At 52.8% G+C, this 234,375-nt stretch overlaps 6 protein-coding genes and 1 non-coding gene across 28 annotated transcripts; 3 read left to right on the top strand and 4 right to left on the bottom strand.

Annotated features, from left to right (window-relative positions):
- Nucleotides 1-14,854: 14,854 nt before the first annotated feature.
- FGFRL1 (fibroblast growth factor receptor like 1) lies at nt 14,855-25,053 on the bottom strand. Of its 3 annotated transcripts, none has more exons than XM_077136195.1 (7): nt 25,017-25,053; nt 24,319-24,416; nt 18,337-18,609; nt 17,122-17,202; nt 16,764-17,048; nt 16,340-16,693; nt 14,855-16,177 (listed from the first exon to the last, which is right to left on the bottom strand). In XM_077136195.1, the coding sequence occupies exons 2-7, from the start codon at nt 24,398-24,400 to the stop codon at nt 15,774-15,776; spliced, it is 1,479 nt and encodes a 492-aa protein (XP_076992310.1). In that variant the 5' UTR covers nt 24,401-24,416; nt 25,017-25,053; the 3' UTR covers nt 14,855-15,773. The 3 variants fall into 3 exon arrangements, with proteins under 3 accessions (XP_076992310.1, XP_076992312.1, XP_076992311.1); XM_077136197.1 differs by having other exon boundaries at nt 16,340-16,663; XM_077136196.1 differs by lacking the exon at nt 25,017-25,053 and adding an exon at nt 24,644-24,762.
- Nucleotides 25,054-34,909: 9,856 nt separating this feature from the next.
- IDUA (alpha-L-iduronidase) lies at nt 34,910-68,488 on the bottom strand. 3 transcript variants are annotated; one of them, XM_077136179.1, is made up of 14 exons: nt 47,401-47,558; nt 46,592-46,732; nt 40,238-40,323; nt 40,028-40,135; nt 39,747-39,842; nt 39,427-39,629; nt 38,705-38,884; nt 38,297-38,513; nt 37,678-37,890; nt 37,455-37,576; nt 37,226-37,348; nt 37,072-37,148; nt 36,669-36,769; nt 34,910-36,537 (listed from the first exon to the last, which is right to left on the bottom strand). In XM_077136179.1, the coding sequence occupies exons 1-14, from the start codon at nt 47,556-47,558 to the stop codon at nt 36,410-36,412; spliced, it is 1,953 nt and encodes a 650-aa protein (XP_076992294.1). In that variant the 3' UTR covers nt 34,910-36,409. The 3 variants fall into 3 exon arrangements, with proteins under 3 accessions (XP_076992294.1, XP_076992296.1, XP_076992295.1); XM_077136181.1 differs by lacking the exons at nt 46,592-46,732; nt 47,401-47,558 and adding an exon at nt 68,378-68,488; XM_077136180.1 differs by lacking the exons at nt 46,592-46,732; nt 47,401-47,558 and adding an exon at nt 41,628-41,712.
- On the top strand, nt 42,007-46,338 carry SLC26A1 (solute carrier family 26 member 1). The gene is made up of 3 exons (XM_077136178.1): nt 42,007-42,634; nt 43,884-44,476; nt 44,810-46,338. The coding sequence occupies exons 1-3, from the start codon at nt 42,514-42,516 to the stop codon at nt 46,277-46,279; spliced, it is 2,184 nt and encodes a 727-aa protein (XP_076992293.1). The 5' UTR covers nt 42,007-42,513; the 3' UTR covers nt 46,280-46,338.
- On the top strand, nt 68,175-79,750 carry DGKQ (diacylglycerol kinase theta). Of its 3 annotated transcripts, XM_077136176.1 has the most exons (23): nt 68,175-68,433; nt 70,723-70,802; nt 71,653-71,752; nt 72,028-72,113; nt 72,193-72,318; nt 72,634-72,787; nt 72,890-72,964; nt 73,045-73,145; nt 73,228-73,430; nt 73,513-73,603; nt 73,676-73,730; nt 73,857-73,918; nt 74,011-74,161; nt 74,456-74,494; nt 74,868-74,983; nt 76,141-76,292; nt 76,440-76,588; nt 76,697-76,875; nt 77,017-77,117; nt 77,198-77,344; nt 77,427-77,538; nt 77,850-78,002; nt 78,187-79,750. In XM_077136176.1, the coding sequence occupies exons 1-23, from the start codon at nt 68,175-68,177 to the stop codon at nt 78,289-78,291; spliced, it is 2,796 nt and encodes a 931-aa protein (XP_076992291.1). In that variant the 3' UTR covers nt 78,292-79,750. The 3 variants fall into 3 exon arrangements, with proteins under 3 accessions (XP_076992291.1, XP_076992292.1, XP_076992290.1); XM_077136177.1 differs by lacking the exon at nt 77,850-78,002; XM_077136175.1 differs by having other exon boundaries at nt 76,697-77,117.
- On the bottom strand, nt 78,056-144,424 carry TMEM175 (transmembrane protein 175). 13 transcript variants are annotated; one of them, XM_077136185.1, is made up of 12 exons: nt 144,324-144,416; nt 143,550-143,722; nt 106,718-106,881; nt 106,426-106,464; nt 102,896-102,993; nt 96,231-96,282; nt 95,945-95,980; nt 95,206-95,289; nt 94,679-94,843; nt 81,684-81,762; nt 81,446-81,581; nt 78,057-80,539 (listed from the first exon to the last, which is right to left on the bottom strand). In XM_077136185.1, exons 3-12 carry the CDS (start codon nt 106,844-106,846, stop codon nt 79,861-79,863), a joined length of 1,497 nt encoding a protein of 498 aa, XP_076992300.1. In that variant the 5' UTR covers nt 106,847-106,881; nt 143,550-143,722; nt 144,324-144,416; the 3' UTR covers nt 78,057-79,860. The 13 variants fall into 13 exon arrangements, with proteins under 13 accessions (XP_076992305.1, XP_076992306.1, XP_076992304.1 ...); XM_077136190.1 differs by lacking the exons at nt 106,426-106,464; nt 106,718-106,881 and adding an exon at nt 136,732-136,869 and having other exon boundaries at nt 78,056-80,539; XM_077136183.1 differs by lacking the exon at nt 143,550-143,722 and having other exon boundaries at nt 144,321-144,422.
- A 158-nt stretch (nt 144,425-144,582) lies between these two features.
- Nucleotides 144,583-227,093, top strand: GAK (cyclin G associated kinase). Of its 4 annotated transcripts, none has more exons than XM_077136171.1 (28): nt 144,583-144,841; nt 157,228-157,289; nt 158,013-158,072; nt 158,885-158,999; nt 163,771-163,913; nt 165,121-165,246; nt 169,218-169,307; nt 171,283-171,418; nt 171,680-171,792; nt 171,887-171,998; nt 175,614-175,737; nt 179,192-179,241; nt 179,390-179,538; nt 181,284-181,406; nt 181,638-181,771; nt 199,787-199,981; nt 200,726-200,843; nt 200,957-201,036; nt 214,083-214,276; nt 215,053-215,205; nt 215,809-216,174; nt 216,677-216,793; nt 217,330-217,452; nt 222,606-222,704; nt 224,333-224,551; nt 225,303-225,451; nt 225,860-226,036; nt 226,197-227,093. In XM_077136171.1, the coding sequence occupies exons 1-28, from the start codon at nt 144,697-144,699 to the stop codon at nt 226,296-226,298; spliced, it is 3,774 nt and encodes a 1,257-aa protein (XP_076992286.1). In that variant the 5' UTR covers nt 144,583-144,696; the 3' UTR covers nt 226,299-227,093. The 4 variants fall into 4 exon arrangements, with proteins under 4 accessions (XP_076992286.1, XP_076992287.1, XP_076992289.1 ...); XM_077136174.1 differs by lacking the exon at nt 144,583-144,841 and adding an exon at nt 156,791-156,848; XM_077136172.1 differs by lacking the exons at nt 158,013-158,072; nt 158,885-158,999 and having other exon boundaries at nt 144,798-144,841.
- On the bottom strand, nt 213,243-213,349 carry LOC143663763 (U6 spliceosomal RNA). Its single transcript, XR_013166148.1, has one exon. It is a non-coding gene; the product is annotated as a U6 spliceosomal RNA (small nuclear RNA).
- Nucleotides 227,094-234,375: the final 7,282 nt, after the last annotated feature.

The following is a 234,375-nucleotide window of genomic DNA, read 5'->3' as shown; positions in this document are numbered from 1 at the left end:
TTCTAAAGTCAAATCTCCCAAACGAGCAGTGTGTGAGGAGACTAGCACCGTCCATGCACCCCGGCCCCGCTTCCCCCAGGAGCTGCTCAGGCCTGGCCTGTCTGCCACTTGCAAGCGCAGGACGCCCATGCCGTGCCCACCCGTCGTGTGGCTCTCAGCAGCTGTGTGCTGGACAGGCTGGGCCCACGGGGCGGTCTGTGCTTCCCAGAGGTCCCGGGGCCCATCCAGGCCAGGGCGCGGGGGGACGGGGCCCACAGCTATGGGCGTCCCACAGACCCCTGCCCGTCCCAGGACGCTGCCCCCTCATTTGGGGACAGACACATTGCCTGTGGCTCTGTCTTCCATCCCAGCTGCTCCATCTGTTTCTGTGGGGGATTGGGAAGACCCCAAAGCAAAGCCACCCCACACTGTCTTGCCGGAATCCTGAGTCCATGTTTACACTGGAGAGATACCTGGCACTGTGTCAGAGACAGCTGCCCACTTTCCTGCCCTCAGGTGCCACAGCCTCTCTGGGTGCCCCACGGCCCCTCTCTCCCTCTCTGGCTGGCCCACAAACCCTCTCCACGAAAGGAGGAGGTGTCGGCCATAGGGACCTCGACCTTGGCCAGCCTGGTTGGGCCTCAGAGCCCCAGCCACGAAGCAGCTTCCCCTCTTAAGGCTCCTCATGGGCTCCTGCAATGGTCAGGTCCCAGCTTGGCCTCGTGGGAATTAACTTAGGGCGTCCAGAGCGACTAAGGGGCTGGAGACAGAGCCCTGCCCACCTACCACCTAACAAATACCCAGGGGCTTGCGAGGGGCATGACTGGGGTCCCCCCCACCACCCTGCTGCGGGACTGCCTGTCCTGGAGATCCTCAGGTGGAGGCCACTGTCCAGGTTCCTGTGCTGCGGGCCTCTCCATGCCCCCCTCGCCTGAGGCCCACAGCACCCCTGCCTCTGCACCCTTCCTGTTGGCTGGGTTGGGCGCGTTTTGTCCTCTGCCCAGTCTCTGCTGAGGTTGCTGCGGGAACCAGGTGGAATGGCTTCACCAGCGGCCCGCGGAGGCTGCGCGGGTGTGAGGATGCGTCCCGTGCACAGACACGGTGCTGCCCTCCCCGTGACCAGGCTGGGTCTCCGCGGCCTGGCCTCCATGCCCCTTTGCTGTTTTCTGGATATTAGAAGCTCATGGCCTCCATGGGCCTGTGTGGACCTCTGTGGTCTCGTGTGGGCCTCCGTGGGCTGCAGGCTGAGTTTCTGTGGCTGCTGGCGCCTGACCTGGGTGCTCCATCTGGTTGGGAGGGACCTCACTCTTATTCCTAAACACCCACGGGTGAAGTGCTGAAGAGGTCGCGCCTTTCAAAGGTGTGGGGCCGTCTCCTACCTTCCGAGGGTGGCGGGAGGACGGACCTGCCCCGGTAGCCGTTGGAGCCAGGCAGCCCCACCCAGCCGTGCAGAGTTATGTCATTAGGGGTCGCGCACACTGGCCCCGCCGCAACTCCTGCGCTCACGGCCACTGCGTGGCCTCCTCCCCGGGTGCCTGCAGCCAGGGGCCGGCCGGTCACAAAGATGCCCGTTTGCTCCGGGTGCCCTGCGCTGGCCAGCCCGGGCCCGCTGAGGGTACACCCCCTCCCCGCACGCATCCAGAGAGGCGGCTGCTTCTGAGGGCACCTAAATCCCCGAACCCAAGAAATTTATAGGGAGAGAGGTTTTCACCCAGTGTTCTCTCAGACCAAGAGGAAATTCCTAAAATTCCTAGGCCGTAAATCCAAGACGGTGCCGACTCCGCTCGGCTCCGTAGAGGTGCGGAGAGCCTGGGCAGCTTCTCCCCGGCCGGACCCCCGTGGGAGACCCCACGGACCAGGCCTCCAGAGCCCGCGTGCCCCCGTGGTCACCTGGGCACCTTTCAATCCACGCGGCCTCGGGCCGGCCAGCCTGGATGCCCACCCCGCTGCCAACCGCCCCTCCCTCCCGGCGCTGCTTAACTTTTAATCTGGAAAGAATCTCAGATTCGCTGAAAAGTTACAGGACTGGCACAGGCACACGCTCCACCCTCACTGGCCTGTTGTTGACAGTTTGTCAGTGCTGCACACTCCCTCATACATGCTCACACAGCCTCACACACATGCTCACCCTTGCACATGCTCACACACACTTATGCACACACACCCTGATGTATGTGCACACACATCCTCACATGCTTACACACATTTGCAGGCGTACACACACACCTTCACATTTGCATATGCTCACACACCCAGATGCACATTCATATACCCTCACACGTGTTCACATGCATACCCTGATGTACATGCACACGCACACACCCTCACATGCTTGCAGACACCCTCATACGTGTTCACTCATACCATGACACGTGGGCACATCTTACACAACCCTCACACACTCCCTGACACTTGCACATACTTGCATGCACACCCTCACACTTGCTTACACCTTCACACTTGGCACACCCTCACACACACCTCTGCTCATGTGCATGTGCTCACATGGACACACTCACATTCACCCTGATGCACGTGTGCACATGCATGCATTCTCTCACAGTTGCATGCACTCACACACTTGCACACGCCCTCACATGTACACCCTGATGCATGTGTGCACACATTTGCACAACACTGGGAGACACCCCAAGGCTGCCTCAGGATGCATGGCCAAGGCATTGAGAGGCTTCCTCTCCCCTGCCATGGACTGATTGATACTTCTGGAAATATGGTAAAAAGGGGTCACTAGAAAAATGAAAATTCTAAAAGGCACAAAATGCGAGCCCAAGTATGTTTCTTACTAGATTTAACGGGCATAAAATAACCTTGGCAAAAATCAGAGTTCCTACAAGTGTGCCCGCACCGGGACCCACCCCCCCTCCTCCTTGGTGGCCGCCCCATGCCAGGCACAGGGTCACCGAGCCAAGGGGCCTGGGCTGCTGGGGGTCGAGGTGGCCCGACACCCCCATGGCAGCCTCGGGCCTCCAGCAGGCTCAGCTGTGAGGGGCCCACATCCCAGCCACAGAGCGCTGACCACACTCAGGACCAGCTCCCGGCAACCTCGGCCAGGGCGTCAGGGGTCCCCGCAGCAGGGGCAGTGGCTCTGGTCCCACTGAAAGTGCATGTGGGGTGTGTGTCAGGTGAGCAGGGGAGGGGAGGGGAGGAAAATGAAGGGGTAAGAGCGGGGAGAGGGGAGGAAGGTGAAGGGGGGAGGAGCAGGGGAGGGGAGGGGCCTTTGCCTACGTGCAGCGGGAGGGGTTGGGAAGGGCGGCAGCAGGTCCCGGAGGGGGACCCGCCTGAAGCGGGGTTGGGGCGGGGGGCCGGGCCTGTGCTTTCCGGGCCCCCTGGGGTCCGGCGCCGGCTGGGGAGTCCTGGCCTTCCTCAGGGCACCTTCGTCTCCCTGTATTTCATGCCCAGCCTTAGAGCTTCTGGGTCTCAGGTTTTAGTCCTTAAACTGAAATTTGGCAAAAAACTGATGTGCCTGAGGATCTTCTCGGGCCAGGACCCTTCTTGGAGAGGCGGGCAGGAGTGCGGAGCTGTGGGGGGTGCTGGGGGACCGGCAGGACAGAGGTCATGGGGCAATGGGGGTGTCGCGGTTGAGGGCTGTCTCAGGGGCGCGGTTGAGGGCTGTCTCAGGGGCAGAGGGTGTCGTGGTTGGGGACTGTCGTGGGCGGGGCTGTCGTGACGGGCCATTCGCAGGGCGGGGCGCGGGCTCACGCCCGCTGCAGGACGGGGGATCAAGTTCTCTCTTTGTGGAAAGCACAAAAGCGCAGGGATGGTTTTCGGGTGGCGGCGCTTCCCGGCGCAGCTCAGTCCCGTTCCCATGACCCGGGTCTTCGGCTCCCAGAGCTGAATGGACAGACAGCCGAAACGCGTTAAGCGCTCAGAGGACTGACCTTCCAGAACCTTCTCAGGCTTCTACCCTCAGCGGAGCCTCAGCCAAGAGCCAGAACGTTGTGAGCTGAGGTCCAGCGCGTCCCCACCGCCTGTCCCACGGCGCCTGTCACCTGTTCCCCACTTCCACGGAAAGCAGGCCTCACACCCTGGCTGGGCACAGGCAGAGGAAGCACGTGGCATGGAGGTCGCTCACGGAGGGTCAGGCTGCAGGCGTCCACCCAGGGCCCTCTGCCCACTCACCCCCACCCGGGCCCGCTCCAGCAGGCCCTCCCCCACCGGCCTCTGCCCCTGAGCTATGCGGGAGGCCGAGGGCACACATGTGCGTGTGCATACACTTGGGTACACTCATGCAGATGGGCACATTCACACAGGCACTTACTATGTACACTTGATGCATACACCCTCATGCTCAGACACACAATTACGTGTGCATGTTACACTGCACGCACACAGACTTGCATGTCATTTGTGTGCACTCATGCATGTGCCTGTGTACACTCACACCTGTGTATACACTTAAGCATACACATACGTGTAACTCCCCAGTGCACTTGCACACATCTACATGCGTGTGCACACTCAAAGACGTGTGCACAAGCATACACGCACTCTTTTAGTACCAAGACCGGTCCCAGGGGCGGAGAGCTGAGCAGGGCAGAGGCCGGCTGTCAGGGCCCTGGAGGGCTCAGCGCGGCGGCAGTGGGCTGGGAAGGGGCTGCGACCACCAGACCCGAGCCCTGAGTGCCTGTGGCCAATGCCTGAGCCACCGCGCTGGCCTTTGGGTGTGCAGCAGGGACGGGGACCTCCGGGTGACAGGCGCGGGGAGGGGCTTGCAGTGGCCTTGGGCATGGCGTGGCACAGCCTGTGGCCAACCGGCGGTCAGGGTGGGGCTCCGCAGCCCCGTGACCTGAGGTCTTTCGCTGTCGGGGCCTGGGCTCCAGCTCCACCCCTGGCCGCAGCTACCCCCCCCCCTTGCACCCCCCAGCCTCGGGTCGTCGTTTACCAAAGCGGGCGCCCTAAGCGGGGCCCGACCCTCAGGGTGACCAGCGAGGAGAACTGCCCGCTGGCCCTCAGGCCCCCTGGCCACTTCCAGGACCTTCTGTCTGCCATTCTCCCCCTGCTGTGCATCCCCGCGGGGGCTGAGGCAAGGGCCTGGTGGGCGGCGGTCCGAAGTCCCTCGTTGTCCGTGGTGGCGCGGGGAGATGTTTTCCTTTCCGAGGTTTGTCATGACTTTCATGTTCAGAAAGCTCTTCTGTTTTCGGAAACTTAGGAGGCGCGCTGGGCTCCACGGCGCCTCTACCTTGGGGTTTTCCGCTGGACTCGCTCCTCAGCCGCGGTGGCGGTGGGCGGATGGGGGGGGCAGCCGCGCAGCTGGGGGTGCAGACCCGCGCGCTCGGGCCCCTCCGGGGAGGGCCAGGCCCCGCCCCCGCTCGCTGTCCCCGCCCGCCTCGCGCCGGGGACCGTGGCCCCCTCCCCGCCCTCCAGCCCCGACGGCGCCCGGCAGCGTCCACGGCGGCGCCCGCGGCGCGGCTTGGAAACTGGATCCACTCGCAGCGCATCGGCGCTCAGGGCCGGCCTCGTAGAACCTGCGGCTTTTCCATGGAAACTGTAACGTGAGAGCCACCGCCTCGCGCGCAGACCACAGCCGCCCGGCCCGGTCGCTCCCGCGCCGCAGCCGCCCCTTCTGCCGCGGACCGGGCCCCCGGAGCGCCGGGCCGGGGAGGGGCTCTGGGGTCGGTCCAGGCTCGGAGAGCGGGCGGCCGCCCCCGACGATCCCTGCGAAGCTTCTTCAGCTCGGCCAGGGGCTTGCGTGGCCCCTGAACCCGAGCTGCCCGGCCACTGCGGGCAGTCAGCGTGCCCGGGACCCCCGCCGCTGGGAGCCCCCCACAGGGACCCCGACCCCTCCCGGTGGTGGCCAGGGCGCCGTCGTGGCCGTGGCTCGGCGGCCTGGAGACCCACTGGGTGCCGGGAGCCGGGTCCAGCCGTGCCAGGCAGAGGCCTGGTGGGCCCTGGGCACGCTGTGCCCGCTGCCGGCGCTCCTGACCCCCAGGCCCGGCCACCTGCAGACACTCGTCGCTGAGCAGCTGCTCGGCTGACCGCCCCAGCGCTGACCCAGCTCAGGGAGCCCCGGTGTGTCGGCGGGGACGCGGCGCAGCCCGGAGAAGGTTCCTAGGGAGGGGCCACCGTGGACGCGCCAACCTGGGACGGGGTTAGAGCCGCCCTGAGCCGCGGGTGTTCCCCCCCACCCCGTCAGCGCTGCCTCTGGTGAGGGGGGGGGGGCTCCCTCCAGCCTCTGACATGTCCCAGAGCTCAGACCTGTGTTCAAACACACCACGTCCCGGCCTGAACGAGGCTCACCTGACGGTAACTCACCCTCACTGATGCATACCTGACACTCACCTGACACTCACCTGACGCGCACCTCACACTCCTGTCCCTCACCTGACACCTACCTGACATGCGCCCGATGCTCACTAAACACACACCTGACACACCTGAAGCGCGTCTGACACACACCTCACACTCACCTTCTCTAGCGGCTGCAGCGCCTGGAGCACAAGACACGCTTGGGCTGCGCCTGGGCCTGTCACACAGGGACGTCGAACAGGAAGCACAAAAAGCCAGAATCCCGGCCCCGAGACACTGCCTGCAGGACTGTTGCCTGCAGCCCGGGAGCGGGCACGGCCGGACTGCTGCGGCTCAGCTTCTCTCCACGCGCACGTCCTGGAGCGACCGTGGGCCATGCTGTGTCCATAGGAGTACATGGGCACGGACAGGCCGAGTGCATGCCGTCGCTGCGAGGCTGGGCTGCGATACTGCCTTTTACGGGCAGGCATAGCAGGGCCTACGGTGGTGCCTCACAGGGTTCCAGGCCTCTGCCCTGCGTGGCCAGCACCCTTGGCTCTTCTGGACTGGCCACAGCCCTGCCCTAGGCGGGGCCACCAGACAGGAGAGACAGTTGCCAGCCTGTACCCCAGGCCAGCTCTGCTCAGCCCTGGCAGCTTCTGCACAAGCCCCAGACGCGGGCCCAGACACAGGGGGAGGGGTGCCTGGGGCAGACACAGGGGGAGGGTGCCCGGAGTCCAGACACAGGAGAGGGGTGCCCAGAGTGCCGTCCGCAGCTTGGCACTGTTGGGGTGGCAGGGGCAGGGTGTCCCCAAACCTGTCTGGATCTGGAAAATGGGCGGGGCCCAGCGTGGGATGGGCCCCTCCGGCTGCGACTGGGTGGCCGTGCTGCTGCCCCTGTCAGAGGCCTGCGGTGGGGATAGCGGGCGGTCCTGGTACCTGTCCCGCTGGTACACGCACCTGCCCAGGCTCCCAGGAGGGCTCAGGCGGGCCCTGCCCCTGGCCAAGACGGGACAGGTGTCCAGGCCGAGGGCCCCTCCTCCCGGCTTGCAGGACGCCTGCCCTGTGGGCCACCCCACCAGGGCTCAGGGCAGGTGGCCCCCAGGCATGGCCCTGGGCCCAGGGGGCAGCGGCCACTCCAGCTGCTACGTGTCCAGGGGAATGCGGCCTGCTGCTCACCACCCCCTCCCTCCAGACACCGGCACTCAGGGTCTCCATCTGGCCTGTGCGGTGCTGGCGAGTCCCTGCGACAGCCTGGACTTTGGAGACGGGAACAAAGCCCCTGCCCTGCCCACCCCGTCCCAGCTCCGGGCCCAGGGCCTCCCTGTCCCAGCAGACATTGGTCCCCAGGCTGCCCAGAGGCCCAGCACCTGGCCAGGTCCCGAGGGTGCCACAGGCCCCGTGGGGTCTGCACCCAGCACTCCTGGCTAACAACACAGAAGCCAACTTTGCCCCCTGGGTGGGGCGGTGGGCGCTAGGGGTTGTGAACCCGGTCCACTCCTGACTCAGCCGCTGAGTGAGGCTGGCCCAGCTGGGTAGGTGGCCTCCTGCTGCTGCACCCAGGCCCCAGCCCCAAATTGCCTGGGAGGGAGAGTGGAGGAGGATCTGAGAGGGAAGGGGGAGGAGAGGGGGAGGAAGGAAGGAGGGGGAGGGGGAGGAGGGAAGGAGGGGGAGGGGAGGAGGGAAGCAGGTGAGGGGGAGGGGGAGGAGGGAAGGAGGGGGAGGGGAGGAGGGATGGAGGGGGAGGGGAGGAGGACAGACAGGGAGGAGGGGGAGGGAGCCTTGTCATGCCCACCTGCACACACACGCATGCACACACGGTGACGGATGCATACACAGAAATGTAGACACACACCTAGGCATGCATGCGTGTGCACACGCATGTGCCGACTCCCATGGTGGGCGGCGGAGGAGGGGGCACTCGGGACCTGACGTCCCAAACCACACGCTTTGGCCATTCAGGCCAGGGAGGGGCTGCCTGGGGGTCTCCCCCTCCTGGGGCCGTGGAGGTGGCCTGCAGACCCCCTGCAGCACCTCAGGGCCTTGGGGAGCAGGAGGGCTTCTGCGCTGCAGCCCCCGCCCAGGCGGAAGCCCTGGGCACTTCTCATGGGGGAGGGGAGAGGGGAGGAGGGAGGAGGGGTTCTGGAGTGCCCACAGCAGATTGGGGCACCCTGGGGGGCTTGTCCTCCTGCTGCAGCGTCCTTCCACCTGCAGGAGCAGCTGTGAGAAGTGGGGAGGGGCAGCGGGGGTGGGGCCAGGGGTCTGAGTGTTGGGAGGGGCTGTGAGCTGAGGTCGGGGTGGGGGGTAGGGGTCTTGAGGGCACTGGGCTGGGGGACAGTGCCCCGGGGAACCTCTTTGCCCGGTGCAGTTGGTGCCCCCACCCCGAGGCTGCTCAGCAGGAAGGGCAGGGCCCCGGGCTCACCCCCTCTGCAGCGGAGGGGTCTTGGCAGATACGTGCCCGCGGGCCTCGGCCTTGCAGGGTCCCGGGCCTTCGGACGCCCGGGGGAGGGGACTGTACCCCAGCACCTGGGCATCTGGTGGGGCTCCCACAGGTGCGGTGGGGGGTGCCCTGGGGTAGGACCAGACCGCCCGCCCCCTCCCCGGACGGGCCTGCGGGCTTCTGGCTTCGCCGGGGCGCTGGCGGCCAAGGGCGGCGCTGCCGTTTCCTCTTGGCCGCAGGCTGGGGCCTCCGCGGGAACAAAGCCTGGACTGTGCCTCCAGGGCGCCCTGCTCCCGCCGCCCGAGGCGCCCCCACCGCCCCGCCCCGGCTGCGGCGCTTCCCGCCAAGCCAGGCTCCTGCCGCCAAGCGGCGTGGGAGTGGGGGCGCGGGCGCGGGCGCGGGGATGCAGAGCGTGGGGCGTGGGCGCGGGCGCGGGGATGCAGAGCGTGGGGCGTGGGCGCGGGCGCGGGGATGCAGAGCGTGGGGCGGGCGCGCAGGACGCGGGGATGCAGAGCGCCGGGGCGCCGGGTACGGGGCTGGGGGGTGCAGAGCCCGGGGCACAGGGTGCCGGGCTGGGGGGGGTGCACAGCGTGGGGGCTCAGGACTCAGGATGCGGCGGGGTGTGGGGCTGGGGGGAACCGGGCAGCAGGGAGCCCGCGTGTGGCTGCTGCCGCATGGCATCTGGCCTCACCAGCTGTGGGGAGACCCCTTTTCCGTCTTCCCTGGACAGCTTTCCCTGGGCCTCTGGGGGTGCCCGTGGCTCATGGTGGCACAGGAACCAGACCTGCCTGAGCACACAGCATTGGGCAGGGGCATCTGGAGGGGCATTTGGGTGGGGGGGTATTTGGGGAATATTTGATGAGGGGCATCTGGTGGGGGGCATTTGACCCTGGCGGGTGGGCTCTTCAACTGCAGACACCCCAGAGGTCCTGCTCCTGCCACTGACACCTGGGACCCATTGCTGGGGGAAACTGAGGCAGAACATGGAGCGAACCAGACAGCCCCGTGGTGGTGCACAGGGCAGTGGCCGCAGCCGCGTCTCGGGCCAGTCCCCTCCCCCCCCACCCCGCTGCTGACCTCTGACTGCTGCCCTCAGGGCATCCCCCCAAGACCCCCGGGCTGCGCATGGGGCCTCCACCCCAGCTCCTAAATGCTGAGGGGTGCGCCCAGACACTGCGTGTCCCATGTGCACACGCCTCGGGCACACGCCCACTGCATCCCAGGCCCACCGCGTTCACAGACACACCCGCCCACCCCAGCTCCACGCACGCTTTGGACACAAGTGGAAGTGCAGTTCTGTGTGCGTGTCTGGCCCAGGAGAGAGCAGAAGGGAGTGAGGCAGGGCGGGCGCTCCCAGGCAGCGTTTCACGGAGGTGGGGGGGGTGGGGGGACGGACATGCCCCACACCGGCCCCTGAGGGAGCTGCCTGGAGGCCGCCACCTCGGACCCGCCCACCCGCCGCGCCCCGCCCGCCAGGGCCGCTGCCCTGCTGCTGTTGGTTTAACCCCTGCTGGCCCCCCGCCGCCGCCGTCAAAGGGGCTTTGTGTGCCGCTGAGCCGGCCGGGCGGGGGTTGTCTTGGAGGGGCTCCAGGAACGGTGGAGAATAGCTTTTGGAGGAAAGTGGAAAAAACTAGAGGCAAGAGCTGTGAAGGGAGAAGGAATGGGCCTCTACGGAGCCTGCCCCAGCCCCTACCCTGGCTCTCCAGGCACCCCTTCTGCGCCCCTGGAGAGAACCCCTGGGGTCCAGGCCTGTGTCACCTCCTTTCCACGCAGTCACTGATGCCACAGTCTTGAGCCACCACCACATCGCAGATGGAAAGTCTGAGGGTCAGAGTGGCTGGAGACCTGCCCACACCCGAGGCCTCAGCCTGAGTCCACGGTTCAGGGTGGGCTGGGGTCCAGGGCCCAGGCAGGCCATGCGGCAAGCCCTGGGTCAGCAGCGGTCCTGTCCCCTGCAGGCTCTGGGGTCCTGGGACAACTTCCAGGCCTTCCCAGAACACACCAGAGGCTCAGTGCCGGGGCGGTGGGCGTGAGGCGGCTCCTACTGCCCCTCGTGCTGGGCATCTCGATGAAGTCTGGGGGCTCTGCTCCCCCAGTAAGGAGCTCCCGGTCCTTAGGCTCTGGTCTCTGTGGAGGGTGGGGGCGCCAGGCTGCCCTGGGCCGGGGACTGACCTGAGACCCGCGGGTGTGGGAGCCGGGGCAGGAAGAGGGAGCTCTGTCCTGCCCTCCCCTAGGCCCTAGTGGTCTGCGCTCCGGAAATGCAGTGGCTGTGAGGGTGGCAGGAGGTGGCCAGACCCCTGAGCGGGGTCAGCTGCCCTGTGCCCCCTGCGGCCCCCGCCTCCGCCAGGTTGCAGCTTCTAGCACAGGCCTGCTGGACGAGACCCGCCCCGCCTCCCACGCGCTCTGCCGTCCCTGTCCCCCACCTCCTACCTCCTGCCTGCCCCTGCGACATCCCCCGGCCCGGGGAGCCCCCCAGAAGCAGGCAGAGGCTTCCGGAGCTCCAAGGCCGGGGTGCTGGCAATCAGCAGGGCAGGGCCACTGGCCGTCCCGCAGCCCGGGGTCCCTTCTCTGAGAGGTGCTTCTGGGACGGCGGGGGGCAGGGACATCCCTTCCTGGGCCCCACAGACTTGCCCAGTCCTCTCCGTGCCTGCAGGGGCCACCCCCGGCCCATGCTCCGGCCCCCCCGCCAGCTGTTGGCAGCTGTCACTACCTGCGGGCCCAGGGCCAGACCGGGCGGCTGCCACGAGGGGCGGGCGGGGCGGCTGCTCGGGCCTTGGGGGGGGCCCCGCCTCATGGCCACATGAGGGCACGGGGCAGGGGCTCAGGTCAGCCCGACTGGCTCCCTGCTGTGCACGGGCCGTGAGGGTGGACGCCCCCCGCTGCCTCCCTGCACCTCCCTAAGCACTCCCTGTTCCCCTGGGAACGCCTGGCCTGCGCCAGACCCCCCGGGGTAGGGGTGGGTGTCCCCTCAGCGCCGGCGTCTCATGGCCCCCTGGGCCCTCAAGGTGTGCGGGGGCGGCCGCGGCCTCTGCGGGGGTGGGGGGTAGCCTCGGGTCTGGTGCGGGAACTTCACCGGCAGGACCCAGGGCCACCCTCCCGGCCACTCCTCGTCAGCCAGGCCTGGGAAGGCAGGCGGCCGTGGCCGGGACCACCGAGGGAGCCCCCAGGGGTCAGGGGTCAGAGTCAATGCAGCGTGCCCAGGCCTGGGGGGCTCCTGGAACGGACACAGGGAGGATGGCAGTGGCTGTGCCCCCAGGCTGAGGGCCGGTTGAGAAGTCGCCCCTCGCCACAGCCTTGGGCAAGGAACAGGCAAATGTTTCTCTCCTGGCGTACAGTCTAGGATGCCCTGAAAGTGAACCCGGCACCCCACACGGAGCCTTGGGCCAGGTCCATGTGGGCAGCCACAAGCACCGGCCCCACTCACCCCGCAGCATCCCCCACCATTCCCCCCCCTCAAGCAGCCCCCCGCGGCCACCCGGACCCTGCCTGCTGGGCTCCCCAGTCCCGTGGTTGGCCCCATGGGCTTGGCCAGGCCACCCCAAGGCTGGCATTTCGGGCCTCACGAGTGCCCGTCCTTTCTCTCTGTGTCTAGGCCCTGCGAGCCCCATGTGCCAGCTCCAGGCCTCGGCACGACACTGCCGGCCGCAGGCCACTGGCAGGGTCTGCATGGTCCGCCCCCCATCCCGTGCTCTTGCCCTGCTCCTGAATTTGGGGGGCTGTCCCTGGCCTTGTCCCGGGACCCCGTCCTATGTCCTGCCTCCCCTGGGCCCCTCACCCTGTGCTTCCGTCCCAGACCCCCGGCCCCTGCTCCATCCTTCCTGGCCCTGGACAGGCTGAGCATCGGCCAGGCCCCCAACCCACTCACCACAGAGGGGTCAGCACACACCCTGCGGCCCTCTCGGCCGCCGCACCCCTGGCAACAGCCTCAGGCCCCCCCTCGGGGACAGCTGCGGGCTGGCTCCACGGTGCCCCTTTGAAGCCCGGGGCCGGGCGGGGGCCGGTCACACCCGAGGGTGGCGGAGCCGGCGGCCCTTTCAAGTTCTCTGGGCTTCATGGGGCCTGGCTTATCAGAGGACACAGATCGGCAGGGGCAGGTTGTGGCCACTCTGCACCCACAGCCACCCACTAGCACCCCCGATCCAGCACCCCACCCTCCTGGCACCCACCCTCCTGGCACCCCACTCTCTTACCCAGCTCCCTGCCCACCTGGCACCCCACCTGCCCACCCCCCACCCACTCGCCCATCTTCCCCCACCTGGCACTCTGCCTGCCAGGGTGCTGGGGACACTGTTTCTGCCTCCAGTCGGGGTGCCGGCAACGACATTGACCTTGGCTGGGCCTGGCACTCGACTTCGTGGAGCGGGGAGAGGAGCCCGGGGATAGGGGCGCCTTCAGGGCCGGCGGACGGCATGTCCCCAGCACCGCACACCCTCTGGAGGGCCAGCTGTCCCGCTGGGCCCCCTTGGCCCTGCCCCGTGGCTGCTGCTGTTGGGGTGCACGTGGGTCCCTGCACCCCAACAGCCTCATTGCTGCACACCTGAGGAGATGCAGCACGGCCGGCCCCCACCCTCAATCCCACCCCACTGGGCCAGCTGCAGAGGTGTGGGGGGCAGGTACGCCCCCACTGAGGGCAACGTGGCTGCAGGCACACGGCGTCCTGGGCCGGCTGCCCCCTCCACGCTCCAGCACCAGCTCTCGGCCCCTCCCCCTCTGCCACACATCACCCTCGTGTCCTCTGCATAGGACCCCTGTGCAGCCCCCACAGCTACCCCTTCTGCATATGGGGGGCCCATGATCATCTCAGACATGGAAACTCGGGGTACAGACGGCATACTGTGCAGGCCATGGGGGGCTGGGAGGCGAGGGGCTGGGGGCTCCACAGGGTCAGGCTGGAGATGGGCCAGGGATGTGGGGTAGCAGGAAGGGGAGAGGACGAAACTGGTTAAGGGGCTCTGGCTGGATAGGGGGGCTGTGGGAGGGCACACCCCCACAGGCTGGCTGCCAGGAGGTGGGGGCAGGAACAGGGTGGGGGGGCTACGATAAGGGAGGTGAGACCCTGAAACGCAGAGGTTTAGGGGTGCAGGGCGAGGGGGGCTTGGACAGTGCTCCGTGAGTGGGGCAGGTCTGGCTTGTCCTCTGCAGGATTCCCCGGCTCTGCCCCCAACACAGGATAGTCACCCCAATTCTCACAGAATGACCGAGAATGGGGTAGCACCAGGGCCTGGTCAGGTCCAAGTGGCTTCCGGTTCTGAGGTGTCGTCCACCCAGCCAAGAGGGGAGCACAGGGACCCCTGGGGAAGGGGGTTCCCCAGGCCCGTCTCGGTAGAAGGGGCCAGTCTTCTTGGGGTCCTTGGGACAGCTGTCCCCCGCGATGCACGCCCTCTGCGTGCTCTCTGGAGGGCAGTCAGCTCTCAACCCCCAACGAGAGCCCCCGAGGCCTTCCCCACAGCCCCCCATCCCATCAATGGGTGCCTGTAGCCCCACTGCTCCCCATTGCCCTTGCATGCTGGCCACCAGAGCCCTGGGTCAGGGTGCAGGGGACACACACGAGGGCTGTGGGAGGGGAGCCCAACGGGCAGTCAGGCATTGCTGACCCCGCGCGTCCCTGGGCGGGCAGCGGGAGGGGGGCGGGGCCCAGCCCTGGGGTGGAGAGGGCCCGGCCCTGGGGTGGAGAGGGCATGGCCCTGGGGTGGAGAGGGCACGGCCCTGGCCAGGTGGGGTGGGCAAGGGAAGGCCCAGCAGCCCCGAGCAACGACGCGCCAGTCACCCGTGGGGGGCCTCGCCGTCACAGTTGCCCTGGCCACTGGGGGCCAAGTGCCCACTCAACAGTGCCTAGGCCCCCTGACCCACGGCCCTGCCCACCGCTCTCCCCACTCAGGCCACCCAGCCTGCGCCTGGCCCCGAACCGCCGCCCCGAGGTCGCTGCCCACTGCATCTGCCAGCACGGGACGCCACACCAGGCCAGCACGTGATGGCGGCCAGGGAGGGTGGTGCAGGGCAGCGCGCAGGCTTGCAGGCAGGGGTGCGCGTGGTGGGCACCCCAGCTTTGGCTGCTTGCTGCCAACTCCGTGGCTCGGAAACCTGAGTCCCCGGCTGGCCGCCGGCTCTCATCCCTGGGGCCTCCCATTCCCGGCTCGGGAGAACAAACATGCAGACGCGTGTGCACGCACAGACACGGCGGGACATGGCTCAGACGAAAAGGATGCACGCTTCTTGTTTAACAAAATAAATTAAATATACGAGGCTTCAGCTTAAACTCTATATAAAATTACAGAGGTTGGGTCCACCGCGGGCGGCAGGATGGTGGGCGGTCCTGGCGGGTGGGGGGTACCCCACCACAGCCTCGGGGACAGGAGACCCCTGCCCCTCCACCCAGCCCTGCCTGGGCCTTCCTCCTTTATTATTATTATTTAGTTTCTTAAATATAAATATCCAAGGGGCTCCTTCTGGCCGCGGGTGTGGTGGGGGCACCGCTCAGACTGGCTCCAACTCTCAAGGACAGAACCTGCGCTGGCCCCGGCCTGGGGAGGGTGGATACTGGGCAGCTGGGACAGGTGGTGGCAAAACAGCCACCCGCCTGCCGGGGCCGGGGCTGGGGGTGGGGTGTAAAGCCAGGGGGCTTCGCCCACCTCTCCTGTGAGGCTGGGTGGGGCACAGAGAGCACGGCTGCCATGGAAACCTCCTTGTGGGGGGGGTTCCTTCATCGCCTACCCACCACTGCATCTGCACTGCAAAGTCACAAAACACAAACCTTCCAAAGGCACTCGGCCTGGTGTGTGTGTGTGTGTGTGTGTGTGTGTGTGTGAGGCCACGCACAAGCACATGCGTGTTTCCAGGTGCATGTGCCTGGGTGTGAGTCTGCATGTGGGGTGTGTGTGCACGTAGATGTGTGTATCCAGACAGGCCTGTCTACGCGTATGCCCATCTGTGTGCATGTATGTGTATCCTGGCAGGTGACCAGGTGTGGACATGTCCTCACGGGCATCCTGCTACTGGCTGCGCCCCCCCCAGGGGTCCTGTCCCTGCGTTGTCCTCTGCCTTCCTCCGGGGGACGCAAGCCCACCCCAGCACACGCGGAGGGGTCACAGCCCCGCGCAGCAGCCGGCCCCTAGCACTGGCAGTGGGTGTGTTGGTGCTGGTGCGTCCTGCCCTCCGTGTGCGAGTGTGTGTGTGTGTGCGTGTGCACGTCCGCATACAGCTTGGGGTAGAGCTTGGGGCCCAGCAGATGTGTGGGGCCTGCTGGGGATCCATGCTCATCGCACAGCCCAAGGCCGGCAGCAGCAGCCAGGGCCACGGCAGATGCGTCCTTGTCCCCGCCGCGGTCGCGGGTGGGCACGCGGTGCAGGGGCGGGGCTGGCGCGGGTGCGCACGGTTTCTTCTTGGTCTGGCACAGCCACAGCAGCACGGTACCCAGGAGGAAGACGGCGCCCGCCGGGATGCCGATGACCACCGGCCACGGGAGGCTACTGCTCGGGGACGAGGGCGCCACGTGGGGCCCCGGTGGCTTCGGGTCTGCAGGGAGGTGGGAGAGGGTGGGGCGGAGGTGAGGCGGGGCCAGGGGTGCGGTGGGCGGGGACGGGGCGGAGCCAGGGATGTGGTGGGAGGGGCCGGGACCCTGTGGGTGGAGGTGGGGGTGGGGGTGGGGGTGGGGGTGGGGCGGGGCGGGCCGCCCACCCGGCAGCACGGTGAGGAAGGCGCTGCGGAAGCTGTAGCCCATGGTGTTGGCGCCCAGGCAGATGTACATGCCGGCGTCGTCGCGGCGCGCCCGGGCGATGAGCAGCTTGTTGAGGTAGGAACCATCGGGCCGCGACCACACGTCGCCCGTGGGCAGCACCACGAACTTCTGGCCGCCCACGTCGATGGTGGCGTTGTGGCGGCCCTCGGCACCGTGCTCCACACGCTTCAGCCACTGGATGACCGGCCTCACGTCGCTGCGCACCTTGCACTGCAGGGACGCGGTGCCCCCGAAGTCCACGGTGGTGTTCACGGGGTGCGCGCCTGCGAGCACGGGCTTGGAGCGGGTGCGCTCTGCGGGGGGCGCCGCATCAGCGCGCGTAGGCACGCCCCGCCCCCCGCCCGGCCCGCGCCCCGCACTCACGGATCACGTCCACCTTGTAGGTGGCGTTGATGGCGCCCGCGCGGTTGGACACGCGGCACGTGTACTTGCCGCTGTCCTCAGGCCGCAGGTTCTTGAGGCTCAGCGTCCACTTCCTCTTTCTGCCCTCGCTGGCCTCGGGCCGCGCCAGCGCCTGGTCGTCCTTCATCCACGTGATGTCGGGCCGCGGGTGGCCGCTGGCCACGCACTTGAGCCGCACGGAGCTGCCCACCGGCCGCGCGATCACCCGGCGCCGCATCTTGGAAGGCTGTGTGAAGCGGGGCCGCGCTGCAGGGAGCACGGGGTCAGCGGGGGCGCCCAGGCACATGGCCCCCACCCGCCGCGACTCTGCAGTGCTCACCCCACTGCTTGCCGGCCGGGTCCTCCTGGCCCCCTGTGGAGCCGCCTGGCCCGGACACTTCCCTCCCGGCGCCGGCGTCATCTGCAGAGAGCCAAGGCCCAGCTGGAGGAGGGCGGCATGGTGACCGCTCAGGCCGGAGCCCCGCAGGGCCCCGCCTCTCCAGGCTGAGAAAACCCAGGAAGCCGAGTCACAGGCCCAAGCAATGCCCAGAATCCCAGAGACAGCTGGGGCCAGAGAGCCGTCCAGCCTTTCCCGGTGCAGGTGACCCTGACAGGAACAGGGATGGGTGGCTGCCGCCCTCCCCCCCAGGGCTCCAGGGGGTCTGCAGGGCCTGGACAAGAGGGCCGGCCGCGGCAGCTGTGGTAACCCTAACCCACTTCAAGGGGCCGCGGCCTGGGTGGTTCAGCCCGCCTGGAAGGCCCATGGGATGGCCGCTGTGTCGCCACCCCAAAGCCCAAGGGACCCTGGGACACAGCCCTGCCATCTGCTCAGAGACCATGTCCAGGCCGTCTGGGGTCCCCGACCTTGCTTCGAGTCAGGGAAGAGCAAGACTGGGGTCCCGCAGGCCGGGCGTCTCCGGCTTCTCTGTGAGATGGGCGAGCCTGGCTCCCAGAAGGCTCCCATGGGACGGTGGGAAACCCGGAGAGGGGGCCGGGGGCAGCCACAGCCAGCATGTGGGAGGCGGGGCAGTGGGGACACCTGTCCAGTCCCCAGCGCCCAGGAGCAGAAGAGAACAGTGAGGCCATTCGCTTCCCGCGGCCCCTCTGAGCCCTGTAACCTGAGCCTCAAAGTCCAGTCTGCCGCCCAGGAGCCGCTGCCAGGAGGGCCGCCCCGCCCGGCCCCATCCTGCCCCCCCACCTCCACCTCTTCTGGGGACCACCACCCTGGGGCCCCTGTGTCAGCAGGAACCTGTGGCAGGTGGGGGGTGCAGGGTGCCCCAGGAGAGAGGGAGCCCAAGGTTGGGGCTGCTGCTCTGGGGGCCCCTGCCAGGGTGGGGACAAGCCAGGCCCAAGTGCTGGGCTCGGTGGTGGCAGGGTGGGGTGGGGGACAGGGGGCAGCCGCTGCCTGGTTCCGAGGGCCACGCCCAGGCTGGCAGGGGGACACGGGGCGCCACCCGGCCTGCGGGTGTCGGCCCTGCTCAGGCGAGGGTCCCCAAAGTGCAGGGGGGCTCCTGGTGCTGCCCCCGCCCTGCCCGCCCGGGCAGGGCCCACTGACCCATCACGATGAGTGTGTAGTTGACGCTGAGGCTGCCGAAGCCGTTGGTGGCCTTGCACACGTAGGTGCCCGCGTCCTCCCGCTCCACCTCCTTGACCTTCAGCCCCTGGGGCAGCACGCGGAAGCGGCTCCAGCCGCTGTGGATGGTGCGGCCGTCCTTGCTCCACATGGCCAGAGGCGGCGGGTCCCCCTCCACAGGGCACTGCAGCCGCACCGTGCGGCCCAGCCAGGCCACCTGCCGCGGCAGCACCCTGCCTGCCATCCTCGGGGGGCCTGTGGGCCAGAGGGCAGTGTCAGGGCGCAGGGTGGGGCCCGGAGGTGGCGCCTGTGGCCGGCCCAGGCCTCAGGCCGCCCCAGACACTCCACCCAGGGAGTGCGGCCCTGATGCCGGTCTGCAGAGCCACCCGAGCCCGCCACGTCGTAACTACTGCTGGGGGGTGCGAGCGCGAGGCCCTGGGGGGAGAGGACGCCTGGGGTGCCGGCCCTGAGGCCACACGGCCGGGGCTAAGCCGAGGCCACAGCTGCCCTCCCCGGCCCCGGAGCTGCGCCGCCCTGCCCCGTGCCCCTGGGGGCGGGAGGCACTGCGATTCGGAACACGGCGCCAGCATGTTCCAGCCAGGCGTGGGGCTGGGGCCGTCGCGCCTGCAGCCCCCGGGTTCCACACGAGTCCCTGAACCAGGTCCGGCGCTGGCAGCCTGGCACTGCGGGGGCCCTGACGACCCGGGCGTGACAGTGCCCACTGGGCGTTTGTTCCCAGGGCCACCGCAGCTGTCCCGCGCCCGGCTCCCTGCGCAGCGCTCTGCGGGGCTCTCCAGAAGCAAAGGCGTGGCTGCTGCACACACAACCTGCCGCCCTGGGCGGGCTGCTGGGGCCTCACGGAGCCCAGGGTCCAGAGTCTCCCCATCCCTCGGGCTCCTGGGGGCACAGCTGCAGCGTGGCTGGGCCCAGCCCACTCCCAGGCAGACCCCGTCCACCACCTGTCACTGCCCGACATGCCGCCGCTCAGGGGATCAGAACAAAAAGGGTCTTCGGAGGCCCCACCCAGGCCTAGGACAGAGGGGCCGGGGCCCCCGGGCATGGACAGGCACAGAGACACCCAGATGCACAGCCACACGCCACAGCCTGCCAGCCCTGGGCACGGCGGCCTCTCGGCGGGAAGGGACAGTGCCCGGCAGCCCTCCCTGTTAGGGAGCACAACGGAGACTCGGGCGGGGGGTTCAAACCCTCGGGGGCAGAGAAGGCCCCTCCCAAACTCGCTCCCCAAAGCACACAGCCCTGCTGCCCGCGGGCCACCCCCACAGCAGGCAGGCCCAAGCTCCCCAGAGGGGTCCCCGAACACCGCTCCTCATACCAGCACAGGGGCCTCTGATCCACTCGGACCGAGGGAAACTGAGGCAGGGGCTGAGGCCAGCAGGGCCTGGAGCATGTGGGAGCTAGGCAGTTGGTGGAGGCGGGATGGGGGGCCCCTGAGAGCACTGCAGGTTGGGTTCCCTCCACCCAGCCCAGCCTCGTGGGCATTCCCACAGCTGCTCCCCAGTCCCCAACCCTTTGCATGCCCAAACCACAGCCCAGGAAATCACAGGTACAGATGGACGCCTCATGGAGGGGACAGACACATCCACACCGCACAGGGGTAAACTGAGGCTGGAGCCAGCTTTCACTCTCCTGACGGGCAGGTGGTGGGGGCAAGCAGGGTGGGTGGTGCTCCCTGCCATGTGGAAGCCCGGCCAGGCCAGGGGGCTGCGGAGGGCAGGGCACCCTGAGTGGGTACAGGGACATGCTCCACCACCTAAGGAGGGACAGGACCCCACCCCGAGGCCAGGCCTGTGCACACGGGATGTGTCCACAAGTCCCAGGACACACTCACCATCCTCAGATCCTCTCCACCGACACCCTTTCACCAGGCACACTTCCTGACACACTCACCATCCTGACACGGTCACCGACACACACACTGGCCCCTCCCTCCGACCCCGTACGCCCAGCTGGTGGAGGCTGACCGGTGGCCGAGGCCTCACCCTGCTCTGAGCACAGGGCCCCTCCCTGCCTGGAGCGGCCGCGGCTCGGGCCCAGGACCCAGGACCCCCCCATTATCCAGGTACCCCCCGCCGGCTGGGGTGGGACCTGTTTGGTGTCGGGGCCCAGATGCTTCCTGTGACGAGGGACAAAGGAGCGGCCAGAGGGCGGGCATACCCTACCAGCTGCAGTTGACCCCGTGCCCTCCGAGGCCCCCCGGCACCTGCTGACAGCCCTCCCCCACCCGCCCTCCACCTGGGCTGCCTCCGAAACCCCACAAGCCCACCTCTGTCGGCCAGGCCTGCCCTGCCCACCCACGGAGCCCACACTCACCCCAACAGTGCCAGCGCAGCATACAGCAGGCGCTCAGTGCGCTCATCCCTGGCTCCAGGCACAGGGAGGGAGCCCAAGTGAGCGTGCATATACGGATACACACACGTGCACACAGTGCACACTTCACACACATGCACATTCACACCAGCACACACCCAACTGGGTGCATCATACACACATTCACACGCATGTGTGCACAGGTACATCCACAGATATGTACATCTAACACATCTGTGCAAACACACATGGATACACACACATGCACACGCTCACGCACACATGCACCGTGGGGGCAAGGCCAGGTCTGGGCTGCGGGCTGGAAAAGACCCTGCCCTGCTTTTCTGGAGCTGCCGTGCCTGCTCAGGGAACACACAGAGGAGCCCACAACCCAGGGACACTGGGGAGTTGCTCAGAGGGAGGCACGTGGGGTCCACAGGAGCTGCCCCTGTGGCGGCCGCAGCATCAGGTCAGGGCTGCTGCTGAGACCGTGGGAAGTCACCCTCAGGATAAGGCCTGCGGGGGGCCGGCTGAGCCCTTGTGCACCCGGGGGAGCCTCGGTAGGACGCTGGCCCCGGGACGCCCCCCCCCCCCGGGCAGTGACACCCACAAGCGGCCCAGGCTCCAGCCAGGCCCCACTTGCCTGCGCACTTGGGGAGCTGAGGCTCGGACCCGCGCAGCCCATGCGCCTGCCTGAGGGAACACTGTGGCTGGCCCTGGGCAGGGGCATGACCGGGTTGGGCCCGGCCTGGGGTGCAGGCGGCAGGTAGAAGCCACCGTGACCTGTGGGGCCCATGTGGCCCCTGGGCTGCTCAAAGGACAGGCCAGAGATCAGGGAGGAGGAGGCTGGTCCCTCTGTTGTCCCTGGGGCAAAGGCCGGGCAGGCGGGGGCTTCTCGGGGACCAGGCCCTCTGCCCCGACATAGTGCCTGGGATGGACATGACCACGTCCTCCCAGAGTGGGGCACAGGCCAGAGCCTCACACCCACATGAGCCAGTGTGCATGCTCACACCCACACATGCAAACACCTGGGTCAGGACTGCAGGACAACTGGCTGCCCAGCAACCAGGCCGTTCTGGGCCCCTGGGGATGAACCCCCCCAGCAGGGTACCAGGGCCCTGTGGCCCAGCCCACCCGGGAGGGGAAGGCCCTGGCCACCCATGGGGTCCCCAGGAGAGGAGCTGCCCCTGCAGGCCCGCTGTCGCCTGCAGCGTGTGGTCCCCACCCCGGCCACCTCAACACCCGCAGTCTGTGTGTGCAGCCAGTGCCAGCTCCCACAGAGGGCAGAGGCGCAGCCCAGGCCGGCCCTGCCCTCACTGCCCGTCCACGCCTCCGTGCCCGGCCCTGGCACGTCCCAGGTGGCAGCTGCGCCCCACACTGTGACCACCTGGTGGCCCCACCCTCCCACCCGTGACTCCCATGGGCGGGTCTTTCCCTCTTCCCCTCAGCCTTGCCCTTGGCTGTCCAGGATGCCCTCTGCTCTCCAAGTCCCTGCAGTGGCCTGCCCTGCCCCCGGGCCACCCAGACAGTAGGGTCAGTACAAAGCGGGCACCCCGGGGTCCAGAACCCCGAGCTGCCCACAGGTTGCTACCCAGATGACGCCAGGCCTAGGGACACCCAGTGGGTGCAAGACGAGGTGGCCAGGCCAGCAGCGAGGGCCCGGCCTCTCCGGGCCCCGGGAAGCCCAAGGCCAGAGGCCTGAGCGGGGGTGCCTGACGCGTCCCCTCATTTGAGGATATGGCTGAACGGTGGCTTGGAACAGGCACTGAGCCTGCCCTGCGTGGTGGGTGAAGTGGCGGTGGCCGCCTGGGCAGACCCCTCCTCCCCCGGAGGGGACAGTGATTGATTTTCCCTCCTAGGATGGGCCGGCCCCATCGCACACGACCCCAACATCCCCGCGGGGGCGGGGCAGGGCCGAGGCCAAGGCCTGAGGCCAGTGGGCTGCCTGCCGCCCGCCCCCCCCCCCCAGAGCGTGCGAGGCTGGCCCAGCGCCCCCGCCCCCCCGCCCCTGCCCTCAGCCCGGGGCTCGCCAGGGAAGTCTCCGAACGTGGCACTGCTCAGAAAAGCCTGAAATGGCTTCACTTGAAACTCTTTAAGAAAGGCATTTCATTCTGAGCCTCTCACGTCTCCGCAGTGAGAAATAAAATGAAAATGGAGAAAGCCAAACCCTTTTTTTTTAAAGTAGAAGAAAAAACAGTTTAAAACCAATCCACCAGATTGTGTAACTTTGGGGAAAAGGGAACAGTTTTTATGTGCTCTGAGTCTAGGGATGTGCTGCTTCCAGCAGTTGTGACACCGCGAGAAAACGGCTTCCAAAGCACAGCACACACTCCCGCACGCGTGGAGCACCGAGCGGGGATGGGCTGTCCCCTCCCTGGCAAGAAGGGACACTTGGACCGACCAGGCAGGACCTGGAGAAAAGTCAGCTCAGTTCAGGAAAAACACTCCTTCCGCCCTCCACACCTCCACCCCAAACCACAGAGGCCCTGGGAAAGCAGCCCCCCCACCCCGGGCACAGGGCTGGAGGCGGAACACACAGCCCAGCCAAGGCCACGGCCAAGGGGCGTGGGGTGCCGAGGCTGAGGGGTGGTTGCTCCGAGGCCTGTCTCGCCGAAGGCAGGCCCTGTCCACCCCGCGGCCCCCACCCTGGCCGGCGACATGGGCAGAGGGTGGCCTGCGAAGCCCCCTCTGCTCAGAGGCCAGAGGCCAGGCAGGTGCAGGGATGGGAGGTCCAGGGCGGATGAAAGAGCAATCAGTTGGCCGCCGCCACGGGGGCCCCGCCTGGCACGGCCACGTGCCCACAGTGGGCAGGACGCTGCCCAGGCACCAAGACAGCCCCCGCCCTCAGGCCAGCCGGCCAGTCCCCGGCGGGGGGGTGGGGTACCATGGCATTAGGCCCACCTGGGCCGTCGCCCGCCACCCAGCACCCGAACGTGGCCATATAAGGCCTTGTCCGGCTCAGTGCGCCCGCCGCGGCAAGGGAGGGTGCTGTGGCCTCAGTGGCGAGGTGGCCAGAACAGGGGTGATCCTGAGTGGTCAGCATGGCCTGAGGGCCGCCCAGCTGCCGGAGGGGTGCCCCCAGCCCTCCTGCTCCAGGGGAGGCCGAGGTGGGCAAGAGGCCATGGCACCCATTGCCCAGCACACATGCGGTGCCCCTTGCAGAGGTCCCTCAGAAGCATCCCCAGGCCACCCACCTGGGTAACCGATGTGCGGCTGTGCAGGGACTGTGAGAGGACACGGTGACACTGTCCGCGGTCAGCCCCGGGAGCCACGTGGGGACACAGCCTGGGCCCCACCTCCGCCCTACGCCTGCCTGGGGGGGCTGGGGGTCAGGCCGAGCTGCCCCCACTCCACCCCACTGTGGGCTTTCTGATGCGGCTGGGCAGCCCAGGCCCTGCACATGCCCAGGGCGACCAGCCGCCCTCCCTGCAGGGCCCAGGACGCCTGGCATGAAGGTGGGTGGGCAGGAGCTGAGGGTGTCCTCAGGGCAGGCAGGGACAGCCCTGGGTCCGGTGAAGGGGTGGGTGTCCCCTGGGTGCGCAAGGGGCCGGCTGGGGCAGCGCAGGCACTGTGGCAGGGTTCAGGGCCAGGCGGGAAGGGGCGGTGCTGGGGGCCGGGCCAGGCGCCAGGGCTCACCTCGGGCGGCTGCAGCGGAGGGGAGGGTGCCCAGGAGCAGCAGCGGCAGCAGCAGCAGCAGCGACGCGGGGCTCGGGGTCATCTCGGCCTCTGCGGACCTGGGGAGGGGTGGCGACAGGGTCATTGGGGGCGGGAAGTAGGAGACACCCCCGACCCTGGGCCACGAGAATCGGGCCGCCTCTTCCTGCCCACTCCCCCCGCCCGGCTCTGGGCCGGGGATCGGCCCCCCCACGCACCCTCTCCCCCGTGCCCCCGCCCGCGCTCCGGGCGGAGGAAGCCGCGGCGGGGAGAAGCTGCGGGTATCAAAGGCAGACAAAGGGTTTACACTAATTAGCGGCTCCCCGCCCCCTCTCCAAACACCGCCTGGATTCCTGGCGCTGGTAGCCGGGGCCCTGCCCGCGGGACACACAACACCGGGCGGCCCCGCAGATAATCGCCTGCGCCATTAGCGGACAAATTTGCGCTGGGGGGTGGGGGAGACCCACGTGGGGGACACGGGGCGGGGGCGGGGCGCGGGCGGGGCCGCGGGGCCGGACCGGAGCCACCCCGGCGCGTCCACCCAGCCCGGCGGCCCCGCACCCAAGCGCCCGGGGGGCCCTCCCCGCTCGCAGCGCCGCACCCCGGACCCGGACCCTCCAGTGGGTCCTTCCCGGGCGCCCGGCGGACCGGAGGTCGCGAGCGCGCGCGGCGGGGCTCACCTCGGTAGCGGGGGATCGGCGGGCGGGCGGGCCTCAGGGCCGGGCCCGCGGGGCGCGCTCCGCCGCCATCGCCACCCGCGCTCAGCGCCGCCCCGGACGCCGCATCCCGCGCCCCGCGGGCCCGACCTCGGGCGGCGGGGGGCGCTACCTGGGCGCCGGCGGGGTGCGGCTGGGATCGGGGTGCGGGGACCGGGTCGGGGTCCGGGGCGAGCGCGGAGGGACTCCGAGGGGCGCGAAAGGGCGCAGGGGCGCGGGGGGCCCGGGGCGCCGCGCCGCGAGGCGTCCTTCCCTGCGGGGCTTTGTCAACTCTCCGGAGCGAGCGCCGAGCCCGCCGCGCGCCCCGCCCCCGGCCCCGCGCCCGGCCAACCCGCGCCGTGCGGCCCGCCTCCGGCCCCGCCCCGCCACCAAACTTTTCTCCAATCCGCGCGCGCGCCCGCCCCCGCCCCGCCGGGCTCCGCTGCCTTAACCCTCGCGGCGCGGGCGGCTCCGGCGGGGGTGAGACGGCTCCCGCGGCGCGAGCCGGCCCCGCCCCGGCCCCGCCTGCCCCCGCCCCCGGCCCACGCGGCCACTTGGGGACCCCGAACCCGGGCCGGGTTCGGTGCCCGCCCCGCATCTGCCCACCCGCGCCGGACGACCGGCCCCCAGCGCCTGCCGTGGCCGGCCCGCGGCTGCGGGACCTCCGGTTGCCCGGTCCCCTACACTGGCCGCCTCCCGGGAGCCCAGAACGGCCGCGGGGCACTTCCCCGGCTCGAGAGTCCTCGCGCCCCCGAAGCCATCGGAAGGTGCGGGGCGATTCAAGATCCCGCGCTAAGCCTAAGGCTCCGGGGCGGGGGCAGGGGCGGGGGAGGGGCGGCAAGTAGACCCGGGCGCTGCACCCCAGTCGATGGCCTTGACCCAGGGCGCCCACCGGGCAGCCCCCCCGCGCTGTCGGCCGCGGCCACAGTAACAGGACGTTAGTTAGAACAGCAGAGGCCGGCACGCCGAGCGCCGCCACCCCGAGAGGCAGATGAGCCCCGCAGCCCTGCCCCCGCCGACAGGCCAGCCTGCTCTTTCCCCTGAGCGTCCCGCACTCCCACGCCCGCCCCCGCCTCCACCCACAAGCTTGTTCTGACCCCTACCCCCCACCCCACCCCCGCCCGGGTTCTCTTGCAACGTCAGTTTCTCCTGCAGACGCAAGAATTCTCATTTTGAAACAGTCCCGAACCTGCTGTTGCCCGGTGCCCGCAACACAAAGCCCACAGCCGGCGAGGCTCCCTCCCTTCACCCCAAGGCAGCCCTCCCCACGCAGCCCGCTCAGCGAGCTCGGGGACCTGTTCCCATGCCCTTCTCTCAGGGCTGTGCCCAGGAACTTCCTCCTCCAGGAAGCCTTTCCGGGGAGACGGAAGGCGGAGAGGGCTGGGGGACAGCGTCCCGGGCAGAAGAGGCCCACGCTGCCCCCAGCCCCACCTGGTCCGGCCAGCAAGAAGAGGTTCCCAGCCCAGCCGCCTCCGCCCCTATCCTGGGTCTGGGCCAACGTGGATGCCTTATGGTGGGGCAAGGGGAGCCAGACCCGGGGAGCCCCTGCTCCTGCCGGCTACCGTGCTTCCCCTGGGCTGAAGGTCCGGAGGTCTCAGCGGACCTCTGCAGGCCAAGCATCCCGGGCACAGCGGGAGAGCCTCTGGAAGGTGGGAAGGCGCAAGCCAAGGCCTCTCTTGGAGCCGCCAGGACAGCGGCCTCACGGCCCACCTGGGCACAGCCTGGGCTGGCAGGCAGGTGCTCCACGGCCAAGGGGCAGGTGGGCAGAGAGGGCACAGGCTAAAGCAGAGTCCACAAACAGGTTTGTGAGGAGCCTCCGCCCGAGCGTGAAGAGGTGGGACAGGTGCGCGAGACTGCGAGCGGCAGGTGTGGGGAAAGGTGGCTCTCAAATGTGGGGAGGTCAGAGACAGCGGCTGGGAGGAAGGCAGGTGCCCCGTGGGGAGGGCTAAGGCGGGCGGTGGGGAAGGGGTCCGGCCAAGGGAGGGCGGCAGGCGCAGGCAGGTGGGCGAGGGTGGGTGGCCGAAAATGGCAGGTGAGGGGTAGGGACAGGGGGCGGGCCCGGGGAGGGCGTGGGGCTGCCGGGCTGCGGGAGCAGCTGGTGGGCGGGGTCCCTCTCCTGCCGCCGCAGCGAACGGCCGCACCCCGGCTCGGGGCCCCCGCGGCTCTCCCGTGGGCACCAGACCGCAGCCCTAACGGGGCTCAGCCGACCCGCAGCCGGGCGTTGGGGCGGGGGCGTCGCCGAGCCCACGCGCTCCGGCCCGGTCCCCCTGCGCGGGCACGCGCTGCCCCCTGGCGGTCGTGTGGGGTGCAGCGGCTCCGCGAGGGCGCCCCGCCCCGCCCCGGGCCCCGCCCCCAGCAGCGCCTGCCACGTCGCAGCTCCGGACCAGGCCCCGCCCTCGGGCTCCCACTGCCCCTCGTGGCAACTCGCTCGGAATTTGGAGCCCGAATACCTGGAGCAGCACCTGCTCCTTCTGAACGGAGACGCAGGGCAGAGTTGCCCGTGGGGCTGTCCCTGGGCGTCACGAGTGTGCGTCCCTCACCTGCCGGGCCCAGGTGAGCACCGCAGTCACTCGTGCCCTCTTCTGTGGCCCTGCGGCATCGGCAGGCGCAGCGCCCTGGGCACCCAGAGAGGTGTCCCAGGTGCGTGTGTCGGGCCTGACAAGGAAAGGCTTGGAATAGAGTTGAAGGGCAGGTGGACACAGTCCGTCTTCCACTCGAGATGACGTGCTCACAGCTAAACGAACAGAAAACGACACTAGACAGCAGGCAACAAGACAGCGGCCCTTGAGAGACGGGATGAGCCGGGTTCTGGCTGGAGATCGTTTCCAGGCCATGGTGCCCAGAGCAGAGCCCAGGCAGGGCCGGCTGCCTGCCCCAGGTCAGTCGTCAGGAGACAGAAGTGGAGTCCAGGCGGCTAGGATTGCAGGACAGCCCCCGGGGGACAGTGCGGTGGAGAGAGAACCAGAGACCACAGGAGGTCCCCGAGGCCTGAGCTGGGCACAGGTGGACACGAGAGCATGAACGAAGTCCCCAAGGTGGGGAAAGAATGCCAGAAAAATGAGCGGCCTCACAGGGCAGGGAGAACCTCACAACCCATGGGCAGCGGTCCGGGAAAGCAGTATCTTACCTCCGTGGAGGGGAAAACTCAACCCTAGATGAAGTGCAGTTTGCATTGGGCCCTACAAAGCCTGAAAACCAGACCTGAAAGGATCAGTTTCCAAGTAACTCAATTGCATCCCAGAAATAAGAATATCTAAAGGAAAACAAAACCATTCTGCACCCAACTATGTAAAACTCATGGCATCCAATTAAAAATTATCAGGCAGGAAATTACAGCTCATACTGAGGATAAAAATCAATTTACACTGACCCAGAAGTGATAAAGTTGGTAGATTTAGAAGTCAAGTCCTATGTACTTACTGTCACTATATCCCCCGTGCACTGTACAATAGAGGATAGGTTGAATAGGTTAGAGACACAGAAGGATTTTTAAAAAGCCTCCACTTGAACTTTTAAAGATGAAAATTACAATGTCTGAGATAATACACTGGATGGGACCAGTGGCAGATTTGACGCTGCAAAAGAAAAGATTAGTGAAACTGAAGACAGGGAATACAAACCATACAAATGAAACAGAGAAAAATGACTAAAAAAAATGAACAAAGCAGCAGCGAACTGGGAAACAACTTAAGTGGTGAAATCCAAGCATAACTGGAGTCCCTAAAGGAAAGAAGATGGAGGTGAGAGAAAAAGAAATATTTGGAAAAATGGTAAATTTTTTCCAAATTTGATGAAAAGCATAATCATATAATTATAAAACCTAAACAACATCAAACCCAAGAAACATCAAGAAAAATATACCGCAGGAAGACATTATCAAAGCATTTTAAACTCGTTCTAAAGAGAATATTTTAAAGGCAGCCAGAAAAAAAAAAGACATTTAGTTTAGAGCCAAAAAGATAAGGATGACAGCAGATGTTTCCTTGGAAACGATGCAAGTGGAAAAACATTTTGAAAATACTGAAAAAAGAAAATGCGTCAACAGAGAATTCTTTACCCAGCAAAAATCTCTCTCAAAAGTGAAGGTGAAATAGGGGTGCAAGGGTAGTTCAGTGGTAGAATTCTCGCCTGCCATGTGGAAGACGCGGGTTTGATTCCCAGCCCATGCACTTCCCAAAAAAACAAACAAACAAGGAAGACAAACAAAATTTTCAACAAATGGTGCTGCAATAACGGGATACTCACATGGAAAAATAATGAAATGTGACCCTGTCATACAGCATGCCAAAACAAAAAAAGAAGAAGAAGGTGAAATAAAGACTTTTCAGACCCAGAAGCTGGGAGAACGCCCTGTCAGCAGAGCCCACCACCTGTGTGGAAGGGCACCCCTCCAGCTAGCGCCCATGGGACATGGGGAATGTGGAAAGGAGCCTTGTGTGCACGTGTAACGGTGTCCCTCTGTTTTTTTCCCTATTTTAACTTTTTTTATTGTGAAATATAACATACATACAAAAAAGCAATACATTTCAAAGTATATTGTAACAGGTAGTTATAGAACAGATTTCAGAGTTTGGTATGGGTTACAGTTCCACAATTTTAGATTTTTCTTTCTAGCTGCTCCAAGACCCTGGAAACTGAAAGAAATATCAGTATAATGATTCAGCAGTCACACTCATTTGTTAAATCCCACCTTCTCTGATGTACCTCCACGTTCTCCGTTGATTGTTCTCCCATATATATGGGTATGTGGGCTGTGCCCATTCTGACTTTTTCCTGTTGGAAGGAGCTATTCATAATAAGGGGTAGGGAGATGGAACTAGCTGATGTTCTGGAGAGGCTGGGCCCTCTGGGTTTCAGGACTTACCTGGCCTAGGGACCACCTGGAGGTTGTGGGTTTCTGGAAAATGACCCCAGTGCCTGGAGCGCTTGCGGAGTCTCAGATGGAGCCCTGGGTGTTCTTTAGGGGCCAGAGGGTTGGTTGTGGTGGGAGTTGGTCAGGGCCTGGAAATTAACAATGCTTAGCTGACGCTGGCCTGAGAGCAGCCTCCAGAATAGGCTGTCGACTCTGTTGAACTCGCTCAGCCACTGACACCTTCGTTTCATTTCTTTAGCCCGTTTTGGTCAGGAGGGCATTGTTGATCCTACGGTGCCAGGGCCAGGCTGGCCCCGAACCCATTACTTGTAACTCTCTTCACGAAGGGTTGACTGGATCACAGGGTTGTAAGACAAGGCAGCATGGATGACAACGGTGACACCAAGGCTGGGGGGCCACGGAGGGGTCTCTGTAAGGGCCCGTCACTGGAGGTGGGGTGGCATCACTGGCTGGGAGCCCTAAAGCCTCTGCCGCGGAGCTGCTGCTCCCCGAGGCGGCCGGGTGTCTCCAGGCCCACCCCGGCCCCTGGCCCTGAGGATTTTCTGCTGTTCCTTACGGGGTGACCGTCTGGGGTTCAGGGCTGGGTTGGACTCGGAGGGCCGTGGCCTCTCTCTGCCCCCTCCGTGGGGTGCCCAGAGAAGGCGAAGCCGAGTTGGGGGGTCTGTGGTGGCTGCTCCCCGGCACCATCCGGCCCTGGGGGTGGGGTGCCCTGGAAGGGCACCCCGCCACGTCCCCTCTGGACCCCTGGGGTGGCTACGTTCAGGCTCCCTCCCTTCAGGGTCAGAGGTCAGAAGTCAGAGGTGTGAGGCCAGCGGGGAGACTGTCCAGCTACCTGCTGCCCCCCACCCCCAGGCCTGGGGGAAGCCCCCCCACCCCGCAGCTCTCTGCCCCCAGGGTGCTCCTCGAGCTTTTGGCAGCAACCACCCCCCCTTTGCAACGCCCCTCCCCTAGCAGGTGCCTCGTGCGTCCTCAGGAGGAGACCCTCCAGACGTAGCTCACAGGCACCCTGGGCGAGGTCCTTGCTGCCGGGAACTGGGTACTGCTCAGGCTTCCCTTGCTGGGGCTGCAGAGGGCAGGCGACGGCGGGGGTGGGGGGCGGGGGTGGGGCCCGGGGAGGGACACCTGGCTGCCACACACAACAGGGCCTCTAAGAGGGGCGTCACCTGCCCCTCCTGATGGCCCTTGAAGAGGCAAAGCTGAAACTGTGAGCCTGGCTACAGCCAAGGGCATGTGGGGGGCTGGTGCGACTCTGCCCGGGAGGAGACTCACTGGTCACCTGAAAACCCAGGGAGCCCGCAGCCAGCGTGGGGCCAGTGAGGGGCAGCGTTGCTCTGTTCATGACAGCACCGGCCGCAGAGGCCCCTCGCCGGTGCCCAGGGACAGGTGCACAAGTGTCACGCGGGAGTCCCCCACCACACTAGGCAGAGGTGCCGCCCCTTTCAGGGAAAACTGCAGGGATTGGTGTCAACGTGCGAGACCAGAAGCACGGGGAAGGGTCCCTTCCGTGTCCCCCACAGCCCCGGCCCCTGACCTGCTGCAAGGTGCTCTGCCTGTCCAGAGACCAGCAGCCACCTGTCAGGGGCCTGGCACCTGCAAGGCACCGCGCTGGGTGGAGGCGCCCTGCGTGCAGCACGTCCAGAATCTCCGTCCACCAGGGCCTCAGGCCGCAGCCTGAGATGGAAATGGGGTCCTTGAAGAGGTGAGTGAGGTGTCGGGATTCTGGTCTGATGGGGCCAAGCCCGAGACCCAGGGCAGCTTCCCCGGAACAGCAGGGAGGGCCCCAGTGAAGGGCGGCCACCCCTGGCACACCCTGTCCACTGGCAGCCCCAGAGGCAGGAGAGGCTGGGGAAGGTCGGGGGAGGTCGGGGGAGGGTGGGGGAGGGTGGGGGAGGCCGGGCGTGTTCCCCCCAGCCTCCAGGAGCCACCACCTGCATGTCCAGACATGCAGCCTCCGCCGTGGGAATGAGTCCCGCGTGGACACGAGGCAGCACCCAGGTGGGGAGTGCATGGCCGGGGAGGCAGGAGGGCCGGGGGAACCCTGGAGCCTTCCAGGGCTTTAGGAACTAACAGTCAGGGTCTGCGGGGTTCCTACTTGAAAGGAGGGACGTCGCCACCTTCACGTGCCCACTTCCTGGCAGCGCTGCGCCCGGGGACCTCCGGATTCGGGGTGTCACATCCCACATCTGAGTGTGTGACCCGGTCCCGGCAACCCTGGCACAAGGTGAGGGGGGGACTTGAGCCCCCTGCCCCTCGGGTCTGGGGACCCACGAGGCCCAAAGCTACTGCAGGGCTTGGCTAGCACCTCAGGCCAACGTGCTGCCCGCTCAGCCTGTGCCACGGCCTCGTGGACGGCAGGCACAGACTCGGGCATGGACATGTCCTCCACGTGCCAGCTTCTGCAGCACACCCAGCACGAGTGGCCCCAGGAGAAGCAGGGGAGATGCCCAGCAGGCAGACCTCAGGGGTGACACAGCGGCACCCGAGGGACTGCCCAGGAGTCACTCTGGAAGGCCGAGGAGGGAGCTGGCGAAGGGAGGGCCGGGTGGGGGAGCAGGTGGGCCTGGCACAGGCAGCATGGGGATACTGTGTCCCCCAGAAACACTGGCACACCAGCGGGTATCCCCATGCCATGACTCTCAGGCACCAGCCTCTCGCAGTCATAGGGTGGCTGTGATAGCAGATGGGGCCTCTGAGTGGACTGTCCACATGGCCTCCCAGCCGGCCGAGCCCGGGCCTCTCCGAGCCCCCCTCCCAGCAAGGGGCTGCCAGCCTCCTAGGGGCTTCCCCCTGGGGAAAAGGTGGACTGCACAGAACAGACCTGCCGCTCTCCCCAGGGGCCTGGGCACACCAGCGTTCATGGTCTTGCAGGGCTCCACGGCACCCCCGTGGAAGGGGCTCCCCACCACCTGAGCTGTGGTTTGGGGCTCACGGGCTCTGAACACAGGCCCCGGGGCCAGCCGGCAGGTGGCAGCAGCCCGTCCCCAGAGCACAGCGACAGACTCCCATGTCATGGTGGCTGTTTGCCAAAACCCAGATGCACAGTGTGCTGGTTTCAGAGTACTGTGCGCCCTAGAAAAGCCATGTTTTAATCCGGAGCCAGTCTTATGGGGGCACCCACTTCTTTGAATCCTAATTCAATATTGTAGGGTTGGGATATTTTGATCCGATTATCTCCAAAGAAACGACACACCCAACTGTGGGTGTGACCTTTTGACTGGACCCACCCATTCAAGGTGGGGTTTGATTAGTTGACTGGAAAGAACGAGAAACGACAGAAGCCTCAGAGCCGACAGAGAGAGCAGGTGTAGATGCTTGGAGAACAGCTGCTGCAGAGAACAGAGACACGGATGTTTGGAAATGCTTGGAGCCCAGCAGATGTCACCATGAGATGTTAAACCAGCCAGAACCTGGAGAGATCCGAGGGAAACCAAGCGGTGAAAGCCAGCCCTGGGGAAGCAAAGTGAGGAGCCCCCACAGGAACAGAGGCTGAAAGCAGCGGAGCCCAGGGGCAAAGGACCAGGGGCAGATGCCAGCCATGTGCCTTCCCAGATGACAGAGGGGTTCTGGGTGGCATCAACCTTTCTTGAGTGAAGGTAGCATCTTTTGGTACTTAATTGGGACATTTTCACCCCCTTAGAACTGTAAACCTATTAAATTCTCCTTTTTAAAAGCAGTTTCCATTCTGGTGTGTCGCATTCCAGCAGCTTAACAAATGAACACAGATTTTGGTACCTGAGAAGTGGGGTGCTGCTGCGGTTTGAAAATACTAAAATGTTGGAATGTTTTTCTGAATGGATAAGGGGAAGACTCTGGAAAAGTTGTGAGATTTGATAGAGAAGATCTGAATTGCTTTGATGAGACAGTTGGTGGAAATGTGGACTCTAAAGATGCCTCTGAGGCCTTAGGCAGAAATGATGAGTGTGTTGTTGAAAACTGGAAGGAAGGCAGTCTTTGTAGATGGAAGGCAGAATTTTACAGGGATTAACTTGGATATTTAGCAGCAGAAATTCCTAAACTCAATGTGGAAAATGCAGTTTGGCTGGTCCTTGCAGCTTATAGTAAAATGTGAGAGGAAAGACATATGTTGAAAACTGAACTCTTGGGTACAAAGAAAACAGAAATTGGTGTTCTGGAAAATACTGGGCTGACAGAAGGTGAGACCCCAGTGAGCAGGGCTCCACGTGAGGATTTAAGCAAACACAGAATCATTCAGCCATTTCAGAAAAGGCGAGGATTGGAGATGGAGTTATCCAGAAAGGATTTGTGGAAAGTCCTTTTGTCTGATGGGCATGATGCCAGTGTACTGCATAGAAAACCAACAGGAGTGTTGTGGGGTCTGTATAAATGGAACCACTGCTGGTCTGGACCGAAAGGGACAAAGTGAAGGAAAAATGTCTTCAGAGGCAGGATCGTGGACGTTCAGGTCTGGAGCCAGGAATCCTGGGGCCAGGAGAGCTGACCCACCCATACGGGTGCAGACGATGAGTTTGCCCCAGAGGCAGAGGGTGGGCCCTCCACCCCTTAGTTCGGGAAGAGTTATGCTCCAGGCCTTGGAGGGGGTGGAGCACATGCCTTGGGGATTGGGGGGAGCCTGGCTGCCACCCCACTGTTCTGGAGGGGTTGAGCGTGTGCCCCAGAGACGGCAGAGAGCCCAGGCACGGCCCTCATGTTGGGAGAGGGTGAAACCAAGAAAAAGGTGGTCTCCCCAGTGTCCCCAAGGGGGCATTTGGAGAGAGAACAAAGAAAGAGTGGACTGCCACTTTCTAAAGCCCCAAGGATAAATGACTCTCAGACTTTGAAATCTAATGGACTTTGCCCTGTGGGTTTTCGGAACTGGGACCCCTGAGTTCCTTCCAATTCCTCCCTCTGGACATGGGAACGTGTATCCTATGACTGTCCCTCCTTTGTATGTTGGCAGCAGATAACTTGTTCTGAGTTTGGACAAGTCACAGCCAGAGAATTTTTGCCTTAGAACAGACCATGCCTGTAACAGATTTTGATTAGATTTTGTACTGGTTGTAAGTTTGTATTTTATTTGTATCGGTACTGAAATGGTTAAGGCCTTTGTGATATTGTGGTAGAGGGAATGTATCTTGTATAAGGAAAAAACATGTCTTTTGGGGGGTCCAGTGTAGGTTTCCAACTGACAGAGCTGTTCCTGATCTTAGCCTTCCTTGAATTAGGTATCTTTCCCTGGGTGCCTTAGTTTGGACACTTTCACTCCCTTAGAACTGTGAACTTGTAACTTATTAAATTCCCCTTTTTGAAAGCGTTCCAGCTCTGGTGGACCGCATGCGGGCAGGTCACAATCTATCACACAGTCCTCAGGGAAGGGGCTCAGCAAGGAACACCCTCCCTCCCACCAAACGGGGGTGGAGGCAGCCCCTGACCCATGGGGGCTCCTTGGGCTGTGACCCGGCAGGCAGGGAAGGGGCTCTCAGTCGCTGGGGTGCCGCTGCCCACGGCGGGCAGGGAGGCCTGGCGATGGCGTCCAGCAGTGAAGGCCAGGGGCAGCCACCATGGAGGCCTAAGGAAGCAGGGTCCCCTGGGCAGTGGTCTGGGCACCCCACCATCAGGGAAGCGGTGGCTTCGGGCAGATGGTGAGATGTGCGTCTCTCCCCCATGACATGGCAGCCCGTAGGCCTTGGCGGCCGTGCCGGGGACAAGACTTCCAGGGACAGGGTGCAGAGGCCGTGCCTCCTGCCGGCCCTTCCTGGGCCCTCCTCCCCTTCTCCAGCCCCTGGACATGGCCCCCAGTGCAGGACCCACACCGTGTCTCTGGCTGAGTGTGGCTGAGACGAGCCCCGGGTGGCACTGGGCGGGGGGGAAGCAGCCGGCGTCCCTCACTCCCCTACTCCAGGGGCTGCCTCTGCCCGGCCCCAAAGCCCGTCCGCTGCCATTGGTGGGGGCTCTCCTCTGCCAGGCACTGCAGATCGTCTCCCTCTGGACACACCCCTTAGTCCAGTCCCTCAGCTCCTCCCCTCCTAAGTGGGCCCAGACAGCCCAGGCTGGCCGGGGGAGGGGACCCTAGGCCGCACCCCCCTTGGCCGTGGCACAGAGCAGGGGGGACCCCACTGGGCCCCAGGAAGGGGCTTCCAGGCACTCCCTCCCTCCTGCAGCCCCAGCTCCCCGTGTGGCAGGAGGGGACACGTTGCCCAGAGGGGACCAGGGATCCCAGGCAGGCACATAGGACCCCCACCCCCCACCCCAGGGGCTGCACCCTCAGATTGGTGCAGGGACTGGGGGTCTATGGGGGAAGGGAGCTGAAGGGTGGGGGCCACTGGCCCTGCCCCAGCCCTACCCATGGGCTCCCTGGCTCTGCCCTGGGGCACTGCCTTGTGCCCTGCAGCCCCCAGGTGCAGCTGGTCCACAAGTCCAAGGCCAGGTCCGAATATACACAGTAGGTGCTTTAAGGTGGAGGATGAGGCAGAGAAATGGGAGGTGCTGTCACGGACCGGCAGACGGTGGCCCAGGGGGTCTCAGGTCCCTGCCGCGGGCTTCAGGGTCAGTGCCACGTGGTGCGGGGCTCAGGGGCGGGGCCCTCCAGGTACTCCACGGGCTTTGAGAAGGGGCCCGGCCGGCCCCAGTAGTCAATGGCGCGGACCCGGTAGGTGCCGGAGACGTTGGCTGTGTCTGGAAACACAAAGGCACCACGTGTTCTGTAGGGCACACCTGCCCGGGCCCAGGCCCAAGACCCCGAGACCCCGAGACCACAGCGCACCCGCTACGCAGTGACCCAGGCGTGGGGAGGCGCGAGGGCTCACCTGGGCTGAACACAAAGAGGTTAAAGGTCGATGCTTTCCTGCTAACGGGGGCGTACCCGGCACCCCCCTGGGAGACCTGGATCTCATACGTCCACAAGCACCTGCAGTCAGAACCAGGGTGGGTCCCTGAAGGCCTGGGTGGGCCGGGCAGGGGTGCCCAGGCCCCTGTTCCCTCCAGTGCCACCCCCACCCCCCCAAGCCTTGTGGCCCACTTTCTGCAAAGGGCAGGCCAGAGGTGGGGGGGCTGCGGCCCAGCTGCCTTGTAGGTGCCCCCACCCTACGTGGCCGGCGTCATGTCACAGGCGACCTGCGCATCCATGGCCGGGGAGCCCATGGGAGTGCCCCGTGGACACTGGGATGAGAAACTGGGGCGCGCGCGCGTGGGGCCGCCGCACTCACGCACTTGGAGCCCACGTGCTCATCCGACCAGACCAGAACCAGCTGCCCGTGGGTCAGGGGCAGGGCGCGGAGCCGGGTCACCTGCGGAGGGGCGCGGGGGGGAGTGAGGGGGCTGCGGGGCGAGCCGTGGGCGGGCGGAGGGGGCGGGGGGCACTTGCCTGGCCCGGCGGGGCGGGGCGCGCGCACACGTGAAGCAGCAGGAGCGCCGGCAGCGGGAGGTCACGGCGCAGCGTCAGGCGGCCGCCCGCGGGGAAGGGGCGCGGGGCCGCGGCCACCGGGTCCTGGGGACACCGGCCGTCCTCATGGGCCCTCGTGGCGGGGAGGTCGTCCCCCCACCCCCAGGCCTCAGGGGCCGACCCTGGCCAGGGCCCCCTCCCCGCCGCGAACCTCGGCTGCGCGCATGCTCCGGAACTGCTGGGGCGAGGGGAAGACCGGGCGGCCCAGGCGCTGCCACTCGCCATGAGGACTGCAGCGCCCATTGTCCAGGAGCAGCGTCACGTAGAGCAGCCCTGCGGGGCCGCACGCGGGGGTTGTGCCTTGCCGGGCCCCGACCCCCAACCTGCCCCAGCTCCCCGTGGGCCGGAGCCCGGGACCCCTCCCTGCGGCTCACCGGGGACAGGGGGCACCCCGGAGAGGTGGAGCGTCACAGGGACGCTGCGGTTGGCGTGCGCGCGGGTGTCGTCGCTCACGTAGACCAGCACCGAGGCGCGCCAGGCGTCGGCGGGGCCGGCGGGGCGGTGGGTGCTGGCCAAGACGCCCACCGTGTGGTTGCCGTCCACCACCGATCCCGCCCGCCTCACCTCCGCCCAGAGCTGCTCGCCGTCTGTGGGGGCCGGGTGTCAGCACGCGAGGCGGCCGCCCTCCACCCTCCCCAGGCCTGCCTTCCCGCCCCTGCACCCTCTCCTGCACACAGAGGGGTCCCGCCAGCCCGGAGGTCTGCACCATGCCACAGCCTCTGCCGCCTGCAGAGCGGAGAAGGCGGCTGCTTGCAGGGGACAGTCCCCGAGAAGGCGGCTCTGCTGGCCCCCGGGCCGGCCAAGCAGGGCTGTCCAGGCCCTCCCTGCCACGGGGCCCCTGCCCAACCCACGCCTCTGCCCTTACCCCCACTTTCGCGGCCAGCCTAGTGCACCAGGATACCAGCCAGGGTTCTAGGGCACTGCCGGCCACCAGGGCCTGCGGCCTCTGGACAGCGAGTTGGCGACAGGGGCACAGGGGCGTGGCGGGCTCACCCAGCAGGGCCAGCAGCCCCATGGCGGTGAGGACTGGCTTGCGCAGCAGCTGCACGTGCGGCGGGCGGGTGTTGTTGACCTGGAAGCGGGCGGTGAGCGTGCGCTGCGCGAAGGGGTGCGGATGGTAGCTCAGGAAGGCGTTGTCGTTGCTCAGGAGCGCGTAGCGGATCGGAGAGCTGCTGTTGGCGATCAACAGGTTCTGGTGCTGCGCGATGACCTGCAGCCAGCGGGGCAGCTGGGATCGGGGTGAGGCACCCCACCGCACCCCACCCCTGGCCCCGCACCCCGCCGGACCCCCCCTCACCCCACCGCACCCCACCCCCGGACCCCCACCCCGCCGGACCCCCCCTCACCCCACCGCCCCGCACCCACCAGACCCCGTCCCCATCCCACCTCCAGCCCGCCTACCTTCACCACCATGGCTGCGTAGGTCACGTCCGCCCTCCACGGCTGCGGCAGGGCCCAGCCCACCAGTGGGTCGGCCTCGTCGTTGTGGACAGGGGTGGCGGTGAACTGGGGGAAGAGCCGCTGGATCTGCCGCACGGCCGCCTCCTCCTGCTCCAGGATGTAGCTGGAGCTCCCGGAGCCCTGCGGGCAGCCGCCCCACGGGGGAGTTCAGAGGGCCGGGTGGCCGGGCAGGGAGTGGGGTCCGGGGAAAGGCCCGACCCAGAGACGGCCGGGGGGGGGGATGGTGGCGAGAAGGCAAAGGTTGAGCGACCAAGACGCGGGCGCAGCGTCAGGGAGGCCGGGACCTGAGCAAGGACACCGACTGCGAGGTGGTGCTGGCGATGCGCGTGGGCGCGGCCCGGGAGGGAAGCAGTTCGAACATAAAGCTGAGGTCTGCACCGGTTCTGCTCCAGCAGAAACCTCCACCAGTGCGGGCTGGGGGCGGGGGGCGGGGGGCGGGGGCGGGGGGCTGGGGGCGGGGGCGGGGGCGGGGGGCGGGGGCGGGGGCTGGGGGCGGGGGCGGGGGGCTGGGGGCGGGGGCTGGGGGCGGGGGCGGGGGGCGGGGGCTGGGGGCCCACTTCACCCAAGTCCAGGCGCCACCGGACTCCCACAAGCCAGGTGGGGAGAAGGGCCCTGCTCTCAGAATGTTCGCGGACGGAATCTGGGAGGGGGAGGCACTGCACCTTCTTGTGGAGGGCGATGTAGTCCAGCCGCACGCCCGCCTCCCCCGTGAAGAAGTTGGTGCCGTTGTGGCAGTGCCCCAGGAGGCTCCAGCTCAGGGGAGACCGGGGCGGGGGGTGGAAGGAGTCCCCAGGCCCCCCGAGCCGCAGGACCGGGCTGGCCGCGCGCAGACCCTCGGAGCAGGCGTCGTAGTAGTTCAGGAAGCCTGGGGAGGGCGCGGCCACTGTGGGTCACCCAATGCCTGGGGGTCTGCAGGGCGGCCGGGCTCTGAGCTCCGCCCTGCCCCCTCGCCCCGCCCCCTCCGGCTGGAGGCACCACCCACCTTGCGTGGTCATGGAGACGTTGTCGAAGTCGTGGTGGTCCGGCTCGTTCCAGGTCTCGAAGTTCCACCTGGAGACCTGTGCGGTGCCGTAGCGCCCTGGAGAAGACACGCAGGGGCTGTGTTGTCGCCCAGTCCCCCCCCACCACCAGGGGAGTCCCGGGCCCCTCGGGCTGGAGTGTGCGCATGGGGGTCATCTGGGCAATGCCGCCTCCCCCCACGGGAGGCCAGGTGATGCGGGAGGAGAGGAAGCCATGGGGGAGGGGGGACTGAGCACCACCCACCCATGTATCTCCTGGCCAGGAGCCAGACCAGGTCCTTCCACTCGAACACCTGCCGCTTATCCTCAAAGTCGGTGAAGTGGCCTGAGGGGCTGCCCATCAGCTCAAAACCTGCAACAGGTCAGGAGACTGTCGCTACCGCCCCCACTCCCTGCACCAGCACCGGCCAGGCCACCAGGGCGCCCCACGGCCCAGGGCAGAGCGGAGTCTCACCGGGGAGGAGCTGGTTCTCCCAGAGAAGGTCCAGGTACGCATCCAGGCTGCTGAAGTTGTAGCTCAGGCCCTGTCCCACCGCCTCCCTGCAGAACCACATTCAGGGTTGGGACAGCTGGCCCGCCTCTCGGTGGGAATGTGCCCCTCCCCCGGAAAGCACCTGCTGTGCTGCCTATCAGTCATTCACAGCCTAGCGTGAACCACTGTGTCTGCACGGGAAGCCTGGACCCCAGGCCTTCAGGAGCTGGGAGGTTTGGGGTGGGCTGGATGGAGCAGCCGGTGCTCAGAGGGCGGTGTGACAGCACGTGGGGGGGAGTGTCCTGAAGACCACCAGTGGGCCTATGGGCCGGGAGCCAATCCCTGGTCCCACCACAAAGGCAGGGGGAAGAGCAGTAGAAAGCAACACAGCCTGCCACTCACAACAGGCGCCTCTGAGAGCATGTGGTGGCCATGGGGTGGGGGGCGGCGGCCTCTCCGAGGAGGTGACATCTAAGATATGTCATCAGAGTGGCTGGGGAACCGAGGGAGGGACGGCATGCAGGAACCGAGCAGCAGAGGCCAGTGGCAGCCCCGGGCAGAAGGGAGGGGTCACCTTGCGTGGACAAGACATGGACTCTGGGGGGGCTGGGCAGAGTGGTGCCATGACATCCTGAGAGGACCCCTCTGCTGCTGAGGGACAGGGTGGTGGCCATGAGGCCGTGAGAAGTGGCCGATCAGGTGGACTTCTGTGGCAGAGGCCACAGAGGCCTCAGCTGGTCTCTGAGTGTGCCCAGGTGTGAGAGGTGGGGTGCCCCTGAGGACGCACGCAAGTCAATGTGCAGAAGGCACGAGGGCAGCACAGGGACACGGGGCATTTGGGGAAGGAGGAAGGCAGGAGGCAGGCAGCTGGTCCTGAACAACTCCCCTCTGCCCTGTCCCCATCCCACGCCTCAGGGTTCCCACTGGACAGAGGGCAGTGTCCTGTGCCCCCTTGACACAAGCCAAGGCCAGCCAGTTCCAGCATCCCAGCCCTGGACTGCTCTCGCTGCTCCCTTGGTGGTTCTAGGGCCCCCCTCCCCCAGGGGCTGCTCTTCCCACCCCCATCCCCCAAGAATGCACAGCCCCCCATGCCCTTCCCTCCTCCATCCAAAGGTCACAACCAGTAGCAAAGGAATCAAAAGTTAACAAGCCCTTGGGTAAAGATTAAAGGCGCCTTGGGCGGCTTCCAAAGTCCCAGTGGGGCCCTGGGCGAGCGACCAGAGAGGAGCTGCCCAGCCTCGCAGCCAGGGGCGCTCCAAGGGCGAGCAGAGCCACGGTGGGGGCAGGGGGCTCCCCAGGCCGAGGATTTCTGCACCTCGGCCTCCTCGACCCACCAGCTCTCTTCCGGGGCGGGACTTAAACTCGACAAAACCTGAGCTGGGTCCGGGGAGACCGTGCAGTGAGGTCCGCGGCGGGGCTTGTCCCTGCGGGGCACATGGGCCAGCTCGGCGCAAGGGTCCCGTTTCCCCGCAGCCCCGCCCCGGCCTAAGCGCGTGCGCCAGGAGCGAGCCGCGGCGGGGAGTGTGCGGGGCAGGAACATGAGGGGTGCGCAGGGCGGAGGCGCGCGCGATGGCGGGGCAGGGGCCGCGCGTGCCCGTGGGTGGGGGCGGAGCCGGTGGCAGCAAACCCGTGGCTCTGGGACACCGTAGCTCCGAGGTGGGGGCATGGGCCCTGGCACCCGGCTGGCGACACCCCGCCCCCACGTCCCACCCCCTGCCCCGTGGGCTGCTGTCCCCCAGCCTGGCACTGGGGCCACTGTGGGGAGAGCTCAGGGGCTGTGCCCATTTTCCCATTTAACCCTCAAGCACCAACAACTGCAGGTTTTACTCCATTTCTTCTCGCTTAAGATGAAGAGCCCTGAGGAGCTTTTAAAGTGGCAGCTCCAGCTGGCACCCCGCCCCAGGTGCAGACCCCAGCACCCAGTCCCCATGGCGGGGAGTGCCCCTGGCTGCCGCCTCAGCAGGGAAGGTGCCAGCCGAACCCTCTGCCCAGCTCTAAGCTGACTCAGCGCCACGCCCCTCACCCCGTGACCACTCAAGGACCAGACCCCAGCTCCTGGCAGGACATCTGGGCACTGGATGAGGAAGCCGGGTGCCTGGCCCCCCGGTCCGCCTCAGCCCAGCCTCTTGCCCCAGTCCTCACCATCCATGCCCCGAGCCGCTGGGCAGGGCCGCAGCTGGAGGCTTACGGGCCCCAGACCCACACCTGTCCGAGACTCGCAGGTCAGCTGCTCGGACCTGTGACTCAGCTGCAGGTAAATGACCGCACTGCCCGCCAGCACGGCCGCACATAGCACCGCTGCCCGCTGCCCAGCTTGGAGCCAAGAGCCCCTGCAGAGCCCTCTCATCCTGCTGCAGAGCCTCGGGCAGGTTCCCGCAGGTAAGCCCTGTGCTGGGGCCCCATCCAGGGCTTGCCCAGCTCACAGGCCGAGGGAGTCTGAAGCGCCCCCAACTTTGACCAGGATGTGGGAATGGAGACAGTCCTGAACCGAGGGGTCTTGGGGTGACCAACCTCCTTCCCCACTCACCTGATCCCGGGAGCACAGGGGTGAGCTTCCAGGGCCCCTGTGAGCGTGGGGCCTCTGGACAAAGGGAAAGAGCCTCTCAGAAGTTCTCTGAGGGCCAGGCCTCCCCACTCTTGACCCTACAGGGCTGGGCCCCGCCGGCAGGCACCTAACTGCACACTCCATACCTGGGCGCTCCACACCTGGGTGCTGGAGCTGGAGGCAGCCAGCACTACTTCTGCCCAGCAGCCCAGGCTTAGGACCCCGCTTGGCCTCCGTTATCACTGTCTCCATGATACCAAGCTCTCAGGGCGTCAAAACCCGATCAGGAGCCAGTGCTGGCAGAGGGTAGCACTCAGGGACAACTGGCACAGCCCAGTGGGTAGGCACATTCGGCAGCGAGCCTGTGCCATCTGGGGCAGGGTGCCCGAGCGCTGCCAAGAGGCAGTGGCCATGAGCTTCAGCACACACCTGGGGAAGGGCACCTGGCAGGGGCCAGCTGCAGTGCACCCAGCCCACAGCCGCTCCTTCCAGGGCTCCAGGGGCCTGCCATGGCCTGGCACCCAGCACTCTGGAGAGAGCTGGCATCGCTGGAGTTGAGGCAGGTCCTCAGGGGTGGGGGGCGCTGGGTGGGCAGGTTGACAGGCTGGGGTTGGCGTGGCATGGAAAGTACCAGCCTGGCACCTCCAGCTCCACGGGAAGGCGCTCACAGAGGCTTGGTGCAGGACGGCAGCCGTCAGGCAAGTGACAGGGGCTGCAGGGCTGAGTGGACAGGGCCAAGTTCATGCCCCTCAGGCCCCTGGCCTTGCACTAACACGTGGCCTGTGGCCGCTGTAACCACATCCTGTGGCAAAGGCAGAGAACTTAAAAGGAACGACCGGATGGGGGCCAGGAGCTGGACAGGCAAGCTGGCTGGAGCCGGGCTTGTTAGCCATGCTGGGCAGCAAGTGTGAGGCCCACGCTGTGAGGATGGCCTCTGGGGAGCAGGGCGAACGCCGACCTCTGGCTTGGGGTGGCTGTCCCCAGCCAGCCTTGCGGTGTGAACTCATCCCGGCCTGGGCCCCAAGGGGACGGGCATACACGGCCTGTGCCCACCCAGGCTCTGTGTCCGCCTCTCCCTTGCAGGTTGGCCTGAGACGCCGGGCATGGACACGTCCGAGCACACGCCGCAGGGTGGGGGTCTGGTGCTGGTGCGGCGGCCGGTCCCGGCCCCCCGGGGCCTGCGTGAGGAGCTCAAGGGCAGGCTGCAGGGGGGCTGCGTATGCAGCTGGGCACGGGCATGGGCACTGGTGCAGGCCCTGGTGCCTGTGACGCACTGGCTGCCCCGGTACCGCCCGCGGGAGGCCCTGGCGGGCGACATCATGTCTGGGCTGGTCATCGGCATCGTCCTGGTGCCGCAGGCCATCGCCTACTCGCTGCTGGCTGGGCTGCAGCCCGTGTACAGCCTCTACACGTCCTTCTTCGCCAACCTCCTCTACTTCCTCCTGGGCACCTCCCGCCACGTGTCCGTGGGCATCTTCAGCCTCCTGTGCCTCATGGTGGGGCAGGTGGTGGACCGCGAGCTCCAGCTGGCAGGCTTCGACCCCGCCCAGGACGGCCCAGGGCCCGGGGCCAACAGCAGCAGCCTCAACGCTTCGGCCGCCGGGCAGGACTGCGGGCGGGACTGCTATGCCATCCGCGTGGCCACGGCGCTCACCCTGATGGCTGGCATCTACCAGGTGAGGGGCGGGTGCATCTGCCACGTGGGGTCCTGGGCTCAGGATGGGGGAACCCACGCAAGGGGAGCCCCAGGGTCAAGGGGCCGACATCGAGGGTGCCAAGGGGGAAGCAGGGGCCCAGGAGGGGGCACACAGGCAGGGTGCAGCCTCCCAGTGGCACCACAGGGCCCCCAGCCCTCCCGCGGTAGCCCCACGCTGGGGCCCTTGCACGTCCTGGTCTGCCTGCCCCGAGGCTCCATCCTGGCACTGCACGGCCCCAGTGTGGGCACGATCCTGGGCCGACAGGGCCCTCAGTGCGGACGCTGCCCGCTGCTCTGACCACGCAGTCCACAGGTGCTGCTGGGTGTGCTCCGGCTGGGCTTCGTGTCTGCCTACCTCTCGCAGCCCCTGCTCGACGGCTTTGCAGCGGGGGCCTCGCTGACCATCCTCACCTCCCAGCTCCGGCACCTGCTGGGCGTGCGGCTGCCGCCCCACCGGGGCCCCGGCATGGTGGTGGGCACATGGCTCAGCCTGCTGCACAGCGCAGGGCAGGCCAACCTGTGCGACGTGCTCACCAGTGCCGTGTGCCTGGTGCTGCTGCTGGCCACCAAGGAGCTGTCAGACCGCTGCCGGCACCGCCTGCGGGTGCCGCTGCCCGCTGAGCTGGCCGTCATCGTGGTGGCCACAGTTGTGTCCCACTTTGGCCGGCTGCATGAGCGCTTCGGCTCCAGTGTGGCTGGCGACATCCCCACCGGCTTCCTGGCTCCGCGGGCTCCTGAGCCTGCACTGATGCAGCGCGTGGCACTGGACGCCGTGGCCCTCGCCCTCGTGGGCTCCACCTTCTCGATGTCGCTGGCCGAGATGTTTGCCCGCAGCCACGGCTACTCAGTGCGTGCCAACCAGGAGCTGCTGGCCATTGGCTGCTGCAATGTGGCATCTGCCTTCTTCCACTGCTTCGCCACCAGTGCCGCGCTGGCCAAGAGCCTGGTGAAGGTGGCCACCGGCTGCCACACGCAGCTGTCCAGTGTGGTCAGCGCTGCCGTGGTGCTGCTGGTGCTACTGGCGCTGGCTCCGCTCTTCCGGGACCTGCAGCGGTGCGTGCTGGCCTGCATCATCGTGGTCAGTCTGCGCGGGGCCCTGCGTAAGGTGGCTGAGGTCCCGCGCCTGTGGCGGCTGAGCCGGGCCGACGCACTGGTCTGGGTGGCGACGGCGGCCACGAGCGCGCTGCTGAGTGCCGAGGTGGGGCTGCTGGTCGGGGCGCTCCTCTCGCTGCTCGCCCTGGCCGCCCGCACGCAGCGCCCGCACGCCGCCCTGCTCGCCCGCGTGGGGGACTCGGCCTGCTTCGAGGATGCTGCCGAGTTCGAGGGCCTCGTCCCCGAGCCGGGGGTGCGTGTCTTCCGCTTCGGGGGGCCACTGCACTACGCCAACAGGGACTTCTTCCTGCGTTCGCTCTACAGCCTCACAGGACTGGACGCAGGGCGCGCCGCCGCCCGCACACGGGGGCCGGGGGCCGGCCAGGGAGCCCCGCCCACCGCGCCCGCGCTGCTGCCCGCCGCAGCCGGCTTCCACGCAGTGGTCGTCGACTGCACGCCGCTGCTCTTTCTGGACGCGGCTGGCCTGGCCACGCTGCGGGAGCTGCGCCGGGACTATGAGGCGCTGGGCGTGGCGCTGCTCCTGGCCGCCTGCAACCCCTCGGTGCGGGGCGCGCTGGGCAGGGGCGGCTTCCTCGGGCAGGCCCCAGGAGGCCCGGCCGACGACGGGCAGCTCTTCCACAGCGTGCATGCGGCCGTGGTGGCGGCCCGAGCCCTTCGAGGCACACCGTAGGGGTGTGGGCAGATCCTGGCCTGGCTCAGTGCTCAGCCTTCCCATCTCCAAGGCCCTCACCCTGGACGGCGCGGGGGGGGGGCGGGAGGGGGGTCTCCTGTTCCGTGTTGCTCTAGACCCCGCAAATCAGGAAACCTCCAGCCCCTGCCCTCAGCACAGGCAGAGCCGGCCTCAGGGCCACACCTCGACCTCCCTGGCACACAGCATGGGGCTCACCGGGGTGGCAGTGCCCCGGGAGGAGATGCCCTGCCCCGGAGGCCTCATCTTCCTCTCTGCCAAGCAGCTCTCGCCAGCTGCCTCCGGGGCACCCACCTGGCCGTGACGAGGTCCAGCAGCCAGTGGGTCCGGACATGCTCGATGCCCCCGTGGGGGACGGCGCCCACGTAGGCGAGGTTGAGCTGCTGGTCCCAGCTGAGGACATACCGGTCAGCCTGGTCGTGCGGCAGTGGGGGGCTGGGGAAGGCACAAGGTGGGGCGGCTGCTGGGACCCCGAGCCCGGGGAGCCATGCAAGCTTGCCAGCCCCTGCCTGGGCCTCCCTGCCCCGCTGGGCTCCAGGAGGCCACGGAGGGTTTCTGTCTCCTCCCAAGTGTGAGTCTCGGGAACACGTTTGCTCCCAGATGGAATAAAATGACCCCTGGCGCCAGGACCGTGTGCAGGCCCGTCATTGTGGGGCTGGGGCTCCTGGAAGACAGACGGACACGCCCGGTCCCACCCGCCCCACCCCCAACGGGCTCCCAGCTCCAAGCCTGCCTGGTGCCAGGGAGGGGACAGGCCCATTCCAGGGGGGCTCCCCTTGGTGAGCCCCCCCATGAAGGCAGCCATCCCCAGAACCCCCCAGGCCCTCCCACCCTAGACACCGCCTGGGGGACCCCTCCCTGACTGAGCGTGGGCACGGGAGGAAGGACCGGGTCTGAGTTGTTCTCGGGATTGGGCTGCCGCCCTCGCTCTTGCGCTGAACACGGGGTTCCGAGCGCCTGGTGCGTGCCGGGGCGCAGAATCCCCGCGGATGCCGGGTGGGACGAGGGGGCCCCAGGAAGTCCGCGGGCTCGGTGTGGAGGGCCCAGTTTCTGCAGAGCGCGGGGCGGCCACTCGTGCCTCCACGCCCCGCGCGGGCGCTCACCAGAAGCCTGTGCTCCTCCAGAAGGGCCGCAGGGGCCGCAGCGCGCGGGCCGCGTCCACGCGCACCAGATGCGGGGTTTCCGCGGGGGCCGCCAGGCGCGCGCCCAGGAGTGCGCCCAGGAGCGCGAACAGCGCGGCGCGGGGGCGCGGGGGCCTCATGGCCGGGCGCGCGCGCGCGGTCCCGGTGCCTCAGGCCCGCCTGGTCCCCGGCGCTGCGGGGAGAGCACATCTGCGGCCGGCCGGGACGGTTCCGCCTCCGGGTCGCGCGCACACGTGACCTCGCGGGGGCTGGGCCTTCCGAGCCCACGTCTTCCCGGCAAGGGCCTCCCCTCGGCTCCCTCCCCTGCCACCTAGGGCAGCGCTTGGACAGCCCCCTGCCCTCAGTAGCGCGGGAGGTCAGCCATCCTTGGGCGTCACTGGCTGCCGGGAGAGGCCCCGGAAGGTCCGCGCGCGGCTCCGCCCCCGGCCGAACGGGAAGCGCGTCCTGCGATTTGGAGGTGGGGACCGACCGCGCGTGGGGGTGGGAGGACAGTGCGGAGTCAGCCGTGACCCGTTTCCTGAAATGGGGACTTTGTAAAAGGAGAGGTCTGGTCGTGGCCAGCCCCCTTTGAGATGCCCAGTGCGGTGGTAACGGACGCCAGGGGTGGCCCCGCGTGCCAGGCCTGCGAAGACCAGCGCCACACCCCGGCGGCCGAAGCACAGGGGCTGACTGTCACGGTGTGGGAAGGCCTCCCAGGCCTTGCTTCTCCCTGAAGGCCGCAGCATCCTGGCGCTGACCGCGCAGGCGGGGTGCTGGGCTTGCGTGGTGACGGACGTCCTTCTCTGGTTCTTTTGACTTCTGGTGTCAATTTGAATTGACGGTGTGCGGTGGGGAAGTGGTCTCTGCTTTCCAAGGGCTCTAACTGAGGGGTCAAGGCCCCGCCCTCATCCCGCAGGCCACGCCTTAGCTGACCACAGCACCTTCCAAGGGATTTTACAGAAGGATTCTCAACCAGGGGACCGCAGTTAGGGTGTGAACAAGCCTTTTGTGATGGACACGAGAGTCAGTCCCACCAGGGGAAAACAGACTCAGAGAAGTAAATGTTTTGAATATAATATAAATTGTGTTTCTGTCATATTATACTGAATAGGTTATAGCATCACATAGTTCAAAAACCACGTTTCACAACAGGAAAAAGCTTCTGTCTCACCAGTAGGCTCTGTATCAGTTTGCTGAAGCTGCCGGATTGCAACACATCAGAAATGGAACGAGTTTTAAAAAGGGAATTTATTGCATCACAAGTTTATAGTTTTAAGGCCATGAAAATGTCCAGATTAAGGTACCAGCAAGAGGTTACCTTCACTCAAGAAAGACTGATGCCATCCAGAACACCTGAGTCAGCTGGGGAGTCACGTGGCTGGCATCTGCAGGTCCCTTGCTCCTGGGCTCCTCACTTGGTTTCTGCAGGGCTGGCTTTCATCTCTTGGCTTCCCAGTTTCTCCAGGTGCTGGCTGGCTTAGCCTCTCATGGGAAGGCACATGGCAGTGCCAGCTGGGCCCCAAACATCTGTGTCTAGGCATCTGCTCTCTTTGCTGGCACTCCAAGCATCTCCAAGTCTCTTTCAACTCTGAAGCAGCTGTTCTCCAAGAGACTGCATCTGAGGTTTCCCATTTAAAGGACGCTAGTAAACTAATCAAGACCCACCTTGAATAGGCAGAGTCACATCTTCATCTAGACAACAGTCACACCCACAACTGGATGTGTCACATCTCCACGGAAACAATCCAATCAAAGTTTCCCATCCTAAACAAGGGGTCTGGCCCCGCAAGAGTGGGTCAGGATTAAAATGGCTTTTCTGAGGGTACATAATAATTTCAAACCTGCCCGGATCCCTTCCCCAAAGTCAGCCAACGTTGCCAACTCCGTAGGTGCGTGATCTTAAATTGCAGGTCATCAGGAGAGAGCCTGTGTCGGGGCAAATAGGGCTGGAGACTAGAAGGGGTACTGTGACGACTCCCTTTGCTCCCCACAATGGCAGGTGTGGAGTGAAGTGTATTTACTATAATACAAAGCCCAGTGGAGACTTAAACAGCCAGAGACAACAAAGACCATGACAAAACCTTCAAAACGATGAGAGAAAACGTCAGATCACCCGCAAAGGAGGACCCCTGGGTTGATAATAGACTTGTCAACAACGATATTGGAATCCAGGAGGAGTGGAACGTCTACGAAGTAATGAAAGAAAATAGCTGTCAACCAAGCATCGTGGACCTAGGAAAACTACTTTTCAAAAATGAGAGTGAATGGGGACCCTGTGTTTTATGCATGATTGTTCTGAAAAACTACATCTCTAGTAAAGAAAGAAAAGAGAATGGGGGTGAAATAAAGACATTTGCTGATTAATGAAAACTGAGTCTCCGCAGAGATGCTTACCAAAGGTATCTCTAAAGGGTGTTCTTCTGGAAGAAGGAAAATATTTGAGAACAGTCCCAGAAGAGTAGTCATGTGTGTGTGTGTGTGCACACGTGTGAGCACCCACGTGCTGGCATGCACTCATCTTCAACATATATTCATGTATGTCTTCATGCATGTGAAGACACGCACTGTACAACATAGTAATAATGGCCAGTATCAGCAGAATTGAAATCCTGGAAAGTAACAGCATGCAATTTTGGGAGGAGGGGTGATTAGATTAGTGTTCTGAGATCTTTTTATTTGAGGGAGAGAGGTTGCAATACTGGTCAACTTTACTTTTTTTCCTGATGTTAAAAATATAAGGCAAAATTTCAAGATAGAAAGAGTGCATACATTCCAAACCAGTAGGGGAAAAAAAAAAAAAGGCTTCAATTAAAAAACTAAAGCCAGGAAGAGGGAGGGCGGGTTGCCTGGGGAAAAAAAAAATGACAGCCCAGAAATGTCCCTGGAGACTTCCGGGTCAAGATGGTGGCTTAACAACATGTGCGTTTTAGTTCGTCCTCCAGAACAACTACTAAATAACCAGAAACAGTACAGAACAGCTCCTGGGGCCACGTCAGTGACCAGACACACAGCGTACCCCATTCTGGACCAGCTGGACCCGCTGCGAGCACCTCCAGAACCATGAGTTCCCAAAGCTGCGGCGGTCAGCACCCCTCCCCCACAGGCCACTTCCCAGAGGGGAAAGGAAAGGACTTTACCAGCAGCAGGGACTGGGCACAATCAAACGCCAATTGTGGAACTAATTAACAAATTCTGACCACTAAAAATAGGCCCCCAGCTTAGGTGAACCTGATCAAAGCGGAGGTTGCTCATTTTTGCCCCTGCGCCAAGGGGGCAGGACTGACAGAAAAAGGGGGGAAAAAAAAGAAGGAAAAAGAGGTTTTTCTGGCTGTGTATCTACAAAGGCTTGACTGCCTCTGGATACAGCAACAGGACTTTTCAGGCTGTAACAGCCCCAGGCATAGGCAGAAGTGAGCTCTTTTGGGGGCTTATGTGGAGCCTGTGCCTTCCCCAGGGGAGGGGTGAAGCCCCACCCAGGTGGAATCCCTCCATCAAGGAATTCAGACACCAGGGCTTGGTAATTTGAAGCCATTAAAACCAGCCTACAACCTCTCCTCTGTCTCCACCACACCCCCAGCAGGGAGAGTCTGCCAAAGTTACAGGCACCGCATCATCTTATGCTGGTGGGACCTGCAGTCAGACAAGTGCCACATACTGGGCAGGATAAGAAAAACAGAGTCCAGAGACTTCACAGGAAAGTCTTTCAACCTGCTGGGTCTCACCCTCAGGGAAAACCGACGCAGGCAACTTTCCTCCTTGATAAGAGGCCAGTTTGGTCTGGGAAAATCTGGCTGGGGTCTATAATATCTAAGTAGACCCTCCTAAGTGTGGGCGGGCAGGGAAAGGCATCACACAAGCAGGGCAAGAAACAAGAACTGAAAAATTCTCCTCTGTTAAACAAAACTTAAGCAAAAGGTCCAGATAAAGCTGAACGGAATGTCAAAGAACAGATAGACAACAAATTCATCCAGCAAGAAAACACTAGATAAAAGAAGTGAAAGCAATCTCCAGAATAAACTAATTAAGGTAATTAAATGCCTAGACGCCAGCAAAAAATAACAAATCACACTAGGAAAATTGAAGATATGGCCCAGTGTGCTGGTTTGAAGGGAAGTATGCCCCCTAAGAAAAGCCATGTTTTAATATGGATCCCATTTCTTAAAGGTAGAATAGTCTCTATTCAATGCTGTGTATTTGGGACTGTGATGGGATCATCTCCCTGGTTGATGAGATTTAGTTAAGAACGGTTGTTAAACTGGATTAGGGGATGACATGTCTCCACCCATCTGAATGGGTCTTGATTAGTTTCTGAAGTCCTATAAAAGAGGAAACATTTTGGAGAATGAGAAACTCAGAGAGAGCAGAGAATGCTGCAGCACCACGAAGCAGAGAGTCCACCTGCCAGCGACCTTTGGAGATGAAGAAGGGAAATGCTTCTCGGGGAGCTTCATGAAACCAGAAGCCAGGAGAGTAAGCTAGCAGATGATGCCGTGTCTGCCATGTGCCCTTCCAGCTGAGAGAGAAGCCCTGACTGCGTTCGCCATGTGCCTTTCCAGATGAGAGAGAAACCCTGAACTTCATCGGCCTTCTTGAACCAAGGTATCTTTCCCCGGATGCCTTTGATTGGACATTTCTATAGACTTATTTTAATTGGGACATTTTCTTGGCCTTAGATCTGTAAACTAGCAACTCATTAAATTCCCCTTGTTAAAAGCCATTCCTTTTCTGGTATATTGCATTCTAGCAGCTAGCAAACCAGAACACCCAGTCAAAGGAACAAACCAACAATTCAAACTAATTAAGGTAATTAAATGCCTAGACACCAGCAAAAAATAACAAATCACACTAGGAAAATTGAAGATATGGCCCAGTCAAAGGAACAAACCAACAATTCAAATGACATACAGGAGCCAAAACAATTAATTCAGAATGTACGAACAGACATGGAAAACCTCATCAAAAACCAAATCAATGAATTGAGGGAGATTATAAAGAAGGCAAGGAAAGAAAAAAAAGAAGAAACTGAAAGTCTGAAAAAACAAATCACAGAACTTATGGGAATGAAAGACACAGTAGAAAAGATGAAAAAAACAATGGAAACCTACAATGGTAGATTTCGAGAGACAGAACATAGGATTTCTGAACTGGAGGATGGAACATCTGAAATCTGACAAGAAACAGAAACTATAGGAAAAAAAAATGGAAAAATATGAGCAGGGGTTCAAGAAATTGAAAGACAATTTGAAGTGCATGAATATACATGTTGAGGGTGTCCCAGAAGGAGAAGAGAAGGGAAAAGGAGGAGAAAAACTAATGGAGGAAATTATCACTGAAAATTTCCCAACTCTTATGAAAGACTTAAAATTAAAGATCCAAGAAGTGCAGCATACCCCAAAGAGAATAGAATCAAATAGACATACTCCAAGACATTTAATAATCAGAATGTCAGAGGTCAAAGAGAAAGAGAGGATCTTGAAAGCAGCAAGAGAAAAGCAATCCATCACATACAAGGGAAGCCCAATAAGACTATGCGCAGATCTCTCAGCAGAAACCATGGAGGCGAGAAGACAGTGGGATAATATATTTAAATTATTAAAAGAGAAAAACTGCCAACCAAGAATTCTATATCCAGCAAAATTGTCCTTCAGAAATGAGGGAGAAATTAAAACATTTTCAGACCAAAAATCACTGAGAGAATTTGTGACCAAGAGACCAGCTCTGCAAGAAATACTAAAGGGAACACTAGAGACAGATATGAAGACAGAAGAGAGAGGTGTGGAGAAGAGTGTAGAAAGGAAGACTATGAGTAAAGGTAAAAAGAAGGAAAATTAGATATGACATATAAAATCCAGAAGGCAAAATAGTAGAAGAAAGTACTACCCATGCAGTAATAACACTGAATGTTAATGGATTAAACTCTCCAATCAAAAGACATAGTCTGGCAGAATGGATTAAAAAACAGGACCCATCTATATGCTGTCTCTACTCAAAGGACACGAGGCCAAGGACACAAATGGACATTTACACACCAATGTTTATAGCAGCATTATTTACAATTACCAAGAGATGGAAACAGCCAAAATATCCATCAACAGACAGTTGGCTAAACAACTGTGACATTTACATAAGACAGAATATTATGCAGCTGTAAGACAGAATAAAGTTATGAAGTATGTAACAATATGAATGGACCTTAAGGACATTATGCTGAGTGTGATTAGCCAGAAACAAAAGGACAAATACTGTATGGTCTCACCAATATGAACTGACATTAGTGAATAAACTTGGAATATTTCCTTGGTAACAGAGACCATCAGGAGATAGAAATAGGGTAAGATATTGGGTAATTGGAGCTGAAGGGATACAGATTGTGCAACAGGACTGAATATAAAAACTCAGAAATGGACGGCACAATATTACCTAACTGTAATACAATTATGTTAAAGCACTGAATGAAGTGCATATGAGAATGATAGAGGGAGGAGGGCTGGGGCATAAATGAAATCACAAAGAAAGATAGATGATAAAGATTGAGAGGGTGTAATCTAGGAATGCCTAGAGTGTGTAAAGGTAGTGACTAAATGTACAAATTTAAAAAATGTTTTTGCATGAGGAAGAACAAAAGAATGTCATTACTGCAGTGTGCTGAAAATAGATGGTACTTAATATTTTAAAATTTCAACTAATGTGTGAGACTAAAGCAAAAAATGTTTATTTGGTACAAATCTATACTTTGACTAGTGCATCTCCTAATATAACCTATGTAGATAGTTGATTGAACACCTTAAGTACATGGAACTTTGTATAGGACATGAGATTTTGTTGGTTTGTCCAGGTCATGCCCTGATGAATCCCAGAGTGATTTGATCAGTGAGTGGAAAAGTATTTGCAAAGTCCCCTTCGGGGAATGGTGAGAACGGGGGAAAACTCAACTTCCCCAAGTTGAATTCTTGATATTCTCACAAGCAGTGTGGACAACCAAAGCTATAGGCTGAGCCCCCAGTCTTGGGGTTTGTTCATATGAACTTAACCCCACAGGGGATAGGTCAAGCCTACTTAAGCCTAAGAGTCACCCCCAAGAGAACCTCTTTTGTTGCTCAGATGTGGCCTCTCTCTCCAGCCAACACAGCAAGCAGACTCACCACCCTTCCCCTGTCTACGTGGGACATGACTACCAGGGGTGTGGATCTTCCTGGCAGCGTGGGACAGAAATCCCAGAATGAGCTGAGATTCAGTATCAAGGGATTGAGAAAAACTCTAGAATGAGCTGAGACCCAGCATCAAGGGGTTGAGAAAACCTTCTTGACCAAAAGGGGGAAGAGTGAAATGAGACAAAGTGTCAATGGCTGAGAGACTCCAAACAGAGTTGAGACGTTATCCTGGAGGTTATTCTTATGCATTAAGTAGATATCACCTTGTTATCCAAGATGTAATGGGGAGGCTGGAGGGAACTGCCTGAAAATGTAGAGCTGTGTTCCAGTAGCCATGTTTCTTGATGATGATTGAATAATGATATAGCTTTCACAATGTGACTGTGTGATTGTGAAAACCTTGTGTCTGATGCTCCTTTTATCTACCTTGTGAACAGATGAGAGGAACATATGGAATAAAAATTAGTAATAGGGGGAACAAATTTAAAATAGATTTAGTTTGAAATGCTAGTGATCAATGAAAGGGATCAGTAAGGGGTATGGCCTGTAAATTTTTTTTTTCTGTTTGTTATATTTTTTCTGCTGTCTTTTTATTTCTTTTTCTGAATTGATGCTAATGTTCTGGGAAATGATCATGATGATGAATATGCAACTATGTGATGATATTGTGAATTGCTGAGTGTATGTGTTGGGAATGTTTGTTTCTTGTAATTTTTTTTTAATTAATAAAAAATTAAAAAAAAAGAAATGTCCCTGTCTGGTAATGACAGGCTAAGTTACTCATTCCTCATTCCAAACATCCCCGAGAAAGCAACTGAAAACAGTGGCTAAAACATTTTAAATGCAATTCCTAAAGGCATCAGATAATTGAAATGACACAAAGCACTCATCAGCCCAGAAATGAAGGGAAGGGTAAATTGTCTCAGAAACCAGCCCTACTCCTGAGGACAACCAACAAAGCTGGACAGTGTACTTACAAAAAATCTGCTTGGAGTGTTGGGCAGCTACAAAAACAGCAAGAACTTGCAGGACCACAGATTTGGAGAAAAGGAGGCCCAGCATGGTGAGCCCAGCATGTGCAGTGGGGCCTGTCCCCTGGAGGGGTTTCCCTCAGTGGAAGGAGTGGCCAGGGAACTGGGTGGAGTTTTGGCCGACTCACGCCCCATGAGAGCACATGGGAGGAAAACCAGAGCACAGAGTCTGGCCTTGGCAAGTGCTTCAGGCTCTTGGTGGGGACCCCAAAGAGCTTCCCCTGATGAGCAAAGGTGAGGTTCAGCCACAAATCACCTCAAGACCTGAGTGAATTAAGGTGATTTAGAATAGCCTGTCCTGCCAGCTTCCTGAAGAAGAGCAAATCTTCCTTGGAGGAACATAGAAGATCTTCCTGGAAGGGGTCTTTGATAAGGTAAACATTTACTGTAAAGGGTCTGGTTGGGACAGTTCACAATTTGGAATATGTGGAGTGTGGGTGGGAGAAGCCTCCCAGAGGAGGATGTCCCACTGTTCTAGTTTGCTGGCTGCCAGAATGCAATATACCAGAAACCGAACGGCTTTTAAAAAGGGAAGTTTAATAAGCTGCTGGTTTACAGTTCTGAGACCAAGAAAGTGTCCCAATTAAAGCAAGTCTATAGAAATGTCCAATCTAAGGCATCCAGGGAAAGATACCTTGGTTCAAGAAGGCCGATGAAGTTCAGGGTTTCTCTCTAAGTGCAAAGGCACATGGCGAACATGGTCAGGGTTCCTCTCTCAGCTGGAAGGGCACATGGCGAATGCAGTGTCATCTGCTAGCTTCCTCTCCTGGTTTCCTATTTCATGAAGCTCCCTGGGAGGCATTTTCCTTCATCTCCAAAGGTCGCTGGCTGGTGGACTCTGCTTCTCATGGCTATGTCATTCTGCTCTGCTCTCATAATCTCTCTTTCTCCAAAATGTTTCCTCTTTTATAGGACTCCAGTAAACCAATCAAGACCCACCCAAATGGGTGGAGACATGTCTCCACCTAATCCCACTGAACAACCACTCTTGATTGAGTCACATCTCCAGCGAGATGATCTAATGACAGATTCAAACATATAGTACTGAATAGGGATTAGAAGAAATGGCTGCCTTTACAAAATGGGATTAGGATTAAAACATGGCTTTTCTAGGGTCCATATATCCTTTCAAACCAGCACACACACCATGACGTCCCACCATGATGTCCCATGTTGTGTCCTTCTGGATCTCTGCCCAGGTATTGGGGGGTGAAGGGTCCTTATGCCTGCATCTGAAACAGTTCTGAAAATTAAAACAAAAACTGATGACATGATTTCAGAGAGAGAGGGTAGGTTAACAGCAGACACAGAGGATTTTGTGGGGAGATGATGGTGTAGGGCAGTCCAGGACTCGGTGCTTCCACCAGAATGTAAGTGAACAGGTGGAACTGTCTGAAATGACTGTTTGGAAACCCCAGAGGCCAGGAGAACAGCATAGCATCCAGGGAAGAGTAGCACATTTTGATAAAAATCTGTAAATTGCTCTCTCCTCCCAGTGGCTACAGGGTCTGGCTGTAGGGTCCAGACCCTGGCTAGTTTGCTGGTGGCAAAAAAGGGACATAAAATCTTCTTCCCCAAGAAAAAGGGGAAGCCAGTCGTGGCTTTCAATCAGTGACTTTGGCGCTCTGGGGGTCTGGCTCCGAGGGCGGCTGTTGTTCCGACCTGCACTGGATGAAAGCTGTGGCAGAGGAGACGTGAGGACTCTGTACCCCCGCAGCACTGCAGGAGACAGCCAGCTGCAGGCCACATCTGCTGGGTGACAAGAAAACTCAGCTATGGTGCACCATGGGAGAAGCTCCTGTCGCCCCTCCTGACCCTACCCAGTGCACTTTGGAGCTGTACTGCAGCCCCCGTGTGGGCCCCTGGCCCTGTTTTAGCTGAGAAACACTGACTCGGGAAGTCCCTTTCTGCTGTGTCCCTTCTCCCCAAGCCTGTCCTCCAGGCAAATGCAGGGAGGCCTGGCTCCTGGAAACAAAAGGGACAAGCAAACTTCACAGACAGGGAACTCCAAAACAACTAACAACTGAAAGCTCAGGACAAGACAGGCCCAGAGAGGCCGGGAGAACCCTGCACGGCACATCCTCCCTGGGCAGGCCTTCCTGAGAGGAGGGTGGAAGCGCCAGGAAATCTCTTTCTTATCACCAGCTAGTTAAAATCAAGAAACAGATATCTCAGGAAATAAATCCCAGAGTTAACATTTTAAAATATTAAAATGTACAGTGTGCAACTAAGAGTTCAAGACAAACAGGAACTGATGGCACATCTAAACGAACATGATAAAAATCCAGAAAATACCAATGGAGACAATGAACAAAGCCTGTAAAAAATTTATCATAAGCCCCGATAAGTCCCAGAGTGATTTAGACAGTGAATAAGAAAGTATTTGTAAAGTCCCCTTGGGGGAATGGCAAGAAAGGGGGAAAATTCAACTTCCCCAAGTGGAGAATTCTTGATATTCTCACAGCAGTGTGGACAACCAAAGCAATAGGCTGAGCCCTCAATCTGGGGGGTTGTTCATATGAAACTTAACCCTGCGAAGGATGGGCTAAGTCTACTTAAAATTAGGCTGAAGAGTCATCCCCAAGAGAACCTCTTCTGTGGCTCAGATGTGGCCTCTCTCTCCAGCCAACACAACAAGCAAACTCACCACCCTCCCCCTGTCTACGTGGGATGTGACCACCAGGGGTGTGGACCTTCCTGGAAACCTGGGATAGAAACCCTAGAATAAGCTGGGACTCAGTATCAAGGGATTGAGAAAACCTCAACAAAAAGGGGGAAGAGAGAAATGAGACAAAATAAAGTGTCAATGGCTGAGAGATTCCAAACAGAGTCGAGAGGTTATCCTGGAGGTTATTCTTACGCATTAAAAAGACACACCTTGTTAGTCAAGATGTAATGAAGAGGCTGGAGGGAACTGCCTGAAAATGTAGAGCTGTGTTCCAGTAGCCATGTTTCTTGAAGATAATTGTATAATGATATAGCTTTCACAATGTGACTGTGTGATTGTGAAGGCCTTGTGTCTGATGATCCTTTTATCTACCTTGTCAACAGACAGATAAAACATATGGATTAAAAATAAATAAATACTAGGGGGAACAAATGTTAAATTTAGAAGATTGAAATGCTAGTGACCAATGAAAGGGAGGGGTGGGGGTGTGGAATTTATGATTTTTTTTTCTGTTTTCTTTTAATTTCTTTTTCTGAATTGATGCAAATGTTCTAAGAAGTAATCGTGATGATGATATATAACCATGTGATGGGAAAAAAAGAATACATTGTACATTGATTGGTTTTATTAATAAAAATTTTTAAAAATTGAGGGTGAGATTAAATTCTTCAAAGACAAACAAAGATTGAGAGAGCTAGTCAACAATATACCTGCCCTATAAGAAATACTAAAAGGAAGTCTTATCAGCTAAAAAAAACCCAAACAAACAGGAGAGGGAGATCTGGAGGAGGGCACAGAATTGAACAATATGAGTAATGGTAATTTAGAGGAAAAGAGAGAGAGAAGGAAAATAATATACAGATCTCACAAATTAGACCTAAAAGCCAAGATGGTAGAGTCAAGAACCACTTTTACAGTAATTACATTGACCGTTAATCAAATAAATTCACCAATTAAAACATACAGACTGGCAGAATGGTTTAAAAAACATAATCCACCTATAAGCTGTTTCCAAGATTTGCATCTTAGATTCAAGGGCATAGTTAGATTGAAAGTGAAAGGATGGAAAAAGATCTATGCAAGCTGCAACCAAAAGAAGGCAGGAGGAGCTATGCTACTGTCACACAAAATAGACTTCAAATGTAAAGGCATCATAAAAGACAAAGAAGGACATTATGTATTAATAAAAGGGACAATTCACCAGTAAGAAACAATAATCATAAATGTGTATTCACCCAAGCAAGGAGCTCCAAAGTACTTGAGGCGCATGTTGGAAAAACTAAAGAGCAATAGACATATCAACGGCAATAGTGGGATGTTGTATCGAGCTCGAACGAAAAGAAAGAGACGGCAGACCGAATGCTGTGTGAAGCAGAGGGCTGAAGCTCATTAAGGCAAGCAGCAGCAGCAGCTTGCTCTGCATAACTTTTATTGCATGAAAGAACAAAGAGAAAGTGATTGCTAAGTGAAACATAAGCTAAACATGCGCTCTTAGCTACTGTTTTCTCCAAGAACAAAACAGTGTGTTCCTTGCTATTATTTTTAATATCTGAATGTTTAACTGATTTGGCATCACAAGAAAAAGTTCCAAATCAAGAGTTCCAGGAACTGTTTGCTGTTCCTTGTCCTAACACAAGCCGTTTGCAGGCACGTGTTAGGGAACTCCATTCAGGACCTTAACTGAATTCATTCTTGAACATGGCCACTACGGTGGGAGACGCCAATACGCTGCTCTCTGCTCTAGGTAGAACAACCACACAGAGGGTCAACAAAGAACCAGAGAACCTAAACAATACGACAGATGAATTCGAGCTAATTGACATGTGTAGGTCATCACACCCCAGAACACAATTATTCTCTAGCACACATGGACGTGCTCCAGGATACATCATATGCTGGGACACAAATCAGGTCTTTATAAATTTAATGGGATTGAAACTATCCAAGGCGATCCACACTATCCAAGAGAAAGTGTGATCACTTTCTTTGATCACAATGGAATAAAGTTGAAAATTAATAACCACCAAAAAACCAGAGCTTTCACAAATATATGAAGATTAAACAATGCACTTTTAAGTAATTAGTAGGTCAAGGAAGAAATTGCTAGAGAAACCAGTAAATATCTGGAGACAAATGATAATGAGAACATAACATATCACAACTTCTGGGATGTGACAAAGGCAGTGCTGAGAGGGAAATTTATTGCCCTAATGCCTATATTTAAAAACAAAAATGAGCAAAACTTGAGCATTTAACCGCTTACCTGGAGAATTTAGAGAATGAACAGCAAACTAACCCAAAGTAAATAAGAGAAATAATAAAAACTAAAGCAGAAATTAACAAACTGGAGAACAATAAAACAATAGAAGGAATCAACAAAACTAAAAGTTGGTTCTTTGAGAAAATCAAGAAAATTGTTGGATCCCTAGCTAGACTAATGAAAAAAAAGAGAGAGGGCACAAATAAACAAAATCACAAATGAGGGGGGGTGTCATTACCACAGATCATGAGGAAATTTTAAAAATCATAAGAGAATATTATGAACATCTGTATGCCAACAAACTAGACTACTTTAATGAAATGGACAAACACCTAGAAACACACAAATACCTAGAGTTATCTACACTGACTCCAGAAGAAATAGACGATCTCAGCAAACCAATTACAGTAAAGAGATTCAAGCAGTCATCAAAAACCTTCCCACAAAGAAAAACGCAGGACCAGAAGGCTTCCCTAGAGAATTTTAGCAAACATTCCAAAATGAACTGATGCCAATGCTGCTCAAACTCTTCCGAAAGTTTGAAGAAAAAGTAACATTAACTCATTTTATGAAACTAACATCACTCTAATACCAAAATCAGATAAAGATGCTACAAGAAAGGAAAATTACAGACCAATCTCCCTAATGAACATAGATGTGAAATTTCTTAGCAAAACAAATCCAATGCCACATTAAAAGAATTATACATCATGACCAAGTGGGATTCATACCAGAAATTCAAGCGTTGTTCAACATAAGAAAATCAATCAACATAATACAGCACATTAAGAAATTGAAAGGGAAAACTCACATGATCGTATTGATTGATGCTGGAAAAGCATTCAACAAAATCTAGCATCCTTTCCTGATAAAAGGAAGGAACCAATTCAAAAGTTAGGAGTTGAAGGACGCCTTCTCAATTTTATAAAGGGCATGTTTGAAAAACCCATAGCCCACATCATACTTAATTGTGAGAAATTAATAGTGTTCCCCCTAAGATTGGAAATGAGACAAGGATGACCATTGTCACCATTATTATTTAACATTATATTAGAAGTATGAGCTGGAGTGATTAGACAGGAGAAAGAAATAAAAGGCACCCAGATAGGAAAGAAAGAAGTAAAACTTTCATTATTTGCAGATGACATGAAAACCCTGAGAAATCTATAGCAAAGCTACCTGAGCTAATAAACAAATTCAGCAAAGTGGTGGGATACAGGATTAATGTTCAAAAATCAGTAATGTTTCTATACACAATGACCTATCTGAGGTGACAACTGAAGGAAAAAAAATCCACTCAAAATAGAGAACTCATGCATAGAGGATAGGATTTAACAAATGAATATGAATGCTGAATCATTAAATTGATATCTCTTTTAGTCTCCAGTATTTTAGAGCAGGTAGAAGTAAAAACCTAAAATTGTGAAATTGTAACCCATGTCAAAGTCTGAAATATGTTCTATAACTAATTGTGGTACTGTGCTTTGAAATGTATTGCTATTATGTATGTATGTTATTTTTCACCAAAAAAGACGGAAGAAAAATGTCATTTGTGATGATAAAAAAATATTTAAGCCCTCTAGCCTCCTATATTCTGGAGCAGCTAGAAGGAAAAATATGAGAGGATCATATGGTAGCCCATGACACACTCTGGAATCTGTCCTATAACTAGTTGTTGAAGAGTGCTCTGAAAACCATCGCTTTTTTATTTATTTTCTTTTTATATATGCTATACTGTACAATAAAAAAATTAAAAATAAAAAAATGGATTAAAGACATAAATGTAAGAGTCAGTACCCTAAAACTTCTAGAAGAAAATGTAGGGAAACATCTTCAAGATCTAGTAATAGGAAGTAGCTTCTTAAACTTCACACCTAAAGCACAGGCAGCCAAAGAAAAAACAGACAAATGGGAACTCCTCAAGATCAAGAGCTTCTGTGCCTCAAAGGACTTTATTTAAAAGGTGAAGAGGCAGACAACTTTGGCTGGTTTGAAGCTATTATGCACCCCAGAAAAGCCACGTCCTTTAATCCTCATTCAGTTTTGCTGGGTGGGGCCTTTTTGATTGTTTCCATGAAGATGAGTCTCCAGCTATTCAAGGCAGGGCTGCTTACTGGAGCTCTTTAAGAGGGAACCATTTCGGAAAAAGCTTTAGGGCCACCAGAACCGACAGAGCCACCAGAATGGACGGAGCCCCAGGGGAGCAGGTGAAGAAGCCTGATGAGAAAGCTAGCCAACGTCGCCATGTGCCTCTCCAGCTGAGAGGGAATCCCTGAACATCATCCGCCCAAAATATCTTTCCATAATTGCCTTAATTTGGACGTTTTCAAGGCCTTACCTTAATTCAGACATTTTCACAGCCTTAGACCTGTAAACTTGCAACTTAAATTCCTCTTTTCAAAAAGCCATTTCATTTCTGATATATTGCATTCAGGCAGCTTACAAACTAAAACACAACTCAATGGATGAAAATATTTGGAAACCACATATCAGATAAAGGCTTGATATCCTGTGTGCATAAAGAAATTATATAGCTCTATCTGAATTTTTAGATTTTTTCCTTGTTGCCTTAATTTTATGAAACTTACTGTGCAAACACAGGTTTTACAATGTTTATTTGGATACTTTATTTAAATATGCCTATGGTTAAGATAACCATATCTTAAGCTGAGATATCCATTTTTGGTAGTTCTAAGCGTATTATTTGTTTTCTTAAATAAAAATATTTAAAAAAATAAAATTAAAATAATAAGAATAAAAGAAATTATACAGCTCAACAACAAAAGAACAAACAACCCAATTATAAAATGGACAGAGGAAATGAACAGGCACTTTTCTGAAGAGCAAATACAGATGGTGAAAAAGCACACGAAGCAATATGTTCATGGCAGCAATAATCACAATTGCCAAAAGAGGGAAACAATCCAAGTGCCCATCCACAGACGAGTGGATAAACAAAACGTGTTCTATACACACGATGGGATATTATGCAACAGTTGGATGAAATGATGTCCTGAAACATGTGACAATGTGGATGAACCTTGAGGACATAATGCTGAGTGAAATAAGTCGGACACAAAAGGACAGATGCTGCAAGATTCTGTTATTATGACTCTGGTAGAGCCTCCAGTGTTTTGGAGCAGCTGGAAGGAAAAATCTGGGACCCATTCTGTGGCTGCTTGTTGAAGTGTGCTTTGAAAATTATTGCTTTTTCTTTCTTTGCTTTAGATATAGATGTTATATTTTACAACAACAACAGCAAACTATAGGCAGCTAGAGTAATATTAGATAAAATAAATTCCTAAAAGAAAAAAATTTGAAAATGTTGTAACATAGCTCACTACAATAGCAAAGTCAATATTTGCAATAACTTTCTACTTGATATTTTCAGAACATTCACAGTTTTAACAGTTGATCAAATGGCATCTGACTTAGTGTTTACTATTTAGAATTTAAGAAACTCTGCTACCTGAACTTGCAGATTTTTTCCTTGTTGCCTGAAGTTTAAATTGGTTTCTGAAACTTACTGTGCAAACACACCAGTGATTATTTGGATACATTATTTGAATATGCCTATGGATAAGCTAACTAAGATATCCATTTTTGGTAATTCTAAGTGTATTATTTGTTGTCTTAAATTAAAATATCATTATATATATATATATATACACACATTTATATGGCAAAAAATAAATGTTCCAATTATGTGCTATCTGCAGGAGCCTCATCTTAAATTCAAAGATACAAATAGGTTGAAAGTGAAAGGATGGGGAAAAATATTCCATGTAAGCAGTAACCAAAAGAGAGATGGGGTAGCTATATTAGTATCAGATGAAGTAGACTTTAACCTAAAAAACAGTTGTGAGGAAGAATGATCATCATTATATACTGGTAAAGGGGACAATTCAACGCAAAGATGCAACAATTATAAATACATATGCACCTAGCAGCAAAGTCCCAAAGTACATGATGGAAACATTGACAGATCTGAAGGGAGAAACTGACGGTGGAGCATTAACAGGAGACGTTCATGCGCGGCCCTGGACACGGCTGGAACGTGTCGTCAGGAGATCAGTAAAGGCAGTGCAGGGTGTGGGTGGTACTCTACACCCACCAGAGCTGACGGACAATACACGGACACTTCACCCAACAAAAACAAGAGTATGCATTCTTCTTGAGTCACGTGGATCATTCTCCAAGATAGACCATGTATTAGGTCACAGAACATGTCTCAATAAATTCAAAAATATTGAAATCATACAATGTATCTTCTCTGACCACCATGGGATAAAACTAGAAATCAAAAACAGAGGAAGAAATGGAAAATTCACAAATATGTGGAAATTATACAACACACTCTTAAACAACCAGTGGGCTAAAGAGGAAATCAGGAGGGAAATCGGAAATATCTTGATGTGAATGAAAAGGGAAATGCCACGTACCAAAGCTTATGGGATGCAGCGAAGGCAGTGCTGAGAGGGAAATGTATGGCTCTAAATGGTGACATTAAGAAAGAAAAAAGATGTTAAATGAGAGACCTAAACTCAAAACTTTAAGAACTGGAAGGAGAAGAGCCAACTAAACCCGAAGTGGGCAGAAGAAAGGAGATAACAAAGCTATGCAGACAACAGAGAGCATGAGCAACCCCAAAAGTTTGTTCTTTGGAAAGATCTATAAAATCGACATTCTGCTAGAGGATGAAAGAGAGAAAGAGACAGGATACAAATAAAACAAGAAATGAGGGCCTGCGAGCCATGTGGAGGCTCCGAAGTCTGCCCCCATGCCCGCAGCGGTGCCCAGGAGGTGGGCAGCCAAGTGTCCGTCGCCCGCGAAGGGAGGGCAGAGGTGGTGCCCACACAGAACCCAGCGCGGGAAGGCTTGCAGGCGCGAGGCCACGTCCTGTTGAGTGCCATGAGCCCGACACAAAAGGGCACATCCAGTCGCTCTCTGACTGGAGTGGGATACGACCAGCAGAGTCACAGCGTCAGAAGCTGGACTTAAGGCTGCCGGGGCCGGGGGGCGGCAGGGTGCGGGGGGCTTGGGGCTCCCAGCACCGCCTTCCTATTCGAAGGGGTGCTGGCGAGGGTGGCACTTGTGAACGCAGGACACAGCACCGAAAAATAAACCCGGGTGTGATTAGAAGGAAAATGTGAGATTGTGTGTATGGCAACAGAATAAATTTTTTAAAAATTCATGGAACTACAGTATGCAGTGGACTGTGAGTTAGCACACGGACTGCGGTTAATAGTACAGTTTTTAACGTCTGCTTCATCAGCCGTAACAATTGTTCGCCCCAGTGCAAGGTGTTAATCATAGGGGTAGACGGATGTTTTATGTTTAATCGCTCTGTAAACTCACAACTTCTCTCATAAAGAATACAAAGGCAGATGCAGCAAAACAGTAAAAACGGGCGGCTGTTTCTGCAGCTTTTCTAGTTGAAATTTTCAAAATTGAAAAAATGATAAACACTTCAAGAAACCTTAGTGAAAATGTGTTGAATTGTACATTTGAAATGGGTCCACGTTATTGTGTGCAAATGCCACCTAATAAAGCTGACAAAAGCTGTGGCACCGGCGCGGGGCAGAGGGCAGTGGCGGGCTGGGCACAGCCGGAGAACACTCCGGGAAGCCCTAGGGGAGAGGCCGGCGGAAAGCGAGGGGCACACGGGCCGGGCACGGCTCGCGCGGAGCCGGATTCCCGCAGAGAGCTGGGAGAAGAGGCACAAACGGCGTTCGAAGAGAAACTAGGTGACATTTTTCTAAAACTGATGAAAATCATCAAGGCACGGAAATAAGACATGGCACAAAGGCCAGGAGAAAGGGCAGAAAGAAAGCCAAGGGTCGGCCGAGCTCTTCCGATGCCCGTGGAGGCGCCTCGCGGCTGGGGGTGGACAGCACCGAGACCCGGGCCCCCCGGGGAGCGGCGAGGGGGCCCTTGGGGGGCTCTCCGTTGTGGGGGCCCGGGTCCTTCCACTGAAGGGTCCCGGGGAAGGTCATGGAGGGAGGGAGGGGGCGGCCGGAGGCGGGAGGGGAGCGGCGGGGCAGAGGAGCCCAGGCCCGGACTGACTGCTCGTGCAGCGCCGGGGAACCCCTGGGGGGGAGCGGCAAGGCCCGACCCAGGGGCAGGGCTGGGGACGCAAGTCCAGCGACCGCGTGTTTGGAGCAGGCGGCCGAGTCCTGCTGGGGAGGACCGGGCCCCGCGACGCCCAGGGCCAGCACGGACAGCGGCCTCGGGGGTAGCGCGGCGCAGCCACAGGTGGCCAGGGATGTGGCCACGAGACGGACCATGCCTGGTGGGGCCGAAAGCAGGCGGCGAGGCCGGGGACGCGCGGGGCACGCGGGGGCCGTGTCCTGCGGGGCAGCGGCTGTGACCCTGGCCAGGGACCGAGGGGCGGGAGCGACGCTTGTGAAACGGCAATCAGGGTTGATTGAGCTCCTGTGCGCCAAGCTGCTGGGAGCTCTGGATTCCCTCTCTTGTCTCTGGAGAATAATATGGAAAAACTGCTTTTATAGGAAGAGGCCAACAAGAATATAGATAAGTACCCTATCCCAGAGGGCAGTGGGGAGCTACAGGAGAAATTGTGCTATTTCCGGCATTTGGGGATGTTTGTGCAATCCGCCAGGTCTTAAAATGTTTAATTGGCTGTGATTTCTTCTCTCGTTCTGAATAAATTCTCACATTTGTACCTACTTTTTTAACGGTCATTTGCATTTTTTTCTTAAAGAGGGCCCCCAAAGCCGGGCGGGGACCAGAGCCTGGCATACCTGGTCACCTCGCAGCGCACAGGTGAGCCCCCCCAAACCAGGACTCAAAGGGAAACGACCCCTCCAGAAGAGAGCTCCACTCGAGTTTGCTGGCCGAGGACACGAACGCCCCCCGCCCCCCGGGCCCGGCCCAGTCGACCCACCTGGGGGCACCAGCAGGGCGCCGCGCCCCATCAGCTGCAACTCCGCCTGTAGACGAGGCCGAGCGGGCGGGGCAGGACATGGCGGGGTTCGCCCAGAGCTGGGGGTCGGGTGGAAGGGGCGCTTTTCTTGGGGGCCCCCACGGGGCCTGCGTGAGGGTCAGGACCCCAGGGCTGGAGAGGGGCCCCCACAGAACCAGAACCAGACGCGTGGATACCCAGAGCGCTCCCTTCGCGCTCACCCTCCTCCTCCTCCTGCCCCTCCCGGACCCCCACACTCCCAGGACCCTCTTACCCCAGATTTGGGGGGTCCCCAGAACGGGATCTGTCCCCCTCCCCGGAACGCCAAACCCAGCAACTCTGACCCCCAGGCTGGGACCCACAGGGCGGGACCCGGCCCCTTCCACCACCTGCCGGGAGGGGCGTCCGCGCCACCGCGGGCCTGGGGTCGGGCTTCGGGAGGTCCCGGCTCCCAGCCCTCGGGCTGCGGCGCAGGAGGGTGGGCCCCAGGCCGGGGTTCTGCTCCGAGAGTCCGGCGGGACGGTCCTCCTGCACGCCCCGCCTCCCGGTCCCGCAGCCCCGCCCCCGCCCGGCCCGCCCCCCCAGGCCCCGCCCCCGCGGGGTGCGCGCCTGCGCAGTGGCGGCGGGCGCAGGAGGAAGCCCCGCGCAGCGCGGGGAGGCGGCGGCAGCTTCGCGGCGTCCCGCGCGGACCCTCCTCCGCCCGCCGGGCCCGGGCTGGGGGATGGCGGCGGCCGAGTCCGGGGCCCGCGCCTGGCTCGGCGGCGGCTCCCCGCGCCCGGGCAGCCCGGCCTCCAGCCCCGCGCTGGGCAGCGGGGGCCGCACTCGGCCGGGGCGGGCCGAGACGGCCGAGCGGGTGGGCGCCAGGCCCCCGGCCGCCCCCGCGCCGGGCCACAGCTTCCGGAAGGCGACGCTCACCAAGCCCACCTTCTGCCACCTCTGCTCCGACTTCATCTGGGGGCTGGCGGGCTTCCTGTGCGACGGTGAGCCGGACCCCAGACGCCCCAGCGCGCTCGGGCTCGGGGCGCACGCCGGCCCCCTGGCCCGCGGCCCGGGCACCACCCTTCCGGCCGCGTCGCCTTCGGCCTCTGCCCCTCCCAGCGGCGCCTCCCGTGCGCGCAGCCCCCTGCCCCGAAGCCTCCCTGTAGGCGGAGGTCGCGCAGCGTCCGCTGGCCCCGGGCAGTTGCTCCTTGAGCCGCCAGCCTGGCCGCAGAGGCGCGAGGGCCAAGCCGACCCGGGGCCTCCTTCGGGTCGGGGACCCGCCGCGCAGGCTGGGCAGGAACTGGCCGTCCGGGTCGGGGCCAGCGCGGGTCTCCGTGCAGCGTTGTGGCCAAGCCGAGGCGGAAGGGGGTGGGGTGGGTGGGATGGGTGACGGCGTCCAAAGCCGCCCCGCAGGCAGCTGCGGTGACTGGGGAGTGCGGCCTGGGGCCCCATGTCCAGCCTCCACTTCCAGCGGCTGGGACAGCAGGGACAGCCGACCCTGCCAGGTGGCATGGCGGCCCTGGCTTGATTCTGACAGGGACTGCTGCCCAGAGGGTCCCTGCCCAGCTCTGCCTCCATAGGCCGGTGGACTGTCCTCTGGTGCACCATGTCCCGACAGGGCTACCACTCAGCTGCCAAGCCGCAGACTGGGGCGGGAGGCCCTCCCGTGGGCTCCTGCCAGTAGCGGGGCTGTGCTTGCTGCCAGGTGCTGCCCTTCCCTGGGGAGGGCTCAGGCAGCAGAGCCCCAGGGACAGGGAAGTGGGGTGCACACTACCCAAGGATGCCTCTGCCCAAGGATGTAGAGGTGGGACGGATCAGGGAGCCCCTGCCTGCTTCGGCTCTGGGGACGAAGGGCCACTCGGCCTGAAAGAGGAGGCTTTGCAGGTAGAGGGCCCAGGCCCGCTCAGGTGCCAGCGTCAGGGCGGGAGGAAACCTGTGGGCGTCCTGCTTGCCTAGTGTGCTGTGCCCTTGCCCCAGTGGCATGAGCTGGCCTGGCCTGCAGGGCATGGGGGTGGCCACCCTTGGTTCGCTGTTAGGCCAGTGCACTTGTACCACCCGCCCCCTGGCATGCCAGGAGAACCACCTGGGGTGGAGGGCATGCCTTTGCAGGCTGCGTTCTGCCCCAGTCTGAGGCTGGACCCTGGGTTCCCCTGCAGCGGTGAGGTGGTGAAGGCTGAGCGCTAGGTCTCAGGCTCGACCTGGGGTGCCCCTCACAGGCATGACCTACTGTAGGGGGGACCTCTAGCTCAGAACTCCTCAGAACATTCCTGAGGCAAAGCAGCTCTTTGAAAGAGGCTTGGTGCTTGAGAGGTGTCCTGGGAGTGTGGACTGGGCTGCCATCTGATTCTCCTCACATCCGTGGGGCGCAGGCTGGTGGCTTACAGCAAGCAGAGGAGGGTGTGGGAAGGTGTGGCTCCCCCAGGAGAACCGGGACGTGGGGTGGGGAGAGTGAGTGCTGCCTGCCCGCCTGCCTGCAGCAGCTGCCTCCACGGCAGAGTGAGTTGGGGTGCAGTGGAGAGAAAGCTGAGGGGGGCCTTCGTGCTCTCCCTGCTTCTCATCGGACCTCAGCCCGTTTCTGGAAGTTTTCTCTGTGGTAAAACCACAGGGCTGCTCCTTCCAGCCAGGGGGATGCTCTGGCTGGACCCTTACTGGGGGTGGGGGTGGGGGCTGCCGTGGGTGGGAGGGGCACGGGGTGGGGCCCCTGCCCAGCCCTGCCCCCTTCTCTTCTCACTAGTGCCCTGAGCTCCCCACCCGCCCTGTGTGCGCATAGCCCCCCCCCAGAAGCCTTCCTGCCTCATGCTCCCTGGCCTCTGGCCCCCACTCTCCTGTCCACTGCCCCTGCCCTGGTAGGAGGTTCTCAGCTGCCAGCATGGGGCCTGTTACATGCACCTGCCCTGGCTCCCCTGGGACGGGATGAGGGGCTTGCTGGGTGTCCACTCCGGCCTTGCGAGTGCCCTGGCATGTAGCATCCTCCTGCTCACGCCCTGGCATGCAGCGTCCGCTTGCTCATGCCCTTGCAGCTCATGGCCATCTGCCCCTCGCGGGCTCCCTGCCTGTCTCAGGGGACGTGCTGTCCTGTCCACCGCGTGGTGGGGGGCGTGGAGGGGAGGGCGCCCCTGAGGAAGCTGGCCCTGGGGGCTGCACAGACACCAGTCTGCCTGGCCGCTGCCATCCTACTGGGCCATGCCAGGGCGGTAGGGGCCAGCCGGAGGGGGTGCCTGGAGGTGCGGGGTGCTTCCCTCACTTGCGGGGGTTGGGGGGTAGTGCTGACTCGCACCTTTCGCCCCCAGTCTGCAACTTTATGTCGCACGAGAAGTGTGTGAAGCTGGTGAGGACGCCCTGCGCCTGCGTGGCCCCCAGCCTGGTCCTGGTGAGTGTGAGGTGAGGGCCTCAGGGACGCGCTGTCCGGGCACTTGCTGAGGTCTTTGGCAATTTCTTGTTAAAAAGCGAGGCTAGGCCACACCTCAGCGGCGGGCACAGCCCGGGGTGTCCAGGATTGTGCAGAGTAAGAAAAGTTGACCCCAAAGTCTGCACACTGTGGGCCTCCTTGCATAGAAGATTCTTGAAAAGGCAAAACCCGAGAGTGGAGAACGGTGGGGCAGTTGTAGGGTAGAGGCGGAGAGGTGCGTGGGGGCTGTGAAGAGCCAGCAGCAGGGGCCATGGGTAATGGAATGTTCTGGATCCTGACGCAGTCAGGGTCAGGGTCTGGGCTGTGGCCTCTGGCTTTACGGAGCTGGGCAGCGGGCTCAGCTGACCTCGCTGCTTATTTCTTCCCACTGCACATGGGCAGTGGAGAGCTTAGCTGGAATGAGAAAGCAGAGAGAACAGCACCCAGGGATGGGACGTGAGGAGGGCTGGGGAGGCCCCGCCCCACCCCGAGGGATCTGCATAGGGCCGTGAGTTGCCAGGTCTATGCAGAAGGCAGGGCCAGAGCCCGTGCAGCCCCTCCTCTGCTCAGTATCTTGGGGTCCCTCCCCTGCTTAGTGACTTGGGGTCCTTTTCTTTGCTGAGTGTCTTGGGGTTCTCACTCCTGCCCAGTGTTTTGGAGTCCTTTTCCTGCTCAGGGCCTTGGGTTCCCTGTCCCTTGGTGTTGACCAGCCCTGCAGCTTAGACAGCCCGGAGGTGCTGGCCTGGGGGCTAGGGACCAGCAGGACTGTCAGAGCGTTGCGGGGTGGCAGGGAGGGTGGGAGAGGCCCGACTGAGGCTGCCTCTGTCCCCAGGTCCCCGTGGCGCACTGCTTCGGGCCTCCCGGGCTGTACAAGCGCAGGTTCTGCAACGTGTGCCGCAAAGGCCTGGAGGGGCCCGCCCTCCGCTGTGAAGGTACCGGCTCCAACCTGGCCCTGCGGGGGTCCCTGAGACTTGCTGGGGTGAGGGTGCAGGCGCAGAGGGGTACCCTGTGTCCTGGCAGGGTCAGGAGTCCTAGGGGGTGGGTACTGAGACCAGGCTGGGCAGCCGGAGACTGGGCAGCATTTGTGGATCTAGGAGGCTGGGGGCAGGAGGCCTCGGGTGCCACGTGGTGCCCAGGGAGGGTGCCCAGGGGGGTGTAGGGTGGACTGGTGTCGAGGAGGCGGGGCCCTAACCCTGCCCACCCCCAGTGTGCGAGCTGCATGTTCACCCCGGCTGCGTGCCCTTCGCCTGCAGCGACTGCCGCCAGTGTCACCAGGACGGGCCGCAGGACCCTGTGAGTCCCCAGGGGTGGGTGGGAGTCCGCGGGGCGGGGGCGCGGGCCAGGCCGGGCCAGCCAGCTGACGCCTCCCCAGGATACCTACCACCACCACTGGCGAGAGGGCGGCCTGTCGTCCGGCGCCCGCTGCGAGGTCTGCGGGAAGACGTGCGGCTCCTCCGACGTGCTGGTCGGCCTGCGCTGCGAGTGGTGTGGCGTCCAGGTGGGTGTGGCTGTCAGCGGGGTGCGGTGGCCAGGGTGTGCAGGGCAGGGGCAGGGTGCCGGGTGGAGGCAGGGGGAGGGTGCCAAGTGGGGGGCAGAGGCGTTGCGTGCCCTTGGGCGGGTGCAGAAACAGGGTCTGCTGGCCTCTCCTGCCCGCTGAGCGGCGGGCGCGGCGCCCCTCAGGGCTGGCTGGGAGGACGGGGTCTGGGATCTGGGGGCTGGGGCTGGGGCGCTCAGCGGTCTGCGGTGAGCTGGGCCTGCTGCTCTGACTCCGAGGGTCCCGCTCGCGGCCGCTGATGCGCGTGCCACCCCCCAGGTCCACTCGGTCTGCCGTGCGGCACTCGCTCCCGGGTGCACGTCGGGGCGGCTGCGCGGGATGGTGCTGCCGCCCGCCTGCGTGCTCCTCTCGTCTGGCAGCTTCAGCAAGAAGCACTGCTTCCGTATCCCTGAGCCCGCCAGGCCGGAGCCGGGTAAGCCGCAGGAGGGGGCCGGGAGGGGCCCGGCGGGGCAGGGGCTCTGCCCGCATGAGGGGCGGACGCCCTGACAGGCCCCGCATGTCACCTCCGTGCTAGGCGAGGGGGAGCATGGAGCGCACCGAGGCGAGGTGGCTGGCCCAGGCAGAGACGCGCCGTCGGCTCCGGAGTCCAGTGAGTGCTGCGCCCCCCGCCAGGGCCAAGGCTCGGGCCCCCCCCCGCTCACGCCCCCTCGCTCACACCCCCTCCCACAGATAAGCTGACCCTGAGCGTGTTTGACGGCGACGACGCCGTGCGGCGGAACCACCCGCGCCTCGTCACCGTCCCGCGCCAGTCCGGGAGTGAGGAGGTGCTGGTAGGAGCCCCGAGGATGCCGGGGGCGGGGGGCGCCGGGGGGATGGGGCACCAGGCCCGCCCACAGCTTGCGTCCCCCGCAGGAGGCGGCCCTGCGCGCCTTCTACATCAGCGAGGACCCCCGCGGCTTCGAGCTGCAGCCGTTGCCCCCTCCCCCGCCCAGCGCCCAGGGCTGGGCCGCCGAAGAGCGCGGCAGGGGCCCTGGGTCCCGGGAGCCCGAGGCCTGGCTACTCCGCGCTCTGCCCCGCGCGCACGAGGTCCTGAGCATCTACCCTGGCTGGCTGAAGTGAGACTGGGCCTGCCTCGGAGGGGTGCGGGCATCGGGAATGGGGGGAGGGGGGACGCTGAGTTCTGGCTTGTCCCCGCAGGGTGGGCGTGGCCTGCGTGTCCATCCGGCTGACCCCGCAGAGCACGGTGGGCTCGGTGATGCTGGAGGTGCTCCCGCTGCTTGGACGCCAGGTGGGTAGAGCTGGGCCGGAGGTCTGTGGGTGGGGGCCACTGTGCCCCAGGCCTGATTCCCCCCTTCTCCAGGCCGAGGGTCCAGAGAACTTCCAACTGGTAGAGGTGCTGATGGGCAGCAGGCAAGGTGAGTGGGCGGCCACCTGAGAGCTGGGGGTCAGGGTTGAGGGGTACCCCTCCTGGGAGGTGCCCAGCTCTGGTGGCCTGCCACGTCCCTGGGAGCCCTGGGGTCAGCTATGCCTTCCACTTGCAGTCCAGCGGACAGTATTGGAGGACGAGAGGCTTCTCCTGGCCCGGCTCCATGACATCCGGCAGGTCAGCGCACCTGGAGCCCAGTGTCTAGTGGGGAGGGGGGCCCTGCAGGCCTGGGTGGGGGCGTCCTGTGCCAGCCTGCCTGTGCCCCGCAGACATCCGTGCGTCAGGTGAGCCAGACGCGGTTCTACGTAGAGGAGCGCCGGCCCGACACGCCCCACGTCTCCCTGTTCCTGAGTGGCCTACCTCCTGGCCTGCAACCCCACGAGTACAGCAACCTGCTGCGGGGGGCCATGGCTACCAAAGGTGCTCCTGTGGGGTCACAGGGCACCTGACTGGGGGAGGGGAAGAGGGTGGGCACTTGGTTGGGGATGGGGTGGGTGCCTGGCTGGGGGAGGGGCTGGCCCACCCATGGAGCCTCCCCCAGCCTTTGCCCTCCTGGTTCTGTCCTCCCTGCCTCTCCTGCACCCGGCCCTCTGGTGCTCCCTGAAGCGGGTAGGGGGCTGAGGGGCTCTGTGCAGCCCTGGTGGGCTACGGCATGGGTGGTCAGCAACTTAGCCGTGGTGGCCTTAGTGCGACTGACGGGCTGTGTCTTTGCAGCCGACGTAGTGTCCGTGAGTCATATCTACGCCTCACAAGGTGAGCTGCTCCCCCTGGCCGCGTGCCCTGGGCTCTGGGCCCCGTGCCCACCCACCTCCAGTCCTCCAGCAGTGCCTTGTGTGGGGTGTTTACCGTTGCGGGAACGTCACATGTCCAGAGGGCCAGAGCACGGTGGGGGACCTGGCACCAGTCCCAGTCCTCAGTGTGGCCGCCACAGTTGTTGCAGTTTCATGGGGGTCTCTGGTGGCTCTTGGCAGGGGGGAGACAGTGGGACACCGTGGGGATGATGGGGTGGGGCACCCGGGTGGGCTCTGTGCCCTGCGGGCCAGGCTCCTTGGTGGGCTTCTGGGAGCTGATGGGGAGCCGTGGCCTGGGGATGCTCGGGGCCGGGGGCTCAGGCCTCTCCCGGCAGGGGCTGTCGTGCTGGACGTGAGCTGCTTCATGGAGGCCCAGCGGCTCTACATGCTAGCCAGGGACACGGTTGTGCAGGGGCGGCTGCTCACGGCCCTGGTGCTGCCTGTCGTGCTGGTGAGTGTCGCAGCCTCCGTGGGTGCAGCGCCCTCACTGGGGTCACCAGGGCGCAACTGTCCATTTTGCTATCTGGCCGGTGGTCCCCGCTCCCCAAATACTTGAGGGCACGTGCGATGTGCTGCTTGGCCTGCTGTCCCCAGGGTCACTGTGAGGGCCTCGGCACCCCTTGGCCGGCACCGTGGGCACCGTGCTGGCGGGGCACTCCCTGATCTCGGACCCCGAGGTCCGGCCGGCCCTGGGAAGGGGTGCCCTGTGGTGAGGCCCAGGAGAGCCGGACCCTGCGCCCACTGCCGTCACAGCCTCTGTCCTTGGTGCCCCGGCCCCCGGTGTCTGGCTGCTTTCCCCCTTACTTCCAACTGTTGACCCCAGCCTGGGTGAAGCCAGAGGATGACTCCAGTGTCCTCAGAAGGGCTGGGCAGGCTCGGGCCCTTGTCAGCATGGGCTCATCTCCGTGGTCCCCGCCCCCTGCTCCCTGCCGCCCCCAGTTTTTCCCAAACTCCTCAACCCCTGGGCCCCTCGACCCTTGCTGGTCCCCAGCTACCCTCCGCCACCCCACCCCTGTGCCCACACGTGAGTTTTCTTTCCCATCAGCTGCCTGCCTCGGCTCTGCGGTAAGCGGAGAGCCGCTTACTCTCGCACACTCCTCGCTGCGCTTCATCGCCCACGCGTGTCTGTTTTCCTACTCCTCCCACCTCAGACCATCATGGAACCCCCAATCTCCCGTCTTAGAGACCCTATTCCCGCATCATGGAGACCCCAGGCCCCATTGTAAAGACCCCATCCCCCCAATTATAGAGAACCCCTCCATCATGGAGACCCCCCATCGTGGAGACCCCAGGCTCTGACCTACCCCTGGGCACTGAGACCCTGCCTGGATCCTGCAAGTGGGGGGCTATGTCGTGGGTCTGTCTCCAGGCGGGCGGAGGCAACCCTGGTGGGGAGCAAGGGGTGCCCCTGGCACCGTGGTCCCGGTTTTGCACAGGACTACCTGCTACACGGCCCAGGTGGCTCCCTCTGTACCTTCCAGCTGGGGGTCTCCAGGGTGGGTTAGGCACAGCTGGCGGGGCGGGTACATGGCCCTCCCTGCAGGTGCCTCCTCAAGGGCTCAGTGGTGAAGGGGGCGGCCTGGCCCTAACCCAGCACCCCTCCTGCAGCCCACAAAGCTGCCCCCCGACTGCTGCCCCCTCCTCGTGTTTGTGAACCCCAAGAGCGGAGGCCTCAAGGGTCGTGACCTGCTGTGCAGTTTCCGAAAGCTGCTTAACCCTCACCAGGTCTTCGAGCTGACCAACGGCGGTCCCCTCCCAGGGTGAGTCCAGTGAGGCAGGGGTAGCAGCAGGCACTTGGTGCCGGGTCCTTGGCCTCCACAGGCAGGAGAGGGGCAGGGGCTGTCCTGGGTGGCGTGAAGCCCTGGTGGGGCGTCCTGGGCAGACCAGACTTCCTGTCCCCACTCCAGGTTCCACGTGTTCTCGCAGGTGCCCCGCTTCCGTGTGCTGGTGTGTGGCGGCGACGGCACCGTTAGCTGGGTGCTGGCCGTGCTGGAGGAGATGCGGCACCGCCTGGCCTGCCCTGCGCCTTCTGTGGCCATCCTGCCGCTGGGCACAGGTGGGCTCAGCCAGCGGGGTGGGCTCAGGGCGCCCCTCCTGCTGGCTTCTGCCAGGCGCGGCTGGGTGGGGGCTGTGGGAACCCACCGTGCATCCTGCCCTGGTCCAGGGAACGACCTGGGCCGTGTCCTTCGCTGGGGCGCGGGCTACAATGGGGAAGACCCCTTCTCCGTGCTGATGTCCGTGGACGAGGCCGACTCGGTGCTCATGGACCGCTGGACCATCCTGCTGGACGCTCACGCCGTGGGTGGCGCAGAGAACGGCCTGGCAGACGTGGATCCCCCCAAGGTAGGGTGGGCCCCAGGCACCCCCAGTGCGCCTCTCGGCCACAGCTTCAGGCTGCGCGGCACTGGGACACCCCTCCCCCCCGCTGATGGGGCGCTGGGGCGCGGCCCCCCCGGTTCGCGTGGCCATGACCGCCTGGCGCAGGTCGTGCAGATGAGCAACTACTGCGGCATCGGCATCGACGCGGAGCTCAGCCTGGACTTCCACCAGGCGCGGGAGGAGGAGCCCGGCAGGTTCACCAGCAGGTGTGGGCCGAGGGAGGACGGCGGGGGTGCGTGGGCAGGCGTGCGGGGTGTGGCAGGGTGACGCGGGGCTCGCCCCGCAGGCTGCGCAACAAGGGCGTGTACGTGCGGGTCGGGCTGCAGAAGATGAGCCTGTCGCGCGGCCTGCACCGGGAGCTGCGGCTGCAGGTGGAGCAGCAGGAGGTGGAGCTGCCCAGCCTCGAGGGGCTCATCTTCATCAACATCCCCAGGTGCGGGCCGCCTCCCCCCCCCCCCCCCCCCGCCCCCACCCCCCTCGCCAGCTCTAAGCACCCCCCTCTCCCTCCCATTCAGCTGGGGCTCGGGGGCTGACCTGTGGGGCTCTGACAACGATGCAAGGTTCGAGAAGCCGCGCATGGATGATGGGCTGCTGGAGGTGGTGGGCGTGACCGGAGTTGTGCACATGGTGAGCCCGGCACCCCCCACATTCCTTCATACCCACCCGTGCCCCCAGTGTTCACCCCGTGCCACCTCATGTCTGCCCCATGCCCCCCCATGCCTCCCAGTGGTCACCCCCAGTGCCTTCCAGTGGCTACGCCTTGACTCCACACTGCCACCCACCCCATATCTACCCCATGGCTCCAGTGTCTACCCCATGCCCCCAAGGGTCCCCTGGTGCCCATCCCCTGTGCCCCATCCCACCTCTGCCTCCATGACTGCCCTTCGTGACTCTGCTGCTCTGGGCTCTGCTGGACCCACCCTCTCGCCCCCACCCAGGGTCAGGTCCAGGGAGGCCTGCGCTCCGGCATCCGCATTGCCCAGGGCTCTTACTTCCGTGTCACACTCCTCAAGGCCACACCTGTACAGGTGGACGGAGAGCCATGGGTCCAGGCCCCAGGGCACATGATCATCTCGGCTGCGGGGCCAAAAGTACAGTGGGCATGGGGGGCGGGCTGGGGGCTGGGCAGGGTGGGGGTGGGGTGCTGTGGCTGGGCCTGCCTGCACCGTTCTCCAGCACCGCCGCCCCAGCCCTTCATGAGGCTTGGCCTGGGCCCTTCCTGCCCAGCTGCTGGGGCAGGGGCCTGAGCCTGCTGACCGCCTGCTGTCCCAACAGGTCCACATGCTGAGGAAGTCCAAGCAGAAGCCCAGGAAGGCTGGGGGCGGCCCCAGGGAGGCCCCTGTGGATGTGACCTCTGCCCTGGAGGGCAGTGCCAAGTAGTGGCTGCAGCAGGCTGAGGACGGCCTGGGCCCTGCCTGTGGCTGTGTCCTGTGCTCCCTTCAGGTTGGCACTGTGCTTGAGTGACTGCTCGTGCCTGAAGAGGGCCCGGCCCTCGTCCCACGCCGGGGCTCATGTGGACTTGCTGGGTGGGTGGCAGGCACCCCCTCGCTCTTCCTTTGGGGCCTCTGAAGTGATGCCAGGAGGGCCACCACAGCCGGCCTGGGGCCCAGGGGACACTGGGGGCAGTGTGGGTCGGGCCCCTCCTCCCGGGCAGCCCTCGTCGTCCTGGCTGGCGGGCATGTGTCCATGAGGCCATCAGCCGGGCCGCTGGCTCCTCCTTGGCCGTCTCAGTGGTCCTGGTGCCGGCCCCTCCTGCCATGAGGCCTGGGCAGGTGGCCCAGGAGGGAGAACCTGAGGTGTCCTCAGGGGCCAACTGTGGGCAGCTGCAGGAAGGGGGACAGCCCAGGGAGTGGGGCACAGAGGGGTGGAGCAGCCACTTGTCACCCTTTGGTAGGGCCTGGGGGTCCAGAGCTGGTGAGAGGGACCAGGAGAGAAGCTGCTACTGGATTCTTGAGAATCCGCTGCAGGGACCTGAGCAAACCAGAGGGTTTGAGAGGAGTCACTTCAGGGTGGGGCAGGGATAGGCTTCACTGCCGAGACTCACATTAGCACTTTACTTCCTGTCGCCCTGCAGTCGCTGGCCCACCCCAGCTTCCCAGGGTCAGTGCCAGGTGGACGCTTAAGGCAGAGGGTGGGAGGCTGCTGGTGGCCCCTGTGCTCGGGCCTCTTGTGTCTGTGTCATGCAGAGGGACCCTCCTCTGACAGCTCAGGCCCCAAGGATGGCGAGTCGCCCCCACTTCAGGCTCACCCCCTCTCTGCTTGTCCAGGGCCTGAGCCCCACCCCATGCTGCTGCCAAAACTGCACAAACGCGTCACAACCGCCACACCTCGTTGCACAGGGCCCCTGTGGCAACCCCGCGGCTGCCAGCACGGCTTCGTGCCCGGCGGGTGGCGTCCATTTGCACTGTGGCCGGCGTTTTTGCCTAGGCTGTTCTTGCACTGACCCATGTCCTGTGTTCTGTGTGTAATTTATAACTCCCAAGTGTGACAAATAACACGACTGGGCATTGCTGTCGACTGCTGTTTCTCCCTAGCCTTTGCGCGCTGGCCAGGGGACCCACCGGGCAGTCCCTTCTGGGGTGTACGCTGTCAAGGGCCCAGGCCCAGGGGTCCCAGCAGAGAGGCTGAGCTGCCCACCCCTTGCGCCCAGGGCTACCCCACCCCACTGGACCCCGGCTGAGGCTGCCTGGGCTTCAAGGCCGCTGTCCCCCCAACTCTCCGTCTGGCTTGTTTTAGTTCAGTCAGAGGCGAAGACACTTCGGTAGCAACATATCTTTGGGTGCCTTAGGGAAGCAAGTGGACACAAAAGTGCAATAAAGTGGAAGTGAGGTTTCTGTGACACCCTGGTCCTGCAGAAGGTGGGCGCAGTCTGATGATGAGCCGCCTGCCCTGCTGCCCAGCAGATGAGCCTCGGGGTGGGGGTGGCGGGGGTGGCAGGGGCGGCAGCCACTAACAGGAATCAGGGAGGAGCTGGGCCCTTGCGTCCTCCACACTGCAGCCCCCAGCCTGGCCCTGTCCCTGTCCCCCGGGTTCTGGCCCCTGCAGCCCCCGCAGGGCGGCCAGGGCGAGGCGCAGGAGCAGGCGCAGGAGCAGGAAGGCGCAGGGTGCGCCGATCTGCATGAGGTGGAAGATGGCGGTGCTGAACCTGCTCAGGAAGCAGGTGGAGGCGAAGACGGCGAGGCTGGCGCAGGGGTAGAGGCCGAGCTTTGCGAACATGAGCGCGTGCTCGCGGCCCCCGAACCGCACCGATGGCTGCAGTGTCTCGCCAGCGCGTAGCAGGGCGGCCGTCCAGGTGGCGAACTGAAAGGTGCCAGCAAGGAAGATGATGGCGCAGCTGACGCGGATGCTCTCGAGCTCCTCGCGGGGCTGCCGGGCGAGGGCCGAGGTCTGCCTGTAGGCCAGCGGGAGGCCGCCCACGAAGGCCAGCGCCAGCGCGTTGAGCGCGCCCATGGGCTGCGTGGCCTCGCGCACGTGGAGGAAGAGGGAGTGGTGCGCGAACCACAGCAGGCCCACAGTGGCGAAGGCCCCGAAGTAGGCCAGGAAGCGCGGCCCCGAGGCGCCAAGCGCCGCGAGGAGGCTACCGTGGAATGCGCCCTCCACGTCCGCGGGCTCCGGGACGTTGTCCTCGCTGTGGGCAGCAAGAGACGCGCTGGCCCCGGCACTCGGCGACCCCGCCGAGGCTGGCGCCGGGTCTGCCCTGTGTGCACGAGTAGCTGGGCACGGGGTCTACCTACTGCACCCTCGCCCGAGCCTCTGAGCCCCGAGTCTAACTGCGCCTGGGCCGGGCTCCAACCTCTCCACCGTTCTCTACAGCACGGGCGGGGGGCGGGGGCGGGACGGTCCTGACACGGGGGAGGAATCCTTCCCGGGTTCTCAGCCGGCCCAGCCTGCGCGCCTCCGGCCACAGCAGAAAGGCGGATCCCATTTGGGTTTTAGCCTTTAGGAAAAACTGCAGCAGGAAGGGAAAGGGACCCGCGGGGTAAGCGGGTGTACCCCGAGGGTCCTCAGGCCACGGGCCACATGGAAGGAGGCAGGAAAACGACCCTGCCTCCCCCCCCCCCCCCCCCCCCAGACTCCAAGGGGCAGGGGCCTGTATCTGTGTGGCTGCAGGCGGAAGCCCCGGCGGATCGACCGGAATGTTCTTTAAATTTAGGCCTTGAAGACTCAGGCCCAGTGACATCCGCAAACCTTATGAGGAGGAAGCGGGGGCAGGAAACGGGGCCCTTGGACGGCAGGGCAGGAGGTCGTTAAACAGGGGGCAAGGATTTCAGATAGAACCAGATAAAACCTTTGGAAATCAAATCCGATAACTAAGAGTAGACGTTTAGAGACAGGTGGCAGATGAGGCTCGGAGAACAAGTGACGGGGTGGGAGGCGGAAGGGGGAGGGGCGGGATGGCCCCGCCCGGCCCCGCCCGGCCCCGCCGCATGGAGGAAGGGCCGGCCGCAAGCGCCCCTGTGTGTGTCCCTTTCGGCAGGCGGGCTTTGGTACAGACCCAAGACCCCACCCGCGCCAGCCGACCTACACCCCTCACCAGATGTCCAGGATAAGCAGGGTAGCCACGATGGCGTAGACGCCGTCGCTGAAGGCCTCCACCCGCTCCTTGCTGAGGGGCTCGTAGAGGTCAAAGTGGAAGAGGTCCCGCCTCTGTGAGGGCAGCTCCCTGGGGCCTGTGGATGGGCACAGATCGGAGCAGGGGTGCCGTGGAGGGCCTTGGCCCTCGCCAGGCCTGGGCCATCCCACGCCACCCCTGAGCAGGGATGGCCACCTACCCCTGAGCCGCTCCCAGCACCAGCCTGTGGCCTTGCTGATGTAGGGCAGGATGATGACGGCCACCAGCAGCAGGTAGGACTGCATGGAGACAAACCTGAGGTCAGGCGCTGGTACAGCCGACTCCAGCACCCCCCTCCTTATCCGCTGAGCCACCCTGAAATGACCCGGCAAGGGAGCAGCACAGCAGCCAAAGAGAAGTTCAGCGGGTGAGGGCAACAGGCACAGAAGGTATGCCTCCACGAGCCCTGCCACGTGAGAAGACAGCCCACAGGATGGAAGGAAGTACTTTCCATCATGTCTCTAAGGGTTTAATATCCAGAATACATAAAGAACTACAACTGACGACAAAAACAACCCAAGTGAAAAGAAGGCAAGGGTGCAAACATTTCTCCAAAAAAGATAAACAAGTAGCCAGTAAGCACATGAGAAGATGCTCAGTATCACTGGCCATTAGGGGACTGCAAATCAAAACCACAGTGAGGTAATGCCTCACACTCTAGGATTGCTAAAATAAAAGACAGACAATAATAAGTGTTGATGCAGGACCCTCATGCGTGCAGGCAGGACTGTAGGATGGTGCAGCCATCGTGAAAGAGAGCTGGGCAGGTCCTCAGGGAACTAAACATAGAACCATCCTGTGGCCTGGCAATCCCACTCTTCCCTGTACCCCTGAGAATGAAAACAGGCACTCCTAGCCAACACCCACCCACGAGTGCTCACTTGGCCTTGGTCACAAGAGCTGAAAAGTGGACACCGCCCCAGTGTCCACCACCCTGTAACTTTATAACTAATGTGCCACACAGTGGAAGTGTGGGGTGTGGAAAGGAATGGAGCACTGATCCATGCCAAGACGTCGCATTCAGTGAAATAAGCAGGATGCCAAAAGCCACACACTGTGGGAGTCATCTAGGTGAAGTGTCCAGAACGGGCAAATGGCTGAGCTGGAGAGAGGTCAGGGCTGGGGGGAAGAGGCGGAGGGGACCTGCCTACTGAGTGTGGGGCTTCTCTTGGGGTGATGGGATGTAGTTGTACAGCATTGCAAAGACGCTAAACGCCACTGGACCCTGCTCTGAAAACGGTTACAATGGTATGATTCATGTTATATGTATTTACAATAAAAAAGAGGGAAGGGCCAGCGAGTTGCTTCTTGGGCCCTGTCGTGGCCACAGCAGAAAGCTGCTCCGTGTCTTTGCAGCTTATGGGGTCACGAGGCCCTGCGCCACCCCCGAGCAGCGCTTCACCCGTTCTCTTCTTTGCCCACGGAAGCCTGGCTGAGCGGCAAGCTCAGCAGCCACCCGGGGAGGGCAGCGGGCAGAGGCTGCGGCTTTTCATGGAACACGTTACAGAAGACGTTTAGTCAGAAAGTCCAAAGCCCATGTCATAGTGGGGCTCCTCAGAGTCTTCTCTCTTTGCTCCTCCTCCCTTCTCAGCTGGGACAGTGCCCCCTGCCCCCTGCCCCCCAGGTACACTTGCCCACTGCCGCCCAGGTATAACTGGCCCCCCCGGGGCTCACCTGCCCCCCGGGCTCACCTCCCACCCGGGTCTGCCTGCTCCCACACTGTAGATGAGGCTCCCAGGTGATGTTGGCCAGGGCCTTTGCAAACTAGCCAGTCTAGAAGGTTCCACACTTGCCCTGGCTATTTCAGGCAGGCCTGGGTCTCATTCTCTGCACTGATGCCCTCCGGTGCCCTCAGCATCGTGGAGGATGAGGGTGAGGTGAGAGGCAGGCGAGCTCAGGCACAGTGGCTGGGTGTGGGTCAGTGCTGGGCAGGCGGCTGCGGGTGTCAGCCTGGCTGCCGGGGGAGAGGGGTGCCCCACCCCGCACAGCGTCAGTTTCCTTGGAAGTTCCGAGCTCCTTAGCAGGGGCTGGAGGGTCTTTTGTGTGTTAGTAATCTACAGTTCTTTCATCATATATGTCACTCCACAGACATACACTGAGGGTCGTCCCCGGGCAGGCTGGTGTGGAAAGAACATTCTAGTAGGAGACTCGTGGCAAATAACCTGCTAAGTACAGTGTAGGATGGAAGGTGGTGAGCGGACCAGGGTGAGGGTACTCTGAGCCCTTAGGGGGGTGGTAAATGGGCTTCCTTCAGACAGAGCTGGGCAAAGTGTGAAGATGCAGGGTGAGCCGATGGGTACAGGCTGAGAGGGGAGGGCCAAAGCCCGGGGGTCCTGGGCAGTGGAGCTGGCGTGGCTGGAGTGCATAGGTGGCATGGGCAAGGGGCCCTGGTTCTGAGTCGCAGTTCCCTCGCCGCTGGTGATGTTGTGCATCTTTCATGCGCTCGTTGGCCACTGACTTACCTTCTTTGGAGAAATGTCTTCTTAAGTCCTTTGCCCATTTCTCAGATGTGTTGTTTGTCCTTTTGTTGTTGAATTGTAGGAGTTCTTTATATATTCTGAATACTAGACCCTTATCAGACATGATTTAAACATATTTTCTCCCCTTCCATAAGTTGTCTTTTCACTCTCTTGATAATGTCCTTTAATGCGCCAAAGTTTTCAATGTTAATGAAGAATGATTGATCTATTTTTTCTTTTGTTGCTCATGCTTTTGTTGTAAAATCTAAGAATCTATTGTCTAGTACAAGATCCTGAAGATATCTCCCTATGCTTTCTTCTAAAGTTTTATATTTGTAGCTCTTATATATAGGTATTTGATCCAGTTTGAATTAATTTTTGTAACTTGGTCTGTACGCCTGTCCTTGTGCCAGTACCATGCTGTTTTGAATATTGTGGCCTTGTAATAGGTCTTGAAATTGGGATGTGTGAGTTCCCCAACCCTCTCCTTTTTATAGATGTTTTGGCTGTCTGCAGTCCTGGGCACTGCCATATGAATTTGAGGATTAGTATTTCCATTTCTGCAAAGATTCTCTTAGAATTCTCATTGGGATTGTTTAGAATACATAAACTTTTTGGATAGTACTGACATCTTACAAACATCTAGTCTTCCAATCCATGAACATGGAATATCTTTCCATTCATTTAGGTCTTCTTTAATTTCTTTCATTAATTATTTGTAGTTTTCCATGTACAATTCCTTTACATTCTTGGTTAAATTTATTCTTAGATATTTCATTCTTTTAGTAGCTATTATAAATGGAACTGTCTTCTTTATTTTCTTTTCAGATTGTTCATTACTGGTGAATAGAAACACTACTGATTTTTCATTTCTGAGCTTGTGTTCTGCCACTCTGCTGAATTCATCCATAAGCTCTAGTAGCTTTCTTGTAGAATCTTCAGGATTTTCTATACAGAGCTCATATATCACCAAATAGGGAAGATTTATTTCTTCCTTTCCAATGTGAATGTCCTTTATTTCTTTTTTCCTGGCTAGCGTGTTCAATACAGTTTTGCGCCACCTACTGGGCAGGATAAGAAAAACAGAACTCAGAGATTTCACAGAAAAATCTTTCAACCTGTTGGGTCCAACACCCAGGGAAATCTGAGTAAATGCCCAGACGCCAGCAGAAGAAAACGGATCACGCTCAGAAAATTGAAAATATGGCCCAGTCAAAAGAACAAACCAATAGTTCAAATGAGATACAGGAGCTGAGACAACTAATGCTGAACATACGAACAGAAATGGAAAACCTCTTCAAAAACGAAATCGATAAATTGAGGGGGAACATGAAGAAGACATGGGCTGAACAAAAAGAAGAAATAGAAAATCTGAAAAACAAATCACAGAGCTTATGGAAGTGAAGGACAAAGTAGAAAAGATGGAAAAAACAATGGATACCTACAATGATAGATTCAAAGAGACAGAAGATAGAATTAGTGATTTGGAGGATGGAACATCTGAATTCCAAAAAGAAACAGAAACTATCGGGAAAAGAATGGAAAAATGTGAGCAGGGGATCAGGGAACTCAAGAACAATATGAACCGCACAAATATACGTGTTGTGGGTGTCCCAGAAGGAGAAGAGAAGGGAAAAGGAGGAAAAAAACTAATAGAAGAAATTATCACTGAAAATTTCCCAACTCTTATGAAAGACCTAAAATTACAGATCCAAGAAGTGCAGCGCACCCCAAAGAGATTAGACCCAAACAGGCGTTCTCCAAGACACTTACTAGTTAGAATGTCAGAGGTCAAAGAGAAAGAGAGGATCTTGAAAGCAGCAAGAGAAAAGCAATCCATCACATACAAGGGAAACCCAATAAGACTATGTGTAGATTTCTCAGCAGAAACCATGGAGGCTAGAAGACAGTGGGATGATATATTTAAATTACTAAAAGAGAAAAACTGCCAACCAAGACTCCTATATCCAGCAAAATTGTCCTTCAAAAATGAGGGAGAAATTAAAACATTCTCAGACAAAAAGTCACTGAGAGAATTTGTGACCAAGAGACCAGCTCTGCAAGAAATACTAAAGGGAGCACTAGAGTCAGATACGAAAAGACAGAAGAGAGAGGTATGGAGAAGAGTGTAGAAAGAAGGAAAGTCAGATATGATATATATAATACAAAAGGCAAAATGGTAGAGGAAAATATTATCCAAACAGTAATAACACTAAATGTTAATGGACTGAATTCCCCAATCAAAAGACATAGACTGGCAGAATGGATTAAAAAACAGGATCCTTCTATATGCTGTCTACAGGAAACACATCTTAGACCCAAAGATAAACATAGATTGAAAGTGAAAGGTTGGGAAAAGATACTTCATGCAAATAACAGCCAGAAAAGAGCAGGAGTAGCTATACTAATATCCAACAAATTAGACTTCAAATGTAAAACAGTTAAAAGAGACAAAAAAGGACACTATCTACTAATAAAAGGAACAATTAAACAAGAAGACATAACAATCATAAATATTTATGCACCGAACCAGAATGCCCCAAAATACGTGAGGAATACACTGCAAACACTGAAAAGGGAAATAGACACATATACCATAATAGTTGGAGACTTCAATTCACCACTCTCATCAATGGACAGAACATCTAGACAGAGGATCAATAAAGAAATAGAGAATCTGAATATTACTATAAATGAGCTAGACTTAACAGACATTTTATAGGACATTACATCGCACAACAGCAGGATACACCTTTTTCTCAAGTGCTCATGGATCATTCTCAAAGATAGACCATAAGCTGGGTCACAAAGCAAGTCTTAACAAATTTAAAAAGATTGAAATCATACACAACACTTTCTCGGATCATAAAGGAATGAAGTTGGAAATCAATAATAGGCGGAGTGCCAGAAAATTCACAAATACGTGGAGGCTCAACAACACACTCTTAAACAACCAGTGGGTCAAAGAAGAAATTGCAAGAGAAATTAGTAAATACCTCGAGGCGAATGAAAATGAAAACACAACATATCAAAACTTATGGGACACAGCAAAGGCAGTGCTAAGAGGGAAATTTATTGCCCTAAATGCCTATATCAGAAAAGAAGAAAAGGCAAAAATTCAGGAATTAACTGTCCACTTGGAAGAACTGGAGAAAGAACAGCAAATGAATCCCAAAGCAAGCAAAAGGAAAGAAATAACAAAGATTAGAGCAGAAATAAATGAAATTGAAAACATGAAAACAACAGAGAAAATCAATAAGACCAGAAGTTGGTTCTATGAGAAAAATCAATAAGATTGATGGGCCCTTAACAAGATTGACAAAAAGAAGAAGAGAGAGGATGCAAATAAATAAGATCAGAAATGGAAGAGGAGACATAACCACTGACCTCACAGAAATGAAGGAGGTAATAACAGGATACTATGAACAACTTTATGCTAATAAATACAACAATTTAGATGAAATGGACGGGTTCCTGGAAAGACGTGAACAACCAACTTTGACTCAAGAAGAAATAGATGACCTCAACAAACCAATCACAAGTAAAGAAATTGAATCAGTCATTCAAAAGCTTCCTAAAAAGAAAAGTCCAGGACCAGATGGCTTCACATGTGAATTCTATCAAACATTCCAGAAAGAATTAGTACCAACTCTCCTCAAACTCTTCAAAAAAATCGAAGTGGAGGGAAAACTACCTAATTCATTCTATGAAGCCAACATCACCCTCATACCAAAACCAGGCAAAGATATTACAAAAAAAGAAAACTACAGGCCAATCTCTCTAATGAACATAGATGCAAAAATCCTCAATAAAATTCTAGCAAATCGTATCCAACAACACATTAAAAGAATTATACATCATGACCAAGTAGGATTCATCCCAGGTATGCAAGGATGGTTCAACATAAGAAAATCAATTAATGTAATACACCATATCAACAAATCAAAGCAGGAAAATCACATGATCATCTCAATTGATTCAGAGAAGGCATTTCACAAGATTCAACATCCTTTCCTGTTGAAAACACTTCAAAAGATAGGAATACAAGGGAACTTCCTTAAAATGATAGAGGGAATATATGAAAAACCCACAGCTAATATCATCCTCAATGGGGAAAAATTGAAAACTTTCCCCCTAAGATCAGGAATAAGACAAGGATGTCCATTATCACCGCTATTATTCAACATTGTGTTGGAGGTTTTAGCCAGAGCAATTAGACAAGAAAAAGAATTACAAGGCATCAAAATTGGAAAGGAAGAAGTAAAACTATCACTGTTTGCAGACGATATGATACTATACGTCGAAAACCCGGAAAAATCCACAACAAAACTACTAGAGCTAATAAATGAGTACAGCAAAGTAGCAGGTTACAAGATCAACATTCAAAAATCTGTATCATTTCTATACACTAGTAATGAACAAGCTGAGGGGGAAATCAAGAAATGAATCCCATTTACAATTGCAACTAAAAGAATAAAATACCTAGGAATAAATTTAACTAAAGAGACAAAAATCTATATAAAGAAAACTACAAAGAACTGCTAAAAGAAATCACAGAAGACCTAAATAGATGGAAGGACATACCGTGTTCATGAATTGGAAGACTAAATATAGTTAAGATGTCAATCCTACCTAAATTGATTTATAGATTCAATGCAAAACCAATCAAAATCCCAACAACTTATTTTTCAGAAATAGAAAAACCAATAAGCAAATTTATCTGGAAGGGCAGGGTGCCCCGAATTGCTAAAAACATCTTGAGGAAAAAAAACGAAACTGGAGGTCTCGCGCTGCCTGACTTTAAGGCATATTATGAAGCCACAGTGGTCAAAACAGCATGGTATTGGCATAAAGATAGATATATCGACCAATGGAATCGAATAGAGTGCTCAGATATAGACCCTCTCATCTATGGACATTTGATCTTTGATAAGGCAGTCAAGGCAACTCACCTGGGACAGAACAGTCTCTTCAATAAATGGTGCCTAGAGAACTGGATATCCATATGTAAAAGAATGAAAGAAGACCCGTATCTCACACCCTATACAAAAGTTAACTCAAAATGGATCAAAGATCTAAACATTAGGTCTAAGACCATAAAACAGTTAGAGGAAAATGTAGGGAGATATCTTATGAAACTTACAATTGGAGGCGGTTTTATGGACCTTAAACCTAAAGCAAGAGCACTGAAGAAGGAAATAAATAAATGGGAGCTCCTCAGAATTAAACACTTCTGTGCATCAAAGAACTTCATCAAGAAAGTAGAAAGACAACCTACACAATGGGAGACAATATTTGGAAATGACATATCAGATAAAGGTCTAGTATCCAGAATTTATAAAGAGATTGTTCAACTCAACAACAAAAAGACAGCCAACTCAATTACAAAATGGGAAAAAGACTTGAACAGACACCTACCAGAAGAGGAAATACGGATGGTCAAGAGGCACATGAAGAGATGCTCAATGTCCCTGGCCATTAGAGAAATGCAAATCAAAACCACAATGAGATATCATCTCACACCCACCAGAATGGCCATTATCAACAAAACAGAAAATGACAAGTGCTGGAGAGGATGCGGAGAAAGAGGCACACTTATCCACTGTTGGTGGGAATGTCAAATGGTGCAACCACTGTGGAAGGCAGTTTGGCGGTTCCTCAAAAAGCTGAATATAGAATTGCCATATGACCCAGCAATACCATTGCTGGGTATCTACTCAAAGGACTTAAGGGCAAAGACACAAACGGACATTTGCACACCAATGTTTACAGCAGCGTTATTTACAATTGCAAAGAGATGGAAACAGCCAAAATGTCCATCAACAGACGAGTGGCTAAACAAACTGTGGTATATACATACGATGGAATATTATGCAGCTTTAAGACAGAATAAACTTATGAAGCATGTAATAACATGGATGGACCTAGAGAACATTATGCTGAGTGAGTCTAGCCAAAAACTAAAGGACAAATACTATATGGTCCCACTGATGTGAACTGACATTCGAGAATAAACTTGGAATATGTCATTGGTAACAGAGTCCAGCAGGAGTTAGAAACAGGGTAAGATAATGGGTGATTGGAGCTGAAGGGATACAGACTATGCAATAGGACTAGATACAAAAATTCAAAAATGGACAGCACAATAATACCTAATTGTAAAGTAATCATATTAAAACACTGAATGAAGCTGCATCTGAGCTATAGGGTTTTTTTTGTCTGTCTTTTTTTTTTTTTACTATTATTATTATTTTTATTTTTTTCTCTATATTAACATTCTATATCTTTTTCTGTTGTTTTGCTAGTTCTTCTTCTAAATCGATGCAAATGTACTAAGAAATGATGATCATGCATCTATGTGATGATATTAAGAATTACTGATTGCATATGTAGAATGGAATGATTTCTAAATGTTGGGTTAATTTCTTTTTTTTTAAATTAATAATAAAAAAAAAGAAATGGGCAATATTTTAAGTCATTAAAGTCCCCCCCCCCAAAAAAACCCAGGAACATCAGTTTCTTATGATGACTAACATACACAAGTAAGAAATACTGATCAAAACTCAAGAAGTAAACACCTGGACTAACACACTATTCATTGTTGGAAGAATTTTTTTCCACTTAAATATCTCCTCATCTCTAAAAAATTTTTTAAGTACTAAGTTTATATAAAGTAGGCAAAGTATTAAAATAATTTACTATTAAGTATGCCAATTTTTATAGAGCTAAAAGAACTAAGAATAAACTGAAGTGAAACAGGAAAATAGAAATTGTGAAAAAACTGACAAATTGAATAGACAAAATAGACAGCTGTTATACTATCTTGGCTTTCTTATTTAAATGTATCAACTTACAGATTCAGTTTTCTGCTGGTTTAGTATTCTAACTCTTAGATTTGCTAAGTTCTACCACAATCAAATGGCATACACAAAGCTATAAGGAAAACAGGGCCACTGAAAAATCAACATGACTCTATTAAAGCAATTGTAAATATCAAAGGTTGTCCTCTACTGTAAATGATATAAAACGCACTAGATCTCACAAAGTAAGAGCTGTGGCCTTGTCCAAACCTCATTTACTCCTGCCCTTTAGCCACTTTTTCAAGGACATCTGACCAAATGGCGGTTCAGGTGTTTGCTGTAATCTTTTTCTTTTCTAAAAGAACAGTCACAAAAAACAGAAACAAACTCTTCCCTGCCGTGACTGCTGAAGCTTCGCCCGTTCAGTCCAGCATCCCCGCTGCCTCTGACATGCCTCCTAGATCACTCCCATGGTGACCTGGATGTCCTCCTCACCTTCGTCGATTTCCTAGTCTTATTCACTGCAGTGGGAACAAAAGGTGACGCCAAAGCAGTTTGGCCACTGCTTCTCCTTTTTCTATTGGTGGGGGAAGACACAGCGGGGAAACCGGTTCTTCAACTGCTGAGTCCTTCCTGGCAAGACTTGCCGTTGTGTTCTGATCAGTGTCAGTTTCCATTTCACACAGCACAGCACCTGCCTCATGTTTACCATCTAAAATATCACACCCTGACACATCCAAGTTCTGTCCGGAGGATGAAATTCTGATTGATTCCTTGGTACTAGCGTCAAAACCAGCCCTATTCTTACCTGCCTCTCCTACTTTCTGAAGAGGGACTTTAATCCCTTCCCTTTCAGAACATACTTTTTGGCGTTTTGATTCCTCGTTTGAGGTCTTCCTTTGTCAGTGGTGGTGATGGTGGCAGGAGGTGCTGTGCACCTGCCGTCTCCTTTAGGCCCTGTCTGTCCCGCGCCTGCCCTCTCCTTTAGGCCCTGTCCACCCCGCGCCTGCCGTGTCCTTTAGGCCCTGTCTGTCCCGCGCCTGCCCTCTCCTTTAGGCCCTGTCCACCCCGCGCGTGCCATGTCCTTTAGGCCCTGTCCGTCCCGCGCCTGCCGTGTCCTGTAGGCCCTGTCCGTCCCGCGCCTGCCATGTCCTTTAGGCCCTGTCCACCCCGCGCCTGCCCTCTCCTTTAGGCCCTGTCCGTCCCGCGCCTGCCGTGTCCTGTAGGCCGTCCGTCCCGCGCCTGCCGTGTCCTGTAGGCCCTGTCCGTCCCGCGCCTGCCGTGTCCTGTAGGCCCTGTCCGTCCCGCGCCTGCCGTGTCCTTTAGGCCCTGTCCACCCCGCGCCTGCCGTGTCCTTTAGGCCCTGTCTGTCCCGCGCCTGCCCTCTCCTTTAGGCCCTGTCTGTCCCGCGCCTGCCGTCTCCTTTAGGCCCTGTCCACCCCGTGCCTGCCCTCTCCTTTAGGCCCTGTCCACCCCGCGCCTGCCCTCTCCTTTAGGCCCTGTCAATACCTGTCCACCTTGGTTAACAAGCACTAGGCCAACTTGAGTCAGTACTTGCTCCTTCTGGGCCATTTTACTCTGCTGCCAGACTTTTCCATTTATCATCTTTTGGGTGGGGAGATGCTCTGGAGATCTACTCTACCTGAAAAGGCAGCTCCACAGGAGGAGGTCCACCTGAGCAGGCCCCTTCTGAGAGGAGCTGTCTGAGGAGGCTTGCTGCTTTGTTTGCTTGATTTATTTTTCAGAGTTTTCTTCTTTGTGTTTTTCATGCAGGTATTTTGCTTTTTATTCTCTTCTACTTTGCCATCACCCTTTGGTACTTCCTGACAATTTTTGGATCTGTTTCCTACCTTCTTTTTCTTTTTTGCCACAGGTTCTTCATCATGCACGGGATCATTCAAGGAGTGGGTGTCAGCTTCCATCTTCCTTTTGCTTTTCTTGCTTTACGGGATTTATTTCCTGTCTGTCCATGTATTCCTTTAAGCTTGCTGCAGATTTGCCAGTTCTGGTAGTCACTTGAACTGAGGCATTGTTACAAGATGCTGTAGTTCAAAATACTTTATCTGTGTGTTCTACTTTTCTAGGCTTCTTATTTTTCTGTCCAACCACATCTCCCTTCATTTTTGCCTGCTGTGTTTCTATTTTACCATTGGTAATAGTGTTACCAGGAGGTCAGTCTCCCCCTTTTGCTGTTGTTGTTGTTTCACTTTTGAAACATCCATTGTTTTATTAGGACAAGGATGCTTAGATTTGAAATGACTCTGCGGATTACACTTCTTGGAAGCTGCATAGTCACAAACAGGGAAAATCAACTACCATGGGTCGACACGCTCCTTTCATTTCTGAGTTTTCTTATTCCTCTCCTCCTCTTTTTCTCTTTCTCTGCCTAGCTAAAGTTTGGTCAATTTTATTGATCATTTAAGAAACCAACTTTTCATTTCATCAAATCTCTTTATTGTTTTTCTGTCCCTCTATTTCATTTATCTGCATTCTCATCTTATTTCCTTCTTTCTGCTTATTTGAATTTACTTTGCTCATTTATTTAATTCTTTTAGATAAGAAGTCAGGTTACTGGTTTGAGATCGTTCTTTCTTCTAGTATAGGAATTTACAGCTGTAAATTCCCCCTGAGCACTACCTTCATTGCATCCCGTAAGTTTTGGTCGGTTGTGTTTCCATTTTCATTTGTCTCAATATATTTCCTAACTTCCCTTGTGATTTCTTATTTGACCCAATATTCTTTAATCTGTGAATTTTCCAGTTCTCAGCCCTACTGTGTTCAGCTAAGATACTCTGTATGATTTCGGTATTTTGAAATGTGAGACTTGTTTGGTGATCACGGAGAGGGGCTGTGCCCTGCTGTGGACGCCTCCCGGCTCAGCACGGTGCATGCTCTCTGAACCCCAGGACCTTCTTTTAGACTCTCTGGCTGTATCGACAGTGCTGGGTGGGGCCTCCCACTGTGGACACGGAAGCGTCCACTTCTCCCTTCAAGTCTGCAGAACAGCCAAGCCCCAAAGTAAATCTATATTTTGGGGCTTGGTTGTTAGGTGCGAATATGGCTATAGTTTATTTTTTGTTGCTGTTGTTGAAATGACTCTTTTTTAAAAATCAATATAGTCTCCTTTTATTTCAGTTCAACAGTTTTTGATTGTTGAACTCCTCCAGAGAATTTTTAATTTCTGTTACTGTGGCCTTCAGCTCTGTTTGTTCCTTTTCATAATTTCCATCTCTCTACTGATACTGTCTTTGTGTTCATCCATTGTCTCTCTGATTTCCTTTAGTTCTTTGTTTGTGTTTTCCTTTAGCTCTTGAACATTTTTAGGACAGGTTTTTAAAAGCCTATGGCATTGGGTGGGCCACGGTGGCTCAGTGGCAGAGTTCTCGCCTGCCACGCTGGAGACCCGGGTTTGATTCCCAGGGCCTGCCCATGTCAAAAAAAAAAAAAAAAAGTCTTTGGCATTTCCCAGGCGAGAACTTCTCGCCTATGGCCTCTTTGGCTGCTTGTCCTTCTGCTGGCCAGTGGCACGCCGCCGCGCCTGTGCCCCAGTCTTGACACCTGGCTTGCCAAAGCAGCTCGCCTGCACTGCTCCACTGCCCATCCATCCTCGCGGCCGGGTTGTGGCCACTCTGTGCCTCAAGGTAAAGTAAGCACAAGCCTCAACTCACAGGGTGTCCCTGTCCCAATGGCTACCTTATATTTTGTCAAGCTCGGAGTGAAAGAGCTGCGAATGGTGATTTGTCAGGGTGAAGGGTGCCTGAGACCTGGTCCCTCCAGCCTCAGGTCCCCTTGCCCGGGGTGCCTGCCCTCAGGGTGTACGTCACCGCCTCTGAAAGTGTGTCCCCCTCCCTGGGATGAGGGGCTGCCCCGGTGGGTCCCGGCAGCAGGAGACTCACCACGGGGAAGAAGAGCAGGGAGAAAAGGGCGGCGGCGAGGCAAAGAGCTGGGCCCCGGAGCAGCGCGCCCAGGAGGTGCCGCTGGAGGGCCGCCCTGTGCGCAGAGCTCGCCACCCGCGGGTCCAGGAGGTGAGGGAAGTGGAACGCGTAGCCCACGATCACAGCCTGTGGGTAGAGGCTGGCTGCAGGGTACGGCCGTGTGGGCAAGGCCGTGGGGGTGTGGGCAGAGGAGAGGACAGGATCCACAGATCTCTCCAGGGCCCCGCCCACCACCCACTGCTGCGAAAGGTCACAGGGTGGGGGATGGTGGGGTGGAGCTGGGGCCTGGGCTCCCTGGGGGCTCTCCATCAGGCTCTGTGGGGACGTCACCCCAGCAGCCCAGGGCCCACAACCTCGACGGCAGGCATCCTGCCCCGAGCCCACCGCAGCTGCTCTGCACAGCAACGTGGCACGTCCACATGGGACATGTGGTTACACAGGCAGACCCCCGCCCTCTGTGCGGCCCTGTGGGTGAGACCCCCGCCCACCTGCGCAGCCCCGATGGCGATCACACACATGCAGAACAGGAAGATGCCCAGGGGCTCAGCAGGGAAGGTCACCATTAAGGAAAACTGCAGGACCAAACACAAAAGGCTCGTCCACAGCTTCTGGAGCCTCTTTGGGTTCCAGACTTTCTGTAAGTGTGGGGAGGCCAGAGCTTGGGGGAGGCTGAGGTGTCGTGGGGGAGGGCTGCTGACTTCAGGCCAAGACCCCCCATCTCCAACTCCTGAAGAGCCCTTCCCTTTCAGTGCTTCAGACCTTTCACAAATCCCTGCATCCCAGCCCCTACAGCCCAGGGCTACACCCTCAGATCAATGCCATCCTAGAACCTGGAGCTGATGCTGGCATTTGCTGTATGGCAGCAGGGGTGAGTGGGGGTCCAGGAGGCAGGCACAGTTGGATGAGGCAGTGTGGGGGCTGTGAGCCTGGGTGAGCTGGGGAAGGCGGGGGCCATGGTGCTTGGGCGTCCAGGCTGGGGAAGCTTCCAGCCCAGGCCTGGGGTCTCTACTCTGCCCAGCCTGCTCAGGGGCCCCTGGAAGCCCCCTCCCTGGCAGCAGTCCCTGACTGTGGGCTCTGCCCGGACCCTCTCCTCTCACAGCCCTGCCTCTGCGGATGGGCCATCCCTTCTCAGGGCTGGTCTTGGGGACACCTTGTGTCCTGAGTCGTTGCGCCCTGGGGGGCTCCGGGTGCCTGGGGGCTTGGGGGCATGGATGGCACAGGACTCACCGTGTACGGCAGGAAGGTGATGGTCATCATGCAGACCTGTGGAAAGGAGGGAGGGGGGCAGGGAGGGAGGCAGGGAGGGAGGGTTGTCCACATAGCCGCCCACCCCAGCAGGGCTGAGCAGGCTATGCCCCTCTCCAGGAGGGCGGGTGGATGGGCTGGGCAGCAGGACATGCCCACCTGGTCCAGATGGGAGGAGCCCCCAGATGGGCACAGAAGCTGCAGGACAGGGCGCCCTGCTTCCTTCCCTCTCCTAGGAGGGTTAAATTAAAGTGAAGGGGTCACTCACCAAGTTGAGTAAGGCAAGTGTATCATCTGCTTTCCCAATGACCTGGAACAACCTAAAAAAAGTGTAGTTAAGAGAAACAGAAAAAGACATTGTCAATAAAATGTGAAAATGTAGTCGGGAGGGTGGCCATTGCCAACCCCTAACAACTCTGGGCAAAAGCAGTAGAGGATTTTTGAAGAGTCAGTACCTACTTTCTCCTCCTTTCTTTTTTCTCTTTCTGTTTTGGGAGTAACTGCAGTTTGGAAAAGTCACAAACCATCAGTAATCCCAGAGGAGCAGAAGAGTTAGAGTTCCAGAGTTTAAATAACATAACACTTAGAATGTTCAGTTCTCCACAAAGCAAATCACAAAACATGAAAGACAGGAGCACAGGGCCCATGCACAGGAAAATAAGAGTCTGATAGGCCTAACAGTCACCCCCAGAAAACCTCTTTTGTTGCTCAGATGTGGCCTCTCTCTTCAGCCAACACGACAAGCAAACTCCCCGCCCTCCCCCCTCTCTACGTGGGACATGACTCCCAGGGGTGTGGACCTTCTTGGCAACGTGGGACAGAAATCCTAGAATGAGCTGGAACTCAGAATCAAGGGATTGAAAAAACCTTCTCGACCAAAAGTGGAAAGAGAAAAATGAGACAAAATAAAGTGTCAGTGGCTGAGAGATTTTAAACAGAGTCAAGAGGTTATCTTGGAGGTTATTCTTACACATTTTATAGATATCCCCTTTTTAGTTTAAGGTGTGTTAGAGAGGCTGGAGGGAAGTCCCTGAAACTGTAGAGCTGTGTCCAGTAGCCATGTTTCTTGAAGATGATTGTATAATGATTTCGCAATGTGACTATGTGATTGTAAAAACCTTGTGTCTGATGCTCCTTTTATCTACAATATTGACAGAAGAGTAAAAAATATGGATTAAAAACAAAAAAAATAATAGGGGGAACAAATGTTAAAATAAATTGAGTAAATTGAAATACTAGTGAACAATGAAAGGGAGTGGTAAGGAGTAGAGAAAAAATAGGGGGAACAAAGGTTCAAATCTATTGAGTAGATGGAAATACTAGTGGTCAATAAGAGGGAGGGGTATGGGGTATGGTATGTAGGAGTTTTTTATTTCTTTTTCTGGAGTGATGCAAATGTTCTAAAAAATGATTATGGTGATGAATATACAACTATGTGATGATACTGTGAGCCCTGATTGTCCGGTATGCACGGAATGTTTGTATGTTAAGAATGTTCATGTTTGTATGTTGTTTTGGATTGATAATACAAAATAAATTTTAAAAAAATAAGAATTTGACAGAAACTATAGCTGAGGAAGCTCACACATTGGAACGATCAGTTAAAGACTTTAAGTCAACCACCACAAATATGTTCAGTAACTAAAGGAATCCATATACCAAGAACTAAAGCAAAGAGGAAAGCATCTGAACAAAATAAAGATATAAATTATAAAAAGGAACCATGCAGACATTCTGGAAAGGAACTGTACAATTACTGAAATGAAAAACTCACTAGAGGGACTCAACAACAGATTTGAACAAGCAGAAGAAAAGATCAGTGAATGTGAAGAAAAGACCACTGAATTTAACCAGCATGAGAAGAGAGAACAAATAATCAACAAAAATGAGCAAAGTTGGAGGGACCTTGGGACATCATCAAGTGCACTAGCACACACGCAGGTGGAGTGCCGGGAGCACAAGAGGGAGAAAGGGACAGAAAAAGCATTTGCAGATACAGTGGCAGGAACTTCCCCAACCTGATGAAAGACGTGAATCTATACACCCAGGAAGCTCAACAACTCCAAGCAGGATAGCCTCTGAGAGGTGTCCCCTCAGTTAAGGTGGGCCCTACTGCACCAGGGTGGGCTTCAGTATCGATTTCTGGAGCCCTTTCCCAGCTGAGTGAAAGTCAGGTGGAAAGAGAAGCCATGGGAGCTGCAGAAGCTGGAAGTCAGTGGAACCTGGAGGAGTGAGCAGAAGACACCACCATGTGTATGACCATAAGATGGAAAAGCCAAGGAACCCCAAAGCCTGCCAGCAGCCAGCAGACACCAACTGTGGGAGGAACCACACCTGCTAGCCTTGGAATCCACGAGCCAATGCATTCCTGTTGTTAGATCAACCCATTGGATAGTGCTTGTCTTAGCAGCTGGGAAAGTAAAACACAAGAGGCAACAGAAATAAACTGATGCAAGGAGAAAAACAGAATATCTCAATAGATCTATAACAAACAGAGAGATTGAATCAGTAAATCAAAGAAAGTCCAGGACCAGATGTTTTCATGCTAAATTCCATAAAAAATTTAAAGATTTAACACTAATACTTCCCAATATTTTCCATAAAAATACAGAAGAGGAAGGATTACTTCCTAACTCATTCCATATGGCCAGCATTACCCTGATACCAAAGCCAGATAAAGGCAGCACAAAAGAAAAAAATGATAGACCAATATCCTTCGTGAATATAGATGCAAAAATCCTAAACAAAAAACTGGCAAATGAAAATAGTATATTAAAAAGATTATGCACCACGATCAAGTGGGATTTATTCCAGGAATGCAAGGTTGGTTCAACATAAGACAACCAATCAATGTAACACACCACATTAATAGGGTGCAGGGGAAAAGCCACACAATCACTTTAATTGATACAGAAAAAAAAGGTGCCTGACAAAATCCAACATCCTTTCATGATAAAACACAGAAAACTAGGAATAGAAGGGAACTTTCTCAACATGATAAATAACATTTATGAAAAACCCACAGCAATCATCATCCTCGACGGTGAGAGACTGAAGGCGCTCTCCCTAAGGTGAGGGACAAGACAAGGGCACCTCTGTCACCACTGCTCCTCAGCACTGAACTAGAAGTTCTGGCTAGAGCAATTAGGTAAGAGAAATAAATAATGAAAGGTATGCTAATGGGAAAGGAAGAGGTAAAACTATTGCCATTTGTGGATGACATGATTTGAAAATAAAATATCCCAGAGAATCCACAAGAAAGGCATTAAGACTAAGAAATGGATTCAGCAATGGTACTGGATGCAAGATAAACACTCAGAAGTCAGCTGGGTCTCTATAAACCAGTCATGAACTAACTGAAAAGGAAATCAAGAAAATAATTTCATTTACAATAGCATCTAAAAGAATAGAATACCTAGGAATAAATTTAATCAAAAAGGTGAAAGACTTGTATACCGAAAACTATAACACACTGCTTCAAGAAACTAGAGAGGACCTAAATAAAGGGAAAGATGCCCTGTGTTCAGGGACTGGAAGACGGACTAGTGTGATGATGCCAACATTTATGTTCGTTAAGCCCCCCAGAGCCACCATGATGCCTCAGCCATGGGTCTCACTGCTCTGTGGATTTTGTACACTGCGGGGAAGTACTGAAGCAAATTTGCAACATAAGGTTCAGTACTTATTTTTAAGTGTTTGAAAAGCTACTAACATCCTCTCAAGCTGTGGGCTTCACTACGCTGATGGGAGACATTTAACCAGCCAAATATTTTCAGGGTCTTGAGTGTTAATATAATACTGAGGGAGAGAAATGCCACCTAGTCCTAAGATACATGAATATACTTTCTGATTTTTTTCATATAAATGAGTAAAAAGCAAAGAATTAGAAATATTTTTAATTTTGATATAAACAAAATATTGAAACTTAAAAAATAACAACATGCCAATACTACTTAAAGAGACATACAAATTTAGTGATCTGTATTAAATTCCAGCTACCCTTCTCTGCAGAAATGAAAAGCTGATCCTCACATTCACATAATATTGCAGTGGTCCCACACAGCCAAACCAAAACAATCTTGAAAAAGAACAAACTGGAGAATTCCCACTTCTTGATTTAAAAACTTACTATGAAGCTACAGTGATTTAAAGAGTATGTTATCAGTGTAAGGATAGACAGATAGATCAAAGGAATAGAATTGGGAATACAGAAACAAACCCACATATCTATGGCAAGTTGATTTCCAACGAGGTGTCACGTGCACTCCACGGAAAAAGAGCACTCTCGTCAACAAATGGTGTTGACCCCACAGGAAACCCATGCAGACAAATGAATCAGGATGCCGACCTCACACCCAACAAACATTACCTCAAAATGGTTCGACAACCTAAATTTAAGAGCCAAATTATAAAACTCTGAGAAGGAAAAATATCTTCAGGATGTTATATTAGGCAATGGGTTCTCAGGTTTTACAACAAAAAAGTGCAAGCAATGAAAAATAAAGTATAGATAAATAGGACAAACAAAATTAAAACTTTTGTGCATCAAAGAACATAATCAGAAAATGAAAAGACAACATATGGAATGAGGGAAAATATTTGCAAATCATATATCTGATAAGGATTTGATATGTGGAATATATAAAGAACTCCTACAACTCAACTACAAAAAGACAAACAACACAATTGAGAAATGGGCCAAGGATTTTAGATATTTCTCTAAAGAAGATACACAAATGACCAGTAAGCATATGAAAAGATGCTCAACATCAATAGTCATTAGGCAAAAGCAAATCAAAACTACAATGTGTTTTCAAAAATTAAAAATTTCAAAATGTTGCCAATTAGCTGGGCTTAAAAAAAAAAAGAGTACTCTTTGTTCTGTCCTCCAAATTTGTTTTCAAGATCATGTATGCAGACACAATAAAAGAAAACACTGAAAGTAAGCTCTGCATATTCAGAAGCAAATACCCCTACAGTTCAAATGTCCACACTCTTAAACAAGCAAACTACAATGAGATACCACCTCATATCCACTCAGGTGGCTATAATTATTTGTGAAGGTTTGAATCTGTTGTGCACCCCAGAAAAGCCATGTCCTTTAATCCTCATTTAGTGTTGCTGGTGGGAGCTTTTTGATTGTTTCCATGGAGATGTGACCCACTCAATTGTGGGTGGTGACTTTTGATTAGGGGGCTTCCATGGAGATGTGTCACCACCATTCAAGGTGGAGTTGCTTACTGGAGCCCCTTAAGAGGGAACCATTTTGGAAAAAGCTTTAACGCCTTTTTTTTTTCCACGAGAGCCCACACAGCCAGAGATCTCTGGAGATGCAGAATGAAAATGCCCCTGGGGAAGCATTGAAGAAGCCTGGAGAGAAAGCTAGCAGACATTGCCCGGTGCCTTTCCAGCTGAGAGAGAAACCCCAAATATCATCGGCCTTCTTGAACCAAGTATCTTTCCCTGGATGCCTTAATTTGGACATTTTCAAGGTCTTAGAACTGTGGACTTGCAACTTAATAAATTCCCCTTTTTAAAAGCCATTCTGCTTCTGGCATATCACATTCTGACAGCTTTTACAAATAAAAAAAAAAACCTGAAAATAAGAAGGGTTGGAGAGGATGCAGATAAGTAGGAGCCTCATATGCTGCTGGGAAGAAAAAGGTTTCCACAGTGGAGATCACTTTGGCAGTGCCTCAGAAAATGATTATAGAATTTCCATATAACCTGGCAGTCTCACTCCTGGGTAGGTTTGTATCCAGGGCCTGAGCAGATGTGTGTGCACTGATGGCTGCAGGGTGGATGTGGGCCAGGGCCCATGGCCGGGCAGTGCAAGGAGCCCAGTGGCCGGCGGGAGAGCATGCACCCGTAAAGGCACGAGGCTCCGATCCAGAGCACAGCGTGGGTGGGCCCTGAGACATGAGTCACACGAACCAGCCCAGACACAAAAGGACGGATAGCGGACAGTTTCTGTTATATGAAATAATGCTTAGATGAGCTAACTTGCAGGATGGAAAGGAGAGCACTGGTCAGCAGGTGGGGAATGAGGAACTGGAGTCACTGCCCAATGGGTGGGAGTTTCTGTTTTGGATGATGAAAATAGTCTGGGAATAGTGCAAGGTACACAACAGTGTCAATGTATTTTATGTCACATTATTGTTCATTTAAAAATGGTTAAGATGATTTTTATGTTACACAAAATTAACCATGCAAAAATGAAATTAGAAACAAACCAACACACATACAGAAAACATTGAGAGACACTTACAAGTAATGACAGTGCCGAAAACACTACGTGGTTTTTCCTGCACCCCCAGAACTCCCCATGAAGAGCATTTCTGTGCTTAGGAGGGCCATTAGTAAGCTGATGACGGCATGGCCCCCCACGCCCCAACTCTAGCTTGGTGTCCTCCTGTTCTACCAGCACCACCCACCCTCCTTCCAGGGCTCAGGGTCAGTGGTCCTGCAGTTCCAGGTTCCTCTTCTCAGAGCTGTGCCCTGCAGCCTGCAGCCCCCTCCTCGCCAGGGAACAGGTGGGCTCCGGTAGAGCTGGGGTCCAGGACCTGCTGGTGGAGCAGCCCTGCCCACGGGGCTAGGCACACGCTGACACCTGATGCAGTGTGTGGGTGCAGCTCCCCTGGGTGGGAGCCAGGGAGCAGGTGGCTGTGCTGAGCAAGTACCCCTCATCCTGCCCCGCCCCCCACATCCTCCCCCTCCTGCACCCCCATCCTGTGCCGCCCCCCATCCTCCCCCCCATCCTGCCCCCCCCCATCCTGCCCCTCCACCGTCCCGTCCCCCACTTGGGCAGCGGGTCCCTCCTTGCCTCCCGCGCTGAGGGGGCAGGAGGCGCGGTCTGTGGCCGCGGTACGCTCCCTCCCCTGTGTGGCGCTGTGCAGCGCCTGTGGGTAGCGGCAGAGACGCCCCCGGCCCTACCTTGTGTGCGCTGCCCACGCCACCGTCACGATCAGAAACGTCATTAGGTACACCGCGATGCGCGTCGCCAGGAGTCTCTGCGTGCTGCTGTCCAGGCGCTGGAACGATGGCGTGGCTGGAGGGCACCGGGCCGGGGTGGCCATCCCCGGAGTGCTGCCCCTGCTCCATCCCGCCGAGACCCCACCCCGAGGCCCCGCCCCCCGAGGGCTCCCCACCCCCACCCCGCCGAGGCCCAGGACCCCAGGGGCCCCCCACCCCACCCCCGTCCTGGCCTCGCCCTGCAGCCTTCCTTCCAGCCCCCTCCTTTTTACTGGGAGGGTTGGGTGGCTTAGAGCCCCTGGGAAATAGGCCAGGGCGGAAGAAGCGTCTCTCTTGCCGAAAGAGCCGCAGAAGAGAGGAAATGATGGAGGAAAGCAAATGCCGCCATGTGGGCGGGGGGGTGGGTCAGGCGAGGGGTCTGCTGCCCTCATCCCAGGTGCCTGCCTCCTGTCCAAGGTGGGCACAAGGGCCCCCAGCAAGGCCGTCTACCCACAGCCCATCAGCCGTGGTCTTCCCTAGGCGACACGAGCCAGCAGCACGGGACAGCCACGGCTGCCCAGGGATCTCCCTGCCACGTGGACACAGGTGGCCTGGCTTCCCTGCTCGGCCCATGAAGCCACCAGCACCAGGCCCCCCGCTGCGCAGGGTCACCCACGGAGTCCCTCACTCGGGGTGCGCCCCTGACCTCCCACCCACAGGGCAGGCCCCCTCCCACCCAGCGTCCCTCATGTGCCCCAACCTCCCACCCACAGGCAGCCCCCTCCCACCTAGCACAGATCAATCACGACACCCTTAGACACCTATCTTAAAAATCTTTCTGTGGACTGACTTTTCCCGACCAAAGGTCAGCCTCTTGAGGACAGGAACTCTATAGTTGTAGAGGCTGGGTTCCCAGGGCCCAGAACAGTGCACCTCTAGAAGACTGCGCCCCCAGAAGAGTGCACTTCTAGAAGACTGCGCCCCCAGAATAGTGTGTTCCCCCGGAAGAGCGCACCTCTAGAAGACTGTGCCCCCAAAAGAGTGCGCCTCTAGAAGATTGCGCCCCCAGAATAGTGTGGCCCCAGAAGAGTGCACTCCCCCAGATAAGTGCTCCCCTAGTAGAGTGCTCCCCCAGAAGAGTGTGCTTCTAGAACAGTGTGCCTCTAGAAGAGTGCGCCCCCCCCAGAACACTGCACCCACCAGAAGAGTACACTCCACGGTACTCAATAACCCTTTGTTAGCGAACAAGGAATAGAAAAGCCGGGAAAACCTGCATCTCTGTGGGGCAGGCACTGGGGCACCCAGGCTCCTGCCTTCAGCGCTCATCTGCCCGCCATCACCCTCCCCCTCCCCTTGCGGGAACCTCCAAGGGGTGTGGGGGTGCTGCAGGGCCAGGGATGCTAGTGCTTCATCAACTTATGCTCAATGGAGAATGCCAACAGCCCGTTCCCCTGGTCCCGTATCTGCAAGAGGTGTCCACTTGGCCAGTTTCAGTTTCTGTTACCCGGGACTTCTTTGAGTCACTTTCCATGACGTCATTGATTTTCAAAGTCTATTTTTTTTAGCACAATCAGAACAAGCCCATTACCCTCTGAGTGGACCAGGACGTACCCAGGGAAACACGTTGGGCCTCCAGTTCCTCCCATGACTAAGTACATCTCAATCGCACAGCTCTGAACAAGTTCCACCAGTACAAGGGATGTTCTCTGTGCTCCGAGCTCTTTCTGTGAACCAGTTAGGATGCACAGAGAAAAGACTTGGTGACCCACAGTGACCCTTGCCCCCAAGATGGCCATGTGCAGGAAAATGGGAGCAGGCCCACGGCTCTCCCCTTGGCCTGAGACTGAGGCCCTTGGGCATCCGTGCTGTCTCCCTGGAGTCTAGCCCTGGGCCAAGCCTGAAACGCCCTGTTCTGAAGTCAGTGGTGCAGACGCAAGCATCGCCACAGCAGATTTGCGACCAGAGACCCCTAGCTAGCAGGGAACCCAGGGGGGCCATAGCCCTCCCACAGCTGGCACCACTGCTTTCCCCAGTAGCTATTGCCTACACCTGCCTCTCAGGAGCCAGGACCCCTAGGGAGCTGTGTGTGGGGGGGCTGACCTGGAAGGAAAGGTAGAGCAGAGAGAACCTGCCCTGTGCCACCCTCTTAGGACGGTAGAGTGCCGGGTGCTATAGCCCAGGTCCCCCAATGCTGTGGCCCAGGACCCCCTGTGCTATGAGCCAGGACCCCCATTGCTATGACCCGGGACCCCTAGTGCTGTGACCTGGGAACCCCACTGCTGTGGCCCAGGACCCCCCATGCTGTGACCTAGGATCCCCAAGGTGCTATGCTGTGGTGGTCTAGGGGCTTGCTCTGGCAGGGAAGAGTTCAACCCTTTTTATTTACTAGTCATGACAAACCTAGAAAAAGTATTATCACCTTGCCCAGATGACAAAGCCAAACAGAAAGCAGCTTAGGACTTCCCAGCGCCACACAGGCATGAGTGTGGAGGGCAGGGCTGGGACCCAGGCCTGTGGTGCCTAAGAATGCCCACAGTCCAGAGAGCTGGGCAGGGCTTGGTTCCAAGCACCCTGTGTAGCAGGGTGACAGCCCATTCAGAGACGAGGAGACCAAGTGACACAGGTGCATGCACACACGTCGTCTCAGAGGGCACCCAAGGTGCACATGCATGGACACATCCTCACTAGGCCACACAATATGCATATGCATGAACACGTGTCCTTACTCGGGGCACACAAGGTGCACACGTATGGACACGTCCTCATACAGCATGCACATAAGACACATACATGCATATGTGTCCTCACACGGGGCACACAAGACACACGTGTGTACTCACATCCTCACAGGGCACATAAAGTGCACATAGATGGAATATGTCCACGCAGGGCACACAAGGTGCACACACAAGCAGGTGTCCTCACAGAGGGCACACAAGGTACACACACATGGACATGTCCTCAAGAGGGCACACAATATGCATGTGCACGGACATGTATCCTCATGCAGGGCATACAAGGTGCATGTGTATGCTCACTTGTCCTCAGGCAGGGCACACAAGGTGCACACACATGGACGTGTCTTCATACAGGGCACAGAAGACCCACACATGCACACATAGGGCACACAAGATGCACACGTGTGCACACCCTAACCCAGAGGCCCCCAGAGTCAGGCAATGCTCGGGTGTTAGGACATTCCAGGGGTAGGGGCGCCCTTTGGTACAAGGAAGGAACTCTCATCCAATTACCTGGGCCCAGGCTCCCCGCCAGCTACCAGAGTCCTAACTAGCTCCTGGAACCTTCCTTTCATTCCTGCTTGCCCCAGAAGGCTCAGCTAGGGGAAGCCCTTGCATTCTTGGTGGACTGAGGCGGTAGGGAGGGAAGAGGCAGCAGCTATACCCCGCCCCCAGGAGCAGAGCCTGAGGCCCCAGGACCCCTCCCAGGGCAGATTCCAGAAGAGCAAGTCCTCAGGGATGGAGAGAGTCAAAGAGAACAATGGCCCTAAGTACCTGGTCAGGGCAGATTTTGGTGTGCATCACGGGCAGGACCTGCGGGGACCAGAGGAGGTGAGGGCGCCCCTTCCAAGGCTGCAAGACCAGATCCAGGTGAAATGGGCCCTGGGAGAAGGTGCTCCAGAGGTGGGCGGGGTCCCGGGAGCCGGCAGAGGCTCTGGGTGGGGCTCTGGGTGGGAGGGCAGAGGCTCTGGGCAGGGGGTCCGGGGCAGGTGGAGGTTCTGGGCAGGGGGTCCTGGGGCGGGTGGAGGCTCTGGGTGTGGTCTGGGGTGGGCCGGTGCTCCCGCACCATGACCGTGGCGATAATGGACAGCAGCGCGTCGCTGAAGCTGAGCATGCGATGGGAGGCCTGCAGGCCGTCATCCGCGTCCTGGTCCCCCGTGTCTGGCGTCCGCTCTGGGTCCCGGAGCTCAGCCATGCGGGCGTCCTCGAGGAGGCACGGAGCTGAGCCGCCTGCCGGGAGGAGGTGCTTCATGAGTGGCCTCCCTGTCTCCAGAGGCCAGAAGAACACTCCAGGCCAGGACTGGGAGCTGGGCTGGGGTTGCAGGCCAAAGCCGCGCAGAGGCTGTCGCCACCTGACTTAGCCTCGGCAGTGTCTAAGCCCCGGGACGGCTTCCCTCCAGGCATTTCCGGATTAAGCTCTCACGAGGGACAGCCCCCCAAATTTTGGGGTAGTGGTTTGCGGGGAAGAACCCGACTTGCAAGTTACAGTCCAGGCTGCTTAAGCCCAGAGCCTCCCTGTGGGGAGGGCGCTCCCGAGAGGCGGGCATTGAGGAGGAGAGAGTGCTCCCGAGAGGCGGGCATTGAGGGGAGGGTGTTCCCAAGGGAAAGGCATTGAGGAGGGGAAGGTGCTCCCAAGGGGAGGGCATGGAGGATGGGAGGGTGCTCCTGAGAAGAGGGCGTTGAGCAGGGGAGGGTGGTCCCAAGGGAAAGGCATAGAGGAGAGGATGCTCCCAAGGAGAAGGCATTGAGGGAGCGTGCTCCCAAAGGGAAGGCATTGAGGGAGGGTGCTCCCAAGGTGTTCCAGCCCAACTCAACCCCAAGACCAAAAAACACACCAGGCAAAAAGTTTCCAGGAATTTAATTTGGGATTTACTAATTGGAACCAGCTCTTTCCTGATGGCGGCAGTCAGGAAATGTAAATCAGTGATCCGCAAAAAAAAAAAAACAAAAAAAACCCCACAAGAGGAAGGGCAGTGCTTTACAGAGCAGAGCCTCAAGACTGGACCACAGAGGAGTACCAGCTGAGTCCCGTGGAAGCTGGTGACTAGTGTTCAGGCTCCGTGACCTTCCCCGTCTGCTCTGGTCACATGGCGGCTGCCTGGTCAGGGCCCCATGGTCTCCCTGAGGGAGGGGTTCCAGTCCCAGCAGTCCGTGTTGACTGCAGGACAGACGCTGCACCCACACTCCACAACAGCACAAGAGACAGAGAGCACCAGGAGCCCCCCTACAGGGACAGCAACTCCCCAAAGAGACACTGCCACAGCCAGGAAAGGGAACAAACCACTCCACTGTCAACTGAGAAAACCTGTGGACTCAGTCCTAGCGGCCAAGCTCCCCTCCAGAGCCTCCATGTGCTCAGTTCCGCCGGGGTCACAGTCCAGGGCAGGCCGGGGGCACCGACGATGGCAGCTCAGTGCACGCTTGGCTTCGCCACATAAGAATGAACATGTCGTCTGGCCCTGATCCCACAGAGAGACGTTCTTATCACTCTAACAAAAATACTGTTGCTATCTATTTTCAGATTTGCCCCTAAAAAAGAGCAGGTCCTTCTAACCATTAACTTTTTTGTTCAATTTTTTTTCTCTGAAACTCATTTGCAAGATTATTCTTTTTAATTTAATATACACTTGGAGCAATAGTTTCCTTCGTATTCTCTAGATAGCAAGGCGGTACTAGCACACAGTAAACAGATTGTACAATGCAATGTATAATCTGATCCTACCTAATGCCATTTGGACTAATAAAGAGCAATTCTAAAACAGGCTTATACTGAACAATTGGCGTTTCCTTATCACAAACACACTAGATCTAAGTATAAGGGCCCATTTAGGAGTGATGCAGTTACATTAAGGCAATAACTATAAGCCTACCTGCACCTTCTTTATCTTCCTCGTTAAAAGTGAGGAAATAATTTTTGCCCATCTCTGTAAAAAATATTACTATCCCATATGGTTAGGATTCCTAAGCAGAGCAGCTGCACTGGCCAGGACCACACCCAGTAGACCTTATCTTACCCAGATTCCAATGCTTATGGTACAGGCAGGAGCAAGTTATTTTCATTACTTGTTGCAGCTGCAGCATGGCTGGTCCGTTTACCTCTATTCACAGGGCCTGCACAGGTCCAGCAGCTTCTAATTTAACAGGGGCGGGAGCAGCTGCTCGGGGCTGCAAACTGAGGTTGGTGAGGGCTGGATGGGTGTCTGTCTCTGTCTTGGTCAAGAAGTGTCACCAACGCTTAGTACAGAACCCAGCTGTGCTGGTTTGAAACTGTTATGTACCCCAGAAAAGCCATGGCTCTTTACCAATCCAATACTGTAGGGACAGACCTATTTTAGGATGGAAACTTTGATTGGATTGTTTCCATGGAGATTGATCCACACGATTTTGGGTGTGGTGTTTTGACTGGATTACTTCCATGGAGACGTGACTCCACCCATTGAGGTGGGTCTTGATTAGTTTACTGGAATCCTTTAAAAGGCAGAAACATTTTGGAGTTGCTTCAGAGCCTATAGAGACACAGACATTTGGGGATGCCTGGAGTGCCGACAGAAAGAGCAGATGCCTAGATGTGGGCAGAATCCAGCAGACGTCACCATGTGCCTTCCCAAGAGATGTTAAGTGAAGAGCTGTGCCCTGGAGGAGCTAAGTGAGGGCCACAGATCCTTAGAGTAGACCACTGGCATGAGAAGCTGGAAGTGGATCAAGAACCAGCAGACACCAGCCACGTTTCTTCCCATGTGACAAACATCAGCCTTTCTTGAGTCAAGGTACCTTTCTCTGGATGCCTTAGTTTGGACATTTTTATGGCCTTAGAACTGTATACTTACTTATAACTTATAAATTTCCTCTTTTAAAAGCTCTTCCATTTCTGGTATATTGGATTCTGGCAGCATTAGCAAACTGAAATATCAGCAGAGTTCACTTATGGCATTCTCTCTGTAGACTTGGCATTGTCTCTGTGACTGCAATGGTGAGGAACCTGCTGAGTTTTAAAAATTTTATAAAAATCAACTTCTGTTCTCCAATTCCAAATATCAGGCAACAGGGATGGACCCAGGCTTACAGCATTTAGAATCAATTCAGGGAATTCAGGTTGGGGTTGTTTGGCTCCACATGGGTCACCTACCACTAGGTGTTTCCCATTCTGGTAGCTCCAGGCAGGCTGTCTGTCCATTTGTCAGTATAAATAGCCAGTGCATCTCCTGGTTCATCAACAATGACCACCCATATAGCCCTTAATTCAACCCACTGGATGCTCTGCCCAGTCCCAGTTTCCCAGCATACAGTGCGGGTATTAGGTTGCATGGCTACAATTTCCACAAAGGAAACTGGTCCTAAGATATCCTGTATCTTTGTGCTTTAAAGGGCCGATGTCAAAAATACTGCACTGCAGCAGATAAGCTTCCTATTTTGTTAATATGCCCAACTGTGCACATCCAGAGTGAGGCTTAGTGTCAGGGTTCTGTAGCCACCCTGTATGGGGATGGCTATTCTTAATGTCATAGGGTCTTTTTGTGTGTTAGTTCCCCAACATGCAGTAAGGCACTACATGCAGCACATGGCTGCTTTTCTAAGGAACTGTACCACAGTTCGATTCCTTTCCAGAGGGGAGCCCAAAAGTCAATGGAAACTCGCTTTGCCTATTGCCACAAGTCCCACTAAAGTCAATTGCAGTAGTGGCCATGTGTGTATTCTCTCAAACCCACCCTCCACCCTCATAAAGCCTGAGCCCATGTGGCCTTTTCAAACTGCCTGCGGGGAGGTATCCCTTCCCAGGGATAGTTTTTCCTAATCAAATAATACACTGGTTTTAACATTTGGGCTAAGTGAGGAACAGAAGGTTTCCAGTACCCCAACAATCCCCAAAATTTGACAGGGCAGCCAAAGCATTGCAGTGTATTCAATTGCCTATTCCAGACTCCCAAGGTGAAACAACAATGAGCCTGAGGCTTCCTTCACTGTGGCAGATGATCGGGCCATATGAACAGCCTCCTGGGGAACATAACAAAAATCCCATACTCTTCCTCCCAGGTGTTCCAGTTTGAAAGCTGCCAGAATGTGATATACCAGAAACAGAATGGCTTTTAAAAGGGGGGAATTTATTAAGTTGCAAGCTTACAGTTCTAAGGCCATATGTTTTAGTTTATTAGCTGCCAGAATGCAACACACCAGAGATGGATTGGCTTTTAATAAAATGGGGTTGATTTCGTTAAAATGTATTCTTCAGAGGAAAGTTCTTCAGAGGAAAGCCAGCTAACTTTCAACTGAGGTTCTTTCTTATGTGGGAAGGCACAGGGTGATCTCTGCTGGCCTTCTCTATGGGCGTCTGGTTTCCAACCACTTTTTCCAGGGTGATTTCTTTCTGCATCTCCAAAGGCCTGGGCTGAGCTGCGAGTGCTGAGATGAGGTGTGCTGAGCTGCTTGGGCTGTGCTACATTGCGCTCTCTCATTTAAGCACCAGCCAATTAAATCAAATATCATTCATTGCAGCAGGCATGCCTCCTAGCTGACTGCAGATGTAATCAGAAATAGATGAAGTTCACGTACCATTGGCTCATGTCCACAGCAACAGAACTAGGCACCTTCACCTGGCCAAGTTGACTAACTACCAAACCATACAAATGTCCAAATTAAGGCACCAATAAGAGGTTACCTTCACTCAAGAAAGGCTGATGAAGTTCAGGGTTTCTCTCTCAGCTGGGAGGGCACATAGCAATGTCTGCTAGCTTTCTCTCCCAGCTTCTTGTTTCATAAAGCAACCCCAGGGGTGTTTTCCTTCTTCATCTCCAAAGGTCTCTGGCTGCCTGGGTTCTCATGGCTCAGTAGCTTTTTCCAAAATGGTTTCCTCTTAAAGAGTTTCAGTAAGCAACCCCACCTTGAATGGGTGGAGACACATCTCCATGGAAACTGTATAATCAAAAGTTACCACCCTATGAAAGAATGTTGGCCTTTCATGCAGGAGACCTGGGTTCCATTCCTGGACCATGCACCTCCCCCTCAAAAAAAAGATTCCACCCTAGTTCAGTGGTAGAATCTCACCTGCCATGTGGGAGACCTGGGTTCGATTCCTGACTCATGCACTTCCCAAAACAAGCAAACAAAAATTCAACATATGGTGCTGTAATAACTGGATACTCAACGTGGAAAAAGAATGAAATGTGACTTCACCATACAGCATACAAAAAACAAACAAAAACCAAAAAACAAAAGTTAACACCCACAACTGGGTGGATCACATCTCCATGAAAACAATCAAAATCCCACCCAACAATAATGGCTTTTCTCAGTACATAATAGCTACAAACCAAGTAAAAGACAAAAACAGGCTGATTGGCCCTATTTAAGGGAATACCAAGGAACTGAGTGTTAACACCTAGGAGTAGAGGCAACTTTTGGAACTGATTAATAAAACTCTGCTCCTTGGGCAGCTTGTTCCCCAGTTCGACTAGTACTGCATTTGGCCACCCATCAGTATCCTCATGTTTAACTCCAGTAGCTATCAGGTCTGTCTACTTTTGTCTATACAACACCTGCTCAGACTGTCATGTCTCCTCAGGACGCAACCCATAGTTCTAACTCCAGCCCTCCTGCGTCTAGGTGCTCTGTCTCTCCCAAGTGTACAATCAGCTGGACAGCCTGTGAGATGGACTGTTCTATAAGTGGGCACCAAAGTCCCACACTACTGATTGGGAGCAGTATCTGGCCTGTAGTCTTGTGAAAGTTGATTACCAACTTCAAGCCTCACTGACCTTCAAGTCTGTGTTCTGGGCACGCGGTCACTGCGTGCTCAAGGCTCCAGCTTATCCCTGAGGGGGGTGGGGTTCCAACCCTTGGATTGCTGCATAAGGGGAGGGCATCAGGGAGGGGAGGGTGCTCCCAAGGGGAAGATGCTCCTGAGGGAAGAGTGTCCCTGAGGGCATTTAGGAGGGCAGGGGCCCCTGAGGGGAGGGTGCTCCCAAGGGGAGGATACCTGGGAAGTGAGGGTGCTTCCTGGTGCGACTCAACTGGCAACTTGAAGTGTGTGGCAGGAGGCATTTTTGGTGCAGACTCTGGAGAGAGGATCCTCAAGAAGCCTGGCTCTGGGGGTGCGGGAGGTTGGGCTACTGCCCTGTGCTAGGGAGGCAAGCGGTGCTGGGGGTCTGCTGGCTGTGGGGATGCAGGGAGGCCCTAGGACAGCAGGGAAGATGCTGTGGGAGGTTGGGGCTAGAGGCTCCAGGCTGAGGGTGCTGGAGGGCGAAGGCAGCAGACAAAGGTTAAAGACAGTAACCTTCCTCAAAATCACAGAACACAACCAGGCAGAGGCTGAATGAAGAAACACAGGTTCCGGAGCCATAGAAGCGGTTCCTGGTGCCCCTGTGCCCCTGCCAGCCCCCATAAGAGGGGTTGGGCCGTCCTGTGTGTTAATGTGGGTCCCTGGCCCTGTTCCAGGGGATCAGCACAGCCCTGGGTACACACTGGGTCGTAGGACACTGCCATCTTTTGGGTGGAAGTCTGGAAAACTGAGCTGAGGAATTTGAGCTCAACTGCTGAGTTTTTGTCCTGAGGGCAGAGAAGAGGCTTGAAGAGAATTGAGAAGGTGTGAGAAGTAAATACAAGGAAGATGTCTGGGGCAAAAGTCATCCCAGAGAGGCCCATTTCAAAGGGGAACATGGGGGGGGGGGTCTCCACTCCAACTCCTGTAAACTGTAGGACAGGAATTCTTAAAGCCGCCAGCAAGCACAGCTCTAGGAGAAGAAGCAGGTTCAGATAAGACAGAAAGGTCCCTGCCCTTCCCACGTGCTTCGCACTGATCTTCTGGAGAGGACTGCTAAATTCTGAAAGAGACCACCAGCCAAAGCAGAGCCAATTCGCAAAGACAGCAAAACGTGATTTTTGCCTTGGTTTGTTCTGATTGGCTTTTGGCATCCAAGAAAATCTGTCCTATCATTAGTTAGTTCAAACTTAAGGACCAGGCAGCTCAGAGACCAGACCCAAGAGTTCACACTATAAATCATTAAAATGCACAGTGTGCAAGAAAACATTATAAGACAAAGAAACAGGAATGAGGGCCCATTCAAAGGAACAAGATAAAGTTCAGAAACCATCCACAAAGAGGACCAGACTTAGGATTTACTAGAAAGAGACTTAAAAAAAAATCTCAATATGCTCAAAGAGATAAAAGATGACACAGAAAAAGAACTGAAGGATGTGAGGAAAACAACGAATGAACGAAATGTGAATTTCTCCAGAGAAACACTGGATTTGGAGAATACAATAACTGAAATGAAAAATTCCCTGGATGGTTTCAGCAGCAGACTGAAAAGGACAGAAGAATCAGTGACAAGTGATTCTTTAAGACAACTGAAATGACGAGCTGAGGAGTAGAAAGAAAAAAGAATAAAAAAGAACAAACAGAGCCTAAGAGACCTGTGAGACACCAGTAAGCACATCAAACTAACTACATTATGGGAGTCCCATAAGGAGAACAAAGAGAAAGGCACAGTAGCAGAAAACTTGCCAAATTTAATGAAAGACATGAATATGCAGAGTCAGAAAGCATAGCGAATCCCAAACAGTATAAACTCAAAGAGACTCACGCCCAGACACAGCTATCAAATTGTCCAAGGACAGGAGAGAGTTCTGAAAGCTGCAAGAGAAAAGCAATGGGCTACGTGCAAGGAAAGCCCAATAAGAGTAAGTGCCAATTTCTCATGAGAAACCATGAGTAAGGAGGCAATGTATGAAATATTTAAAGTGCTGAAAGAAAACAAGTGCCGACTGAAAATTTTCTATCTGGCAAGACTTTCTTTCATAAAATGAGGGTGAGACTAAGACATTCCCAGATAAAAGCTGAGGGGTTTTATTACCACTAGACTTGCCCTGCAAGTATGCCAAAGGGAGTTCTTTAGACTGAAAGGAATGGACACTAGATAGTGGATCAAAGCAGCATAAGGAAAGATCTCTGGTAAAGGTATTCATAGGAGTCATTATAAATGCCAGTACTATTATATTGTAATTTTGTTATGTAAGTCAGCTTCTTACTTCTTACAGGTGCTAAAATGCAAGTGCATAAAATATGGACATATGATGTAGAAAAATAGTGTATGTGAATGCTATTAAAGATAGATTGGTTTGCTGGACTGAAAGGATTTATGTAACCTAAAAAGCCATGTTTTAATCCTAATCAATCTTGTGGGAGCAACCTTTTCCCTTAATCCCTATTCAATAATGTAGGTTGGAAACTTGGTTGGGTTATCTCCATGGAGATGTAACTCACCCACTTGTGGGTATTAACCTTCATTAGAGGGAGATGTGACTCCACCCATTCCAGGTTGGTTCTTGATTAGTTTACTGGAGTTCTTTAAAAGAGCAAGCATTTTGGAGAAGGTTTGAGAGTGACAAGATAGTCATGAGAACTACCAGAGCCATGACAGATCCATGAGACAGAGTCCACCTGCCAGAGACCTTTGGAGATGAAAAAGGAAAATGCCCCCAGGACAGAATCATAAAACAAGAACCCAGGAGAGAGAGCTAGCAGACACGTTCACAATGTGTCTTTCCAGTTGAGAGAAAAGTCCTGAACATCACTGGTATCTTTCCCTGATGCCTTAAATTGGACATTTTTATGGATTTGCTTTAACCAGGACATTTTCAAGGCCTTAGAACTGTAAACTTGTAACTTATTAAATTCCCCTTTTTAAAAGCCATTCTGTTTCTCGTATATTGCATTCCGGCAGCTAGCAAACTAGAACAGTTCGTAGCAAAACAAATATGATAGTTTTAAATTTAGGATGTTAAATTTTAACCCCACAAAGAAAATATGCAAAAAAAATATATTCCAAAAGAAATGGGAAGGGACGCAAAATATTACAACACATGTAAAGACAAACAAAAGAAACAAATAAATATGGAAGTAGGCATTAAAAGAAGAATTAAAGGTTAAAAAAGTACATGAGTTAAAAAGACAATAGCAAAATGTCAAAAGAAAACACTGTATTGTCAGAAGTTACTGTAAATGTCAGTGGAACAAACTCTCCAATCAAAACGCAGAGACTGGCAGAACAGATTAAAAAAAGCATAGCCTGATTATATGCTGTTCAGAAAAGACTCACCTTAAGTTCAAAGGTATAAAGTAGGTTGAAAGTGAAAGGATGGAAAAAAATATACCATGACACATAGATGTCACAGCAATGGAATTACACCCTTTAAAGTCTTGAACCTGGCTTCCTTCATTTAGTAGAATGCATTTGAGATTCCTGAATGTAGTTTGGTGTATGAGCAATTAGTTTCTTCTCACTGCTGTGCACTATAGCCATTGTAAGGATGTATCACAGATATTTATCCATTCACCAGCAGAAAGTCATTTGGGTTATTTTCCAGTTTGGGGCAATTTTCAATAAATCCACTATAAATATTCCCATGCAGGTTTTTTGTGTGAACATGTGTGATGGTTAGGTTCAAGTGTCAACTTGACCAGGTGCCCAACTGTCTGGTCAAGCAAGCACTGGCCTATCTGTTGATTGGGGACATTTTGCAGACTTAAATCATCAGCACATTGGTTGCCACCTGTGGCTGATGATATCTGCAGTCGGCTAAGAGGAGTGTCCTCTGCAATGAGTGACACTTAATCTAATCACCCAAAGGTTTGTAAAGAGAATTCAGAAGAGAAAGCCCCTCTCTCCACTTTAGCCAACCAGCCTCTTCTGGAGCATTCACTGAGGAAATTCATCAGAGCTGCAAGCTCCTGGCCTACTCTATGGATTCTGGACTCCTGCATCCCCACAGTTGCATGAGACACTTTTATAAATCTTATATTCCCAGATATCTCCTGTTGGTTCTCTTTCCCTGAGAACTCTAATCCATATTTTTATTTTTCTTGTGTATATACCTCAGGGTGGGACTACCAGATCATATGTTTAAATTTATAAAAAATTGCCAAGTTCTCTGCCACAGAGGTTGCATGATTTTACATTTCCTTGAACAGTGGCATGGCAGCACCTCGACCTCCTGAGAATTTAGCTTGGCTGATTCTTAAATATTAAGGTCTAGTTTCAGTATTATACAAACTCTCTACCCCTATATAACTTTGTCTTTCTCCTTTTATGCTGTTATTGCTTCAGATGACAACTTTATACACTGCCTGTTTTATAATGTCATTTTACACATTTGCCTGCTAAGTCTGAAAAGGGAAAAGCAGGTACAGATAAAAAGTAAAATAACACTGGATTTTATATTTATTTATATAGTTACCTTCAACAATGGTCTTTATTTCTTTGCATGGCTTCAAATTTACTATTAAATGTCCTTTTATTTCAGCTTGAACAAGTTAAATTCTAGAGCTAAATTCCTTTAGTATTTTTTTTAACATTTTTTATTGTGAAATATTGTGAAAAAGCAAGGTTTCAAACAACCAATTGTTGTGATGTGCTTTGAAATTTATTGCTTTTTGCTGTATATGTTATTTTTCACAAACATAAAAACAGATTTCAGAGTTTGATATGGGTTACAGTTTCATAATTTTAGGTTCTTCCTTCAAGCTGCTTCAAGACAATGGAGACTAAAATATCAATATAATGATTTAGAAGTCATACTCATTTGTTAATTTCTATCTTCTCTGTTATAACTCCTTCTCTTTTGATCCTTCTTCAAATCTTTAGGGGTATTTTGGCTATGCCCATTCTAACATTTTCATGTTGGAAAGGGGTGTCAATAATATGGGATTAGGGGGATGAACTAATTGATGTTGTTGGAAAGGCTGACCCATTTGGGCTTCAGGACCTTTCTGGCCTAAGAACCATGTGGAGGTTGTAGGTTTCTGGAAAGTAATCTTATATGTGAAATTTCTGTAGAATCTGTAGGTGTTCTTTAGGGTCAACAAGAATGGTTTTGGTTGCGGTTTGACAAACCACAGTAATTATCGCTATCTAGCTGAAGCTAGCTAAAAGTAGCCTCCTGAATAGCCTCTTGATGCGATTTGAACTCTTAGCCACTGACACCTTATTTTGTTACATTTCTTTTCTCCCTTTTGGTCAGGAAGGCATTGTTGATCCCATGGTGCCAGGGACAGACTCATCCATGGGAGTCAGGTCCCATGTTGCCAGTGAGAGCCCTGGATGTCATATCCCACATAGGGGGGAGGGTAATGATTTTACTTGCAGAACTGGCCTTAGAAAGAGACAGGCCACATCTGAGCAACAAATGAGGTCCTCTGCAATTAACTCTCAGGCATAATTACAGGTAGGCTAAGCTTCCCCACTACATAAATAAGCATCACAAGAGCAAACCCCAAGATCAAGGATTTGGCCTATTGACTTTTAAGTCCCTAATGTTTGAGACATTGTCACAGGTTTCCCTGGTGGTATTCTAGGCTAGCTGCCGGAATGCAATATACCAGAAACAGAATGGTTTTTAAAAAGAGGAATTTAATGAGTTGCTAGTTTACAGTTCTAAGGCGGAGAAAATGTCCCAATTGAAGCAAGTCTATAGAAATGTCCAATCTAAGGCATCCAGGGAAAGATACCTTGGTTCAAGAAAGCCGATGAAGTTCAGGGTTTCTTTCTCAAGTGGAAGGGCACATGGTGAACAGAGTCAGGGTTTCTCCCTCATCTGGAAGAGCACATGACAAACATGGCATCATCTGCTAGCTTCTCCTCCTGGCTTCCTGTTTCATGAAGCTCCCGGGAGGCATTTTCCTTCTTCATCTCCGAAGGTTGCTGGTTAGTGGACTCTGTGTCTCGTGCCTACGTCGTTCTGCTCTCTCTGAATCTCCCATTCTCCAAAATGTTTCCTCTTTTATAGGACTCCAATAAACCAGTCAAGACCCACCCAAATGGGTGGAGACATGTCATCACCTAATCCAGTTTAACAGCCACTCTTGACTAAATCACATCATCTAGGGAGATGATCTGATTACAGTTTCAAACATACAGTATTGAATAGGAACTACTCCATCTTTATGAAATAGGATTTTGATCAAAACATGGCATTTCTAGGGGGCATACTTCCTTTCAAACCAGCACATTCCACCCTCTGGCCCCTAAAAAAAGACACGTTTTTTTCCATATACAAAATACATTAATTTCATAACAATATCAGAAATTCTTAAACCTTTCAGTAAGCAATACAAATGAAGTACTAATTTAGAGACGGTATAAAATCTCATCAAGTCAGTTACAAGCGTGGTCTGTCCTAAGGCAAAATTTTCTGCATTTGCTCTGGACCTCTGAAAACTCATAACAAGTTATTTGCTGCCAACATACAAAGGAGAAACATTCATAGGATACATATACACATTTCCATAGGCAGGAAGGAACACAGGGGTCGCTGGACCCATAGTTTTGAAAACCCACAGGGCAAAGTCCATTACATTTCAAAGTCTGAGAATCATTTATCTTCAGGGCTTCTGAAAGCGGCAGTCCTACCCTTTCCAAAGGCCTATGCAGAGGCCTGCCTCTCTCCAAATACAACCTTGGGGGACGGGAGACCACCTTTTACTCGGCTCTACCCTCTCCAAGAATTGGGGCTGCACCCGGGCTCTCTGCCATCTCGGGCGCACACGCTCAACCCCTCCATGTGATGGCAGCCAGGCTCTCCCCAAGCCCCAAGGAATGTGCTTCACCCTCTCCAAGGCCTGAGGCAGCATGACTCTTCCAATGCAACCAGGTGGAAGGTCCATTCTCTGCTTTTGGGACAAACTCACTATTCTAGTTTGCTAGCTGCCAGAATGCAATATACCAGAAACGGAATGGCTTTTAAAAAGGGGAATTTAATGAGTTGCTAATTCACAGTTCTAAGGCTGAGAAAATGTCCCAATTAAAACAAGTCTAAAGAAATGTCCAATCAAAGGCATCTAAGGAAAGATACCTTGGTTCAAGAAGGCCGATGAAGTTCAGGGTTTCTCTCTCAAGTGAGAAGGCACATGGCAAACACAGTCAGGGCTTCTCTCTCAGCTGGAAGGGCACATGGCGAACACGGCGTCATCTGCTAGCTTTCTCTCCTGGCTTCCTGTTTCATGAAGCTCCCCGGGAGGCGTTTTCCTTCTTCATCGAGGTCGCTGGCTGGTGGACTCTCTGCTTCGTGGTGCTGCAGCATTTTCTGAATCTCTCTGAATCTCTCATTCTCCAAAATGTTTCCTCTTTTATAGGACTTCAGAAACTAATCAAGACCCACTCAAATGGGTGGAGACATGTCATCCCCTAATCCAGTTTAACAACCACTCTTGACTAAATCACATCAACCAGGGAGATGATCTCATTACATTTCAAATATACAGTATTGAATAGGGATTATTCTACCTTTATGAAATGGGATATATATTAAAACATGGCTTTTCTTAGGGGGCATACTTCCTTTCAAACCAGCACACTCACCCTTTTCTTGGGCTTGGGCAGGTTCGCTTTCCTGACCCAAGGCTTCTTGACTTTAGACCTCAGCCTCCATGGTTTTGCCTCTGAAGTTATTTTTCCTCCAGATGTCCCTTCTCTGAACCCCACAGTCTAGAATGGCAGCGGCTCTGCTTATACAGGCCCCACAGCACTCTCGTTGGCTTTCTATGCAGTAGCCTCAGATCATGCCCATCAGACATAAGGAGTTTCCACAAATTCTTCCTGGATAACTCCATGTCCAATCCTAGTTGGACATTGAGTTACTGGTTTCACGTCTGGTCAAATCCTCACACAGGGTGCTATTCTCTGGGGTCTCCATTTCTGGAGGCCCAGAAATTTTCCAGGATATCAATTTCTGGTTTCTTTGTACTCAAGAGTTCAGTTTTCTCTTATCACTCTCCTGTCGCATTTCACTATAAGCTGCAAGGAGAAACCAGGCTGGACTTTCCACATTTAATTTGGAGATCTCTTCTGTTAAATATCCAAGTTCATGGCTTTTAAAATCAGCCTTCTAGCCAAAGCCACTCATCAGTTTTGCCAAATTATCTGCTATTTTAAAACAAGGATGGACTTCCTTCCAGTTTGCAATAATATGTGCCTCATTTCTATCTAAAGTCTGGTCAGAGGCATCTTTAGAGTCCACACTTCTACCAACAGTCTCTTCAAAGCATTCCAGGTCTTCTCTATCAAGCTCCTCACAATTCTTCCAGAATCTTCCCTTTATCCATTTAAAAACCCGTTCCAACATGTTTGGTATTTGCAAACCGCAGCAGCACCCCACTTCTCTGGTACCAAAACCTGTTCTGGTTTGCTAGCTGCCGAATGCAATATACCAGAAACAGAAAAAGAGGAATTTAATAAGATGCTAGTTTACAGTTCTAAGGCCGAGAAAATGTCCCAATTAAAGCAAGTCTACAGAAATGTCCAATCTAAGGCATCCAGGGAAAGATACCTTGGTTCAAGAAGGCCGATGAAGTTCAGGGTTTCTCTCTCAAGTGGAAGGGCACATGGTGAACACAGTCAGGGTTTCTCTCTCATCTGGAAGGGTACATGGCAAACATCTGCTAGCTTCTCCTCCTGGTTTCCTGTTTCATGAAGCTCCCCAGGAGGCATTTTCCTTCTTCATCTCCAAAGGTCGCTGGCTAGTGGACTCTGTGTCTCATGCCTACGTCGTTCTGCTCTCTCTGAATCTCCCATTCTCCAAAATGTTTCCTCTTTTATAGGACTCCAATAAACCAATCAAGACCCACCCAAATGGGTGGAGACATGTCATCACCTAATCCAGTTTAATAGGCACTCTTGATTAAATCACATCATCTAGGGAGATGATCTGATTACAGTTTCAAACATACAGTATTGAATAGGGACTACTCCACCTTTATGAAATGGGATTTTGATCAAAACATGGCATTTCTAGGGGGCACACTTCCTTTCAAACTAGCACAGGTGGTAAAGCTTAATAGCTCCATATTTTTTCTCCAGTTCCTCAGGGGACTTTGATAATACTTTTTAATTATTTGCCAAACATACTCTGGGATGTATCTGGGTATTACATTATGCTATACCGAATCACAAAGCCCTCATTACTATTCTGGATTTCATGTATTTGGGCTGTTTAAATGAGCTATCAAAACAGGTTGAATTACATTATGTGCTACAGAAAATTTAGGCTTTGGACAAAACAAACCTCTCTTCCTTCGGTCTCATACAGTAGGTGAAGCTCTAAAATACAGACAAATGTCATCCTTACCTCTGTATTCTGATTTACCTTAGTCCCTACCAGATTGGCCTGATTCTTATGAGAACTGAACTGAAGCCTGATCTCTTTTTTCTGTTTCTTTAACCACTGTATGTAGCAATGCTGACTTTCAGAGCTGCAGAACTTCCACTCTGAGTCTTAGGTGTCACACAGATAGCAAAAGTTGCAGGGAGATACAAGTTATACACATATAGCACAGCATCTCAAAACCTAGAAATAACATTTACAGCTCCACATTAAACGTGACTGACATAAGAGTTACAATCTAGGCCCCAATTTCCTTATAAGGTCTAAAAGACCCTATAATATTTGCTCTTGTTCCTGCCTTATTTTGCTTTACATACTGTGTCCAAGGATCATTCACCTTGTCGCATGCCTCACGACTTCGTTTCTTTCTGTAACCACACAAAATCCCATCAGATGTATACACCACAGTGAACCATTCTACTTCTCAGTGTATCCTTCAACCACCTCCTCCACTGGGCATCATGTGTAATGTTCAAAGTGAACAATCGCCACAGATTTGTGAAAGTTCTGGTTCTTTGATGTTTATTGATTTCCAGCTTCATTCCACTGTGCTCACAGAATAATTTCAATCTTTTAAAAATTTATCAAGACCTGTTTTGTGCCCCAGCATAGATCTATCCTGGAAAACATTCCATGAGCACTAGAGATGAATTCACATCCTGTTATTTTGGGATGTAATGATCTACATATGTCTGTTAGGTCTAACTCATTTATCAAACTGTTTAAGTTCTCTATTTCCTCGTTGATCCCCTGGTTGTTCTATCTATAGAGGAGAGTGGTATATTGAAGTCTCTCATTATTACTGTTTGAAACATCTATTGCTCCCTGTAGTCTTGCCGATGTTTGCCTCATGTACTTTGGAGCACCTTGATTGGGAGCATAAACACTTATCATTGTTATTTCTTTTTGGTGAATTGTACCTTTTATTAATATGCAGTGTCCTTCCTTGTCTCTTTAACATCTTTAGATTTAAAGTCTATTTTGCCTGATATTAGTATAGCAATTTCTGCTTTCCTTTGGGTCCAGTTTGCATGGAACATCTTTTTCCATCCTTCACTTGCAATCTATTTGTATCCTTGGGTCTAAGATGAGCATCTTTTCATAGCATGTAGATGGATCATATTTCTTAATGCATTCTCCCAATCTGTATCTTTTTAATTGGTGAGTTTAATCCGTCAACATTCAAAGCTATTACTGTAAAGGCACTTCTTGAATCTGCCATCCTATGACTTGGTTTTTATTTGTCAGATCTATATATCCTTTTCCCTCTTTCTCTTTTTGTTCTTTAAGTTACTCTTACTGGTACTCTTCAATTAGACCCTCCTCCAAACCTCCCTCTCCTGTCTTTTTTTTTTTTTTTTTGTCACCACAGAAATCTCTTCAGCTTTTCTTGGAGGGCCAGTGTCTTATTCACAAATGCTCTAAGACTTTGTCTGGCTGTGAACATTTTAATCCCTCCCTCACTTTTGAAGGACAACTTGCTGGATAAAGAGTTCTTGGTTGGAAGTCCTTCTTTTTCAGGATCTTAAAAATATATCAGAACAGTGCTCATCTCCATGGTGCCTGCTGAGTAGTCCAAATTCAGTATTATGTGGTTTCCTTTGTATGCAGTGAGTTGTTTTTCTTATGCTGCTTTCAGGACTTTCTGCTTCTCTTCAACATTAGACAGGCTGATTAGCAGATGTCTTGGAGTAGGCCTACTTTAGATTTATTCTATTTGAGGTTTGTTCATATGCATATTTAAAATGTCTTTTATAAGGGCTGGTAAGTTTTACCCCATTATCTCCTCAACTGATCTTCCTAGCCCTTTATTCTTCTATTTTTTTTCCATGACACTGATGATTCTTATACATGCATACTTTGTGTTGTCCATCATTTCCCTGAGGTCTAATTAAAACATTTTCATCTTTTTCACCATTTATTCTTTTGCACATTAGAATTCAACTGGAATATCCTTTAGTTCGCTTATTCTTTCTATTGCCTTTTCAAATCTTCTGTTGTGCATCTCCAATATGTTTTTAATTTGGTCTACAGTATCTTTCATCTCTATATCTGCTATTTTTCTATTTATTCTTTCAAATTCTTCTTTATACTCTTTAGTGTCTTCTTGGTATCCTTTATGTCATTATTCAACCCACTGAATTTATTTAGGAGTATGTATGACCATCTTTATTGTTTCAGTCTGTGTCTCCTCTGGTATTTTAATTTGGTCGTCTGACTGGGCCATAACTACCTGCATCTTCACGTTTTTGTGATTTTCTGTTGGCTTCAAGGCATTTGATTTTCTTGATAGGGTTATCCTGAAAGTTGATTTCCCTCAGTCATCTAAGGTTTTATATTTGCTTGGGTTTGCAATGAAGGTCTCCTTTTGCACTTGGTTCATCAGTAATTCCCACCAAGCCATGGCCTGGACCTCATGCAGGGAATGCAACTCTATCTGAGGATCTGTTTGAAGCTAGACAGATAGGCAGTTTGCCAGACTGTGCTTTCTATTTCTTCCCAGCAGACGGACCTTGTTTTGGTTTGCTAAAGCGGCCAGGATGCAATATGCCAGAAACGGAATGTCTTTTATAAAGGGAATTTAATGTTACAAGCTACAATTCTAAGGCTGTGAAAACACCCAAATTAAAGCACCAACAAGAAATTACCTTCACTCAAGAAAGGCTGATGCCATTCAGAACACCTCTGTCAGTTGGGAAGGCATTTGGCCAGCATCTGCTAGTCCCTTGTTCTGGTTCTGTTGCTTCCAGCTTCTGACGCCAGTGGTTTCCTCTCTAAGCATCTGTGGGCCTTCATTTAGCAACTCTGGGACACAGCTCTGGGTTCTGGCTTGCTTACTATTTCATGAGAAGGTACATGGCACTGTCTGCAGGGCTCTGCCCATGTCTAGGCATCTGCTCTCTCTGTCGGCGCTCCAAGCATCTCCAAATGTCTCTATCAGATCTGTTGCTTCTGTTCTCCAAATATCTGCATCTGAGGTTTCTCCATAATGTTTCCCTTTTTAAAGCATTCTAGTAAACTAATCAAGAACTACATTGAATGGGTGGAGTTACATCTCCAGCTAATCAAAAGGTCATACACACAATTGGGTGGGCCATATCTCTGTGGAGATAATCTAATAAAAAGTTTCTACCCTAAGGTACTAAATCAGAATTAAAAGAAATGGCTGCCCCCCACAAGACTGGATCAAGATTAAAACATGGCTTTTCTGGAGTACATAATATTTTCAAACCAGCATGGCACACTGTTCCTATCCCCTCCTCTCAGGCCTGCCTCTCCCCAACTGCGGCAGATAGGTGAGCTGGATGGAGACCTATGTCTGCTGGTCCTGGTGTGTGCTGAAAGCTGCCAACCCCAGGCTGGGGATGGACAGTGTGCACCTCAGCGGAGATCCTGCTTGTGGGATCCCACCTGGAATAACCTTGGGCTGTGGGACAGCTGCTCCTATCCACAGCTAAGTTCGAAATGCCTGCCAGCTACGTAAGGTGCAGTGGCATTATGCCGGGGTGGGGGTAGGGTAGGGGAACAGGGCATGAATTGCAGGGTGAGGCTGCGGTAGCTGGCTTGCTTCCTCATTCCTGTCTCACCATCCATGCATTCTTGAAGCCTCCGGGCCTCCATATGGAATAGGGTAGGCTCTGTGCACTAAATGGATAGTCTCTATGAGCATCTATGAGGAGGGAAAGCAAGCTCCCCAAGGAGCTCTAGGCTGCAGAGCTGATGAGACTGATATTCCAAGCTTTTGGTATAAAATATCAAACTCCATCACCTACTACAAGGTCCTGAAGGAATTTCTATTTTCTTATAAGAGCTTAATATCTCTTAGATACATTCTGAATTAATTTTTGGATACGGTGAGAAATAAGGGCTCACATTCATTCTTTTGCATGTATATCCCCAGTTGTTAAGCACCATTTGTTTAATAAATTATTCTTTCCCCTTGAATGAATTTGGCACCCTTTTCAAAAATCTACTGGCAATAGGTGTGAGCATTTATTTTGAACTCTCAATTTAAATTGGTCTATAGTTCTGTCCTTGTGCCAGTACTATGCTGTTTTCTTTTTACATGGGCAGGCACCGGGAATTGAACCTGGGTCCTCTGGCATGACAGGGAAGCATTCTTGCCTGCTGAGCCACCGTGGCCCGCCCAGTACTATGCTATTTTGATTGTTGTACCTTGATAATATTTTAAAGCCTTGATATGCAAGTTCTCCAAATTTGTTCATCTTTAAGACTCCTTCGGCTATTCTGGGGTCCTTAAAATTCCATACGAATCTGAAGATCAATTTTTCTATTTCTGCAAAAATGGTACTGGAATTTTGATGGGGATTTCACTGAATTTCTAGATCACTTTGGGCAGAACTGACATCTTGAGAACATTAAGTCTTCTAATCCATGAAAACACAATGTCTTTTGGTTCATTTAGGTTTAATTTCTCTTAGCAATATTTTGAAATTTTCACTGTACATGTCTTTTACCTCCATTAAATTTATTCCTTGTTATTTTGCTCTTTTTTATATGCTATTATAAATGGAATTGCCTTCTTGAGTTTTCTTTTTCACATTGTTCATTACTGGTTTATGGAAATCCAACCAATTTCTCCATTTTTATCTTGTATCCTACAATTTTGCTGAATTTGTTTTAGTTCTAGTAGCCTTCTCCTGAAATTTTTGAGATTTTCTAAACATAGGGTCATTTCATCTATGATAGGGTTTGACTTTTTTTTTCTTCATGGTTTTTACTTCTCTGCCTTGCCTGATTGTTCTGGCTATAATTTCCAATACAATGTTGAGTAACAGTGATGACAATTTATGTGAGCCATAGGGGTAACACTTTCAATCTTTTACCTTTGAGTATGATATTTGCTATGTGTTTTTCATAAATGGCATTTATCATGCTAAGAAAGTTTCCTTATATTCATAATTTTATGAGTGCTTTTATCATGGTTTTGTCAAATGCCTTTTACAAACCAGTGCTTTACTTAGGATTTTGTAATTATATTTATAAGGCATATTGGTCTGTAATTTTTTTTCTTTCTTGTGCTGTCTTCATCTGACTTTGGTATAAGGGTAATGCTGGCCTCATATAATTTATTAGGCAGTGTTCCTTCCTCTTCAGTTTTTTTGCACAGTTTGAGAAGGATTGTTGTTAAATCTTCTTTGAATGTTTGGTAGAATTCAGCAGTGAAACCAATCAGTCCTGGACTTTTCTTTGTTGGGAGGTTTTAAATTATGATTCAATCTCTCTCCTTGTTATCTGTCAACATTTTCTATTTATTCTCATGTTGGATTATGTAATTTTTATATATCTAGGAATCTGTCCATTTCATCCAGGTTTTCTAATTTGTTGGCACGTAATTATTCATAATGCTCTCTTACACAAAGTGATCACATCAAGACATGTTTTAATCAAAGGGCTTAATGCCGAAACAAAGAGAGAATCCTGAAAGCAGCAAAAGAGAAGCTATGCGTCACACAAGGGATCCTTAATAATACTAGTATCTAATTTCTCATTAGAAACTATGGAGGCTAGCATGCAACAGAATAGGATATATAAAATGCAGAAACTAAAAAATAATAAATATGGCAAAAATATGGCAAGAATAATAAATATGGCAAAAATCTCCATCAAAAACGAGGGAGACCTCTCTACATGGGACATGACCCCTACAACATGGGACAGAAATCCTACAATGAGCTGGGACTCAGCACCAAGGGATTGAGAAAACCTTCTTGACCAAAAAAGGGAAGAGACAAATTAGACAAAATAAAGGGTCAGTGGCTGAGAGATTTCAAACAGAGTTGAGAGGTTATCCTGAAGGTTATTCTTATACATTACACAGATATCTCCTTTTTAGTCTAAGGTGTATTAGAGCGGCTAGAGGGAAGTGCCTGAAACCATAGAGCTGAGTTCCAATAACCACATTTCTTGAAGATGAATCTATAATGAGACAGCTTTACAATGTGACTGTGACTGGAAAACCTTGTGGCTGATGCTCCTTTTATCTACAGCATGGACAGATGAGTAAAAAATATGGATTAAAAATAAATAAATAATAGGGGGAACAAATATTTAAACAAATCGAGTAGACTGAAATACTAGTGAACACTGAAAGGGAGTGATAACGGGTATAGAAGAAACTAGGGGGAACAAAGGTGAAAATGTATTTGGTAGATGAAAATACTAGTGGTCAATGAGAGGGAGAGGGGTAAGGGGTATGGTATGTATGAGTTTTTTCTTTTTACTTCTTTTTCTGGAGTGATGCAAATGTTCTAAGAAATGATCATGGTGATAAATATATAACTATGTGATGATATTGTGAGTTACTGATTATATACCAAGAATGGAATGTTCACAAGTTAAGAATGTTCGTGTCTGTATGTTGTTATGTTTTGACAATAAAAGTACAAAAAAAATGAGGGAGAGATTAAGTCATTTCAGGTTAACAAAAGCCCAGGGAGTTCATTATAACTTGACCTGCCTAAGAAGAAATGCTAAAGGAAGACCTTTGTGCTGAATGGAAAGGGAAGTAGACTAATTCAAATCATTTTGAGGAAATAAAGATCTCTGGTATAGGTAACTAAATGGGTAAATATAGATATTTATATTATTGGGTTTTCCTTTTGTAATGCCATCTTTTACTTCTTGTATGGCTTAAAATTCATAAGCCTAATAAACAATCATAAACCTTCGTCACCTGACATGCAAAGTATAAAGATATAATCTGTGACAAGGACAACAGGAAGGGGAAGGACAGAGGAATATAGTAACAGAGTTTGTATAGGCTACTGAAGTAAAGTTTTTATCAATACCAATTAAATTGTAATATATTCATGATATTAAATGTAATCTCCATGGTAACCACAAAGAAAATATCTAAAGAGATTTACAAACGGGAAATGAGAAGCAATTCAAAATAGCTCATTACAAAAGATCAGCTAAATAAGAAGGGAGGTAGTAATAGAGGAAAGGGGGGGGTAAATAAAAAGTACGTTGGGGCGGGCCGCGGTGGCTCAGCGGGCAAAGTGCTTGCCTGCTATGCCGGAGGACCTCGGTTCGATTCCCGGCCCCAGCCCATGTAACGAAAACGGAGAAACAAAATACAATAAAACAAGAAAATGTTTAAAAGATGTTTCCCTTTCTTCCTCTCTTCCTTCCTTCTATCCTTCCTTCCTTCTCTCTGTCTTTCCTTTAAAAAAAAAAAAAAAAAAAAGTACGTGATGTTTTAAAAATTAACAAAAAGGCAGAACTCTTGCTTAACAGTAATTACCTTAAATGCAAACACTCAAAGCAAAATGCAGAGATAGGAAGAATGGATAAAGAAAGCATGGTCTGACTAACTATATGTTGTTTATAAGAGCTTCATTTTATATCCATAGATTCAAGTAGAATGAAATCGAAAAGGTGGAAAAATATCACATGAAAATAGTAAACCAAGAGCATTTGGGTGGCTATACTAATATCAGACAAGTCAGACTTTAACAAAAAAATGATTAAAAGGGTCAAAGAAGCACACTATATATTGATAAAAGGGTCAATTCATCGAGAAGACATACAATTATAAACCTACAGTTAACAACAGGGTCCCCAAACACATGAAGCAAACACTGAGAAAACTGAAGGGACACAATAGGCAGTTTAACAATAATTCGAAATTTCAACACATCACTTTCAATACGGAATAGATATTCCAGTCATAAACTCAACAAGGAAATAAAGGACTTGAACAACACCATAAATCAGCTAGATCTAAGAGATGTACGTAGAACACTTCATCCATAATAGCAGAATACAGTCTTTTCAAATGTGATCACTTGATCACTCAAATGATCATTCTCAGGATAGACTGTGTTCGGGCACCAGAGAAATATCAATACACTAAAAAATATTGAAATCATAGTTTCTTCTCTGATACAATTACACGAGTCTAGAAATCAACATAAAAGATAAATTTAAAAATATGTGGAAATGAAACGGCAGCCTCTTGAACAACAAATGGTGTTAACCAAGACACAAAAAGGGAAAATGACAACAAAAACAACACACCAAAACTTCTGGTATGTAGCAAACGTAACGATAGAAGGATATTTTCGGCTATGAAGACTTACAGTAGAAAAGATCTCAAATCAGTAAGTAAATTTCACATCTAAAGATGTGTTTCCTAAAGAAACCAGAGAAAGAAGAGCAAAGCACGCTCAAAGATCACAAAACAAAGGAAGTAATTAAAATTATAATGGAGGTAAATGACAAAGAGAACAGAAAAGCAACAGAATCAATAAAAGTAAAAACTGATTCTTTGAAAAAATAAAATGGAGAAATCTGTAGCTAGACTGAGAAAAAAAGAGAGGAGGCAAATAACTAGAATCAGAAATGAAGATGGTGATATCACTATTGACGTTACAGAAATAAAGGGAATTATAAGAGAATACTATGAACACTTACACACTAAAAATGAGAGAACCCAGAAAAAAATGGAAGAATTCCCAGAAACACACAAATTACCTAAACTGACTGAAGAATAAACAGAGAACCTCAACAGATTTATGCATGTACAGTTTTGAGTGAAGAATAAAAAACCTTCCAAGAAAAAAAAGTCCAGGACCAGATAACTTCCCTGGTAAATTCTACAGAACATTTAAAGAATGAACATTAATCCTTCTGAAGCTCCCCTAAAGAACTGCAGAGGAGTAAACACTTCCTAACTCACCCTAGGAGTCCTGCATTACCATGATAACAAAACCTGATAAAAACATCACAAGAAAAGAGAATTACAGGCCAATATACCTTAGCAGTATAAATGCAACAATTTCCAACAAATCTAATAGATATAAACAGCATGTAACCCTATCTAACAGCATATTAAAAACATACTTCATGACCAAGTGGGATTTATCCAGGAAATGCAAGGTTGTTTATCATAAGAAAACCAATGAATGGACTATACCACCATGCGTGCTGGTTTGAAACTGTTAGGTACCCCAGAAAAGCCATGTTCTTTTAATCTAATCTTGTGGATGCAGACTTATTGTGGATGGGATCTTTCGATTAGGTTGTCTCCATGGAGATGTGACCCATCCAACCGTGGGTGGGAGCTTCTGATTAGATTATTGCCATGGAGATGTGAGCCCACCCATTCAAGGTGGGTCTTAATTAGTTTACTGGAGTTCTCAAAAGAGCTGACAGAAAGAACAGAGAGATAAAATCTGTATTAGTCAGGGTTCTCTAGAGAAACAGAATCAACACAGGTCACTGGACTAAAACAGTTCTGAAAACCCGCAGGGCAAACTCCATTGGATTTCGAAGTCTGTGAGTTATTTATCCTTGGGGCTTTAGAAAGTGGCAGATCCACTCTTCCCAAGGGCCTATGGAGCACACTTGCTCTCTGCAAATGCTGGGCTGAGGGTTGCAACATTGGGGATCATTGGGAGATCACCTTTTGCTTGGCTCCACCTTCTCCAAACACTGGAGCAACACCCGGTCTCTCTGCCACCTCCGGGGCACCTGCTCAACCCCTCAGGAACAATGGGGCAATGGCCAGGCTCCTCCGAATCCCTGTTTTATGTGCACCACCCTCTCTGAGGCCTGAGGCACCCAAACTCTTCCTGAACAACAAAGCAGAAGGCCTGCCCTCTGCCTGTGGAGCAAACTCAGTCTCTTAAAGTGCATTGGTGGGCCCACTCTCCTGGCCTGAGGTTTCTTGGATTCAGACCTTAGCTCCCATGGTTTTGCCACTAAAGTCATTTTTCTTTAAATTTGCCCCTTTTCTGTACATTTTAGTCCAGACTGGAAGTGGTTCTGTTTAAAAGATTCCACGATACTCTTGTTGGTTTTCTATGGGATCATACCCATAAGACAAAATGATTTTTCACAAATCCTTTCAGGTAACTGTATACCCAATCCTGGCATTTTCTGAAATGGCTGACTGGCTCCATGTTTGGTTAAATCCTTATGTGGGGCCCTATTCTCTGGGGTCTCCTTTTCTGGAAGCCCAGGATTTTCCAGATCATCAATTTCTGGTTTCTTTGTACTCAAGAATTCTACTCTCAGCTTTTTTCCGATCAAATTTTACTATAAGCTGCAAGGAGTAGCCAGGCTGCATTTTCCACCTATTAGTTTGGAAATTTCCTCAGCTAAGTATCTTGGGTAGTCACCTTTAAATTCTAACTTCCATGGAACAGGGGTACTAAATTTGGCCAAATTATCTGCCATTTTAAAACAAGGATCACCTTTCTTCCAGGTTGCAATGACACATTCCTCCATTCTGTCTAAAGCCTCATTAGAGGTATCTTTAGAGTCCACATTTCTACCAACAGTCTCTTCAAAGCATTCTATGCCTTCTCTATCAAGATCCTCAAAACTCTTCCAGAATCTTCCCCTTACACATTTTAAAGCCATTCCAACATGTTTCGTATTTGCAAACTGCAGCAGCACCCCATTCCTGGTACCAAAATCTGTTTTGGCTAGTTAAAGCTGCTGGAATGCAAATATACCAGAAATGAGTTGGCTTTTATAAAGGGAATTTTTTGCAAGTTCATAGCTCTAAGGCCATAAAAATGTCCAAACTACGGCATCTAGAGACAAATACTGACTCAAGAAAGGCTGACTGGTTCAGAACACACCTCTGCCAGCTGTAAAGGCATGTGGCTGTGTCTGCTGGGTTCTTTGGTTCTGGTTTCAAACAGCTTCCCCAGGGGCATTTTCTTTCTGCATCTCCAAATGTTTGGGTCCCACGTGCACCTGCTCTCTGTCAGCACTCAAAGCATCTAAGCTTCCTCCGAAATGTTTCCCCTTTTAAAGGACTCCAATAAAATAATCAAGACCCACCTTGAATGGGTGGAGTCATATTTTCATCTAATCAAAAGGTCACACCCATAACTGGCTGGGTCAATCTCCATGGAAACAATCCAAAGTTTCCACCCAACAATACTGAATCAGGATTAAAGGACACAGCTTTTCTGTGGTACACAACACTTTCTAACCAGCACACCACCCTATCATTAACACCTTCAAATAGTGACATAGTACATTTGTTCTAGTTCATGGAAGAACATTCTCATATTTGTACTATAAACCACCTGCACTATCCACAACAGGGTTCATTATGTTATACAAATCCATGTTTCATCCTTTAACTTTCCTTTTAGTGACATATACGACCCTAAACTTCCCCTTTCAACCACAATAACACACAAAATTCAGTGCTGTTAATTACACTCGCAATAATGTGCTACCATGATCAAATATTTACAATTAACCTTATTAAAAATTCTGCACAAAGTAGGCATTAGCTCATCATCCTCTACCCTCATTCTGTCTTCTGATAACTTATATTCTAGACATTAACTCATGAGTTTTTTCATTGTATTTTATTCCTAGTAGTAAGAAATACAATATTTGTCCCGCGTCTGGCTTCATTCAACACAATGTCCTCAAGGTTCATTTATGTTGTCGCATGCATCAGGACTTCATTTCTTCTTACAGCTGAATATTCCACCATATGTATATACTACATTTTGTTTATTCATATATCAACTGGTGGACATTTGGGTTGTTTCCATCTTTGGGCCACTGTGAATAATGCTGCTATGAATATCAATGTATAAATGTGTGCTCTTGACCCAGTTTTCAGCTCTTCTGAATATATAACTTGTAGTGGGAATGCCAGATCATATGGCAGTTCTATAATTAGCTTCCTGAGGAACTGCATGATCTACTGATTTTTCATAAGGGTGCTAAGTCCACTAAGTGGATAAAGAATAAACTTTTCAACAAATGGTGCTGGGATAACAGGATATCCACATGCAAAGAATGAAGTTGGACTCCTACCTCACACCATATACAAAAATTAAGTCAAAATGGACCAATGACCTCAACATAAGAAATAAAATTCTAAAATTTTTGGGAGAAAACATAAGGAAATATCATTAGGATCTTGCATTAGGCAATGAATTCTTAGATTCATTCATTCATGACACAAAAACCATAAACAACAGAAGAAACGATCCATAAATTCAATTTCACCAAAAATTAAAACCTTTTGTGCATCAGAGGGCATTACCAAGAAAGTGAAAAGACAACCTACAGAAAGGGAGAAAATAGTTGCAAACCATATATCAGATAGGGGCTTAATATCCACAATATATATATTAAAAAAAATGTTTACAACAAACAACAAAAAGGAAAACAACCATTTAGAATATGGACAAAGAACTTGAACATTTTTTGAAGGAGATACGCAGATGGTCAATAAGCATATGAAAAGATGCTCAATATCATTACCTACCAGGGAAATGCAAATCAAAACCATAATATGATAACACTTTACACCCAGGAGAACTGCTTTTGATGAAAAATAAAAGGGAAAGCAAGTGTTGTAGACAATGAGAAGAAACTGGACCTCTAATGCACTGTTGGTGGGAATATAAAATATATTGCAACCACTGTGGAAAGAATACGACCATTCTGAAAAATTTAAGAGAATTACCATAGGTCTGTCAGTTCCACTTCTAGGAATATACCCAAAGAAAATGAAAACACAATCTTAAATATTTCTATATCACCACTCATAGCTTCATTATTCACAGTAGCCGAAAAGTAGAAACAACTGAAAGTGTCCATTACAGATAAACTGATATATAAAATGTGGCACATACACACAATGGAGTATTACTCTAGGATTTAAAATACATAAATGGTATATAACATTTCCTCTTTTTTGGTCTGACTTCTTTCACTTAGCATAACTGAGAGTCATCCATGCTCTTGTGGGTATCAACAGTTGGATTCCTGTCTATTGTTAAGTAGTATTTCACTGTGTAGAAATAAAATGTGTATTTGTTGAGCTGCTATGAACATTTGTGCACAGTATTTGCATGTATATATGCATTCCTTTCTTTTGATTAAATATGTTGGAGCATAATGGCTGGGTCAGATGGTAGCTACATGCTTAACTTTTCAAGAAATTGTCAAACTTAGTGTATGACAGTCCCAGTTGCTTCATTCTCATGAATATTTGGTATGTTCAGTCTTTTTCATTTTAGATATTCTAAATACTATGTAATGATATCTTCATTAATTTGCATTTCCTAATGATTAATGTCTTAGCATTTGAGAGTTCTTTATATATTCTGCATACAATTTCTTTGTTAGATATGTGATCTGCAACTATTTTTTTCCCAGTATGTGCTGATTTTTCATTTTCTTAACAGTGTATTTTGAAGAGTAGACATTCCTAATTTTGATGAAGTTCAATTTACATATGTTTTCCTTTTATGGATTGTGCTTTTCGCTCCGTATCTAAAAATGTCATAGAAATTGTCCGAGGTTTTTTTTTCTTTTCTTATAGACTTTTTATACGTTCAGATCTTACATTTAGATCTATGATCCATTTTTTTAATTAATTTTCATATATGGCACAAGATATTGGCAGAAGTTCATTTTGCTTACATATAAATATACAGTATTTATAAGAATCATTTTTGAAAAGACTGTATTTTCCTTACTGAATTAACTGTACCTTTGTTAAGTCACTCCACCCGATAGTGAAATCACAGCAGATAACAGAATAGAAAGAGCCAGAACCCACTGAAACAACTATTTAACTGGCAAGAATTGTCAGATTTAACTATTTTAGAACCCTGGAGTCTATCAAACATGGTTTACATCCAGGAGTGTGCAGGTGAAAGAGGCTAGCAAATACAGGCATTTTGTGGTGGGCAGCCATGGGGATGGCAATCCACATTTCTGGCATGGTTGCCGGTGCCAGGCTAGGAAATAAGAATTTTTTCCTCCCAAAATTGGAGTTGTGAATTTTGATCTGCCTGGTGGGTCACTGAAGGTCTGGCCATTATTTCAACTACATCAGGTTGAATGGCTTCCTGGGTGGTGGTGTTCGTAGAAATTTAAAGAAAAAGAAACTTTTAATCCTTTCTTACTGGATTTGGGCACATAAGGGATCTCTGTGGTAGGAAAGGGATCTCTGTAAGATTACTGGATGACTGGGTACGAAAGGGATCTCTGTATGATTACTGGCTGACTGTGGGTAGGAGAGGGATCTCTGTATGATTACTGGCTGACGGTACAAAATGCATCTCTGTATGAATATGGGTGACTAGAGAAAAAGGAGAGACTTCAGTGACCACACATGACACGGAATATTGTTTTTGCAAAAAACAGCAAAAGGCACTAAACAAAGGGATTACTGTAGGCCTCCACAAGAAACAACAGCAATCCCTGGAGAGTGTAATCTCATTTCCAGACTACCACGTTATGTTATTCAACATTGTACCTGGAGACTTAGAACAATTAGGGAAAAAAAATGAAAAACGAAAAGAAATAAAAGGCATCTATATTGAATGACATCCTTCTATATATTGAAAACCCCAAAGAATTTGCAAATAACCTAGGAGAGATGATAAATGAACTCAAACGTTAAGCCAACTTTGAATTCCTGGGACAAACCGCACTTAGTTGTGATGCATTATCCTTTTTACAAAATGTTGGATTTAATTTGTTAAAATGTTTTGAAAGCATGTTTATACATCGTTCATAAGGAATACTAGTCTGTAACTTTCTTTGCTTGAAATGTCTTTATCTAGCTTTGGTTCAGAATAATTTTGTCTTTTTAGGATGTGTTGGGAAATAAATATTCCCAAGAGACGGCAAAGATGTCAGCTTAGAAAGGTGCGGGATTTAGTTTGTCCTCCAGAACAGCTAATAAATAACCAGAAACAGTACAAAACAGCTCCCGGGGCCACTTCAGTGACCAGACACAGAGCGTACACCAGTCTGGACCGGACACACAGCGTACCCCAGTCTGGACCAGCTGGACCAGCTGCCAGCCCTCATAGAACCATGAGTTCCCCAAGCTGTGGCAGCCGGCGCCCCTCCCCCACTGGCTGCTTCCCACAGGGGAAAGGAAAGAGACTTTACCAGCAGCAGAGGCTGAGCGCAACTAAGCTTCAAGTGTGGAGTTAATTCACAAATTCTATTAAAAATAGGCCTCCAGCTCAGGTGAACTTGGTCAAAGAGGAGGTCGCTGATTTTCATCCCGGTGCCAAGGGGGCAGGGCTGATGGAAAAAGAAAAAAAAAGAAACAGAGGTTTTTGTGGCTGTTTCTACAAAGGCTTGACTGCCTTTGGATACAGCGGCAGGATTTTTCAGGCTGCAACTGCCCCAGGTATAGGCAGAAACAGGCTCATTTGAGGGCTTGTCTGGATCCTGTGCCTTCCCCAGGGGAGGGGTGAGGCTCAACTCAGGTGGAATCCCTGGCTCAAGGAATTCAGACACCAGGATTTGGAAATTTGAAGTCATTAAAGCCAGCCTACAACCTCTCCTCTGTCTCCACCACGCCCCCAGCAGGGAGAGTCCTCCAAAGTTAAAGGTACCACATCATCTTACGCTGGTGGGACTTGCAGGCAGAGAAGCACCACATACTGGGCAGGATAAGAAAAACAAAGTCCAGAGACTTCACAGGAAAGTCTTTCAAACTGCTGGATCTCACCCTCAGGGAAAACCGATGCAGGTGACTCTTTCCTCCTGATAGGAGGTCAGTTTAGTCTGGGAAAATCTGGCTGGGGTCTATAATATCTAAGTAGACCCTCCTAAGGGGAGGGGGAAAAGGCACCACACAAGCTGGGCAAGAAACAAGAAAACAATGAAAAATTCTCCTGTTAAACAAAACCTAAGCTAGAGGTCCAGATAAAGCTGAACGGAATATCAAAAAACAGACAGACAACAAATTCATCCAACAAGAAAACCCTAGGTGAAAGAAGTGAAAGCAATCTCCAGAATAAACTAATTAAGGTAATTAAAGGCCTAGATGCCATCAAAAAATAACAAATCACACTAGAAAAACTGAAGATATGGCCCAGTCAAAGGAACAAACCAACAATTCGAAAGAGATACAGGAGCTGAAACAATTAATTCAGAATATACAAACAGACATGGAAAACCTCATCAAAAACCAAATCAATGAATTGAGGGAGGATATAAAGAAGGCAAGGAATTAACAAAAAGGAGAAATTAAAAGTCTGAAAAATCAAATCACAGAACTTATGGGAATGAAAAAGCATGGTAGAAGAGATGAAAAAAAAAACAATGGAAACCTACAATGGTAGATTTCGAGAGGCAGAACATAGGATTAGTGAACTGGAAGACGGAACATCTGAAATCCGACAAGAAAAAGAAAATATAGGGGAAAAAATGGAAAAATATGAGCAGGGACTCAGGGAATTGAATGACATGAAGCTCACGAATATATGTGTGTTGGGGGTGTCCCAGAAAGAGAAGAGAAGGGAAAAGGAGGAGAAAAACTAATGGAGGAAATTATCATTGAAAATTTCCCAATTCTTATGAAAGACTTCAAACTACAGATTCAAGAAGTGCAGCGTACCCCAAAGAGAACAGATCCAAACAGATGTACTCCAAGACATTTAATAATCAGAATATCAAAGGTCAAAGAGAAAGAGAAACAGAGACTCTTGAAAGCAGCAAGAGAAAAAAGCAATCCATCACATACAAGGGAAGCCCAATAAGACTATGCGCAGATTTCTCAGCAGACACCATGGCGGCGAGAAGACAGTGGGATGACATATTTAAATTACTAAAAGAGAAAAACTGCCAACCAAGAATTCAATATCCAGCAAAATATTCCTTAAAAATGAGGAAGAAATTAAAACATTTTCAGACAAAAGATCACTGAGAGAATTTGTGACCAAGAGACCGGCTCTGCAAGAAATACTAAAGGGAGCACTAGAGACAGATAAGAAAAGACAGGAGAGAGAGGGATGGAGAAGAGTATAGAAAGGAAGACTATCAGTAAAGGTAAAAAGAAGAAAAATTAGATATGACATATAAAATCCAAAAGGCAAAATGGTAGAAGAAGGTACTACCCGTACAGTAATAACACTAAATGTTAATGGATTAAACTCCCCAATCAAAAGACACAGACTAGCAGAATGGATCAAAAAACAGGACCCATCTACATGATGTCTACAGGAAACACATCTTAGATCCAAGGATAAACATAGGTTGAAAGTGAAAGGTTGGGAAAAGATATTTCATGTAAATAACAATCAGAAAAGAGCAGGAGTAGTTATACTAATATCCAACAAATTAGACTTCAAATGTAAGACAGCTAAAAGAGACAAAGGACACTATGTATTAATAAAAGGAACAATTCAACAAGAAGACATAACAATCACAAATATTTATCCACTGAGCCAGAATGCTCCAAAATACATGAGGCCAACACTGAAAACACTGAAGAGAGAAATAGACACATCTACCGTAATAGTAGGAGACTTCAATTCCACACTCTCATCAATGGACAAAACATCTAGACAGAGGATCAATAAAGAAACAGAGAATTTGAATGGTATAGTAAATGAGCCAGACTTAACAGACATTTCAGGAACCTTACACCCCACAACATTAGGATACACGTTTTTCTCAAGTGCTCATGGATCATTCTCAAGGATAGACCATATGCTGGGTCACAAAGCAAGTCCCAATAAATTTAAAAAGACTGAAATCATACAGAACCCTTACTCAGATCATAAAGGAATGAAGTTAGAAATCAATAATAGGCAGAGTGCCAAAAAGTTCACAAATATGTGGAGGCTCTACAACACACTCTTAAACAACCAGTGGGTTAAGGAAGAAATTACAAGAGAAATCGGTAAATATCTTGAGGCAAATGAAAATGAAAGCACAACATATCAAAACTTATGGGATGCAGCAAAGGCAGTGTTAAGAGGGAAATTTATTGCCCTAGATGCCTATATCAAAAAAGAAGGGCAAAAATTGAGGAATTAAATGTTCACTTGGAAGAAGTAGAGAAAGAACAGCAAACTAACCCCCAAAGCAAGCAAAAGGAAAGAAATAATGAAGATTAGAGCAGAAGTAAATTAAACTGAGAACATGAAAACAATTGAGAAAATCAATAAAACCAGAAGGTGGTTCTATGAGAAAATCAATAAGACTGATGGACCCTTAGCAAGACTGACAAAAAGAAGAGAGAGGTTGCAAATAAATAAGATCAGAAATGGAAGAGGAGACATAACCACTGACCCCATGGAAATAAATACTGCCTTCCTTCAATTTTCTGTAAGGGTTTTTGTAGAATTGGTACTATTTCTTCCTTAAATATTTGGTAGAATTGCCAGTGAACTCATCTAGGAGTGGAGTTTTCTTTGAGGAAAAGTTAAGTGTAAATTTAATTTTTAAAATAGGTATAGCGCTATTTATTTATTTAGGTACCCTAAAGTGCTCTTTCTTGTGAGCTTCTGTTGTTTGTATCTGTCAAAGGTAAAATTGTGTTCTTCAAAAAAATATAAGTCATAGCCTCTTGTACCTGCGAACATGACCTTTTTTGGAAAAAGGGTCTTTGCAGATGCAACTAGGTAAGATGAGGTCATAGAATGACAGAGACAGAGATTGAAGTGATGTGTGTACGAGCCAAGAGATCTGTGAGGCTAACAGAAACTGGAAAAGACAAGGGGGATCCTCCCCTAGATGTTTTGCAGAGGGCATAACCCCACCAACACCTTACTTTTGGTCTTTTGGCCTTCAGGACGTTTAAAGCTACCTAGGTGTGGTAACCCATCATGGCAGTCCTAGTACAGTGTCTCTCACAAAGTGTGTTCATTTAGGCTAAGGTTGTTGAATTAGCATAAAGCTGCTCATAATGTTGTGACTATCTTCTACCTTTTAAATAACGATGTCATCTATCTCATTACTGATATTGAGAATTTTTATCTTCTTTTTTTGGTTCAGTCCGGTCAAAGATTTTTCAGTTTTATTGATTTTCTCAAAACCCAGCTTTGTTTTTGCCTGTTTTGTCTCTTATTTTCTATTTCATTGATTTCTACTCTGATAGTTGATTATTTCCCTTATTATGCTTACTTTGGGTTTTATTTGCTCTTATTTTTCTAGTTTCTTAAGATGGATGCTGAGGTTACTTTCTTCTAATGGCAACACCGAAATTTTGAAATGTTGTATTATCATTTTCACTTACTTCAAAGTATTTTCTAAGTTCCCCTTTGATTTCTTCTTCTTTTTGCCCCATGGCATTTTTTTTTTTTTTACATGGGCAGGCACCGGGAATCAAACCCGGGTCCTCTCACATGGCAGGCAAGCATTCTTGCTTGATGAGCCATCGTGGCCCGCCCATTGCCCCATGGCATTTTAAAGTGACTATCTAATCATCAAATATTGGAGGATGTTTCAGATAGCTTTGTTATTGAATGCTAACTTAATTGCATTGCAGTCAGAGAATATACTTGTGTCATAGCACATATCTGATCTATCTTGGTAAATGTTCTCATCACATTTAAAAAAAAAATGTGTATTCTGCTATTATTAGATGGCATGTTCTATAAACGTCTATAGGTCAAATAGGTTCAAGTGCTGTTTAATACTATACCCTTGGTGATTTCCTATGTGCATATCCTATCAGTTATTGAGAGAGAGGTACTGAAATCTCCAACAATCATGGATTTGTCAACTTCTCCTTGTAGTTCTATGTTTTATATTTTATGTATTCTGAAGCTTCGTTATTAGGTGCATGTTTAGGATTAGTAGGTCCTTTGATTAATTTACCCTTCATTATTATGAAACAATCCTTTTAATTCCTGGTAATATTTCTTACTATCAAATTCACTGCACAACATGTTTGGGGATTAAGACTGTAATTTTACTTTTAGACACATATATGAGGTTAAATATCTCAGAAGAAATATCTAGAGTTCAGGAGAGAAAAGTGGCCTAGAGATACAGATTTGCATGAAGATGGTGTTATAGATCTAACGTAGTGCAGGTAAACAGTGGTGCTCCATAAATATTTCTGAAATGGTCTTGGAAGATTCCAGTTTCCAAAATAATTATAAGATTGAAAAAACTCCACCTGATCCTAGGTCATGCCAGTATAAATACTTGGCCTCCAACCTCAAACTTGACCTTGATTTTTAGTGGATTATTCCACTAGGTTTCCCACGACAACTATTTTGGATCTTTCCCACACTGCTTAAAACCTTGGTTTTCTTACCTTTTCTCTCACTTTCAGATATTTTCTTTTTTAAATTCACAGTGAAAACAGAAACAATAAGAGAGCTCCTTCACTTGTGTTCCAACAAAGTTACCCACAATTGTAACCCATTTCTCCTTTTTCCTCTTCTTACAATGGAAAAGTGTTTTTCCTTTATCTAAGGTAAATCTGTCAACCTGTGCTCTGGACATCATTTCCCTCATACCTTTTAGGGGAACTTACACCATTTTCTCTCTTCTATACTGGCACTCTTTCCCTCTCTTCCGGCTCTCTTCCATCAGCTTTTGGCCTGTCCAAGAATTACCCATCTTAAAACATTTCAACATGTCACCCTTCTAGCAAGCATACTCTTCTCCAAAGCCAAAGTTCCTAAGTTATCTCCGCTTACCAAGTCTATCTTATCATCTCTTTATTTCTCTTTAGGGAAGGTATAGTTTCCACCACCACCAACAGAAACTGTTCTTGACCAATGACTTCACTATTGCTAAATGCAACATACACTTTTCATTCTTTTTTTCTCCTTGACTTATGAGTAGTATTTGACACTATTCACTGCCTTTCTTTTCCTGGAAACCTGCACTTTCCTTGGCTTCATGATATGAGGCATCCCTGATTTTCTTCCTGCTTCTCTGGCTGCTCTCCATATACTTTACTATCTAAAGGTTCAAACATCTTTTCTTCCCAAAATATTCTGCCTCCGTTGGTGTTCTCTTCAGCTCCCTGAGTCAACTGCCACCTATATGCTGAGGACACCCAAACACCTTTTTCTTACCTTGGGCTCTTTTCTGAGCTCCCAATCATTGTATCACAGACTACCAAAGACATGCACTGGTTGGAAAAGTCAAGTTTTATGTGAATTCTAGCTGTAGTATTTGTTGACCCTGGCCAGTAATGACACTTAAATATGTTTTTTCATCTAAAAATTGGAAATACTTATATATTTTAGGATCATTAAAATGAAAAACATAAAAGCATGTTTTAAGTAAAAAGGCACTATACAAATTACACTGTTATTGTTGTTATTATATGTACTTTTGGGGCTACATGGGCCAAGAATTGAACCAGGTCTCCTGCCTGGCAGGTGAGCATTCTACCATTGAATCACCCATGTACCCTTATTATGGTTTTTTTTTTTGGGGGGGGTACATAGTCTATTATTATGTTTTAATGAAAGAGAAATAAAATGTTATCCTGTTAGGAAATTAGTTTTCTAACAGTTTGAAATTCTGGAAGAATTAAAATGCTGATGTGAGCTTTAGAATCTCTTTTTGAATTTACTGAACAAAGACTCTATAATAGGGGCTATAACCTCAACTGCACATAGGATCAGAGCAGGTAACATAAATGAGCCAAGCAGGCGAGGTGGGGACTGTGAGTTAGCGGCTCCTACCTGAAAAGCGGCAGCTTTAGGTGACGGGTGACATATAGGACATGGGTTCACTGTTGCCAGATCTGACTTTCTACAGAAGCTGGAAAACCTGATTTTTAATATTTAAAGTTTCTCATCTTTAAAAGTTAGCAACCAACTCGTTTTAAAAAACACTGTGGGCCAGCTCCTCGCAACCCCTTCACCCCAAATCCCAACTTGTCTGTGGGACATTCGTACCCAGAGATCACCTTTTCACCCTGTTTGAGTTTCCTGGGCTGCACCCGAAACACCATGAAATGGGTTGGCTTATACAATGGGTATTTATTGGCTTACAGTTTTGAGGTCGAAAAAATGTCCAAATCAAAGCATCATTAAGGTGATCCTAGGCTCCTCTGCCACCCGGCAAGGCACGCGGATCTGGCGGCCTGTCCCTTCTCTCCTGGGTCTCACTGCTCTCAGGTTCTGGCTTCTGTGGCTTCCTCTGTCTTGCCTGTGTTTATAAAGAACTGCAGGAACGGGATCAAGACCCGTCCTGATCAGGCTGGCCCACACCTTAACTGAAGCAGCCTCACCAAGCGGTCCTACTCGCAATGGGCTCGCGCCCACAGGGGCGGCCAAGTTTCAGAACGTTTTTCTGGGGTGTACACAGCTTCAAACCACTAACGCCCCCAAACGATCGGACAGTTTGCCCCTTTCAAGGGCCTCAACCTGGAGACTGTCAGCTTGTACACGGATACTGGTGGTCACTGGTGCTCTGGGGTTGCCGAGAGAGGCGAAAGTGGTTTCTCCCACCTGGACGCTGTCGGCGGTCGTGAGCCGCCTAGCAAACGGGAAGAACGCTCCGCGGCGCTACCGGCCCTCTTCGCCAAGCGTCGCAGGAAACCGAGGCGTCGAGGAGGCCCACGCTAACCGTTCGCTGAGCGCCCGCGCGCTCGCCGACCAACCCACGGCCCCTCACGCCGAGTCTGAGGAGCCGGCGCCCCGAGGGGCGGCCAAACGCGCCTGACACCGGAGCCACCTGAGGTCCCGCCTCCGCAAAACGACCATTTAATCGAGCCAAAAGCCCACGTGGGCTCAGGCAGGACCTGGGCGTGGGGACACAACTACCTGGGCGGGAATCGCCGCGGCCACTCCTCCGCGTCAAGGCTCCGGACAGCCCAGCGCCGCGAGTTCGGCGGCCGGAAGTTCACCCTGCGCCGCGCCCCCCGCCGCCGCGCACGCGTACTCCCCGGCCAACGCCTACACGCGCATGCGCGCCCCGCCCGGAAGTGAGGTCCAGGCCTCCTTCCGGCCCTCTTTCTAGCCGGCGGGGGCGGGGCCACGTCGCCCTGGACGCGCCGCGCCCTCCGTGCTTACGTCACGGCGCCGGACGGAAGATGGTGGGTCCGCGGGCCGGCGGTTTCTGAGCGCGCCCGGACGGACCTGCAGCCCGCGCCCGGCCCTTCGGGCTGCTCCGGGCTGCCGAGTCGCTGCCGCCGCCATGTCGCTGCTGCAGTCTGCGCTCGACTTCTTGGCGGGCCCAGGCTCCCTGGGCGGGGCTGCCGGCCGCGACCAGAGCGACTTCGTGGGGCAGACGGTGGAGCTGGGCGACCTGCGGCTGCGGGTGCGGCGGGTCCTGGCCGAGGGTAAGCACGGGCCGTGGCGGGCGGCCCGGGTGGTTGCCGACGCTGGGGCGAGGGATGCTGCTGGGGGCGGGGTCGGCCGAGGGCAGGCACTGCCGCGCTTGGCTCGTGCGGCCGGGGGCAGCGGGGTTTAAGGCGGGCTCGAGGGCAGCAGGGGTCGGGGCGGGTCGGGGGTAGCCCGGGGTCGGGGCGGGCCCGGGGCAGCGGGGTTTAAGGCGGGCCCGAGGGCAGCCAGGGGTTGGGGCGGGCCGGGGGCAGCCCGGGTCGGGGTGGACCCCCGGGGGCAGCAGGGGTCGGGGCGGGACCCCGGGGGCAGCAGGGAGGGTGCAGGGGGGTCTTTGCGGCGGGAGGTGTAGGTCTCTGCTGACCTGTGGGACTCCCGACCGCCGCTGTGAGTTGGGGCCTGCCAGGGTATTATCCCCTCCCGGACTGTGATCAGGTCGACCTGGGGCAGACGCTGCTGGGGGCGGGGGTCCCTGCCTAGGAAGTCACTGCCCTGGGGTCCGTCAGGCCGGTCAGGTGACTGCTGGGGAAGCAGGATCGCGGTTGGACACTTCATAGAGGTGTGGGATGGGGGGCCGGGCAGGAGGAACCTTGTCAGGCTCTGGGGAGTCTGTGACCACTGGATTGGGGGTGTGGAGTCTGGAGGTGAGAAGTAAAGTGGGGAGTTATGCTATGGCCTTTTCACCTCTGGGGCTGCTGCGCCGTGGGGGTTGGGCATAGGCAAGTTGGGTGAGTCTCACATTCTCAGGGACTTCCGAGTTGGTGGTGGTGCATGCCCAGCCTGCCACCCTGACTGGGGGTTTGGAGGAGCAGACTGACAGTGCCGTGCCCGGCAGTTTAGCGCCTCTCCCCTCCCCCCCATACAACCTGAGTGTTTTTCTTGCCCCTGGGCGTTTTTTTTTTTTTCCTGGATTTTTTTTGTTGTGATTCCATGAAACTTCCCGGAAATAGAACCAATCCCTGTGACCTGTGCACAGCTTTGCAGGCCAATCAGCGCAGATCCTTTCAGGTCAATCTTTAGTCCTATTCCTTCATGCTCTTTGTAGCTTCCTGAATGTTCTCTCCCTTCCTTACACAGATTTTACCACCACCATCTATGCAGTCATGCTTTCTATTCTAGATTTTGCTTATATTTTGTCCTGTGACCTCCCAGGGGTGTGCAAACCTTGCTTGCTGTGATGTTTGTTGGCTTGACACAGGTGACATTGGTGCTGGTGCTATAACCCTGTTTTAATCTGCTGCCTAAGCATTGGGGAGGGCCGAGCCACGCGCAGCCTAAGCCATCACCACTCTGTGATCACTCATAGGCCCGGAGGGTCAGCTTGGCAAAGTGGTCACCCCTACTGCCCTTTGTGCCTGACTCATGGTGGGAAACTCGGCCAGCTTGTTTTGAGGTTGTTGCTCCAGGTGGCCTGAAGGAGTGCCCCGGCCAGCTCTGTTGTGCAGTTCCCCCATGTGGGCAGAGGCAGGTGTGCCGGGAGCTGTTTTACTGAAGATCCTGGCTTACCTCCTTCCACAGTGGTGGCCATCACTCTTCTGTTCCAAGATGTGATACTTTCACATCTGAGAATAATGAGTTTCCCCAAATGAGTTTGTTTGTTCTGAAAATAAAAGGCAATTATCTTGATTCTCTTAGACCTTTCTTGTGTACAGGACATGGTTTCTTCCCTTTTGGAGTTTAAAGTGAGAGACACACTAAATTCCTGAGGGACAGGGCAGTTGTGTGGGAAGGGCCCTGGGCCAGAGCTGGCAGTGCAGAAAGGTCCAGGGGTCACTGCAGGGGCCCAGGGGAGGGTTCTAGCAGGAGCACATGAATGGCCTTGAAGAGTGACCGTGCAGGGAGAAAATGAGGATGTACCTTTGCCCAGTGCAGGGCCAGGGGCCGGGAGGGCCCACCGCAGATGGGAAATGTGTGGTCGGTCCCCTTGACTGGAGGCGGACGCTCACGCCCATCACTCATCACCCAGGAAGAAGAACACGGAAGTGTGGCCAGACACTGGCTGTGCACGAGAACTTGTTTTTCTTTGCCATGTAGGCAAGTCAGAATGTGAAGATAACCAATGCAATTAGGAGCCACAGATTTCCTCCTTTTAAACTGGTAGTGGCTCACAGCTTCTAGAGCATTCTGAAGCCTGTTTCTGAACTGAGACTGGGTAAGAAATCTAAACAGAAAATTTAAATTACATAGAACTGCTAAAGTTCTTGCTGCAGCAGCAGCCTCAGAGCCTGGGTTTGGAATTCATACTGTCCTGTAGGAATACAGGGAAGGCTGTAAGTTGACGTTCTTGGGGCCAAATGTTTAAAGAGTCAGGATTTTTAGGTCTAGGAAGATAATACTACACATATTCTGTATATCATGCGTACTCCTGGTGGAGTTGGGGACATATACCCCAATCAAGTGCAGTGGTATCATCTGACATTAAACAGATGAATTTTCTCACTGTGGGATGCTGAAATACATGACCTCCAAATTAGTTATATCAGGTTTTGCTGTCAAAAAAATTAGGGAAAAAAACTTGCTTCCGTAGTTTTTTTGGATTTTGGATCTGTAGCACAAGGTGAGTTGTTAGGCAGTCCTGCAGAGCCATATAGCTTACTAATCTTTTCAGAATTTGTTCTCAGTCTTCATATTTTTAAAAAGCAAATTCCAGGGGATGTGCACAGGGTCAAGGACGCCCAGTGCAGGAGAGCCTCACGAGTGCACTCTGCTCTCTCCTTTTTTTTTTCTACTAAATTTACTTTAACATTTGTTCCCCCTATTATTTATTTGTTTTTAATCCATATGTTTTACTCGTCTGTCGATAATATAAATAAAAGGAGCATCAGACACAAGGTTTTCACAATCACACAGTCACATTGTGAAAGCTATATCATTATTCAATCCTCTTCAAGACACATGGCTACTAGAACACAGCTCCACATTTTCAGGCAGTTCCCTCCAGCCTCTCTGTTACGCCTTAACTAACAAGGTGATATCTATTTAATGTGTAAGAATAACCTCCAGAATAACCTCTCGACTCTGTTTGGAATCTCTCAGCCATTGACACTTTATTTTGTCTCATTTCTCTCTTCCCCCTACGGTCGAAAAGGTTTTCTCAATCCCTTGATGCTGGGTCTCAGCTCATTCTAGGATTTCTGTCCCATGTTGCCAGGAAGGTCCACACCCCTGGGAGTCATGTCCCACGTAGACAGGGGGAGGGTGGTGAGTTTGCTTGTTGTGTTGGCTGGAGAGAGAGGCCACATCTGAGCCACAGAAGAGGTTCTCTTGGGGGTGACTCTTAGGCTTAATCTTAAGTAGGCTTAGCCCATCCTTTGTGGGGTTAAGTTTCATATGAACAAACCCCAAGATTGAGGGCTCAGCCTATTGCACACTCTACTCTGTTGCTTTCGGGTTCTGTGTGCTGAGGCTTCCTCCGCGGAAAGCAGGCAGAGTTGGAGATGCACTCTGTTGTCGAGGAGAGCATTTGCTTCGAGAATGGTGAGTCCGTTCTCTTCAGTATGGTCAACTGTAATTTTTCATTTGTGTATGTAATACTGTGAAGATGAATTGGGATGCGATGTGGAGCAGCACTTAATACAGTGACAATAATGCTATGCATCTGCTACACAGTTCAGTGGAGAAGTGTCTGGTTTCATTGAGTCTGGTGGGGTTTACATGGAACGTCAGTTAGCCATGAAGCATCTGCCTTCGGCCTGGTGTGACATGGGAAATCTGAGTGGCCGGGGGGATGTCGATCAGATGTAATGTGATTCCCAGTTAGGAATTTGTCTTATCTCTGGTATCAAGAGCTGACCTCTGAGACCTTTGCAGCTGAGGGCCCCTGCCTTCTAGCTCCTTGCTGGATCTGCTGCGCCCTTGCTCTCTGGGCCTGCAGCCTGGATACCCTTGCCGGTCTCCTCCCTTGACTTCCGTGGCACTTGGTCTCCTGCAGGACCTGAGCCCAAGGAGGTGGGCTCTGGGCTGGACGAGGGCCATGGGGAATATGTGCTGTGTACGGAGAGCTACAGGGCTGTGCGATGCTGTTGGGACTCTAGGTCACTGGTTTCAGAACCTATGAAAGCCAGCCTGGCAGCAGGTGTTACGTTGGGCCAGCTGCCCTTTCCAGATATCAGCAGAACTATAGGCTTTAGATGGATCTCAGAGGTAGAACATAAGGCACGCCAACACTTGTCCACCTTTCTTCCCACGCAGGAAGGGTGGCCGAGCACTGTGGGCCCCATGGCTTGACAGTGTTATCCTTTGGACGTGTCTTGTCTTGGTAGGCATGGCCTTGGCATGCACGTTTCTTTGTGCCATCCTTGAGCCCTGAGTGCAGGGCTGCTCTGCTGCAGGAGGTGCCAGGCAAGTGCTTTCTCTCCTCCAGCACCCAAACCACTGATAACCAGGGTCTTTGGAGCAGACACCAGGGGTGGGGTGGCTGGCTCTAGGTGCCTTGCCCTATGACCCACATGGCACTGCCAGGTGAGTGCCCTGCCCTTTGCTCTCCTCATCTAGTGGCTCCTTCCCGCTTGGTGGCTTGAAGTCAGCCCTCTATGTATTTGAAGTGAGAATGATCGCCACAAGACCAATTATGTAGGGTTCGCTTTGGCCAGACTTGGAGCCTTGTGCTTTTGCGCAGTCCAAGGTAGCTGTAACAGGTGCTGGAAGATGGGTAACTAGCCTGGGCCCCCATCAGCGAGGGCGAAGCTGCGGTTGGGAGCCCAACACCTGTGCTGCCGTGGATCACCGTCCTTCCGCCTCCACGGGCTCCTTCCTACGCTCCTGAGTTCGCCTGCGTCTCAGCTTCTGTGGTGGGAGCAGCAGTCAGACCCTCACCTCGAGTTTCTCTTTTTGGGCGGGCAGCAGGGAGTGTTAATCTCATTCTGTGAGTTTTCTCCTTAAATCACAGGACACTTTTCTCTTTGCTTTGAACTTGATACCTTTAGAAGGCTGGCAGATGATCTCCATTTGCTTCTTCTTTAGTGTCTGTTTCTGGAATCCCTTGTGTTCGCTGACCAACAGTGGTGGTTGGTCGTGAGAGAGGCCAGGGGGGCCCTGTGTCCCCATGCCAGGTCTTTCTTGCCAACTCCTGTGCCTTTCCACTCCCTGAGGGGGCCGGTGAAGAGCTGGGGAACCCTATGGAGGCACACCACCAGCCACTCACCTGCTGCCACCGGCTCTCACCTGCCACTCTTAGTCAGTCACCTGCTACACCAGCCACTCACCTGCCACTATTGGTCACTCACCTGCCACCACTGGCCACTCACCTGCCCCCACTGGTCACCCACCCACCGTTGCTGGTCACTCACCTGCCACTATTGGTTAGTCACCCGCTGCCACTGGCCACTCACCCTTCACCACTGGTCACTCATCCACCGCTGGTCATTGGCACACCACACAGCCCTGTTTTCCTGTTGGTGCGGCACCTGTCAGCCCCGAGCTTGCTTTCTGGTTTGTGTGGTTGGGTGTGGCTGCGAGGGTAGGGGCCTCCTGCTTCTCCCTGCTAGGTTCCCATGGCCAGAGGTGGCTACACAAGTACCTACTGGATGGATATGGAAGCAGCACGTTTTACCCCACAGCATCAGAAGGTGAAGGGAGACTTCAGGGTGGCAGGCCAGAATCAATCCTTCGCTATGCCCTCAGGCTGTGGTGGGTCACGGTGAGGTGAGGGTGGGCTCTGCTGTGGCCGGTCCCTGTCCCATAGGCATGTCAACCCGCCAACCCTTCTGAAGCCCGGTAGGTTAGGTAGCTGTACCTAATAAAATTAAAGTTGACTTTACAATCACAGTAGTATTGTTCATCAGTCTCATGTCTCCTGTTTCAAAATGGTCAGCATGGACAGTGCAGTATTTTTGCTGGCAAGTGGCATGGAGGTAGCATGGCTGGCTGAGTGGTTTGCAAGCATGGGACCTTGGATGCAGCCCATATGCCTCCAGTCGGCGGGGACACCTGTTCTTGAGACTTAGATTCGGCCCTTAAGCCACCGGCCCTGTCCCGAAAGCCGGTGTCCGCTCAGGCCGTGGGTCCCAGGTGGAGAGGTCCTGTCTGCCCGTTTGGATGCTGCTGGGTTTGCGCACCAGTGCGCGAAGCCCTGCAAGTCTGCGCCCTGGGAGTTGTGGGGAAGGGAGGCCGCCTACTCCCTGTGGGCACGGTCACTCTGCTGTCTGCTGCTGCCGCGGCAACCTCTGGGTGCCCCCCTCCGGGGTGAGGTTGCTCTCTCCCTCCGCTCGCCCCCTCTTGTCCATTCAGCCTCCTCTGCAGGGACCTGGTGTCCCATAAAATGGGTGTGGGTGGCATGTGTATTTAAAGTTCGGGAGACTGGTTTTCTGCTTCAGGTAGGCGTGTGCTTAAAAGCCGTGCTGGCTTGTGCGTGGATGAAAACACGCACATCTTTCCACGTGGCCGTCCGTGCTGGACTTTGTCTGCTGACCGGGATGTTGTGTTTCTCAGAAGCAGCTGTGAGTCCCCCACCCCCGCGGGAGGTGTTTGGGTTGTGTGGTCCTGTTTTCTCCTCGAGTCTCGGGGGATCGGCAGAACGAGGCACACTGGATGCTCCGAGGATTCGTGTCTCCCGCGTCCTAGCTGCACAGGTCACTGCAATTTGGCCATTTTAATGGGTGAAAGGTGATGTTCTGTTTTACTGATCAGCATTTCTCAGACTCGTGAAACTTGAGCATTTTTCCGATGGTTGTTTAGGCTACCCCTTCTGGAATGGTGCACTCACAGCTTATGCCTGTTTTCTCTTAATTAAAATTTTAATTGAAGTATTATTGACATGTAGCAAAATGTACAGAATTTAAGGGTCTTGACAAGTGCACATGCCTGGGTCACTAAAGCTCCTGTCAGGACAGAACCATTCTGTCACCCAGAGATCCCTTGTGCCCATCCTTGCCCCCAACCCAGCAGCAGCCCCTTGCTCTGAGTTTTCTTTTGCCACCCATTAGCTTTGCCTGTTCGTGGGTGTCCCTTGAGTGGGATCCTCCTGTGCCTGTGTGAACTCTTGTCCTCAGCATAATGGTTCTGGCATTCATTCTTGGTGTATGTATTGGAATTTCATTCTTTTTGTTGCAAAGTAGGATTCCATTGTGTGGATGTACACAGTTTTTGATGAACATTTGTTTTTTTTTTTCCCATTCTGGCTATGACCAAAGCTGCTAAGGACACACTTTACAAGTCTTTCTGTGGACATATATTTTGCTTTCTCTTGGGTAAAATATCTGGGAGTAGAATTACTCGCTGAGGAGTTGGATGTGTGTAACTGTATGATCCCACCAAAGCTTTTTCCACAGTGGCTGCGCTGTCCTGCATTCCTACCAGCAGTGTCTGAGTCCATTTACCCATGTCCTCGCCGGCGCTGCCACTGCCTGGTTTTGTGTTGTTTTTAAATATGTTCATATATACTTTTTATTGAGAATTATCCACACATACAGCCCAACCATATTATACAATTAATGGCTCACAATGTCATCACAGAGTTGTGTATTCTTTACTGTCACTGACCACTTATATTTCATTCTACCCAATTTTTAACCTTTATCCCCCCTATTATTTATTTTCATCTGTCCAGACCTTGGATAAAAAGAGCATCAGACACAAGGTTTTCACTATCACACAGTCGCTTTGTAAAAGCTGTATCGTTATACAGTCGTCTTCAAGAATCAAGGCTGCTGGAACACAGCTCAGCAGCCACTCCAGTACACCCTGAACTAAAAAGGGATATCTACATGACGGGTAGGAATAACCTCCAGATAACCTCTTGACTCTGAGATCTCTCAGCCACTGACATTTTATTTTGTCCCATTTTTCTCTTCCCACTTTTGGTCAAGAAGGTTTTCTTAGACCCTTGATGCCAGGTTCCGGCTCATGTCTGGAATCAGGTCCCACGTTGCAAGGGGGTTTACAGCTGCCTGGCAGTTTGAGTGTATCTCTTCTTGTGGGTTAGTATATCTCATTGTGGCATTTCCCTGATGATAATGTTAAACTTTTTATATGCTTCCTGGCTATTCTTATGTCTTTTTTTGTGAAATTTCTGTTCAAGTCTTTTGCCTGTTTTTAATTGCTGAGGGCTTGTAGGAGTTTCTTGTTCTGGGTGTAGGTCATGTCCCGTGTGGGTTTATCCCCCTGAGGCTTACCAATTCATTTTGCTACTGTTGTCTTTTTTTTTTTGTACATGGGCAGGCACTGGGAATCGAACCCAGGTCCTCTGGCATTGCAAGCAAGCATTCCTGTCTGCTGAGCCACCGTGGCCCGCCCTGTTACTGTTGTCTTTTGATGAGCAAATGTATTAAATTTTAAATTTTGTTGAATTAATTCCAATTTAGTAATTTTTTTCCCTTTCATGGTCAGTGCTTTTTGTATCCTCTTTAAGAAATTTTTTCCTCCCCAGCATCATGAAGCTCTTCTCTGTTTCTTCTAGAATCTTTGTAGTTTCAGCGTTGGCCTGTGGTTTGCTTCCAGGCCATCTCTGCATTTGGTCTGAGCTGGGGTGAGCTCGTGGTCCCCGGTGGATGGCTGGCTGTCAGCTTTGTTGGGTGAAGAACGCCCCTTGCCGGTGAAACAGCTTTTGGTGCTTCTGTCCGAGGGTCTCAGCCCCATGTCCACAGGCCAGCTACACCACGCCACCTGGTATGCTGGTCCTTAGAGTGAGTTGAGGTCACTTAGTGTCAGCACCATGTTCCTTTTCAAAATTGCTGTGACAATTGTGCATTACCATATAAACTTTAAAATTGGCTTGTTAATTCCAGCAAGAACTAACTTTTACTGTCTGCAGGGACAAGGCCTCGAAACTGCCCACAGCTGGCGCCCATTGGCTGTACAGTGCCCCTGGCTCCTGAGTGCTTGCATTGAGCAGGGAGCAGGCAATGCTTAGCCTGCCGGCCTTCTGCCTTCACGGTGGCTGATGTGCACCTCAGGCTGTGTTTTGTTTCCAAGGAGAGCCGATTCCCACGTGGGAGCTCACGGAGCAGCGAGGGTGGTGCGTGTGGGCTTCGGGCCGCTGCGCTTGGAGCAGGTTTATGGCACAGCATGTGCCGCAGCTGAGGGAAAGTCCCTTTTAACCTCTGGCTCTTTGCGGCCTCTCTTGCCTCCTGACCAATGGTTTCTCTGCGTTGGGTGGTATGTGAAAGATGAACCACAGAGGCCTTTGGGGTTGGTGTGTGTGAGTGAGCAAGTGTGAACATGGGAGTGTGCAAGTGAGGTGTGTGTACGTGTATGTGAATGTGAGGACATGTGAGCATGAGTGATATTAGTGTAAGCATGCAAGTGAGATGTGTGTGATTACATGAGTGTATGAACATGCAAATGTGAGCAAGAGTAGATGAGAGCATGTGAGTGAGAGTGTGAGCATGTTAGTGAGCATGTGGGTGAGTATGAGCGTGAGTGAGCATACAGGGAGGTATGTGTGTATAAGTGAGCAAATGTGTTGGAGTGTTGAATGAGTGTGCGCATGAGTGTGAGGGTGTTAGCATGTGAATGAGTGAGCAAGTGTGAGCATTGAGGTGAGGTATGTGAGTGAGCGAGTGGGAGCATGTGAGTAAGTGTGTGTGTGAGTTGTGTGTGTGTGCATGTTGGAGACGGAAGCACAGTGCTTGTGGGGCTTTGTGAGGCTTTGGGCTGATGGGTCACTGTGTCCTTTCTTTTTCTCTGTCTTCCCCTGCGCTGGCTGCCCAGCCCCAGGCCTGCACAGTCATGGCGAGACGCGTGGCTGTGGGGACTCTTTCAGATGCCACGTTTTACTTGGAGATGCTGTCAGTTGACGCACAGCTGTGGCCAATGGCACAGAGGGGTCCCTGCCGCCCTGCCTGGCTGCTCCTGCACAACCATGGGTGCAGGGCCCAGGCCCGACGTCCCAGCCCACCCCTCCGCCGCAGCTTGTCATCTCCGGAATGCACGTGATGGAACCCTCTAGAATGTGGCTCGTGGAGGGCTGCGGGTGGTTCTCGCACCAGCCTGTTGCTGACGTGTGCTCAGTGTCGGCGGGCACAGCCACTGCCTCGCACATCAGCATCCCACGTGCCCCGGGCTCGGGAACGCCGCGCTGGGTGAGCGTGTTGGGGCTGCCCCAGAGGGCCGAGCTGCTGCACCTGCCTTCCCTGCAACCTCGTGGCCGGCGCCCCGTGTCCTCTGGGCCTTTTGGGGGAAGTATCTGTTGGAGTCTTTGGCCGTTTGTCCTTGTTTTGCTTGTCTTTCTGGTTTTAAGTTGTGAGAGTTCTTATGGGTTCAGAATGTAGACCCTTATCAAATACATGCTTTTCCTCCATGAATTGTCTTTTCATCTTCTTGATAATGTCTTTTGATGAACAAGTGTTTAGTTTTGACGGAGTTCAATTTATCTGTTTTTTCTTTGGTTATTCATGCTTTTTGATGCCATATCTAAAAATCCATTGCCAAATTTAAAACATCATAAAGATTTGCCCTTATGTTTTCTGATATCATCTTTTTAAATTATACAATTATAATTCTTTTAATTACAAAAAATTTCAAAAATGTATGAATGCATACAAAGTAGCATAGCAAACAGCTACATCCCTACCATCCAGAATTAAGGAAGGTGACCTTTTTATCCTATTTGCTTCCTGACCTTCAGATTTGTTTAAATTAAATTAAGCATGGCAGACCCAGTGGAAGGTCACGCTGGCCCGCAGCCCGCTGCCTTGCCCTCCCTCTCCTCGGTCAGCCCCTGCGGGGGTGTCGGTGGTTTTGACATGTTTCCCACATGTGCACCCATCCATAGATGTGTAACGCTGCTTGTGAGGTGTGAAATGTTACAGCTGTGACTGTGCTGTGGTATCCACCCTGGCCTTTTCCCGTGGCCTGCGTGGTTTCCTGGTCTGAGTCTGTCCACATGCCCCTTGCACGCTCGGGGCGGTGAGTGCAGAGGCCACGACATGGTTGGGGTTCCTGGTGGGACTGAGCCCTGACACTGCAGCGGGGCAGTTCTGTCCCCCATCTTGAATGTATTGACCCCAGGGCGTGTCTTGGGTTTCCCCCACCTCAAGTGTACCCTGCAGAGCCCTGATGCTCCCGGGTGGGCCCTGGGGCTCCCCCACCTCGAGTGCTCCCTATAGAGCCCACGAATCTCCTGGGGCAGGTCTCGGAGCTCCCCTACCTCGACTGTACCCCGCAGAGCTCATGATTCTCCCTGGGCGGGTCTCGGGGCTCCCCCACCTCGAGTGCTCCCTGTAGAGCCCATGATTCTCCTGGGGCAGGTCTCGGGGCTCCTCCACCTTGAGTGCACCCTGCAGAGCCCACGATTCTCCCAGGATGCGTCTTGGGGCTCCCCCACCTCGAGTGCACCCCGCAGAGCCCACGATTCTCCTGGATGAATCTTGGGGCTGCGCTGCGTGGACAGGGGAATGGCAGGTCTCAGAGCTGCTAGAAGTGGTCTTAGTTTCTCTGCTTTCTTTTCCAGCTGCTTCTTGCTAATATGGTGAAGTGTAGTTGAGTTTTGTACATTGCTCTTGTATGCAGCTTTACTAAACTCATTTAAATGGTTCCTGTGGCATCTTTATAGGTGTCATCAGATTTTCTCTGTGGACGATTGTGCCACCTGTGAAGAAGGAAATGCTTGCCTCGTCCTTTTCGACCTGGGTTCTTTTGGTTTCTCTGTCTTGCCCGGCTGCGCTGGCTCGGCCTCTCCCTGCTGCCTACGCCTGGGAAAATGACATCCAGCTTTTCCCGACCACTGTGGGGCTGGCCCTAGGTCCTTCCTGGGTCTCTGTCAGGTCGAGGCCGTTCTCCTCTACTCCTGTTTTGCTGAAAGATTTTAACCTCATGATAGGAAGTTAGGAAAAGCTGAAAATTAAACCTAGAAACAATGGGCTTTTGTTGAGTGATTTTCAGACGCTGACTCGACCCCACCTGGTCACGGCGCATTGCCCGGTGTGTGTGTTCCCCGGTGTGCGCTTTGCCCGGTGTGCATGTTCTGCGTTGCTCTGCCAGTATTTTATTCAGAGCGCTCTGTCGGGTTCATGAGGGCCATTGGCCGGTGTTTTCCTGTAATATTCTTTTACTCTTTGGGGCATTCAGGTACGGAGGCTCCATTTTTCATTCCAGATGTTGGTAGTTGTTTTCTCGCTCTCTCTCGTTCTCTGTTGTTGGTGTTTTGGATTCAACCTAGCTTGGATTAATCAGTGCCATTAATTTGGTTTCTGAGTGCTGCCTTTAGTTTTGTTGATATTCTCCGTTTGTTTTTCTTTCAATAATTTCTGCGCTGTGTTCACTTCTTTCCTGTCTCTGAGGCTGAACATTTGTGGGCAGCATTGTATGACTCGGGGCTATGTTTTTGCAGAAAACAAGTTGCTGTCACTGCAGAAAAACCTGTTTGTACTGAGTAAAGAGGTTTTTTGGCTCCCTTATGTTAATAAAGTCGCAACCCTGAACTGATGCACATATTTTTAATTTTCAGGAGGATTTGCACTTGTGTACGAGGCGCAAGATCTCGGGAGCGGCAGAGAGTATGCTTTAAAGGTATGGGGGTGGCCTGATGTTTACATGGCTTTAAAGGTATGGGGGTGGCCTGACGTGGCTTTAAAGGTATGGGGGCGTCCTGTTGTTTACATGGCTTTTTGGTTTCTTTAGAAGGTTATTACCCACCATTGTTTTCAGAAATTTGTTTGCTTTACTGGTCTGTTTTTTTTGGAGGGGTCCTGCTTGTCCTCTCTCATGGTGAAGTGTCCAGTGACTGTGGATGCAGGGTTCTCAGAGGCCACTTTAAAGCTACGATTCCCAGTGGCAGGGCCTGTTTGGGCCATGGTGCCCCTGTCTTGGCTTTTGGTGCCTTGTGTGGAGAAGAGGCTCCCACAGCCCACGGGATTTCCCAGCTGCTCACATCGAGTGCACAGGGTCTGAGCGCGGAGCGTGCGCTGTGAGGGCTTCTGCCGTGCTGCTCACTGCAGGTCCAGGAGGGGGGCCCACTTGCTCGCACTGTCCTGCTTGGTCCTGGCCCATTTGGACATGATACTTTTCTTTTGAGTTTTTCTGGGATCTTTAGGTCATAAAAGTCCATTTTTGAGGGTTTTTCCCCTTCTGTCAAGTTTTTACACAGGTTAAATGTTAAAATGTAAACAGATTTTTGCTCCTTTAGATCCACTGTGTTTTTCTCTTGGACGTCTGTGTCGGAGATAAGACGTGTGCAGAGTGGAAAACTGAACGGTCTTTAATCCTGTGTGTGTGTGTTATTTCCTGATACAGAGGTTATTGTCCAACGAAGAGGAAAAGAACAGAGCGATCATTCAAGAAGTTTGTTTTATGGTATCCTTTTCCTGGAAACTTAGGAAGAACTCAGGTCCCTCTGGGAGGCCCAATCCCTGCCGGGAGACTGCTCTGCCAGGGTCTGTTGACACTAAGTGGCCTTTTGCCTTCACTGGGCTTACTGTACAGCAATCTAGTGAGAAGGGTTTTTTTCCCTGGTCTACACCCCCTGGGCAAGATTAGAAGGCTCAGCAGCATTGAGAATGGAGTTGCTCTCTCTCCTGGGGAGGAGGGGCCAGGGGCCAGCTGGGGATCGCCCTCCTCGGGGGTGGCCCCAGCCCTGAGGTGCTGTCCTGCCGCTGCTCTGTGCTGGCCGCCCCTTCTCGCCCTGCCCAGCGCTCGCGTTTCCAATCACAGACTGTGGATTTGGGGGACATGCTGGGGCCCCCACCCAGCGTGGCACTTCCGTGCACCCTCTCTCTGCACAGGCCTTCCCTCTCTCCTTTTGTCAGACGTGCCTCTCCTGCTCCCCAGGCTTGGTCCCCGAATCCCCGCCCACCTGCCGCCTCTGGCCTTCGGTACGCACGTGTCCGTGGTGGTGCCTGCCATGCCGCGCAGGGTGTGCTGGCCCTGAGCCTGGGCCTGCCACTGCTCACGGGGGCGGGTGGGCGGGTGTGCTCCTGCTGCAGGCACCTGGCCTCTCCCTCCTGCCCTCCTTGCTCCGGTGGTCTGCCCCCTGCCCACCCCTCACTTTTCCACTGAAGTCTGCTAGGCATAAGGGAGTCCATCCACGCTCCATGGCCTTAGTGCCAGACAGCACAGGTGCTTCAGCAGACTTAACACCCCATTGTCCTTTAACAAGTCACCTGCAGAAAAAACTGTCCGGCCACCCCAACATTGTCCAGTTCTGTTCTGCAGCTTCAGTAGGAAAAGAAGAGTCGGACACGGGGCAGACCGAGTTCCTTCTGCTCACGGAGCTCTGCAGAGGTAAAGCCCTTCCCAGCCTCAGGTCGCTTCTCAGGTTGGGCAGCTGTGAGCCCGGGTGACACCTCCCGGGTCCTCTCCAGAGAGGCGGCAGGCGCAGCACAGGGTGGGTCGTGATGTCACACTGAGTGCTCTGAGTGGGTCTCGCTCCCCTCCCACTGCGTGGTGGCTTGGGCACTGCCCACAGGGCCTCGGGTGCGGGCTACAGGCGTCCTTCCCAGGCCGGGTGCTCCCAGAGGCCAGGCACATCCACATTGCCATGTCCAGTGGCCAAACGGAGCCTGGCCCCCAGCGGGCCGCCTGCAGTGTGATTGAAAGGGTGGGTGTCTCGCCGCACGTGCGTCCCTCTCCCCGACACCTCTGAGGACAGGAGGGCTGGCCTTGGCCAGCACCTGAGGAGAGTGGGTCCTCACTGGGGCCGGCAGAGAGGTGGCCCTGGCCACACTGGTGGAGAGGTCGGGGTGCAGGGCCAGGGCCTCACCTGCTGGTAGAGCGCCGCACACCTGGAGCTGCCCCTGGCCCCCCGTGCCAACCGTGCCGCTGCCACTGACTGTGCCCCCAAGACGAGGGGCTGAGTTTCACCGCGACCCGCCCCTGTCTGGAAGGTAGAGGAGGCGACGCCAACCTCAGAGCGGGGTGCCTTCATCTGCTCAGTGACGGGAGTTACCAGGGAGCGGTGCGTGGAGCAGAATGGACAGGGCTTGCGGCCTGGCAGGAGAGAGGGGCCCGCGGGTAACACGCAGTGCAGGAGGGCACAGGGAGAAAGGGGCGGGCGCCTGGGGCCCGAGGCCGGGAGCGGCTCTGGCGGAGCAGGTGCTGCAGGAGCTTGGTGAGGGGTGTCCCATCCGGGGGGAGAAGTCCCCACTCGATGGCCCGGGGAGCGGTGGGGATGTGGACTGAGCGCAGGAATGCTGGGAAAGGAAGCCTCCCCAAGGCTGCTGCTCCTGACCACGAGAGAAGTGGGGGGCGGCAAACCTGCCTGCTGGGCAGGAGGGGAGGGGCAATGAGTGCGGCGGTTTTGTGAGTGGGAGGGGTTCTGCTGCCCGTCGGAGCAGAAAAGCAGGGTCACCGTTCGCCACAGGGCAGAGGCGGGCGCGGCTTGTTTATTTTACAGCTGGAGAAGGAGCAGCTCTAGTGAGCTACCACCAGGGAATGGCCCAGGAGCGGGATTGAGTGCCACAGGGGAACCCTTGTGGGTGGGGAGGGGGCTGGACCCTGCGGTGGAGGTGGGGGGCAAAGCAGGAGGCTCAGCAAGTGGGATGGGGCAGATGGTGGTGGCACGGTGCAGCGTGGGAGCTTCACTTTCTCACATTGACTGGTCCTCTCGAGAGGACTTTCTACTTTCTCCACCTTTTTATTCTGAAATTCTAGATCTGCAGAGACTCGGAAGAAGCATAAGGCACTGGTTTCCTGTTCACCAGACTCACTAATTCTAGCGAGTTGCCTTGTTGTCTTGCTCTCTGGATATCCTCAGCATGCCTTCTGACCTGTTTGGGAACAAGTCGTAAGCCTCAGGGTCCTACGCTCTTGCCAGGGCACGTTCCGTTGTCGTCGCGATGGTGTTGTGGTGGCTAGGAAAGCGGATGCGGGTCCAGTGAGACTCCTGGCAGCACACAGCCCGTGTTCAGGTTCTCAGGGCCGTTCTCGTCTCCCCTGCTGGGTCTTGTCTCTTGTGGTTCTGTCTTCTCCGTGGGGTCCCAGCTCCATCCAGTGGGGTGTGGGGAGTGGTCGCCACTGCTCGGTCCTTCCTGCCACAGGACTCCTCCCCTTTACAGGTGTTCATTTCTGCTAGTGTTCAATTACAGAAGTATCCATCAGAAGTATCCATCTGTGGTAGAAAATTGAAACAAGGAGGCATTGTACAGGTGCTTGGAAGCTAGACCCCAGTGTACAGCCCTTCCCGTTTAAAACAGACGTGCTGTGCCGGGCGTGTCGTGTTGGCATGTGCGCCTCAGCCTGCTCGGAGGCTGCGCCATCTTCCGAGGTGCCAGGGCGCCAGGGCCCGTGTTTGCTGAGCACGAGGGTGCTTGGCTCAGTGACCTTGTGTGGCCTCGAGGCACGCCTGTTGCAGCGGTGCCTGCCGGCGGGCTCCTGGGGACAGCAGCATCAGTTTGCACTCTGAACTGCTCCCCCAGTGAGCCCAGATGAGTTGTCTGTCTGTCTGTCTGTCTGCCTGCTTTTCCCCACGTGCTGGTGACGAGCTGAGGGCGAGCGTCCGTCTCTCGGGACGCACAGGAGGTTGGGGAGGGTGGGTCTCACAGAGGGCAGCCTTGCTGGCTGATGCAGCTTCCCCGGGTTTATGGCGCGTTACCTTTTCCCTTACCTGGATTCATGCCTGCTCGGTGGACAGCAGGGCTGGCACCTGGGCAGCAGGGATGGGAGCACTTAGGGTGACGCCCACAGGAGGTATTCCCTGTGTGGTGGGGAAGCTGGTGACACCTTTGGGAAGAGGGATTCTGGGAGCAGGATGGGACTTCCGGGCCTTGCCACTCCCGTAGGGGTGGTGTGGCCAGGTGGTGTGGCTCCCTTCCCCTGCGTGTAGATGCACACGCCTTAGCCACTGCTCCCTGTGCCCTGCCGTCTGCCTCCCTCCCACAGAGGCCCCTCAGTGCACCAGTGAGACCACTGGGCCTGTCCCCTGCCTGCTTAGGGGCTCGTTCCTGCTCCCTCCTTCCACTCTGCCTAGGGTGCTCCCCGACCCACTCCTTCTCAGAGTGCTCCCCAACCACGTCCTCCTGCTGAGAGTGCTCCCCAACCAGCTCCTCCCACTCAGAAGGCTGCCCGAGCCTCTCTTCCTACTCAGTGCTGCCCAGCCTGCTCCTCGTATTTGCCCATCTGCAGCCTCTGCCTTTCTTTCTAGGTCCCCACATGGCCCCCCGTCTGCTCGTTCTTTTGGGCTTGGTGAGCATGAGTGTGCAGGGCACATGTGGATCTGACCACAGGCTGGGAGCTAGAGAGCTTCACACAGAGGAGCCTCTTGTTTTGCACATTACAGAGCAGTGTGGCTATGTAAGAAAATCAAACCACAGGCAAACATAAATGTCCAAGTTGTGTCCCCGAGCTCACACCCCACCTTAAAGCAGTAGCATCTGTTAGATGTTCTCGAACCAAGTCTGTTGCACCCACTGTGTACAATGAGTCACATGGGCCCTGGCAGGCTCTTTGGTCCACACAGACTCCTGCCAGAGTTAAGTGTGAGGTGGCTCTGCATGCCATGGAGAGAGTAAAGTTGGGATGGGGTGTGGGGTGCAGATTTTGATGGGCTGGGCAGGCACAGACATGGCTTCCTGGAAGGTGAGCTGACCAGCATCTGGATGAGGGGAGAGAGGAGGCCATTCCAGCTGAGGGAGCCACCAGTGCAAAGGTCCTGGGGCAGGGACAGAGGAGGCCAGGGGCTGGAGGGGAACGAACAGGCATGCAGGGAGGTGGGTCAGCACGTGGGTCCCACGGGGCCTGTGGCAGTGACATTGTCAAGGGGAGGGGAGGCCAGGCCGTGGGGGCCCTGCCTGTACCAAAGAGGGGCGGGGGCCGAGGGTGTGGAGCCCCTGGCTGCCCCTGTGGAGGGGAGCAGGCATCCGGTCTGGGTCCTGTGTGCTGAGTGGCCTGGTGAGGTGCGCTCTTGGGAGTTCATCGGCGTTTTGTGCTCGAGCTGGGATGCCGGTGTCCCCTCAGGTGGGTGCCACTTGATGCCTTGTGCCCTGCTGAGGCCAGAGGGAGGGAACGAAGGGGGCCAGTGGCCTGCAGGAGCTCCCTTAGTGGCCGAGGACGTGAGGCTGAGTACTCCCCCGCTTGCTGCTCACTTGGCCACACGCAGTCTTTTCATTTCACATGTTTGTTGGAATTTGGTGTTATCAGGTCAGTAGTTGCATCATTTAAGATAATTTGATGCTTACTTTATAGTGACATTTGAAGAAATGTGCCTATTTTCTGTAGCTCCTCCCTGGGTCAGTCCACTGTTGGCTGTGCTCGCTTGAGCTGGGTGTGGGCCATCTGTGTGCTGGTCGTCGCAACATCTGGAGCTGCAGCAGGTTGTCTTGACCTGTGGCTCTTGGACTTGATCGCTGCCTATTGCACTGTCCCCGAGCTGCCCCTGCCAGCTCCCGGCTTCCCTCATCCTCCCCTGGGCACACCCCTCTGCGGTGGTGCCCTGAAGCCAGGCGCCTCCTGCGGCGCACACAGTTCAGGCTTAACTGACCATCCCATCTTCTCCCACTGTTGAGGAGAAAGCCTGGGACAGCGTGGTTATGGGGTGGGTGCACACCTGTGGTCGTGGGGTGGGTCCATACCTGTGGTTGGGGCACGCCTGTCATCTGGAACACACCTGTGGTTGGAGATGCACTTGTATTCTGGGCATACCTGTGGTCGGGGCACAGCTGTGATGGGGCACACCTGTGATCTGGGGCACAGCTGTGGTTGGGGCACACCTGTGGTTGGAGATACACCTGTATTTTGGGCATATCTATGGTTGGGGCACACCTGTGATCTGGGGCACACCTGTGGTTGGGGCACTCCTGTGACCTGGGGCACACCTGTGATCTGTGGTACATTTGTGGTTGGGGCACACCTGTGATCTGGGGAACATCTGTGGTTGGGGTGCAGTTGTGGCTGGGCACACTTGTGGTCAGGGCTCACCTGTGGCTGGAGGCTCTTAGACCAGGCCACATGATGTGGCACGTGCGTCCCTGGGGGGCAGGGAGGACTGCCTGCAGCCTCTGGAAGGGGAGACCGTCACGTGCGCAGCTCCACGGTGATGCACGTTTGTTGTCTCTTTCAGGGCAGCTGGTGGACTTTGTGAAGAAAATGGAATCCAAGGGTCCTCTCTCGTGCGATACAGTTCTGAAGATATTCTATCAGACGTGCCGAGCCGTGCAGCACATGCACAGACAGAAGCCGCCCATCATCCACAGGGACCTCAAGGTGCCGCTGGCCCCCACCTGGGAGGCCCGTGGGATCCGTGTTGGGCTTCTCGGAGTTGGGGCTGGGTGTTCGGGCGCTTGCCTCTCGAGCACCGAAGCACTTTCTTACTCCACCTGGCTGCTGGCAGGGGTGGCCGCCTCAGCCTCTGGGGTGCTGTGGACTCAGCCCCTGCCTGGACACATGCTGCTCGTGCACCCCTCCGCACTGCCTGCTCTGTCCCCCTGTCCCGTTCTGTCCTGCCTCGACCCCTCCGTCCTGTCCCACCTTGACCTCGGCCCCTCCGTCCTGTCCCGCCTCAGCCTCTGCCTCTCTGCCCTGTCCCCCTGTGGCCTTGGCTCCTCTGTGCTCCCTCTCGTGGGCTTGTGTTTCTCCAGCCTGTGCTCCCTGGGGTCTCCTCACCTGTGTGCTTGGGTGGACGGCATGCTAGGGCCACCCCAGGCTCCTGGCTTCTGTGCCCTGTTCTCTGTCAGCACCATGTCCCTTTCTACTGCCCTCATGCGTGGCCCTCAACCTGCAGTGCTTCCTTCACTGAAGATCATGGATTTAAACGGGCCTAATTTCTCCCCACTCGGGACAGTAGGGACCACGCCATCCCTGCCCGCCCTGCCCACCACCTCCCAGGAAACCCCCTCCATGCGTGGCAGCTCCCTTGTGGGGAACATGTCCTAGCGGCTCCCCTTGTGCTGGGTCAGAAGGCCATGTGGGGGCGGGCCACGGTGGCTCAGCAGGCAAGAATGCTTGCCTGACATGCCAGAGGACCCGGGTTCGCTTCCCGGTGCCTGCCCATGTAAAAAAAAAAAAAGAAGGCCAGGTGGCCGGACGGCCCCGTCCACCTGTGGGAGGCACTCCTCGGGTAGCCTGCAGTGTATTTTGGGTCATCCTTGTTTGATTTATGGTCGACGTCAGCTTTTTTTTTTCCTTTCCTTTTTCTGAGTTACCTGTTTTTAAACGTACACCTTGATTTTGAATCAGGAAGAATTTAAGACCTTGGACTTTCCCTTTTTGCCGGAAAGAGGGACTGCTCTCCTCCCCAGAACCCTACCCCTCACACTCACAGCCCATCTGTGGCCTGGGCCAGGCCTGCACCTCTCCCTGAAGAACCCTTCAAGTTGGGGCACAGGGTCGCGCCACCCGTTCTGGCTTGGCATCCCCAGCCGACTCCCCGCCTCCGTCCCGGCTGACGCCCGCTTTCTCCTGGGTCTTGCAGATTGAGAACCTGCTGCTCAGTAGCCAGGGCACGGTCAAGCTGTGTGACTTCGGCAGCGCCACCACCGTGTCGCATCGCCCCGACTACAGCTGGAGCGCCCAGCAGCGCGCCATGGTGGAGGAGGAAGTGAGTGTGCCGGGCCCCGGGCACCCTGCGGACTGCAGGGGCAAGATGGGGCTGTTAGCCCGGCCCCTCAGTTTCCACTGACCATTTCATTTCACCGCCGTCGTCTGCCAGCATGGCTTGTCCAGGTTTGCTGGGAGGCTCCTGCAGGCTCTGGGAGCGGAGAGTGCCCGGTGTGCTGGACATTATGGGCAGGAGTGCACACAGCCCTGGCCATGGGGGTCCACACAGCCTGACCACGGAGGTCCACTCAACCTGACCGCAGGGATCCACACAGCTGACCACAGGGGTCTGTCCACTCAGCCTGACTACGGGGACCCGCACAGGCCCTGACCACAGGGGTCCACACAGCCTGACCATGGGGGTCCATAGACTGACCACAGGCCCTGACCATGGGGTTCCCTCAGCCTGACCACGGGGGTCCACAGAACACTGACTGCGGGAGTCCATGAGAAGTGTCCAGCTGGCAGAGTTGGGGCAGTGGCAGAAGCTGGGGGCAGGGTGTGGTGGGGGCGCATGGCCTTGGGGGCTCGTGAGGTGCTCTCTCCATTGGGGGCGCCTTGGTGGATTCACTTTCTCAAGTTCCTGAGCTATACTCTGAGGCTTCATGCACGTCTCTTCCACTAGAAGTTTACATGAGCTGTACAAAGCGCAGTACAGTTTGTACTGTAACTAAATCCAGTGGCGGATTGGAGGCCCAGCTTAAGGTACATCCAGAGGGGAGCCCAGAGGACGCTGCCTTGAAGGGTGCAGCTGTCATCTCCATCTGTCTGTCTGTCTAGGACTTGCTTCTATCTAGGAAGCCTACCTCTGAGGCCACTTTCCTGTTTGCAGGGTGTGCTCCACCCTCCACCCGAGCTCTCAGTCCCTCTTCCCAGGTTTATTGGCGCTTGCTTCAGGCTCTAGAACTATTGCTATGGGACCCCATTGCAATACCTTTCCCTTCACCCCAAGAAAATCTATTATTAGTTTGTCAAGCTGCCAGAATGCAATGTATTAGAAATGGAACAGCTTCTAAAAAGGGAATTTAATAAGTTATAAGTTGACAGTTCTAAGGTCAAGAAAATGTCCAAATTAAGGCACTAACAAGAAGTTACCTTCACTCAAGAAAGGCTGATGCTGTCTGGGACCCCTCTGTTACCTGGGAAAGCCCGTGGCTAATGTCTGCTGGTTCTTGTTCCCAGTTCATTGCATCCAGCTTCTGGTTCCAGTGGTTTCCTCTCTAAGCATCTGTGGGCTGCACTCACAGCTCTGCGTTCTGGCTTGCTTAGCATCTCATGGGAAGGCACATGGCCAGTCTACTAGGCTCTGCCTGTGTCTAGGTACTGCTCTTTCTGGGGACTCCCCAAGCCTCTCCAGACGTTCATGTGTCTGAAGTAACTGTTCTCCAAGGTCTCCTGTGCTCTGAGAACATTCTTCAAAATGTTGCCTCTTTTAAAGGACTCCAGTAAACTAGTCAAGACCCACCTGGAATGGATGGAGTCACATCTCCATCTAATCAAAAGGCCACACCCACAGTTGAGCATGTCACGTCTCCATGGAGAGAATCTAATCAAAAGTTTCTGCCCTGCAGTATTGAATCATGAGATTGGATCAGGATTAAAACATGACTTTTTTAGGGGTACATGATAGCTTCAAACCAGTATACGTTTTTGCACTAACTCCCCATTGTCCCTGCCCAGCCCCAGTAACCTGTAGTCTGTGGGTTTGAGCATTTTCCACTCTCTTTTTTGTAGTTACCATGGGGCTTAAATTTAACATCCTAAATCTAACAATTTTGTTGGCTTTGATACGAGCTTAACTTCAGTAGGACACCCAAACTGTAATCCTGTAACCCTCTGCGCCCACCGTTGTGTGGTTCTTGTCACCAGGTAGGTGTCATCCATTATGAGGCTAAAACTGCTGACTTGTCCTTGCAGTTTGTGCGTTTGCCCTTCACATCTCATTGGAAGTCAAAAAAACAAGTGGAGTTACAAATGAAAAACACAGTGGTGCTGGTGTTTATTTTCTCTGTTGTTATCTTTACCAGATATTTTTTTTTTCCTGTGCCTCCAGTCAGTTGTCTGGTAACCTTCCTGCCTGCAGAACTCCCTGTAGTGTCTCTTGTCGGGCTGTTCTAGTGAGGACCCAGCAGTCCCTTGGCTTCTGTTTATCTGCAGTGTCTTCATCTTTCCCTTATTGTGGGAAATTTTGCAGGATATAGAATTCTTGGTTAGCCGTTTTTTGCTTTTAGCAGTTTAAATGAGTCTTCTTTCCTGCCTGGTTTCTGATGAGAAATTGGCACTTCATCCTGTTGAGACTTCCTTGTCCCCTGTAGCTTCTCTCTCATGACTTTCAAAAGTTACTCTGTAGCTTTGGCATTCAGCAGCCTCATTGTAGCGTAGCATGCTGTCGGTCTGTTTCAGTCTGTGGGTCTATTCCTGTTGGAATTTGTTGAGTATCTTGGATGTGTATATTCCTGTTACTCATTAAAGTGAGGAAGTTATCAGACATCATTTATTTGAACATTCTCTCTGCCCCTTTTCTTGCCTTTGGAACTTCTACAATGTATGTGTTGGTGCTCCCTGGCCTCCCACAGTTTCCAGGGGTTCTGTTCGCTTCATTCTTTCCACTCTTCAGACATTGATTTCACTTGTCTTATTTTTAAGTTCACTGATTCTTTCTCCTGGTAGCTCCAATCTGCTGTTCAATCCTTCTAGGGACTTTTAAGTTTCTATTACTGTGGTTTTAGCTCTTTTCTGATCCTTTTTCTAATTTCCATCTCTCTGTTGATATTCTCTCTTTGTATTCATCTATGATTTTTCTGATTTCCTTTAGTTATTTGTTCATGTTTTCTTTTAGTTCTTTGAGCATATTTAAGATTGTTATTAAAAAGTATATGCCTGGAATGTTCCAGGTCTGATCCTTTTCATTGATGGGTTCTGATGCATTAATATTCTCCTTTGCCTGGGCCATCACTTCCTGTTTCTACAAGTGTTCTGAATGTTTTGTCAAAACCTGGACATTTTGATATTTTAGTGTTATCACTGGGATTTAGACTCTGGGGTGACTGCTCCTTGAGCTCGTATCCAAGTAGTGTAATAACAGAAAAAATGTAGGAGCAGGAACCACCGTTCCCAATCATGCAGGAACTGTCCTCCTTGTCCCTCTCTGGGCGTGTGTCCTGTCTTGGACGTGTACTGTGACTCTGGGAATTTCCCCCTCTGCAGATAGGAGAGTCCTGGGCCCTGCTTTGTCTGTTGTGCAGCTAGCACTCTCTGTCCCAGGCTGCTGCCTGACTGCTTGCCCACAGAACTGCATCAGGGAGCTGGGTGACTGCTTTCAACACCAGGGCCAGTGCTGGGATGGCGGGCCCTGAAGCGTTCCCCTGCCATCTTGAACCCCTTAATTGGGGTTCTTTTTAAATGGCTGGCCAACGCTAGGCAGTGTCTACCCTGCGGGTTCTGGCCTCCTGTCCCTGGTGCCTGAGTGAGGGGCCACCCCTCCTGCCCTGGTCATCACATGGTCACAGGTGCGTGGGCTCCTTAAGTTTTTTTGGTAAAGCATAAACTAACCGATAAGTTTTGTTCAGTTATTTCTCCCAGTACAGGAGACCTTTCGTCTGCCAAGGAATTCATTGAAAGTTTTTTTGGTACAGCAGTCCTTTAATACAATGAGATGGTTTAATGCATAGAAGCTGGTTAGCACACAGCTGTCCCGAGCTCTCCCTTGTGCTAAGTGGACACTTGCTCTAACCCACAAAAGAAGATGCACAGTGATGGCACTCGGCATGGCTGTCCAGCTGAAACGTGCAGAGGCTCCCAGAGATGCCATGACACAGGCAGTCTTTCTGGAATGTGCCTGGGCATAAACGCCCATCTGTGAATGTCCTTCCTAGACAGCAGGTCTAACGCTGCTTTGAATGTTGTGATGTGAAAGAAAAAAATGTGCCTTTGTGTGTGACTTTTTCCTTTGCAACTTCTGTGTTGTTTTAGATCACAAGGAACACGACACCCATTTACAGAACGCCAGAGATAATAGACTTGTATTCGAACTTCCCAATCAGTGAGAAGCAGGACATCTGGGTAAGGCCTTCGCCCTCGGTTCTGCAGGCCTGTGTCAGTTCTTTCTGCCGAACCAGCCCATGGGCCTCTGGATGCTGCACCCAGGGTCGGAGTTGAACATGGCACCCAGGGTTGGGGCTGAACATGGTGTGGTAGACCATCCGTGCCCTGGAGCACTGAGTCAGCCCTTGGGTGCAGTGGGTTTACGACCTTCCTTGTGACTCAGGAGGTCAGCATATCCCCTTCCTCTCTTTTTTCTTTGCTCATGGCTGTCATGGAAGGTGCACTGACCAGAAATGGCCGTGTGTTGGTGTGGAGGCAGGTTTGTGCACACGTACTGCCTGGGACTCTAGGACCACAGCTGTCCGTTCTGGGCTGACCCTGACCTGTGTGTCAAGCCATCCACACCACGCGTGCGCTGGTCCTGGGCTCACCTGGGCAGCCAGGTAGTTGTGGTCAGCTTGTCCAGAGGAGGCAGGCCGGTCCCAGACCCAGTTGGCATGGCCAACTGTTGAACGTCCCTGCGCCTTACCATGAAAGGCTGGTGGCCCAACCCGGGGCTGTGCCCTCCCTGCCTTCCTCCTTGTCCCCTGGGGAGGTGCCCAGGTGCTGCCCACAAGCTCTGGCCTCCATGCGGCCTCCAGGCGCGATATGTGCCTGCCACATGCTACCTGGATGGGACCTGCAGGCACAGCCTGCCCTGCCTGCCTCCCTGCCATCACCCCAGGGACAGGCGCCAGCTTGTCAGTGCTGCAGTTTGGTGCCTGAGGGGCTGTGTCTGCGGCAGAAGCCTCTGACCTGCAAGGCATCAGCTTCCCGTCTGGAGTAGAGACTGCCTGGAGTCCTGCCAAGTTAGGGGCATGCCCATCGTGCTGTCCCTTCTGACTCTGGCTGTAAGTTCAGGGGCTGCTCAGGACCTCCAGGTTTCTTCATCTGCCCTGAGGGCAGAGTCAGGGAAGGCGTCACAGCTCAGGTGGAAGTCTGCAAGGAAGAGGCATCCTCTCCCAGACTGCATGAAGGCACACCAGGCCAGTGCCCAGGGTTTCTGCTGGGGCAGGCTCCAAAGCTTGGCTGACCCCTGTGTGACTGACATTTTGTCTGTAGCCCTGCAGAGGTCGGGCTGACGGGGTGGGGCCCTGGACCCCCACCCCAAGCATGTTCATAGACTGCGGTCAGGTCCAAGTCAGGGCGTTCCGAGGCTCAGAGCCCCCTGGGAGCTGGGGTGAGACCCCTCCTGGGTAGGGCTGCCCCTTTCCTGCGCGCATGAAGTGAGTTTGTCGGGCCCCGAGCCGTGGCTTTGGAAGTGCCACCGAGGCACAAGACTGAGGGCTTCATCCGCGTGCTCCTTCCAGCAGGATGGCCTTTCCCTGCTGGTCGTCACTGCTTCTCCGTCTTGATCTTCCAGCTGGGAGGCTGCAGGTAGGACAGATTGTGGAGAAGAGAGCCTGGGGTCTGGCCCGGCCTTGTCTCTGGAAGCCTCACGGACCCACGTGGAAGCCTTCACGGACCCACTAGGTTTCTTTCCTGCACGTCTGATGCAGTGCTCTGTGCGCGGTGCTCCCGTGCTGGGCTGAGAAGTGTAGGAGTGGAAGTCTCCTTGGCACTCGCTTTGCCTGCCCCCACGTGCCAAAGGAGAGGCACCTGCTCCCCTGCGGGTCCTGCTTGCACTCCAGATTCCCCGAACTTTTGAACTGAGAGGAGTTTAATTTTGAAAGGAACCTTTCGATCTAAAAAGAAGGAATTGACAGTTGTTTGCCGCTATGACCCAAGTAGATTTTTGTGGTCAGCCAATGGGGAAAGTGAGGTTTTCCACGTCGCGGTGACATCCACACCTGCTGTGTGTGGTGTGTGAGTGTTAGGGCTGGACAGCCGCCCACAGCGTGCTGCAGTCAGTCAGTCCCTGTCCTGTTCCTGGTCAGCCCCTTGCTTTGGCCAGTCTGTATCCTGTGTCTGGCCAGTCCCTGTCCCGAGTCAGCCCGTGTCCCTGTCCCCACAGGCCCTGGGCTGCATCTTGTACCTGCTGTGCTTCCGGCAGCACCCGTTTGAAGATGGGGCGAAACTTCGGATCGTGAATGGGAAGTACTCGATTCCTCCGGACGACACGCGGTACACCGTCTTTCACGGCCTCATCCGTAAGTGCCGCTGTCGGTTGTCCTGCCCGCCTCGCACCCCTGCGTGCCCTAGCGACAGCACTGCCCAGTGTGGGCCAGCCCCTTGTGGAGGCACAGAAGAAAGTTTTAGCTGTTCAGGCAGCTGTCTGTTTTTGTTGTTGGTCTTCAGCTCACCGTCCCCCAGTAGCTTTGCAAACAGTGGTTGTTGCAGGTGTTGCTCGGCACCTGTGGCCTCTGCAGGGCGGTGCTGCCCTGGCCTGCACAGCCTCGCCTCTGTTTCAGGCTCCATGCTGAGGGTGGACCCAGAGGAGCGGCTGTCCATCACGGAGCTCGTGAGCCAGCTGCAGGAGATCGCAGCGGCCAGGAACGTGAACCCCAAGGCGCCCATCACCGAGGTGAGGGCAGGGCCCAGGTGGGCAGTGTGTGGAGTGGCTGACTGTTGCCAGGGCTTGTTCAGGCGGGATGTCCTTGGATTCTGATTCTTCACAGCTCCTGGAGCAGAACGGAGGCTATGGAAATGCCACCCAGCCCCGGGGACCATCCCCTTCTGTGTGCCCAGCTGCCCGGCCCCCAGCCTCCATGAACAGTGGATACAGTGGAGGTAGGTGCGCTGCCCTCGCCCTCGTCAGCGCGCGTCGTCCCTCGGGCAGCACTGGGAGCAAAGGACAGATCCCTCTCGGGGGTAGGTGGACCGAGCGTGGCAGACTGCACACCCAGGGGTCCCCATGGTGCCCCAGAAGGACTCGGCCTTCCACCCTGAGGCTGCCCTGCAGCATGCTGCCTCCACTAGGCCAGCGCTGTGGGCGCGAGGTGTCCCACGCTCTGCGTTGGCTGCCCCTGTGCCTGCACAGTGCCCGTGCTTCCCAGGGCTCCCGGTTTCCACACGGTGCCGTCAGCTGCCTGCTGGCCCGCGGTGCTGGCCGCCCACCTCTGGTCGGCACTTTGAGCATTAGGTGCCGAGGACGCCTCGACTTGGCCGTGCATGGCGCTGCGACCCCCGCCCAGGTGCCACCTTCTGTGGTTCGCTCCCTCTGGTCCTGGCAGGGCGCAGAGGGGCGTGTGCACGTCCTCCTGAGCGTGCCTGAGCTCCCACGGTGATTCTTGCCGGCCTCCCCTGCACGGACCTCCCTTCTAGCCACCGCCTGTGAGGACACACCAACCCTGCATCAGGCCTGCTCGCATCCCCCAGCTCTTTCATCGCTGCAAAAAGAAGTTTACGGTCCCACTCATGGCTCTGACTTTTACTTCAGCGGTCTTGCTGTCCAGTGCTTTCGGTTCAGTGGACTTCGCAGCAGACAGTGTCCACCCACCTTAGAGCTGCTGGCTATTACCGGACTGTGCTCTGGAGCTGGGACAGGTGGCTGTCAGGCTGGCAGCTGCTCGGTGGTGGAGAAGAGGCTCCTGCTTGATGACATGGCATTGCGTGGCGTGCCTCTGCGCCTCCTGGACAGTGACGCATCTCCACTGCCCTGCACAGCTCCTCTGGCCACAGCCTTCCTTATTCAGCTTTTCTCTGGTGCATTTGGGGTGGACATTTCAGGTTTGGGAAAGATCTCATGCCCTTCAGTCCCGGGGTGGCCTCAACCAAAGCCTGCCTGCCAGGAGGTCTTGCCGGCGTCTGGGGGCCTTGGGGTACGGCTGGTGGCTCCCGCGGAGCTCACCGTCCCAGCACGCTGCTGAACCTGGCCTCATGGGGCTCTTGGCCCACTGCACTGAGCAGCTCCCTTTGTGCTCAGTCGTGGCTGCCCTCACTGGGCCCCACCCAAACATGGCCTTGTTGGGAAGGCCGATGGGGAGGAGGGGCGGTATTCCCAGGTTTGGGCTACATGTCCCCCGAAGCCCAGTAATTCACTAAAAGGACGCAGGGAAACAAGCCGAGAGGCTGCACTCGAGGTTGCAGTTTATCAGAGTCAGAGCCAGCTGGGGAGGAGGCGTCTGGCAAGTCCAGGAGAGCCCAGGCGTGCGCGTCCTACGTGGTGGGTCTGGGAGCGCCCAGGCATGTGCGTCCTGCGTGGTGGCCTGTGTGGGCAGCCTCCTGGGAGCCGGCACCGGGAAAGGCCCAGGTGGGGCCTCAGGACCCCCACCCCTGCGGGGAGCGAACTGCTCTCCAGGGTCCTGCTCAGCTCTTTCTTTCCTGGCTGGGGGTTGTGTTCACCAACACCGGCCCGGCCTTTGTCTGGGGCACGCCTGTGTCCAGTCCCAAGAGGCTCGGGTCTCACCCAGAGCCCTCCTGCCTTGGGTTCTGTGGTGGCCATGGCCACTCTTGGTGGGCACTGCGGAAATTTTTGGGAGGACTGGGACCAGGCTGGACACGTCCTGCTTCCACCTGTGGGCATGCGGTCCCTGCGGAGCATTTCTGCATTGGTCCATGGTCAGATGGACGCTGCCAAGCCAGGGCTGCCATGGGTAGAAGCCGGCCAGGTGACCTGTCCAGGCAGAGGCCATTTGCATCAGATGGACTTCACTTTTGTACCTGGGAAAGCTTGTGGTCAGCTGGCCTGGGGTCCCCAGGGGCTGGTTTGGGTTGACCTGGGCCACTTCTCTCCACCTGTGTGCTTCCTTGGCCACCCCAGCTTTCTGGGTGCACATGTGCTCTGGCTAAGCCAAAAGGAAGCTCCAGGCTTTAAGAGAAAGCCACAGAACAGGAAAACAAAGCTTAGAAACACAGTGCTCTAGGTTAGAGAGTCTTTGTGATAAACTTACTTAAATTGCCCCAAGCTGGCCCCCTGGACACAGTGGCCCTTCTGGGCAGGCCAGGGCCTCTGTCCTGAATTTCTTTGCCCTGAAAGTGCTTGCTGGCCGGCCTAGCTGCTGGGGTTGTCACATTTGGTGTTCGGGGCGCCCCGACCTGGCTGTGTCCAGTGGAGGGCCTGGTCCCCCCTCTGTCCGTGGGCGGTGGGGGGCAGTGTCAGGGCGTTCTCAGATGGTTTACACCCCATGCCTTCTCAAGCACGCCTCAGCTGGATGCGGGGTTCGTGCAGGCCTGTGCCTGTGGTGCTGCTCAGTGTCCGCACCCCTGCAGACTCTCAGCCTGGCGTCAGCCACCAGCCGCCTCCCTGTGGCTGCTTCTGTTAGGGAGGCAGAGGGTGCAGTTGAGTACAGCGGGCGTGTTGAGGTGTGCGGGGGCTTCCCGAGCTCTGTCTGCCCCGGCCTCCACCTGGAGGCGGCATGCTGAACACAGGGGGCCAGTCGGCCTCTCCACTGTGCATGGGCTCCCACCCTGTGGCCTGCCTCATCCCTCCTTCACTGCTCTTTGCCCAGCTCCTCCTGAAACCCTGGCCTGCCTACCACTCCCAGGCCTGCCAGCCACCCCCAGGCCTGCCTGTCACCCCCAGGCCTGCCTGCCACCCCCGCGCCTGCCTGCCACCCCCGCGCCTGCCTGCCACCCCCGGGCCTGCACCCCGTGTCACGGTCCTTTGCCCACTCTGCCCTTGCCATCGCTTCCTGGGCCCTCTTGCCTCCTGCTTGGCCTCCAGCCCGTCAGCCTCACTGTAGCTGCTCAACACTGTCACCCCACCTCTGCACCCCCCCCACCGCCCTCCTCCCGCCTCTGCACCCCCACCGCCCTCCTCCCGCCTCTGCACCCCCACCGCCCTCCTCCCGCCTCCGCACCCCCACCGCCCTCCTCCCGCCTCTGCAACCCCCACCGCCCTCCTCCCGCCTCTGCACCCCCACCGCCCTCCTCCCGCCTCTGCACCCCCACCGCCCTCCTCCCGCCTCTGCAACCCCCACCGCCCTCCTCTTGCCTCTGCACCCCCACCGCCCTCCTCCCGCCTCTGCAACCCCCACCGCCCTCCTCCCGCCTCTGCAACCCCCACCGCCCTCCTCCCGCCTCTGCATCCCCGCTGCCCTCCTCCCGCCTTTGCATTCCCCACTGCCCTCCTCCCCATGCCCACCCCCCAGTGCCCACCTCTCCGCACCCATAGCCCACTTCCCTGTGCCCTCCTCCCTGCACCCACCTCCCCAAGCGTCCCGCCGTGTACCTACCCTCTGCCACCTCTTTGCTGCACCCTCAGCCTGCCTAGGGTCCTTCTAGAGACAGGAGTGGCGTCAGCCCCAGAGGACGTGGGGCAGCTGCCGTGAGGTTCTGCCCTGGGGCAGCAGCGTCATCCCTGGGTACCTGGCAGCCGCCCAGCAAGGGGCATCACGGCCGGGCAGGATGGGCAGGCAGCCCTGGGGCCTCTGGGCTTGCACCTGACCACAGTCTCTGCTTCAGGCCTGGCTCTGGTGGAGTGCGACCCGCCCTACGGCGGGTTCTTGGACATTCTCCGCGGAGGAACTGAGCGGCTCTTCACAAACCTCAAGGACACCTCCTCCAAGGTCATTCAGTCCGTGGCCAAGTAAGTGGGGGTGGAGGAGGCTGGGGGAACCAACGCCTCCTCTTCCTTTTGTGCATGTCCTGCCTTGAGGTGCCTGTGCCCTCCCAGCTCCCAGGGGTCCACAGAGGCTTCAGAGCAAGTGGTAGCCCCAGGCACTTCCCGCCCAGGCCCCCTCCCCTCCCAAGTCCCAGCTGTCCACCCCTGAGTGCAGGGCCCATGATTTGTAGGCCAGGGGCACTCTGCGTGGGCAGGCGCTGCCAGCAGTCACCCTGGCAAATCAGCGCTGGCCGGTCTGGGGCCTGAGACCCTTGGGGTGCAAGTGGGGTACTGCTGGCTCCGGTGGAGGCAGCCTTGTGGGTGCAACGGCGGGCAGGTGGGCTGCCATCCTGCGAGGAAATGCCGGCTCGGGTACAAGAGCCCTCCCTTGGATAGTGCCTCGGCCTCTTCGGTGACCGGTGCCCCCACGTCTCAGCGTCCCTGGGCCTTTGGCAAGAGTGGCATGGGAAGGAGGAGGCCCGGGCTGGGCCACGGTGTGCACGCTTGCTTTGGTGAAGCCCTGAGGTGGTCATGGCCACGGTTCTTTCCTCTGCCACCAGCGAGAAGGGGTGGGACACACAGCCCCCAAGGTGGCCCTCGGAAACTGGAGACGACGCCACATGGTCTCTGTTACTGGAGTCCTTTACCAGCGACAGGTTCAGAGGCTGGACGGCTATGGAACCCAGCAGGGGAGGGCCAGGAGCCAGCACTGTGGGCCTGGCCCTGGGACCAGCTGCAGCAGCCCCGGAACACCAGGCAGCGTGACTCCTGGGCCTGGACTTGGTTTTCGTCAGCCTAGGAGCTAAAATGGATTTCGGGAGGAGAGTGGGGCGCTGCCAGACTGGAGAAGGCTTTGGGTTTGGGTCGTGGACAGAGACAGGAAGAGTTGTGCAGAGCTGGGCAGAGAGGCCTGGGCTGCCCTGAAGAGGCTGGTGGTGAAATGTGGACGCGAAGGCACGTCTGACGAGGCCTGAGGCAGCAGTGAGGAAGGCGCACTCACACTGGAGGAAAGGTGGGCCTTGGTTTCACATGACTGAGGACTGAGTGAAACTGAGTTCTGATGCCAAATAGAAGCAGAGCATGCAAGCCATGAACCTGGGTTTTTAGGTGAGGTTTCTGAGCTAAATGTGGAAATTGTAGCCTGGTTTCTCCTTGCAGCTTAGAGTGGAATGAGAAAGGAAAGGGATAAGCTGAGAACTGAACTCCTGGGCACAAAGACACCAGAAATCGATGGTTAGGAAAATCCTGAGCTTCCGGGAAGTGAGTCCCCAGAGGTTAGAGCCTCGTGCAAGGGTTTAACTGAATGTGGAACGAGTCACCCACCTCAGCATGAATCAGAATTGGGAATGCATGTGTCCAGGAAGGCTCTGTGGGAAGCCCTTCTGGGTGATGGATTGGACCTCTGTGAACCACATGCAAAACCAACAAGTTTCCTGTACAGTTGGTGTGAGAGGAACCACTGCCATCCTGGACTGCAGGGGACAGAGAAGAAACAAGGTGAAGGTAAAGTCGCTTCAGGGGCAGAACCATGGAAGTGAGGTCTTGACTGAAGACATCTCGCAAAGAGAGTGGGCCCGCCCATGCGTGGAAAGGGTGGTCTGCCCCGCTGTGGACGAACAGTTACCACCCAGTGTTCCGAGAGGCTGGACCGTGCTGCCTGGGGACTCGGGAGAACCTGTCCTCTGCTGGAGAGGGGGGCCTTCACCCCAGTGTTTGGAGAGGACAGGGCCTCTGCCGAGCTCTAGGAAGGTTGGGGCTGCTGCCTCTCAGACCTGGAATCCCACCAATCCTGCCCTGCTGGGTTTCGGAATTGTTCGGACCTGTGACCCTTGTTTTCCTTCTGCTTCCTCCCTGTGGGGATGGGATGTTTATCCTTGCCTGCCCTTCTTTTTATATCAGCCGTGATAACTTGTCTGTAGGTTTCCCTGGTCCACAGACAGAGGGGAACTGTGCCCCAACACAGAACACACCCAGAATGGACTCGGTTTTAGCATTGTTTCCGAAATGACTTAAAGCTTCTAAGACACTGTGATAGAATGAATGTGTTTGCATATAGAAAGAACATGTCTTTTTGGAGTAGAGGGTGGTGTTTTCTGTATCCCGGAAATACATGTTCTTGGACCTTTTGATGAGGCTGCTGTGGTTATGGCATGTGAAGCCCAGTCCAGTCAGGGTGGATTGAGAGAAAGCAAGAGTGAGTGAGTAAGCTGAGGCGGGAGGAACCGGCGTGCAGCTGTGCCCCCATCAGGGACGAGTGTCTGACTCCTGGGGGCATCTCTGACCCACAGCTCTGGGTGGGTGGGTGGGTGGGTGGGCCTGGCAGAGGGGCCGGTGTTGATGGCTGTGGCTGCCTGTGCGAGGGCTTGGGCCACTGCCCCAGGCCAGGCACCCCCGAGCCTCCCATGAGCCTCCTGTGAAACCTTGCCCTGGCCCCTTGTCTTCCCTTGTGCCCCACTGTCAGTGCCTCTGAGGTTCTTGCCTGGGTGGCTTCCGCTCAGGGCGGGGGGCGGGCACCTGGCATTTCCTTGTGCATGGGCTGCTGAGCTGCCGGACGCAGTGGTCCCAGTGTGGCCCTTGCTGCCTGCAGCGTGCATTGTCCTGAGCTGCCCCTGGCCGCCCCAGGGTAGTTGCTGCAGTCTGGGCCGGTGTGTGCCCGCAAGCCAGACTCCCTCCTCTGCCTTGTCACGAGTTTCCCGGGCGTTTCTTCATGGGAGCCGCGGAGTGGGGCAGCTGGCTCCCTGTAGCGTCTCCACGCCGTCTGTGCCCTCGGCTGTCTCCTCACCCTTTGCCTTCAGTGTATGCCGCCAGCTGTCCTCTCAACCAGCCCTGACGCTGTGTCTTGCAGAGGAGGGCTCAGAGTGCTTCCTGCTGGCTCCCTTCTGCCGCTGGCTGTTAACCGTTTCCTACCACCTCTGATAGAGGTGCCAGCTGCACACACCACGTGTGCATACCCACTGTGCACCTGTGCTACAGATGCTCACATGTGATACACACGTACACACAGTACACATGCAGACCCACCATGCATGTGCTGCAAGTGCTCTTGTACACACGCATGTGCACACACGGTACATACACATGATACATGTGCACACAGTGCACAGGCACACCCAAATGATGTGCACACACACAGTACACGTGCACACATGATGTACATGTGCACACGACACATGCATTCACCTACACACCACATGTACGCCCACACATAGTGCACAGGCACTCCTATGCAATACACATGCGCATAGTACACAGACACAGTGTGCACTCACACAATACATGTACACATGCCACATAAGCACACCACACATGATACACATGCACACGCAAGTGCTCACGCCGGTCCCTCCTGGGGCTGCCGTCCTGACCTGGGCTCCAGTGCAGCTCTGGAGGGTTACCTGGACCCTTTACTGTGGTAACACCTGCCCCTTCTCAATTGCAGTTACGCCAAGGGGGACCTGGACATATCGTACGTCACATCTAGAATCGCTGGTGCGTCTGACGCGCTCCGTCATGCAGAAGTGCTTTTGCCTTGATCCTTCCCGGGGCCGTTTCGTGAGCTGCTGCGCAGGCGTGCCCAGCGCGGGGCCGGGCTGGGGGTCCGCACGAGGCCCCGGGACTGACGCGGCATCTCTTCCAGTCATGTCCTTCCCGGCGGAGGGCGTGGAGTCCGCGATCAGAAACAACATCGAGGATGTCCGCACGTTTCTGGACGCCAAGCACCCAGGCCGCTATGCAGTCTACAACCTGTCCCTGCGGACCTACCGGCCCTCCAGGTTTCACAATCGGGTGAGTGCCTATGCCTGCGCCACCCCGGGCCTGGCTTCTCACCGCGGGCAGTTTTGCCCCAAAGTCGAGCTGTCGCCTGGGTAATTCTCAGCCCAGCTGTGGCCCTTAGTTGACTTTTGACATTCCCAGGGTTGCAGGAAGTAGTTGGAGACCAGTGCTCTGATGGGGGGTGGGGGCTTTCAGGTGGAGCAGGGGCTGTTGACAGGCCGGTGGGGGGGGGTACTTGGGTGGGGAGGGCCAGCATGGCCCAGGAGGGCCCTTAGCGCACCGTGTTCCTTGGAGAGTTGGGTTGGAAGAGCTACAGGTCTGTGCACAGCTGCGGTGCTGCCTGCATCCCAGGCAGAGGCCCATCCCATAAGGGAGCAGGGTGCTGCACAGACCCGGCAGCAGGGACGGATGGACGTTCTGCAGGTCTCTCCAGGGAAAGGGGTTGCTGGCTGCCTCTCAGGGAACGTTCTCTCCGGACGGGGGCTGAAGCGAGGGGCTGCACGTGGCACTCTGGGGGGGTGGAGGCTGGCACTCGGGGCAGCGGCTGCACACCCAGGGGTCCCGCTTTTTCCCAGAGTCGGCAGGGCCAGGAGGGCAGTGCCAGTGCTGCTGGGGTGTTCTCTCCCCGCCCCTGACCCACCCGGATGCAGCTTCCTAGGGCTTCCTGAGTGGGGCCCAGGAGGGCAGGTGCTGAGTGGGGCACTGGCATTAGCCCACGGCCCAGGCGTCTCCAGGTCAGGCCTGTGCTTGGCAGCCGCCAGCCAGAACTCGGACATGGGGAGAGGACACAGCCCACATGACACGCGTGGGCAGACAGGAGGGGGCAGGCCCTCGTGGCAGGTGGCGAGGGCCACAGGCGCTTCTGAGACAAGTGACGGGGACTCCCCAGCCCCTTCCCATGCCACTCCTGAAACCCCCCATGCCCGCGGCTGGGACTCGGTGCTTCTCCTGGAGCCCGCCGGGCCTGGCATGTGGGGGATGCGGGGAGCAGCCCCTGCCCAGGCACTGCAGCCTGGGCTGGCCGCACATGGGTGCCGACGCTGCAGTTCTCCCTGGTTTGCTGCCGGCATGTCAGAGGCAGCAGAGCTGGACAGAGGCCTGGTGGCCGTGGCTCTGAGAGTGGGAATGGCAGCGCTACAGTGGCCGAGCCAAGGGCACTTACAGGCTGTGCTGGGGGCAGTGAGCATGTGAGCCAGATGCAGGCCCGAGGGAGAGGGTGCCGGGGCTGGTGTTACTCCAAGGACAGAAGGAAGAAGTTCTGGCCACCTTTTTTGAAGCAGAAATCCACAGTGGGTGATGTGAAAGTGGGTGGGGGGCGAGGGCACAGATAGACCAGTGTCCTGGGTCTCAGGCAAGGGCTGTTTTCATTTCTTACCAACAGATTTAAAACGTGGATAATACAGACAAATTTTCAGGAGTGTAAAGCTATGCAAGTCTCTGCAGTATAAGAGGGTGGGCTGCAGGGGGTAGGAGAGGGTGGTCTGGGAGCAGAGGGGGTAACCTGGGGTGGTGAGGGAGGGTGGGCTCTGGGCTGTGGGGGAGGGTGGGCTGGGGCAGGGGGGAGGGTGAGCTGGGGGGTTTATTGGAGGATGACCTGGGGGCTGTGGGGGAGGGTGAGCTGGGGGCACAGGGGTCTGGGGGGACCTGGCGACGCCCTGACCCGAGGTGTTCTCTGCAGAGGAGCAAGCCCAGCGCAGGCTGGAGGTGGGGAGGTGTGGCCTGAGGGCCTGAGCGCCTGAGCTGTGCTGTCCCCGCAGGTGTCCGAGTGTGGCTGGGCTGCCCGGCGGGCACCGAGTCTGCGCGGCCTGTACAGCGTGTGCAGAAACATGCACGCGTGGCTGAAGCAGGACCCCGGCAACGTCTGCGTCGTGCACTGCGTGGTGAGTAGCGTCTCGGCTCGCCGCCTGCTGACACACGTGTTTGGTGTGTGTTCAGCAAGGTCCTCGAGCTGTTTCTGGGTGAGACCCTGTTCTGGACCTTGGGGTCAGCAAAGCAGACCCTTGGCCTCGGGGGGGCCCATTCTTGGGGGAGGGAGGTCAGGATGGCCACGGGACCCGTGGGAGCGGTGGTGCTGGGGCACCTTGGCCAGATGCGCCCTGTCGCTGCTGCAGGACGGGAGGGCCGCGTCGGCTGTGCTGGTCTGCTCCTTCCTGTGCTTCTGCCGCCTGTTCTCTACTGCCGAGGCCGCCGTCTACATGTTCAGCATGACACGCTGCCCACCGGGCATCTGGCCGTCCCACAAGCGGTGAGTCCCGCCTGGGCTGGCCCGGGCCCCCCAGGCATAGTCCTGCCTGTGAGACCCAGAAAGCAGGAGGAGGTCTCCGGGGGTGGGGGCCGAGCGCCTGCAGAGGGAGAGAAGGTCTGTGGCCACGGCTGGCCTGGCCCTGTGCTGGCTGCCTGTGTCTCCCTGGGATCCGGGTGCTTTGGTGACTCCGTGCCGGGCGGTGGTTATGAGGCCTGAGCTGGGACCTGAGCTGGGGCCTGCCCCTCTGCAGTCATGCATGAAGATGCTTCAGGCCTTTGCGAGACATATGACCCTTGTCTTGAGGGTGGAAAGAGGCCTTGGCCACAGTGCTGTGACCCCAGGAAGCAGAATCTCTGTCTGCGATGAGCTGTGCTCCCTCTTCTCTGTTATCTTTCAGGGACTGAGCACTATGGCCTCTCATGGTCATTTGCCCACTTCCCTCCCTTCTGCACTGCGAGAGGGGCCCTGTCAGGGCATGTGGTTTTACTGGGGGCCAAGGGCAGGACTCCAAAGACAAGAGACCCCCAGGAGCAGGTGGAACCAAAGAAACCCTGGATGTGGCCCTCCCATCTTCCTCACCCAGGAGGAGGAGAGGGCAAGGCAGAGGCCACAGGCAGGCCCAGGAGGGTGGCTGTTACGCACCTTCGCTGGGAGACAGGGCTCATTGCTCAGCGCCGGGGGGGCACAGGCCTGTGGACAGGTTGAGGGGGCAGTGTATGCCCACTGCCTCTGCATCTAGAGCAGCAGCTTCTTACCCACGGAGGAGACGGAGTGCCAGGAGGGTCTTGCTGCCAGTGGGGGACTTGGGGGTCCTTGGGCTCCAGCAGAACTGTGGTGACTCCTTAGAGATGTGCAGAGCTGGACTTAGGACGCTGCTCCACACCAACTCCACACGCGTGGCTTTGCCAGCCCTGCTGGGGAACTGAGGTCGGAGAGCGTGCCCCTGCTCCAGACCTGAGGGGGGCAGGGCCTGAGGGGGCCGCGAGTGCTCACACTCCTGGCCTGGCCGTAACGGCACAGGGAGAGCATCCGCTGGGACAGCTGATGGTGGGCAGAGGCCGAGGCCGTGTGATAGGGGTGGGACACCTCGTGGCCTCAGGATATGGGGGAGACTCTCCCTATGAAAATGCTGGAAGTCAAGGACAGGAAAGACCAAGGGGGCCTCAGGAGACACACGACCAGGCTCATTAGAAGAGGACATTGTAGAAACCCCGGGGAGTGTTCATCAGTCTCGTAGGAAGGCTCATTTCCTCCAGGCTGTCATTTCTCCAGGGGCATCTGAGAACTTACTGAAAGGGGACGTAGGTCAGGCATGGAAGGAACCTCCCTGCACTGTCTTTGCCACTTGTCTGTCAGGCTAAAACTATCTCATAGTTAAAGTTTAGAACAAGGCACCTGACCTGCCCCTGAGTTTGTTAGAAGGACCCACCTCTGGAGGTGACCCCTGCAAGCTGCGACCACAGCTTGTCCTCCTGTTCAGGCTGCCATAGGACCTTAAGCTCACGGATTCTGCTCATCCCTACTCGTTCTTGAGGTGTCTGCTGGTGGCAGGCGCCAGGCTGAGTGGACCAGTGTGCCACCCCCTTGGATCAGCCGTTCTCCATGAGTGTGGGCAGCACCTATGGCTTTCTTCTAACCCGTATGCGATGCGTGTCAGTTTGGCCAGGTGATGAGGCCCAGGTGTCTGGTCAGGTGAGCACTGGCCTGACATTGCTTCAAGGAAGGTTTGTGGCTGGTTGATAAACTGGGAGGCTCCTCAGAGGCTGCTGTATTAAGTCTTCAGTCCGTTGATAGCATCTTTGGCTGATCACATCTGCGAGCAACTAATGCAGTCACCCACAATGACATCATCCAATCAGCTGAAGGCTTTTAAGGAAGAAGCACCTCTTCCACTGCTTCTCCAGCCAGCATGCCTCTCCTGTGGAGCTCATCCAGACCCTTCATTGGAGCCGCCAGTCTCACAGCCTGTCCTACGGATTCTGGACTCTTCCATTTGTAATCAGCCAAAGGGGAGTGTCTTCTGCAATGAGTAATGGTTAATCTGATCACTGGAAGACTTTTAAGGAGGATTCAGTAGAGACAGGCTCTTCCTGTCTTGGCTGGTGAGCCTCTCCTATGGAGTTCATCCAGACCCCCCATCGGAATCGTGGGCTTCACAGCCCACCCTACAGATTCTGGACTCTGCATTTCCATGGTCACGTGAGACACTATTATAAATTTTATATTTGCGAGTGTTTCCTTTTGATTCTGTTTCTCCAGAGAATCCCAACTAATACAGAGGGGTAAAGGGTATGGGATGTATGGGTTTTTTCTTATTTCTTTTTCTGGATGCAAAAGTTCCTTCCTCTCACAGTTGTGTGAGATCCTTTATAACTCTCATATTTACAGATATCTCCTGTTGGTTCTGTTACTCTAGAGAACTTTGACTAACACAGCTTGGTACAGGGAGTGGTTCTGGAGAAGCAGAACCTTAAAAGTGGGTTTTTACAGTTGGTTTTCTACTCTGAGTAGACACTCAGAGGCAATAATGACTCTGTTTCCAATAATCAAAGTGGCACTGACTGTCCATGGAGTTAGCAAGAGAGATACTCAGAATATCACCATTAGACTCTGCTAACTGTATGCCATGTGAAGCAAGGCCCTGGGTGAGAATGTTTTTGACACCTTTACAGAGTTTTGTAGAATTGAGGTATGATGGTGTTGACTGGTTGTTGTTAGACCCTCTGGATACAGTGATGAGGAAAAGGGATGAGCTGAAGTCTTTGAATTAGCACCTTAAGCACTGTATAAATGATGTAAAACTTTCCACGATTGACCTGAAAGAAAGTCTTAATTCCTGTGGTCGCAGACTTCACATTTCTGAAAACCAGGCGCAGAGCCTCATTGTGCAAGCAGCAGATTTGCAAGTAAACTAAAGTTGTAGCCTTGCTCTTAAAGTTAGAGGTTTGATTGGAAAACAGTGGGACCCTGAAGCGTGAGATGGTGATATGTGGCTTGATGATGACGGCAATGGGGAGACGGGATCCCCAGAGTCTGCATAAATCTGTGATGGACGGCCCTGAGGAAGGAGCTTCCCGACCTCCAGTCTCCCCAGAGGACTCTGCCACCCGACCTCCACCTAAAGAGATGGACCCTTCAGTGCCTGCCAACCCTGTGACCACCTCCCCTGGGGAAACAGCCCTTACTCATCTGTCTGGTGCAGCTAATCCTGTTTCACCAAATGAGACTGCAATGGAATGCCCTGAGGTAGTTGGCTTGGAAGATGCTTCTCATTCTTTTCATGACCCACCCCACCACCCCTCTTTTCTTCAAGACTTGTAACTAGGCTGAAGTCCCAACAGACTCTGAAAGGTGAGGTATGAAGCGTGACCCATGAGGAAGTACGTTATACTCCAAAAGAACTGCATACGTTTTCCAGTCTATATAGACAGAAGTCAGGGAAATATGTGTGGGAATGAATTTTAAGGGTGTGAGATAGCGGTGGAAGGAATATAAAGCTGGATCAGGATGAATTTATTGATAGGCCCACAAAGCAGAGATTCTGCATTCATGTTGTAGCTCAAGGGATTAGGAAGGGCATTAACAGTTTGGATGGTTGGCTGAAACATGGATCAAAAGGTGGCCAACATTACCTGAGGTGAAAATGCCAGAACTGCCCCCGTATGATATAGATGAGGGGATCCAGAGGCTTAGAGAGATTGGAATGCTAGAGTGAATTTATCCTGGAAGACCTGCTCACACACCCCAGGAAAGTCCAGGGGACACATCTTTCACCAGAACCTTGAGAAATAAATTTGTGAGACTAGCTCCATCATCCCTACAGAGCTCTGTAGTCACCCTTCTCTGTAGGTCAGATGTTACTGTGGGAACTGCTGTTACTGAGCTGGAATCCTTAAACACAATGGGGATGATGGGATCCAGAGTTGGCAGAAACTGTCTGGCAACGGTTGGTCACCATAGACAAGTTGGGCATGGCCACCATAATGGACAGCAGACTCAAAGCCAGAGTCAGAATAATATGACTTGCAGAGACTTGTGACTTTGGCTAGTAGATTATGGGGTACCTGGAAGCAAAATAGATGGGCAGTCTGCTAAATTCTTGTTGAAACTTTATAAGCAGAAAAATTCTAGGTCAGTGAACAGAAGTCTAACTTGAACTACAAAAGCAGTCAGGGCCCCTTAATCAGTTCCCAGACTTGAGACAGTTTACAGACTCGGAGCCCCTTAAATGAGGGGAGGACCAAGTACCCTTGGGGAAGGCCCTTTTACACTGCCCAAAATTTGCACTGTTAACCTTCTTCCCAGCCTTCCCCAAGGAAACTGACGGCCTTTTACCAGGGAGACTGCACTGAGGAAAAGGAAAATGATTAGATATTTTGGGGATTATTAGACACTGGCTCAGAAGTGACACTAATTCCAGGAGACCCAAAATGTCACTCTGGTGCACCAGAGTGGAGGTTTATGGAGGTCATTTGATTGATGGAGTTTTAGCTCTAGTCCGTCTCACAGTGGGCCCAGTGGGTCCTAAGACCCATTCTGTGAGCATTTCCCCAGTTCCAGAATGCATAATTGGAATCCTGTTTGGCCTGTGCAGAAATGGGGACCTGGAGGATGACAGTGGGCTGTCATAAACTTATAACCAGGTGGTGACTCCAATTACAGCTGTTCTCCCCGATGTGGTATCATTGCTTGAGCAAATCAACACATCCCCTGGTACCTGATATGCAGCTATTGATCTGGCAAATGCTTTTTTCTCAATTGCTGTTAGTAAGGATCACCAGAAACACTGCATTCAGCTGGCAAAGCCAGCAATATACCTTCACTATCCTGCCTCGGGTATATCAGTTCTCCAGCCCTATGTTATAATCTTGTCTGCAAGAATCTTGATCATTTCTTCCTCCCACAAGACATCACACTGGCCCATTAAATTGATGCTATGCTGATTGGACCTAATGAGAAGTAGCAACTACTATAGACTTATTGGTAAGGCATTTGTAGGTCAGGGGATGGGAGATAAATCTAATAAGAATACAGGGGACTTCTACCTCAGTGAAATTTCTAGGTTTCCAATGGTGTGGGATATGTCGAGATATCCCTTCTGAAGTGAAGGGCTATATTGTAATTGGCCCCTCCTATGACCAAAAATGAAGCACTATGCCTAGTTGGCCTCTTTGGATTTGAGAGACAACGTATTCTTCATCTGGGTGTGCTGCTACCACCTGTTTACCGAGTGACCAGAAAAGCTGCTAGTTTTGAGTGGGGACTGGAGCATGAGGAGGCTCTGTGACAGGTCCAGGCTGCCGTGCAAGCTGCTCTGCCACATGGACCATATGATCCAGCAGATCCAATGGTGCTGGAAGTGTCAGTTGCAAACAGGGATGCTGTCTGGAGCCTTTGGCAGGCCCCTATAGGAGAATCACAATGCATACCCTTAAGATTTGGAGGAAAGCCTTATAATCTGCTGCAGATAACGACTTTCCTTTTGAGAAGCAGCTTTTGGCCTGCTACTGGGCCTTAGTAGAGATTGAGCGCTTAACCATGGTCCACCAAGTTACTGTGAGACCTGTGTTGCCTATCATGAACTGGGCATTGTCTGACCCACCAAACCATAAAGTTGGGCGTGCATGGCAGCACACCATCATAAAATGGAATGGTGTATATGAGATAGGATCAGAGCAGTTTCCTGAAGGCTCAAGTAAGGTACGTGAGGAAATGGCCCAAATGTCCATAGCCCCCACTCCTGCCACATTACCTTGTCTTTCTCAACCCAGAGGTATGGCCTCTTGGGGATTACCTTATAGTCATTTGACTAAGGAAAAAAAACTCGGGCCTGGTTTACAGGTGGTTCTGCAAGATATGCAGGTATCAACCAAAAGTGGACAGCTGCAGCACTCCAACCCCTTTCTGGGATGTTCCTGAAGGACAGTGGTGAGGGAGGATAACCTCCTACTGAGCAGAACTTCAAGAAGTGTGCCTGGTTGTTCCTTTTGCTTGGAAGGAGAAGTGGCCAGAGATGTGTCTGTATACTGACTCATGGGCTGCTGCTGCTGGTTTGGCTGGATGGTCAGTGTTCTAGTTTGCTAGCTGCTGGAATGCAATGTATCAGAATTGAGAACGGCTTTTAAAAAGGGTAATTTAATCAGTTGCTAGTTTACAGTTCTAAGGCCGAGAAATTATCCCAGTTAAAACAAGTCTATAGAAATGTCCAATCAGAGGCATCCAGGGAAAGATACCTTGGTTCAAGAAGGCCGATGATATTCAGAGTTTCTCATCTGGAAAGGCACATGGCGAACACAGTCACAGTTTCTCTCTCTGCTAGAAGAGTACATGGTGAGCAAGGCATCTGCTACTATTCTCCTGGCTTCCTGTTTCATGAAGCTTCCTGGGAGGTATTTTCCTTCTTCATCTCCAAAGGTCACTGGCTTGTGGGCTCTCTGCTTCTCATGGCTATGTCATTCTTCTCTGCTCTCTCTGAATCTCCTTCATTCTCCACAATGTTTCCTCTTTTATAGGACTCCAGAAACTTATCAAGACCCACCTGAATGGGTGGAGACATATCATCACCTAATCCAGCTTAACAACCATGCTTGATTAAATCACATCTCCAGGGAGATGATCTGATTATAGTTTCAAACAGACAGTATTGCATGGGGATTATTCCACCTTTATGAAATGGGATTTTGATTAAAACATGGCTTTTCTAGGAGACATACATCCTTTCAAACCAGCACAGTCAGGGACTTGGAAGGAGCATGATTGGAAAATTGGTGACAAAGGGGTCTGTGGAAAAGGTATGTGAATAGACCTTTCTGAGTGGGCAAAGATCATGAAGATATTTGTGTTCCATGTGACTGCCCACCAGAGGGTGCTTTCAGCAGGAAAATGTTTTATTAATTAGGTGGATAAGATGACCCGTTCTGTGAATACCAGGCAGCCTCTTTCCTCAGCTACTCCTGCCATTTCCCAGTGGGCTCGTGAACAAAGGTGGCATGGTGGTAGGGATGGAGGTTATGTATAGGCTCAGCAACATGAACTTCCATGCACCAACGCCATCCTGGCTATGGTCACTGCTGAATACCCAACCTGCCAGCAGCAGAGGCCCACGCTCAGTCCCCAATATGGCACTGTTCCCTAGGCTGATCAGCCTGCTACCTGGTGGCAGGTAGATTACATTGAAATACTTGCTTCATGGAAGGGGTGGTGGTTTTTACTAACTGGAATAGACACATACTCCAGATATTGGTTTGCATTCCCCACATGCAATGCTTCTACAAAAACTACCATCCATGGGCTTATGGAACACCTTATCCACTGTCATGGTATTCCATGCAGCATTGCTTCTGTTCAAGGAACCCAATTCATAGCAAATGAAGAACAGGAATGAGCACAGGCTCATGGAATTCTCTAGTCTTACCATGTTCTTCATCATCCAGAGGCGGCTGTGTTGATAGAACAGTGGAATGGTCTTTTGAAGACTAAATTACAGTTCCAGCTAGGTGGCAGTACCTTGCACGGCTGGGGCAGTGTTCTCCAGGAGTCTGTGTATACTCTGAATCAGCATCCACTGTATGCTGCTGTTTCCTCCAGAGCCAGGATTCACGGGTCCATGAATCAAGGGGTGGAAATGGGAGTACACCACTCACTATCACCAGTAGTGATCCACTAGGAAAATTTTTGCTTCCTGTCCCTGAAACCTTAAGCTCTGCTCATCTGCAGGTCCTAGTCCCAAAAGGAGGAGTGCTCCTACCAGGAGACACAACAGTGTTTCCACTGAACTGGAAGGTAAGCCTGCCACCTGGCCACTTTGGGCTACTTGTGCACTGAATCAACAGGCAAGGAAGGGGATTATTATTCTTTCTGGGGTGATTGATCCTGACTATCAAGGTAAAATATAACTGTAACTACACAATGGAGGTAAAGAAGAGCTTTTCTGGAATACAGTAGATCCCCTAGGGTATCTCTTAGTGCTGCCTGTAATTATAGTCAATGGAAAACTGCAACAACCCAATCCAGGCAGGACTACCAATGGCCCAGAAACTTCAGGAATGAAGGTTTGATTCATCCCACCAGGCAAAGAACCACAGCTAACTGAAGTGCTTGCTGAGGGTAAAGGAAACATGGAATGAGTAGTGTGAGAAAGTAGTGATAAATATGAACTACAACCACATGACCAGTTACAGAAACGAGGACTGATTGTATGAATATTTCCTCCCTGTTTTGTTATGACTGTTTGCATTTGTACATAAGCAAATATCTTGTTTTCCTCTTATCATTTGACATAAGTTGTATTGTTCATGTTATAGTATTTAAGTCATCAGATATGAAGCTTAAAAGTGAATGTTATTGGTCGGTTCCAAGATGGAGGCTTACAGAGGTGTGAAATTTGGTTCCTCTTCCAGAGCAAGTAGTAAATAGGCAGGAACAGTACAGAACAACTGCTGGGGCCACATTGGTGACTGGACACACAGTGTACACCAGTTTGGACAAGCTGGACTAGCTGCAGTCCCACACAGAACTGAAAGTCCCCCAGGTCATGGAGACGAGCACCACCCCCACAGGCTGGTTCCCAGAGGGGAAAGGAAAGAGATTTTACTAACAGCAGGGGCTTAACTCAACCAAGATCCAATTCTGAAGCCCCCCAGCTCAGATAAACTTGGAATAGGAGGTAAAGGTACTAGCACAAAGGGGAGGGAGGGAAGTGGCTTCTGGATGAGAGCACAAAATACTTAAGGTCTGGACCCAAAAAGGGGGGTGGGGAACACATAGAGCCTGGATATATATAGAGAGAGCAATGTACCAACTTAAACTCTTGATTAACAAACCTTAGAAATGGAGGTTCTGCTCTGAAAAAGACATTTTTGTTTTTGTTTTGCTTTGTTTCTACTACTTAGCAACTCATTAGATAGAACTACAAGGCTTCTCAGGCTCCAACTGCACCAGCCAAGGGCAGAATTAAGCTTGTCTGAGAGACAGAGAGGCTGGTCAGACGAAATGAGGTAACTCTGTGGAGGCTGTGCCTTCCCCAGGAGAGGGGCAGAGCCCAACTCCGGTGTGATCCTTCCCTCAAGGAATTCAGACCCCAGGGTCTGGAAAACCGAAGTGAAAAGCCAGCCTACAACCTCTTCTATGTCTCAACCATGCCCCCAGCAGGGAGAGTCTGCTGAAGTTAAAGGCACCACATCCCTTTATGCTGGTGGGAAGCTGTAGGCAGATAAGCACCACATAATGGGCAGGATAGGAAAACAGAGTCTAGAGGCTTTATAGGAGACTCTTTCAACCTGCTGGGTCTCACCCTCAGGGAAAACTGACGCAGGTGATGCTTTCCTCCTGAGAGGAGGCCAGTCAGGTCTAGGAAAATCTGACCTGGGTCTATAATATCTAAGTAGAACCTCCAAGAAAAAAAACTTCCATATAGACAGAACCAGAAATGGAAAACAAGAACTGGAGAATTCTGATCCATTAAACAAAACCTATGCTAGAGGTCTAAAATAAGTTGAAGTGAATGTTCACATAAAGAACACATAGAGAACAAAGCCACCCACCAAGAAAATCCTAGGTAAAAATTCTAAAAAAAAAAAACCAGGATAAACTAAGGAAATCAAATGCCTAGACACCAACAAAAAAGAACAAGTCATGCTAGGAAGTTTGAGGTATGGCCCAGTGATAGGAACAAGCCAACATTCAAATGAGATACAGGAGTTGAAACTACTAACTCAAGATGTTCGAGCAGAGGTGGAAAATCTCATCAAAAATCAAATCAGCAAGTTGAGGGAGAATATAAAGAAGGCAATGGGCGAGCAAGTAGAAGAAATTGAAAGTCTGAAAAAGCAAATCACAGAATTTATGAGAATGATAGGGACAGTAGAAGAGATGGAAAAAAACAGTGGAAGCCTACAACATTAGATTTGAAGAGGCAAAAGAAAGGATTAGTAAACTGGAGGATGGGACATCTGGAATCCAACATGCAAAAGGAAACATAAGAAAAATAATGGAAAAATATGTCACTCAGGGAACTGAATGATAATATGAAACATATGAATATATGTGTTGTGGGTGGCCCAGAAGGAGAAAGAGAAGGGAAAGGCTAATGGAGGAAATTATCACTGAAAATTTCCCATCTCTTATGAAAGACATAAAACTGCAGATCCAAGAAGTGCAGCGGACTCCACACAGAATAGATCCAACTAGACATACTCAAAGGCACTTACTAATCAGGCAGTCAGATGTCAAAGAGAAAGAGAGAGTTTTGAAAGCAGCAAGAGAAAAGGGAAGCCAAATAAGACTATGTATAGATTTTTCAGCAGAAACCATGGAGGCAAGAAGACAGTGATAAGATATATTTAAAATTCTAAAAGAGAAAAGCTACCAGCCAAGAATTCTATACCCAGCAAAACTGTCCGTGAGAAATGAGGGGGAAATTGAAATATTTTCAGACAAAAAAATCACTGAGAGAATTTGTGACCAAGAGACCAGCTCTTCAAGAAATAATAAAGGGAGCAGTAGAGGCAGATAGCAAAAGACAGGAGTGAGAGATGTGGAGAAGAGTGTAGAAATGAAGACTATCAGTAAAGGTAAAAAAGAGAAAAAAATTAGATATGATGTAAAAATCCAGATGGTAAAATCATAGAAGAAAGTACTGACTTTACAGTAATAACACTAAATGTTAATGGATTAAACTCCCCAATCAAAAGCCACAGACTGGCTGAATATATTAAAAAACAGGACCCATCTATATGCTGTCTGTAGGAGACTTATTTTAGACCCAAGGACAGACATAAGTTGAAAATGAAAGGTTAGGAAAGATATTTCATGCAAAAAACCATCAGAAAAGAGCAGGAGTAGCTGACCTAATATTTGACAAATTAGATTTCAAATATAAAACAAAAGAGACAAAGAAGGACACTATGTATTAAGAAAAGGAACAATTCAACAAAAAGACATGTCATAAATATTTATGCACCAAGCCAGAGTGCTCCAAAATACATGAGGCAAACACGTAGAAGAGAAATAGACACCTCTACCATAATAGTTGTAGACTTCCATTCCCTGCTGCATTCAGTGGATAGAACATCTAGACAGAGAACCAATAAAGAAGCAGAATTTGAATAACACAATAAACAACCTAGACTTAACAGACATTTATAGAGGATTGCATCCCACAACAGCAGAATACACCTTTTTCTCAAGTGCTCGTGGATCATTCTCAAGGGTCACAAAGCAAAGTCTCAATAAATTTAAAAAGATTGAAATCATACAAAACACTTTCTCAGATCATAAAGGAATGAAATTGGGAATCAATGACAGGCAGAAGGCCAGAAAATTCAAAAATATATGGAGGCTGAACATACTCTTATAACAACCAGAATGCCAAGAAAGAAATTACAGGAGAAATCAATAAATATCTCAAGGCAAATGAAAGCATAGCATATCGAAATTTATAGGATATGCCAGACACCTGGAGTCAATTCCCAGTGCCTGTCCATGCCAATATATATATATATATATATATATATATATATATATATATATATATATATATATACACACACACAGGCAGTGCTAAGAGGGAAATTTATTGCCTTAAATACCTATATAAAAAAAAATAAGAACAAAAATCAAGGAATTAATTGTTCACTGGGAAGAACTAGAGAAAGAATAGCAAACTAACCCCAGAGCAAGCAAAAAGAAAGAAATAACGAAGATTAGAGCAGAAATAAATGAAATTGAAAACAGTCAAGAAAATCAACAAAACCAGAAGTTGGTTCTTTGAGAAAATCAATAAAATTGATGGTTGCTTAGCAAGGTTGACAAAAAGAAAAAAGGGAGATGTGCTGGTTTGAAAGGACGTATGTCCCCTCGAAAAGCCACGTTTTAATCTAAATCCCATTTTGTAAAGGCAGAATAACCCCTATTCAATAGTGTATGTTTGAAACTATAATTAGATCATTTCCCTGGAGATGTAGCCCAATCAACAGTGGTTGTTAAGCTGGATTGGGGGAAATGTGTCTCCACCCATTTGTGTGGGTCTTGATTAGTTTCTGGAGTCCTATAAAAGAGGGAACATTTTGAAGAGAGAGATTCAGAGAGAGCAGAGAATGACATAGCCACGAGAGGCAGAGTCCATCAGCCAACACTTTGGAGATGAAGAAGGAAAATTCCTCCCGGGGAGCTTCATGAAACAGGAAGCCAGGAGAATAGTAGCAGATGACGCCTTGCTCACCATGTACCCTTCTAGCAGAGAGAGAAACTGTGACTGTGTTCGCCATGTCCCTTTCCAGATGAGAGAGAAACCCTGAACTTCATTGGCCTTGAACCAAGGTATCTTTTCCTGGATGCCTTTGATTGGACATTTCTATTGACTTATTCTAACTGGAACATTTTCTTGGCCTTAGAACTGTAAATTAGAAACTTATTAAATTCTTTTTTGAAAGCTGCTCTGTTTCTGGTATATTGCATTCCAGCAGCTAACAAACTAGAACAGGAGAGGATGCAAATAAATAAAATCAGAAATGGAAGAACGAACATAACCACTGACCCCACAGAAATAAAGGGGGTAATGAGAGGATACTAGGAGAACCTTTATGGTAATAAACTAGGCAATTTAGATGAAATGGACAACTTCCTAGAAAGGCATGAGCAACCAACATTGACTCAAGAAAAACAGATGACCTCAACAAACCAATCAGAAGTAAAGAAATTGAATCAGTCATCAAGAAGTTCTCAAATAAGAGAAATCCAGGGCCAGATGGCTTCACATGTGAATCCTACCAAGGATTCAAGAAAGAATTAGTATTAATCCTGCTCAGATTCATCAAAAAAAATTGAAAAAGAGCAAAGGCTACCCAACTCATTCTATGAAGCCAACATCACCCTCATACCAAAGCCAGACAAAGATACTACAAGAAAATGACAGACCATTCTCTCTAATGAATATAAATGCCAAAATCCTCAACAAAATTCTTGCAAATCAAATCCAGCACCACATTAAAAGAATTATATACCATGACCAAGTGGGATTTATTCCCGGTATGCAAGGATGGTTCAACATAAGAAAATCAATTAGTGTACTACACCATATCAACAAATCAAAGCAGAAAAACCACATGATCATCTTGATTGATGCAGAAAAGGCATTTTGACAAAATTCAAATCCTTTCTTGATGAAGACAATTCAAAGAATAAGAATAGAAGGGAACTTCCTCAGCATGATAAAGGGAATATATGAAAAACCCACAGCTAGCATCATTCTCCATGGGGAAGGACTGAAAGCTTTCCCTCTAAGATCAGGAACAAGACAAGGATGTCCACTATCACCATTGTTATTCAACATTATATTGGAAGTTTTAGCTGGAGCAGTTAGTCAAGAGGAAGAAATACAAGGCATCCAAATTGGAAAGGAAGAAGTAAAACTCTCACTGTCTGCAGATGATGTCATACTGTATGTCGAGAACCCCAGAAAATCCACAGCAAAACAACTATAGCTAATAAGTAAGTACAATAACATAGCAGGGTACAAGATCAACACTCAAAGATCTGTAGTGTTTCTATACACTAGTTATGAGCAATCTGCAGAGGAAATCAAGAAAAACGTTCCATTTACAATTGCATCCAAAAGAATAAAATTTTTAGGAATAAATTTAAGGGTACAAAAGACCTATACAAAGAAAACTACAAGAAATTACTAAACAAAATCACGGAACACCTAAATAAATGGAAGGGCAAACCATGTTCATGGGTTGGAAGACTAAATATAATTAAGATGTCATGTCTACCTAAATTGATTTATAGATTCAATGCAATACCAGTTAAAATCCCAAAAATTTACTTTGCAGAAATAAGAAGTGGAATAACCAAGTTTATTTAGAAGGGTGGGTGCCCTGAATAGCTAAAAATATCTTGAGAAAGAAAAATGAAGTTGGACATCTCACACTACCTGACTTTAAAGCATATTACAAATCTACAGTGGTCAAAACAGCATGGTACTGACATAAAGATGGATATACTGACCAGTGGAATTAAATAGAGTGTTCAGAATATAGACCCTCTCATCTATGGACAATTGATCTTTGATGAGGCAGTCAGGCCAGCTCACCTGAGACAAAACAGTCTCTTCAGTAAATGGTACTTGGAGAAATGAATATCCATATGCAAAAGAATGAAAGAGAATCAATATCTCACACTTTATACAAAAATTAACTCAAAGTGGATCAAAGACCTGAACATTAGATCTAAGATCATAGAACTTTTGGAAGGAAATGTAGGGAAATAGCTTATAAAGCTTGTAATAGGTGGCGGCTTCCTAGATCTTATACCCAAAGCGCAAGTATTGAAGAAAGAAATAGATAAATGGAAATTCCTCAAAATTAAACACTTTCGTGCATCAAAGAACTTTGTCAGGAAAGTAAAAAGGCAGGCTATGCAATGTGAGATGATATTTGGAAACCACATATCAGATAAAGATTTAATATCCAGAATATATAGAGAGATTCTTTAATTCAACAACAGAAGACAAACAACCCAATTACAAAATGGGCAAAGGACATGAACAAACACTTCTCAGAAGAGGAAATACAAACGCTAAAGGCACATAAAAAGATACTTAAAACTTCCCTGGCTATTAAGGAAGTGAAAATCAAAATCACAAGGAGATGTCATCTGACACCCCCTAGAATGGTCATTATCAAAAAAGCAGAAAAGAAGAAGTGCTGGAAAAGATGTGGAGAAAGAGGCACACTTATCCACTGTTGGTGGGAATGTAAAATAGTACAACCACTATGGAAGGCAGTTTGGTGGTTCTGCAGGAAGCTAAGTATAGAATTGCCACATGATCTGGCAATACCATTGCCAGGTATCTACTCAGAGGACATAAGGGCAGGAACACAAGCGGACATTTGCACACCAGTGTTTATAGCAGCATTCTTTACAATTGCCAAGAGATGGAAACAGCCAAAACGTCTATCAATGAATGAGTGGCTAAACAAGCTGTGGTATATACATACGATGAAATATTACACAGCTGTTAAGACAGAATAAAGTCATGAAGCATTTAACAATGTGAATGGACCTTGAGGACATTATGCTGAGTGAAATTAGCCAGAAGCAAAAGGACAAATACTGTATGGTCTCACTAATACGAACTAACATTACTGAGGGAACTTGGAGAATTTCAGTTAAAAACACAGGTTATTAGGAGATAGAAATAGGGTGGATATTGGGTAATTGGAGCTGAAGGGAAACAGATTGTGCACGAGGACTGATTGTAAAAATTCAGAAATGGATAGTATAATACTACCTGATTGTAACACAATAATGTAAGTACACTGAATGAAGCTGAATGTGAGAATGATAGAGGAAGAAGGGCTGGGGGCATGTGGGAAACCAGAAGGAACGTACAGGATAAAGACTAAGATGGTATAATTTAGGAATGCCTAGAGTGTACAATGATAGTGACGGAATGTACAAATTAAAAAATGTTTTTGCATGAGGAAGAAAGGAATATCAACATTGCAGAGTGTTGAATATAGACGGTCATTCATATTTCATTCATATTTTAAAACTTAAATTTTTGCGTGCGACTAAAGCAAGCAATGTTTATTTGGTGCAAAGTTTATATTTTGACTAGTGTATTTCCAAATTTACCTTATATGGACAGTTGAGAGGTTATCCTTGAGGTTATTCTTGCTCATTATATACATATCCCCTTTTTATTTTTGTATTTAATTTTTTTTAACATGGGCAGGCACTGGGAATCGAACCTGGGTCCTCTGGGATATCCATCCCCTTTTTAGTTTATGGTGTATTAGAGTGGCTGGAGGGAAGTACCTGAAACTGTAGAGCTGTGTCCCAGTAGCCATGTTTCTTTAAGTTTATGGTATAATGATATAGCTTTTACACTGACTATGTAATTGTGAAAACCTTGTGTCTGATGCTCCTTTCATCTATGGTATGGACAGATGAGTAGAAGGTATGGATAAGAAATAATAGGAGGCACGAAGGTTAAGGTAAATTGAGTAGATTGAAATACTAGTGGTCAGTGAGAAGGAAGGGTAAGGTCTATGGCATGTATGGATTTTTCTTTTTCTTTTGCTGGAGAGATGCGAAAGCTCAGAATAATCATCATGATGATGAATATTTAACTGTGATGATATTGTGAGCCATTGATTGTAATGTCAAAAACTTTTTTTGTCGTTTACAATAAAAATATATTGAAAAAGAATGTTTGTATGCCAAGAATTTTTTTTACAAAGACTGAATGTTATCTAAGGACTTGCACCCTGTGCTGGAGAGATGAAGTGCATTTCTGGTTCTACACAGGACAGTTAAGTATTGTTAGGTGAAACATGTCTGTTATTGCATCTATTTGAAAATTAAGTGTGTTTCAAGGTGACGTTTATAGCTGCCAAATTGATATGGGTTGACAAGAGGGGGACTGTGATGGTAGGTTCTGGTGTCAATTTGGCCAAGTGATGAGGCCCAGTTACCTGGTCAGGAAGCACTGGCCTGGCCATCGCTACAAGGACATTTTGTGGCTGGTTGATAAACCAAAAGGTTGATGTATTAAATAATTAGTCAGTTGATTGTATCTGTGGCTGATTATGTCTGCATTCAGCTAAGGTGTGTCTTCTGAGAGAATCTAATCGGTTGAAGGCTTTTAAGGAAGAAGAGAGGCTGTTTCACTGCCTCTTCAGCCAGTGAGCCTCTCGTGTGGAGTTCGTCCAGACTCTTCATCGGAGCCCCTAGCTTCACAGCCTGCCCTGCCGATTTTGGACTTTTCCATTCCCACAATTGCGTGAGATGCCTTCATAACTTTCCTGTTTACAGGTCCCTCCTGTTGGTTCTGTTTCTGTAGAGAACCCTGACCAACACACCATACATATTTCAGAATCGCTGGATATCACTCCCGTGATTCTGTCGCTCAGTATGGCAAAGGTAAAGGGAGTCAGATGTAATTAAGGCCCCTCATCAGTAAACTTTGAGTTAATGAAAAGATGATCTGGAGGTCATGGTAGTACCCTGCTTGCCTTACAGATGCAGGCAGCGGTGACAGGGGGCCTTAGGGAGGCCCCTGTGGTTGGAAGCCGGTGGCTTCTGGGGCCTGAGAGGCTCGGCTCTTTAGCTGCAGGGAACTGGGTCCTGCTAGCAGCCGCGTGGGCTTGCAGGGGTCTCTGGGCTCCAGACAGGAATGTTGCCACTAGTGAGATCTGGATAGAGGACCCAGCCCTGCAGCAGTAGAGACCGAGTCCCCAGCCCAGAAGCTCCTCCTCCAGGGACCTTCTCCCGCCCCCCACAGCCTGTGCCCCTGTGCGGTGCCGCCTCCCTCACGGCCCTGCTCTCCTGCACCCATGTGTGGTCACTTGCCGCGTGCTCACTTCCTGGGCCCCGCTAGGGCTTCTTTGTCTTAGCTCAGAAAGTGGGTGGGACTCGTGGTTGTATGGACTGCTCTGTCTCCTGGGATGGAGTAATTTTGAAACGTTTTTTTACTTTTACCTATAAATATTTAAAATCATGATTCTTTATGTCTGTATACATCTCTAAAATGCTTTCTTATGTATAATTGCATTTGATTCTCATTGGGGCTGTGATGTTGATTCTGTTAAGCTAAAAATATGGAAAACATAGCATTCTTAAATTACCTTTCTGTGCATATTCTTTTTCCCTTAATCAAATCAGCATTCTGCTCTTCGTATAATAGAGTGAATGTGTGACACACTGGGCTGCCTGGGCCCAGGTGCGTGGAACATGCATGGAACACGCATGTGCCACCTGGGCTCTAAGTGCATGGAACACGCATGTGACATGCTGTGCTGCCTGGGCCCAGGTGTGTTGGACATGTGTGTGACCACTGTGTGCCTGTCCTGGGTGCGTGGAACACGCATGTGCCACCTAGGCTTAGGTGCATGGAACACGCATGTGACATGCTGTGCTGCCTGGGCCCAGGTGTGGACACGTGTGGACGCTGTGCACCGCTCCGAGGTGTGTGGGATGTGGATGTGATGTGCTGTGTCCTGTCCGCAGGTACATCGAGTACGTGTGTGACATGGTGGCGGAGGAGCCCGTCACACCGCACAGCAAGCCGATCCTGGTGAGGGCCGTGGTCATGAGCCCTGTGCCCCTGTTCAGCAAGCAGAGGAGTGGCTGCAGGCCCTTCTGCGAGGTGTACGTGGGTGATGAACGTGTCGCCACCACCTCCCAGGAATATGACAAGATGAAGTGAGTTCTGCACGCCCCACTGGGAGCACATGCTGTTTGCCCAGGCGCATGCCTGTGGGACTGCTGGGTTCTGCCTTTGCCGCTGCTTCAATTGGCGGCTCTGAGCCAGGGAGCCTCAGCCACGCCATGTGGGCTTCCGGCAGGCCCCCCTTTGTGGCACTGTGTGCCAGAGGGGCGGCCCCTGGAAGCAGCTTCCTGGAGTCACCTCCCAGGAAGCCCATTTGTGTTCATTGGTACCAGAGTAGGCATGAAAGGAAATGGAGAATTTCAGTGTATGAAACTTCAGAAGAATCGTAGGACTCGTGCCAGGGCCTGTTGTCATTTTTATTTTTTTTTAGTATTTTTTTTATTAAAAAAAAATTAACAAACAAAACATTAAGATATCATTCCATTCTAAATATACAGTCAGTAATTCTTAATATCATCACATAGCTGCATATTCATCATTTCTTAGAACTTTTGCATCGATTTAGAAAAATAAAAAGACAACAGAAAAAGAAATAAAACGGTAATAGAGAAAACAAGATTATACATACCATACCCCTTACCCCTCGCTTTCATTTACCACTAGCATTTCAAACTAAATTTATTTTAACATTTGTTCCGCCTATTATTTCTTTTTATTCCATATGTTCTACTCTTCTGTTGATATAGTAGCTAAAAGAGCCTGTTGTCATTTGAAGGTCATTCTTGAGTACAAGACGTTTTTTACTTACGTGAGCAATTTGTCATTCTGTTGTTTAGGGATTTTAAGATTGAGGATGGCAGAGCAGTCATTCCGCTGGGCGTAACTGTTCAAGGAGACGTGCTCATTGTAATTTATCACGCACGGTCCACCCTGGGGGGAAGGCTGCAGGCCAAGGTGAGTGACCGGCGGCACTTCTCAGTTTGTCCCCACATCTGGGCTGGCCGCAGGAGCCGCTCTGTGCTTGGTCTTTCTGCTTTCCCCCTCGTCAGTTTGCTTTCTCTTTCCAGATGGCTTCCATGAAGATGTTCCAAATTCAGTTTCACACTGGGTTCGTGCCTCGGAATGCAACGACTGTGAAATTTGCCAAGTAGGTAGCAGAAGCGTCAAGTGTGCGATGTGCCACCATGCGGAGAGGGTGTCCAAATATTCCAAAACCATTCAGCACATTCCTGAATGCTTCGCAGTGTGGGTGGGGCTGATGTGACTGACGAAGCAGCGGTGGTTTGTCACGGTGGGTTCTGGATCTTCTCTTCTGAACAGTGGTGTTTTCTTTCCGAGACATCACTGCACAGATTGAACAGCAACCCTTTTGGCCTAGACGACCGTGGACTAACAGTGCCTTTCCTTTTAGAGCGTCATCATTTACACACCGTCTAGTGTGAGCATGTGGGACGCTGGGCACCCTTTGAGCCCTTGTCTGTACAGAGCCTCTGCTGGCCACGGAGGGTGGGGAGGAATTCGGTGTTGTCCCGCCATGTTGCTCTGGAGCTGCTGGAAGTCTGCAGGGCGCGAGGGCGTGGCCCAGCCAGGAGTCTGGATGGTGCTGTGGGCAGCTGGCTGGGCCATTTTCCCAGCTCTGTGGGATAAAGAGCTGTTTCCCACCCAGTAAGCAAGGGGGAGCTGCTGGGTCTTCAGTACGATCCCACGTACAATTCCATTTGCTCGTGCAAGCAAAGCACTCGCCTAGGCCTGGCACGTGGTAAGGGCTAGGACAAGCTGGCAGCTGCTGCTGGCGATGTCAGAAGTCTGGAATGGCTCATCCTTTATTTTCAGGTCTTAAGTATTCTTTTTAATCTTTTTGTATTTCTTGTCTTTTGGCATTTTTTTTGTGTTGTCATCTTAGGCTTTTGCTACCAATATATTCCCAACTCATTTCTGTTTCTTTTTCGCCTTTGGAGGAAGGTAAGAACTAGAGCTTCTATGGTTTTTCGACCACAGTAGACATATGCTTGAGAAAAGAAACCAAATGACTGAAGACCAAGAGGACAATAGGTTGAAGACCCATAGGTAATTCACATGTGGGAGTTAGTTACAGGGACCACTACTAGTAACTATGGTTAATAGATCCAAGAAAATGCAGGAAGAGACATGAAATTTCACCAGAGGCCTGGAGTATGTCATAAGGAGAAAAATATGAATTATGGGACTGCAAAGTATGACGGCTGACATAGGAATTCGGTAGATGTGTTCAACAGTAGAACAAGGGAGTAATGAATTGGAAGAAAGTATTTCCAAGTCACAGTGCAGGGAAGAAAAAGGAGGACAGATTTAGAAAGGAGCTTGCAATCTGCCTGAGACACCATGAGAAGACTTGGCAACCGTTAGAGAGGAGAGAGGGAAAATGACCAATGTAAGACGTCAAACCATAGAATTAAAAGTTCTGCAGACCCCAAGTAAGGCATAGAAAAGAAAAAGTCCTACCTAATCAGTTCTTAGTCAAAATGCTGAATATGAAAGAGAAAATGTTCAAAGTACTCAGAGGAAGAAGAAAGAGACATGACTTTCAAAGGAACAGCAAGAAGACTGAAAGCTAACTTTTAACTGAAATGCAGAAAGCAAAAGTCATTTATTTGGCGGACATCTTTAATGTGCTGAAGGAAAAAATTGTCAGCCTGGAATTCAGTATCCAGTGGAATAATCCTTCAAAAAAGTGAAAGTCAGTTACTGATGTTTTCAGGCAGACAGGCTGGGAGAGGGTCCCCCAGCAGGCCTGCTGCGTTTGCAGGAGTCGCAGAGGGCAGGAGGGAGACCCCTGGGTGCCTGAGGCCACGGCAGAGAAGGCGGTGAGGGTCACTGGGACACCAGTTTATTAATTATTTATTAATTATTTAAAACAGTCATGTTGACTTATTATGAGTTTTCAAACCTATTTGGAAGTAAAATATATAATGATGGTAGCATCAAAGGTAAGAGAGGGGAGTTTATGAAGTTAATCTACTATAAAATCACTGCATTACCCTGGAAATACTAAAATTACCAATTTAAGATAAACTGATAATTCAAGGCGGCACGTTGTGATCTCTAGTTTAAACAATAAAGAGCTAGTAGAGGAGAAAAATGCATTAAGAGTAGAAGATTAATCCCCAAACAGGTAAGAGTGGAGAAATAAAGAAGTAGAACAAGATGGGATGGGTAGAAAACAAATGGTGAGAGAGTAGACCAAGCCCCGCTGTATCAGTTATTGTAATTACTGTAAATGGACTAAGCACTCCAATGGAAAGGTAAGACGACGGGACCAGGTAGAAAAAACTGAACTCATCTATGTGCTGTTTACAAGAGCTACACTTAAAACAAAAAGAGTATGCATATAAAGACCCAGAAAGGCTGGTAGTTCTGTGATGGAAAATGAGCATTAACAGAGAGAGCTGATGTTGCTGAATCGAGAGCATGAAGGGGAGATTAAGACGAGAAGTGTTACTGGAGATAAAGAGTGACGATGCTCGGTGCTAGAAGGGAAGATGCCACAGTCCTGAATTGACAGGACCTATAACAATGAAAGTTCTCCCACAGAATGGTAGGAAGTACTTGGAAACCATGTAGCTGCTGTGGGCTTCATATCCAGAATATAGGAGAACTCCTACAACTCGACAACAAAAAACAAACTAATTTAAAAGTGGAAAAAGGATTTGAGTAGTCACTTCTCCAAAGAAGGTACACGAATGGCCAATAAGCATGAAAAGAGGCTTATCATTAGCAATTATAGAAATGCAAATCAGAACCCAGTCTGATGGGTAACGTGATGTTTCAGCCCCCAGAGAGGAGTCCTTTCGGGTCACTGACGTGGAGGCTTCACTGGAAAAGGCTTTTGCTTTGGGCTCTGCTGTTTGCAGAAAGCCCAAGAGCAGGTAAACATGCTCTCTTCACAGAAGTGCCTTAGGGTCGAATGTGATATGACAAGACCAGAAAAACTGGATATGATTACATTTTTTGTGTGTGCTATCAAAATATTTAATGTAGAAATATAAGGAAAGAAAATAATATTCAGTTGAGCAAATGAAAAAATCAGAAAGCTTTACTTTCATTCTACACATAGAATCAGCCACAGGTTAAAATTATACTTAAAAAATTCTGACCAGAGATGATTTTTTTTGTTTGTTTACATTTTTGAATATGCTTGTTGTTTCACATGATATATTTAGGATATGCAGCTCCTTTTGTAGTTTTTATTTTTACTATTTAAGTTTGGAAATGACACCAAATTTTTGTATTTCTTTAATCAGTGTGTTCTCTTCGGTGATATATATTGCTTTAAATATTGATGTGTGTATCAGTATATACTGATATGTATTACACATACAAATACGTAAATAAGAGGGGGTGAAAAACAGCCTTTGCATTCTCTATAGCCTCTGCAGAGATCCTACACTGTGAAATCGTGGTGTTGTGATGTACAGAAATAGAGAAGAGCATTAAACCATATTTAAGAATTAAAAAAGAACAGTGAGGTATCACCTCACCAACATGAGACAGACTGGCTGTCACTTAAAAGATGGACAATAACAAGTGTTTGCAAGGACGTGGAGAACTAGGAACCCTTCTACATTGCTGGCAAGAATGTAAAATGGTGCAGTCACAGCAGAAAACAGTTCATTGGTTCCTCAAAATGCTAAAAGTAGAATTACCGTATCACTCAGCAAGTCCACTTCTAGGGTCTGTCGATGGAGTGAAAGCAGGGACGAGCATGGATATTTGCACACAGCGCTCATCGCAGCAGGGCTGACGGTAACCAGAAGGCGGAAGCAGCCCGGTGTCCGCCAGTGGGCACGCAGATGTGGGCTATCAGTGCAGTGGCATCGGTCAGCTGAGAAAGAGTGGGGTGCTGATGCACGTGGCAACGTAGACAAGCCTGAAGCCATCACGTGGGGTGAAACAGGCAAGGTGTGAGCTCACTGATGCGACATGCTGCGAACGGGTTGCTGGGGGGCTGTGGGATGAGGAGAATGTTCTGAAAATGGATTGGTGACGGTTACACAGCATTGGCAGTGTATGGCATGTCCCAGAATTGTACACATAAATGTGGTTAAAGTGATTTTTGTTATGCATGTTTTATCACAAAATTTTAAAAATTTGATAGAACCGAAATGTGAAATCACCAAATTCATAATGATAGTTCTTTCACTCCATGTCCGATAGAACAAACAAACAACCAGTAAGGATAGAGAAGATTTGTTAGTGCGTTTAGCCAACGCGACCTGAGTTTTGTATACTGCAATAAGCAACTGGATAAACTTACATCAGGAAAGTTGGCATCTTTGATTAGTTTTTCCAATGTCTTGGTTTTCTCAGGGGTAAAAGGGGTCAATTTTATCACTTTATTTTGTTCCTGAATGGGTCATGAAACATTTACCAAAATCACGTGTATGCTGGGTCATAAAACAAGTCTCAGAACATCTCAAAAGGTGAAATTGAGGTAGAAATCAGTAATAGAAGAATACCTAGAAAGTCAAAATCAAGTGATACACTCCTATATAATCTAAAAAGAAATCACAAATGAATTAGAATTTTTTTGATTGAATGATAAAACACCTCTTATCAAAAATTGTGGGATGCATTTAAAGCAGTGTTTAGAAGTTTTTTTAAATGCATATATTTAAAAGAAAAAAGGTTGCAGCTCTTTTTCCCTTCAGTTTTTCAGTGTTTCTCATATTTAGAGGCTCTGTGGTTAGGTGCATGAATGTTTATGGGTGTTATGTCTGCTTACTGAATTGACCTTTTTATCAATGTATAATGTGCTCTTTTGTCTGTTGTGACAGTCTTGGACTTAAAATCTATTTTGTCATGTATTAGTGTAGCTATCCCAGCTCTCTTTTTGTTACTGTTGGCAAGGAGTATCTTTCTGTGTCCTTTTGTTTTCAGCCTATTTGTGTCTTTGGGTCTGAAGTGAGCCTATAGCTGGATCTTGCTTTTTTTTGTCCATTCTATCGATTTCTTTGTTTTAATTAGTGAATTTAATGCATTTCTGTTTAAAGTGTTTACTGATAATGTAGGACTTACTACTGCCATTTTTATATATCTCATATCTTCTTTTGTTCCCTATTTCTTCCAATTTTGCCTTCCTTTGCTTTTTATTTTTTTCTCATGTACCATTTTTATTCCCTCTCCATCTCCCTTTCTCTGTATGTTTTTCATCATTTATTCTCTTGGTGACTACTGTGACACTTGCATTAACATCTGAAACATACCTGTAGATTGTCTTCTGCCCTTCCGGGCCTCCGCTGAGGACCTGACTGGCTGCCGTCTCTCGGGGCTCCCTTGAGCCTGTGCATCGCGTCCTTCCTGCTGCCTTTGGCTTTCAGCAGCCCATCTCTGAATCTCTCTGAGTTTTCCCTATTTTGAGTTCCTTGAGCTTCATGGATGTGTATTTTCATCAACCTTAGGAATTTTTGGCCATTGTTTCTTCAAATTATCTTTCTTGCCCTTTATCTTTTGATTTCCATCACATGTGCCCCATGGGTCCTATAGTCTCAGTTTACGTTTCTCAGACTCGAAAATTCCAGTTGTCCTTCAAGTTCACTGATTTTTTCTTGGCCTGTTCTGTTTGTATGTGCTGTAGAACCCTTCTAGAGAATTTATTTCAATTATTATACATTTCAACTCCAGAAATTCTGTGTGATTCCTTTAAAAAATTTCTCTTTGTCAAATACCCCTTCTGTCTTCCAGTTTCTTTTAATTATTTGCCCATCTTTCCTTTAGCTCCTTGAATCTGTTCAGGAAAGTTAGCATCTTTGATTAGTAATTCCAATGTCTGAGTTTTCTCAGGTCATTTCTATCGCTTTCTTTTGTTCTTGTGAAAGGACCATCGTTTCCTCCTCCTTTGTATTCCTTGTGATTATTTGTTGCGATCTGGACACTTGTATATTATAACGTGCTAATTGACCGTTACATTCTCTCCCTTCTCCAGGGTTTGCTGATTTCTGTTTGGAAGGGGGCCTCGTGTAAAGGCTGTAGAGTCTGTCTGTGCGGTGATTTTTCTCTGCACTGTTTGCACAGAGTCTGTGCCCCCCGCCGTGCACAGTTATTGAGATCTGTTTCTTTGGTTTGTATTCTGCTAGTGTTTTCCAAATATCCCCTTGAATGTCAGGATCTCAGAAAATCAAAGAAAGAAGAACCAGAAAAGCCTCTTGCTGTCTCTGCAGTCGGCTGTGTTGTCTCCATGTGTGCTGAGCTTACACGGTGATCCCTCGGGAGCACCCTCAGTTCCCGAAACAGCTCTCTAGGGCCTCCTGCCTGGCCAGCTGGGAGCCTGAGTATCACGCGGCTGTCCGGCCATCCGTACTGGGCCTTGTCCTTGGTTCAGCCGTGCAGGGCAGCTTGAGAACCCCCCCACCCCCACCCGTTTTCCCAAGCTCTGGGGAAGGGGGTTCTGGTAGCTGGCGCTCACTTGTCCATGTGTGGCTGAGCGTGTGTTTGGCACTTCCTCCTCCACTGCCCTGACCCTCGGTGCACGTTTCCTCCAAGTGCTCGCCACACCAGCTCGAGCCTTGTTGGCGTGCGCTCTTACAGCACTCGGCACCCGCCGAGAGCCGAGGCCAGAGCTGTGGATTTGCGACCGACACAGAAGAGGCGTGCAGCTCAGGGCGGGCGTTGCTTTGTGCAGGGTGGTGGGGACAGGGCAGCAGGCGGGGAGGAGGGTTGGTTGTCTAGTAACCTGACTGCGTCCCTCTGTCAGCTGGACACATGGCCCTGGGTACATCCTAGAAGCTGGACAGGGGTGGTGCTGCCATCTGTGCTGCCTGTCCGGAGGGACTGCCTGCTGGTGTCCCGAACCCAGGGGCCTGGACTGTTGTCCCTGCCACAGACCGCCCTGCATTGTTCCCTCACCACCCTGGGCAGCTGGCTGCAGTCCCGGGGGCCAGCGGGGCTGGCCGGAGCCTCAGCATGACTGGCCATCAGCACCCCAGCCCTGCGCCCCTGCCCGGACCCTTCCCACCTGGCTCCCTCTCCTCTGCCCTCCACTCGTGGCTCTGGGAGGTCGTGAGGGCCAGGGGCTCCAGGCCGACCCCAGGGATCTGCTGGCGGCTTTCCTAGCCCTTGTGACCTCTCGGGACATCAGTCACTACCCCCTCGCTGGCCCGGTGTCCCCCACCTGAGCACAGCCCATGTGGGGGCCGTGTAACCAAGAAAGAAAGAATTTTGGCTGGAAAGGCAGCTGGCCCCGCGCTCCTGACCTCTCCGCCAGGCGCATGGCCACTTCCTGACGCGCAGGTCGTTTTTTGTTTTCGGCCCATCCGCAGTGACCATGTTTCTGGAGTTGTGGGAAGACTGAATCTATGCGATGTTTGCTTGCACGTTTGTGGCGTCAAGTCCAGGGAAGTGAGAGGCGCCCGGCCCGCGCCTGCTGCCCTGCCCCCGTGCCCCGCAGTTGGTCTGGGGTGAAGCTGTCGGGCCACCCTGGCACAACCCCCCACACCCGCCGCACCACCCTGGCAGCCCCCGGCCCCGGCCAGCCCTCCCCTTTGGGTTTTTCCTTCTCTTGTTTTCCGCGTTGGTCCCTCCAACAGGAGGGACCCCGCCCTTTCTGGGTTTCCCCCTTTACTAGAGAAGTGGAGGGTTTGCAGAGAAGTCGTGCGTAAAAGACAGGGTTCCCCCATCCCACCCTACCCTACCAGCAGCCCCTCGCATCAGGGTGGGGCATTTGCTACGAGCCTCGTGAAGGCTGGCACGCTCTTACAGCTGTGCCTCTGGTTATAGTCCATGGTTCCACTGACGTCTGCTGTGCGCTCGTGCTCCATGGAGTTTTGAAACTTTTAGTCTGTTAGCTATATTCAGCCTGCCCTCCACTCGTGGCTCCGGGAGGTTGTGAGGGCCAGGGGCTCCAGGCCGACCCCAGGGATCTGCTGGCGGCTTTCCTAGCCCTTATGACCTCTCGGGACATCAGTCACTGCCCCCTCGCTGGCCCGGTTCCCCCACCTGAGCACAGCCTGTGTGGGGGCCGTGTAACCAAGAAATAAAGAATTTTGGCTAGAAAGACAGCTGGCCTTTCAGCTAACATGTCCCCTTTTACTCATGTGCAGATGTATTTTTCAGTGCTGTTAACTGCACTCTGCACTCACAGAGCTGTGCCACCATCGACCACCAGAGTGTCTCCATCTTCCATGCAGGAGGTTGTACAGCTTAAACCTCCACGTTTCGTTCCCAGTCCCCCCAGTCCTGGGAGCCTGGATTCTAGGTTCTGGCTATGAGTTTCCTTACTCTAATTCTTTCAGATCAGGAAGATCTTACAAATCTGTCCTTCTGTGTCTGCTTTATTTTGTTCAACATGCTGCCTTCACAGTTCCCACGTGTTCTCACCTGAATCAGAACTTTATTCCTTTTCAGTGCGGGACAGCATTCCAGTGTGTGTGTGTGTGTGTGTGTGTGTGTGTGTGTGTGTGTGTGTGTGTGTCTATGTCTATGTGTGTGTATATATAACATACATATACACATGTGCATGCCACATTCTATTTATCCCTTCATCGGTTGATGGATTCTTGGCACTAGAACAGTGAACTTGTAATGTAGTAAATTCCCTTTATAAAAGCTGTTCCATTTCTGGTATATTGCATTCTGGCAGCTTAACAGACTACTAAAACCTCCAACTTCATTCTCTTGTCAAGGTTGGTTTAGCTGTTTGGGACCCCTTACCCTTCCATATAAATTTGATGATGGGTGTCTCCATTCATTTCAGCCAAGAAGGTTGTTGGCATTTCAGTTGGGATTGCAGTGAACCTCTAAATTTCTTTGGGTAATATTGATATCTTATCTTCCAATCTATGAACATGGAATGTCCTTCCACTTATTTATATCTTCTTTTATTTCTTTTAGCAGTGTTTTGTTTTTTTCTGTGTGTACGTCTTTTACATCCTTGGTTAGATTTATTCCTAGATATTTGGCTCTTTTATTTTCTACTGAGAATGGAATCTTTCTCTTGATTTCTTGTTCCAGTTGTTGATTGCTATGTATAGAAACACCCCTGATTTTTGCATGTGGATCTTTAACCCTCTACTTTGCCAAAATCGTTTATTAGCTGTAGGAGCTTCCTTGTGGATTTTTCAGAATTTTCTGTGTACAGGAACCTGTCAGCTGCAAATAGGGAAAGTTTCATTTTTTCCTTTCCAATTTGGATGCCTGTTTGCTCTGGCAGGACCCTCTAGAGGGGTGTGGGATGACAGTGGTGACACTGGGCACCCTTGTCCGGACCTTCGAGGGAAAGCTTCAGCCCTTCACCATCAAGTAGGATGTTCATGTCGAAGTTTCCTTCTGTTCCTAGTTTTCTTAATGTTTTTATTAAGAAGGGGTGCTGGATTTTGTCAAATGCCTTTTCTGCATCAATTTAGATTATCATATGGGGTTTTTTTTCCTTTATTGTGTTAATGTGGTTTATTACATTAACTGATTTTCTCATGTTGAACCAACTCTGCATACCAGGGATTAATCCCACTTGATTATGTTGTATAATTTCTTTAACACGCTGTTGGATTTGGTGTGCTAGGACTTCGGTGTGTGTTTTTGCGTCTGTATTCATAAGAGATGTTAATCTGTAGTATTCTCATGGTACCTTTATCCAGCTTTGGTATGAGGGTGGTGTTGGCCTTGTAGAATGAGGTAGGGAGTGTTCCCTCCTCCTCAGTTGTTTGGAAGATTTTTTGCAGAATCAGAGTTACATCTCCTTGGAATGTTTGGTAGAGTTCCCCTGTGGCCATCTGGTCCTGGGCTTTTCTTTGTTGGCAGGTTTTTGATGACTAGTTCAGTCTCTTTACCAGTAATTGGTTTGTTGAGATCTCCTATTTCTTCTAGAGTCAATATGGGTAGTTTGCTCTTTCTAAGAATTTGTGCATTTCATCTAGGATATATAATTTATTGGCATACAGTTTTTCGTAGTATTTGTTTACAGTGTTTTTATTTCAGTGGAGGTGGTAGTAAAGTCCCCCTTTTCATTTCCAATTTCTTTTATTTGTATCCTCTCCCATTTTTTTCTTTGTCAGTCTAGCTAAAGGCTTGTCCATCTTGTTGACCTTTTCAGAGAACCAGCTTTTGGTTTTGTTGATTCTATTTTTTTTTCTTTGTTCTCTAATTCATGTATCTCCATTCTAATCTTTGTGTTTCCTTAATCTGCTCACTCTGGGCTTAAGTTGCTCTACATTTTCTAGTTCTTCCAGTTTTAAGGTTAGACCTCTGGTTTGAAGTCTTTCTTCTTCTTTTTTTTAATGTAAGCATTTAGAGCTACAGATTTCCCTCTCACTCCTGCCTTCACTGCATCCTTTAAGTTTTGGTATGCAGTATTTTCATTTTTGTTCACCTTAAGATATTTCCTAATTTCAATTCTGCTTTCCTCTTTAACCCATTGGTTGTTTAAGAGTATGGTGTTGAGTTGCCACATATTTGTGGGTTTTCCCTTATTCCTTCTGTTACTGATTTCGAATTTCATTTTGAGGTGATCAGAGAATAGACATTTTATGGTTTAAGTATTTTTTTAATTTATTGAGACTTGTTTTATGACCCAACACGTGGCCTGTCTTGGAAAATGATCCAGGCGCACTGCAGAAGAAGGTGTGTTCTGTCTCCTCTGGGTGCGTCCTTCTGTCCGTGTCTGAGCCCCGGTCGGGTTAGTGTGCCATTCAGGTCCTCTGCTCGTTGTTGAGCATGGTGTGTGAAGGTCTCCTACTATTAACGTACAGCCGTCAGTTTCTTCCTTCAAATTTGCTTGATATATTTTGGGGCTCTGCTGTTAGGTGCATATATATTTAAAATTTTTACAGCTTCCTGTTGAATTGTTTCCTTTATCAGTATGTAATGACCATCTTTGTCCCTTGTAACTTTTTTTTATCTACAGTCTTCTTTATCTGATATTAATGTGGCCACCCCAGCTCCCTTTTGGTTACTATTTTTTCCCATCCTTTCATTGTCATTTACTTGTGTCTTTGACTTTGAGGTGAGTCTCTTGCAGACAGCTCGGTCATGCATTTTTATCCATTCTGCCAGTCTCTGCCTTTTGACTGGAGAGTTTAATTCATTTACATTTAAAATCACTACTGATAATACCATTAGTTTTTCTTCCTTCTGCCATTTGATATTTAGCCTTTGTAAATCTTATGCCATTTCTGTCCTTCACTTCTGTTAAAACCTACTTTCACATTTATTTGTTCTCTTATGTTGTACCATATTGAGTGCCTTCTCATTTCTATCTGGATATATTTTTCATGTTTTCCTTGTGGTTAGCATAGGGTTAAAATTTAACATCCTAGATATATAACAATCATATTTGGTTTGTTACAAACTTAATTTTAGTAGTGTGTTCATATACTTCTACTGTAGCTTCTGTTCCCCCACTTTTTTGTTTTGTTACCGCTTACATCTTTGTACATTGTATTTCCGAAGACCTAGATTAATCATTACTTTTACGCATTTGTATTTTAGCACGTGTAGAAAGTAAGAAGTAGAATTATATTCCAAGCAATATAATACACTAATACTGGCATTTATCACTACCCATTTGGTTACTTTACTGCAGATCCTTGTTTCTTTATGCTGCTTTGCTCTGCTTTCTGGTGTCCAGTGACATGAACTCCTTCAGCTTCTGTTTATCTGGGAATGTCTTCATCTCGCCCTCTGTTTTGAAATAGAGTCTCACCGGATATAAAGTTTTTGGCTGGCAATGGTTTTCCTTTCCTTCAGCACTTGAAGCATTTCCACCGTCTGCCTTCCTGCCTCTGTTAGCTTCCGATGAGAAGTCGGCGCTCAGTCTAGCTGGGACGCCCTTGTAGGTAACACTCTGCCGTCGCCTGCAGCTTCTCGGTCTCCCCTTGCCGTTTGTGCCTGCGGTGTGATCAGTACGCGATGGGGCGGGGTTTCCTCACGTCTGCCGTGTTTGTTGTTCCCTGGGCTTCTTGGATGTGCTCGTTTTTATCTTTTGCTAAGCCTGGGAAGTTCTCTGTTATTATTTCTTGTACTAGCTCTTCTGCCCCTTTCTTTGATTCTTCCCCTTCTCGGACTTTCCTCGTGCTTATTTTGGTGAGCTTAATGGGGTCCCGCAGCTGTCCTAGGCTATTTCCACTTTTAATATTTACTGTTTCCTTTCTGTTCCTCAGCCTGGCTCATTTCAAGTATCTTGTCTTCAAGTTCGCCGATTCTTTATCCTGCCATCTCTGTCTGCTCTTGAAGCCCTTGGGCATTTTCCCTTTCAGTTACTGTGGCCTTCACCTCCAGTACTCTGTCTCAGATTGCCTCGTGGTGCCACTCGTGTCACCCTGATATGCTGTAGTTCTTTCTCTGTACTTTCCTTCATCTCCTTCACCATTCTTAAGTTCATTTTTTAAGGGTTTGGAATGCTTCGTGAGTCTGGGTGTCATCCATGTGCAGGGGCCATGTGGATCATCTCTGTGTCCTTTTAGTTTGAGAACATGTGCCGCCAAAGCGGGCACTGGTTTATTTTATTTTACATTTTTTGGGGCACAGTTTTAGTTTGATACATAAGAAGCAGTGTAATGTATTGAGGTATTGGGGAGCATAAAACGGGACACTGGGACACGCCATGCAGATGAACCAGGGGTTATGGGTGCAGTCTCGTGGGATGTCTCGGATCCCCTTCCGAAATGGGTGGGGCCACTACCACAAGACAGCTCAGTGTAGCCGCCCCCCGGAGGGCCCCACATGGGGTTGGGCCCCTGCAGACCCTGGACGGCCCTGGCCAGGCGGGCCCACAGCTGCCGTCCAGCTGGCTGGGTCCAGAGTGCGGGTTGTGCGGGCCCCTGGTAGCTATCTGGGAACATGGCTGCAGACGCCAGCCCCACTCCGGGGAGAATCCCGTAGTCCCCTCCAAGGCCTGCGGCGTACATGCTGCGAGGGCCTGCCCTGCGGGCTGGGGTCTCTGCACTGTCCAAGACTCAGGTGGGAGGCGCGGGAGGGGGGCCAGCTGTCCCTAGCAGGCCGTGTCCTCAGTGGCCATGCCAGGGGCTCGGAGAGGTGCAAGGGGCATTCCTGGCAGTGTGGACGCCGTGCCTTTGTCCACAGGCGGGACAGGACCCACGCCTGGATGGGCAGCCTCTTGCTGGGCTGTGCAGAGGAGCCCCGACACCCCATCGGTGCTGCCTCGCCCAGCCCCACCCCCTGCCTGCTAGCTCTGCAGGCCTCACAGGGGCCTTGTGTGACCTTCAGGTACGACCTGGACGCCTGCGACATCCAGGAGAAGTACCCCGACTTGTTCCAGGTGAGCCTCGAGGTGGCCGTGGAGCCTCGGGACAGGCCGAGCCTCGAGGCCCCGCCGTGGGGCAGCCTGAGCCTGAAGGGGCTGAACCCCAAGATCCTGTTCTCCAGCCGGGAGGAGCAGCTGGACGTGCTGTCCCGGTTCGGTAAGACCCGTTCCCAGAACACTGCTCGGGCCATCCTGGTGTGTGTCACGGTGGCAAGCCCTGGGGGGCCATAAGGGGGCCTCTCAAGTCTGTTCCGTGGGAAGGCAGTAACGAGACCGGCCCGAAGACCCAGCGAGAAGGAGAACTGTGGGCGGGCACGGTGGGGCCTGTGTCCTGGGGGTGGGCGCTGCTCCCTTGCATAGGTCAGGGGCCTTGGCTATCTGGACACACATGTCCATCAGGGACGCGGCCTCAGGACGGAGGGGCTCAGTCTGTCCCGGCTGGACGCTGCACCAGAGTTCCTGAGCCTGGCCTCCCGTGCTGTCGCACGGGCCCAGAGAGGTGGAGTGTGGGCTTGGGACCCAGCGTCCTGGCCACGCAGTGGTGGCCTCTGGTTCTCCTGAGCAGTCTCCATGCTTCCTTCACGGGGGACTGCTGAGTGTCACCATGCAGCAGTGGGGGGGTGGGGGGTGTTTGTCCATGTGTGTGCGCCGGCTGTGTGCACTGGATGGTGTGTGTGCTAGATGTATGGTTGTGCGTGTGTATGCTGGATGTGTGTGCACGTGTGTGTGTGCTCTGAGCTTCTGGGTTCCCCGTGTGGCCCCTCCTAGTGGTCAGTGGTTCTGTCCACCCGGCAGGGCCCCGGCTGGGGTGTGGGCAGCTGTGGCAGGTGGAGGAGAGAGGGCAAAGGCTCACGCACATGGCCCACTCCAGGCCCCGGGGGCCTGGCCGGGGGTCCTCAGGGCCGGGCACCCTGACGCTCACTCCCACGGCAGGTAAGCCCGAGCTCCCCCGGCAGCCCGGCTCCATGGCGCTGCAGGATGCCGAGGCGGCCACCCGCTCACCCGAGCCTGAGCCCGCCGAGTCTGACTCTCCACAGAGCAGCAGCACTGACTCCAGCCACTTCCTGCCAGCGCTGGAGCCACAGGGTAGGCCTGTGCCCCCCACCCCCCCAGCCTGAGCCGGGGAGAGGGCGGAGCTGGGGCCAGTGTTCCCGCAGCCTGAGATGGGGGGGTGGGGGGGGGCAGGAGCTGCCCCAAGTCCTCGCCCCTTGCTCTCTCCCCTCACCCCCAGCCGTCTTCTGTCCCCCTCCTGGACCTCTGCGGGGACCCCAGGTCTTGTTCTTGGGCCTTCAGCCCTGACGACCGTCCCCCGGACCTGAGCCCTGCAGCCACCCAGTCTCTGCACCGAGCAGCCGGGTCACTCGCGCCCCGGGGCCCTCGGCTGGCGATGGTAGCCGTGAGGGGAGCAGGCAGCCCCTGGGCGGCTTTGAAGCACAGGGGTCCCCGAGTCCAGAGGGGCTGTCCACACTCCCCAGGGGCCACTCCTGGCCGCGCCCCCCATTCTGCGCAGACTGCCGGTGCCGCTGACCTTCACTGGCCTTCCCAGCCCCTGTCCTGTGCTGGGCCCCGGGGCACGGGGTAGAAGGGGCGCCCAGGGTCTGCTTCCACCCACCAGGCAGGCCCAGCGGCCCTGGACAGCCCTGGACGAGCGTGGTGCCTGTTGGCATGCGCGCTGTGCTCTTTTTGCAGAAGAGAAGGAACTTGGCGCCGACTGCGAAAGCCGCTTCCTTGGGGAGCGCGAGCCTGGGGGGCCCGAGGACAGCAGCGAGCCCGAGGCCGAGGACGCCGTGGCCGAGCCGGGGCGGGAGGTGCCGGCGCCACAGCCTGAGCCCCTGCCGGAGGACAGTGTGGACCTGCTGGGGCTGCACTCGGAGGTGGGGCCAGGTGCCGCGCCCCCCGCGCAGACCAGCGGGGCCCCGAGCAACGCTGACCTGCTCAGCCGCCTGCTGGCCGCACCCTCGGCCACCCCCCAGGGGTCCACGGGCGACCTGCTTGGCGGAGACCCTGACCTGTTCTTCGCCAGCCCCGGCCCTCCCACGGGGCCCCCGCCCCCAGGTATGTGCGCCTGCAGGGGTGAGGGGGCAGGGTGGGACCCTGTGGGGTTCAGCTCTCTGTGCCCCTTGCGGGGGAGTCCCCACCCCCGACCAAGCTTCCGGGCCCCTGCATGGTCCCATCTGTCCACCCCACTTGCTGCTGCCTTGTGTCTTTCTGTCTCTCGAAACGGGCACCAGTTCGGTGCTGTGTTCACTGTGGCCCCCCCTTGGCCCGGACCCTCCCTCAGCGCCACGTGCCCCACCGTGCCAGGACCCCCGGTCACCCCTCCCCGTGTCCCTGTCCCCTGTGGACATGGGGTCACGGGACCCGTCCAGAGCCATTGCTGCAGGGACTGTTGGTCTCCATGGGACCCCGTCCGTCTGCCTGTCCTCGGATGTCAGAAGTCCAGACAGCGGCCTTTCCTGCAGGGTCCTGTGCGCCCAAGTTGGGGTCCTTGGCCCCGGCTCCTTCCCGCTGCCGCCCACGATGGCACCTGACCCTATGCGCACCGTTTCTTACTTAGCCGACCCATTTGACCCCTTCCCGGTGACACCCGACGCCGACCCCCTCGGCAGGCTTCTGCACCCTGACGCCCCCAGCGCCCCTCCGCCATCCTGTAGCGCTGGCCTCTTGCATCTGGGTGAGTACCTGCCCGCGCCCGAGGCCGCCCCACGCAGCTCTGAGCACCTCGGGCCTGGGGTGCGGCAGGCAGGGAGGGGAGCCCTGAAGAGCCTTGGGCCTGGGGTCCAGCGCTGCCCCTTGCCTTCCCACCTCCCAACCTCCTCCTCTCACCCTTCCCCCACCTGCCTGTCACCCCCAGCCTCACCCCGCACCCCCACCTCACCTCTCACCCTCTCCTCCTCCCCACTCCTGTCCTTACTCCCCCACCCCGTACCCCACCTCTCAGCTCTGGTCACTACGCAGCTCCCGACACCACGGGTCTGGGTCAGCCTGCGCCTGTGGCCCTGCGGTGCTTGACTCTGTCCAGAGCCGCCCCAAGGGCCCTGCCGTGTGGGCTGTCTGGGAGTAGCAGTTGAGCCCAGTGCCCCAGGGAGGGTCTCTGGGAGGTCCTGCCTGGACTGACCCTTGGGCTCTGAGGCAGGAGGCACCACCAGAGGCTAGGGGGCCTGGGGCATGGACCCCTCCCAGCTGCTCTCTCCCACTCTCTTTGCGCAGGTGACCTCCCGGCAGAGCCTGGCAAGGTGGGGGCCTCGGCCAGCCACCCGGACCTGCTGGGGGCCTGGGATGCCTGGGCTGAGCCCCCAGCACCTGAGCCGGCCCCCAGGCCTGCGGGAGAAGGTACGGCCTGGCGGCACAGGCCCTGTGACCTGTTTGTTTTCCCATTTTACAAGTAACCTGCTCGTGGCCTGTGTACCCCAGAAAAGGAACCAGGACACAGGAAGTGCTCAGTCTGCTGCCACTTCTCTGCTGCCCTGCGCCCTCACTGTCCCACCCTCCCCTCCCTGTCCCCTTTGCTGTCCACCTCGCTCTCCTCCTGTCCCCTCCATGTCCTCTCCCTGTTTCCCTTTCCCCTTCCCTGTCCCCCTTTCCCCTCCCTGTCCCCGTCCCCTCCCTGTACCCCTTTCCCCTTCCTTGTCCCCCGTCCCCTTCCCTCTCCTCCTATCCCCTCCGTGTCCTCTCCCTGTCCCCCTTTCCTCTTCTCTGTCCCCCTTTCCCTTCCCTGTCCCCCGTCCCCTCCCTGTCCCCCATCCTCTCCCTGTCCCCTGTCCTCTCCCTGTCCCCATCTTCTCCCTGTCCCCGTCCCCTCCCTGTCCCCCTTTCCCCTCCCTGTCCCCCTTTCCCTTCCCTGTCGCCCGTTCCCTCCCTGTCCTCCTGTCCCCGTCCCTTCCCTGTCCCCATCCCCCTGTCCCTTCCCTGTCCCCATCCCTTCCCTGCTCCCCATCCCCTCCCTGTTCCCCATCCCTTCCCTGTTCCCTGTCCCCTCCCTGTCCTCCTGTCCCCCGTCCCTTCCCTGTTCCCCATCCCCTCCCTGTCCCCCTTTCCCCTCCCTGTCCCTTTCTCTCTTCCCCTCTCCTCCCTCTCCCCTTCCCGGTTTCACCTGGTACCTGCAGGACCAGCACAGTCTTGCTCCAGAGAGGTGGAGGTGTGACTCGGCTGTGCTGCAGCTTGCACCTGTGCTGTCACAGGTGTCCTACTCCGCAGAACACTCTCTGCCCATTTTCTTGTCCCCAGCACGAGCCCTTGCCGGGTCCTGTCTCTGTGTCCTCTCCTGAGCCTCGTCCGGGTGGGGGGTGGGGATGGGGGTCTGCCCACTGCGTGGATGCCCCTCTATGCCCTGCTGAGAAATTCCTGGTGGCAGATCGCTTTGTCCGAGGGACAGCCTTAGCCCTCACTCCCCTTTTGGTACATTTTCTTAGCTTATTTGTCCGTGAGCTCTTCCCTTGTTTAGTGTGTATAAGCAAAACAAACCAGTTGTTGCATCGTGTATGTCTTCTTTGTGAATGAGTTTGTCTTGTCTTGTGTGGTTTGGGTTATTTATTTTCCTTTTGAGAAGGTTCATCTTCCCTGTCATTTTTTTTTAATTTATGTATTTTTTATTTATAATACATAACTACATACAGACACAAACATTCTTATCACATGATCATTCTGTTCTTTTTATATAATAGATAACTCACACTATCATCACATAGTTGTATATTCATCATGATCACTTGTTAGAACATCTGCATCAATTCAGAAAAAGCAATAAAAAGAAAACAGAAAAAAATTCATACATACCATACCCCTTACCCCTCCCTTTCATTGATCGCTAGCATTTCAATCTAAATTTATTTTAACATTTGTTCCCCCTATTATTTATTTTTATTCCATATGCTTTACTCATCTGTTGTTAAGGTAGATAAAAGGAGCATCAGACACAAGGTTTTCACAATTGCACAGTCACATTGTGAAAACTATATCATTATACAATCGTCTTCAAAAAGCATGGCTACTAGAACACAATCCTACATTTTCAGGCATTTCCCTCCAGCCTCTCCACTACATCTTAACTAACAAGGTGATATCTGTTTAGTACGTAAGAATAACCTCCAGGGTAACCTCTCGACTCTGTTTGGAATCTCTCAGCTGTTGACACTTTATTTTGTCTCATTTCACTCTTCCCCCTTTTGGTCGAGAAAGTTTTCTCAATCCCTTGATGCTGAGTCTCAGCTCATTGTAGGATTTCTGTCCCATGTTGCCAGGAAGGTCCACACCCCTGGGAGTCATGTCCCACGTAGAGAGGGGGAGGGTGATGAGTTTGCCTGTTGTGTTGGCTGAGAGAGAGAGGCCACATTTGAGCAACAGAAGAGGTTCTCTTGGGGGTGACTCTTAGGCCTAATTTTAAGTAGGCTTAGTCTGTCCTTTGCAGAGTTAAATTTCATATGAACAAACCCCAAGACTGGGGTCTCAGCCTATTGCTTTGGTTGTCCACACTGCTGTGAGAATATCAAGAATTCTCCACTTGGGGAAGTTGAGTTTTCCCCCTTTCTCACCATTCCCCCTAGGGGACTCTGCAAATACTTCCCTATTCACTGTTCAAATCACTCTGGGATTTATCTGGGCATCACTCTGGACAAACCTACAAAATCTCATGTCCTACACAAGGTTCCAAGTACTATGGTGTTCAATTAAGCTGTCCACATAAGTTATATTAGGAAATGCACTAGTCAAAATATAAATTTTGTACCAAATAAACATGTTTTGCTTGTCTCAAATAAACATGTTTTGCTTGTCTCACACATACATTAAAGTTTTAAAATATTAATTACCATCTATTTTCAACACCCTGTATTACTGACATTCCTTTGTTCTTCCTCATGCAGAAACATGTTAAAATTTGTACATTTAGTCACTATCATTATACACTCTAGGCATTCCTAGATTATACCATCTCAGTCTTTATTGTCTCTCTTTCTGATTTTGTTTGTCCCCCCAGCCCTCCTCCCTCTATCATTCTCAAATTCAGTTTCATTCAGTGTTCCAACATTATTGTATTACGGTTAGGTAGTATTGTGCTGTCCATTTCTGAATTTTTATGATCAGTCCTGTTGCACAATCTGCATCCCTTCAACTCCACTTACCCAATATCTACCCTATTTCTATCTCCTGATGGTCTCTGTTACCAACTGAAATTCTCCAAGTTTTCACTAATGTCAGTTCATATCAGTGAGACCATACAGTATTTGCCCTTTCGTTTCTGGCTAGTCTCACTCAGCGTTATGTCCTTAAGGTCCTTAAGGTTTTTGACATATAGTATCATATCATCTGCAAACAGTGAGAGTTTTACTTCTTCCTTTCCAATTTTGATATCTTGTATTTCTTTTTCTTGTCTAATTGCTCTGGCTAGAACTTCCAACACAATGGTGAATAATAGTGGTGATAGTGGACATCCTTGTCTTGTTCCTGATCTTAGGGGGGAAAGCTTTCCGTTTTTCCTCATTGAAGATGATATTAGCTCCGGGTTTTTCATATATTCCCTTTACTATGTTGAGGAAGTTCCCTTCTATTCCTATCCTTTGAAATGTTTTCAACAAGAAAGAATGTTGAGTTTTGTCAGATGTCTTTTCTGCATCAATTGAGATGATCATGTGGTGTTTTTTGCTTTGATTTGTTGATATGGTGTATTACATTAATTGATTTTCTTATGTTGAACCATCCTTGCATACCTGGGATGAATCCTACTTGGTCATGGTGTATAACTTTTTTAATGTGCTGCTGGATTCGATTTGCAGGAATTTTGTTGAGGATTTTTGCATTTTTACTCATTAGAGAGATTAGTCTGTAGTTTTCTTTTCCTGTAATATCTTTGCCTGGCTTTGGTATGAGGGTGATGTTGGCTTCGTAGAATGAGTTAGGTAGCTTTCCCTCCTCTTCAATTTATTTGAAGAGTTTGAACAGGATTGCTACTAATTATTTCTTGAATGTTTGGTAGAATTCACATGTGAAGCCATCTGGTCCTGGACTTTTCTTTTTGGGGAGATTCTTAATGACTGATTCAATTTCTTTGCTTGTGATTGGTTTATTGAGGTCATCTATTTGTTCTCAAGTTAATGTTGGGTATTCATGGCTTTCTAGGAAGTTGTTCATTTCATCTTCATGGCCTCGTTTATTAGCATGAAGTTGTTCATAGTATCCTGTCATTACTTCCTTTATTTCTGTGGGGCCAGTGCTTATGTCTCCTCTTCCATTTCTGATTTTATTTATTTGCACCCTCTCTTTTCTTCTTTTTGTCAACCTCACTAAGGGTCCATCAGTCTTATTGATTTTCTCATAGAACCAACTTCTGGTTTTGTTGATTTTCTCGATTGTTTTCATGTTCTCAATTTCATTTATTTCTGCTCTAATCTTCATTATTTCTTTCTTTTTGCTTGCTTTGGGGTTAATTTGCTGTTCTTTCTCTAGTTCTTCCAAGTGGACAGTTAATTCTTGGTTTTTGCTCTTCTTTTTTGATATAAGCGTTTTAGGGCAATAAACTTCCCTCTTAGCACTGCCTTTGCTGCATCCCATAAATTTTGGTATGTTTGATATGTGTTTTCATTTTCATTTGCCTCGAGATATTTTCTGATTTCTCTTGTAATTTCTTCCTTGACCCACTGGTTGTTTAAGAGTGTATAGTTGACCCTCCATATATTTGTGAATTTTCTGGCACTCTGCCTATTATTGATTCCCAGCTTCGTTCCTTTATGATCTGAGAAAGTGTTGTGTATGATTTCAATCTTTTTAAATTTATTGAGACTTGTTTTGTGACCCAGCATATGGTCTGTCCTTGAGAGTGATCCATGAGCACTTGAGAGAAAGGTGTTGTGTTGTTCTGTTGTGGGGTGTAAGGTTCTGGAAATGTCTGTTAAGTCCAGCTCATTTACTGTACTATTCAAATTCTCTGTTTCTTTAAATTGATCCTCTGTCCCTGCTCATTTTTTAAAGTAGGGTTTCATCTTTTTTTATTGACTCATAAGAGTTCTTTGTATATGGAGAAGTAGCCGTAACTTTTGATGGGCATCCCGTAGCCTGGAATGCTTGTGTCTCATGCTGAGGCCGCCGCAGCTTTTCACTGTTACGTGGAGCCTTGTGAGGGATATTCCGATTTTGGGTAGACTCCAGGAAACGCTGTTACAAAATCAGAGCAAAATGAACAGGGGTGGGCTCTTGGGACAGATTTCTACATTATTTTTCTGAAGGACCTTATTAACCGGAGCTGGTTGGGAGCGTCTTAAGGCAGTCATCTTGTCACAGGGCGTCTCAGGAGAGTGTGACCATGATCCTCAACTAGCCAACTCCTGTGTTCTCTTCCACTTTGAGATCAGTGCTGGAACCAGAGTTCAGGAACGGAGGGCGTCTCTGCCGGGCTGCGTGGGTGCCGATGCTGCACTGCAGTGAGGCTCTGGGGTGGCCAGGGCGTCGGGCCGGAGCCATGGGTGCCCCCTCCCCACACCTCTGCTCCCCCGCAGGGCCCCTCCTCACCTCAGGAGGCCAGACAGCACCCCTCGGACCCTCCTCCAGCCTGGACCCATTTGCTGACCTCGGCAGTCTGGGCTCAGCCCTCCCAGGTAAGGCGCCTGATGGGCAGGGGGCCATTGGAGCGCGCGGGGGCCCGGTGGGGTGCTCAGTGTGCAGGGGGCCCAGTGGGGCGTGCAGGGGCGCGGTGGGGTGCACGGGGGCCCGGTGGGGAGCCCAGTGTGCAGGGGCCAGTGGGGCGCGCGGGGGCACGGTGGGGTGCACGGGGGCGCGGTGGGGTGCCCAGTGTGCAGGGGCCCCGGTGGGGCACGTGGGAGCTCATGGGGCACGTGCGGGGGCTCGTGGGGCACACAGGGGCCCAGTGGGGCGCGTAGAGCATCCTGCCTTTAGGGGGTTGTTCCAGAAGGTACAGACCTAAACACTCCTGCTGCAGCCCTCTGCCCGCCCCTGCCCCTCCTCGACTCTGAGGTGTCCTGCCTGGCAGGAAGTGGGGCAAGGTTGGGCCCTCGGCTGTGGGAGCCCATCTGGGAGGCTCTGCGTGGACCCCGGGACTCCCGGACCCCAGCACAGGCCGTGGAGCATGGGATGCAGGGCTGGAGGGAAGGCAGTGGTGTGAGCTCAGTGCGCGGGGTGGGCTGCATGTGCCCCCCCACTGAGGGCAGAACCCCTGGGCAGGAAGGCTGTGTGGGGCTTGGGTGACGCTGGAGCAGAGGCCAGGGCCCGCGGTCTGTAGAGTGCTGGGAGGGCAGTAGGAGGCCACCATGCCGTGGGGTGGAGGGGGCCACAGATGGAGCCAGCCCGGGGGCCACCGTGTCGTTCCCCCACCAGCCAGTCAGGACTGGTCAGTGTCTGCGCCTCTCTCACCGGGGAGGGCTGGAGATCGCTGTCGCTGCCGCTGCCACCAGGTGCACGTCCCCCCGGTAGTCAGCCAGTGGCTACAGGGCAGTGTGAATGCAGCGCCTCCAAGCCCCACTTTCTCCAGCCACGCAGCCTCGTGCTGCCCTGAAAGCCTCCAGGAGTGGAGGCGCTGCAGTCCAGCACCCCCGCCAGTCTCAGCTGGCTGCGGACGGCCACCCCCAAGTCAGGCCCGGTTTCCTCGGGCGGCCACTGTCGAGTACCCCACGGGGCGCAAGACCACTGAACCATCTTCTCGCCGCCTGTCTGTTTCTGTCGTTTCCTCTTTTTTAAGAACACACTTAGAGCCCCCCAAATCTCCTTTGATCTTACATGGATTAGCCATGTCTTCAAACCCCACTTCCAAGTATTTAGGTCATGTTTACAGGACCAGGTTTAGGATTTGGGATCATCTTTTGGGGGTCACAGGTCCATTACAACCAGCATGTACACTTGCCAGAGCCAGCCTGCATGTGGAAGGGTCACCTCCATAGCCGGACAGTCGGTGGGGGGCTTGCCTAGTGCTGGGGGCCAGCCCAGCCCCAGAGCCAGCCTGCACGTGGAAGGGTCACCTCCATAGCCGGACAGTCGGTGGGGGGCTTGCCTAGTGCTGGGGGCCAGCCCAGCCCCAGAGCCTGCCCACCAACCCCTCTGCCGAGGCACCCCCATGCTGCTGGACAAGGGGTGTCCCCCAAAGCTCCGAGTGGTGTGTTTTGTCTTGTGACCACGTCTTCCAGTATGTGTGTTTTCTAAAGGCCGAGCATAGCGGTGACCGAAGGACGGGCGGCCGCAGTGTCTGCTGCTGACCGTGTGGACCTTTCACCAGGCTCGGCTGGCGGCTTCTTCCCCAGTGGCTTCACCCCCAAGACGGCTGCAGCACCCACGGGCAGTGGCCCCTGGCAGGCGGGTCGGCCCCCAGGCTCCCCATGGCCCCCCCAGGCCAGGCCGCCCCCCAAGGCCTGTCCTCCGCCAAGGCCCAGCTACACCCCGAGCTCCAGTGTGATTGGGGACCGAGAGGAGAGGGGTGTGCGCACACCCACCTTCGGTAGGTGCCCCCCTGCCCCCAGGGGCCGTGCAGGGGGTGGGAGTGCAGCAGGGCCACCCCTCCAGCATCCAGCCCACCTCGGGGAATGCCTGCTCCTCCACTAGGAGCCCCTCCCGGCTGCCACGGGCATCTCGGTGTCCTCCAGACTGTCTTCCTGTCGCCTCAGGGGATCCCAGCAGACCCAGGGCTGAGGCTGCCCCTCAGAAGCCCTCTGGGCCCCGGCTGCTGGGCTATCAGCCCCAGCTCGTGTCTTCCCCACATCTGCGTGAGCCACCCCTGAGCCTCCCCCTGTGCCACCCCCTGTGCCTCCCCCTTTGCCATCCCTTGTGCCTCCCCCTGTGCCTCCATTTCCTTAGTTCCTGGAGGGAACTGTCTGTGCTCGTGAGGTTTGGGGCCCTAGAAATGAGCCCTATTAGACATTCTGCCTTTGTTAATTCCCCTTTAACACAGAAGGATCATGGAGCTAGAAAAGGAACTGAAGGGGATGTGGTTGAGCCAGGGGCCCATCCTGGGGGGCAAACCTTCCCCCTGCTGTCCTGCTGGGTCTGAGGTTGGGGGCCTGGAACTGGGAAATGTGCTTTTCTCATCCCTGATCCTTTGGGAGCCTCTCTCTGCCTCCCTCCCTCCCTCCTTTTTTCTCCTGGCCACACTGAGAGGGTGAGGTGGGATCTCCCCACATGTGAAAACATGGGTCACGGGGAACCCAGTGGGTCCTTTGCTTTGTCGTAAACAGTTTTCACTCTTTTTTTAGCCCACAAGGCAAAAGTTTCCGAAAACGACTTTGAGGACCTCCTGCCCGATCAAGGCTTTTCCTCTAAATCTGACAAAAAAGGACCAAAGACGATTGCAGAGATGCGGAAACAGGATGTGGCCAAAGGCACGGACCCCCTCAAGCTCAAGGTCAGCCGCTCGGCCTGTCGCTCTCCAGCCTGACTGCATGGTAGGGGGCAGGGGCCCCTTGGGGCAGGATGTCCCGCAGGCAGGGACCCCGCAGGCAGGGACCCCACAGGCAGGGTGCCGCGAACGATGCGTGGGAAGAGGTGGGTCGTGCATGAATGAGGAAGTGAAAGCCGTGCAAGGAGGCCTCGAGGAGAAGGTTCTGGACCCGTCTCTGCATCTGGAAGGGCCAGGACAGCCCACAGGGCCTGGGGAATGGCCGCTGCAGAGGCCCCGGCCACACTGGTCACCCCTGCGGGGCCCTGGGTAGGCCTGGGGGGCTGTGCTGCCCAACGCCCCCGGCTGGCTGGCTCAGTATAGGCGACCCTGACTGCTGGCCGGCCTGTCCCCTGACCACCCCTGTGCCCCCAGCTCCTCGAGTGGGTCGAAGGCAAGGAGCGGAACATCCGAGCCCTGCTGTCCACACTGCACACGGTGCTGTGGGACGGGGAGGCCCGCTGGACACCCGTGGGCATGGCCGACCTGGTGACGCCCAGCCAGGTGAAGCGGCAGTACCGCCGGGCTGTGCTGGTGGTGCACCCCGACAAGGTGAGCGGGCCACGGGGGGCGGGCTGGCGGGCAGGGCAGGGCCAGGCTGGTGGTGCACCCCAACAAGGTGAGGTGAGCTGGCCGTGGGGGGCGGGCCAGCGGGGCTGGTGGTGCACCCCAACAAGGTGAGCGGGCTGGCGCTCACGCCCTCCGCCCACAGGCCGCGGGGCAGCCGTACGAGCAGCATGCCAAGATGATCTTCATGGAGCTCAGCGACGCCTGGGCTGAGTTCGAGAGCCAGGGTGCCAGGTCCCTCTTCTGAGCCGCTGCCAGGGCTGGGGGTCCGGCCACTCCTCGCGTGATGGGGTCGCCTGGGCAGGCGTGGTGGCGGTGGCATGGGCAGTGCCCAGTGCCCGCCCTGACCTGCGCTGATGGTGGAGTGTCATTCCGTGGTACAAGAAGAGCCATTCCAAAGCCCCTGGTTTTTGTTGACGTTTGTTTTTCTTTTCCTCGTTCTGGAAGAAAGTGTTGCCCCCACCCATACGGTTTTCGCGTCTGTGATCTGTCTGGTGTTTGGTGACTGCCCCTCGCAGGGGGCCGTCTGCTGAGCGTCTCCCTCCCGCGCCAGGTGTACATTTGCATCTGCTCCATGTCACCAGCCTGTGACTCTCCTGTACAGAATTAAACTATTTTCTGAAGACAGCCACAGCCTCGAGTGGATTGGTGCTGGCTGCGCCCGGGCCCCATGCTTGCCCGAGGCCGTCCCCTCTGTGGGGAGGTCTGGGTGTGGGGAAGGGGCAGCGGGGCCCTTCTCGCCAAGTGCGGGTGTCCCCTGTTCTGGCCCCAGGCCCCCCAGCATCTGCAGGGGCATGCGGGAGCACAGCGGGCAAGCTGGGCCTGGCCAGAGGGACAAGCTCGGGCAGCAGGAGGACGCTCCAGTCACGCTGACCACGGCTCTGCCCACGTGCGGCGGGGCAGGGGACCCAGGAGTCCCCATCTCCCTAGCTGCCTGGAGCGGACCACACTGCAGCGCACTGGACCCTGCCCGGCACCCCCTCCGAACCTTCGGAGAGACACACTTAAAAAAATTAAATTAAAAAAGAAAAATGTACATCAACAGGTGCAGAGGGTCCCGTCAAAGCCGTCCTGGCCCAGCGCCTGCCACACCAGAATTCCCAGAGAGTTATCCCCAGCCTGGCCTGACCCAGACTTGACCTGCGACCCCCGCCCTGAGCCCCAGAGCTGAGCCACCTGCTCCCACGGCCCTCCCCACCAGCACTGCTGCCCCATGACCAAGCCCCTCCCCCCTGCTCCCCTCTGTGCCTCCCTCCATCCGAGCAGATCCTCAGAGCCAGGGCGGAGTCCACAGGCCCAAGGGGCCTCGTCGCAGAGTGGGGCCTGGCTCTGACGCCGGTGGGGTCTGCTTCTCCTGCCCCCCCAACCCGGAGCCTCCCATAGCACGCACACAAAGACACAGCTACGTGCATGCACGGATACACACACTCAGGTACATGCACACGTACATCATGCACACAGCTACGTGCATGCACGGATACACACACTCAGGTATGTGCACATGGTACACACAGAGGTATGAGCATGCACAGATACACTCAGGTACCTGCACATGCACATGGTGCATGCAGAGGTATGTGCATGCACGGGTGCACACACTCGGGCGTGCACACGCACACAGTGCACACACAGCTATGTACATGCACAGATACACAGGTATGTGCACATGGTGTGCACATAGCTACGTGCATGTACAGGTGCACACACTCAGGTACTCGCACACGCACGAAGACAGGTATGTGCATGCACAGATACACAGGTATGTGCACACACACGAAGACAGCTACATGCATGCACAGATACACTCAGGTATGCACACGCGCACAGTGCACACACAGCTACGTGCACACACAAAGACAGCTATGTGCGTGCACAGATACACTCAGGTACGTGCACACGCACACGGTTCACACAGCTACGTGCATGCACAGGTGCACTGAGGTACATGCACATGCACACGGTGCACACAGAGGTACGTGCACACAACCATACACACATGCCACAACACACAGTAGCACATGCAGACATGTGACTCCTGAGAACACACGTCCTTCTCATCTTCTGAGCCAGTGACTCTCTGGCAGCTGGACCCTGGGGACGAGTGTCCTCTGGGCCCCACCGTAGCCAGATGAGCAGTGCCGTGGCCTGGCCACCCACACCCCAGCCATGCCCTGCAGGCCCTGCTCCCTGTGGGGCCCCCAGGGGCGTGGCCACTGTCAGCCCAGGACGAGGCTGCCCACCCTTACGTGACTGTCCAGGGGCAGTGGGGTCCAGCATGGGCCATCTACGCACTGCTCTGGGTACTGCCTCACGTCCCAGGCGGACATGAAGTGAGGCCCAGCGGATCTCATGGCTGTGCTTCTCCCCTGCAGCCAGGCGTGGGGACTCTGAACCCAAAGGCCACAAGCCTGTGGGGATGGGGTAAGTGTGTCAGGAGCCCCAGAGCCTGAGAGGCTGTGCTTCAATGGAAGCCACCCGGCACGGGCCAAGGCCATGTTAGAGTCACAGCCCCCCCCCCCCCCGAACCCCCACGGGAAGCCCAGGCTGGGACCTGCAGTGGGACCTTTGCCTCCCAGGCCTGGCCACTACTGAGCCAGAGCCCACCAGGACAGCCCTGGTGAGAACCCCTGCCAGCCCACCCCTTGCTTTCCTTCCCCACTGCCCCCCTCTGCGTGGCTCAGGACACCCCCTTAGGGCCCCCTTCCTGTCGCTTGGGTCTGGCCTGGGTGTGCACCCCCAGCGCCTGCCCGGCCCTGCGAGGCCAAAGCTGCTGCTCGGTTGAGCCAGTAGTGACCTTCCCGGCCTTGGCTGGCACCTGCTTCCTGTGGCTTGGGGCACCCTTCGCTTCTGTCATGTTTTTCTGTGAAGGATGCGGTAATCATGACAAGCTGCCTACACGACCTCTTCCTCCTCCAGGGAGGGGGCACTGCTCTGCCCTGGGGGTCGCCTGCCTGGCACCCAGAGATCCAAGGGTCTTGGAGTCCCAGGCCAGCAGTGAGACGTAGGGCAAGCCCCTCTTGGGCCATGACGCAGCTCAGGACCCCTCACGCTGCTCGCCTGGCTGCGGCCCACCCAGGGATCCCACTTGGGTCAGCCCCCAGGACCCCGCCTGCTGGGTGGAGGGTCCTCTTCCTGTGGGCACTGCGTCCACCCGCGGGGCTGTGCTGTCGGGGCAGGTGGGTGTCGGTACCCACATAGGGGCCCCACCCAGAAGCTCTGCAGCCGCTGGGGTTTCCCTGCCCTCCAGGGCCCTCTGCAGGGAACGTGCCACTCAACTGAGCAGCTGGACGGAGAGGACTGACGAGGGCCGTGTTGACGAGGAGTCGGCCAAGCAGGGCCTGAGCCATGGGGTGCTGGCTGGCATGGACACCGGCTTCTCAGGAGACTGGGGAGTACCTTTGCTTTCTGATATAGGGTTAATTCTGGGGAAATATACATAATGTCAGAACCACGCTAAGCAGGCGCTCGTTAACAAGTTCGTTGACAAGACTGTACAGCTGTTACCTCTACCTGTTTCCAGGTGGCTCCATGGTCCCAGACCAAAACTCGCACCCAGTTAGCAGTAATTGCCACCCGCCTGCCCCGAGGTCCACCAGTGCTCTGCTCTCTGTCCCTGTGACTTCGCTTGTCCTCAGCACTTTGCGTCTGCATGTGTCCTTTTGAGTCCAGCTTTGTTCTCCCACCTGCTGTCCTCGAGGTGCATCCCGCTGTGAAGTGTTCCAGCACGTCACTGTTCTCATGGCCGGGTTCTGTTCCGTTGCTTGGACAGACCACATTTTGCTTGTCCACTCATCTGCTGATGGCACTTGGGTTGCTTGTTTTGTGGATAATGCTGCAGTGGACATTGTGGGGCAAGAACATGCTCAAGTCAGTGCTTTCCATTCTTTTGGGTTTGTCACTAGAATGGCAACTCTTGTGTTCAATTATTTGAGAAACTGCCTAATGGTTTTCCACAGAAGCTGCACCATTATACGTCCCTGCCAGCAATGGGCAGACTCCACTTCTCAGCATCCTCGCCAGCACTTATTTCCAGGTTTTCAATAAGATCGTCCTAGAGGATGTGAAGGGATAACTTAATAGTTTTAATTTGCAGTTCTCTAATAACTAACGATGCGGCACAGCTTTTCATGTGCTTATTGGCCATTTGAGTATCATCTCTGGAAAAATGTCTATTCATATCATGGCCCATCTGTCTTTGTGTTAAGTTGAGGGAACATTTAAATGTTCTGGATATTAAGCCTATTCAGAGATACAGTTTTCAAATATTTTCCCCCATTCTGTAGGTGGTCTTTTCACTTTCTTGCTAATGTCCTGTCATGCACAAAACTTGAATTTTATTGAAATCCCACATATCCACTTCTTTCTGTTGCTTGTGCTATTGGTGTAAAATCTAAAAATCCACTGCCTATGACAAGGTCCTGAAGACATTTTCATATATTTTCTTATAGGAGTTTTGTAGTATTAGTTCTTATACTGAGGTCATTGATAGATTCTAATTTTTGTATATGGTGAGGTAGGGTCCACATTCATTCTTCTGCTTATGGATTTCCAGTGGTCCCAGCACCATTTGTTGAAAAAGTTGTTCTTTCCCCATTGAATGGACTTGGTACTCTTGTCGAAAATAAACTGACCACAGATGTGTGGGTTTATCTCTGGATTCTCAATTCTACTACATTGATCTTTATGTCTATGCCAGTACCACACTGTTTTAATTACTGTAGTTTTGTAGTAAGTTTTGCAACCAGTAAGTGTGTGTTCTCCAACTTTATTCTTTTTCAAGGTTGTTGGCTATTCAGGGACCCTTGCCATTCCATATGAGCTTGAGGATTGGCTTTTCCATTTCTGCAAAACAAGTTACTGGGATTTTGATAGGGATTGCATTGAACTTTCAGATCACGTTAGGCAGAATTCACATCTTAACAATTTTAAGTCTTCTAATCTTTGAACATGAGTGCCCTTCCATTTATTTAGGCCTTCCTTGGTTTCTTTCAGCAATTTTTTGTAGTTTCCAAGGTACAAGCCTTTCACCTCTTTGGTTAAATTTACTCCTAGGTGGTTCATTTTTTATGTGCTATCGTAAATGGAATTGTTTTCTTGATTTCCTACTCAGAATGTTCATTACTGGCAATGGGCTGATTTCTGCATGTTTGTCCATATATCCTCAACTTGGCTGAATTTGTTTATTAGTTCTAGTACTTTTCTTGTGGATTCTTTGGTATTTTCTATAGAGAGAGTCATGTCATCTGTGAATTGGGATAATTTGACATCTCCTGTTCCTATGTGGATGCCTTTATTTCTTTCTCTTGCCTGACTGCTCTGGCTAGAACTTCCTGTACAGTGCTGAATAGCAGTGGTGGCCGTGAGCATCCGTGTCTCGCTCCTGACCTTGGGGGAAAGACTGAAAGCTTTCCCAATTGAGGATGATGTTTGCGATGGGTTTTGCATCTATTCCCTTTATCATGTTCAGGAGGTTCCCTTCTATTCCTAGTTTTCTGTGTGTTTTTATTGTGAAAAGATGTTGGAGTTTGTCAACCGCCTTTTCTGCATCAATTGAGATAATGTGGTTTTATTCCCCCTTCATTATATTAATGTGGTATATTACATTGATTTTCTTATGTTGAACCATTTTTGCCTTCCTGGCATAAATCCCACTTGGTCATGGTGTATAATCCCTTTAATTTATTGTACAGGAATTTTGTTGAGGATTTTGTATCTGTGTCCATAAGTCATATTGGTCTGTAATTTTCTTGTCTTGCACAGTCTTTATCTGGTTTTGGTATCAGGGTAATGCTGGCCTCATCGAATGAGTTCAGAAGTAATCTCTCTGCTTCTGTTTTTTGAAAGAGTTTGAAAAGGACCAATGTTAATTCTCCTTTTATGTTTAGTGGAATTCAGCAGTGAAACCATCTAGTATTAGACTTGTCTCTGTTGGGAAGTTTTTGATTACGGATTCAATCTCTTGAATAAAAAAAGTTTTTTTTTTTATTCCTTCTTGCATCAGATTAGGTATTTTGTATGTTTCTAAGTATTTGTCCATTTCATCAAAGTTTTCTAATTTGTTGGTATATAACTGTTGATAGTATCCTCTTAAAATCCTTTTATTTTTGCAAGATTGGTAGTAATGTCCCTACTTTCTTTCTTGATTTTAGCTATGTGTGTTCTTTTTCTTTGTCAGTCTGGCTAAAGGTGTGTCAATTTTATTGATCTTTTCAATAAATCGGCTTTTGGTATCGTTGACTCTGTTATTGTTCTGTTGTCTATTGCATTTAGCTCTGCTCTGATCTTTACTATCTCCTTCCTTCTACTAACTTAGGGTTTAGCTACCTCTTGTTCTAGTTTCTTTGTGTGAATTAGGTTATTGATTTGTGATCTTTCTTCTTTTTTAATACTGACATATAAAGCTATAAATTTTTCTCTGAGCACTGTCTTCACTTCATACCATAAGTTTTTACTGTAAAGGCAGTACTTTCTTCAGCCATTTTTCCTTTGGGATTTTACCTGTCATATCTTTTCTCTTCTCTCTCTCTCTTTTTCCCCAATTAGTTACCCATACTGCTAATACTCATTTCAATGCTTGTCTCCAAACCTCTCTTTCTTGTCTTTTCCTACCTGCCTGTAGCACAGCAGGTCTCTTGTTCACAAACTCTCTATTTGTAAATATTATAAACTCGCCCTCATTTTTTTTTCTCCCTCATTTTTGAAGGACAGTTTTGCTGGGTATAGAATTCTTGGTTAGCAGTTTTACTCTTTCAGAATCTTAATTATATCATACCACCTTCTTGCCTCCATGGTTTCTGCTGAGAAATCTGCACAGTCTTATTGAGCTTCCCTGGCATGTGATGTATGGCTCTTCTCTTGCTGCTTTCAAAACTATCTCTTTGTCTTTGACATTTGACACTCTTATTAGTAAGTGTCTTGGAGTAGGTCTGCTTTGATCTATTCTGTTTGGGGTATGCTATGCTTCTTGAATCTGAAATTTTATGTCTTTCATAAGAGATGGGAAATTTTCAGTGATTATTTCCTCCATTAGTCTTTCTCCTCCTTTTCCCTTCCCTTCTACTTCTGGGACACCCACAACATGTATATTCAAGTACTTCATGTGGTCATTCAGTTCCCTGAGACCCTGCTCATATTTTTCTATTCTTTTCCTTATCTATTCTTTTGTGTATAGGATTTTAGATTTCCTGTCTTCTAGTTCACTAATCCTTTCTTCTGCCTCTTCAAATCTGCTGTTGTAGGTCTTCATTGTGTTTTTCCTCTCTTCTATTGAGCTTTTCATAACCATAAGTTCTGCCATCTGTTTTTTCAAACTTTTGAGTTCTTTTTGGTCACCCAATGTCTTCTTTATATCCTTCATATATTTTGCCATGTTTTCCCTCAATTTATCCATTTGATTTTTTTTTATTTAGAAAATTTGTTTGAACATCTTTAATTAGTTGTTTCAACTCCTGTATCTCAGTTGAGGCATTAATTTGTTCCTTTTGTCCATATTGTCCAATTTGTTCAATATTGTCATGCTTCCTGGTATGAATTCTTATATTTTGCTTGTGTCTTGGCATCTGCTTTTCTTGCTTAATTTATTCTGGAGGTGTTTTTTTTTTTTTTTTTAATCTCTTTTGCCTAGAGTTTTCTTGTTGGTTGGCGTTGTTCTCTATCTGTTGGTCTCTCACTAGCCAGTTGTCAGATTGGTTCTGTCCCCCAGTCTTCCCCCCAAACCAGGCACCCACAGCGACCTACCTTAAGGATAGGGGTAAGCACTGGGCACCACAGCAGGGTCTCTGTGGGTAAAAAAGTCTGGCTCCCAGTGGTGCTCTGTACCCATGCAGGGGTGTAGACCAGCTCCAATGGCCTGGGACAGGGTCTGGGAGGCTCTGAAAGGCCCTGCAGTTCCCTTACCAAGGCCAGTTTCCTATGCTGGGGTGTAGAGCAGCTCCAGTGGACCTGGGACAGGGTCTGGAGAGGCTCTGAAAGACACTGCAATTCCTGTAACAGAGCTGGGTTCCATGCAGGGGTGTAGACCAGTCTAGTGGGCCTAGAACAGGGCTTGGGAAGGCTCTGCAGTTACCTTTGCAAGGTGGAGTTCCTGTGCACAGGTGTAGACCAGCTCTGATGGGCCCAGACAGGGTCTGGAAAGCTCTGACAAGCCCTGCACATCCCCTGCACTCTCAGGCCTGTCCAAGAGATGTTGTTCAGTGACATAATTGTTCTCTGGGCTGTTTACCTCATGGAGCCTAGGCAGCCCCTAACCTGGTGTTTTGAACTATTCCTGGATCCCAGGCAGTGCATGACCAGGCAAGGCTGAACTGCCTCCTAGAACCCAGGTT

Source organism: Tamandua tetradactyla, chromosome 19 (genome assembly GCF_023851605.1).
Source record: "Tamandua tetradactyla isolate mTamTet1 chromosome 19, mTamTet1.pri, whole genome shotgun sequence".
NCBI classification, from domain to species: domain Eukaryota; kingdom Metazoa; phylum Chordata; class Mammalia; order Pilosa; family Myrmecophagidae; genus Tamandua; species Tamandua tetradactyla.
The sequence above is the reverse complement of the archived record's forward strand: the minus strand, read 5'-3'. Positions and strand labels throughout refer to the sequence as shown.

Bases quoted from the DNA above. Each gene is read 5' to 3' on its own strand.
- TMEM175 (XM_077136183.1), bottom strand. From the start codon at position 106,846: ATGGCTGAGCTCCGGGACCCAGAGCGGACGCCAGACACGGGGGACCAG. The intron at 102,994-106,425 runs GTACTTAGGGCC...CCATCGTTCCAG, and splicing joins CCAAAATCTGCCCTGACCAG to CGCCTGGACAGCAGCACGCA. The intron at 95,981-96,230 runs GTGAGTGACCCC...TCCTTTCCACAG, and splicing joins CACTTGCCTTACTCAACTTG to GTCTGCATGATGACCATCAC.
- IDUA (XM_077136179.1), bottom strand. From the start codon at position 47,558: ATGAGGCCCCCGCGCCCCCGCGCCGCGCTGTTCGCGCTCCTGGGCGCA. The intron at 38,885-39,426 runs GTGCAGTGCCTC...GGCTGCCCGCAG, and splicing joins ACATCGCCCTCCACAAGAAG to GGCTCCGGGAGCTCCAGCTA. The intron at 36,538-36,668 runs GTGAGCCCTCGC...TTGTGTTTCCAG, and splicing joins CCTCTTTGTGTTCAGCCCAG to ACACAGCCAACGTCTCCGGC.
- SLC26A1 (XM_077136178.1), top strand. From the start codon at position 42,514: ATGACCGCACTGCCCGCCAGCACGGCCGCACATAGCACCGCTGCCCGC. The intron at 42,635-43,883 runs GTAAGCCCTGTG...TCTCCCTTGCAG, and splicing joins CCTCGGGCAGGTTCCCGCAG to GTTGGCCTGAGACGCCGGGC. The intron at 44,477-44,809 runs GTGAGGGGCGGG...CGCAGTCCACAG, and splicing joins TGATGGCTGGCATCTACCAG to GTGCTGCTGGGTGTGCTCCG.
- GAK (XM_077136171.1), top strand. From the start codon at position 144,697: ATGTCGCTGCTGCAGTCTGCGCTCGACTTCTTGGCGGGCCCAGGCTCC. The intron at 158,073-158,884 runs GTATCCTTTTCC...AGTCACCTGCAG, and splicing joins TTCAAGAAGTTTGTTTTATG to AAAAAACTGTCCGGCCACCC. The intron at 171,793-171,886 runs GTGAGGGCAGGG...GATTCTTCACAG, and splicing joins CCAAGGCGCCCATCACCGAG to CTCCTGGAGCAGAACGGAGG.
- FGFRL1 (XM_077136195.1), bottom strand. From the start codon at position 24,400: ATGACCCCGAGCCCCGCGTCGCTGCTGCTGCTGCTGCCGCTGCTGCTC. The intron at 17,203-18,336 runs GTCAGTGGGCCC...GGCTCTCTGCAG, and splicing joins CTACACACTCATCGTGATGG to ATGACGCCGGCGCCGGGAGG. The intron at 16,178-16,339 runs GTGGGCGGCCCG...ACCTCCCTGCAG, and splicing joins CTTCCTCACCGTGCTGCCGG to ACCCGAAGCCACCGGGGCCC.
- DGKQ (XM_077136175.1), top strand. From the start codon at position 68,175: ATGGCGGCGGCCGAGTCCGGGGCCCGCGCCTGGCTCGGCGGCGGCTCC. The intron at 68,434-70,722 runs GTGAGCCGGACC...TTTCGCCCCCAG, and splicing joins GGCGGGCTTCCTGTGCGACG to TCTGCAACTTTATGTCGCAC. The intron at 77,345-77,426 runs GTGCGGGCCGCC...CCTCCCATTCAG, and splicing joins ATCTTCATCAACATCCCCAG to CTGGGGCTCGGGGGCTGACC.